General features: G+C 49.9%; 3 protein-coding genes across 3 annotated transcripts in view; 2 read left to right on the top strand and 1 right to left on the bottom strand.

The window, feature by feature from the left end:
* Positions 1-17689, top strand: part of LOC127578014 (mucin-2-like) — a 166305-nt gene extending 148616 nt beyond the window's left edge. Inside the window, exons 40-51 of the mRNA XM_052029720.1 lie at positions 1366-1547; positions 2035-2103; positions 2217-2330; positions 3789-3820; positions 3927-4104; positions 7541-7581; positions 9933-10055; positions 10136-10234; positions 11719-11847; positions 11943-11982; positions 14579-14696; positions 17354-17689. Of these exons, the coding sequence (XP_051885680.1) occupies positions 1366-1547; positions 2035-2103; positions 2217-2330; positions 3789-3820; positions 3927-4104; positions 7541-7581; positions 9933-10055; positions 10136-10234; positions 11719-11847; positions 11943-11982; positions 14579-14696; positions 17354-17603 (1375 nt within the window). The 3' untranslated portion in view covers positions 17604-17689. The remainder of the gene's footprint in view (positions 1-1365; positions 1548-2034; positions 2104-2216; positions 2331-3788; positions 3821-3926; positions 4105-7540; positions 7582-9932; positions 10056-10135; positions 10235-11718; positions 11848-11942; positions 11983-14578; positions 14697-17353) is intronic.
* Positions 17690-39134: 21445 nt separating this feature from the next.
* Positions 39135-61390, top strand: LOC127577632 (alpha-N-acetylgalactosamine-specific lectin-like). Its single transcript, XM_052028973.1, has 6 exons — positions 39135-39251; positions 39328-39398; positions 43543-43697; positions 45296-45436; positions 59270-59384; positions 61209-61390. Exons 2-6 carry the CDS (start codon positions 39344-39346, stop codon positions 61283-61285), a joined length of 543 nt encoding a protein of 180 aa, XP_051884933.1. The 5' UTR covers positions 39135-39251; positions 39328-39343; the 3' UTR covers positions 61286-61390.
* A 72747-nt stretch (positions 61391-134137) lies between these two features.
* On the bottom strand, positions 134138-255708 carry LOC127578013 (mucin-6-like). The gene is made up of 27 exons (XM_052029719.1): positions 255621-255708; positions 252362-252602; positions 250021-250147; positions 248758-248985; positions 244818-244908; positions 232970-233092; positions 231417-231537; positions 228695-228833; positions 227721-227825; positions 195000-195072; positions 187547-187684; positions 182269-182427; positions 179908-180065; positions 179545-179824; positions 178359-178489; positions 176689-176915; positions 172399-172579; positions 172153-172304; positions 163735-163876; positions 163526-163636; positions 159034-159219; positions 150619-150858; positions 141730-141886; positions 137371-137511; positions 134792-134854; positions 134324-134459; positions 134138-134201 (listed from the first exon to the last, which is right to left on the bottom strand). The coding sequence occupies exons 1-27, from the start codon at positions 255706-255708 to the stop codon at positions 134138-134140; spliced, it is 4002 nt and encodes a 1333-aa protein (XP_051885679.1).
* Positions 255709-288358: the final 32650 nt, after the last annotated feature.

The following is a 288358-nucleotide window of genomic DNA, read 5'->3' as shown; positions in this document are numbered from 1 at the left end:
TTGAGAGTGATCTGTTTATGTCCACTCCTTGCTTTCTGTCCAATGACATTTCTCCATCTGTGTCAGTACATTACCCCAACTCCATGTTAACCAAACTCCAGTATTGGACCTTATAGAAAACCTTATGTAAATCCAGTTACATCACCGGTTTGCCCATATCACATAGGCACATACTCAAAGAACTCCAACAGATTAGTCAAAGATGGTTTTCCTTCATGAAAAACACGACGATGCTAGAGGAACTCAGCAGACCAGGCAGCATCCGTGGAGAAAAGCAGGCGGTCAACCTTTCCGGTCAGGACCCTTCTTCAGGACTGAAGATAGGAAAAGGGGAAACCCAATATATAAGGGGGAAAGCAGGGCAGTGATAGGTGGACAGAAGAGGGGAGGCGGGGTGGGCACAGGGTGGTGATAGGTCAATGCAGGTAAGAGATAGTGATTGGGGGGGGGGAGGGGAGGGGAGGAGGGGAGAGCAGATCCACCAGGGGATGGGTCAAAGGTAAGGGAGAGAAAGAAAAAAAGGTTGAAAAAAGGCTAGGAAAGGGAAGAAGAGAAGAGCGTGGTGGGGGGAAGTGGTGTTGTGGGGAAGGGTGGGGGTGGGGATATTCCCCTTTTCCTATCTTCAGTCCTGAAGAAGGGTCCTGACCCGAAATGTTGACCGCCTGCTTTTCTCCACGGATGCTGCCTGGCCTGCTGAGTTCCTCCAGCATCATCGTGTTTTTCTTCTAGATTCCAGCATCTGCAGTCCTTTGTTTCTCTATGATTTTCCTTCATAAGTCCATGTTGACTCTGCATAACCCTACTATCTTTCAAGAAGATTTGTATTTGCATTCTTCATTATAGGTTACAGCACTTTCCATCCTTGGTGCTCAAGTAACAGGTCAGCAGTTCCTACTTTCTCTCTCTTAACATTTTCTCACCACCACCCCGCCCAAACCACAGGAACAAGTCCAGAACATTGGACAATCATAACTTGAGCATATGTTTTCGGTAAGGCTTCCTTTTTCAACACTCTGGAATATAGATCATCAAGGTCTTTCGGATTTATCAGCTGTCCAGCTAACCAGCTCCTCTACCACCATTTTTTGACAAATACTGAGTTCCGTCAGGAGTTTCTGCCCCATTATATTTGTCAGCATCTCTGTTAACTGAGGTCTTTTAAAATCTTGTCAGGTGGAGATGAATGGTCTGATCGCTCCCACTCAGAGAGGGGAAGAAATGAATCAGGAAAGAGAATGGTTAAGGGTGGGGGGATTATATAGAGAGATGGACGAAGTCCCAGCAATTGTCATTGTCAACATGCATGAAGAGAGACAGTTCCAAGCAGATCCTCTTGGATTTCTAACATCATTATTCTTTTCTTAGTATCTTTTCAAAATGCCATGACAAGGTTCCTCCTGGCCCATTCTATGACACATGTGTATATGATGGATGCAACGCCAAGACTGATACAATAATATGCTCCAGTATAGCGATGTATTCTAAGATATGCAAGTCTAAAGGTGATGTCTGTGTGAATTGGCGAGATCACACCAATGGAACATGTGGTAAAGTAACTGATAATATCTTCATAAAATCACAGGAGGAGTTCCTTCAGCTCATCAACCTTTCCATTCAGACCTATCCCTTCTCTCCTTGTGGCCTCGCTAAATTAACCCTCTTCAAATATTTGTCCAAATTCCTTTTCAAAAGTTATTGCTGCATCTGCTTCCGTCGTCCTCTGATGATCTCCACTGCTTTGTTCTAAAGTATCTGCCACCCCGAAGGCATTCGATACGTGGCCACCCACAGAAAAGAACCTGTTTCCCCTCTACAGGTTAACAACAAAAGTGGTCTCTCTCTCTCTCTCTTCTCCGACTCACTGAGCAAAACAGCCAGCACGTTGTAATTTTGCTGTTGTGACGACACCACACACACACCACACACACACACACACTACTACTCAACTGTCCATGTCTTAAAGGGACATTCACCAAAAAGCAACCTGACCCATAACATGCTTAATTTCTTGTTTTCTTGTTTACTTTAATCCAGTATATCACTGCCCTGAAACATGGAATATAAGGCATGTGCATCAAAGGAACAGCCAACCTGTGGTTCAAGGTTTGTTGTACTTATTTAGCAAACATTCTCAATGGCAATTCAAAATGTCATTCTCTCTTTTTCTTTCTCTCCCTCACTTCATGTACAATAATTAACACTCTCTTTCTGATCAGGTCGACAGACAAAAATGCACCCAGTGATAAGGGTGCTGATGATGAAGGCTGTTTCTGTCCAGATGGGAAGATCCTTTTTACGCCATCAGACACCTGTACAGATAACTGTGGTAGGTATATTTTTGTGCACCTTCTCCAAAGCCTGTCACATTCCAGCAATTGTACTTGTTTTCAGCAATAGAGGAGTATTTTACTTCATTTGAGAATTATGTTATGTACCAGCAACATAGAAACACTATGAGCCATGTATAAATGTTAGAATCTAATTATTAATAACTACTTGTAATAATAGAGAAATAAAAACGTTAGACATCAGACAATCGACCCCAAAATAGCCCGAAGTGTGTGTGTGGCAAGTTCCCAAACCCCAAGTTTTGGAACAGTTCTCAAAGTTCAGTTCAGCAAGTCATGAAGCAAAACGATGAGCAAAGGCTTCTGAAAACCACAGGAGAATGTCGAGAAAAATGTAGAGAGAAGGAGTTTACGAATTCCACAAGTTCCACGATGGAACCAATACGACACCCCAAACGCCAAAGTACTTTTAGTCAGAGATATCTGCCACTCTGAGGGCACTCGATACGTGGCCACCACAGATATACATGATTCCAGGTACAGGTTAACGACAAAGTGGACTCCACAGATTGCTCCAAAAATCCACACATGGATTGGTAAGGTCAGAACGATCGTGCTTCACTCATAAACACAGAGACTGGCAGTGCTACCAACTTTTATCCCTCCCTCTCCCCTCCCGCTCCCCCCCCTCCCTCTCCCCCTCCCTCTCCCCCTCCCTCTCCCCTCCCCTCCCCTGCCTCCCTCCCCTCCCTCTCCCCTCCCCCTGCCTCCCTTCCTCTCCCCTCCCCCTGCCTTCCTCCCTCTCCCCTCCCCCTCCCCCTCTCCCCTCCCTCCCTCTCCCCTCCCTCCCCTCCCTCTCCCCTCCCTCTCCCTCTCCCCCTCCCCCTCCCTCTCCCCCTCCCCCTCCCTCTCCCCCTCCCTCTCCCCTCCCCCTCCCCCTCCTCTCCCCCTCCCCCTACCTCTCCCCTCCCCCTCCCTCTCCCCTCCCCCTCCCCCCTCCCCTCCCCCTCCCTCTCCTCTCCCCCTCCCTCTCTCCTCGTTGCCAGCACATCCTTGAAATATGCCTTCAGGCTCTTACATCATTCCAGTAATAGACGCTAATTTGCTCCCACTCGTAGCAGTCAGATAAAGCCACACACACTACTGCACTACCATCCAGATGCCTTAAAGGGACACTCACCAAGGAGCAACCTGGCTCATAACAATTGTAGGTGGAGTTCTGCACTTTGGGAGGGGATGGAATGCATTGGCAAGAGAAAGTCAAGGAAGTAACCCAGCTGAAAGTGCATTTTCTTGATGTGATTATTTTTGTGTAATAATCTTATTCAGGACTGGTTGGTGATATCTTGAAATCTACGTTGACTCCTCTGATCAGCAATCACTTCATTGTATCCTTCACCTTTCTTTGGATTTATGTTTCTTTGTTGATTATGTAACACCTGGTATTTTGGTCCAAATTTAGTCAATAATAATAATGACTTCATTTTCTATTTACTGCAGAGTGCATTGGTCCTGATGGAAAACCAAAGCAGGTAGGTATTTTCAGATGAGCAAGTGATATCTGTCATTAAGATTGGTATTAATTTCAGCATTCACCTTTCCAAAAACCTCCTGAATGATCTTGTGTGTTTGTGACAGATTGGTGAAACATGGCAAAGCAATTGTCAGGACTGTTCTTGCAACAATGCAACGTTAAGTGTCGTCTGCAAACCCCACAAATGTGCTCCATCACCACCAGTGGTATGCAAAGAGCAAGGATTCATACCAGTTGTTCAAAGAAATGAACAGGACTTGTGTTGTACAGAAACCAAGTGCAGTAAGTAGACATCTTATAAGTTGTAAAAACAGAACATGCTGGAAATATGCAACGGATCAGACCAAGAAATACAGAGTTAACATTTCCGGTCCTTGACCCTTCATCAGAATTGGAAATGAACTTTCATCAGAACTGCTCCAATTCTGTGAAAGGATCATTGACCTGAAAACATTCTGTTTCTCTCTCCACCTTTTGCAGTTTTTGATTATCAGTCTTGCAAGTTGTAGTGTGTATGAATATTTAATTGTCCAGTACTAGTATGAAACATTCTGTTATCTAAAGCAACACCATGTGTGTTGTGTGTTTGCCTATTTGCCTCGAGGGAATCTTGTTTTTTTTATGTAATCGTTTTAGAGATATGATTTCAAAAACAGGATGGTAAATAGGATAGGTTGACATGGACGGTGGACCACTGTGTCTGTTTCTGTGCTGTATGACTCTACAACTCTTAAGTCAAGCTCAAAGGTTTAAGTTCTAGTGATAAAAGCCAACGAGGACCTTATGATCATATGACCAGCAGGTATGATACATTTGAATTGCCAGGTGTAAGCACACTTTGTGCATGTTTTTATGTTTAATGCCAGAATTATTTTCTTTCAGCATACTTAGAAAGGATAGAAAATAGATGGTATCACCGAGCTCCCACACTTATTGCAGAGGTTTGGGAAATCAACCTTCAGTCGAGGGCTCAGAGAGAGAGGGCAACCTCAGACTCTGTCGGAAGAGTAGTGTCCTTCCCTCTGGTCATTACACGGAGGTGATGAGTCTCCAGACTGAGGCACCAATCTACACAGTCTTCAAAAGAAGAGTTTAGTACAAGTAACTTCAGGAACTGCCACCATGCTATGTATATTCAAACTATAGTCAAAGTCAAAGGGAAGTTTATTGTCATCTGCACAAGTACATGTATGCCCAGATGCAATGAAAAACTTACTTGCAGCAGCATCACAGACACATAGCATCAGATAAACAGCATTCACAAAAAAAACATAAATTAATCATAAACTGTGCACAATCTTTACAAGTAGAAACACAGAACAAAAAAGTCAATTGTAGTGCGAAGTGTTGCTATACTGAGGTAGTGATTAGGGTTGTGTTGGTTCAAGAGCCAGGACAAAGTCACATGTTTTTTTTAATTGGAAAAAAAAACAGAATTTCACCTCATTCTTCTTATTCATGAAGAGTCAGGACGACACAGAAGGCAAACATTTGGCCCTTTGAGTCCACGCAGCCCTGTGTAGAGTAATCTAGTCTGCCCCATTCCCTCGTTCTCTCCCCATCCAATGTCCTTCCCAACACATTAATGATTTGCCCTTCCCAACCCTTGTAGTCGGTGAGTTCCAGGTCACTGGGTAACCAAGTGTCTCCTCACATCCCCCACTCTCTTTTGCACAAAACAAAAATCTGTGTTCCCTGATCCTTGGAGCATCAACCAATGGGAACAGGGTTTCTTTGCTTCCCTTATCTAAATCTGCCGTGGTCCCTGACAACTTGAACAAATCTCCCCTCAAACTCCTTTGTGGGACAATCCCAGCTTCCCTACCTGACCTCATGGCTAAACTTTGTCAGCCCTGGAACGATTCCGGTAAATCTCCTCCGCACTCTCTCCTGAACCTTTACCTCCCTTGAGTTGAGAGCAGGACCGGACACAACACTCCGGTTGTGGCCTGACCCAAGCTTTGTAAAGGTTCAGCGTAACTTCCCTGTTTCACGACGCTTAAGCTGCCACATTATAGGCTAACTACTGGCTCAATATGTCCTGCCGCCTTCACATGGACCCCCATCTCCCTCTGTCCTTCCACACTCGTTAGAACCGTCCCATTGACTCTGCTTGTCCCACCACCTTGCACCTCTCTGCACGAAATTCCATCTGCCAATTGTCTGCCCCTTCTGCAACGTTGCAGTTCATCACTGGCGTCTGCACATTTGAACATTTTAATCTGTACTCCAATGTCCCAAATCATTACATGACCCCTGGGGGAGCACCAGTGCTTGTAGTCCTCCAGTCTGAAACACAACCATTTACCACAACTCACTGCTTTCTGTCAAGTGAATTTAATATCCGTGCCTGCACTGACCCTCCAGTCCCATGAGCTGCCTACTCAAGGCCCCTGCTGAAGCCCGTTACCCCCACAGCTGGCTGCATTGACCTTGAAATAAGAAAAGCTCCAAAGAGCCAGACAAGTTGTGGGAAGAGGTAAGAGGGAAAGGAGGAGGTGGAAAATTTAAAGCAACAAACAGTCTGCTGGAGGAACTCAACAGGTTGAGCACTATCCGTGGGGAAGAGTGGAATTGTCAATGACTTGGATTGAAACGCTGCATCAGGGTTTCCTTCCAAAGCATCGACAATTCCTTTCCCGACAAATGTTGCTCGATCTGCTGAGCTTCTCCGGCAGATTGTTTGTTGCTTCAGATTCCAGCACCTGCAGTCTCTGGTGTCTCTAAATTTAAAGCATGGTGGACATAGGACAGAGTAATGCATTGGGTAAAAATGAGATGGGTGAGATAGGGACACAGAGCTTGGCACCGGAGCGTGGTGACTCGTTGCAAGCTGCTCTCTGCAAATCTACTCATTACTTTCACCATAATACCAATACTAATAATGTTAATAAGAAATTTTATCTTGAAAGGCACAAAGCTGACACAAAAAGATGAAGGAATAGCATGGATGGAATTAAACCTGAAAGTTATTCTGGAGGCATGGTGGTAGAGTAATCAAGCTGGGTGGAGTGGAGGGGAACTAAGTATTCTCAGATACATCAATGAGTCCCTTGCACCTTGTCAGCAGAGTAGTGATGTGAGACCCAGTGGATGCAGCATGTTTGGAATTTCTGAGCACATTTGAAAGGGTTCCACATGAGAGGTTATTGCCCAAGATTGGAGCTCACTGGATTCCCAGAGGTTGAACGTTGGTTATCAGATGTAACACAGAGTCAGCATAAACAGATGACTTTCAGGTCCATCATTGTCCACCAGAAATTATGGGCTCACCACCCGAATGATTTAAAGAGGATTGGCAGTGTTAATCAGTATTGTTGGAATTCAAAATCCTGTGGTGAATCAGGAAGTGGTCCAAGGGGTCTTGATCACTGCATGAGAGGGAAAATTCTTGTTCAACCTATAATGAACCCTGTCTAATTAATATCACTCATGGTCATTGGAGCTTTTTCTTAACAAATGCCAATTTCTGCCCATTCAGAATGTAATGTCACTCACTGTCCCGATGTGAGGCCTGAGTGCGGACCTGGATCGATGCCAGTGATCCATATGCATGAAGACAAATGTTGCCCAGTTTATACATGTAGTAAGTGTTGCACTTCTCTTCAGTCTGTGGTCAGACATGCTTCACTTTCACTGCCTTGACTGTCTGAAGTAACGTGCTGTAGCATCAATGTAGATGAACTGTTAATTTAATGGCATATTATTCTGTTTTCAGAACCAAAGCAAGTCTGTGTGTACAATGACACTGAATACAAGGTAAGGTATACAGACATATACTCAGGTATCAGTTACGGTTTCATTGAATCATTAGAAGTGTACAGTATGGAAACAGGCCATTCGGCCCAAACTGCCCATGCTGTGTAAACCCCATCACCCGACACATGGTCCATAGCTCTCTATGCCTCAGCGATTCAAGTGCTCAATCTAACTTCAGTTGCTCAGTTTAGAGTTTTTCATGTTTCTGTCTCATTTTCCAGTTCAATAACCTCTGCAGTAAATATTCACTTCAATTCAGACGAGCATAAAATGGAGAAAGAATGTGAAAGCGTAGTAAGAGGTGAAAATGGAACAGAGCACATAGAACACTGCAGCACAGAAAGGCCATTCGGCCCTTCTAGTCTGTGCTGAAACTTTATTCTGCTAGTCCCATTGACCTGCACCCAGTCCATAACCCTCCAGACCTCTCCCATCCATGTATCTATCCAATTTATTCTTAAAACTTAAGAGTGAGCATGCATTTACCACATCAGATGGCAGCCCGTTCCACACTCCCATCACTCTCTGAGTGAAGAAGTTCCCTCTAAACCTTTCCCCTTTCACCCTAAAGCCATGTCCTCTCGTACTTATCTCTCCTAATCTAGGTAGAAATAGCCTACTCGCATTTACTCTCTATACCCCTCATAATTTTGTAAACCTCTATCAAATCTCCCCTCATTCTTCTGCGCTCCAAGGAATAAAGTCCTAACCTGTTCAATCTTTCCCTGTATGTTCATTGGGATGTTAGTTTAAAACTCAGGAGGTAGAAATCACAGCCAGCATTTAACTGGTAGGAAAGTAAGTTGTGAGGAGGACATCAAGAGGATACAAAGGGATATAGATAGGGTTCAGTGAGAGGGCAAAGACCTGGCAAATACAGTGTACACCACGGCCAAGAGAGCTCACCAGTGCCTCTAACTTCCTCAGGAGGCGAAAGAAATTTGGCATGTCCCCTTTGACACTCATCAACTTTTATCGATGCACCATAGAAAGCATCCTATCTGGATGCATCACGGCTTGGTATGGCAACTGCTCTGCCGGGGACCACAAGAAACTGCAGAGAGTTGTGGACACGGCCCAGCGCGTCATGGAAACCAGCCTCCCCTCCATGGTCTATACCTCTTGCTGCCTTGATGAAGCAAATCAAAGATCCACCCACCTGGGTCACTCTCTCTTCTCCCCTCTCCCATCAGGCAGAAGATACAAGAGCCTGAGGGCACAGACCACCAGGCTCAAGGACAGTTTCTATCCCACTGTGATAAGACTATTGAACAGTTCTCTTATGTGGTGAGATGGACTCTGACCTCACGATCTACCGTGTTGTGACCTTGCACCTTATTGTCCAGCTGCACTGCACTTTCTCTGTAGCTGTGACACTTTACTCTGTATTCTGTTATTGTTTTTACCCTGTACTACCTCAATGCACTATGTAATGAATTGACCTGCATGAACAGTATGCAAGACAAGTTTTTCACTGTACCTCAGTACAAGTGACAATAATAAACTGATACCAATAATATGGAAAATGTTATAGTTCAACATGGTGAATGATTGCAGAGTTCTGAAATGTAAAGAGATGCAGTTATCCAAGTGCATGATCCATAAGAGACCAGTGTGTAGACCAGCAAGTTATGAGGGAAGCTGACATAATGTTGAAATTTATTGCTGGGTGAGTGGAATGTGGAAGTAGAGGGAATATGCTTCAGTTACACTGGGTGTTGGTAGGCTCATATCTGGGCACCTGTGTACTGTACTGGTCTCCTTATTTGCAGGAAGGATGTCACTGCATTGGTAACAGTTTACTGGGCTAATGCCTGAAGTGGAAGGGTTGCTGAATGAGGAAAGGTTGGACAGTTACAAGCTGTTCAGTTTAGGAGTGTTGGGGGGAACATATAAGAGCCCAAGGGATCTTGACAGGGTGGGTGTGGAGAGGATGTTTCCTCTTGTGAGAGAAGCTGGAATTGAAGGTCAATCTTTAAAAATAAGGAGACACTCACTTGAGGCAGAAGTGAGCTAATTTTTCTTTGCCAAAGAGTCACAAGTCTTTAGAGATCTCTTCCTCAGAGTCTGAATATTCCAAAGGCAGCTTCTCTATCAGCAGGGGGATGAAAGGTACGAACGTGTTGAGTTGCAGTCAGATTAGACGTGATCTTTTTGAAAGCTGGAGCAGCCCGGATGGCAAGCTTCTGTTCCCGGCTTAGAGGTTAATAACTCTGTGAATTTTGCACAAAGCTTGAGGTCCCAGGTACACATAAAACTCCAGAGGTTTATTTACTTCACTTGATGAAATCTGACTCTTCCACAGCACAAATTGAAAGCACACCTCAACTCAAACTTTCCTTGTGTTTCAGCCGGGAATGACTGTTCCTAAGGATGCATGCAAGAATTGCAAGTGTACCGACAAAGTGGACCCATTAACCAATCACAGCGCTATTGAGTGCACTCCCGTAAATTGTGATACTCACTGTGCTCAGGTAACCACCCACCCCTCAGACCATTAATTATTTTATTTATAGTCAATGAAAGGAGACTAATTATTGATGCCTCCCCACAGGGCTTTGAGTATAAGAAGCAGGAAGGACAATGTTGTGGAAATTGTACCCAGGTTTCCTGTATAATTGAAGTGCCAGACAGACCACCAATAATCCTTCAGGTATGCATCTTATCTGTTGGAAGTCACTTATCAGAATTATTATCATCTGCTAAAGAGCGTGAAGAGGAGATACGATGGTAAGAAATTATCTTGATTCAGAAGACCAAGAGGTAGAATCAGATCAGATGAAGATAAGCCCATAACTGCAGAGCAAAGTGTATTTCAGGGTCTACTGATGTTTGTAAGATAGATGCCTGCAATAATCACAGGTGCCTTTAAACTTCACACTGTTTGGACAAACCAAGTTAGCAATGCTTGCCTTGAGGACAAGTTCATAGAGTCCATTGGGGCCATTTCTCAGAACAGTACATTGAATTGTAGATCTGGTGATGTGTCATGAGATAGGATTAATGATTTCATGACAAAAAAAGACTGAGGATAGTAACTTAACGTAGTAGAATTTCACTTACAAACTTGGGTTCAAGGTGGTGTTTTAGACATAAATAATGTTAATTAGAAAGGTAGGGGGTAGACTTGGCTAAAGTAGATGAAGAAAGCAGACTTTTAAGGAAATAATTTCATAATTGGGGTGGGGTGGGGAGGGTGCCCAGCAGTTCATTGTCTCAGGCATGACTTGATCTGCTGGGTGTTCCCCACAGTCCCACATTTCGCAGTTTTTACCTCATCAACAGCTCATCACCACGGCAACCCTGGCCTCACCCGACCGCAGATATTCCCTTTGTCTGAAGGGAATTCTGTTTTCTCTCTTCTCCAGTTCTGCCTTTCAGCTGAAATGTGAACTGTTCCACTCCCCACAACACATACTACCCCGATCTGCTGGCTGTACGCTGGGGTTTTCTGGTTTTGTTTCACAGTTTCCAGCGCTTAGGGCTTTTGGATTTTTCAAGAAGTGGAATCAGTTTGGGTGGAGCTAGGACACAGCACGGGGCTAAACTCTGTGAGGGCAGCTGTGCAAAGGGCCCAGACAGGAACAAATCAGGGAATTGGATGTGTGCACTGTAATAAGGGTAAACAGTACACTTGGAGACATAAATTTATTTGCAGACCTGACAAACCAAATGAGTGGAAATGGTGCAGGAGACAAATTTATGGAGTGTATATGGAATGGATCTCTGGATCAGGATATTGAGGAACATCCCGATTCCTACATCTGATGTGGCCTTTGGTACCCACCGTAGACTTGACCAAATTTTAGCTTTTGTTTTCTTTGCGTTTTACATCGACTTCTCACTTTCACAACCAATTATTTATTCTGTAACATACGTCCTGAGCAGATGGCTAATACAAACACTGTGACACAGTGCAATACAATACATAAATGACACAAATACCTGTGTCTTAGTAGATAGCATTTATAAATTGTGCTCTGCTGTTTATTCAGTACCATTTGGTGTTTGGTACGTGAGGCCAGAGTTGAGAAGAGAGGGAATTTTACTTCTGAGGCAATATTGAAGTCCAAAGCTCCAAAATGTTTCCATGATTATTGTCCATCTAAAACTTTTCTCTTTCCTGTTATTACACAGCCTGGAGAAAAAACGTCAGATGGGAAAAGCAACTGCACCAAGTATGAATGTAAAAAAATAAAGGGACACTTTATTCCAAACATCTACAGCCCCCAGTGCCCACGCCTAGATCATGACAGCTGTGAGCCTGTAAGTTCCAAATAACAGATTGATGATGAATTATCATCTGGTTTATGCCATTGCTTCAAATACCTTTGTTTCTAATGATTTATTCTCTCTGACAGGGAACAATACACATGGACTCTGATGGCTGTTGTGAGACATGTAAGTAATGGACTTAGACAATCACAGAACATCTCCCTGCTGTTGAATTATGAAGTAGTTGTTAGCATAGTGCTTGTTTACAATTCTGGATGAAGTGATTGTGATCAACTTAGTCCTGGCTCAATGGCAAGAACACAAACTTCTGAAGCAAAGGGCTGTTAGTCCCAGCTGATGCTGAGGTTCTGTGTTTCATTGTTAAAGATGCAGGCCTAGAAATTCAACTGCCAGGCGGACGTTTTGAGATATCCAACAGTCTTGAATTATGATTGGCACTTGTGAATGCACTCAGTCCAGAATGTAACTTCAGGGCACACTTTCCCAGTGAGTGTGATCCCTGCACACACACATCACACTGGGTTACAGCAGCTTGGATGCATTGCATGCCTGAGTCTGCACCTTGAATTTTTGACCGAGGGCCATCAACAAACAGCAAGCCCTGACAGAATGAAGCCGGTGAGCTGGAGCACTCCGACAGAGTGGCCTGCAGCAAGTCAGGGGTCTGTTACAGAGACTAGGTGACCGTTTCGCAGAGACCAAACCCAGACTGGGTGACCGTTTAGCAGAACACCTGCGCTCTGTCCGTAACTGCGACCTGCATCTCCCCGTTGTTGGTCACTTCAACTCCCCCTCCCACACTATCACTGATATGTCAGTCCCTCAGCCTCCTCCATTGCTGGGAGAATTCCAAGTGCAAACTGGAGGAACAGCTCCTCATTTTCCATCTTGGAACCTTGAAGCCTGATGGCACAAACATTGAATTCTCCCACTTTAGGTAATTCCCACCCCCCCCCCACCCCACCGTGCTTCTTCCCTTCTTCCCTTTTCTAGCCCTTTCTTCCCCTCTCTCTCCTTACCTTTGACCCATCCCCAGGTGGATCTGCTCTCCCCTCCTCCCCCGCACCTGCCCATCACTGTCTCTTACCTGCATCTACCTATCACCACCCTGTGCCCACCCCGCCTCCCCCCTTCTGTCCACCTATCACTGCTCTGCTTTTCCCTCCTATATATCGGGCTTCCCCTTTTCCTATCTTCAGTCCTGAAGAAGGGTCCTGAGCCGAAACGTTGACCACCTGCTTTTCTCCACGGATGCTGCCTGGCCTGCTGAGTGCCTCCAGCATCATCGTGTTTTTCATCTCGATTCCAGCATCAGCCGTCCTTTGTTTCTCTCATCTGTTACAGAAGATGGTGATTAATTCAACTGCAGTGCTGCTGTTGTGACAATGTCTAGTTCAGCACTGGAGAAGCAGATTGTCTGATTACACGTCCATTCTGGCTCACATCTCCCCACAGTTTCAGCAGTGGTTCCAGTTGAGAATCGGCACTGTAAGAAATCTGGGCACAGCAGCGCATTGCATGGGTCTGTTTTTCCCGTAATTCCACATATGTAACTGCACAACTGGTCAGCGAGTGCTGTGTGAATACATGGCCTTGCCCCTCAGGGGAAAAACATGCACTTGGATGTAATGGCTGCTGATCCCCCCCCCCTCCCCCACAACCCCCCAGCAATGTTTCCTCCACTGAAATATCCGACACCATTATCTGATGAAACAACTGATCAACATTTTTACCTCAACCTGCATCACTGAAACAGACTTTATCGCCGCCCGTGGGACCAGTTGAATACAAATTGGCCTCAAAATAGTGAATGCATTTTAAAATTCATTAATTGGTTACAAAACTATCAGGGCAATTCTAAAAATGCAATTTTTAAAATTATAAAGCACTTTGGTGGGTCTTTCCATGACAGGAATGGAATCATTAATATTTACAGACAGTTGAAAGGAAAATCCCTCAGAAAAATCGCTTAGGGTTTACTGCTGGCTTTGTGCAAATCTATTTTTTCAAGAAAAGTCACACAAAAGACAGTTCATTAAAGGTAGAAGCCAAGTAATTTTATTGCAGCTAAGTAGGATTTATAGTCCACAGGATCCCAAAGCTTTGCACAACCAATGAAGCACTTTTGAGGTAACAGAGGCTGTGGTCACCATTTTACACACGGCAAGGTCCTCAGTGTGATAACAACCAGATCATCTGTTTTAGAAATCTTGACTGAAGGATAAACATTCCTCGGATAACCACACAGCTTGAGTATTTTGTTAAACCCACACAAGTTCTGATGTGTACACAATACATAATTCCCAATATGTATTTTTATTTCAGCTTCCAGTTGTAACAATTACTGTAAGTTTCTGCTGCACCTTTCACTTTAAGTCAGCAGTAGCCTGTCCAGGAACATATTTCATACCAGTCCTTGAACTAAATCTCTATGGAGGTATTAATAGAGATGATCATAACAAATTAAGTACAGGTAGACCGCTCCAAAGACACCACAACTTTTCCTTTCTGTGTAGTTGCATTGCTCCTGGATATCTGAAGAGCTCAATATAGGTAGCTATAGAAAGGAAGAGAACAAGATCTCATCTCTTGTGCTTCTCCACAAATTAAATCTCTGCAAAATAATGCATTGGACCAGTGTAAAATCAAGCAATATTCTGATCTTCCCTCCACCCTCGTGCTCCTGCAATGGATGAACTGATTCAAGAGTCCGATCGGGGTTCACTGATCCTTAACAACTTCAATTCTGATTCACTTGCAGGTGCTCCAAAGACATGCAGTGTTACAAGTACCACCACGTACATCAATCACCAGGGATGTCGGTCTATACAAGAAGTGCCGATGACTTCCTGTGGCGGGCACTGTATGACCTCTTCAGTGTACGTATAGACCACAAGACTGAGCCATCCAGCCCCTCAAACCTGCCCCACTGTTCAATACCATCGGGGCTGGTCCTCATCGCCTCTCTCATGCCAGTTCCCCAGAGCCTTCCATTCCCTAATGCTTCAAAAGATTATAAACCTCCACTTTCAACTCCTTCCAGTGACCCGGCCTCCACCACCCTTGGGGGCAGAGAGTTCCAGAGATTCCCCACACCCTGCCAGAGAAAATTCCCACACACCTCGATTTCGAAAGGCCAGTCCCCAAATCTTTGTGAAGGTGTTCCCTTTCTGGGCAAATCTCCATATCCACCCTCCTGTGCTCCTTTGGGATCTTGTTTGTGTTTCAATAAGATCACCCCTCATTCTCCTGAACTCCACTCTGGAGAGTACAGACCCAACGTTTCAGTCGTTTGTGATAAGGCAACTCTCCCACCCCAGAGGAATGAAACTTGTGGCCTGCCTCCCACCTCGTGTGTCCTTTCCTAGATATGGGGTGGGGGGTGGGGGAAGTGCAAACCTGTGCACCGTACTCCAGGTGCAGCCTCAGCAACACCAGGCTCCCGCTCCATGCAACATAGGCCAATGTGCCACCTGCCTTCCCGGCAGCTCGTGGAGCCGGTTCGATCCTGACCTCAGTGCCCGTCTGTATGGAGCTTGCACATCCTCCCTTTCACCCAACACGATTCCCCCCCCACGGTAGCTCCAGAAGACCAAAGACCTGCGGGTTGGGAGGTTGGCCGCTGTAGACTGCCCCGGGTGGGCAGGGGAGTAGGAAGATGTGTTGGGAGTGCTGGGAGAGTAAAATGGAATAAGTGTAGGACTGGTGGAGACAGCTGGTGAGTGGCCAGTACAGACCCATTGGGCCGAAGGGCCTGTTGCTGTTCTGCGTGGCTCTCTGACTGTCTGCTCCACCTGCATGCTAACTTTTTTAGGTTTCATGCACAAGAACATCTAACTCCCTCTTGCTCCATTCATTTGCAACCTCTCCCCATTGAAATACTTGTCTTTCTTTTGACTCCCCTTGTTGAACTGCAGGATCTCACACCTTCAAACCCCTTTTGCCGAGTTTAATACCCACTCAATTCACCGCTCAGTAGTCAATACCCTCATTGCAGCGTGCCCTCCCACCTATTTTCCCTGTCATCCGCGAACTTGGATACCTCGTTCTGTTCCCTCCTCCAAATCATGAACATAAATTGTAAATAATTGGGGGCCAAGAACTGATCCTCGGGGCCCTCCACGAGTTGCATCGTCGCAGGCTGAGAAAGACCCATTTATTCCAACTCCCTGCCTTCTGTTTGAGAACCAGTGTTGGAGGAAGTTTAAAGCCAAAGATCAGAGTGAGATCACAGAGCCTGAGAGAAACATTACGAGAGGAGGAACAACCTGATGGGAATATGAGAATCAAACACTCAGTGAAGAAGTGACAGAGAGAATACAGAGTCTGAAAGGAACATCAGGGAATAATTCAGAGAAAGAGAGAGTCAGAGCACGCACGCACACGCACACACACGCATACACACACACACACACGGACACGACAGACACACACACACACGGACACGCACATACACACGGACACAGACAGACACTCACACGGACACGCACACACACGGACACGCACACACACGGACACACACACACATGGACACAGACAGACACGCGCACACACCCACACACACAAACGTTTCCAAGTGCCAATTCAAGGAAGAATCTGTCACGCTGTGCACGTGGTATTCACCTGGAGCCAGAGATTGGGAGAGAGTGGAGCGAGGATACTAGTTATGCTCGCTCTGTAAACTGGTTGCATTGTGATTACTTTAGTAATGCTGCAGGAGACCGGGGTGAACATCAGCAGAGTAAGTTGAGGTAAAGTTATAAAGGAGAAGGGAGAAGTTTCTAATTGAAGAAGGTGACGTGCGTTTTTACCAAAAGTCATAGGTTTCACCCAGAAGCTCCAGTTCCCATTTGGAACATCTGGAGCGAGATCTGTGACACCAGTGGGTGCTCAACTGACACCAGAAAAATGTTGAAAGCGCGGAAGTCAATGAGTGCCCAGTCCAATTTCCCGGTGCATATAGTTTCACCGAGAAATATTTTGTGGTTTTATCTGTAATCGGTGCATAAAACAGCCATCAATGGATCTAATTTCTCGGCCAATTTTTAATAGAAACATAGAAAAACTACAGCACAATTCAGGCCCTTCAGCCCACAAAGTTGTGCCTAGAAATTACTAGGTTTACCCATAGCCCTCTATTTTTCTCAGCTCCATGTACCTATCCAACAGTCTCTTAAAAGACACTATCGTATCAGCCTCCACCACCGTTGCTGGCAGCCCATTCCACACACTCACCACTCTCTGAGTAAAAAACTTACCCCTGACATCTCCTTTATATCTACTCCCCAGCACCTTAAACCTATGTCCTCTTATGGCCACCAATTCAGCCCTGGGGAAAAGCCTCTGACTGTCTACCCTATCAATGCCTCTCATCATCTTATACACCTCTATCAGGTCGCCCCTCATCCTCCGTCGGTCCAAGGAGAAAAGGCCGAGTTCCCTCAACCTGCTTTCATGTAGTATGAATGGATTAATTGATCATTAATGGTTTATGCAGACCTGAATTCTGAATACTTCCCTCTTGGTTCCACAACAGGTATTCTGCTGAAGCAAATATGATTTCACATAACTGCAGCTGCTGTCAGGAGTTGACAACCAGCAAGAAAAATATCACCTTACTGTGCCCAGGAGGTGCAACAACCGAGTTCACCTACACCTACGTAACCGAGTGCGGCTGCGTATCCACACAATGTGAAGGACTCACAAAGCAACTGGCAGAGCCTCAAGCTCAGGATGTGGACCAAAGAACACAGAAGAAGAACAAGGAGCAGAGATTTCCTGAGTGACCACAGGAAATCAATTAGAGCTCTCAGTAGAAAGGATTATGAGATGTGAATGCATAGGACATTGTTTAAAGAAGTTTAGCATAGTTCTTCAATCAATTCTAAAGGGTCCACTAAGCCTGAAAGAGATGAAACTTCATTTCTGAGCTGTCTGGGTGACAGAACCACTCATCTATTTGCTGAGTAATGGGGCAACGTGGCTGATCTTGGCCTAGCCAGTAAGAATAAACAAAGAAACCTGCCATTTTAGTCATTGTAAGTTTCCATCCTATGCAGCTGCCTTGAAGGAAGAAGTGCATGAGCTGGAGTTACAGAGCTCTGCTGATCAATGATATGACGGAGTGTTGGTAGCAACTACATGTGTAGCAGGCAGGCTAGTGTATTGGTGTAGGGAGTGATGCCACACACCCTTTCCAATGGTAGGCCACAAATAAGCAGCACCACAGTACAACCTCCCACGGTCAGGTCACCAGTAAATGAAGTGTCATCTCATCCTTAGTGTTTCTGCATTCATTCTGATTACAAGAAAACTTTGTTTCTCTGAGTTAGTTGCAATAATAATCATCAATAAAAAAAATGAATCTGCATTTGCTGTCTGCATTTTCTGTGACACTGAGCCCCACATTCTATTCGACAGTGGAGTCTCCATGAGGTGTGTGCAGGAGAACAGGCCTCACTTTTAAGATAAGATATTTATTTATTAGTCACATGTACATTGAAACACACAGTGAAATGCTTTCTTTTTGCGTTACTGAGAATGTGCTGGGGGCAGCCCGCAAGTGTCACCACGCTTCTGGCGCCAACAGAGCATGTCCACAACTCCCAAACCTGTACGTCTTTGGGATGTGGGAGGAAACCGGAGCACCCGGAGGAAACCCACGCAGACACATGGGGAGAACGTACAAACTCCTTACAGACAGTGGCGGGAATTAAACCAGGGTCTTCTCGGGATAAAGCACACAGGTCAAACTCCTGATTTAATCAGAAATTCTTGTTGAGTGCAGCAACGAATTAAGAATTCTCCCATCGAACCTGGAAGATAAATTTCAAGAATGGAAATGGATAAGATTAAAATCTCGATGTATAAAGGAGAGGCTGGAGCTGAATGGGTCAAAGTCAGTGATGTTTCAACAACAGGTGTTACTGAAGCAGGGAAAAAAGGGGAACAATTAAATTCCAGGCCACTTACCCAGCCCCACTTTAAGGCCTGCTTTGGTATTGGTATTGGTTTATTATTGTCACTTGTACCAAGGTACAGTGAAAAACTTGTCTTGCATACCGATCGTACAGATCAATTCATTACACAGTGCAGCAACATTGGGTTAGTACGGAGTCCATTGATGTAGTACAGGTAAAGACAATAACAGTACAGAGTAAAGTGTCACAGCTACAGAGAAAGTGCAGTGCAATAAGGTGCAAGGTCACAACAAGGTAGATCGTGAGGTCAGAGTCCATCTCATCGTATAAAGGAACCGTTCAATAGTCTTATCACAGTGGGATAGAAGCTGTCCTTTAGTCTGGTGGTCTGTGCCCTCAGGCTCCTGTATCTTCTACGCAATGGGAGAGGAGAGAAGAGAGAATGACCCGGGTGGGTGGGGTCTTTGATTATGTCGGCTGCTTCACCAAGGCAGCGAGAGGTAAAGACAGTGCACGGAGGGGAGGCTGATTTCTGTGGCGCGCTGGGCTGTGTCCACAACTCTCTGCAGTTTCTTGCGGTCCTGGGCAGAGCTGTTGCTGTACCAAGCCGTGATGCATCCAGGTAGGATGCCTGCAAAAGGTGCCAACCCCTCCTGGGTATTTCTGACCATTGGAACTAAAATGCCTCAGCACCTATTCCCTTCGCTAACCCCACGTCATTTCGCATCCACAAATCAGTCCACCTCCATCTGAATGACTGCGCCACCAAGGCCCTCCTGGGGAGAGAATTCCAAAGGTTCACCACCCTCCGGGTGATCTTTCCTCCCATCTGAGTCCTGAATGGCTTACCTTTTGAGACTGCAAGCCCTGGTTCAGGACACCCCAGCCAGGAATATCGTTATCCCTGCATATCCCTGCACCTGGTCTGGTGTCAGATCTCTCAGTGGGTGAACATTTTGGTGATAGTGATCATAATACTATCTCCTTTACGTTAGCACTGGAGAGAGATAGGAACAGACAGACTAGAAAGGTGTTTAATTGGAGTAAAAGGAATTATGAGGCTCTCAGGCAGGAAATTAGAAGAATAGATTGGGAACAGATGTTCTCAGGGAAAAGTACGGAAGAAATGTGGCAAATATTCAGGGGATATTTGTGTAGAGCTCTGCAAAGGCATGTTCCAATGAGACATTGGACATGTGTTGGTGGACAAAGGCTATAATAAATCTAGTCAAAAGGAAAAGAAAAGCTTACAAAAGGTACAGAGAGCTAGGTAATGTCAGAGATCTGGAAGAGTATAAGGCTAACAGGAAGGAGTTTAAGAAGGAGATTAGGAGAGCCAGAAGGGGGCATGAGAAAGCCTTGGCGGGCAGGATTAGGGAAAACCCCAAGGCGTTCTACAGGTATGTGAAGAGCAAGAGGATAAGATGCAAAAGAATAGGGCCTATCAAGTGCAGCAGTGGGAAAATGTGTTTGGATCCAGAAGAAATGGAAGAGGTACTTAATGAATACTTTACATCAGTATTCATTATGGAAAAAGATCTGGGGGATTGTAGTGGGGACTTGCAGTGGGCTGAAAAGCTTGAGCGTGTAGATATTAGGAAAGAGGTGGTGCTGAAACTTTTGGAAAGCATCAAGTTGGATAAGTCGCCGGGACCGGATGAGATGTACCCCAGGCTGCTGTGGGAAGCGAAGGAAGGATCTGCAGAGCCTCTGACGATGATCTTTACACCGTCGATGGAGACAGGAGAGGTTCTGGAAGATTGGAGGGTTGCGGATGTTGTTCCCTTTTCAAGAAAGGGAGTAGGGATAGCCCAGGAAATTATAGACCAGTGAGTCTCACCTCAGTGGTTGGTGAGCTGATGGAGAAGATCCTGAGAGGCAGGATTTATGAACATTTGGAGAGGTATAATATGATTAGGAATAGTCAGCATGGCTTTGTCAAGGGCAGGTCCTGCCTTACGAGCCTGATTGAATTTTTTGAGGATGTGACTAAACACATCGATGAAGGGAGAGCAGTAGGGCTGAGAAGTGACAGATGCAGTTCAACCCAGATACATGTGAAATGGTTCATTTTGGTAGGTCAAATATGATGGCAGAATATAGTCTAAATGGTAGGACTCTTGGCAGTGTGGAGGATCAGAGGGATCGTGGGGCCCGAGTCCATGGGACACTCAGAGCGGCGGTGCAGGTTGACTCTGTGGTTAAGAAGGCATATGGTGTATTGTCCTTCATCAATCAGGGAATTGAATTTAGGAGCCGAGAGGTATTGTTGCAGCTATATAGGTCCCTGGTCAGACCCCACTTGGAGTACTGTGCTCAGTTCTGGTCGCCTCACTACAGGAAAGATGTGGAAGCCATAGAGAGGGTACAGAGGAGATTTACCAGGATGCTGCCTGGAATGCGGAGCATGCCTTATGAAAGCAGGTTGAGGGAACTTGGCCTTTTCTCCTTGGAGCAACGGAGGATGAGGGGGGACCTGATAGAGGTGTATAAGATGACGAGAGGTATTGATCGGGTAGATAGTCAGAGGCTTTTCCCCAGGGCTGAAATGGTGGCCACAAGAGGACATAGGTTTAATGTGCTGGGGAGTAGATATAGAGGAGATGTCAGGGGTAAGTTTTTTACTCAGAGAGTGGTGAGTGTGTGGAATGGGCTGCCGGCAACGGTGGTGGAGGCTGATACGACAGGGTCTTTTAAGAGACTGTTAGATAGGTACGTGGAGCTGAGAAAAATAGAGGGCTATGGGTAAGCCTAGTAATTTCTAGGGTAGGGACATGTTCGGCACAGCTTTGTGGGCCGAAGGGCCTGAATTGTGCTGTAATTGTTCTATGTTCTATGTTCTGTTCTTCCACCAAGCTCTGCAACAATTTTTCTCTCTTCTCTTCTCTCATTGTTCTAAGCACAGGACAGTACCAGCCAAGTCCACCCAATCTCTGCTCCCTGGACAAACTCTCTACACCTGCAATCAACCTGGTGAACCTTTGTTGTATTTTCCTCTGTTCCAAGGTCGTCCTTTGTACCTGTACCAGGTACCCGGCTCACCAAGTAATTACAGTCAGACATCTTTGGACTTGCACCAAAACTCCTTGTAATGAAAACCAACATACCATTCACCTTCACAAATCACCGACTGTACTTGCTCCTTAACCTTCAGTGGTTGATGTACCGGGACACCGAGCTTCCTCTCAACATCATCGCCTTCCATTTAAAAACAATATCTGCTTTTCCATTTGTTTTACCAAAGTGAATGAATCTCGCGTTCTTCCACACTACATTCCCCTGGCAGGTCTGAAGTCTCTCTGTAACCTCCTCACAGCCCACAGCTAGGCACGGTAGTGTAGCAGTTAGCACGACGCTATTACAGCACCAGCGACCCGGGTTCAATTCCCGCCGCTGTCTGTAAGGAGTTTGTACGTTCTCCCCGTGTGTCTGCGAGGGTTTCCTCCGGGTGCTCCGGTTTCCTCCCACATTCGAAAGATGAACGGGTTAGGAAGTTGTGGGCGTGCTATGTTGGCGTCGGAGGCGTGGCGACACTTGTGGGCTGCCCCCAGAACACTCTACGCAAAAAGATGCATTTCACTGTGTGTTTCGATGTACATGTGACTAATAAAGAGATCTTATCTTATCTTTGTGCCGTTGACATGGGACATGTTATACTGACCCTTGTCCGTATCACTGACCTAGGCTGTGACACTGTAGGGTTGTTCTCCACATCACACATCAGCTGCAGAATAAGAACTTTGCTGATACCAAGTGCCCGGTATGGGACAATACAAACAGGGGGTTGGATAACGGTGCACGGATACTCCAGACCATGCTGGAATATTTAACAAAATCCATGGGGCATTAGGTTAGACAGATGTCACTGAGGAGGAAATCAACTGGGCCTGCCCAGGGGAGATAGTAAAAGTGAAAAAAGAATCGGACGCATCAGAACTGGGAGCTTGTGATTAATGTGAAGACTAACACCCTGTTTGTGAGTGTTGACCTGTCGCAGGGAAAATCCCATGCCGCCACATCGAGTGACACAAGAATGGCCGGAATCACATCCCGTAGCATCCCACCTGTCACCAATCCAGGTCACAGGAGGCCGATCATCATCGCAGACAAGAATGTGATGGAGCCCGAGGAGCATCTGATCACGGCAAACCTTCCTGCACTGTGAAATGATTCAGACAGGACCTTGAGGGGAAGCACTGTGACCGAGCTGCATCCAATACCACGTCTCCAGGCAGGTTGGACGGCGCTGGTGAAACGGAGGTGAGAATGTGGTTCACCAATGGCACGCAAACACCCAAAACTATTCAGAACTGGGCACAGAAGCAGCGGACATTGTTGAAAGATGTACTTGGTGGGAAAAGGTGTGGAATTAGGAGCTGAACGTTAGTGTGTATCCGTAGACTATATCGCCTGCACTAGTAACCGTACAGTTGGTGATTGGCCTTGTATGAGGAAATGAGCCTGGCCAGGTGACTGACCTTTCAGTGGGGAACATTTCGGAAGCAGTGATCACAGCTCCCTAAGGTAGCTATGAATAAGGATAAATCTGGACCTTTAAGTATTAAATTGGAACAGAGCAAATTGAGAGACTATTTGGCAGGAACTAGGGAGAGTGAATCCGGAACAGCTGTTTTTGGGCAAGTCCACATCTGACACGTGGAAGGTGTTCAAAGACCAACTGCACAGAGCACAGAACAGGGATGTTCCAGTAAGAAGGAAGGACGAGGATGGCAAGGTCAGGGAACCTTGGTTGATGAGAGAGGTGGTGAAACCGAACAGGGCCCTTGCGAACTATAAATAAGGTAGAAAAGAACTCAGGAAGAGAATTAGGAGGGGCCATGAAAAGTCCTTGGCAAGTAGGATTAAAGAGAAACAAAGGAGAATCCCAAGACATTCCACACGTGCAACAAGAGCAAGAGGATAACTGGGGAGAGGGTCGGACCACTCAAGGATATAGGAGGGAACATGTGCTTGGAGCGGAGGATGTGGGTGAGGTACTAAATGAGTACTTTGCGTCAGTATTCGCCAAGGAGAAGGACGTGGAGGATGGTGAGATCAGTGTGGAGCGTGCTAATATGCTGGGGCATTTTGAGATGAAGAAGGAGGTGGTGCTGAGTCTCTTGAAGAACCTTAAGGTGGGTCAGTCCCCAGGGCCTGATGGGATATACCCCAGGTTATTGAGAGAGGCAAGAGATCAGATTGCTGGGGCCTTGACCAAGATCTTTGTGTCCTCTCTAGCCTCAGGCGAGGTCCTGGAGGACTAGAGAGTAGCCAATGTTGTTCTTTTTTTAAGCATGGAAATAGGGATAATCCTGGAAACTATAGACCGGTGAGTCTCACGTCAGTGGTCAGGAAGATATTGGAGACGGTTCTTAGGACAGGACTTATGACCATTTGGAGAGCCATGGCCTAATTAGGGACAGTCAGCATGGCTTTGTGCAGACAGGTCATGTCTTACTAACTTGATTAGATTTTTGAAGGAGGTGACGAGGGTGATTGATGAAGGTAGAGCTGTGGATGGTGTCGACGTGGATTTTAGTAAGGCGTTTGACGAGGTCCATCATGGGAGGCTCATCCAGAAGATGCCGGGGATCCACAGCAAATTGGCTGTTTGGATTCAGAATTTTCTTGCTCATAGAAGACAGGTCGATGGACTTATTCCGGCTGCAAGTCTGTGACAGGTGGTGTTCTGCAGGGATCCGTACTGGGACCTCTGCTGTCTGTGATCTATATAAATGACCTGGATGAAAATGCAGATGGGTGGGTTAGTAAGTTTGCAGATAAATTTTCATGGATCCCATGCATCTTAACCTTCCAGATGAGCCTCCCATGAGAGACCTTGTCAAACGCCTCACTAAAATCCATGTAGACAACATCCACAGCTCTACCCTCAACGATCACCTTTGTCACCTCGAAAAACTCAAACATATTAGTAAGATATGACCTGCCCAGCACAACGCCATGCTGACTGCCCCTAATTAGGATGAAACAAAGATTGCTGGTGGTGTGGATAGTGCAGAAGATTGCCAAAGGATACAGCAGGATATAGATCTGTTGCAGACATCGGCGGGGAAATGGCAGATGGAGTTTAACCCGGGCAAGTGTGAGGTGTTGCACTTTGGGAGATCAAATGTAGAGGGAAAGTACACAGTTAATGGCAGGACCCTTAACAGCGTTGATGTACAGAGGGATTTTGGGGTCCAAGTTCATAGCTCCCTGAAAGGTATTGTAGGTTACAGGCGGATCTCGGGTGACAAATGGTTTTCAATACAGAGAAGTGTGAGGTGATGTATTTTGGAAAGTCAAACTGGTGTAGGACATAGAAAATGAATGGTCGGGCACCAGTGAGTGTAATGGAACAGAGAGACCTAGGAGTACAAGAGCATAGTTCATTGAAAGCAGTGTCACAGGTAGACAGGGTGGTGAAAAAGGTGTTTAGCACACTGGCCTTCGTCAGTCAGGGCACTGAGTACAGGAGCTGGGACATTATGTTGCAGTTGTACAAGTCATTGGTGAGGCCGCACTTGGAGCACTGTGTGCAGTGTTGGTCACCCTGTTATAGGAAAGACGTGGTTAAAGCAGAAAGAGTGCAGAGAAGATTTACAAAGATTGCCAGCACCAGAGAGCCTGAGTTACAGGGAGAGGTTGGCCAGGCTGGGTCTTTATTCCTTGGAACGTAAGAGAATGAGGGGCGACCTCATAGAAGTCTTTAAAATTATGAGAGGCATCGATAAGGTGGACTGTAACAGTCTTTTCCTCAGGGTGGGGGAGTCCAGAACTAGGGCGCATAGGTTTAGGGTGACAGAGGAAAAATTTAAAAGGGACCTGAAGGGCAACTTTTTCACGCAGAGGGTGGTGAGTGTATGGAACGAGCTGCCAGGGGAAGTGGGTGAGGCAGGTACAACGGTATCGTTTAAGAAGCACTTGGATAGGTACATGGAGGGGCGAGGCTTGGAGGGATATGGGCCGAACGCAGGAAATTGGGACTAGCTGGGTGGGCACCATGGTCGGAACGGACGTTTGGGCCGAAGGGTCTGTCTCCATGCTGTATTGCCCTGTGACTCTATGGACACTTGGACAGGTAGATGAACAGGAAAGGTTTCAAGGGATATGGGCCAAACGCAGACAAATGGGACGAGCTCAGGTAGCCACTTTGGTCAGCATGGACGAGTTGGGCTGAAGGGCCTGTTTCCGTGCTGCCCCACTCTCTGTGATGCTGTGACCCGTGTTTGGGGCAGGTCAGTGTTGTTGATGAGAAGGGACCTCTCCTCTCGGCTCAGGACCATGAGTTGTTCCCCTCCAACTGAGGTCCTCCGTAAAGAATCCTCTTCAACCAGTGCACAGACAGGACTGATCCAGGGGTGAAACGATCACATTCCAGGGAATACACAGAGCCTTTTTTTTCCCAACCCTTTTCCCCCTCTCTCTCCTTACCTTTGACCCATCCCCCGGTGGATCTGCTCTCCCCTCCTCCCCCACACCTGCCCATCACTGTCTCTTACCTGCATCTACCTATCACCACCTTGTGCCCACCCCGCCTCCCCTCTTCTGTCCACCTATCACTGCTCTGTTTTTCCCTCCTATATATCGGGCTTCCCCTTTTCCTATCTTCAGTCCTGAAAAAGGGTCCTGACACGAAACGTTGACCGCCTGCTTTTCTCTGTGGATGCTGCCTGGTTCGCTGAGTTTTTCATCTGGATTCCAGCATCTGTGGTCCTTTGTTTCTCTGGTGTCCAATGGCTGCAGTGTGGACCTTCCGCTGCAGTTACCCAGGACACCTCCCAAGCCCAACGACACAGGCAAAGGTGACAGGCGCGTGGGAACACCACCACCTACACATTCCCCTCCAAGTCACACCACAGACTGAATTGGAAATATATTACCAGTCCTTCACCATCACTGGGTCTAAATCCAGTTCCTCCAGCTTCGTCGTGTTTTTCATCCATATTCTAGCATCTGCAGTCCTCGAATACACACAGCAACCGGACCAAACTACTGCTTCCGGGCCTTGACCAGCATCACGTCGACCTTAGACGTGCAAAACATGGTTTCAGCCCCTCACTTGTGTTCCCATTGCAGCCCGCCTCCCTGTGTGGTTGTACCTGACCTCCTGTTGGAGGCAGCTGCTGAGGATTGCCCACATCCTTCCCAGGCCGACAGCATCAGTGAGGGTGCCTGACAGGAGAGGAAGCAGAGACGTCCTCGGCGGCAGCACCCAGTGTGGGAGTGCTGACTGCACCCACCCTGTTCCCTCGGGCTGAAGGGAATCTAAAGCAAGGCTCAGACCTGGGGGGATGTCATGGTTCCTGTTGTAAGACAAATTTGAGGTCTCGAAAGTAATGAACTCTGGACACAGTCTGGCAAGGAAGGGTTTTATTTACAAAGACAAACATGGGAAAGGGTAACGGGAACAACACAGACACACGCGCACCAGTGATAGCGAGCGTGGGAAAATCACAGCAAGGGTAAAATACACACATGCACACACACACACACACACACACACACACACACACACACACACGCACACACACACACGCACACACACACACCTGCACACACACACACACACACACACACGCACACACACACACACACACACACACCTGCACACACACACACCTGCACACACGCGCACACACACACACACACACCTGCACACACGCACACACACACACACACGCACACACACACACCTGCACACACACACACACACACACCTGCACACACACACACACACACACACATGCACACACACACACACACACACACACGCACACACACACACACATGCACACACGCACACACATGTGCTCACACTCGCACACACGCGGACACATGCGCACACACACGCACACACACAGACACTCGCGCACACATGCGCACACATGAGCACACACACACCACGCACACACACATACACGTGCACGCACACACACACGCACACGCGCGCGTGCACACACACACACACACACACACACACACACACACAACAAACTGGGTACAAACAGTCAAGGAAAAGCACTACGCTACCCGTCACCCCTTGACACAGTGCAGGCATGGCTCTACGCTCCCAGGAGTCCTTAACTAATTTCTCTTAAACAGTGCACAGCTTACCAACAGGGCATCCCTCGGAGACAAACGAGAGAGAACCAACAACGTGCGGCACTCTTTATCGTGCTGGAGGGCTGGGGCGGTCCAACCCAGGTAGTTCAAAAGGGTCAATGGTCAAGTGTGTCCAGATGGGTGGGGCGGGGCCAAACCTTGATTGGCAGTGGTGTGTCTTCCGACCAGGTAGGGCCAATGCTGTCACGTGACAGCCACGACCCTCCACAATACAATCCACCCCTCGGAAGACACACCACCCGCCAATCATTACATGGAAACAACTATTTCTGAGCCTAAAACTATATGTCAGTATACAGTACTAGTGAAGGGCAGACATGCTCTTAATGACCTGGCAAGCACAACATAATATACAGACAGCAATAACAATGAGAATGAGGGCAGTGGCCCAGTGGATGACAGTTGCCCACCGTCCCCCCAGGGACCCAAATGGCCACCAGTTTCCCCATGAGGTATCGTGCTGGAGGAGCTGGTCACCAACTTTTTGAATTAGCCACCAAGTCCCAAATGTGAGCAGCCAAGTGGGTGATGTTCCTTGACTCATCAGGGATAAAGGTACAGCACTCCTTACCACTCACTGCACAGGTACCACCATCCTCAGCGAGTAGGTAATCCAGGGCCATTCAATTCTGCAGGGCGACCATCCTGACAGCCACCAGCTCAGCTGTTGTCCAAGTCAGGGCATCCCCGATGTGTTGCAGTGCCACTGCTGTCTTGTTGGCCAGCGTCTCAATGGATGACCTCTCAGGACAATCAGGCCGTGCCATACGCGGGAAAGGCTATCATCCAGAACCTCTCCGACTCTGTAATGGCTCTCTTGTCCTGGTGGCCGCTGTATGCCGGGTGCTCCCCAAGGTCATCTAGAGCATGGATGTAGGGCACAACAAACGCTGGAAAGCAGCAATCGTACCAGCTCGTGGGGAGCCACGGGTAGACACGGTGGCCGCAAATCCAGTCGGTCCTGTTCAAAGTCCAGGGAGCCCCCAGCTGAGCGGCACCATCAGCAGTGGTCACTGGGGCACCTGGTTACCAGTTTCGTTCGCAGTCACTGTGGCTGACTGAAAGGGTGGAACCGTGCTCATTCGGGAGCCTGCACCAGCATTCTTTAGGCTTGCTCAGCGGCTGTGGAACGACCTTGAGAGTCGGGACTCGGGTGAAAGTCAAATTGAAGGGAGGGAAATACCAGTTCCTGAAACACCAGCCCCATCGGGGATCGCTGGAGGAGATGTTTTGTAACGGTGAGGGGAATGATGGGGAACTGCCATCAGGACCCCCCCCAGACCTCACAGGGGCGAAAAGTCTGTGTAAACAGTTCATTTGCAAGTTATCCAGCGGGATGAGTGTATGTGGCAGAGCTTCACCGGCGTGTGCTGGGGTTCGGATGCAAGTCCAGCAGTCTAATTTATTGGTGGTGCTGGTAAATTCATAAGCTACTCTGTGCCCTTGGATCTTCTGCTAGAGGCTCCATTTGGCGACTGTCTCACTGGCCGAGACCTGCAATTCAAAAGGGACACCTGCCTGGAGGGGAGCAAGTGGCTGTACTTGTTCCACAGCTCGCTTTGCTGTTTCAAAAGCGGCCTGTTGTTTGGGTCCCCATAAGAATGTGGATTTCTCACAGGAGATTAAGCCATGGCAGATAGTAGGGCTATGAATATCTAAATCCAACACTGCATGCCAAGGCTTCTCTGGGCGCCCCGCAATGTCCTCCATTAAGGTGACTATGTCGACCACAGCTGCAGCAAGAGGGGGGCAGACCTGTTGAGGTGTCTGTAGTTCACCGTCATGCACTACGTCCCATTCATTTTGCGGACAGGCTAGACAGGACGGTTGAAGGCAGAGGCTGCGGGTCTAATGACGCCCTCCCACAATAAGGCTTGGACAGCCTCAGCAATATCTCGGTGTCCCTCCGGTGCTCTGTACTGTCGGCTACAGATGACCTTGGAGGGAGGGGGAACAACAACTAGTCCCCATTTGGCTGCCCCAACCACAACTGTAGCCCGCGTGACCCCAAACGTAAACTTGTCCCAGTTAGTATGGAGACACTGTCCCTTTAAGACATTGATCCCTAGGATGCACCCGGGCGAGTTTGCTATCAACACTGTTACGGGTCAAGGGGGTTGGTTCCCGATGGCCATGCAGACTGTGACCTCCCTCGCGGGAGAAAGGGAACCCCCCAACCCCTCTATCTGCATCTGAGCCCCCGTCCATGCGGCGGGGTTACCCGGGATGATGGTGTGTTGGGCACCCATGTTGATGAGTGCCATCCACCTCTGTATGTTCCCCCTTCCCCAATGTACAGCGACCGGTACATGTGGCCTCAGGTCTCCCGGACAGGAGAGGGCGGTGGAACAAATGTGCCGGGACCCCTGGCCTTCATCCTGTGGGAGGGGGGTGGGGGTCTGCCACCCCGTGGGCGAAGGTTCCTGCAGGCGGACATGGGCTATTTCCTGTCTCAGCAGGTCCCAGAGCTCAGCCTTAAGGGCAGGAGAGACTGCTTCGAGTGGGGGAGGGACAGAGGCAGTGTCAGTGGGGGCAGCCCACGTGGCCTGAAGGTTGGGGGCGCCCCCCATGTCAGGCTTGATCCCAGGTGGTTGTGGGTTTTCCCCTGGCCAGATGCTCCTCCGCAACGCCCTATCCAGAGCGCGTAAATGTCAGAGGTCGGGATCCCATCTGTGCTGGCACGGTCCACCCCTGCGCGCAGCAGCTCCAGGAATAGCCATTTGCGCGTAAAACGGGGGGTTGTGTCTCCAGCCCTCATCTTTGCCCTACGGACCTGGGTGGGCTTCCCCCGCTGCAAGAACTCTAGCCCTTCCAGGAAGGTGATGGCGTCCCGCACTGTCTTCCCATTAGACGGTCCCATGAGGGGCAGGACCACTGGCCTCAAATCGGGGCGCATAGTGGTGACCAGGTATCCTGTTAGCACTCTGGTCACCCTGGTATTTTCTAACAACCCGTGATCGCCGGGCCTCTCATAGATGCCAGTCGCCAGCACCCACTCCCTGACGACCCCGGTGCCCTCACTGACCGTGCTCCAGTGCAGTCGCCCATATGTCCCATTTGAGGAGGGTAGGGTACCGGACCCTCACTGCGGTCACTACCCAACCCCAGAGGGTAGTGTTGTTCCCAGTCCCTCCATGTGGTGCCCGCAGGGCATTGTTAATGCTCTGTTGGTCAGACAAGCTCCCCAGGGCGTTCGCTTCCTGGTGCAAGAGTCTCACGTTGGGGGCCCCCCTCATCCTGCAGCCAGAGCAGCCACGTAGCCAGGTGCTCATCTGGCCACTGGTGGCACCGATCTGCCAGCTGAGTGAGCTCCTTGACGGAGAAGTCCCGGGTCTCCGTGATCTCGGAGGGGCCTTGTGTACTCGCCCCTGCTGTGGCCTCATCCCCGTTCCCCTCCCTGTGGTGGACCTGGGACCGCATGGTGACAGGTCGAGCATGCAGGGGTTTGGGTGGGTAGGGGGGAGGGTGGGTGTGATGGGATCTAGGCCCATCGGGCACCCCCTCCTTGTCAGTATCCATTCATATATCCCCATCCTCCAGCCATATACCCAGCTTGTCGCCGCGCTGGACCAGGTCTCGAATTTTAAATGGGTCTGGATGCCAGCCAGACCGGTGGGCTGCCTGGGCCTGCTGCAGCTGGATCAACCTGCAGGCGACCTCAGTACCTCTGTCCTCAAGGTTGTTGGCTCAGGTCTGGGCAGTCTGAACTGCCTCCTGTAGCGTGCAGCGCCGCTGCTGGAGCACCTCTATCTCCCTTTCCTTCTGGAGACACGTATTCTGCATCTGGCTAGTAATCCCAGCCTGGCATCTCAGGAGGGATGCCAGTAGCCAGATGGCACCCCTTTGACTCTCTTTGGCCCTGGAGAACCCTGACTTCTGGAGGAGGGCGATCACGTGGTGCCCCAGTTTCTCACCATGTGGATCTAGCTGCTCAGCCTAGTCCACTGGCTTTCCGTGGTCCGCCAGCAGACTGGCCAAGCTCCCGAATCCCTCAATCTCATCGGTCCACCCGGGAATCCTCTCCTCAGTGCCTGCACTGGCCTTCTTCTCCTGTTCCAAAACATCTTTCCTGTGTCTGTGTCCAGCCAAGACATTTAAGACCCTGCTCGCAACACCAAACCTTGTACCATTGAACGATAGAACCATAGAACAATACAGCACAATACAGGCCCTTCGGCCCACCATATCCCCTTATTTTAAATTCCCCCATATGGTTATCTAACAATCTCTTGAACTTGTCCAATGTATCAGCCTCCACCACCACCCCAGGCAGCACATTCCATGCCCCAACCACTCTCTGGGTGAAAACCTCCCTCTGACATCTCCCTTGAACTTCCCACCCATTACTTTAAAGCCATGTCCTCTTGTATTGAGCATTGGTGCCCTGGGAAAGAGGCGCTGGCTGTCCACTCTATCTATTCCTCTTAATATTTTGTACACCTCTATCATGTCTCCCCTCATCCTCCTTCTCTCCAAAGAGTAAAGCCCTAGCTCCCTTAGTCTCTCCTCATAATCCATACTCTCTAATCCAGGCAGCATCCTGGTAAATCTCCTCTGCACCCTTTCCAATGCCTCCACATCCTTCCTATAATGAGGCGACCTGAACTGGACACAATACTCCAAGTGTGGCCTAACCAGAGTTTTGTAAAGCTGCATCATCACTTTGTGGCTCTTAAACTCGACAAGTTCTTTAAGGTCTCAAAGGGCAAGGACTCTGGACGCAGTCTTTGGAGTAAAAAATTATTTTACAGAGACCCAGGGGTATGAGTACATAGTTCTCTAAAATTGGCAACACAAATTATATTGATGCTTCAGAAGTCAAATAGCATGTTGTCTGTTATTGTAAGGGCTTCGGAGGACAAAAGTAAGGAGGTCTCACTGATACTCTGCAGTGTTACAGTGAGACCTCAGCTGGAGTTCAGGGGTTGTTTTGGTTTCTGTACCCAAGACAGGAAATACTTGCCTTGAAGTCAGTGCAGCATCGATTCACTGGATGGATTTTTGGAATGAGAGAAGTGTCCATTGAAGACAGATTGAGGAAAATTGAGTAAAACTCACTGGAATTTAGAAAGACAGCTGCAGATGATCTCATGGAGAGCTCCAGGATTCTGAGAAGGACTGAGGGGTGGACAACTGAGGCTGTTTCCTCACTCTGGAGTGTTTAGAACTAGGATGGTGTCAACATTTTAGGATTTAGAAGAGGAGAAATTTCCTTGTGCAGAGGGTTGGGAATCTTTTGAATGTTCTACCTCAGAGGTCTGTGGATGCTCAGAACATACACACTGTCATTGTTATATTGTGGGGGCATCTCAGTAAATGGAACTGTCAGTCTGCAGTAAAACCCTACTCCTCAGTGAAGCCCCTTTGGATGGGAACCTGCTGTGTGAATCGAACCCCTCACCAATGACTTGTCCTGTCATCAAGTGCCCTCAGAAATTACCAAGAAAGACAGTGATATCTCAGAACATTGCACCAACAACACCTCCCAACAACAAGATTATGAGCAGTTTTATCAACAATCTCACAGCACAAAATGGAAACTAACACATCTTGGGTGTTACAGAGAAAAAACAACATATCTGCCCTCAGAAAGTGACATAAAAAATATTTTGCAAGTTCCCCATCTTAAATGATCTGAGATCAGCCTTGGTTTATTAAACCGGTTCAGCTTCAGTCCAATCACCCCTTTGTGAGCTTTTCATGTGATTTCTGCAATGTGTTGTAAAGTTACTAAAGCAAAGACAACTTGGAAACATTTACATGAAAATAATTAAAGTTGCCTCCATCTCTGTGGGTCTCTCTCGCTCTCTCATACTCTTTGCCCGACGTTCTCGACAAACAAAAACTTGTTAATCTATAATGAATATTTACTTCTGTAAACTCTCTCACTCTGCCAGTGAAGTTGTGTGGTCTGCTGAGTATTTCCAAAATTTTAATTCTGCATTTCCAGCATCTGCAATATTTTCCCCTTGGTGAATGATCAACCTTGTTTGTTTTTTTTCAAAAGAAACACTAAGGGAGCAAACAACAAGGAACTCAGCAGGTCAGGCAGCATTTGCGGAGGCAAAGTGATAGTTGATGTGCTGGGTAGAGATCCTGCATCAGGACTCCAGGACATTGCCAATATGTCCCTCATCCCCATTATGAATGCTTCAGACTTCAGTGCTGATAAAACCGCTGGTGATGTCCACAGGGCAAACACGGGACCAGATTCCCTCTCCTTCAAATCTGCAGCATCACCCCTCCAATTAAGGATACACCCTTCCTACAAACCATCCCGTTTCCAAACTTTCCCTCATCTCCAAACACTTCAACATGTATTGACCCATAAACAGGACCCAAAATATTAAGACAGATAAATCTCCGGGGCCTGACGGGATTTTCCCCAGGCTGCTTCGAGAGGCTAGGGAGGAGATTGCTGAAACGCTGTTAAGGATCTTTGAGTCCTCGTTGTCTACGGGGGTGGTGCCGGAGGATTGGAGGATTGCGAATGTGGTCCCCTTGTTCAAAAAAGGTAATAGGGATAGTCCAGGGAATTATAGACCGGTGAGTCTCACGTCTGTGGTGGGTAAGCTGTTAGAAAGGATTCTAAGGGATAGGATTTATGAACACCTAGAGAATCATGGACTGATTAGGGACAGCCAGCATGGCTTTGTGAAGGGAAGATCTTGCCTCACAAGCCTGATATTCTTTGAGGAGGTGACCAGGAAGATTGATGAGGGCAGTGTGGTGGATGTGATTTACATGGATTTTAGTAAGGCATTTGATAAGGTACCCCATGGTAGGCTTCTTCAGAAGGTCAGAGGCCAAGGGATCCAAGGAAGCTTGGCTGTGTGGATTAGGAATTGGCTTGCATGTAGAAAGCAGAGGGTTGTGGTGGAAGGAGTGCCCTCGGATTGGAGGGCAGTGACTAGTGGTGTCCTGCAGGGGTCGGTTCTGGGACCTCTACTTTTTGTGATATTTATAGATGACTTAGATGAGGGGGTGGAAGGCTGGGTTAGTAAGTTTGCGGACGACACTAAGGTAGGCGGTGTTGTGGATAGTGTGGAGGGCTGTCGGAGCTTACAGAGGGATATTGATCAGATGCAGAGCTGGGCTGACAAGTGGCGGATGGAGTTCGATCTGGAGAAGTGTGAGGTGGTACACTTTGGAAGGACAAACTCCAGGCCAGAGTTTCAGGGTAAACGGCAAGGTACTTGGCAGTGTGGAGGAGCAGAGGGATCTGGGGGTTCATATTCACAGTTCGTTGAAAGTTGCCTCACAGGTGGAAAGAGCAGTTAAGAAGGCCAATGGGATGTTGGCTTTCATAAATCGCGGGATTGAGTTTAAGAGCCGCGAGGTTATGATGCAGCTTTACAAAACTCTAGTTAGGCCACACTTCGAGTACTGTGTTCAGTTCTGGTCGCCTCATTATAGGAAGGATGTGGAGGCATTGGAGAGGGTTCAGAGGAGATTTACCAGGATGCTGCCTGGATTGGAGAGTATTGAATATGAGGAGAGGCTTAAGGTGCTAGGGCTTTATTCACTGGAAAGGAGGAGGATGAGAGGAGACATGATAGAGGTATATAAAATATTGAGAGGAATAGATAGAGTAGACAGTCAGCACCTCCTTCCCAGGGCACCAATGCTCAAGACGAGAGGTCATGGCTTTAAGGTTATGGGTGGGAGGTTCAGGGGAGATGTCAGGGGGAGGTTTTTCACCCAAAGAGTGGTTGCTGCATGGAATGCACTACCTGGGGTGGTGGTGGAGGCAGATACATTGAACAGGTTCAAGAGTTTGTTGGATAGGCATATGGAGGAACGTGAGATAGAGGGATATGCAGGAGGAAGGGGTTAGGTAGTGTGAGGGTGGTCTGATGGACGGCATGACACGGTGGGCCGAAGGGCCTGTTTGGTGCTGTATGGTTCTATGGCTCTATGGTTCTAAGTCCAGTCCAGCTAATTACTAACCAGTCAGCCTGCTCTCAACCATCAGAAAAATGACAGAAGGAGTGGTCCACAGGGCAGTCAAGTGACACTTCCCTTCCAGTAATTGACTCCCCATCACTGAGTATCATTTCACCAAGATCACTCGGCTCTGCACCACATCATGGCCTTGGTCCAAATATGGAGCAAGGAGCCGGATTCCAGAGGTGAGGTCAGAGTGATGCTCCTTGAAAACAAGGCAGCATTTGACAGAATGCAGCATCAAGGAGATCTGGAAACAAGGATCACCAAGGAGGTCCATCTAGTAAAAATATTCAAGCAAGGACCAGTAAGTAGGAAGTAACGTTTGCCCCACACGATTGCCAGGCAATGACCATCTCTAAAAGTGAGGGCCAACCCCTAACAGCCAATGACATTGATGTCACCAGGTCCCCCACCATTTACAACTTGGGAGTCACTATTGACCTGAAAATCAACTACACCAGCCGCACAGATTCTGTGGTTGTCAGAGCAGGTCAGAGGCTGGGTAAACCTCAGTGAGTGATTCACCTTAGACAGACAAAGTCTTTCATCATCTACAAGTTTCAAGATCAGGAGCATTGTGGAATTCTGGTATTGGTATTGGTTTATTATTGTCACTCGTACCGAGGTGCAGTGAAAAACCTGTCTTGCAAACCGATCGTACAGATCAATTCATTACACAGTGCAGTTACATTGAATTAGTACAGAGTGCATTGATGTAGTACAGGTAAAAACAACAACAGTACAGAGTAAAGTGTCACAGCTACAGAGAAAGTGCAGTGCAATAAGGTACAAGGTCACAACAAGGTAGATCGTGAGGTCAGAGTCCATCTCATCGTATAAGGGAACCGTTCAATAGTCTTATCACAGTGGGGTAGAAGCTGTCCTTGAGCCTGGTGGTACGTGCCCTCAGGCTCCTGTATCTTCTACCCGATGGAAGAGGAGAGAAGAGAGAATGACCCGAGTGGGTAGCGACTTTGATTATGCCGGCTGCTTCACCAAGGCAGCAAGAGGTAAAGAGTCCAAGGAGGGGAGGCTGGTGTCCGTGACGCACTGGGCTGTGTCCACAACTCTCTGCAGTTTCTTGCAGTCCTGGGCAGAGCAGTTGCCGTACCAAGCTGTGATACATCCAGATAGGATGCTTTCTATGGTGCATCGACAAACATTGATGAGAGTCAAAGGGGACAAACCGAACTTTTTTAGCCTCCTGAGGAAGTAAGAGGTGCTGGTGAGCTTTCTTGGCTGTGGCATCTACGTGATTTGACCAGGACAGGCTGTTGGTGATGTTCACTCCCAGGAACTTGAAGCTCTCAACCCTCTCGACCTCAGTACCATTGACGTAGACAGGTGCATGTACACTGCCCCCTTTCCTGAAGTCACTGACCAGCTCTTTTGTTTTGTTGACATTGAGGGAAAGGTTGTTGTCATTACACCATTCCACTAAGCTCTCTATCTCATTCCTGTACTCCGACTCATCGCTACTTGAGATACGGCCTACAACGTGGTATCATCTGCAAACTTGTAGATGGAGTTAGAGCAGAATCTGGCCACACAGTCGTGAGTGTATAGGGAGTAGAGTAGAGGGCTGAGGATGCAACCTTGTTAGGCACCAGTGTTGAAAATAATCGTGCCAGAGGTATTGCTGCCTATCCTCACTGATTGCGGTCTGTTGGTTAGAAAGTCAAGGATCCAGTTACAGAGGGAGGTGTTGAGTCCTAGGTCTCGGAGTTTGGTGACAAGCTTGCTTGGTATTATTGTATTGAAGGCAGAGCTGTAGTCAATAAACAGTAGTCTAACGTAGGTGTCTTTACTGTCCAGATGCTCCAGAGCTGAGTGTAGGGCCAGGGAGATGGTGTCTGCTGTAGACTTGTTTCGGCGATGGGTGAATTGCAGTGGGTCGAGGTTGTCTGGGAGGCTGGAGTTGATGGGGGCCATGACCAGCCTCTCAAAGCACTTCTCTCTGTGTTCCTGGATGAATGCAGCTCCAACACTGTTGAATGCATTCAGGATATTGCAGCCCAGTTCAGTGGCAGCCCACTCCCCACCCTGAATATTCTCTCTCTCCATCACAGACAAAACATGCCTATTGTGTGTGCCATCCGCAAAATGGATAGGATGGACTAAATAAGGAGAAACTGATTCTGGTGACAGCGGTCACAGAGACTACAGGAGACCGATATTGTGGAACTCTGGGACCTTCACATACTCCTCAATGTGTGGAAATGATTGGCCAAAGAATCAGAGGTGAGGTGATGAACTGATTTACCTCAGTGAGTGTCTCCCAGCCAGCTGAGGTGATGTGGTGACAAATGCTGCTGCACATCGAGCAGTGATTTGCAGTTACTGAGCTCTCTGCCAGGCAGCAGGAGCACTCACCAGAGGATGGAGATCTTAGATAATTGGTAAATGGATCAGAGGTGGCAGGAGGAATGAATTTTGCTCAGGAAATTGGTGGAAGCAGAGTCAGTAATAACTTTCCAAAGATTTAGCTAAACATGCGAAGGAGCAATTTCCAGTGGCACAGGGAAAGAGCAGGAGAATTGAACTAAATGGATTGCACATTCAAAGAGATAGTACAGATACGATGGGGCAAATGGTCTCCTTTGGTGCAGTATCAATGTATCATTCTATAACTCTACCAGGGCTTAAGGATGAAGCTGAAAGTACAATGGGCTCAAGAGACCGCCAGCTCTGTCTTTCGAGGGTGAAGTGATTGAGGAACAAGAGAAAATCCAGAGAAGGAAAGGACCATTTGGCCCATCAGTCCCCCTGCACTGGAGATCCGATGAATTCCTTCCCACATCATGTCAGTGCTGGGATCTCGCTGAGCTGTCCCTGGTAAAGCATCAAGCATCAAGCATCAAGCAGTCCATTATCTCCCCATCCTTCCACACGGTTTCAGTAACTCCTGGGAAAAACAGATAGTCCAAACAGAGGAAGATGCTTCTTTTAACACTTTAGTTACATCCAGCCATTGGTAACTGTTGCAACAGGGATATCATTGATTGTTTTTCATCTCACCACAGTGAGTGAGGTGGTCTGTGCAAATAATCTGTTGTTTTTGAAGTATTCACCTGAATATTGCAACATAATTGTTCTTGTTGATAATATTTATTGAAAACTCTAATGACATTAACACACAATGGGATTATGAACGTTTTCTGCAGCCCCCATTTCTCAGTGTTCGGTGACAGTGCAACATTCTACAGTCATACTTGGAGCTCACAAAACAGGAAGCTGTGGCTTCCTGTTCAGCTTGTTCTAATCTAGACCAATCTACATAAAAGATATGTATTCAGAAGTTATTTTTGTGTAGAATGGTTCCACCAATTGGGTTTGATTTCAATGGTTTCAGAACCCTCCAAGATCTAACAACTGCTCATATCTGGGGATGAAACGGCATTGGAGACCTCATTGACACAGACAGCTGGGGAGAGAGAGGTGGGAATGGCTGCAGATATCCCCACCTTCATTGGGAAACTTGACACTAACGATGAATTGTTTTCTTGTGTTTCAGGTTTGAGGAAAGAAACATGATGATGATGTGGGTTTTGGTGCTGACCACACTGCTTGTCAGTGATATGGCAGGTAAGGTCCATTGACTCCAGGAGCTGGAGAAATATATTGCTTAATGGCTGTACCACAGGATGTAACTTAGTAACTTAGTTTAATGGGTGGTAACTTAGAGCACAGGATGACGATAGTCTAAAGGATGGAAATGTGAAAGTCAGAATGAACAGGCCTTTTTCAGGATGTCAGTGGGCTGCCTCAAGAATGAGCATTGGGCGTCAGTGATTGACACATTCTGTGCCTGCATTGGATATAGAGACAGGGTGCAACATTTCTGTTTTCTGATGGTGTAAAGCTGGGTGAGAGAGTCAGAAGGAGGAGGAAAGTGAGTCTCTCCAAAAGGACATGGAAAGGCTCAGCAAGTAGGCAGCAATGTGGCAGATGGAGAATATTGTGGGAAACTGTGAGGTTGTGTACTTTGGTTGGTGAAACAGGGACTTTACACGGTGAGAAACCAGTAAATGCTGTTTTGAAGAGGGATCTCGGTGTGGTGGTTCCTGAAGTGCGGAGAGGTTCATGCAGGGAGAGTGAGCAGTGAGGAAGCCAAGTGATGTGTCTGCTGTAATTGTAGGAAAGTTGGAGCAGAAAGTCTTGCTGATACTTTACAGGGTTTGAGTGAGACCCCTTTGGAGTGTGTCGTTTTTGTCTCTGTACCCGAGCAAGGACACACTCACCATGGAGACAGCACACCGTCGATCCACTCTCATAGAAGTTCCGAGAGGGAGGCCCCTTGACTCATTGGGTCGGTGCGGGTGGAAACACAACACAACCCACCTCACAGCACTGTGTCCACAGCACTGCCGGTCACAACTCATCAAGTGTACATCTCAGTGTCTGTGTACCATTAAATGTGGTGGGGTTTCTGCTTCTACCGCCCTTTCAGGCAGACTCTTCCAGACACCAGCCACCCTCTGGGTGAAATTATTTTCCTATATCTCCTCACTAACCCTTTGAGCAATTAAATGAAATCGATCCCTTTAGTTTTTGATCCCACTGCAGAGGGAAATGTGTCCTTTCCTTTCACTCTCAATAGGTGCCTGACAATTTCAGATGGGTCTATGAAGTCTCCTCTAAATGTCTTCTGTTCAAAATGAAACATTCCCAGTTTATCCAATCCTTGTTTCCAGCTACAATTTCCCAGTCCTGGCAACATCCTCGTCATTTTCTGCTCCGTCTCCCGTGCGGTCACTTTTTTCCTGCGTTGTGGCGACCAACACTGTCTGCCAAGCTCAAGCTTCTATCCCACAGGTGCGATGTACAGATCTAGCACAAGCCTCCTGTGCTTGTGCTCCACGTCTCAGTGATCAAAGGAAAACATCCTTAGCCACATCATTGACCTGCTGGATGACCACATTCTAAAAAAGACGTATGGATAGGTTAATTTGGGGGTTTAAAATGGCAGCGTGGACTCGTTGGGCCGGAAGGGCCTGTTACCACGCTGTAAATAAAATTTAAAAAAAAATTTAAATAATGTTCAGGGCATTCACTGCCAAGTCTCTGATCCTTCAACATCACTCACTATCCTCCCACTTAACCTTGTCATGATCCAACTTTGCAAATGCCTTTCTCAAACTCTCCTGGATTAAACTCCATTTGCCACCGTCCACAGCCTTGTCCTCGACAATACTCATCGTTGACTTCCTAAATTCACCATCACTTGAGCCCTTCTCTCACCACTGAGTTTACAGCTGAGAGTTTTAGTCCCGAATTGATTCAGGTGAAACCCATTCCAACAGGACAGCTCCCTCTTTCACCACTACAGGGACCAGTGCTCCTTGAATAGAAACCCATCTTCCTCACACCAGCCTTTTCTTGTATATAAGATAAGATCTCTTTATCAGTCACATGTACATTGAAACACACAGTGAAATGCATCTTTTGCGTAGAGCGTACTGGGGGGCAGCCCGCAAGTGTCACCACGCTTCTGGCGCCAACATAACACACCCACAACTTCCTAACCCGTACGTCTCTGGAATGTGGGAGGAAACCGGAGCACCCGGTGGAAACCCATGCAGACACACAGGGAGAACGTGCAAACTCCTTACAGACAGCGGCGGGAATTGAACCCGGGTCGCTGGAGCCGTAAAGCGTTACGTTAACCACTACACTACATATTCAACTCTGATATTTTTAAGCCGATGGTGATTTGTGCACAGCTCAGCTGGTGAACCTGTGTGGGTCTGCATTTTAAGTTGGACCCAACCTGCTCGTACTCCTTCAGCTGAACCTCTTTAGCCTTTGAATGTCAATGATTGCCACAAGGACCAAGACAACTGCATCATTTCCAGCCCCCAGAAAATGTCCTTAACCCAGGGAAGCAGCAGTCACTGGGACTGCCGCTCATGGCCGCAGAGGGCATTCGGGAAAAATCATCCCAGGTGTGTGTCAGAAAGGATCAGGGAGATTTTACTGAAGCTCAGCGGGCATTAGCGAAGGAAGGGACCAGTATGACCTGGCACAGCGCCCTCCAAAGCTGAGGTATCAGATATTGGTCGTGAAGCGTGAGGAGGGTGAGGTTCTTGTAGTGCTCTTCACCGTAAAGGACCAAAGTACAGGAAATGCTGAACACCCAAGGGCCTTCTGAGCGAGGAAGGAAAAGTAATTAAAAGCACTTTCTGAAATAAAAAGCATCAAATCCCTGGCCCTAATTGGTTTACCCCAGGGAGTGAACTAGCAGAGAGAGAGAGGGGGGTCGGGAGAGGCTGAAAGGAACGGAACAGAGGGACCCAGGGTGGGACGTCCCTCAGGCAGCACCAGCAGGGCAGGTGAAGATTCTCCTGAGGTTTTCTGGGTGGGGTGGGTGTGGGGGTGGGGAGTGTGTGCGGACACAGGAGGGCACGGCCGCTGGGACCGGGTGTGGGTGGGGGAAGGTCACCTGGCAAATGGGGGGTGGGCTCAGTCTCAGAGAGGGCGAGCAGCCGGCAGCTGGGATTGGGAGCAGCGGAGTGGAGTGGGTGTGTGGGAATCGGGGGGGAAGGAAGAGGGAACGGCCGGACCGGGAAGGAGATGAGCAATGGGGACAAAATGGGTAGGAAGGTAGATCAGGGAAAGGGGTCAGAGGGAGGGAGAAGGGACTGAGGGAAAGAGTGTGCAAGGTGTGTCTGTGGTCATCGGGAGTGGGTGGTCAGAGTAGGGGTGTGTGTGTATATATATGTGTGTGTGTGCATGTGTGTGTGTGAGAGAGTGTGCGTGTATGTGTGTGTGTGTGTGTGAGTGTGTGAGATTGTTGTGTGCATGTGCGTATGTTTCTGTGTGTGTGCGTGTGTGTGTGTGCGTGCGTGCGTGCGTGCGTGCGTGTGTGCGTGCGTGCGTGCGTGTGTGTGTGTGTGTGTGTGTGCGTGCGTGCGTGCGTGTGTGTGTGTGTGTGATCACATGGAAAGTCTGTTCAGCAGATCCTGGTCGCCAGTGGACTTGGACCTTGTTGCCACCAGACCAGCACCTCACTCTGTCCAGACAGTGTGGTAGCTGGTGGGCACGGCCACTCCATGTTGAAAGAAATCACGCTACGACACCTTCCACTGCTTTTTTTAAAACTTTATTTACAGCGTGGTAACAGGCCCTTCCAGCCCAACGAGTCCGCGCCGCCCATTTTTTAAACCCAAATTAACCTACCAGTACGTCTTTGGAATGTGGGAGGAAACCGGAGCACCCGGAGGAAACCCACACAGACACAGGAGAACATAAAAACTCCTTACAGACAGCAACGGGAATCGAACCCCGATCGCTGGCGCTGTAATAGCGTTGTGCTAATGGCTACACTGTTCGATCCTGATGAACAGCCTCAGAAGAGGAAGTGCACGGTCTTCCTTTAACATCTCCGTGCTGACTGTCCTTGATTAACCTGCACCGCTCTAAATGCTGGTTTGCCCTCAGATCCTTTCCCAACAATTTGCCCACTCCCCACGTCAGGCTGATTAGCCTGCAGTCCCTCCATCTGTCCCTTTGCCCCTTTTACAAGAGCAGGACTGGGGAGATGACGTGAGGACTGTATTAAACACTAGACTGGCCACAGCTACAGCTGGTGCTCCTTCCTCCCCTCCAGCCCTGACCTTCTGTGTGTCCATCAAGGTCTGGTGCTGTGAAACAGCAAAACTGTGACTATTTGGGACTGGTGCTTTGGTTATTGCACTTGAATTAAATCCTAATTTTCTTTCACTGAAAGGGAGAAGCAATTCCTTGGAAGTGGAGGAGACTCACTGGGAACTTAAAAAACGTGAAATATCCAGAGGACCCTGTGATGAAAACTGGTTTTATTTTCCCCATTTATACTCCTGTTACCGGTTTTTCAGCGACAAGAAGACATGGTTGGAAGCTGAGGTAAGTCCCTGAAACCAGTGAATGCTCTGGGAGGCCTGGGGAACATTGGTCTCTGCTGGTTCATTCCCATGAACTCACAGCACAGCCTCTCGTTGAATTGCCTGTGATGAGTCCTTGTGTTCCAGGGTACGCTTCACTGCGGCCGTGGGCTCCGGTTTCTATCAGTCGGATCAATGGGTGAAATATTGGGGATTTTAGGGGAAACTCCACATCCAGGAGTTCATACAGTGCTGGTCTTGACACCAAAGGCTTTGCAGAGCAAGAACATATCACTTCTTACTAACTCGATTGAGATTTTTGAGGAAGTGACGAAGGTAATCGATGCCGTGGATGTTGTCTACATGGATTTTAGTTAGGCATTCGACAAGGTCCCACAAGGTACGCTTGACCAAAAGATTAAGATGAATGGGATCCATGGTGACTTGGCTGCTTGGATTCCGAATTGGCTTGCGTATAGATGACAGAGAGCAGTGGTCGATGGGTCTTATTCTGGATGGTGGTCGATGACTAGAACCGTTCCGCAGGGATCCGTACTGGGACCTCTGCTGTTTGTGATGTGTATAAGTGACTTGGATGAAAACATGGATGGGTGGGTTAGTAATTTCACAGGTGATACAAAGATTGATGGCTTTGTGGATAGTGTAGAGGATTGCCAAAGAATACAGTGGGGTATAGATGAGTTACAGATATGGGTGAGGAAATGGCAGATGGAGTTTAACCTGGCCAAATGTGAGGTGTTGCAGTTTGGGAGATCAAATGTAAAGGGACAGGACACAGTTAATGGCAGGGACCTCAACAGCATTGATGTACAAAGAGATCTTGGGATCCAAGTCCGTAGCTCCCTGAAAGTGGCTGCTCTAGTTGATAGGCTGGTAAAGGAGGCTTATGGTATGCTTGCCTTTAGTAGTTGAGGCATTGAATTCAAGAGTCAGGAAGTTATGTTCCTGCTTTATAAAACTCTAGTTAGGCTACAAGTGGAGTATTGCATTCAGTTCTGGTTGTCCAATTATAGGAAGGATCCGGAGGCTTTGGAAAGAGTACAGAAGAGGTTTACAGGATGTTGCCTGGATTGGAGGGCCTATGTTCTCAGGAGTTGTTGGATAAACTAGAATTGTTTTCTCTGGAGTGACAGAGGCTGAGGGGAGACCTGATAGAGATTTATAAAATTATAGGAGGTATAGATAGAGAAGACAGCCGGTATCTTTTTCCCGGAATCGAAATATCGAATACCAGAGGGCATGCATATTAGGTGAGAGGGGCAAACTTCAATGTAGATGTGTGGGGCAAGTGTCCTTTTTACACAGAGGAATAGTGGGTGCCTGGAATGCACTGTCTGGAATGGTGATGGTAGCAAATACAATAGAGGTATTCAAGAGAGTCTGAGATAATCACATGAATATTGCAGAGTGTGGTGGGATATAAACCACGTGCATGCAGAAGGAATTTCTTTATTTCAGTGTCATTGGCTTAATTAGTCCAGCACAACATGGAGGGCCGAAGGGCCTGTTCTATCAGGTTGGACAATTTACTGAGGGGTCTGTAGGAGGATGAAAGACGTGGATTCTCAGCAACAGATCAATTATTTCTTTTGTTTGCAGGATTTCTGTGATCAAGACACACACTACGGAGAGCTGGCTTCTGTGATCTCGAGCGAACACAGCGGTTTCATTTCTGATGTGGTCAGCGCCGTGGACATCGGGAAGCCAGAAGCATGGATTGGCCTGAACGACAGATGCAAGGTAAAGTTACCGATGACGAGTTACATTGCAGGACGTCACGGCACTGGACGGACCAGAAGTTGTTGTCCCTCCCCAGTCCCTGCTGACGGGTTACAGTCAGCACACTGACGGACCTCTGGAGCACATCATTGTTCACAGATAGAATTACACGTGACGTCCTGCAGAGTAACAGGGGTGCGGCAGTGAAGTGGTTAAGTTACTGGGTGGTATCCTAATGATCCAGGGACACAAGTTTGAATCCCATCCCAGCTGCCGGGGAATTTGGATCCAAGTAAATAAAATGCAATAACTCTAGAGTAAAAAGTTACCATCTGTAATGGAGACGTTGAAACTCTCAGACTGATGTAAAACTCATTCCGGTTCACTGTTGTTCTTCAGGGTAAGGAATCTGCCATCCTTCCCCAGTCTGGCCTCGCCATGACTCCAGACATCTATCAATGTGTGGACTCTTACCTGCCCTCCACAGGTCTGGCCTGTGTCACCACGTCGTGTGGACAAATCAAATCCCACATGTTTCTGTCCCTGTTTATGCTCCACATCAGCCTCCTCTCACCCTCCTTCATCTAACACGATCAGTGTGACTTTCCTTTCTCTCTCATGAGCTTCTCTGTCTTTCTCTTAAATGTGAGATTCTGATCTGTCTCAACGATCCCTGACCCCAGTGAGTCACATCCTGAACACTCTGGAGAAAAGGGGTTCTCTCGAGGAGCCTGCTGGATTGATCAGTGACTCTCTTGTATTTATGGTCGCTGCTTTTCAACTGCACCACAAGTGCACGAGTGGAGACATTTTTCTATGACGACCCTAATGAAGCTCCATCATTTGAAATTCAGAGCTGATAGTTCAGTTCAGTAAATGGGCCAAGGATTGGCAAATGGCTTTCAGAACATAGAACACAGAACAGTACAACACAGTGTTGTGCCGACAGAGCTAATCCCTCCTACCTACAGAATGTCCATATCCCTCCATTTTCCTCTCATTCATGTGCCCATCCAAGCCCCTCTTAAGACCCCCCAGTGAATTTGCCTCCACCACCGTATCAGGCAATGCATTTCGGGCATCACCACTCTCTGAGTAAAAAGCGTACCCCTCATGTCTGTTCTGAATCTACCCCCTCTCACCTTAAATGCATGCCCTCAGGTATTGGATCGCTCAATAATGGGAACCCTATCTCTGCCCCTCATCATTTTATACACTTCCAACAGATCGCCCCTCAGCCTCCGCCACACCAGAGAAAAAAGCCCAAGTTTGTCCAGCCTCTCCTGATAGCACATGCCCTCTAATCCAGGCAGCATCCTAGTAAACTTCCTCTGCACCCTCTCTGAAGCCTCGACATCCTTCCTATAGTGAGGTGACCAGAATTGCACGCAATACTCTAAATGCGGCCTAACCAGAGTTCTATAGAGACGCATCGTAACTTCTTGACTCCGATACTCAATACCTTCATTAATGAAGCAAGCATTCCATAAGCCTTCTTCACCACTCTATCTCCCTGTAGCCACTTTCAATGAACCATGCACTTGCACCCCAAGGTCTCTCTGCTCTTCAACACTGTTAAGGGTCTTGCCCTTAAAAGTCTACTGCCTCTTGACATTAGTCCTACCAAGGTGCAACCCCTCACATTTATCCGGGTTAAACTCCATCTGCAGCTGATCTATATCACACTGTATCCGTCACCAGTCTTCTACACTATTCACAACTCCACCAATCTTGGTATCGTCTGCAAACTTACCAAACCGTCCATCAACATACTCAGCCAGGTCATTTATGTACATCACAGACAGCAGAGGTCCCAGCACAGATCCCTGCGGAGCACCACCACTCACAGGCCTCCAGCCCGAATAAGTCCCTTCAACCATCAACCTCTGTCTTCTATGGGCAAATAAGTTCTGGGTCCACACAGCCAATTCTCCACTGACCCCATGCATCCGAACTTTCATGATTAAACTATGATGTGGGACCTTGTCAAATGCCTCACTGAAGTCCATGTAGATGACATCCACAACTCTACCTTCATCAATCTCTCTTGTCACCCTGTCAAAAAACTCAACCAGGTTAGTAAGAGACGACCTGCCCCACTCAAAGCCATGCTGGCTTTCCCTAATCAAGCCATTGGATTCTAGATGCTCGTATATCTTATCTCTAAGAATTTTCTCCAGCAATTTCCCTACAACTGACGTGAGACTCACTGGTCTATAGTTCCCCGGATTTTCCTTTGTTCTTTTCTTAAATAGAGGAACAACATCAGTCACCTGCCAGTCCTCCAGGACCTCACCCGTGGTCAAAGAGGACACAAAGATACTGGTCAAGGCCCCAGCAATTTCCTCTCTCAGCTCCCTCAGTAACCTGGGGTATATCCATCGGGGCCCGGGGACTTATCCACCTTAATATTGTTTAGGAGACCTAACACTACCTCTTCCGTGACCTCTAAATGCCCTAACGTGCCCTCAATTCCAATTTCTGTGTCTTGCATGTTCCTTTCCTGGGTAAATACTGAAGAGAAATACTCATTCAGAACCTCACCCACATCCTCTGCATCCAAACATAGATTCCCTGCTTTACCCTTAAGTGGTCCTACCCTTTCCATCGTTATCCTCTTATTCCTGACATAGGTTCAGATGTCTTTGGATTCTCCTTAATCCTACTTGATGAGGACTTTTCATGGCCCCTCCTGGATTTCCTAATTCCTTCCCTGAGTTCATTCCTAGCTTCTCTGTAGACCTTACGTGCTCTGTCTGATCCTAACTTCCGAAGCTCTACATACTTGTCCTTTTTCTTCTTGACTAAATTCATCACTTCTGTGGACATCTGAGGTTCCCTTATTTTGCCGTTCATGTCCTTCCTTCTAATTTGGACAAACCTGTGCTGTACCTTCTGTGTTTGATCCTTAAACACTTTCCACATGTTTGACGTGGACTTGCCAGCAAAAAGGTGTTCCCAGTTTACTCTACCTAGTTCCTGCCATATGCCTTCATAACTAGCCCTGCTCCAATTTAAAACCCTCCCGCTAGCCCTATACCTATCCTTATCTATAGCTATCCTGAAAGTTAATGAGCTGTGGTCACTGTTCCCCAATTGCTCACCCACTGATAGGTGAGTCACCTGGCCAGGCTCATTACCTAACACCATGTCCAGAGTAGCCTGTCCCCTTGTTGGACTTCAACATCTTGATTTAAGAACCCCTCCTGGATACACCTGATAAATTCTGCCCCATCTAACCCCCTTGCACTAAAAAGGACCCAATCTATATTAGGGAAGTTGAAGTCTCCCATGACCACAACCCTGTAATTTTTACACGTTTCCCTAATCTGTTTGCATATTCGTTCCTCAATGTCCCGGTGACTATTGGGAGGTCTATAGTACACTCCCAAGGGAGTGATTGCACCCTTCCTATTCCTGAGTTCTACCCATATAGAGTCTGCATCTGAGCCCTCCATTATGTCTCCCCGGAGTGCAGCTGATATATTATCTCCAATTAGTATTGCAACTGCTCCCCCTCTTTTAACCCCCTCTCTATTCTTCCTAAAAGTTCAAGACCCTGGTACATCAATCACCCAATCCTGTCCCTTCCTCAACCAAGTCTCTGTAAAGGCTACAACATTATATTTCCGTGGACTGATCCGTGCTCTCAGTTCATCACTCTTGCCCATAATACCCCTAGCATTAAAGTACAAACACTTCAGACCATTGGTCCCATCACATCTGTCATTAGGAATCTCCCTAATGCTACATTCCCTGACATCAGCCCTCCTGCCCATTCTCTCACTTACTGATCTGTTGTTCCGGTTCCCATCCCCTCGCAAAGCTAGTTTAAATCTTCCCCAGTAGCAGGAACAAACCTTCCCTCCGGGATATTGGTTCCCCTCTGGTTCAGGTGCTACCTCTCCCCTTCCCCAGAAAAAGTTCCAATGATCCAAGAATTTAAAACCCTGCCCCCTGCACCATCTCCCCAGCCACTCATTTGTCTGTGCTCTCATCCTGTTCTTTCCTTCACTAGCCCATGGCACCGGAAGTAATCTGGAGATTACTACCTCAGAGGTCCTGCTCTTCAGCCTCCTTCCTAGCTCCCTATATTCACTGTGCAGGACCTCTACCCCTCTCCTTCCTACGTCATTGGTACAAGGAGAGTGGTGTCCCGCAGGGATCGGTTCTGGGACATCTACTTTTTGTGATATTTATAGATAACAGATGAGGGGGTGGAGGGCTGGGTTAGTAAGTTTGCAGATGACACTAAGATCGGCGGTTTTGTGGATAGTGTGGAGGGCTGTCAGAGCTTACAGAGGGATATTGATAGGATGCAGAGCTGGGCTGACAAGTGGCAGATGGAGTTCAATCCGGACAAGTGTGAGGTGGTACACTTTGGAAGGACAAACTCCAGGGCAGAGTACAAGGTAAATGGCAAGGTACTTGGCAGTGTAGAGGAGCAGAGGGATCTGGGGGTTCATATTCACAGTTCACTGAAAGGTGGATAGAGCAGTTAAGAAGGCCTATGGGATGTTAGCTTTCATAAATCGTGGGATTGAGTTTAAGAGCCATGAAGTGATGATGCAGCTTTACAAAACTCTCGTTAGACCACACTTAGAGTACTGTGTTCAGTTCTGGTTGCCGCATTATAGGAAGGATGTGGAGGCATTGGAAAGGGTGCAGAGGAGGTTTACCAGGATGATGGCTAGATTAGAGCGTATGGAATATGAGGAGATGCTTAAGGTGCTAGGGCTTTATTCACTGGAAAGGAGGAGGATGAGAGGAGACATGATAGAGGTATATAAAATATTGAGAGGAATAGATAGAGTAGACAGCCAGCGCCTTCTTACCAGGGCACCAGTACTCAATACTTTAAGGCATGGCTTTAAGGTTATGGGTGGGAGGTTCAGGGGAGATGTCAGGGGGAGGTTTTTCACCCAGAGAGTGGTTGGTGCATGGAATGCACTGCCTGGGGTAGTGGTGGAGGCAGATACATTGGACAGGTTCAAGAGTTTGTTGGATAGGCACATGGAGGAATGTGAGATAGAGGGATACACAGGAGGAAAGGGTTAGATAGTGTGAGGGTGTTTTGATGGACTGCACAACCTGGTGGGCCAAAGGGCCTGTTTTGTGCTGTATGGTTCTATGGTTCTATGGTTAATATGCACCATGACCTCTGGCTGCTCACCCTCACCCTTAAGAAAATTCTGCAACCGCTCCAAGACCTCCAGGACCCTGGCACCCGGGAGGCAAGACTCCATCCTGGCATCTCTGTTGCGGTTGCAGAATCTCCTGTCTGTCCCCCTGACTATCGAGTCCCCTCTGACTATTGCTCTGCCTGACTTCTCCCTTCCCTTCTGAGCCTCAGAGCTGACCACAGTGCTATGGCCTGGCTGCTGCTGCCTTGCCCAGATAGGTCACCCCCCTCAGCAGTATCCAAAGGGGTATACTTGTTGCTGAGAGGAATGGCCACAGGGGGACCCTGCACTGACTTTCTCCCCCTACCTCTCTCGGTGCTCACCCATCCACTACCTGAATCCTGCCCTCTGGGTGGAACCACCTGCTCAAAAGTCCTGTCTATGGACTCCCTGACGCCCCTCAGTTCATCCAACCCCAGCTCCGGCTCCTCAATCCGGTCTTTCAGGAGCTGAAGTTGGCTGCACTTCCTGCAGGTGCAGTCATCAGGGAGACCATCAAGTTCCCTGAATTCCCACATCCCACAGGAGGAGCTTTCCATTGCCATATCTGCCATCCTGCCTACACTGTGCTAAGGGAACCTAAGACCAAAGCACCAATAATAAAAGGACAAACTTACCCTTCTTGCCTCGGCCTCTCCTCGGTGAAGCCTCTTGAGTCAAAGCCTCTAATATCCCACTCTGACTTTAGCCCACTCCGATGACAGTCGCTCCGCTAGACCCTACCCTTCTTTTATGGTTGAAGACCCTAAGCAAATGGAGAGAGAAAAAACTCACCGGGTCGGCTGACTCTCCGCTCTCTTCCCGCGCCTGCGCAATTCAGATCAGTGCAAAGTGCTGCATTTTGGGAAGTCAAACCAGGGTGGCACTTATACAGTGATTGGTTGGGCCTTGGGGAGTATTGTAGAACAGAGGGACATAGGAGTACAGGCACATCGTTCAATGAAAGCAGCATTACAGGTTGACAGGGTGGTGAAGAAGGCGTTTGGCACGCTGGCCTCCATTTAGGGCACTGAGTGTAGGAGATGGAACGTTACATCACAGTTGTACAAGACGTTGGTGAGATTGCTCTTGGAGCACAGTTTTGGTCACCCTGTTATAGGAAAGACATCATTAAACTGGACAGAGTGCAGGGAAGATTTCTGAGGATGTTGCCAGGACTCGAGGGCCTGCGTTATGGGAGATGTCGCACAGGCTGGGACTTTATGCTTTGGAGGGTAGGAGGCTGAGGGGTGACCTTATTGAGGTGCATAACGTCATGAGGGGCATAAATAGTGTTGTGACTGACTGAATTAAGCTACACAAAAGCTATAACTGGGAGATATTAAAGCCTTTATGCAAAACAGCAGATCTCCTGGAGAGAATCTAGTTCTACTCTCTTGAAACAACGGTTTATACTTTTTGAACACAAAGAGAACAATAAATGATTAACTGCACTTTCAATGGATATAATCACCTACTTAACTTTAACATTTTGAATATTGACAGGTAACTTTGCAGAATTACAGACTTACAATGGTAGCACATCCCAACTAGCAGAATCTCTTTGAATATTTAATACTGGTGACTGGTCCAAAAGCTTACGAGCACAAATTCCCAGACCCACCCAAAGTATACCTCTTTTGTTACAGTGAGGGATGGCTCCTGGCTCCCTGAATATCCAACTAGCCAGATATTAAGTAACAGAACAGACGTATCCTGAACTGTGCATTATGTGGGGGGTGGGGGGGGGGGGGGGGGGGGGGGGTTGGGGGGGAGGGGGGGTGGGAAGAGTGAGAGAGATAGAGAGAGAGAGAGAGAGAGAGAGAGAGAGAGAGAAAGAGAGACGAGAGGGAGAGAGGGAGAGAAGGAGAGAAGGGAGAGAGAGAGAGAGATCACCCTCAGTCACTGATGGATGACAGAGATCAGGTTTGCTCAACCTTTGTTGATTAGTACGACCGGTCAGTTCTGGTACCTTCCCTGGAAATATGTTCTCACCTTCAGTGGTGTCTCTGTACCCTTTCCATAAAGTGAAGACCAGACCAAGTGCAGTCTCACCAAGGTTTTATCCAAGTTTTACACAACTTCTCTGCTTGTCAGTTCGATCCCTTGAGAAGTTACCTCCACTATTTTGTGCACTGGCAACTCGCTCTGCACTCAAGATGTGTTCCAGGAGTCAGAACGCTGATGGAATCAGCGCCGTAGACTCTAAATATGGAAATATAATATTTCGACTGACAGTGGAACCTGGTGAGAACCCTGATCTCCCCACTGACGTGTCTGCTCAGCTGTTTATATCCTGTTTTCGCACTGCTGTGGTATTATCTCTGATCAGCACACCCCTCACATTTCCCTTCATTCCACCTGATCCTCTATATGCATTCAGGTTTCGTTTAATCCTTCTCCTGAAGCTGATACACTTTTTGTTCACAAATGTAAGAAGGACACTGGGGCAAGGCTGGTGTGCAGCACCATGTTACTGAGCAGCTGTGAAGGAATTTCAAAACTGAGAATTTAGAGATTGTGGGGATATGAAATTGAAATAAATCACATGAATCTTCTTAAATGAAAATAATGTGTAGTGACTCACCGAGCAAGCAAACCGGCTTGGCGGTCGGGTCATGCGTCGTCAGAGCAGCGAGGCCCAAGATGGCATTGGGCCTTTGTCTTCCCCGAGTGACAGGGAGAACCCGCGCGCGGGAAAAGTTTGATGATGTAGCGCATACATCATTTCCGTTTTTCGGTGGGCGGGAACCGTTCCTCTTAAAGGCCCGTGCAAGGCGGGAAAATAAATCAGTTTTTGTTCTGCAGCCCACCGACTAGTGTCTTGCTTTCACATCGCGGTAGCAGCTGCTACATTGGTGACCCTGACAGTCCAAACGGATTTTGGACCCTCACAATGGACAACAGAGCAGCAACCAACACAGTGGCACTCAAGCTGCCCACCTTTTGGACACTTCAGCCCAGCATCTGGTTCGACCAGGCTGAAGCACAATTCCAACCACGGCAGATCACCTCCGACTCCACAAAGTACTACCATGTGGTCAGCTTTCTGGACCAGGAGACAGCCGCCCAGGTCAGAGACTTCATCCAGTCTCCTCCGGAGGAGGATAAGTACCCGGCTTTCAAAGACCTTCTGATTCGGGCCTTCGGCCTCTCCCGTCGCGAGTGCACCACCCGCCTGCTTCATCTCAATGGCCTGGGGGACAGATCCCCATCCGCCCTAATGAATGAAATGCTGGCCTTGGCTGAGGGACGTAAGCCTTGCCTAATGTTTGAACAGGCCTTCCTCAAACAACTACCCAATGATATTCACCTGCTGTTGGCTGACGCCGAGTTCAGGAACCCGTGTGAGGTAGCCGCCCGGGCAGACATCCTGTGGAAGGCCAAACGTGAGAGCGGGTTGTCCGTCGGCCAAATCGCCAGGCCGCGAGCCCAACACCTACCTAAACGGTCCCAGCAAACCGAGCGACCACACCCCAGAAACACAGACGACAACACTGGCGACCAGCTGTGTTTCTACCATCAGAGGCCGCCCACCCTGCAAGTTTCAGGGAAACGCCAGGGCCAGCCACCGCTGATGGCTACGGCGGCTGGCCGCCAACACAGCCTCCTATTCGTTTGGGACAAGCAGTCTGGGCATCGTTTCCTTGTCGATACTGGAGCAGAGGTCAGTATTTTGCCCTCGACTGGCTGCGACACTCGTAACAGGCAACAAGGTCGGGTACTCAATGCCGCAAACGGCACGACGATACGGACTTTCGGTACCCATACACTTCAATTACAATTCGGCGACAGCCGTTTTACCTGGAACTTTACCTTTGCCACCGTTGCCCGGCCACTCCTGGGAGCCGATTTCCTTCGGGCCCACAGCCTGTTAGTCGACCTGCAAGGGAAGCGGCTAGTGCACTCCAGAACTTTCCAAACCTACCCCCTGGGAGAAGCCAGCCCTGCGCCTGGACTCTGTTTCCCTGTCTGGCAACAAGTTCACCAAGCTCCTAACTGCGTTCCCTTCGGCTTTGGCAACTCAGTTTACAAATTCGATGCCCAAACACGGGGCGCAGCACCACATCATTACCACAGGGCCACCCCTTCATGCCCGAGCATGACGACTACCTCCAGACAAGCTCCGCCTGACAAAGGAAGGGTTCCACCGCATGGAGGAGCTGGGGATCCTTCGCAGGTCAGACAGCCCCTGGCCCTCCCCCCTGCACATGGTCCCCAAAGACACCAGCGGGTGGAAGCTCTGCGGCGACTACCGCAGGTTGAATGACGCCACCACCCCGGACCGCTATCCCATCCCTCACATCCAGGACTTTGCGGCGAACCTACACGGGACCCGTATCTTCTCCAAGGTGGACCTTGTTCGGGGATACCACCAAATCCCAGTCCACCTTGACAACATCCCCAAAACTGCGCTCATCACTCCATTTGGCCTCTTCTAATTCCTTTGAATGCCATTCGGCCTTAAGAACGCTGCGCAGACCTTCCAGCGGCTGATGGATGCGGTAGGCCGAGACCTGGACTTCGTGTTCATTTACTTAGATGACATACTAATCACCAGCCGTGACCTCCAAGAACACCTTTCCCACCTCCACCAACTGTATTCCCGTCTCCGTTATTTCGGCCTCACTATCAACCCGGCCAAGTGCCAATTCGGACTTGACTCTATCGATTTCCTCGGCCACAGAATCACCAGCAAAGGACCAACATCTTTACCCTCCAAGGTAGACGCTATCCGCCATTTTGCCCATCCCAACACGGTCAAAGACCTGCAGGAATTCCTGGGGATGGTCAACTTTTACCATGGGTTCATCCCTGCAGCAGCCAGTATCATGCGTCCTTTGTTCTTGCTGATGTCTGGCAAGGGCAAGGACATTGCCTGGAACGACAAGGCTGTGGCTGCCTTTGTTAAGGCCAAGGACGCTCTGGCAGATGCTGCAATGCTGGTACACCCTAGGACAGATGTCCCAACCGCCCTCACGGTGGACGCATCCAACACCGCGGTTGGTGGGGTACTGGAACAACTAATCGAAGGCCGTTGGCAACCCTTGGCATTTTTCAGCAGGCACCTTAGACGACCTGAACTGAAATACAGCGCTTTTGATCGGGAACTTCTAGCGCTGTACCTGGTGGTCCGGCATTTCTGGTACGTTTTAGAAGGCAGGCCTTTCACCGCTTTCACTGACCATAAGCCTTTGTCCTTCGCCTTCTCCAAGGTCTCTGATCCCTGGTCAGCTCGTCAGCAGAGACATATGTCCTACATTTCCGAATTCACAATGGATGTCCAACATGTCTCCGGAAAGGACAATGTCATTGCTGATGCGCTTTCTAGACCCACCTGTCCCTGGGTGTCGACTACATGGCCCTGGCTGACGCACAGCAAGCCGACGACGAGCTGCCCAGCTACAGGACCGCAGTCTCAGGCCTGCAGCTCCAAGATTTCTTAGTCGGTCTAGGTCAGCAGACCCTCCTTTGCGACATCGCAACAGGTCAACCCCGCCCTATAGTTCCTGCAGCCTGGCGGAAACGCGTTTTCGACTCGGTACACAGGTTGGCGCACTCGTCCATCAGATCAACTGTTCGACTAGTCGCCAGCAAGTTCATCTGGCGTGGCCTGCGCAAACAGGTCAGTGAGTGGGCCAGGACTTGTCCGCACTGCCAGATATCAAAAATCCAACAACACACCGAGATCCCGCCACAGCAGTTCGAGCCTACCCATAGAAGGTTCGACCTCATCCACGTCGACCTCGTTGGTCCTCTGCCAGTTTCAAGAGGAACCTGGTACCTCCTTACTATCATGGACCAGTTCACGAGGTGGCCAGAGGCAACCCCTCTATCCGACATCACGACTGATTCCTGTGCCCGGGCTCTGCTCACAACTTGGATCTCACGTTTTGGTGTTCTGGCCCACATCACTTCAGACAGGGGCACCCAGTTTACCTCCAGCTTCTGGTCTGCATTAGCGAACATGCTGGGGACGCAGCTGCACACCACCACAGCCTACCATCCTCAATCAAACGGGTTAGTGGAACGTTTCCACCGCCATCTGAAATCAGCCCTGATGGCCCGCCTGAAGGGTCCTAACTGGGTCGACGAACTGCCTTGGGTCCTGCTCGGCATACGCACTGCCCGCAAGGAAGATCTCCATGCTTCATCAGCTGAACCCAGGGGATTTCATACCCGCCCTTTGGGGCCAAGAGGAACAACACGGCAGTCCTGGAAAGACTGCGCAAGAGGCTCGGCAGCTTGGCACCGATTCCCATGGTCAAGCCCCATCCTGTGAGCCCAAGGAACTACGAGACTGTAAGGGGCACACCCTGGGCACCGTTGCAATGACCATATGAGGGGCCGTTCCGGGTCATCAGGAATAATGGGTCCACCTTTATTTTGGACACTCGGGGCAAGGAAGAGGTCTTCATGATGGACTGCCTCAAACCGGCCCATTTAAATCTACAACAACCGGTCGAGGTCCCAACACTGCGACACAGAGGCCGACCTCCTAAGCAACAGCTAGCACAGTCCGCGAACCTTGCGGACCGTATTGCCGGTTCTGGGGGGGGTTGTGTAGTGACTCACCGTCCGAGCAAGGGAACTGGCTTAGCGGTTGGGTCGCGCGTCGTCGGAGCGGTGAGGCCCAAGATGGCGTTGGGCCTTCGTCTTCCACGAGCGATGGGGAGAACCCGCGTGCGGGAAAAGTTTGATGACGTAGCGCATACGTCATTTCTGTTTTCGGTGGGCGGGAATCGTTCCTCTTAAAAGGCCCGCGCAAGGCGGGAAAATAAATCAGTTTTTGTTCTGCAGCCCACCAACTAGTGTCTTGCTTTCACATCGCGGTAGCAGCCGCTACAAATGCAAGCAATCCTTATCATTAAATCTTCAGGGAAACATTTCAAACATTGTTTAATGGAAAATGACTAAACTAAACTTTAAAAAAAATTTGGCTAATCAAATCTATGAAAACAATGACAGCAACAGCAGACTTTGCTCCAGGATCTAGTTTCATAATTCGGTACAAAATCAGGGGCTATTCAGCCTACTGAATCCACGTCAGCTCCCAGAGCCGTCCCATTGATCCCATTCTCCCACTCATTTTCCTGCAACCTATTTTCTCCCACATGCCATCAACTTCACCCTGTTCCTCCTATTACCTACCTAAACCAGTGGTAATTTACAGTCACCAATTAAACTAGCGGTACATCCGAGACCGGAGCACTTGGTGGAAGCCCACTCAGTCACAGAGAGAGCGTGCAAACTCCACACAGATAACATTGGCGGTCAGGATTGACCCCCGTCTCTGGACCGGTGAGGAAGTAGCACTACCTGCTGCACCACTGTGTCACAGTTGACTGAACCGACAAGAATATAAGTAAAATTGGCCGGGCAAACATACGCTCAAGGATGATTGACTTGGCCCACAGATTTGCTTAAAGCGGATTTGCTTAAAAAAAGAACATTCATGCCCAAAAGTATTTCATTGCCCAAACCAAAACCAAGAGAGTTGTTTTCTACTATTGTTCAACATACCATCAAGCAATAAATTCAGCAGAATAACATTACACTTAGTTCACTCCTCAAACAAGATTCGACATTCATTCATTGAGGAACTCATGGAAGTTAGTCTGAAAAATAAATATTCAGCCCAAGGCTTTCAGATTCACTTTGAAGGGCTGAAGTGTTTCCCAAATGTGAGTACAACTCGTGGTTTTCCACCAAGTCAGGGAACTGAGGCAAAGCTTATCTTATTGACTGATGAATATTGTGCCTTACTGTATATCTTCATGTCCAGATAATTCTAAGATTTCTGATGAGCTCTGTATTTCTACTAAAATAAGTTTATGCTTTTAAGTATTTCGTCATTTTGTGAAACGTCTCTGGATGTTGGAGACAGCAGTTGCAAATATAGTTGTAATTGTATAAATTAAGAATCTCTGATTGTTGGAATTCCCAACCTGCTGATTGCACTGTTTCTTCAAAAAAGTTTCCTGTAACTATTACATTCTGCATTGATTCACAAACTCGATCTCTGCTCTCTAGAGTGAGAAGTGATAATGTTGAATTTAATTAAACTGTTGAAGGACTGTAACAGTTTGGGATATTTACTCCCCTGAGGAAAGGACGGACTAAATCTTCAGACACACTCAAAGCCCCTCTAGTCCTGGGGCTGGGAAAGTGAATATTCCAGATGTGCTCCTGATCTGGGCTGGTCCCCATAGGTGGGGCGGTGGGGTGGGGGGAGTGGGTGATGTGCTCAGTGTTCCACTCCTCCTCACACACATCTGGATCTATGCTACAACTTACTGCCTCCGTTTCCTGTTTGGTTTGGGATTCTGTGTTCATTGCCCTGCAGGTGGTTTAAGTTCCTTCCTGAATTGTTTCACCGTCTGTCTTTGAGAGATCAGGCTTTGTATCTGTGTTCAGTGACTGCCTTCTCCCTCAGTGTCTGAGTTACCATTACTCCTGTTCCCTGACCTCCTCTCTCTGATCCGGTTTCTTCTGTTCTAAGGATTCTGTTACTTCCATGAGATTTCCCCACCCTGCCAGTCCATCACTTAAAATCTCATTCACTTCCCCATTTGTCCTGGCTGCTTGTATTCTGGTCTGACTCCGACTCAGGTACAGCTCCTCCCTGTACCGTTAAGGGGCAGGTTACTCAGCATTCCCACAGAGATAATCATTGATTTATATCCCACAGGAAGGGACTTTCACATGGATCGATGGATCTACGTACAGTTACAGAAACTGGGCTCCGAATGAGCCTAATAGTTATCAAAAAATCAACGAAGACTGTGTGAACATTCATCATTTCTGTAAGTGTAATGTGACAGAAAAGTTACTTTCTTCTAAATTGTTTCTCGACACAGTATTGAACAGGAGGTTATCTCAACAGGCCAGCTGTTACACAGAGGGAGTGACCCAACCCCATGAGTCCTGTGCTCGACAAAACTGGACTGACTGCCCAGCAGTTACAGCAGGATATATGGGGTGTAATGCAGGGGTCTGGGGAACATATACTGAGTGTAACTGTGCAGGAGGAATGTACAAGGGGTGTAACACTGGAGTTAGAGGAAGGTACAGTGTGACAGTGCACATAAAGAAAGAACTGAACGCAGCCATAAAAGTGAAAAGTATGTCCTGAGATTTGTTTTGAGATGAATAAAAATGAAAAGCAGAAACATTCTGCTCAACCTCTGTTAGACCAGACATGCCGTACTGTGAACCGTTCTATTTCACCGTTACATAAAATACTGAGAGGCATTGGAGCGGTGAACTTATCACAAAACACAAAGGCAGGGAAGGTCCAAGAGGCTGGGGCTTGTTTTTAGATCTCTTTATTAGTCACATGTACATCGAAACACACAGTGAAATACATCTTTTCTGTAGAGTGTTCTGGGGGCAGCCCGCAAGTGTCGCCACACTTCCGGTGCCAACATAGCACGCCCACAACTTCCTAACCCGTACGTCTTTGGAATGTGGGAGGAAACCGGAGCACCCGGAGGAAACCCACGCAGACACACGGGGAGAATGTACAAACTCCTTACAGACAGTGGCCAGAGTTGAACCTGGGACACTGGCGCTATAATAGCGTTACTCTAACCGCTACACTACAGTACCTGCCCATTGTTCTCCACAAGAGAGAAGATTGAGGGGTGACCATCCAGGGGCCGTTCTCACTGTGAAGGATTTATAGGGTGAATGTAGAGAGGATGTTTCCTCCTGTTTGTGAAACCAGGTTCACTGGTCATCAGTGTAAAATAGTCACCGATAAATCAAAGAGAGAACAGAGGAAAATCTTCTTGACTTGGGCGTGGCGGCAGGTGGAGCTCAGGACCACAAGTAATCGAGGCAGAGCACAGATGCACTTAAGGGGGAGGGAGATGGAAAAAGGAACAGACGGACCTGTTGATGGGCTCAGATGAAGGGAGGGGGGAGGCTGGTGTCGAGCAGCGACACATGCACAGATCCCGTGGGCCGAGTGCTCTGTTTCTGTGCTCCACGTACAAGGGAACACCCTAATTCTGCACACACCGGGTGTAATGCTGCAGATATGGGAATGTGCACGGGTGTAAAATTCCCAGATTTAGAAATTAAATCAGTTGCAGAAGTTCCAGCTCCGGAGATTCCAGACTCTGCTCCCAGTGTGTGAGCTCCATGGGATGGGGAGGGCTCAGTTTATCTCTGATGGGACAGGCGTGTTGTCCAGCCCACACGGGGAGTTCCAGCCCAGGGTGGGCCCAGCCACTTCAGTCTGGAACAGTCCAAACCCCCAGTGAACATTGTGAGGTGTCAGTTTTCAGCAACACACACTCTGACCGCACACTGCACCTCAACAGAAAGTGACTCCCTTTATTTACAAGACAAACTCACGGATCAAGAGTCGGGGAATATTCATGGCTCACAGACACTGACTCAAATAAATGGAACATTTAAACTAAATGAAAAACAGAAGATGCCGGAAATACTCGGCAGGTGAGGCAGCGTCTATGGAGAGAGGAACAGAGATAACATTTCCGTCAATGACCTTCCTGTTTCTCTCTCCGCACACGCTGCCCGGGTATCTGAGTGTTTTCCAGCATTTTTTTTACATATCCAGAATTTACCCTGACTAACAGGTTTCTTTTCCCTGCTTCAAGGTGACCATGCTTGGAATGATGCACCTTGTGAAATGAAAATTGGTTTTGTTTGTTCCTACAAACTGCGAAGTGGTTAGAAGATTCCAGAACCATCCACTCATACTTTCCAGCAGTGGATTCAGTGTCTTAATTCCTCTGAAGCCGCTCTCACTGCCTGTGGTGACTGTCCTCACTTAGCTTCTCAGCCAGTAATAAAGAGAATTGCATCTTGAGCTGTGTGTTTGGTGCAGTTTCTAGCAGCCTTCCTGTCCCACTGTTGCTTCCTCCCCCCCACCCCCCCCCCCCACCCCCAATCTCTGCACTCAGTGCTGCACTGAGGAGAAGGCGGCAGACTTTGCAAAATTAACTCTTTACCTTTGGCCGCACCTAGTGTGTCGGGTCCTGGTAACCGTGCATGGGAGTGAAACAAAGGCTCTGGAGAGGGTACAGAGGGGATTTACTGGAATAGTTGCAGGGAACGAGGTTTTACAATACTGTGGCTGGGCTGCAGAAGGTGAACTGAGTCCAGAAATTCCTCTGCACAACTGGCAGAAAACCTCCAATGTCTGTTCAATAGTTAACTGGGAATTGGGCAATTGGGAATTGGGCAATTTTGCCAAGAATTCTGGGAGTCTTGATGCCACTTGGAAATTTCCACTCCTGACCTTTCAATGGGATTTTGCTTTGCCCAGTTACCCCATTTCCAGTCCAAACTCCCCAAGTGACATCGTCACGTTGCAGCAGGAAAACTTCACCTGCAGTGAGATGTTCAACTCATAGGCCTGAAGGACAACAGTTCTCACTTACTCACTGAATAAGCAGCATATGCTTTAGTTTACATGAGGAACGGCAGCTCTCATTCCTCCTGGGCAGCCTACAACCTTGCAGTATCAACATTGAATTCTTCAGCTCCCAGTAACTGCTCACCCTTGTCCTTTAACTGTCCCCTCCTGATCTACCTGAGCCCCACCACCATGTCTCCTTCCCCCCCTCCGCCGTCTCCATCAGCCATCGCCCACACACTCCTCCCTCTTCCCCTACTCCCCTCTGCTCGCCCCACATCCGTCCCTTTATTCCCCGCTCTGCCTTCCTTTCCTACTAGATTGCATCATCTTCAGCCCTTTGTCACTTCCACGTGTCTCCTCCCAGCTCCTGGCACCACTCCCATTCTCCCGTCCCACCACCTGGATCCACAGCACCAGCCAGCCCTTGATCCACCCCTTACTGCCACCTTTTTACACTGGCTATCTTCTTTCTATCTGTCAGTCAAGATGAAGGGTATCGACCTGAAATGCCAACTGTCCATTTTCCTCCATAGATGTTGCCTGACCCACTGAGTTCTTCCAGCATCTCGGATCTGCTGGAGGAGCTCAGCAGGTCGAGCAGCATCTGTGGAGGAAAAGGAATTGTCAACATTTCAGGTTGAATCCTTGCATCAGAAACCCTGGTGCAGCATTTCCACCAGAAACATTGACGATTCCTTTACCCCACACATGATACTTGACACACTGAGTTCCTCCAGCAGGTTATTTATTGCTGTCGGATAGTACGTTGTTTCCCTGATGCCAAGGTCAAGGATGTCTCTGAGAAGTGGCAGAACATTCTCAAAGGGGAGTGCGAGCAGCCCACGGTCGATGTACACATTGGTACTAACAACAGAAGCTGAAAAACGGATGAGGTCCCGCAGAGTGAATATAGGGAGTCAGGCAGAAGGTTAAAGGCAGGAACTCTATAGTGCTGTACTCTGTAGATTGCTCCCTGTGCCCTGCGTCAGAGAGGGTAGGAACAGATGGATTGGGCATGGCTGAAGAGCTGGTGCAGGCAGGAGGGATTCAGTTTCTTGGACCATTGGGATCTCTTCTGGGGCAGAGGTGACCTGTGCAAGAGGGACAATTACACCTGAACTGGAGAGGAACTAACATCCTGGCGGGGAGGTTTGCTCGAGCTACTCCGGAAGGTTTAAACTAGTCTGGCAGGGTGGGGTGCGACAAAAAGTAGTGGTGTATCGGGGGAGAAAGCTGAAGCAAATAAAGAGGTTGAAGTGAGCAAGTCCAGTAGACAAGACAGACCGTGACAAGACAGCGGGAGCCCTGGCTGAGATATTTGTATCATTGTTAGCCGCAAGTGAGATGGTGGTAAACTGAAGGGTAGTGAATGTTGTGCCTTTATTTAAGAAGATCTGCAAAGAAAAACCTGGGAACCAGAGACCAGTAAGTCTAACATCTGTGGTAGGTAAGTTACTGGAGAGGATCCTGAGGGATAAGATGGACTTATCCACCTTAAGATGGAAAGGCAGGAGTTGATAAGAGTAGTCAGCGTGGCTTAGTGCGTGGGAAATCACGTCTTACAAACTTGTGGTGTTTTGTTGATGTGACCAAGAAGGTCGATGAGGGCAGGTTTGTAGAGGTGGTCTATATGGACTTCAGTAAGGCCTTTGATAAGATTCCACACGGCAGGCTGCTCTGGAAGGTTGGATCGCATGGAATCCAGGGAGAGCTGGTTAATTGGATACTGAATTAGCCTGATGGTAGAAGGTTGTTTCTCGCACTGGAGGCCGTGACCAGTGGTGTTCCCCAGGGCTCGGTGCTGGGCCCATTGCCGTTTGTCATCTCTATCAATGATTTGGATGAGAATGTACAAGTCAGGGTTAGTCAGTTTGCAGATGACACTACAATAGGTGGTACAGTGGACAGTGAAGAAGGTTATCAAAAATTACAGGGGGGTCTTGATCAGCTGGGTAAGTGGGCCAAGGAACGGCAAATGGAGTTTAATCCAGATAAGTGCAAAGTGTTGCAGTTTGAAATTTCATATCAAGGTAGGAATTTCACAGTGAATGGTAGGGTCCTGGGGAGTGTCGCAGAACAGAGGGACCTTGGAGTGCAGGTTCCCTGAAAGTGGCGTCACAGGTAGACAGGGCGGCGAAGAAGGCTTTTGGCCCGCTGGTCTGAGGATGGAAGTTGGGAGGTCACGGTGCAGTTGTATCAGACGCTGGTGAGGCTGCGCTTGGAGTATTGTGTTCAGGTTTGGTCACCCTGCTGTAGGAAAGACATTATTAAACTGGAAAGAGTGGAGGTAAGATCATAAGATCACAAAACAAAGGAGCAGAAATACGCCATTCAGCCCATCAAGTCTGCTCCACGATATACAAGGATGTTGTGAGGACTCGAGGCACTAAGTTATAGGGAGAGGTTGAGCAGGTCAGGACTTCTTCCTTGGAGTGTAGGAGACTGAGGGATGATCTTATAGAGGTGTATAAAATCATGAGGGGCATAGTTAGGGTGAATGAACTCTGATGGAGATTCACAATCCAGGGTCAGGAGGCTTTTTACTAAGCTCGGCTTTTTAACACAGCAGAAGAAACAGTCTGAGGTTCAAAATGTTTATTGTTAATCTTTAACTAGTACCCTTTACCCATCCTCTTGAGAAACAATACTGTCCAGGATCAGGAAGCCTATTGTTGACTTGACTGAGACTGCAACCTAATCAGAAGGAACAACGTTGTCCATGTTAACCATCTGACCGGATCAATGCAGTTGTGGAAACATCACATGCAGGTGAGGCCATTACGAGATGACTGGCGCAAAAAAGACATAAATATTAGGAGGCAGTGAGGGTGGGGAGGAGTTACAGCAATGAAGACATCAGGTCTACTCCTCCACCTCGACCCCAGAGGATCTGGTATGTTTTTCTAGTTTGTAAGAATTGTACTTGTGTTTGGAAATCCTTTGTGGAATTATAGTCTGGTAGAATTTACTCCTCTAGTAAATGTGCCCCATTTAAACAAATAACTGTGTTTAATCTGTTTCGTTAGCTGGAATTATCTCCTCCGGGTACCGACTACTCGAAATAGTGATGATTGACAGCTGAACCCCTCCAGAAAAGAGACCAAAGTAGTTAAGTAAATTAGTCTTTGCATTACAGGTTGATATAGTCCAATCTCCTTGAAATGAGGATACTGATAGATACCTATAACTAATAAGACTTAAGGTCTTGACTTGAGTTTAGAACAGGTACACTCAATATCATCACAGTTGGCACCCAACGTGGGGCACAAAAGTATGGTATGTTTATTAGTATTAGGTAGAAGTTGTCTGATTCAGAGCACGTTCGACAAGTGCTACGGCACACCTCTTAGAACTGTAAATGTCTGACATCCTGGTTCCAGTAACTGCTCAGGCAAATGCTGGTCTATATGATGAATGTGTTAGTAGTATAGTAGAAATATGTTTGAAACAGGTGAATACAGTTGAACCAGTTTTGATCTGCCAAAGGGCCTGAATTGTGCTGTAGGTTTTCTATATTTCTATATGTTTGGATAGGTACATGGAGCTGAGAAAAATAGAGGGCTATAGGTCTCTAAGGTAGGGACATGTTTGGCACAGCTTTGTGGGCTGAAGGGCCTGAATTGTGCTGTAGGTTTTCTACGTTTCTATGATTTTAATTATGTCAGAAATGCAGTGGAAAAGGATCTTCCTATCTGGTCAGCTACTGGATGGAAAACCACTTCCACACTTGTCCGTGAGGAAGACGATTGATGAATTGTTATTGACACGACCATTAGTACAGGCGTTATACATCCTGGGACACACTGCAGGCCACTTACACAGCTTAGCCGATGAACAAGCAAAACAAGCTGTCGGGATGGACCTTGCCACCGTAAGGGAGGCCGGGGTTATTGTGGTAACTAAGCAACAAATAAAACAAAAAAAAAGATCTTTTAAGAATAATCCTAGACACTACTAAACCCAATCCCACAGGATTTCCAATATAGGACAAATACAAGGCTGACTGACAAGGTGAAGGTCAGTTTTAGGTATGCCGCCCTAAAAATGATAATAAGCAAATACCTCCTGCTGATAAGCAGGAACAACTGATTCAAGAAGCCCACCAAGGATTTGGACCAATCATGGTGGCGGACAAGTCACTCATGCAAAATTACCCATGCTACACTGGTGGCCCTTGATGTTGATTGATTGCCAGTGATTTGTTGCAAATTGTAAAGAATGTCGGGCCTATAATGAAGAGGCAGCCACCAGCCCACCTCCTAAAAGACAAATAAAGCCAAAGGCACCGATGCAGGTGTGGCAAATTGATTATATGGATGCTGTGGCAAGGTAAGGGTTAAGATAGTGTGCAGGCAGAGATGGTTTGCAGTCTGTAGTCGCCGGTGCTAAGCAAGGTCCTTGAGAGCACAGCTCCCCTTTATACAGCCTGGGAGCCGAGGTCAGCGGACACACCAGGACAAGATAAGGATGCAAACAACGAATTGCGAGGCACACACCAACTATTGGGCAATTACTTTAACTCGAAGGTATTATTGGCCATTAACATGAAGCTTCTGTTGTTCATTAACACCTATATTAATGGAACGTGATTGGTATTTGATGTATGCAAATGAGGGTGTCCAAAGATTTTAATTTAATCCGTTTAAGAAAGACAACTTTTTGCTGAAACTTCAGAGCAGTTTGGTGATGGGACGACAAGTAAATAAAGTGTGATTGAGAAAGGAGTCCATTTGATATCAGTGACCACGATTTCTTGGCGGTTCCTCTGAGATGACTGACCTTTCGCTTCGCTACACGGGGAAACGGAGCTGAGCCCCGGCCACCGACCAGTCTCGGCTCCGCGGCAGCTCATGTTTGACCAAATTGGGACACTGTCACTGGAACACTAACTTCCTCCCGTGTGGGGTAGCTGAAGTACGCCATCGTATCGTTGCTGAGAGGGATAGCCACCGGCTGAGCAATTGCGACAGGATATTCCAATCCCCCGCTCAGAGACGACGAGCCGCCGCGGTCGGAGATTCGAGTCCCTCGAGTGAGCACCTGTGGGCTGGGTCCCGTGGTGGTGATGGTGGGTGTGGGGTGGGGGTGGGGGTGTGTGTCTGGGGGGGGGGGAGAGAGTAAACAGGGAGCAGGATCGTTGTGGGTAAGAGTAAAACATTTTCCTTTCCGTGTCTGAGTGTGAATGAATGTGGGAGTGAAACTTCAAAGCGAAAATGGGAGGGACCCTGTCAAAAGACTTGCCCCGGACCCTCTAAGGGGATAGCGGCACAGTACATGTTGTTGCACTGTGCACCAGAAAGTGTTAAGTTTGTTGATGAGTGGGTGAAGTGGACCAAGGGAACAGACAAGAGTTTCCCTCCCGACAGTACGTTTAAATGCAGACAGTCTGGAGTGTCTACCGAAGGCATGAGCGGAGAGAGGAACATGTCAGTAACGTGGGTTGGTCTGCATCTATTCACTGGATAAGTGAGGCGCAGAAACAGTTAGATGGATCTCACAGGAAGAGCGTGGAAAGTGTACAAAAGGTGCCGCAGAAAGGGGAAAGGTGTCTACCTCGATATTTGACAAGAAACAACCGGTACCGGAATCAGAGGATGAACTAGATGACTAGAACTCTCCACCCTCGCCCGCCCCCCCCCCCCCAACCCCCCCCCCCCCAACCCCCCCCCCCCAACCCCCCCCCCCCCCCCAACCCCCCCCCCAACCCCCCCCCAACCCCCCCCCAACCCCCCCCCCACACCCCCACCCCCACACCCCCACCCCCACACCCCCACCCCCACACCCCCACCCCCACACCCCCACCCCCACCCCCCCAGCCACAGTCACAACAACACTCACCCTGAGTGTAACCCCCTGAGCACTCGGTCGCCCTGGCGCCAGCCACTGCCCCACTGCAGTCAGAGGCTCCCAATATAACCTAACATGCTTTGAGGGAGTGTTTCCCCTTGCACTGTAGATTGGTTCTCTCCTCTCCTCTCCCATCAAGTAGAAGATACAGAAGCCTGAGGGCATGTACCACCAGGCTCAAGGACAGCTTCTACCCCACTGTGATCAGACTATTGAACGGTTTCATTATACAATGAGATGGACTCTGACCTCATGATCCACCATTTTGTGACCTCGCACCGTATTGCACTGCACTTCTCTGTAGCTGTGACACTTTACTCTGTACTGTTACTGTTTTTACCTGTACTACCTCAATGCACTCTGTACTAACTCAATGTAACTGCACTGTGTAATGAATTGACCTGTACGATCGGTATGCAAGACAAGTTTTTCACTGTACCTCAGTACAGGTGACAAAGGCAGAAGGCAGATGAGGATGTAAATGAATCTGTAGAACACATATTTCAAACACATTGTGGAATAACCCCAGAGGTGGGGACGCTGCCTTGATAAATGGGTTGCAACCCAGGTTAAAGGAAATGTTCACTTCTGTGGGATGGGAAGGTGCAGATTTAATTTTGAGATTGTGATTTGATTTAGGACTGAGTGATAAGCAACATTGTCAAAAGCAGTTACAACGCCAGGAATCTGAACCTACTGAAGGAGGTGGGGACATGTTACTTGTGACAGCACCGGGGGTTACTCCAGTCTACCAGCTTAGGATTGGGGCAGGGGACGCGGCAGGGATGTCTGCGAGGGGTTCATTTTGTTTGCGGACAGTGTGCCCTCGGTGCCAAGGCCAGCGTGAAAATCTGCTCCTGCCCCCAGGTGTGCAATTCTACCTCAACATCCCATTTGATCAGCGACCTCACCTGCCACAATAAGGGTGCCACGCCCAAACTTTGCCAATTGTACAGTTTTCTGAGCCTATCATTCCTTGACTACAAATGGCCAACAGCTTGATTTCTTGATGGATACTAGAGCCGCTTATTCCACAATCCGTGCTTCTGATTGCCCACAAGCACCATTGAGCAATGACTCAGTAAGCGCTGTGGGACTTTCGGGACAGCCAGTCTCTTTACCTGTTTCCCAGAAGGTTACTTATCAGCATCAGGGACACCAAGGGGAACATCAGTTTCTTATAGTATGAACCCTTTGGCTTTTTTTGGGTCAGGATCTCCTTTGCAATCTAGGTTGTACGTTAGTATGCTCCCCTGATGGAGTACAACTTGAAGTACCAGAAACTGTATATACCCAACTATCTGTGTCTTGTTAGGAGAGACTGCTCAGTAAAACCCGAAGTTGGTGGTGGAAGTTTACTGACAAATCTTTGTCTACAAGGGCCTCAGCCACAGTTAAACAACACTGCAACTCCAAGGTCCACATAGTGCTGGGAAAATACCCATACATCTGAGCCATTGTATAGCACATTACTCTGTGAATGGTCTGGACCATTTGTATGAAGAATCTGTGAGGCAACTGTTGAGACAGCCACAGTAAGTCTACCTCTATTATAATTTCACCTTCTGTGTGGTGGTGCTGCTGCTATGAAACTACCACCCAATGCAGACCCACTTTTCCAAATGCCACCCAATGGTTTACCACCTTTTTTGTGGAACACCAGAGGCCATCCATACTGACCCAGAAGGAACCCTCTGGTTTTTCCCAAGGCAGTTGGTATTGGTTTATTATTGTCACTTGTACCGAGGTGCAGTGAAAAACCTGTCTTGCAAACCGATCGTACAGGTCAATTCATTACACAGTGCAGTTACCTTGAGTTAGTACAGAGTGCATTGAGGTAGTACAGGTAAAAACAATAACAATACAGAGTAAAGTGTCACAGCTACAGAGAAAGTGCAGTGCAATAATGTGCAAGGTCACAACAAGGTCGATCGTGAGGTCAGTCCATCTGTTGTGAGAAATCCACATGGCTGTCACGTGACAGTAATGACACTGACCCCCGCTGACCGGAGGACAACATTGCTCCTCTGAGCGGAAGTGATACCACTGTCAATCAAGGTGTGGCTCCACCCACCTCTCAGGTGTGAGAGTACCTTTTGCCTCTGAACTTGTCTGACCAGTACCCTTTGTCTCTGAACCTGACTGACCGTTGGCTGTAGCAGGAACCTTTGTCCTTGACTCCCACATCATTGGGTCATTTAAATCACAACAGTGAGGCTCCACCCAGCCTCCCAGCACCATAAAAAGGGCTGCATCCCCTAGCCCTTCCTCTTTTGATGACCCCAGGAGCAGTGAGACAACGCTGCAGAGACCACTGGTAAGAGTGCATCACCACATGGTCAGGGAGCATTAAGGGCCAATGCTAGTGTGGGACAGGCATTGAAGTGTTATATCCTGAAGTTGTACACTGTTACTGTGTGCTTGTGTGTATCAGTGTGTGTGTGTGAGTGTATTTTACCCCAGTTGTGATCCCCTCTCGTGTTCATGATATCCTGTGAGCTTGTGTCTGTTCCCATCCATTCTGTCCCACGTTTGCCTTTGATTAAACTAGTTTTGGTATACAAAGCTCGTGTCCAGAGTCCTTGATCCTTAAGACAGCAAGAACAATTTCACACAACTTTTGGCGCTGCGAGCAGGGTCTTGAGGATTTTGGCTGGACACAGATGCGGGGAGAATATTTTGGAACTGGGGATACAAGGCTAGCGCAGATACAGAGGAGAGGATCCCGGGGTGGACAGACGAGAGTGAGGGATTCGGGAGCTTGGCCAGCCTGCTGGCAAACCACGGCAAACCAGTGGACTGGGCTGAGCAGTTAGATCCACGTGGTGAGAAACTGGGACACCACGTGGTGGCCCTCCTCCAGCAGTCAGGGTTCCCCAGTGCCAGAGGGGAGCCCGAGGGGTGCCATCCGGCTCCTAACATCCCTCCTGAGGCGCCAGATTGAGATTACTGGCCAGTTGCAGGATACCTGCTCAGTAAGGGAAAGAGGGATAGAGATCCTCTGACAAAGGTGTTGCACACTCCAGGAGGCGGTCCAGACTGCCCAGACCCAGGCCAATGACCTTGAGGTCCAGGGTACCAAGGTCGCCTGCCGGCTGCTCCAGGTGCAGCAGGCGCAAGCCGGCTGGCAGACAGATCCCTTTAAAATCCGAGCCCTGGTCCGGCGTGGCGACCGGCTAGACACATGGCTTGGGGACAGGGACATATGGATGGACACGGACAAGGAAGCGGCGCTTGAAGAGCAGGAGCCCCTCCCAGCCTGACCACCACCCTGTGCCCCCGAGCCCTTGCAGGCTCGACACATCTGAACATGGTCCCAGGTCCACTCCACAAGGGAGGGGAATGGGGATGAGGCAGCCCCGGGGGAGAATGCACGGAGCCCCTCGGAGGTCATGGAGACCCAGGACCTTTCCATCAAGGAGTTAAAGCAGCTGGCGGACTGGTACTGCCAGCAGCCGTGCGAGAACCTGACCGCATGGTTGCCCTGGCTGTGGGATGCAGGGGCCTCCAACGTGAGCCTCTCCCTCCAGGAGGCGTGTGCCCTGGGGAGCCTGTCTGACCAGCTAAACATCAACAACGCCCTGTGGGTGTCACTGGGGAGGGCTGGGAACGATGCCATGCTGTGGAACTGGGTAGTGACTGCAGTAAGGACCCAGTACCCTACCCTCCTAGAATGGGACCTATTTGGGTGACCCCAGTGGAGTACAGTCAGTGAGGGCACAGGGGTCATTAGAGTGGGCGCTGGTGACAAGTATTTACGAGAGGGTAGGTGACCTGGAGCTTTTAGAAAATACTGTGGCGACCAGAACGCTAGCAGGCTACCTAGTCGCCACCACGTGCCCTGAATTGAGACCAGTGGTCCTGCCCCTCATGGGACTGATTTGGGGGGGGGGGGGGGGGGGGGAGAGAGAGGGAAGACCGTATGGGATGCCATCACCCTCCTAGAGGGATTGGAGTACATGAAGCGGGGAATGCTCGCCAAGGTCCGCAGAGCAGAGACGAGGGCTGGGGGGCACCCCCCCCCCCCCCGTCCCACATGCAGGCAGCTGTACTTAGATCTGTTGCGCACAGGGGTGGATGGCACGAGTATAGATGGAGCTCCGACCTCTGCTCTCCACGAGTGCTGGAAGGAGCTTTGCAGGGAGAAGCCTGGCCACGGAAAGACCTGGGGCCATCCCGGCTCCAAGCCTGACTCGGGGTGCCCCCAACCGCCGGGCCACGTGGGCTGCCCCTGCAGAGGCTGACATTGCCTCTGCCCCTCCCTTAGCTGAAACGGCCTCTTCTTGCACTTATGGCTCAGCTATGGGACCTGTTGCGGCAGGAGATAGCCCAGTTCCGCGCTCAAGAGCCCTCACCCACGGAGTGGCAGATCCCCAGCCCTCTCCCATAGGATGAAGGCCAGGGTCCCTAGCGTGTCTGTTCCGTCACCCTTCCGTGCCTGGGGGATCTGAGGCCACACATACCTGTAGCAATACACTGGGGGAAAAGGGAACGTACAGAGGTGGATGGCACTCATCAACACAGGTGCCCAGCACACCATTGTACTAGGGAACCCTGCGATTTGGAAGGGGCCACAGATGCAAATTGAGGGGGTGGGGGGTTCCCTTTTGCCAGCAAAGGAAGTCAAGGTCTGCATGGCTGTCGGGAACCAACCCCCCCCCCCCTCCCCCCGAACGGTGGCCGTTTTAATTGTGTACTTGCCTGAGTGCATACTGGGGATAAATGTCTTAAAGGGACAGTCCCTACACACTAGTCGGGGCAAGTTTACTTTTGGAGTCACTTGAGCCATGGAGGTAGTTGGGGCAGCTAAATGGGAGCCAGTGGTCGTCTCCCCACCACCCCCTGCAGATAGTCTACAGTCGACAGTATAGGGTACCGGGAGGACACCAGGATGTCACAGGCTGTGCCAGCCTTGCTGCGGGAGGGAGTTATTAGGCCCGCAGACTCCCCTTCCAATAGCCCCGTCTGGAAAAAGAATGGGACCTGGTGCATGATGGTGGACTACTGGCAGTTGAACAAGGCTGCCCCCCTCCTCGCTTCCGCAGTACCCGATATAGTCACCCTCGTGGAGAATGTGTCAGGGCTGTCACGAACCAGCAACAAAAGAAACACACTGAGCATGATTTAGTGTTAAAAACTATTTTATTAATCACTACTATTGATAATACGTAAAATAAAAGTAAAAATGTTAGTATGTTAGAATTCAAAAATGTTAAACCTCGAACGTTAACCCCAAAACTAAACTCTTCGTGTGTGTGTGTGACAAAGTCCAAAACTCCCAGTTCCTGAATGGTTCTTAAAGTTCAGTTCCGCAAGCCATAAGGTGAAACATGAGCAAGGGCTTCTTCAACAACCACCGTTGTCTGAAGATAAGATGTAGATGTAGAAAAACATAGAGAGAGTACATACGAAATCCAAATGTTCCACGATGGAACCCAAACGACACTTCAGTGTTTACTCGGTAGTGACTTCCTCACCCCGAAAAGCATCCGAACCGTGGTCGTCCACACACAAATACCTGTTTCCTTCTACAGGTCAGCAACAAAGTGAACTCCACCGGATTACTTCCAACTTCCATACATGGATTTCAGTGGTAAACACAGTTATTGTTTCTCATCCATCGATAGAGAAAACAAGCAGGCTGGTGTCTCTCTCCCTTCTCTCTCTCTCTTTCTTCTTCTTCTGACTTCTTCAACAACGTCATTACGTCCTTTATCTTCTATTGACGTAAGCACGCCCCACACACACATACACACACACTCTCTATCTTAAAGGGACTTTCACTGAGTCCATAACACCTCCCACCTAAAAAAAAAATTTTCCCAAGAAAATTTTAACCGCGCATAGAGTTAGTAATGTTAATAATTATCATGCTACATAACTACAGACTATCAGATTAGTACAGATACATGTTTCCCCTTTAACATCGAGAAAGACAATCAGCAATCACATTATCTTTGCCTTTAATGTGAGTTATCATGAGATCAAACTCTTGCAAAATTAAACTCCAGTTTAACAGCCTTCTGTTCTTGTTTTTGACTCGGCTCAGAAACACCAATGGGTTATGATCTGTATACACAGTCAATGGTTTCTGAGCGGTGCAAACATATACACTGAAATGTTGCAAGGCTAAAACAAGCGACAGTAATTCTTTCTCTATGGTGGAATAATTCTTTTGATGCTCATTAAATTTCTTTGAAAAGTAAGCTACAGGATGGTCAATATCATCAAGGTCACCCTTCTGCAACAACACAGCTCCTGCAGCTTCATCACTGGCATCTACTGCTAATGAAAATGGCTTTTCAAAGTCAGGTGTTCTGAGCACAGGATGGTAGCATAAAATGGCTTTCAGCTTCTTAAATGCTTCTTGACAAGAATCTGTCCAAACAAACTTTACTCCCTTCTTCTGAAGATTAGTTAGGGGAAGAGCAATATCAGCAAAATTTTTACAAAATTTTCGATAATATCCAACCATTCCCAAAAATCTTCTAACAGTCCTCGTACCTGTGGGAATAGGGAACTCAGATATTGCTTGAACTTTTGCCTGAACAGGAGCTTGCTTGCCTTGACCTACAACATAACCAAGATACGTCACAGTGGCATGGCCAAATTCACTTTTAGCCAAGTTAACTGTAAGGTTAGCCTTGGAAAGTCTTTCAAACAACCTTTCTAACGCAGAGATGTGATCTTCCCAAGTATCATTCCCAGTCACTAAGTCGTCAATGTAGGCATCTGTATGTTTTAACCCATGAATCACTGAATTAATCATTCTTTGAAATGTTGCTGGAGCATTTTTCATTCCAAATGGCAAAACATTGTATTCATACAATCCAGAAGGGGTTACAAAGGCTGAAATCTCCCTTCCTCTATCTGTTAATGGAACACACCAGTACCCTTTTAATAGGTCAATCTTTGTAAGAAATTTTGCCTTTCCCACTCTGTCTATGCAATCATCCACTCTAGGAATAGGGTAAGCATCTGACTTTGTTACAGCATTCACTTTCCTGTAATCTGTGCAAAATCTAACAGTTCCATCAGGTTTAGGTACAATAACACAGGGCGAACTCCAATTTGAAGTAGAATGTCTAATAATATCATTTTCCAACATGTATTTTATTTCCTGATCAACAAGTTTACTTTTTTCCACATTCATTCGATATGGGTGTTGTTTGATTGGTTTTGCATCCCCAACATCAACATCATGGGTAATTATCGATGTTCTGTTTGGAACATCTGGGAACAGATTTTTAAATTTTAAAATTAATTCTCTCATCTGTTGTTTTTGTGAAACTTGTAAATGGTCCAACTTCGTTTCAAGGTTCTCCAGGATATTTTGGTTTTTTAGTTTCGATGGAACAATATTTGGTCTAAATTGGCCTTCCTCAACATCAACATCAGGCATTCTAGAAACAACCTTTACATCATCCACCAAGGCCACAACTGAATCCTTCTCATAATAAGGTTTTATCATGTTTACATGACAGAGTTGTGTTTTCTTGCGTCTATCTGGTGTTTTGATTATATATGTTAGATCAGTCACTCGAGATTCAATAACATAGGGTCCAGAAAAACGAGCTTGCAAGGGATTATTTTGGCTAGGGAAAAATACCAACACCTTTTGCCCCACTGCGAATGTCCTAGGCCGAGCACGTCTATCAAAATATGTCTTCATTCTTATCTGGCTTGTTTTCAGATTCTCTCTCGCTAGCTGGCAGACTCTCTCCAACCGAGTTTTAAATTTTTGGACATAGTCCAACAGACTCAAGTGAACTTCCTCATTAACCCATTGCTCTCTTAACAACTCCAAAGGTCCTCTCACCCTATGTCCAAATACAAGCTTAAACGGACTAAATCCTATTGACTCCTGGATCGATTCTCTAACGGCAAACAAAAGTAAATGGATACCTTCGTCCCAATCCTTGGTGTTTTCAAAGCAATAAGTCTTCAGCATATTTTTGAGAGTAGAATGAAATCTCTCCAGAGCTCCTTGAGATTCTGGGTGATATGCAGATGATACAATCTGCTTTGCTCCCAGCTCATAGACTATTTGTTGAAAAATTTTTGACATAAAATTACTACCTTGATCAGATTGGATTTCTTTTGGCAAACCAAACAAGGTAAAAAATTTTACAAGAGCCTTTGACACCGTCTTGGCCTTAATATTTCTAAGGGGTATTGCCTCTGGAAATCTAGAAGTGGCACACATGATGGTTAACAAATACTGATTTCCAGTCTTAGACTTTGGTAAGGGGCCAACACAGTCCACAATCACCTTCGAAAAGGGCTCACCAAAAGCAGGAATTGGTTTCAAAGGAGCCACAGGGGGTTTTTGATTTGGTTTACCTACCATCTGACATGTGTGGCAGGTTCGACAAAACATCACCACATCTTTTCTCAAACCAGGCCAATAGAATTGTTTCAAGATCTTCCCTACAGTTTTATTCACCCCAAAATGACCACCCAAAGGCATACTATGGGCCAGGTTTAAAATCTCATCCCTATAAACTTTTGGAACAACAACCTGATGAATAACTTCCCATTCCTCAGTAACAGGAACATGAGGAGGTCTCCATTTCCTCATTAACACTCCATTTTTGACATAGTATCCAGTTGGTACCTTTTCAATCTCCTCACATGAGAGAGCTTTTTCTTTCAATTCTGTCAACTCAGGGTCCTTTGTCTGTTCCACCATAAAATCCTTCCTTGACAAAGACAAATCTTTAAATTCAGGCTCACTATAAGGATGTTGATCCTCCAGTGAAGACATAAAAGTCTCAGATAAGGCATCATAATTTTCTTCCTGTTTAGGACTGTCACAAGGAACTACATCAGACTGCACCGGACTGTCTGTCTTGGCTAATTCTCTAGCTCTAGCTCGAGTCACCGCACATGATGGGTAAACATCTGGATCATCCTCAGACTCATCAATCCTTGGTTTGGTTGTTAACCGTACCACAGGATCACTTTCTCCATTTGCAAGGTCATTTCCCAATAACAAAGAAACTCCTTCCACTGGCAAACTAGGTCTTATCCCTATCTCAACTGGTCCTTCTACGAACTTTGACTTTAAAATCACCCTGTGAAAAGGGACAGACATGGTCTCACCTGTAACGCCTCGTACTAGATTTACTTCACCAGTGTCACTTTCTTCACCAAAATTTAAAACACTGTCCAGCAAGAGAGATTGACTAGCCCCAGTATCTCTAAGAATTTTCACTGGCACCTGGGGTGACTCATCATTCAGTGAAACAAAACCCTCTGATACATACGAACGGAATTCTTTTCTCACCTCCTCCAACTTTTCCGCTTTTCCCTCTTGCAAGGACTGATCTTTAACAGCATCTCCTAAACCTTTTTGATTTTTAATTGCCTGAAAGCAAGCATTGGGCCCAGCTTCCTTCTTTTTCTTCAAAAGGGCACAATTAGATATCACGTGGCCAGGTTTCCTACAGTAATAACAAGTACGCTCAACAGATTTCTCCAGCCCTGGCTTCTTTTCATCTTTTCCTTTTTGATTACCTCCCAATTTAATCTCTGGTTTCCCTGGATTGTCTTTGTAACTCCTTTGAAAGGTTTTAGGTTGTCCCCATTTGGATTTATGGGTTAAAGTATAATCATCTGCCAACCTAGCAGTTTCTTGTAAAGTTTCCACTGCCTTTTCATTTAAATATGTTGTTAATTCAGCTGGAACACATCTTTTAAAGTCTTCCACTAGTATCAATTCTGTCAATTTATCATAATCCCCATCTACATTTTTAGCCAGGCACCATCGTTCAAAACATATTCTCTTTCCATTGGCAAATTCCATATAAGTTTGATCTGCAGATTTCCTCAAGTCTCTGAATTTTTGTCTATAAGCCTCAGGAACCAATTCATAGGCCTTCAAAATAGCTTGTTTTACCTTGGTATAATCAGCTGCATCCTCAACAGACAAAGCAGAATAAGCTTTTTGAGCTTTACCTTTAATCACACTCTGTACCATAAGAGCCCATCCTTTCCTTGGCCAGTTTGAACTCACAGCAACCTTTTCAAAATGTTGGAAATACTGATCAACCTGATCTTCTTCAAACGGAGGGACTAATCGAACCTCCCTGCTGGCTGAAAAACCATCATCAGAATCAGATTCCGAACTCCTACGCTTCATTTGTAACTCATGCTGCCTCTGTTTCTCCTTCTCCTCACTATCCAGCTCCATCCGCTTCATTGCTAGATCAGCCTCTATCTTCATCTGAGTTAGCTTTTGTTCGGCCTCTATCTTTAACTGGGTTTGCTCTCGTTCAGCCTCTAATCTCTTTTGCTCTCGTTCAGCTTCTAATTTATTTTGCTCTCGTTCAGCCTCTATCTTTAACTGGGTTTGCTCTCGTTCAGCCTCTATCTTTGCCAGCTGCACCTGTGCCTCAGAAATTGCTATTTCACTGCCAGGAAACTGTTTTAACACTTCCTTCTCAAACACCTTCTTTTCCACATAATGGCCAGCTATCAATCTCTGAATATCTGCCTTTCTCATAGACTGCTTTACTTCTGTAAGGTTTAGCCTTGTAGCAATCTTTATCAAATCATCCTTTTTCGCCACCTCCAATCCCTTTTGGGTTGGTGACTCCAAAAATGCCTTAATATCCATTGCTGCTGGTTTCCACACACACAAGCCAATTAAAAAGAATTTATCAGACCTCCCTCAAAAATCTTTGGATTGAATCCCGAACAAATCTCATCAATCTGGGGTACAATCCCAGACGACACTCATTAACCTTGGGAACTATCCCGGACGACCCCCCAATTTTGTCACGAACCAGCAACAAAAGAAACACACTGAGCATGATTTAGTGTTAAAAACTATTTTATTAATCACTACTATTGATAATACGTAAAATAAAAGTAAAAATGTTAGTATGTTAGAATTCAAAAATGTTAAACCTCAAACGTTAACCCCAAAACTAAACTCTTCGTGTGTGTGTGTGTGACAAAGTCCAAAACTCCCAGTTCCTGAATGGTTCTTAAAGTTCAGTTCCGCAAGCCATAAGGTGAAACATGAGCAAGGGCTTCTTCAACAACCACCGTTGTCTGAAGATAAGATGTAGATGTAGAAAAACATAGAGAGAGTACATACGAAATCCAAATGTTCCACGATGGAACCCAAACGACACTTCAGTGTTTACTCGGTAGTGACTTCCTCACCCCGAAAAGCATCCGAACCGTGGTCGTCCACATACAAATACCTGTTTCCTTCTACAGGTCAGCAACAAAGTGAACTCCACCGGATTACTTCCAACTTCCATACATGGATTTCAGTGGTAAACACAGTTATTGTTTCTCATCCATCGATAGAGAAAACAAGCAGGCTGGTGTCTCTCTCCCTTCTCTCTCTCTCTTTCTTCTTCTTCTGACTTCTTCAACAACGTCATTACGTCCTTTATCTTCTATTGACGTAAGCACGCCCCACACACACATACACACACACTCTCTATCTTAAAGGGACTTTCACTGAGTCCATAACAGGGCGCCCAGACAAGTCATGGTACGCTGTTATAGATCTGGCCAATGCTTTCTTCTCCATCCTCCTCCAAGATACCTCCCAGGATCAGTTTGTCTTTACCTGGGACGGGAGGCAATATACATTTAGACGCCTGCCCCAAGGGTACATCCATAGACCCACAATATGCTGTGGGTTAATTGCACAGGATTTGCAGAACATTGAACTCCCCCCGGGGGTGGTAGCCGCCCATTACATTGATGATGTCTTGCTGCAAGGCCATTCCGAGGCCATTGTTGCAGAAGCCCTTGATGTGGTAATTTCCTCTCTCAGAGAGCGGGGCTGGGGCATTAATATGGAAAAGGTGCAAGGCCCATCCCAGGATGTATTGTTCTTAGGAATCCGATGGCACGCCGGCAGGAGAGAGATCCCTGAGCCCGCACAGAACAAAATTTTGAGTTTTGCCGTCCCCAAGAACAAAACAGACAGAGGTTTGTGGGACTCCTTGGTTACTGGAGACAGCATATCCTGCACCTCACTATGATCCTGAGACCCTTCCATAGGGTTTCCCGAGAAAAGGCCACCATTTCCTGGGGGCCTGAGCAGCAGGCTGCCTTTGAGACAGCGAAGCAAGCCCTGCCCCTTGCCCCCCCACAGGAAGGGCTCCCCTTTGAATTACAAGTCTCCAGTAGCGAGTCGGTGGCTGAATGGAGCCTCTGGCAAAGGACCCAGGGGCGCAGAGTCCCGCTTGGCTTCTGGACCAAGTCCTTGCCAGAGGCTGCTGCCCGCTACAGCCTTTTCAAGTGCCAGCTGCTGGCCTGTTACCTGGCACTCCTCACCACAGAACACCAAACTGGCACTGACCCCATCATCCTTCGCCCCCATCTGCAAATCATGCGATGGGTCGATCCCCCAACTCCACTCACAGAGGCCCGAGCCCAGAAGCCCTTGGTGGTGAAGTGGAAGCGGTACATCGCAGGCCGAGCCCGGTCTGGAAGGGGTCAGCTGCCTCCACAAAGAGGTCATGTCCTGTCCCCAATCCCAGGAATCACTCCCAGACATTCCCGAGATCATGCCCTCCCCCGTGTCCTAGGGCCAACCTATCGACTCCCTCGATCCCGAGCAGAAGCGGCATGCCTGATTCATAGACAGCTCCAGCCGCTGGAAAAACGGGAAGCAGCATTAGAAAGTGGCAGCACTTCATCCCGCCATGGGGAAAACAGTGTTAAAAGAGGGAGCAGGAGGGTCCAGTCAATTGGCCGAGCTAGCAGCGGTGGCACTCACGCTACAGAACTCCACCGGGCCAGTCAACATCCATACTGACTCTTGGGCAGTGGCCAACGGTATGGCGGTGTGGATGGTGCGATGGCACGAAATGGGGTGGGAAATTCACGGACATCCCTTCTGGGGTCAGGAACATTGGCGCTATATCTGGGACCAAGCAGCCCAGTGACACATATCGGTCCACCATGTGGATGCCCATACATCCATAATGCCACAGTGGACAAGGCTTCCCAGATACGTTGTGCTACCCTTCCCCCGATGAACCTGACTTCAGTGCCCTAGCTGCATAGGTGCATTGTAAGAGCGGCCACCTAGGGGCCAATGGTACATGTCGCTGGGCAGAATGGTTAGGGGTTGCCCTTACAATGGGCCAGTGAAGACCACGGTCGTGAACTGCCCCATCTGCCAGCAGGTGAAACCACGAGGTTGGCTGACGGGGCCACCGGGCCATATTCGCCTCAGCACAGGAGCGGGTCAGGTGTGGCAGATAGATTACATCGGACTGCTCCCATGCCATAATAGAAAGCAATACACCATAATGATGGCGGCCACATACTCGGGTGTCCTGGTGGCGGTGCCCTGTGAAAGGACCAACCAGAACAGCACCATCAAGGGATTGCAGTACCTCTCCTCCTCCTATGGAGTACTGTGGGAGGTACAGTCCGATCAGGGCTCCCATTTCGCAGGGGCCAAGGTACAAAACTGGGCGGCAGAAGAGGGGATCTCGTGGCTGTTTCACATCCCCTACCATCCCCAGGCATCGGGCCTGATCGAGAGGATGAACGGCCTGCTGAAGGAGACGATATGCACGCTGACACCCTCCCGCACACTGCAGGGGTGGTCGGGCGTGCTACAGCAGGCTGTCGATCAGCTGAACACACGGCCCACTGGCCAAGGGGGGTCTCCATTATCCTGCCATCTGGCTTACTCCTCACCATCCCACTTGCGAGACCCCAAATCCCCCAGGACTGAGGAGTCCGGGAGGGTCTGGGTCTGACAGCCACAAGGCCCCCCTCAGAAGGGGGAAGTCATTGCACGCGGTCCTGGGGACACTCGTTGGGTCGTGATTCCGGGTCGAACTAACCTGTCCTGTCTCCGTACCTGACACCTGACCCTCTGGGAATGAGTTTGTTTCCCCTGTTACAGGACGATGGCACTGCTCCCTCCCCCCTCCATCTCTTTCTGCTGACTGTGATGGTTGATGAGATGTCTGCTCAACCTTCCCTTGAAATTACTCACGGATCCGACAACACCTCCAAAGACGGAACCATGGAGCATGTGGAACGGTTGAATCTGCCCCTGAATCCCGGCACATGTGTTGAAGCCTTGCCATTGACGATGATTCCCTTGGCTACTTGTCAGAATGGACAGTTTACATGGACTCTCTTGTTTTTATTAGTTTTCCTTTTATCTCTGTTGCGCGGTTTGGGCTCATTATATTCGTGTTCTGGGGGGGGCTGGATGGCAGTTCTCCATCATTTCCCCCACCATTGCACATTCCTTCCAGAGATTCCGAACGGGGTGGGTGTTTTAGGAGCTGGTATTTCCCTTCATACAATTTGACCTCCACACGAGTCCCGACCCTCAGTGTTCTGCAGTTACTGAGCACACCAAGGGAATGCTGGTGTAGACTCCAGGATGAGTACAGTTCCATCTTTTCAGTTGGCCGTTGTGAGTTTGAGTGAGACTGGTGTCCAGGTGCCCCATAACCACTGCTGATGGTGCCGCTAAACTGGGACTCCCTAAACTCTGAACGGGACCCACTGGATCTCTGGCTCCAGTACCTACCTGTGGCTCCACATGGGCTGGTACAGTTGCTGCCTTCCAGTGTTGACGGTGCCCTGAATCCACACTCGATGAACAGGGGGAGCACCCAGTACACAGCAGGTACAGCGACAGCAGGGCCATTGCAGAGGTGGAGAGGCTCGAGGATAGCCTGCACGCCGCCGCGCACCCCCCCCCCCCCCATATTGCACAGCCAGACTGTCCCATGAGAAACGACGATGGCAGCGGAGCTGGCTGCAATCAGGCTGGTAACTCGGTGGAATCAGACGGCCCTGGTGGGTCCACTCGCTGCGAATGATGGTACATTTGCGGTGATTACAAAGGAATGTTGCACCTTTATCTCTGATTAAATCCAGCAACCCCTCCAACCTGGCTGCTCACTTCAGGGACTCAGTGGCCAGCTCCTCCAGCATGACACCTTATGGGAAACAAGTGGCCGTTTAGGTCACTGGGGGAGGTTGGGCTACTGTCACCCACTGACCATTGCCCTCCTTCTGTTGATTATGGTTTCTGTGTACCCTGATAGCTCCTCCTGTTCATCTAACTTCCGAGGGGTGGAATGTAGTGAGAAATCCACATGGCTGTCACGTGACAGTAACGACACTGACCCCCGCTGACCGGAGGACAACATTGCTCCTCTGATCAGAAGTGATACCACTGTCAATCAAGGTGCAGCTCCACCCACCCCTCAGGTGTGAGAGTACCTTTTGCCTCTGAACTTGCCTGACCAGTACCCTTTGTCTCTGAACCTGGTGACCACTGGCTGTGGCAGGAACCTTTGTCCTTGACTCCCACACCATTGGCTCATTTAAATCACAACAGTGAGGCTCCACCCAGCATCCTAGCACCATAAAAAGGGCTGCATCCCCTAGCCCTTCCTCTTTTGACGACCCCAGGAGTAGTGAGAGAACGCTGCAGAGATCATTGGTAAGAGTGCATCACCACATGGTCAGGGAGCGTTTCACTCAGACTCAGGGAGCATTAAGGGCCAATGCTAGTGTGGGACAGGCATTGAAGTGTTATATCCTGAAGTTGTACACTGTTACTGTGTGCTCGTGTGTATCAGTGTGTGTGTGTGTGAGTGTATTTTACCCCAGTTGTGATCCCCTCTCGTGTTCATGATATCCTGTGAGCGTGTGTCTGTTCCCATCCATTCTGTCCCACGTTTGCCTTTGTGATTAAACTAGTTTTGGTCCACAAAGCTCGTGTCCAGAGTCCTTGATCCTAAAGACAGTAAAGAACGATTTCGCACAACACCATCTCATCGTGAAAGTACTGATGTTGCCAGTGCTGCCGCTTAATGTTCGACTTGCGTAGTCAGTAGTGTTCACTACTACTCTGTTGTGCACTGTAGTGTTAGCGAGACTGAGTGATGTTGTTAGTGTGCCTTAACAGTATTGCTTACTTACTGTGCATTACACCACAGTGATGTCACTGTTAAATGAAAAGTGCACAAGCGTGTAAATTTTAGGTTAGTTTTGATGTATGGAGAAATTTCTGAAGAGAAGCTGACCAGAAACCAGAAGATTCTGATGACGAAGGGGATAAGGGTGACCGGAAGAGAAAATAACGCAAGTACGATCCAGAATACATTTCATATTGCTTCATCGCAGTGGGGACAAATGTGGACCAACCTCTCTGTGTTGTGTGTTTGCAAACACTGTCCAACGATGCAATGAAACCAGTGAAATTGAAGCGCCATTAACAACAGTGCATCCAGATATTGCCAGTAAGCCGAAGGAATATTTTGAGCGGCAAAAGGAGCTGCACCTCAAGCAGAAAGGCAAAATGACAGCCTGCGCCACTGTAAATGAGAAGGCTCTTCTCGCATCATATTTGGGAGCATTACAAATAGCATGTTCCAGAAAGCCTCTCACAATTGGAGAAGAACTTATACTGCCTGCAGCAGTAGATATGTGCGAAGTTGTACTAGAAAAAGAATCCAGTCAAAAACTGAAAGCCATTCCACTGTCTGATAACACAGTAAGCAGAAGAACTGGCGATATGGCGGAAGATATACAGAGCCAGCTGATAGCACATCTTCAGCATCAGATTTGCGATTCAGCTTGATGAAAGTACTGATGTTGCCAGTGCTGCGCAGTTGTTGGTTTATGTTCGATATTGGTGGGAAGGAGAGGCTTTGGAAGACTTTGTTTTGCAAGGCGCTCCCAGGGCATACAACTGGTGAAGAACTCTGCCATGTGCTTGACACTTTTTTGTACAATCGGCATTGGTGTGGACACAGTGTATTGGAATATGCACAGATGGTGCTGCCGCAATGATGGGATGGAAGTCAGGTCTAGTCGCACGAGTGAAAGAAGTAGCTCCACATGTAGCAGCAACCCACTGCACGATTCACCTTTGACTGCAAAGGATATGGATGAAAATCTTGCAGATGTGTTTTCCATGTGCATTGAAATCGTTAACTTTATCAAAGCCAGGCTGCTCAATCATCGTTTGTTTGAAAACACATGCCGTGAAGTGAAAGCCAATCATAAGCATTTGTTGCAACATACTGTCACGAAGCCGCGTTGTGCAGCGTGTATATGAATTGCGAGATGAACTGCTCATTTTTCTAAATGAGCATAATGGATCATTGGCACAGTTCTTGACAGATTAGCTTATCTTGCAGATACTTTCAACATTTTGAACAACTTAAATCTATCATTGCAAGGACCTGGCTCAAATGTTCTGAAATCAATGCCTTCCAGGAAAAACTCTGTATCTGGAAGGGAAGATGCGAGCAAGGCATCTATGATATGTTTCCATTGCTGGCTGACTTTCTGACAGTGAACGAGACTAAGACAGAGGCCACTGTGAGCACCGTTTTGAACCATATTCAACAGTTGTCACATAATTTCGGTGACAATGACACGAGCATGTTTGATTGGATTTGAAATCCATGCATGTTTACTGATTTAACTGGACGTGAATGAGAAGAATTGGCTGAACTGCCATCTGACAGGACTTTGCGTTTGCAGTTCAACCGAATGTCACCGTTGTCGTTCTGGATAGCATGTTTCCAGGGGTATCCACTGCTGTCTGGCTAAGCTGTCAATGTTCTGTTACCATTTGCAACCACTTACTTGTGCAAAATAGCATTTTCTGCAGTCACTGCCATGAAAACCAAATACAGATCAAGACTGAATATTGAGGATGACATACGCGTATGTTTGTCGCACATACCACCACGTTTGGACAAACTCTGCAGTGCAAAACAGGCACAACCTTCACATTGAACTGAACACTGAAAGACACCGCTGGCAATTATCAGTGATTGAAATAGTCACTATTTCAATAGGGCCTATGTGCAGTAATTTAAGTGTTGTATGCATTATTGATTGTTTGATTTTGTGGGCTTTGGGGGTCTGCCATCTAACAAGGACATGTTCTGGGGGGCTGCAGCATGAAAAAGGTTGAAAACTACTGGTATAAGGGAACCGTTCAATAGTCTTATCACAGTGGGGTAGAAGCTGTCCTTAAGTCTGGTGGTACGTGCCCTCAGGCTCCTGTATCTTCTGCCTGATGGAAGAGGAGAGAATGTCACATTCAGCAAATCTGCATTTTATCCCACCGATTTTTGAACACTGTTTTGAACCTTTTTACATCACAGAAGGATGATGTCACTGACTGTTTACTTGCCCAAACACTGGAGACCCTGTGGATTTCTCACCTCTCTGGGAACCCCAGTACAGTACGGTGAATTAACTGCTGATCTCCTTTCTGCTATTCAATTGCCTTCTGCGATTGCTGTTAAATGCAAGGCTGATACTAACGGGAATGAAGTGTCTAAAGATAATAAATGGGCTGATTTTTGCTGCAAAGGTGGCAGCAGCAGACTGGTATGGGCATGTGGTACCCCAATGTGTTCAGACTGCCAACCCCTTCCCAAACTCTACTGGTGAACTCATACATTTACAGTGTGATGCATCAGAGACTGTAAAGACCCGAGGGACTTTATACAATGACATGAATGTATGGGTCACAATTGTATACTTGTTATTGTGTGTTTTCCTGATGGCCTTTCCAATGTGCAGAGATGAAGCAGAAATTGCTGCTAAACTTTTATGACAAGAGTTCATTCCTAGGTTTGGAATCCCTGAAGATATCAAGTGATGACACTTTGCAGTGTAAACGTTGCTTCACTTGCCCGCTCCACCCACAGTCGACTGGAGTGGCTGGGTGACAGGATGGGACCTGGGAAAACAGACTGGCTAAATTATGTGAGGGAACGGGACTGGAATGGCCAGAGGCACTTCCGCTGACCCCTGTGACAATGTGCTGTGTTTCAAACCACGTAACGGCCCATCTCCACACGAGATAGGACTGGGACGTCCCATGTGCTTACCAGTCACTCCTCCCCTTTCTGTCAAACAGATGGACCTTGCAGCCTAACAGCACGAACATTGAATTCTCCCACTTTAAGTAACCTCTGCACCCACCATCCCTCTTCACTTATTCCCTTTCCTAACTTATCCATTTTTTTCTAGCCCTCCTTGCCTTTGACCCATCCCCCGGTGGATCTGCTCTCCCCTCCTCCTCCTCCCCCCGCCAATCACTATCTCTTACCTGCATCTACCTATCGCCACCCTGTGCCCACCCCGCCTCCCCTCTTCTGTCCACCTATCACTGCTCTGCTTTTCCCTCCGATATATCGGGCTTCCCCCTTTTCCTATCTTCAGTCCTGAAGAAGGGTCCTGACCTGAAACGTTGACCACCTGCTTTTCTCCACGGATGCTGCCTGGCCTGCTGAGTTCCTCCAGCATCGTCGTGTTTTTCACCCAGATTCCAGCCTCTGCCGTCCTTGGTTTCTCTTCACCTCTGGGTCATCGGTCCAGGACTCTGGATGACCGGGCCGGTAACAAACAATCCCATTCCCAATAATCGGTTCATCATCACAGGAGGAACATTTCCAGCTCCGACGCTGTCACATCCAACATTTCATTCAAAGTTAAAGCAATTGTTCAAAAACAATATTTAAGATTTAAACGCTTTGTTCTGGTCACTCTCAGTGAACAGCTGACGTCGTTGGAAAACTTTGGCATCACAAACAAAGTTTGACTCTGCCACTTCTCCACAGCTTCACTTTAACCAACACTACTGGTCTGATACTCCGGCAGTGGAGGGAACACCATGGAGGCCAAATGAAGATTGAACAAGTGATCATAGAGATCAACTGGTTGTGCACTGACTGTGGAGGTTATCACATGGTGGGGGGCTTATCACAGGCTCAGTGTGGTAAGGGGATGTATCATGGGGATTATAGTGGTGAGAGGGGCTTATTGTAGGGGTTATAGTGGTGATTGAGGACTGGATCGGCTGAGTTGCCTCCTCGGAGTGGAGGAGGCTGAGGGGGGACCTGACACTATGTGGGGAATAGAAAGGGTAGGGAGGAAAAAATGTTTCCCTGCGGCAGAGGTGTCTAAACCCAAGAGGCCATGGGTTTAAGGCAGGGGGTCGGAGTTTTGTTGGGAATCTGAAGAAGAATACTTCCCACCAGAGGGTGGGTGGAATCTGGGACACTCTGCCTGAGGGGTGGTCGAGGCAGAGACCCTCACAGCTGGTAAGAAATAGCAAGATGTGCAATAGAATCACCAAGGCAGAAGACCACAGGCCAAGTGCTGGAAAATGGGGTTAGTACAGATGGGTACACGATGGTCGGCATTCACGTGGTGGGCCAAAGGGCCTGTTTCCATGCAGTGTGACTCTGACTCTAGGTGAGAAACAGGAGCAGTGATGGGACTGTGGGGAAAGGGGATTTGTGGACATGAGGACCGTTGGGGATGACTCCATCAGTAGGAAACGTCTCTTGTCGGAGATCCTCTGTCCCAGATTCACTGAATTGCAGAGTGAGTGAGAGACATCATGGAGGCAGTTTTCCCTCAGTAGTGCCTCAGGACTCAGTGTTGCAGGAAGATGGATGTGTCGGTGAGCTCCACGTGAGATTGCACCATGTCCCACTGTCACAGCTCACTCAAACAGGAAACTACAGTCACAGTTCATGCCCCCATTAACCAGCCTGCATGGAACGCACTTCTGAAGCTCGGCCAGTGGGGAATGGATCAGAGTGGCCAAGCTCGGGTTGAACAGGAAGGAATGAGGATTTCTGGAGTTTGCAGATTCCTTCTGTGATTTCTTCCAAGAGGTCTGTCTGCTGGTGTCACAGAGAAACGGTCCTCTCACCTGGTGCCTTGTGTTCAGATTTACAAGCGGCTGCCATGTGTCCTTCCCCCTGCTGTGTGTGGACTTAGATTCCTTAGAGGAACAATTGTGTGAGGAATGAGGGATGAGCGCAGGTACATCGGGAATATGAATGTTCACCTTGTGCTCACGTGATGTGGTCCCTGAATCTGACCAAACCTTTGGTAGTTGTCTGACTGTGAGCTACCGTTACATTTGTGGTCGGTGAAGGAGGGAATTCTGTGGGGTTTTTGGATCCATCTCCATGGAAGTTGCAGTCCTACAAACTAAATCAACAGAGGTGTTGTGCTGAACAGCTCAGACTGGATCCTTTTGTCCCTCAGAACACAACAAACCAGTCCCTCAGGGCACCATCTACAACTCTCCACAGTTGCAGAGATTTGATAGGTCTTTCAGCACGATGATGTCCTCACTGATTCTCCCATTTTCTGGTTACACTTGTGGAATTTATAACTCTTTCTGCTGTCTCTAATGTCAGTGGGTTCAGGTACTCCTCTAACCTCTGTACAGCCTCACCAAACAACTGACCTTTCACCTTCTGCAGAGTTACTAAGTTAGAGTACGATCTACTTCAGAGCCTCTTTCTGTGAGTAAAATTGCGTTCCTTCATTTCCTCACTGCAGCATTCAACGTCTGCACTCCCAGCACTGTCTCCCACCTCAGGAATAACACTAAACGTGGAAAGCAACACCTCCTCTCCAAGTCGGACACCAGGAATTCAGTCCCCAAGCTGCAGAGGAAGCCTGTCGTGTTTGAGCTGCCATTTTCCCTCTTCCTGTGAAGATGGTGCTGCAGTATTCCAACCCTCCTGTGTTTCCACTTTCGTCTCAGTGGGTCCCACTCTGCTGCTCAGTCACACTGAGATAGAACGTAGAACAGTACAGCACAATAGTCACTGACATCTTTACCTTGAAATCTACTGGTGGAGCTGAAGCAGTTGTTACTGCCTGCAGTTCTTTCTTTCTGTCTTGTATCTCTCTATCTCCCCATCCTCTCTTCTTTCCCTCAGTAATCGGCACTTTAATAACAGAGCAGGAGGAAGAGCAAGGTGCTGTTCACCTGCCTGCAGCCATCTTTTCATTTACTGCTCCAGGATCTCCCTGCTGGTGAGCCAGCACCATGGCAACTGAAGGCAGAAATACTGCAGGGCTGAATATCCTGCTCTCCTCTGCCTCTCTCTACCTTGCTGTGTGTCCATCTGTCTCTGTCTGAGACCCTCACTATTCCTCTGTCCGTGTGTCTCTTGTTCTTTCACACTCTCTCATGATCTCTCTGTCCCTCTTTCAGTTAATACCCTCTCTCTTATCTCACTATTGTTCTTTCACTCAGTAATAACCTTTTCTAGAAAAGTAGAGCTGGAGACAGACCCAGGTGCTGTTCATGAATGAAAATGTTGTTTTTCCTCCAGACACCACTTCTGGTTAATTTTTTTAATATTTCAAAAAAGCTTTATTCATAACAAATATTTATAAAAGTAGAAACAGTGCAGAACTGCAACATTCATGGTCCATACGTCCAGTGGTGTTAACTCATTTTTTTTAAACCATCCCACCATTGCAACATTGGAGGGGCTTCCCCACCCAACTCAGCACCTCGTATGGTAGCAGAGGGAGCCTAGACTGTGAGCCTTTACATTGGCTGCATCCCTCAGCATGCATTCCTGCAGCCTGGAATGTGCCAGTCAGCAGCATTTCCTTACGGACATCTCGCTGTCCTGGAAGACCAAGTTCCGGGCAGACCAAAGAATGTCTTTCACCAACCTTATGATCTTCCAGTAACAGTTGATGTCTCTGTGTGTGTCCCTGAGAACATCCCGTGGATCAGAGTCCTCTGTCATGCAGCTGCTGGGGATGAACCAGGACACGGACCCTTGCATCTGTCTCCACACCCTCTCAGGAAATCCACCATTTGCAAAGAGGAGGGTGACTGTTTCTTCCCCACCACAGCTGTCCTGAGGGCAGTGTGCGTTGGCGATGGTATTTCATCTGTACAGCAAGGATCTGACTGTGAGCAAGCACTCTCACTGCCAGCCAAGCGAGGTCTTGGTGCTTGTTGGTGAGCTCTGGCGATGAGGCATTCTGCCAGATGGTTTGGGCAGTTTGCTCAGGGAACCACCCCACAGTATCCATAGAGTCACTGTCCTGCAGTGTCTGCAGGAGGTTCCGTGCTGACCACTGCCTGATGGACTTGTGGTCAAAGGTGTTTACTTGGAAGAACTCTTCCACAAAGGACAGGGAGTGTGGCAGTGTCCAGCTGACTGGGACGTTGTGCAGCAACAGGGCCCGACCTACCTTCCACAACACCAGGGACGAGTGGAACCCCAGCACGTAGTGACGCTTAGTGCTCATGTACTTTGGGTCCACACACAGCCCTATGCAGTCCCTCACTAAGCTGGTCCTCAGGATGAGACGATGTTGGCCACACTATTGTCCCTATTCTCTGTTGGACTTGCTCCATCTTGGACCCTCAGGTGAACTGGAAGATGGTCCGGGTGATTACTGAGGCGGAGGAGCAGGGGACGGGCCACACCTGCACCAAGTACAGCAGCCCCGAGAGCACACTGCACCTGATGTCCAAGTTCTTCCCAGTTACTGAGGGAGAACGCCATCGCCACAGACCCAATTTTTGTTTGACCTTTCCAATTTGCTCCAGGTGGCATGGTAGCATAGTGGTTAGCGCGATGCTATTACAGCGCCAGCGATCGGGGTTCGATTCCCGTCGCTGTCTGTAAGGAGTTTGTACGTTCTCCCGTGTCTGCGTGGGTTTCCTCCGGGTGCTCCGGTTTCCTCCCACATTCCAAAGACGTATGGGTAGGTTAATTTGGGGGCTTAAAATGGGCGGTGCGGACTCATTGGGCCAAAAGGGCCTGTTACCACACTGTAAATAAAATAAAATAAAATAAATTTAATTCTTGTTGCACCCTGCTGGTGAGGCAGCACAGCTCAATGAACTGCACCTCTCCCCCTGCACTGTTGTGAAGACCTGGTTTTGGTGATGCTTGCAGTGTCCCTGACCTGGAGCTGATCCACCCTTCACATCTTTCTTCACTGAGATTCCTGTACCTTGAGTTATTCACATTCTCTAAACATACTTGTTTCTCGGTTGTGGAAATGCATTGAGGCAAGAACATAGGAAAGTCTGGATTGTTCCAGTTTAGTTAATCCGCTGTCAGACCTGTCATAGGTAAACACAGGAACATGCATTTATGTGGTGCCTTTCACAACATTGATTCCTCAAGGCAGTTAAGAAAATGTAAGGGTTCACAAACCTGATAACACTCAGATCATTTGTTCTATTAATTCTGGTTGAGGATTGGATTCTGACCAGGACATGAGGAGAAACAGAGGACAGCAGATGCCGGAATCTGGATGATAAACACGATGATGCTGGAGGAACTCAGCAGACCAGGCAGCATCCGTGGAGAAAAGCAGGCGGTCAGCGTTTCAGGTCAGGACCATTCTTCAGGATATGAGGAGAACTGCTCATCCAATGGTGGTGTGGGGGATTTTTTTCAAGTTTATGGGGAAGTAATGTTCCTTCAGAGCAGATTAAATGGTGAGTAATCTCAGAATTTGTGTTTATTCTCGATCTGTGGATTTAATCTGCCAGAGAGATGTAAAAGAGATGACTGATAGTTCAGTGATGTGCAGTGGGTAAACTGACAGGGTGGGCACTTCCCTCAGTGCATTGTAACTGAAGCCAACCCTGATCACACATCACTGGGAATCTAGGAGACATTTGAGGACATCTTGCTCCCCAACCAGACCCCTTTTTTCCAAGTACTGATGGGGGAGAGGTTTTCCCTGGGACTGCATCCAGAGCCAAGACCATGGAACCCTGGGTGGCTCAACTGTACAGAGGAGGAGAGAGGTCAAGGGAGCAGTAGTTGTTGGGGATTCCCCCGTTCACTGCCTCCCAGTGCCAGGGTTGAGGAAATCAGTGTCCTCAGACAGTTCTGGAGGGGAAGGTGAACAGTCAGAGGTCATGGTCCATATCGGTACCAATGACATCGACAGGAAAAGGGATGAGGTCCTGCAGGTAAATTTGAAGAGCTGGGAAAGAGATGAAGGAACGGGAACCTCGGGCGGTGAACTCCTGCCTGTGAGTATGGGAACAGGTGGAAAGCACAGATAAGTACATGGTCGGACAGAGGGCTTTAGATTCCTGGGGGGGCAGAGTGTACAGGCCTGATGGGTGCACCTCGTGTCCTGTGGGTGGTTGCGTTGTGTGGAGGTGGGTTTCAACTAGTTTGACAGGGAGATGGGCAAAGGAAGTCAGCAATGATGAGAGAGCAGGGAACATACCCAGTGTACGTGCTGACCATGATGCCAATCTAAACTAATTCCATCTGTCTGCCCATGGTCTGTATCCCTCCATTTCCTGCCTGCCCATGAGTCCGTCTAAATGGTATTGTTATTAGTTTATTATTGTCGCTTGTACCGAGGTACAGTGAAAAACTTGTCTTACAAACCAATCGTACAGGTCAATTCATGACACAGTGCGGGTACATTGAGTTAGTACAGAGTGCATTGATGTAGTACAGGTAAAAACAATAACTGTATAAAGTGTCACAGCTACAGAGAAAGTGCAGTGCAATAAGGTGCAAGGTCACAACAAGGTAGATCGTGAGGTCAGAGTCCATCTCATTGTGTAATGGAACCGTTCAATAGTCTTATCACAGTGGGTTAGAAGCTGTCCTTGAGCCTGGTGATACATGCCCTCAGGCTCCTGTATCTTCTACCCAATGGAAGAGGATAGAAGGCAGAATGACCTGCGTGGGTGGGGCCTTTGATTATGCTGGCTGCTTCACCAAGGCAGCGAAAAGTAAAGACAGAGTCCAAGGAGGGGAGGCTGGTTTCCGTGATGCACTGGGCTGTGTCCACAACTCTCTGCAGTTTCTTGCGGTCCTGGGCAGAGCAGTTGCTGTACCAAGCCGTGATGCAACTAGATGGGATGCTTTCTATGGTGCATCGATAAAAGTTGGTGAGAGTCAAAGGGGACATACTGAATTTCTTTAGCGTCCTGAGGAAGTAGAGGAACTGGTGAGCTTTCTTGGCCGTGGCATCTGTGTGATTTGACCAGGACAGGCTGTTGGTGATGTTCACTCCCAGGAACTTGAAGCTCTCAACCCTCTTGACCTCAGCACCGTTGAGGTAGACAGGTGCATGTACACCGCCCCCTTTCCTGAAATCGCTCTGTGCACAAACACTTGCCTATTTAACTCTTCTTTAAACTTGCCCCCTTCTCACCTTAAAGCTCTGCCCTGTAGTATTTGATATTTCCACCCGGGGGGTGGGGGGGTGGTGGGGTGTTGGGGGGGTGGGCGTGGGGGGATGTGTGGGGGTGTGTGTGGGGGGGGTGGGGGTGGGTGTGGGGTGTGTGGGGGGGTTGGGTGGGGGGGGTGGGGTGGGTGGGGGTGGGTGGTGGGGAGGGGGGAGACTCTGACTCTCTTCCCTATCTACATCTCCCATATTTTATACATTGATCAGATCACATTCAACCTCCTTTCCAGAGAAAACCATCCAGTTTTTCCAACCTCTCCTTACAGATAATACTCTGTAATCCAGCCAACTTCTTGGTGAACTACTTTTGCACCCTTTTGAAGGCCTCCCCATCCCTCGTGTAATATGGCAACCAGAACGACGCACAATGTTCCAAATGTGGCTGAACAAAAATTTGACACAGCTGCCACATGACTTGCCAACTTGTATATCAAAGCTCTGATGGATGAAGGCAAGCATGCCCTGCACATTCTCCAGCACCCTATTAAGTTGTGTTGCCACTTTGAGAGAGCTATGAACTTGCACCCCAAGATCCCTTTGTACATCAGTGCTTCTCTCAAGGTCCTGTATACTTTCCACTGACATTGGACCTTCCAAAGTACAATGCCTCACACTTGTTTGGACTACACTCCATCTGCCAGTTTTAGGCATCTATATCTATATACCAGCACTGATTCCAACTGAACTGGACACAGACCACCTGTCAGAATAACACCCATCCCCACTATCCTCTGTTTTATGGCTAAGCCAGTTTTGAATCCAATCGACCAAGTCACCATCGATTCCGGGTTCATCTTCTGCCATGAGGGATTTTGATGTATGCTTTACCATTAACTATTAACAGAGGACATTGTAGAGATGCAAAAGCCACCGAATCCTCGACACTAAGATAGGCGGTGTTGTGGATAGTGTGGAGGGCTGTCGGAGCTTACAGAGGGATATTGATAGGATGCAGAGCTGGGCTGACAAGTGGCAGATGGAGTTCAATCCGGAGAAGTGTGAGGCGGTACACTTTGGAAGGACAAACTCCAGGGTGAATGGCAAGGTACTTGGCAGTGTGGAGGAGCAGAGGGATCTGGGGGTTCATATTCACAGTTCGTTGAAAGTTGCCTCACAGGTGGAAAGAGCAGTTAAGAAGGCCAGTGGGATGTTGGCTTTCATAAATCGCGGGACTGAGTTTAAGAGCCACGAGGTTATGATGCAGCTTTACAAAACTCTAGTTAGGCCACATTTAGAGTACTGTGTTCAGTTCTGGTCGCCTCATTATAGGAAGGATGTGGAGGCGTTGGAGAGGGTGCAGAGGAGATTTACCAGGATGCTGCCTGGATTAGAGAGTATTGAATATGAGGAGAGGCTTAAGGTGCTAGGGCTTTATTCACTGGAAAGGAGGAGGATGAGAGGAGACATGATAGAGGTATATAAAATGTTGAGAGGAATAGATAGAGTAGACAGTCAGCGCCTCCTTCCCAGGGCACCAATGCTCAAGACGAGAGGTCATGGCTTTAAGGTTATGGGTGGGAGGTTCAGGGGAGATGTCAGAGGGAGGTTTTTCACCCAAAGAGTGGTTGGTGCATGGAATGCACTGCCTGGGGTGGTGGTGGAGGCAGATACATTGAACAGGTTCAAGAGCTTGTTGGATAGGCATATGGAGGAACGTGAGATAGAGGGATATGCGGGAGGAAGGGGTTAGGTAGTGTGAGGGTGGTCTGATGGACGGCACGACACGGTGGGCCGAAGGGCCTGTTTTGTGCTGTCTGGTTCTATGGTTCTATGGTCCTGTGTAACTGAGGCCTATGCACACAGTGAGCCTGGGGGTGGATTAGTTGTTGATGCAGCCAGTGGTGAGGTCAGATTTAGAAGTTGCAGTCTGTTTCAAAAAGAATGTCAGTGTGTGAGGTGTTCTTGGACTGATGACAGGTTGTTTTTGGTTGGATTGACTGATGCAGCATATTGCATTTTACAGTAGGTCCTGGCCTCTCACTACCTGTGGACACACTGGGCTATTATACAGGTAAAGATTTCCAGGGTGTTCGGTTACATGTGAGTTGTGTGCATAGATTTCTCTGACCCTCTTGCTAACAGTTGCCTCTTACCTGCGTCCCTCGCTTCAATCCTGCAAACCCACCCCCCACAAACTCCTGTGCCCTAGGTAAGAGAACACAGGCCCAGGGGAGATGTGTTGCCATGGGAGAGAGAAATGTCCAACTGACAGAACAGGGGGGTCGGGATAAATGGGTCAGTTTTGGATTGACGGTCAGTAACTAGTGCAATGTCACAAGGATCAATGCTGGGACTGAACTATTTCTAATCTACAACGGACTGGGATGAAGGGACTGGGTGTGAGACATTTGAGCAGATTTTCTGATGATACAAAGGTGGGTGGGTTTGCAAGTTGTGGGGAGCACACAGGAGGTGGCAGAGGAAGTCTGGTGTGGGGGAATGTGAGGTTATCCACTTTGGAAGGAGGAATGAGCAAGCAAAACATCACGAACAAAGTGAGACAACTGAATGTTGTGTCGCAAAGGGATCAGGGAGTAGAGTAGATGAAACAGAGTTAACATGCAGGTACAGCAAGTAATTGGGAAGCTGATGGGATTGACCTTTATTGTGAGGAGTAGGGAGTCTAAGTGGGGAAGCGCACCTGGAGTACGTGTGCAGTATTGGGCTCCATGTGTGAGGAAGGATCTGTTTGTACTGGAGGAGGACAGAGGGTTCACTCGGTTCCTGGGATGAAGGAGTTGACACAATGAGCACAGGTGCTCCTGTGGGAGCCTGTAGCAGTGTTTGTTCAGTGTGTTCGCACACTGTTGTCCTTCCTGTGCCCCAGCAGTCTCCCACACTGGTGACATACAGTTCCACAAGGCTGGTGTTCCTTGAAGTATTTGCAATTAGGGCCAGTTACAGTGGTTGAACTTGTTGGGGAATCCAAGGACTGAGCGTGAATGGGCCGATTCAAACTTTGTGGTTTACTTCTGATTAATTGATGGAGTCTCTGGAAAGGCCAGTACTTGTTGTCCATCCCTAATTGCCCTGAACAAGATGGTGGGGAGAGATTGCCTTGAACTGCTGCATTCTAGTCGTGCAGGTGTTCCCACGTTATTACATCCTGATATTCCAGGATGTAAACCTGGTGACGATAAAGAAATGACCCCACATCAGCCTGAGTTGGAAACATAACTTGAAGGAGAACTTGTGGGAGGGGTCCCTGTGCACCTGTTACCCTTGTCCTTCTTGCTGGAAGAGGTCACCTAACCACAGAAGTAATGAGGTGTTGTTTTGAACACACTTCAACACCATTTGAGGAAAATGAAAGAGCAATGTGCTTCTGAGCAATGAAAGTTAGTTTGATTATATTTTAAACCAGAATTCTACACTGATCTACTGTTGAGGTTGGCACAACTGCTACCCGTAACCTCGAGCAAGGGACATCTGCCCAGGTCCATGGTCCTGAAAGAAAAGCAAATACTTGAAATGGAAAAACTCAGAACTGAGTGGGACATATCTCAGTGTCACTGATGCCGCTGACATTGAGTGGGTCGGTGGAGAACACAGCTGCCCACAGTCAGGCTACCTGCTGGGTGTTTGTTTCTTGTTGTGTGCTGCAGGTAACAACGACTCTCCCCTCCCCTCAGTTTGTACTGTCAGTGGCCTGCTGATCCACAGCCAGTACAGAAAGCTGGGTGGTGTGTAGGATACATCCCAGCTATACTGTGGGCAGCCCCTGGAGTAAGTGTATAGACTACAGCCTCATGCAGCTTACTGACTGACTTTGGAAGACTGAATGCCAGCTCAGTGAATCTACCCAAGTGGGTCAGAGTGGTTTAATGTTGAGTTATTCCCATGATCTTCTTCACTTTTCAATATCAGTTCAGGAAATTCCTCAACTTCCAGGGTCCCGTCTTCCTTCAGCATGTTGCCTGGAGAGTTGGGCAAGGCTTGAGTTCTTTCAGCTCATGTCCAATCATGTGTCAAGAACTCAGAACTGTTTGCAAAATTGCCCAACCCCAGTGGAGTTGATGTTTAAACAGACATTGGAGATTTTCTGGCAGTTGTGCAAAGGAATTTCTGGGCCCAGTTCACCTTCTGCAGCCCATCCACAGTATTGTAAAACCTTGTTCCCTGCAACTATTCCAGTAAATCCCCTGTGTACCCTCTCCAGAGCCTTTATTTCACTCCCATGCACGGTGACCAGGACCTGACAGGTGCAGCTGAAGGTAAAGAGTTAATTTTGCAAAGTCTGTGCCACCTTCTCAGTGCAGCACTGAGTGCAGAGGTGGGGGGGGGAAGCAACAGTGGGGCAGGAAGCTAGAAACTGGACTCACATAGCACCAAATACACAGCTCAAGATGCAACTTTCTTTATTATTGGCTGAGAAGCTAAGTGAGGACAGTCACCACAGGCAGTGAGAGCGGCTTCAGAGGAATCAAGGCACTGAATCCACTGCTGGAAGTATGAGTGGATGGTTCTGGAATCTTCTAACCACTTCGCAGTTTGTAGGAACAAACAAAACCAATTTTCATTTCACAAGGTGCATCATTCCAAGCATGGTCACCTTGAAGCAGGGAAAAGAAACCTGTTAGTCAGGGTAAATTCTGGATATGTAAAAGAAAATGCTGGAAAACACTCAGATACCCGGGCAGCGTGTGCGGAGAGAGAAACAGGAAGGTCATTGACGGAAATGTTATCTCTGTTCCTCTCTCCACAGACGCTGCCTCACCTGCCGAGTGTTTCTGGCATCTTCTGTTTTTCATTTAGTTTAAATGTTCCATTTATTTGAGTTGGTGTCTGTGAGCCATGAATATTCCCCGACTCTTGATCCGTGAGTTTGTCTTGTAAATAAAGGGAGTCACTTTCTGTTGAGGTGCAGTGTGCGGTCAGAGTGTGTGTTGCTGAAAACTGACACCTCACAATGTTCACTGGGGGTTTGGACTGTTCCAGACTGAAGTGGCTGGGCCCACCCTGGGCTGGAACTCCCCGTGTGGGCTGGACAACACGCCTGTCCCATCAGAGATAAACTGAGCCCTCCCCATCCCATGGAGCTCACACACTGGGAGCAGAGTCTGGAATCTCCGGAGCTGGAACTTCTGCAACTGATTTAATTTCTAAATCTGGGAATTTTACACCCGTGCACATTCCCATATCTGCAGCGTTACACCCGGTGTGTGCAGAATTAGGGTGTTCCCTTGTACGTGGATCACAGAAACAGAGCACTTGGCCCACGGGATCTGTGCTCGTGTCGCTGCTCCACACCAGCCTCCCTCCTCCCTTCATCTGAGCCCATCCTTTCTCCATCTCCCTTAAGTGCATCTGTGCTCTGCCTCGATTACTTGTGGTCCTGAGCTCCACCTGCCACCATGCCCAAGTCAAGAAGATTTTCCTCTGTTCTCTCTTTGATTTATCGGTGACTATTTTACACTGATGACCAGTGAACCTGGTTTCACACACAGGAGGAAACATCCTCTCTACGTCCACCCTATAAATCCTTCACAGTGAGAACGGCCCCTGGATGGTCACCCCTCAATCTTCTCTCTTGTGGAGAACAAGCCCCAGCCTGTTGGATCTTCCCTGCCTCCGTGTTTGGTGATAAATCACTGCTCCAATGCCTCTCACACTTCTATGTAACAGTGGAATGGAACGGTTCACAGTGCAGCATGTCCGGTCTAACCAGGGTCATACAGAGGTTGAGCAGAATGTTTCTGCTTTCAGTTTTTATCCTTCAATCATCCAGGGCATTCTTTTCCCTTTCCTCACTGTGTTCAGTTCTTACTTTACATTCCTTCTTACACTCTCACTCCAGTGTTACACCTCTTGTATGTTCCTCCTGCACAGTTACACTCAGTATATGTTCCCCAGACCCCTGCATTACATCCTATATATCCTGCTCTAACTGCTGGGCAGTCAGTCCAGTTCTGCTGAGCACAGGACTCATGGGATTGGTTCCCTCCCTCTGTGCAGCAGTAGGTCTGAGATAATCTCCAGTTCAATACTATCTAAAATCAGCTCTCCAAAAACTTTCCTGTCACTTTGCACTTACAGTAACGATGAATGTTCAGTGTTCATTGTTTTCAATATTTAGTTCACCCTGTGCCTAGTTTCCGTAACTGTACATAGATCCATCGATCATGTGAAAGTCCCTTCCTGTGGGGTATAAATCAATGATTATCTCTGTGGGAATGCTGAGTAACCTGCCCCTTAACGGTACAGGGAGGAGCTGTACCTGAGTCGGAGTCAGACCAGAATACAAGCAGCCAGGACAAATAGGGCAGTGAATGAGATTTTAAGTGATGGACTGGCAGGATGGGGAAATCTCATGGAAGTAACAGAATCCTTGGAACAAAAGAAACTGGATCAGAGAGAGGAGGTCAGGGAACAGGAGTAATGGTAACTCAGACACTGAGGGAGAAGGCAGTCACTGAACACAGATACAAAGCCTGATCTCTCAAAGACAGACGGTGAAACAATTCAGGAAGGAACTTAAACCACCTGCAGGGCAATGAACACAGAATCCCAAACCAAACAGGAAACGGAGGCAGTAAGTTGTAGCATAGATCCAGATGTGTGTGAGGAGGAGTGGAACACTGAGCACATCACCCACTCCCCTCACCCCACCGCCCCACCTATGGGGACCAGCCCAGATCAGGAGCACATCTGGAATATTCACTTTCCCAGCCCCAGGACTAGAGGGGCTTTGAGTGTGTCTGAAGGTTTAGTCCGTCCTTTCCTCAGGGGAGTAAATATCCCAAACTGTTACAGTCCTTCAACAGATTATTTACGATCAATAATGTCACTTCTCACTTCAGAGAGCAGAGACAGGGTTTGTGAGTAGGTACATAATGTTATGAGATATCACGTAATAGTTACAGGAAAGTTATAGAGGAAACAGTGCAATCACACAGATGTGGAATTTATACAATTACAATCCTACTTCCACCTGTTATCTCCAACATCCAGAGACATTTTATCACAACTTGAACAAATTCTTAAAAGCATAAAGTCATTACTTCATCTCCTGCAGAAACATACTCCTATTTGAGCAGCACTTCAGCCCTTCCAAGCAAATCAAAAAGTCCCTGGGTGAAGGAGTATTTTTCAGGTTAATTTTCATGAGTTTCTCAATGAACGAATGTCGAATCTTGTTTGACGACTGAACTAAGTTTAATATTATTCTGCTGAACGTATTGCCTGTTGGTATGTTGGTCAATAATAGAAAGCAACTCTCTTGCATTTGATTTGGCCAAAGTCATATTTCTGAGCAAATCTGCTTCAAGTTATCTGTGGGCCAACTCAATCATTCCTGATCCCATGTTTGCCCGGTCATGAGTAGTTCTTTTAGGTTCTGTCAAATGTGACACAGTGATGCATCAGGTAGTGCTGCTGCCTCAACGGTCCAGAGACCGTGGTTCAATCCTGACCTCCAGTGATATCTGTGTGGAGTATGCCCATTCTCCCTGTGACTGCGTGAGGTTCAACCAAATGTTCCGATCTCCTTCCACTTCCCAAAGGTGTACCGTGAGTTGAATTGGTTACTGTGAATGACCTCTGGTTTAGCTTGGTAACAGAAGGAACAGGGTGAAGTTGATGATATGTGAGAGAAAATTAGTTGCGGGAAAATGAGTGGGAGAATGGGATTGTTGGGATTGCCTGGGAGCTGACATGGATTCAATGTGCTACGGAATCATTGAGCAAAATCTGCTGTTGCTGTTTTCATAGACTTGATCAGCCAAGTTGATGGCAAGGTCAACAACAGGACAGCAAAAGCCTGCTCTGCTTTTGGAAGACTGAGAATTAAAGTGTGGGATCAAAGAGGAATCAGCCTAAAGACCAAGCTGACGATGTCTCGTGTTGCTGTCAAACCCATATTATGCTTGGGAGACATGGACACTGTGCAACAGACATGCCGACAGCTTAACCAAATGCAATAACCAAAGCACCAGTCCCAAATAGTCACAATATTGCTGTTTCACAGCACCAGACCTTGATGGACACAGAGAAGGTCAGGGCTGGAGGGGAGGAAGGAGCACCGGCTGTAGCTGTGGCCAGTCTAGTGTTTAATACAGTCCTCACGTCATCTCCCCAGTCCTGCTCTTGTAAAGGGGCAAAGGGACAGATGGAGGGACTGCAGGCTAATCAGCCTGACGTGGGGAGTGGGCAAATTGTTGGGAAAGGATCTGAGGGCAAACCAGCATTTAGAGCGGTGCAGGTTAATCAAGGACAATCAGCACGGAGATGTTAAAGGAAGACCGTGCACTTCCTCTTCTGAGGCTGTTCACACGCACACGCACACCCCTACTCTGACCACCCACTCCCGATGACCACAGACACACCTTGCACACTCTTTCCCTCAGTCTCTTCTCCCTCCCTCTGACCCCTTTCCCTGATCTACCTTCCTACCCATTTTGTCCCCATTGCTCATCTCCTTCCCGGTCCGGCCGTTCCCTCTTCCTTCCCCCCCGATTCCCACACACCCACTCCACTCCGCTGCTCCCAATCCCAGCTGCCGGCTGCTCGCCCTCTCTGAGACTGAGCCCACCCCCCATTTGCCAGGTGACCTTCCCCCACCCACACCCGGTCCCAGCGGCCGTGCCCTCCTGTGTCCGCACACACTCCCCACCCCCACACCCACCCCACCCAGAAAACCTCAGGAGAATCTTCACCTGCCCTGCTGGTGCTGCCTGAGGGACGTCCCACCCTGGGTCCCTCTGTTCCGTTCCTTTCAGCCTCTCCCGACCCCCCTCTCTCTCTCTGCTAGTTCACTCCCTGGGGTAAACCAATTAGGGCCAGGGATTTGATGCTTTTTATTTCAGAAAGTGCTTTTAATTACTTTTCCTTCCTCGCTCAGAAGGCCCTTGGGTGTTCAGCATTTCCTGTACTTTGGTCCTTTACGGTGAAGAGCACTACAAGAACCTCACCCTCCTCACGCTTCACGACCAATATCTGATACCTCAGCTTTGGAGGGCGCTGTGCCAGGTCATACTGGTCCCTTCCTTCGCTAATGCCCGCTGAGCTTCAGTAAAATCTCCCTGATCCTTTCTGACACACACCTGGGATGATTTTTCCCGAATGCCCTCTGCGGCCATGAGCGGCAGTCCCAGTGACTGCTGCTTCCCTGGGTTAAGGACATCTCCTGGGGGCTGGAAATGATGCAGTTGTCTTGGTCCTTGTGGCAATCATTGACATTCAAAGGCTAAAGAGGTTCAGCTGAAGGAGTACGAGCAGGTTGGGTCCAACTTAAAATGCAGACCCACACAGGTTCACCAGCTGAGCTGTGCACAAATCACCATCGGCTTAAAAATATCAGAGTTGAATATGTAGTGTAGTGGTTAACGTAATGCTTTACGGCTCCAGCGACCCGGGTTCAATTCCCGCCGCTGTCTGTAAGGAGTTTGCACGTTCTCCCTGTGTGTCTGCATGGGTTTCCACCGGGTGCTCCGGTTTCCTCCCACATTCCAGAGACGTACGGGTTAGGAAGTTGTGGGTGTGCTATGTTGGCGCCAGAAGCGTGGTGACACTTGCGGGCTGTCCCCCAGTACGCTCTACGCAAAAGATGCATTTCACTGTGTGTTTCAATGTACATGTGACTGATAAAGAGATCTTATCTTATATACAAGAAAAGGCTGGTGTGAGGAAGATGGGTTTCTATTCAAGGAGCACTGGTCCCTGTAGTGGTGAAAGAGGGAGCTGTCCTGTTGGAATGGGTTTCACCTGAATCAATTCGGGACTAAAACTCTCAGCTGTAAACTCAGTGGTGAGAGAAGGGCTCAAGTGATGGTGAATTTAGGAAGTCAACGATGAGTATTGTCGAGGACAAGGCTGTGGACGGTGGCAAATGGAGTTTAATCCAGGAGAGTTTGAGAAAGGCATTTGCAAAGTTGGATCATGACAAGGTTAAGTGGGAGGATAGTGAGTGATGTTGAAGGATCAGAGACTTGGCAGTGAATGCCCTGAACATTATTTAAATTTTTTTTTTAATTTTATTTACAGCGTGGTAACAGGCCCTTCCGGCCCAACGAGTCCACGCTGCCATTTTAAACCCCCAAATTAACCTATCCATACGTCTTTTTTAGAATGTGGTCATCCAGCAGGTCAATGATGTGGCTAAGGATGTTTTCCTTTGATCACTGAGACGTGGAGCACAAGCACAGGAGGCTTGTGCTAGATCTGTACATCGCACCTGTGGGATAGAAGCTTGAGCTTGGCAGACAGTGTTGGTCGCCACAACGCAGGAAAAAAGTGACCGCACGGGAGACGGAGCAGAAAATGACGAGGATGTTGCCAGGACTGGGAAATTGTAGCTGGAAACAAGGATTGGATAAACTGGGAATGTTTCATTTTGAACAGAAGACATTTAGAGGAGACTTCATAGACCCATCTGAAATTGTCAGGCACCTATTGAGAGTGAAAGGAAAGGACACATTTCCCTCTGCAGTGGGATCAAAAACTAAAGGGATCGATTTCATTTAATTGCTCAAAGGGTTAGTGAGGAGATATAGGAAAATAATTTCACCCAGAGGGTGGCTGGTGTCTGGAAGAGTCTGCCTGAAAGGGCGGTAGAAGCAGAAACCCCACCACATTTAATGGTACACAGACACTGAGATGTACACTTGATGAGTTGTGACCGGCAGTGCTGTGGACACAGTGCTGTGAGGTGGGTTGTGTTGTGTTTCCACCCGCACCGACCCAATGAGTCAAGGGGCCTCCCTCTCGGAACTTCTATGAGAGTGGATCGACGGTGTGCTGTCTCCATGGTGAGTGTGTCCTTGCTCGGGTACAGAGACAAAAACGACACACTCCAAAGGGGTCTCACTCAAACCCTGTAAAGTATCAGCAAGACTTTCTGCTCCAACTTTCCTACAATTACAGCAGACACATCACTTGGCTTCCTCACTGCTCACTCTCCCTGCATGAACCTCTCCGCACTTCAGGAACCACCACACCGAGATCCCTCTTCACAATAGTGTTTACTGGTTTCTCACTGTGTAAAGTCCCTGTTTCACCAACCAAACTACACAACCTCACAGTTTCCCACAATATTCTCCATCTGCCACATTGCTGCCTACTTGCTGAGCCTTTCCATGTCCTTTTGGAGAGACTCACTGTCCTCCTCCTTCTGAATATGTCACCCAGCTTTACACCATCAGAAAACAGAAATGTCGCACCCTGTCTCTATATCCAAGGCAGGCACAGAATGTGTCAATCACTGACGCCCAATGCTCGTTCTTGAGGCAGCCCACTGACATCCTGAAAAAGGCCTGTTCATTCCGACTTTCACATTTCCATCCTTTAGACTATCGTCATCCTGTGCTCTAAGTTACCACCCATTAAACTAAGTTACTAAGTTACATCCTGTGGTACAGCCATTAAGCAATATATTTCTCCAGCTCCTGGAGTCAATGGACCTTACCTGCCATATCACTGACAAGCAGTGTGGTCAGCACCAAAACCCACATCATCATCATGTTTCTTTCCTCAAACCTGAAACACAAGAAAACAATTCATCGTTAGTGTCAAGTTTCCCAGTGAAGGTGGGGATACCCCGCTGTGCTCCTTCTGAATTTCTTCGGGGATTTCATGGGTTTGTGGGTTTCGCTTTGGAAGACTTCGGAGCAGGTAAGTTTTACTTTTTTATCTATTTTTTAATAGGGTTTTAATTATAAGGGTTAGTTTTTAATAGGGTTGTGATTATTAGGGTTAGATTTTTATAAGGTTCTTTTTTAAGTGTTTCTATAAGTTTTAATTGCGAAGAGTGGGGGCTGGACTGCACAGGCGCTGCGCGGCGCGGGCAGCTTAAGAAGCAAACAGCCATATCCAGCAGGTGGCGTCGGAGCTGGCAGCTGAGTGAGAGGGAGCAGGGTGGTTGGGTTTTGGCTTGAGGGGCTTCGGCGTAAAGGGGCAAGGCAGGTAGGTAGGTAAAGGTGAAGTTTCACTTGTTATCTGTGATAAATATTTAAGTAGGGAAAACTAGGAGGGAGAGAAAAATGGAATTAGTTCAGATAGAGGACATGGTGGTGTGCTGCAGCTGCTTGATGTGGGAGCTAGTGGACCTTGCTGCGGTCCATGATGGCCACATCTGCAGTAAGTGCTTGAGGCTGGAGGAACTTCGGCTCAAAATCGATGAACTGGAGTTGCAGCTTCAGACACTGTGCAGCATCAGGGAGGGGGAGAGTTTTGTAGATACTGTACATCAGGAGATGGTCACCCCCCTCGAAACAGGTAATTCTGGAGTCCAGGAAGTAGATAGAAGGGTGACTGTCAGGGGAGAGAAAAGGGAAAAGAAAACGAACAAGCAGATAGTACAGAGGACCCCGGAGGCTTTTCCCCTCAGTAACAGGTTTTCCGCTTTGGAAGCTGTTGAGGGGGATGACTTGCTGGGGCCTAGCAGCAGTAGCCAGGTCTGTGGCACTGGGACTGGTCCTGCTGCTCAGGAGGGAAGGGAGAAGAAGAGGAAGGCAGTAGTGATAGGGGACTTGATAGTCAGGGAAACAGATAGGAGGTTCTGTGACAGTGAGCATGAATCCCGGATGATATGTTGCCTCCCAGGTGTCAGGGTCCAGGATGTCACTGATTGGGTCCACAGGATTCTAGAGCAGGAGGGAGAACAGCCAGAAGTTGTGGTACATGTTGGTACCAACGGCATAGGTGGAAAGGGGGATGAGGTCCTGAAAAGTGAGTTTAGCGAGCTCGGCAGAAGGCTGAAGGACAGGACCTCGAGGGTAGCGATCTCGGGATTGCTGCCAGTGCCACGAGATAGTGAAGGCAGGAATAGGAGGAGATGGCAGATAAATGCATGGCTGAGAAGTTGGTGCAGGAGGGAGGGTTTTAGATTTTTGGATCATTGGGATCTCTTCTGGGGAAGGTGGGACCTGTACAGAGAGGATGGGTTACACCTGAACCTGAGGGGGGGCCAATATCCTGGCGGCCAGGTTTGCTAGGGTGGTTCGGGAGGGTTTAAACTAGATTGCGAGGGGGAAGGGAACCGGAGGAGTAGGTCAGAGGAAGAAGGGGATGGGGAAAAGTCAGATCTGACAGGAAGAGAGGCTTTGAGGAAGGAGAAGCAGAGTACAGGCTACAAAAGTAGTAAGGTGGATGGGCTAAAGTACATTTACTTGAATGCAAGAAGCATCAGGAATAAGGGAGATGAACTGAGAGCTTGGATAAGCACATTGGACTATGATATTGTGGCTATTACAGAGACATGGCTGACATCGGGGCAGGAATGGATATTGAATATTCCTGGTTTTCAGTGTTTTAAAAGGGATAGGGAGGGGCGGAGAAGAGGAGGAGGGGTGGTGATACCGGTCAGGGACACTGTTACAGCTGCAGAAAGGGTAGATAATGTAGAAGGATCCTCTCCAGAGTCAATATGGGTGGAAGTTAGGAATAAGAGAGGGGCAGTTACCCTCCTGGGAGTATTCTATAGGCCCCCCGGTAGAAGTAGGGATACTGATGAGCAGGTTGGGAGGCAGTTTTTGGAGAGATGTGACAATAACAGGGTTATAATCGTGGGAGATTTCAAATTTCCAAATGTTGATTGGCATCTACTTAGTGCCAAAGGTTTAGACGGGGCGCAGTTTAAATGTGTCCAGGATGGATTCCTGATGCAGTATGTTGACAGGCTGACTAGAGAGAATGCCATCTTAGATCTAGTTTTAGGTAATGAACCGGGTCAGGTGGCAGATCTATCGGTGGGTGAGCATTTGGGGGACAGTGACCACTGCTCCATAACGTTTAGAATTGTCATGGACAGGGATAGGAGCAAAGAGGACGGGAAGATATTTAATTGGAGAAAGGCGAATTGAGGCTATAAGGCGAGCACTTGGGAGTGTAAATTGTGGTGACATTTTTGAAGGGAAATGTACTATGGAGATGTGGTCGATGTTCAGGGATCTTTTGCAGGTTGTTAGGGATAAATTTGTCCCGTGAGGCAGAGAAGGAATGGCAGGGTGAAGGAACCGTGGGTGACAAGAGAGGTGGAACAACTAGTTAGGAAGAAGAGGGCAGCATACATAAGGTGTAAGCAGCAAGGATCAGACAGGGCTCGTGAGGAATATAGAGTAGCAAGGAAGGAGCTTAAGAAAGGGCTGAGGAGACCGAGAAGGGGACATGAAAAGGCTTTGGTGAGTAGGGTTAAGGAGAATCCCAAGGCATTTTTTCTCGTACATAAAGAGCAGAAGGATGGCTAGGGTAAAGGTGGGTCCGATTAAAGACAAAGGTGGGAGGATGTGCCTGGAAGCTGTGGAAGTAGGTGAGGTTCTCAATGAATACTTCTCTTCAGTATTCACCAAGGAGAGGGATCTTGATGATGCTGAGGACAGTGTTGGTGAGGGTAATGTTCTAGTGTATGTAGATATTAAAAGGGAGGTTGTGTTGGAGCTGTTAGAAAATATTAGGACAGATAAGTCCCCGGGGCCTGATGGAATATTCCCCAGGCTGCTTTGTGAGGTGAGGGAGGAGATTGCTGAACTGTTGGTTTGGATCTTTGAGTCCTCGTTGTCCACGGGAATGGTACCAGAGGATTGGAGGGTGGCGAATGTTGTCCCCTTATTCAAAAAAGGTAGTAGGGATAGTCCAAGGAATTACAGACCAGTGAGCTGTTGGAAAGGATTCTAAGAGATAGGATCTGTGAGCATTTGGAGAAACATGGACTGATTAGGGACAGGCAACATGGCTTTGCGAAGGGAAGATCTTGCCTCACAAGCCTAATAGGGTTCTTTGAGGAGGTGACCCGGAAGATTGATGAGGGTAGTGCAGTGGATGTGGTCTACATGGATTTTAGTAAGGCGTTTGTCAAGGTTCCGCATGGTAGGCTTCTTCAGAAGGTCGGAGGCCAAGGGATCCGGGGAATATTGGCGGTGTGGATTCAAAATTGGCTTGCCTGTAGAAAGCAGAGGGTTGTGGTGGAGGGAGTGCATTCCGATTGGAGGGCTGTGACTAGTGGTGTCCCGCAGGGATCAGTGCTGGGACATCTACTTATTGTGATATTTATTAACGACTTAGATGAGGGGGTTGGAGGCTGGGTTAGCAAGTTTGCAGATGACACACACATTGGTGGTGTTGTGGATAGTGTGGAGGGTTGTCGAAGCTTACAGAGGGATATTGATAGGATGCAGAGCTGGGCTGAGAAGTGGCAGATGGAGTTCAATCCAGAGAAGTGTGAGGTGGTACACTTTGGAAGGACAAACTCCAAGGCGGAGTACAAGGTAAATGGCAGGATTCTGGGGGTCCATATTCACAGATCACCGAAAGTTGCCTTGCAGGTGGATAGGGTAGTTAAGAAAGTTTATGGGATGTTAGCTTTCATAAATCGGGATCAAGTTTAAGAGCTGTGAAGTGATGATGCAGCTTTACGGAACTCTGGTTAGACCACACTTGGAGTACTGTGTCCAGTTCTGGTCACCTCATTATAGGAAGGATGTGGAGGCGTTGGAAAGGGTGCAGAGGAGATTTACCAGGATGCTGCCTGGATTAGAGAGTATGGATTATGAGGAGAGACTAAGGGAGCTAGGGCTTTACTCATTGGAGAGAAGGAGGATGAGGGGAGACATGATAGAGGTGTACAAAATATTGAGAGGAATAGATAGAGTAGACAGCCAGCGCCTCTTTCCTAGGGCACCAATGTTCAATACAAGAGGGCATGGCTTTAAGGTAATGTGGGAAGTTCAAGGGAGATATCAGAGGGAGGTTTTTCATCCAGAGAGTGGTTGGTGCATGGAATGCACTGCCTGGGGTGGTGGTGGAGGCTGATACGTTGGACAAGTTCAAGAGATTGTTAAATAAGCATATGGAGGAATTTAATTTAGAGGGATATGTGGGAGGAAGGGGTTAGATAGTCTTAGGTGTGGTTTGAAGGTCAGCACAACATGGTGGGCCGAAGGGCCTGTATTGTGCCGTATTGTTCTATGGTTCTATTCCCACCTCTCTCCCCCAGCTGTCTGTGTTAATGAGGTCTCCAATGCCGTTGCATCCCCAGATATGAGCAGTTCTTAGATCTTGGAGGGTTCTGAAATCATTGGAATCAAACCCAATTGGTGGAAACATTCTACACAAAAATAACTTCTGAATACATATCTTTTATGTAGATTGGTCCAGATTAGAACAAGCTGAACAGGAAGCCACAGCTTCCTGTCTTGTGAGCTCCAAGTATGACTGTAGAATGTTGCACTGTCACCGAACACTGAGAAATGGGGGCTGCAGAAAACGTTCATGATCCCATTGTGTGTTAATGTCATTAGAGTTTTCAATAAATATTATCAACAAGAACAATTATGTTGCAATATTCAGGTGAATACTTCAAAAACAACAGATTATTTGCACAGACCACCTCACTCACTGTGGTGAGATGAAAAACAATCAATGATATCCCTGTTGCAACAGTTACCAATGGCTGGATGTAACTAAAGGGTTAAAAGAAGCATCTTCCTCTGTTTGGACTATCTGTTTTTCCCAGGAGTTACTGAAACCGTGTGAAAGAATGGGGAGATAATGGACTGCTTGATGCTTTTCATGACAACAACCTTTCCTTCAATGTCAACAAAACAAAAGAACTGGTCATTGACTTCAAGAAAGGGGGCGGTGTACATACACCTGTCTACATCAATGGTACTGAGGTCGAGAGGGTTGAGAGCTTCATGTTTCTAGGACTGAACATCACCAACAGCCTGTCCTGGTCAAATCACGTAGATGCCACGGCCAAGATAATTCACCAGCGCCTCTTACTTCCTCAGGAGGCTAAAGCAGTTTGGTTTGTTCCCTTTGACTCTCACCAACGTTTATCGATGCACCATAGAAAGCATCCTATCTGGATGTATCACGGCTTGGTAAGGCAAATGCTCTGCCCAGGACCGCAAGATGCTGCAGAGAGTTGCGGACGCAGCCCAGTGCATCACAGACACCAGCCTCCCCTCCTTGGACTCTGTCTTTACCTCTCATTGTCTTGGTGAAGCAGCCAGCATAATCAAAGACCCCACCCACCCGGATCACTCTCTCTTCTCTCTTCTTCCATCGGGTAGAAGATACAGGAGCCTGAGGGCACGTACCACCAGGCTTAAGGACAGCTTCTACCCCACTGTGATAAGACGATTGAACGGTTCCCTTATACGATGAGATGGACTCTGACCTCACGATCTACCTTGTTGTGACCTTGCACCTTATTGCACTGCACTTTTTCTGTATCTGTGACACTTTACTCTGTACTGTTATTGTTTTTACCTGTACTACCCCAATGCCCTCTGTGCTACGCCAATGTCACTGCACTGTGTAATTGACCTGTACCATCAGTATGCAAGGAAAGTTTTTCACTGCACCTCAGTACAAGTGACAATAATAAACCAATACCAATACCAGAATTCCACAATGCTCCTGATCTCGAAACCTTGTCTGTCAAAGGTGAATCACTCACTGAGGTTTACCCAGCCTCTGACCTGCTCTGACAACCACAGAATCTGTGTGGCTGGTGCAGTTGATTTTCAGGTTGTAAATGGTGGGGGACCTGGTGATGTCAATGTCATTGGCTGTTAAGGGTCGGCCCTCACTTTTAGAGATGATCATTGCCCGGCAATCGTGTGGGGCAAATGTTAATTTCTTTTTAATGGTCCTTGCTTGAATATTTTTACGAGATGGACCTCCTTGTTTATCCTTGTTTCCAGATCTCCTTGACGCTGCACTCTGTCAAATGCTGCCTTGTTTTCAAGAGGCATCACTCTGACCTCACCTCTGGAATCTGGCTCTTTGCTCCGTGTTTGGACCAAGGCCATGATGTAGTGCAGAGCCAAGTGATCTTGGTGAAACGATACTCAGTGATGGGGAGTCAATTACTGGAAGGGATTGACTTCCTGTGGACCACTCCTTCCGTCATTTTTCTGATGATTGAGAGCAGGCTGACTAGTTAGTAATTAGCTGGACTGGATTCGTCTTGCTATATTCTGGAATCCAATATTATTTCATTCAAACACTGTGGGAGGCTAAAGAAGAAATGGCAGGAGCTCTGGCATCATCGTTAACTCTGGATGAAGTGCCAGAAGATTTGAGGGTGGCTAACGTTGAGGCTTTATTTAAGAGGGGCTGCAAAGAACAACCTGGGAACTATAGATCAGTGAGTCTAACATCTGAGGTAGGTAAGTTCCTGGAAGGGACTCTGAGGGATAACGTATGCAAGCTTTCGGAAAGACAAGGTATGATCAGGGATAGTCAGCACGGCTTTATGCTTGGGAGATAGTGTATGACAAATTCGACTGAGTTCTTTGAAGAAGAAACCAAGAAAGTCAATGAGGGCAGGGTGGTAGACATGGTCTATATGGAGTTCAATAAGGCCTTTGATAAGATTCTGTATGGTAGGCTTCTATGGAAAGTTAGATCACATGGGATCCAGGGAGAACTGGCTAACTGGATACTGAATCAGAGGTGACGGCGGAAGGTGGTTTCTCAAACTGGAGGCCCGTGACCAGTGGTGTCCCCCTGGGCTCGGGGTGCTAGGTCCATGGCTATTTATCATCTATATCAATGATTTGGATCAGAATGTACAAGGCAGGGTTAGTAAGTTTGCAGATGACACTACAATAGGTGGTGTCGTTGACAGTGAAGATAGTTATCAGAATTTACGGAGGGATCTTGATCAGCTGGGTAAGTGGGCCGAGGAATGGCAAATGGAGTTTAATGCAGATAAGTGTGAGGTGTTTGGGAAGATTTTGAGAAGACAAATGAGGGTAGGACACTAGGGCCCTGGGGTGTGTTGTAGAACAGATGACCTAGGAGTACATGGTTTCTTGAAAGTGACATCGTGGGTAGAGAGGATGGTGAAGAAAGCTTTTAGCTCACTGACCTTCATTGGTCAGGGCACTGAGTACAGAAGTTGGGATGTTAGTACAAGACATTAGTGAAGCCACAGCTGGAATATTGTGTTCAGTTCTAGTCACCCTGCTATAGGAAAGATGCCATTAAGCTGGAAAGAGTGCAGAGGAGATTTACAAGGATGTTGCCGAGACTCATGGGACTGAGAAAGGTTGGAGCTTATTTTCTTGGAGTGTAGGAGAATGAGTGGTGATCTTATCGAGGTGTATAAAATCATGAGGGGCATAGAGAGGGTGAATGCGCACTGTCTTTTTCCCAGGGTTGGGGAATCAAGAACTAGAGGGCATAGGTTTCAGGTGAGAGGGGAAAGATTTGAAAGGAACTTGAGGGGCAAATTTTTTGTACAAAAAAAGTTGTGGATGGGGTGCCCATCAAGCTGACTGCTCTGTCCTGAATGTTGCCTTGCGTGTTGTTGAAGCTGCACTCACCTAGGCAAGTGAAGAGTATCCCATCACACTCCTACTTGAGCCTTGTAGATGGTAGGCCAATGCACGTTGCAGACTTTGGAGAAGAAGGAAAGTTTGGAGACAGGGTGGTCGGGAGGAACTGGTCCTGTATTTGTCCTGTGGAGGTCACCGGTAGTTTTATCAGCACTAAAGACTGGAGCATTCATAGTGGGGACAGGAGGGAGATGTCAGCAATATCCGGGGTTTTGTTTAAAAAAAACACAAAGCTGATCCTTATTTGGAAGGAAAATCCTGCAGATGCTGGAAATCTGAAACCAAAATGTTGGAAATACTGCAGGTCAGGGAACATCTCCAGAGGGAGACACTAGAGGTACATTACAGGTAAATATACATTGGAATGGGAAATGACAGAGATGGAACAAGTTTTACATTGGAGAGAAAGTGGGGCAGAGGGTAGGAGAGAGTGAGTGAGGTGCGGGGTGATGGAGGGGGCTGAAGGAGGCTGATCAAGGTTGGTGAATGACCAAAGGGGCATCCAGAGGAGGAGCGAAGAGGAAAACAGAGAATTATTTTTCCCAATATCAAGGGGTGTTCCATTGAAATCACCAACAGTTTTATCAGAACTAAGGTGTGAATGATTCAGAGTAGGAGCTTGTGGAAAGGGCTAAAGCTGAGCAGGTTTAATAAAACTGAGGCAGATCTCAGATTGTTGAGCGAGGGATTTCTGCATGACATGCTCATGTGTCACTCACTTCCTTCTGAGGGCAGGTCCATTGCTTTTTCTCTGTAAAACCCAGAATGTGATACATTTGATCATGTGATGTGAGATTACTCATAAAGCTGAAATTCACTGCCCAAAACTTGTTGCTCGGAAATGGTGCTGGCGTAATGTTTTGAAGTATCACCGTACCTTTCTTAGTTACCTCTGAGGCACTTAACGATGGGACAAACACTTTGGACAGACTTTGGCTTAAGAAAGAGGTCAGTGTGGTGATGACGAGCAGGTTCCCAGCTAGAGGGGCTTCACTGAGGAGTACAGACTGACAGTTCCATTTACTGAGATGCCCCCACAATATAATATTGACAGACTGTACATTCTGAGCATCTACAGACCTCTGAGGCAGAACATTCAAAAGATTCCCAACCTTCTCCACAAGGAAATTTTTCCTCTTTTATGTTGACACCACCCTAGTTCTGGACTCTCCAGACTGAGGAAACAGCCTCTCATTATTCACCCCTCAGTCCTTCTCAGAATCCCGGAACTCTCAATGAGATCACCTGCGGTTTTTCTCTAAATTCCAGTGAGTTTAGTCCAATTTTCCTGGATCGCTCTTTAACAGACACTTTGCTCATTCCAAAAACCCATCTGGTGAGTTGATGGCTGCACTGACTTCAAGGCAAGTATTTCCTGTCATAGGTATGGAGACCAGAACAACCCCTGAACTCCAGATGAGGTCTCACTGAAACGCTGCGGAATATCAGTGAGACCTCCTTGCTTTTGTTCTCTAAAGCCCTTCCATAGAACCATAGAACCATAGAAAACTACAGCACAGAAAACAGGCCATTCGGCCCTTCTAATCTGTGCCGAAACATTATTCTGCTAGTCCCATTTACCTGCCCCCGGCCCATACCCCACCAGACCTCTCTCGACCATGTATCTATCCAATTTACTCTTAAAAGTTAAGAGCGAGCCCACATTTACCACGTCAGATGGCAGCCCATTCCACACTCCCACCACTCTCTAAGTGAAGAAGTTCCCTCTAATGTTCCCCCTAAACCTTTTCCCTTTCACCCTAAAGCCATGTCCTCTCGTACTTCTCTCTCCCAAGCTAGGTGGAAAGATCCTACTTGCATTAACTCTGTCTACGCCCCTCATCATTTTGTAAACCTCTATCAAATCTCCCCTCATTCATCTGCGCTCCAAGGAATTAAGTCCTAACCTGTTCAATCTTTCCCTGTAACTCAACTCCTGAAGACCCGGCAACATTCTTGTAAATCTCCTCTGCACTCTTTCAATCTTACTGACATCCTTCCTGTAGTTTGGCGACCAGAACTGCACACAATAACAGACGACATGCTACTTGACCTCATAATTGCTTGTTTCACCTCAGATTATCAGGTGAACCAGCATGCCTGGACCCCTCCACACACCAACATTTACTGGTTTTTCACCATGTAAAATGTTCTGATTTGCCATTTCTCCCATCGAACAGCACAACCTCCCATTTTCCTCCAGTACGCTCCAAGTGTAGCATTTGCCATTTTGCATGCAATGTAACCTAATTCAGGACATTTGTCCATGTCGGCAACAACTACTCTGGGTGCAGGTCTATTAGGTATCAGTACAAAAGTAAAAAGCAATACATAGCGAAAATGATAGTTGTAGTTTATTCCACAAAATCTCGGACACTCGCCCCGAGTGACTGTGACACAGGTCTCTTCACCTCCCATGGTGTCCTGTTGACTGTGTGCAGAATCTGCCAAGAAGAAGCCTCATTGCCCTCTCTCACCTACACCTGCACCATGTGTGTAATTCAGGTTCACCTGTTCCTCACTCTCCCACAGACGTTCAGTTCATTCTCCCCACCCCTCTCACTCCCCTGCAATTTAAAACCTTGCTTGCTTTCTAATTTTTCCTTATGCTGATGAAATTTGTTGAACTTAGGTATTAGCTCAGACATCTTTGTCCTGATGCTTCTGATCTGCTGGCTATTTTGAGAAGAATTCAATTTTACATTCGTGACGTAAATGCAGACTATATGTTCATTACACTTTGTGTCATGATTACATCATGAAAAACTCTATTGGATTGTCAGTCACTGTTTTCCCTTCATAAATCCATGTTGGTTCTGGCTAATCATGCCCTGATTCTCCAAGCATCCAGCACCAGGTCCTCACTGGTGGATTTCAGTGTTTTGTGGACAGCTGCTATCAGCCCAACTGGTTTTACAGTTTCCTATCTTTCTGTCTCTTTTCTCCACTGAGATATTGCTAAAGTTGCTACTGTGAAGTCTGGGAAGTTAGTTTTCGGTACGGTGTTTGCTGTGACTGACTAAACGGAGCCACACTCAAGCTGTAAATGGGAAATATAAAAGCAAGCAGGTCTTCAGGAGAGAGCCTAAAAACCTCCAGCTGCCTGACCTGCTGAGTTCCTCCAGCATTTTGCGTTTGGTGCTCCAGATTACCAGCATCTGCACTCTCTCTTGTGTCTTGTCGACTGTTCATTGCCTGATGCTGCCTGATCTGCTGAGTTCCCACAGTATTTTGTGTTCGGTTCTCACACAATGTTTATACTTTTTGAACACAAAGACAATAATAACTGTGGAGAATTACATATTTACAATGGGAGCACATCTGTATTGTGGAGGGCCAAGGCTGTCAATCAAGGCCTGGCTCCACCCCCAACCATCAGCGCACACCTGGTGATTGGCCTTCTCAGCACCTTTGTACCTGGCCTCGGGCCATTGGCCCTTTTGAATGACCTGGGCTGGACCACCCCAGCCCTCCAGCACTATAAGGAGTTCTCCATGTGTTGGTTCTGTCTGTCTGTTGCCCCGGAGGAATCGTGCAACAATGCTGGAGAGACCACTGGTAAGCTGTGTTCTTTGACAGGTTTAGAATCACCTTAAGTTAGGATTCCCAGGGGCTTGGAGCCGTGCCTGCACTGAGCCAAGGGGTGGCGGGTAACGTATTGCTTTTCCTTGATTGAACCCAGTTCGTTGTGTGTGTGCGTGTGTATTTTACCCTTGTTGTAATTTTCCCACAGTCGTTATCACCGGTGTGCCTGTGTGTCGTCCTGTTACCTTTTCCCCGTGTTTACCTTTGTAAATAAATCATTTAATTCTAAGGCCGTGTCCAGAGTCTTTTACTTTCGAGACCTCAAACTTGTCCTACGACATTTGGCGCAGCGAGCAGGGTCTTGAGAGTCTTGGCTGGACACAGACGTGGGGAGGGATGTTTTGGAATAGGGGAAAGAAGGCCAGTGCAGGCACCAAGGACAGGATTGCTGGGTGACCCTGACGAGAGTGAGGGATTTGGGAGCTTGGCCAGCATGCTGGCAGACTACAGTAAACCAGTGGACTGGGCCAAGCAGTTAGACCCCTGTGGTGAGAAACTGGGGCACCACGTGGTCGTCCTCCTCCAGAGGTCGGGGTTCCCCAAGGCCAAAGGGAGTCAAAGGGGTGTCTTCTGGCTGCTTGTGTCCCTCCTGAGATGCCAGGTCAGGATTACTGGCCAGATACAGGACACATGTCTCCAGAAAGACAAGGAGATAGAGACCCTCCAGCAGCACTGCTGTACGTTGCTGGAGGCAGTTCAGACTGCCCAGAACCGAGCCAACAACCTCAAGACCAGGGGTACCGAGGTCGTCTGCAGGCTGATTCAGCTGCAGCAGGCCCAGGCAGCCCGCCGGTCTGGCTGGCAGCTGGACCCACTCAAACCGAGTCCTGGTCCAGCGCGGTGACAAGCTGGACGCGTGGCTGGGGGGTGGGGATATATGGTGGATATTGATGAGGAGGGGGTGCCCGAGGAGCCTGGGTCCCATCACACCCCCCTCCCCCCCACCATGCACCTGAACCCCTGCATGATCGACCCATCACCATGCAGTCCCAGTTCCACCACAGAAGGGAGGGGAACGGGGATGAGGCGCCTGCAGGGGGAAGTGCCCGTGGTCCCTCTGAGACCACGAAGACCCGGGATTTGTCTGTCAAGGAGCTGACCCGGCTGGCGGATTGGTACTGCCAGCAGCCGGGCGAGCACCTGGCTACGTGGCTGCTCTGGCTGTGGGACGAGGGGGCCCACAATGTGAGCCTCTCTCACCAGAAAGCGAGCGTCCTAGGGAGCTTGTCTGACCAACAGAGCATTAACAATGCCCTGCGGGAGGGGTTGAGAACGACACTACCCTGTGTGATCAGGTAGTGACCGCAGTGAGGGTCCAGTACCCTACCCTCCTCAAGTGGGATTTATACGGGCGACCACAGTGGAGCACGGTCAGTGAGGGCACCGGGGTCATCAGGGAGTGGGCGCTGGTGACCGGCATCTATGAGAGGCCCAGCGATCACGGGTTGTTAGAAAACACCAGGGTGACCAGAGCGCTAATGGTCACCAGGTCACCACCATGCGCCCCAATTTAAGGCCAGTGGTCCTGCCCCTCAATGGATTGTCTAATGGGAAGACAGTGCAGGACACCATCACCCTCCTGGAAGGGCTAGATTTCTTGCAGCGGGGGAAGCCCACCCAGGTCCGTAGGGCAAAGATGAGGGCTGGAGACACAACCCCCTGTTTTACGCGCAAACGGCTATTCTTGGACCCGCTGCGCGCAGGGGTGGACCGTGCCAGCATGGATGGGATCCCGACCTCCGCCATTTATGCGCTCTGGAAAGAGCAGTGCAGGGGGACATCTGGCCAGGGGAAAACCCACAACCACCCTGGGATCAAGCCCGACACAGGGGGCGCCCCCAACCTCCAGACCACGTGGGCTGGCCCCGCTGACACTGCCCCTGCCCCTTCCCCACTCGAAGCAGTCCCTCCTGCCCTCAAGGCTGAGCTCCGGGACCTGCTGAGACAGGAAATGTCCCATCTCCGCCAGCAGGAACCTTCGCCCACGGGGTGGCAGACCCCCACCCCCCTCCCACAGGATGAAGGCCAGGGGTCCCAGCACATTTGTTCCACTGTCCTCTCCTGTCTGGGAGACCTGAGACCACATGTACCCGTCGCTGTACATTGGGGAAGGGGGAACATACAGAGGTGGATGGCACTCATCGACATGGGTGCCCAACACACCATCATCCCGGGTAACCCCGCCGCATGGACGGGGGCACAGATGCAGATAGAGGGGTTGGGGGGTTCCCTTTTGCCCACGAGGGAGGTCACAGTCCGCATGGCCATCGGGAACCAACCCCCTCGACCCGTAAAAGTGCTGATAGCAAACTCGCCGGAGTGCATCCTAGGGATCAATGTCTTAAAGGGACAGTCCCTTTATACTATCCGGGGCAAATTTACATTTGGGGTCACGTGGGCTACAGTCGTGGTCGGGGCAGCCACATGGGAACCAGTTGTTGTTGTGCCTCCCTCCAAGGTCGTCTGTAGCCGACAGTACAGAGCACCGGGGGGATGCCGAGATATCACCGAGGCCATTGCAGGGTGCCCAAACAAACCTTGGCATGCAGTGGTAGATTTAGATATTCATAGTCCCACTATCTGCCACGGCTTAATCTCTCGTAAAAAAGCCACAAAGTCTTATTGGGACCCGAACAACAGGCCGCTTTTGAAACAGCAAAGCGAGCTGTGGAACAAGTACAGCCACTTGCTCCCCGCCAGGCAGGTGTCCCTTTTGAATTGCAGGTCTCGGCCAGTGAGACAGTCGCCAAATGGAGCCTCTGGCAGATGATCCAAGGGTGCAGAGTCGCTTATGAATTCACCGGCACTTCCAATATATCAGACTGCGGGACTTGCATCCGAACCCCAGCACACGCCGGTGAAGCTCTACCACTAACACAGATCCCTCTGGATGATCTTCGAATGAACTTACACAGACTTTTTGCGCCTGTCGGGTTCAGTATATCAGTTTGGGGGGGGCCCTAGGGCAGTCCCCTGCCACTCCCCTCACCACTACAGGACATTCCTTCCAGTGATTCCTGATGGGGTGGGTGTTTCAGAAACTGGTATTTCCCTCCCTCCAATTTGACCTCCACCCAAGTCCTGACCCTCAGAGTCATCCCACAGCCACTGGGAAAGCCTAAAGAATGCTGGTGCAGACTCCAGAATGAGCACAGTTCCACCCTTTCAGTTGGCCACAGTCACTGTGAGCGAGACTGGTACCCGGGTGCCTCAGTGACCACTGCTGATGGTGCTGCTAATCTGAGGGCTCCTTGGACTTTGAACGGGACCCACTGGATTTGCGGCCACTGTGCCTACCCCGTGGCTCCCCGCGAGCTGGTACGGCCGCTGCTTTCCAGCGTTGGTGGTGCCCTATATCCACGCTCTCGATGAACTTGGGGTGCCCCAGGCATACAGCGGACACAGGGACAGGAGGGCCATCACGGAGGCGGAAAGGTTCTGGATGATAGTCTTCCCCACATATTGCATAGCCCGACTGTCCTGTGAGGTCATACAAATGACAAGCGTGCTCCAGACACTGGCTGACGAAACGAGGACGGCAGCGGAGCTGGCTGCCATCAGGCTGGTAGCCCTGCAGAATCGGATGGCCCTGGACTACCTACTCGCTGTTGTCGGTGGCACCTGTGCAGTGATTGGTAAGGAGGGCTGTACCTTTATCCCTGATGAGTCCAGCAACATCACCAACCTGGCTGCTCACATTAGGGACTCGGTGGCCAAAATTCAAAAAGCAAGGGACCAGCTCCTCCAGCACAACAGCTCATGGGGAAACTGGTGGCTGTTTGGCTCACTGGGGGGATGGTGGGCAACTGTCATCCACTGGGCTACTACCCTCGTTCTAACTGTTGTGGCTATCTGTATCTTGTGCTGTGCTTATGAGATTATTAAGAGCACATCTGCCCTTCACTAGTTCTGCATAGACTGACACATAATTGTAGATTTAGAAATAGTTATCTCCATGTAATGATTAACAAGAGCTGTAACTTCCGAGGGGTGGAATGTAGTGTGAGAGGTCATGGCTGTCATGTGACAGTGACAACATTGACCCCCCTGGTCAGATGACAGCATTGCTCATCGGGCCGGAAGCGACACCACTGTCAATCAAGGTTTGGCTCCAGCCCACCTATCAAGTGTACACCTGAACAATTGGCTCGTTTAAGCACCTTTGTCCTTGCTGGCACCGAGCCATTGGACCTTTTGAATTACCTGGGCTGGACCACCCCCAGCCCCCCAGCATTATAAAAGTGCCACATGTTCCTGGCTCACTCACTCTCGACTGCCCCAGGAGTCGTGGAACAAGGCTGAAGAGCCCACTGGTAAGAGTGTGCACTTCCACAAGGGTTAGGAGCGTCCTAGTAGATTCTGGGGAGCGTTAGAGCCGGTGCTTGTACAGAGTCAGGGGGTCGGGCACCGTATTGTTTATTTCTTGATCATTTGTAACCAGTTTGTTGTGTGTGTGGGTGGGTGTTGCACATCTCACCCCTGTTGTGATTTCCCTCACGTTTGTGATCTCCTGCGTGTGTGCGTGTACAGTGTGCATCCGTTCCCAATCATTCTGTCCCCACGTTTGTCTTTGTGAATTAAATCATTTTTAAAATTCCAAAGACTGTGTCTGGAGTCCTCTATCTTTAAAACCCCAAAGAACCTTTTCTCACATCAACATGCATTTGGAAAGACAGGGGTTGATTAGGGAGAGTCAGCATGGCTCTGTGCGTGGAAGATCATGTCTGATGAACTTGACTGAGTTTTTGATGATGTGAACAAGAAGGTCGATGAGGGCAGGGTGGCAGATCTGGTCTATGTCGACTTCAGTAAGGCCTTTGATAAGATTCCACATGGTAAACTGCATGGGAAGTTAGATCACTGGGGATCCAAGGGGAGCCGGCTAATTAGATAATTGATGGTAGGAAGCGGAGGGTGATGGTGGAAGGTCGTTTCTTGGACTGGAGGCCCGTGACCAGTGGTGTTCCCCAGGGCTCGGTGCTGGGCCCATTGCCGTTTGTCATCTATGTCAGTGATTTGGATGAGAATGTACGAGGCAGAGTTAGTAAGTTTGCAGATGATGCTGCAAGAGGTGGTACAGTGGACGGTGAAGAGGGTTATCAAAAATTACAGAGGGATCTTGATCAGCTGGGTAAGTGGGCCGAGGAATGGCAAATGGGGTTTAGTTTGGATAAGTGCGAGGTGTTGCAGTTTGGAAAGTCAAATCCAGGTGGGACTTTCACAGTGGAGGGCAGGGCCCTGGGGAGTGTTGTGGAACAGAGAGAAGATGTAATTAAACTGGAAAGAGGGCAGGAAAGATTTACAAGAATGTTGCCAGGACTTGAGGGACTGAGCTACAGGGAGAGGTTGGACAGGCTGGGACTTTATTCCTTGGAGCGTAGGAGGCTGCGAGGTGATCTTATAGAGGTGGATAAAATCATGAGGGGCACAGATAGGGTGAATACACTCAGTCTTTTTCCCAGGGTTGGGGAATCAAGAACTAGAGGGCATAGGTTTAAGGTGAGAGGGGAAAGATTCAAGAGGAACTTGAGGGGCAACTGTTTTACACAAAGGGTGGTCTGTATGTGGAACGAGCTGCCAGAGGAAGTGAGTGAGGCAGGTACAATAACAAGTTTTAAAAGACAGCTGGACAGGCACATGGATAGGAAAGGTTTAGATGGGCCGAATTCTAGCAAATGGGACTAGCTCGGGATGGGGCATCAAATTAAACTAATCCCTACTGTCTACACAATGTCCACATCCGTCCAGTCTCTGCACATCCATATGTTTATCTAAGAGCCTCTTAAACACCTCTATCGTATCTCAGATAAGATCTCTTTATTAGTCACACGTACATTGAAACACACAGTGAAGTGCATCTTTTGCGTCGAGCGTGCTGGGGGCAGCCCACAAGCGTCGCCACACTTCAGGCGCCAACATAGCACGCCCACAACTTCCTAACCTGTACGTCTCTGGAATGTGGGAGGAAACTGGAGCACCCGGAGGAAACCCACGCAGACACGGGGAGAACGTACAAACTCCTTCGAAACAGCGGCCGGATTTGAACCTGGGTTGCTGGCACTGTAAAGCGTTATGCTAACTGCTACACGTTGCCTCCACCCCCACCCCTGGCAGCACATTCCAGGCACCTACCACTCTCTGTGTAAAAAAAACCTGCCCCACACATCTCCTTTGAACTTTCCCCCTCTTATCTTAAGTGCATGCCCTCTAGTATTAAACATTTTGATCCTGGGAAAAAGATACTAGCTGTCTATCTATGCCTCTCGTAAGTTTATAAACCTCTATCAGGTCTCCCCTCAGCCTCCACCGCTGCAGAGAAAACAACCCAAGTTTGTCCAACCTCTCCCCATAGCACCTGCCCTCTGATCCAGGCAGCACCCTGGCAAACCTCTTCTGCACCCTCTCCAAAACCTCTGCATCCTTCCTATAATGGGGCGACCAGAACCGAATGCAATACTCCAGATATGGCCTAACCAGAGTTTTATAAATCTGTAACTTCCTGACTCTTGAACTCCACTAATAATATAAATACATCACACAAATGGCTGTTTCCATTATTTATTTTAAATCCTTAGTAAAAAGGGAAAAAAGATTTACAAACATGTTACAGAAAGTCATTAGGATGCAACCTTTCTGAAGTCCAAGCCATAGAATGCCGAGATGTTTACTACATTTACAAAGCTTGCACTTAGCTAAACTGAACACACAGATAATGACTAAATCCCAGTGATCCTAAATGCGGAAATCATCCACGAAATAATTTGATCCACTGGGGGATCAGTCTTCCCTCTCTGGAAGTGAGAACTCAGCTCTGGCTATTTCTTATGTTGATCAGAAAACTAGTTACTGGTAACTCATCATGAAGAAACCGAAGCCAATTCTTGTCGGCTTTGGTGGAGACTCAAGGGTGTTCTTGGAGAATCCTGAAAGGAGAACATGAGGTGGATTATAAAACACATCAACATCTTCTAATGTGGACTGCAATCACGTCAACATACCTGGTGGCACTCCAGTTCAGCAGGTCTCACTGGAAGAGTTCAGCGCTGCATGAAACCAGGTGAGTCGTTACTAAGAGCGGGTCTTGGCAAGAGAGGTTTTGAACTCTGCTTGTTCCTACGTGGCGAGTTAATACAAGAAACAGGGGCAGTCGGGGACTCGGAGCTGAGGAGGGTGCACCTTATGTCATGGGCACAGCTGCAGGTGGACTGGGGCTGAGCAATGGCCGCTGCCACTGCAGCCCATGTGTGAGGCCGGGAGTGTTGTCGGCAGCACGGTTCACCCCGAAGCTCCGGGGAGTGCAGGAGGTGAGAGAATTGGCCGAGAACATTCTGCAGGGGGAGGGGAACGTGCTCCGGATCGATGTCAGTGACTTGGGGGAAGAGGCTGGTACTTCGGAGAGATGATGAAGAAGTCTCCGCCGCCCCCTGGATTACTCTCAGTGTCAGGTATCAGTGCGATCAGAAATTGGAAGGTAGAGCATCCTCCCCTCCATGGACTGTCGACAACTCCGCTGCCTCGGTGAATCAGCCGGCATAATCAAACACCCCACCCTGACATTCTCCCTTCTCTCCTCTCCCATCAGGCAGAAGATACAGGAGCCTGAGGGCACGTACCATCAGACTCAAGGACAGCTTCTACTCCACTGTGATGAGACTATTGAACGGTTCCCTTATACGATGAGATGGACTCTGACCTCACGATCTACCTTGTTGTGACCTTGCACCTCATTGTCTACCTGCACTGCACTTCCCTGTAGCTGTGACACTTGGCTTTGTGCTCTGTTATTGTTTTTACCCTGTACTACCTCAATGTACTGTGTAATGAATTGACCTGTACAATCAGTATGCAAGACAAGTTTTTCACTGTACCTCAGTACAAGTGACAATGATAAACCAGTTCCAATACCAACACCAACCCCGCACCGGTAGTGTAGCGGTCAGTGTGACGCTATTACAGTGCCAGCGACCCGGGTTCAATTCCTGCCGCTGTCTGTAAGGAGTTTGTACGTTCTCCCCGTGTGTCTGCGTGGGTTTCCTCCGGGTGCTCCGGTTTCTTCCCATATTTCAAAGACCTACGGGTTAGGAAGTTGTGGGCGTGCTATGTTGGCGCCGGAAGCGTGGCGACACTTGCGGGCTGCCCCCAGAACACTCTACGCAAAAGATGCATTTCACTGTGTGTTTCTATGTACATGTGACTGATAAAGAGATCTGATCTTATGGAATCCCACCTGAACAACGAGATGCTTATATAAAAAAGCTTGTGTCAAGTCGATGACGTGGTGTGCACGGTGACTGTGGGTGACTGAGTGACTGGAGAGAGGGAGTAGGAGGGAGGGCTCTAGACTTCAGGGGCACTGGGACAGTTTCTGGGGGGAGGGGGGAGGGGGGAGCTGGTACCTGTATGGACAGAACCAGTTGTACCTTGACAGGACCAGAACCAACATCCCCAGGGGTGGAGGTTACAGGTGATTTGGCGGGTGGGGGGGGGGGGGGAGGTTGGCACAGGAGGGGGGCAGGGAAAAGAATTGGGAGAGACAAATGGAAGCAGAACAAGGAGCGTTGAAGCCAGGGTCAGAGCGAGGGGGAGGGCAAGGGTGGGTCCGCAGTGTGCAGACACACAACGCACAATGAACAAGGTGGGCGTGACGGACTGTGAGGGATCACAGAGCTGGTGGCGCTGACGGACACCTGCAAAAGGAGCAGGAACCGGATCCAAATAAACCCAGAAGCAGGAAGGGAAGCCGGTGGTTGGGGGGTGGGGGGGTGGGAGGGGAGCTGGAGGTGTTGATGAAGGATCTAGGAGATGATTGCAGTGCTGGGGCGAGGGGGAGGGAGAGGGGGAGGGGGAGAGGGAGAGGGAGAGGACCCCCGGTGACCTCTCTGGGCTTGCTGCCTCTCCGGCCACCGAGGGAGGGGGAGCCGCTGGACTTGGTCGTGGGGGACGAGCCAGGGCCGTGGGAGGCAAGAATCGGCCCGGAAACCTCCAGGAGAGGGGGAGCGTCGCAGATCACTGACAGCACAGAGGAGGCCATTTGGCCCATCGGGTCTCTGCCAGTCAAAACAAGACTCCGCAGTATCACCGCCCCCCCCCCCCCGGCCTGGCAGCCCTGCAGGACATGGTAAAGTCCGCCCCCAGCTACTGTCTGAATATGATGGAGGGCGCGGAGGGGCAGGTTTCCTGCTGCTCGCACCCCTTCGGGAAGTGAGTTCCAGACCCCAACCACCCCCTGGGTGAAAACATTTTCCCTCCTCTCCCCTCTAATCCTTCCCAATTTCCTTCAACATCCCCCCCCACACTTAAACTTTCTGACTGCGACTCAGGAGGAGGCCATTTGGCCCATCCAGTCCGTGCTGGTCCTGGAGAGCAATCCCATCAGTCCCCTTCTTTTATCCCTCTATTTCCCTCTCCCATTATCTCCCCTCGGATTCCTTTGCCACCCATCGACAACAGAAGCCATTGTCACAGTGGCCAATTCACCCACCAGTGCCACAGATAAGATATTTCTTTATCAGTCACATGTACATTGAAACACACAGTGAAATGCATCTTTTGTGCAGAGTGTTCTGGGGGCAGCCCGCAAGTGTCGCCACGCTTCCAGCGCCAACATAGCACGTCCACAACTTCCTAACCCGTACGTCTTTGGAATGTGGGAGGAAACCGGAGCACCCGGAGGAAACCCACGCAGACGCGGGGAGAACGTACAAACTCCTTACAGACAGCGGCGGGAATTGAACCCAGGTCGCTGGCGCTGTAATAGCGTTATGCTGACCGCTACACTACTGTGCTGCCAATCACAGGAAGAATGAGAGAGAGAGAGAGAGAGAGCGTGCGAACTCCACACAGACAGCACCAGAGGTCAGGATCGACCCCACTGATTTCCTTTCAACCGGTCCTCTCTCACAACCCCATTAACTCCCTCTGATTCCACACACTGCGGGTAATCTACAGCGGCCAATTAACCTGCCAACCCTTTGGGATGTGGGAGGAAACCGGAGCACCCGGGGGGGAATCCCACACGGGCATTTGGAGAAGCAGAGGCCGATTAGAGACAGTCAGCATGGCTCTGTGAGGGGCAGGTCGTGCCTCACGAGCCTGACTGAATTCTTCGAGGATGTGACAAAGCACATTGATGAAGGTCGAGCAGTGGATGTGGTGTACATGGGGTTCAATAAGGCATTTGATAAGGTTCCTCATGGAAGGCTTACTCAGAAAGTCAGGAGGCCTGGGATCCAGGGTAATGTGACTGTGTGGATTCAGAATTGGCTTGCCCATAGAAGACAGAGGGTGGTGGTAGATGGAGCGTATTCTGCCTGGAAGTCGGTGACCAGTGGTGTTCCACAGGGATCTGTTCTGGGACCCCTGCTGTGTGTGATTTTTATAAATGACTTGGATGAGGATGTGGAAGGGTGGGTTTGTAAGTTTGCTGATGACACAAAGGTTGGTGGTGTTGTGGATAGTGTAGAAGGTTGCTGTAGGTTACAACAGGACATTAATAGGATGCAGAGCTGGGCTGAGAAGTGGCAGATGGAGTTCAACCCGGAAAAGTGTGAAGTGATACACTTTGGAAGATCGAATTTGAAGGCAGAATACAAGGTTAAGGGCAGGACTCTTAGCAGTGTGCAGGAACAGAGGGATCTTGGGGTCCACGTCCATAGATCCCTCAAGGTTGCCGCACAGATCGATAGGGTTGTTAAGAAGGCGTGTGGAGTGTTGGCCTTCATTAGTCGGGAAATTGAGTTCAAGAGCCATGAGATGATGTTGCAGCTCTATAGAACTCTGGTTAGACCACACTTGGAGTATTGTGTTCAGTTCTGGTCGCCTCATTATAGGAAGGATGTGGAAGCTTTAGAGAGGGTGCAGAGGAGATTTACCAGGATGCTGCCTGGATTGGAGAGCATGTCTTATTTTATGAGGATAGGTTGAGCGAGCTGGGGCTATTCTCTTTGGAGAGGAGGAGGATGAGAGGTGATTTGATAGAGGTGTACAAGATGATAAGAGGCACAGATCGAGTGGACAGTCAGAGACTTTTTCCCAGGGCAAAAATGGCTAACACGGGGGGACAATTTTAAGGTGTCAGGGGTAAGTTTTTTTTTACACAGAGGGTGGTGGGTGTGTGGAACGCACTGCCGGCAGAGGTTGTGGGGGCAGATACATTCGGGACATTTAAGACACTCTTAGATAGACACATGAATGATAGAGAAATGGGGGGGCTATGTGGGAGGGAAGGGTTAGATAGATCTTAGAGCAGGATAAAATGTTGGCACAACCTTGTGGGCCGAAGGGCCTTCACTGTGCTGTAGCGTTCTATGTTCTATGTCACAGGGAGCGTGGACAGCACCCAAGGCTGGGATTGAACCTGGGTCGACCTCTGCCACTGTTCTGTCTGGGACAAGCTCGGCCGCTCTGGTACAGAGCCCAGCAGGCTGAATACTGCCCACCCCCTCCCCCCGACCACAGCACTGCCACCGCCCCCCCACCCCCCCCCCCCTCCGCTCCTCCCCACCGTGATCCTGCAAGCAACTGACACCCAGTCAGTTCCGGACAACATCAGGCTCCGGGGAGGAGCTGGGGCGGAGCATCTGCCTTCATATTTGGACACGGCGACAGTGGCTGGTGGGCGACCCGCCCCCTCCGCCGGGTGACCTCAGCCATCTTCAGAAGAGGAAGGGCCATTGGTCCTTTATAATGTTAGCCCCCCAACCCCCACCCCTCCACCTGCCCTCACAATGCTTCAACTGCAGGTTATACAGGTCACCACCCTCCCCCTGCCCCAACACACCACCAGACTCTGCAGGGAGATCCGCCCGTCCCTCAGAATCACCGAGGTCGGTGAGTTCAGTGGGCCAGGCCTCAGTCACCCCACGCCCCGCGCCCCGGGCCCAAGCCTCAGTCATCCCGCGCCCCGTGCCCGAGGGGCCGAGCCTCAGTCACCCTGCGCCCCGGGTCTGTTGTCACCAGCCCAGCCCTGCCCGCATAATCCCTGCTGCAAAATCGGCTTCAAATCACCAACTGTTCTGCTGCTTGAATAAAAATAATTAAAACATGAAGCAAAGTGTCTGGACTGCTGGTAACATCGGAGAACTGGTGTTTGCTACATAAATACAAAGTCACAGGCAAGGAAATCTGAAGAATTCGAAGCAGCAAGAATTTCAACATTCGGATACTTACTACTGTTGTTTGAATATGTTCAAAGATCACCGTCTGCAAGAAATGTTGGAAGGGTGAGTATAATATTCTTCATGGTAAATCACTGCAATACAACAGCTCAATATTTTTAAATTTAAAGAAATTTACTGTGCGGTAAGATTTGCATTTACATTGCTTTGCCATTTCCCTCAGGAACATGGTACGGAGGCTCCAATGCGCAGGATCGAAAGAGGCTGCAGAGGGTTGTAGACACAGCCAGCTCCATCGTGGGCACCACCCTCCCCACCATCAAAGACATCTTCGAGAGGCGGTGCCTCAAGAAGGTGACGTCCATCACTAAGGACCCTCAGCATCCGGGACGTGCCCTCTTCTCGTTACTACCATTGGGGAGGAGGTACAGGAGCCTGAAGACCCACACTCAAAGATTCAGGAACAGCTTCTTCCCCTCAGCTATCAGATATCTGAATGGTCCGTGAACCCATGAACACTACCTCCTTATTCCTTTTTATTTGGCTCTATTTATTTTTGTAATTTATAGTAATTTTATGTCTTTGCACCTGTACTGCTGCCACAAAACAACACATCAGTGATAATAAACCTGATTCTGATTCAGAGCAATTTGGAGAGTAGGGGCAGGAGTAGACACCTGTTCCACCATTAGCCTGATCTCTGTCTCTGCCCCATCTGCTCCCACGATGAGGCTTTCCACTCCAGGACATCCGAAATGTCTAACTTCTTTTCCAAGCGGGGCTTCCCCCCGACTGTGGATGAGAGAGCTCGCACCCGTATCTCTGCCATTTCCCACACCTCTGCTCTCACCCCCACCCCTCCCAGACCCAACAGGGACAGGGTCCCCCCTGTCCTCACATTTCATCCCACCAGCCTACGTATCAAACACATCATTCTCCACCACTTCCGCCATCTCCAACGGGACCCCACCACCAAGCATGTAAGCAGCAAGGTTCAGACAGGACCCATGAGGAATATAGAGTAGCGGGGAAAGAACTTAAGAAAGGGCTGAGGAGAGCTAGAAGGGGACATGAAAAGGCTTTGGCTAGTAGGGTTAAGGAAAATCCCAAGGCCTTTTTCACGTACGTGAAGGGTAGGAGGATGGCTAGGGTGAAGGTAGGTCCGATTAAAGACGAAGGTGGGAGAATGTGCCTGGAGGCAGTGGAAGTGGGAGAAGTTCTCAATGAATACTTCTCTTCGGTATTCACCAAAGAGAGGGGTCTCGATGACGCGGAAGGGAGTGCTGGTAAGGGTAATGTTCTCGAGGTTGTAGATATCAAGAGAGAGGATGTGTTGAAGTTGTTAAATAATATTAAGACAGATAAATCTCCGGGGCCTGACGGGATTTTCTCCAGGCTGCTTCGAGAGGTGAGGGAGGAGATTGTTGAACCGCTGGTAAGGATCTTTGAGTCCTCGTTGTCCACGGGGATGGTGCCGGAGGATTGGAGGGTGGCGAATGTTGTCCCTTTGTTCAAAAAAGGTAGTAGGAATAGTCCAGGGAATTACAGACCGGTGAGTCTCATGTCTGTGGTGGGTAAGCTGTTAGAAAGGATTCTAAGGGATAGGATCTATGAACACCTGGAGAATAATGGACTGATTAGGGACAGCCAGCATGGCTTTGTGAAGGGAAGATCTTGCCTCACAAGCCTGATAGAGTTCTTTGAGGAGGTGATGAGGAAGATTGATGAGGGTAGTGCAGTGGATGTGGTCTACATGGATTTTAGTAAGGCGTTTGATAAGGTTCCGCATGGTAGGCTTCTTCAGAAGGTCAGAGGCCAAGGGATCCAGGGAAGCTTGGTTGTGTGGATTAGGAATTGGCTTGCCTGTAGAAAGCAGAGGGTTGTGGTGGAAGGAGTGCCCTCGGATTGGAGGCAGTGACTAGTGGTGTCCCGCAGGGATCGGTTCTGGGACCTCTACTTTTTGTGATATCTATAGATGACAGATGAGGGGGTGGAAGGCTGGGTTAGTAAGTTTGCAGACGACACTAAGATCGGTGGTGTTGTGGATGGTATGGAGGGCTGTCGGAGCTTACAGAGGGATATTGATAGGATGCAGAGCTGGGCTGACAAGTGGCAGATGGAGTTCAATCCGGAGAAGCGTGAGGTGGTACACTTTGGAAGGACAAACTCCAGGGCAGAGGACAGGGTAAACGGCAAGGTACTTGGCAGTGTGGAGGAGCAGAGGGATCTGGGGGTTCATATTTACAGTTCACTGAAAGTTGCCTCACAGGTGGAAAGAGCAGTTAAGAAGGCCAATGGGATGTTAGCTTTCATAAATCGTGGGATCGAGTTTAAGAGCCGCGAAGTGATGATGCAGCTTTACAAAACTCTAGTTAGGCCACACTTAGAGTACTGTGTTCAGTTCTGGTCGCCTCATTATAGGAAGGATGTGGAGGCATTGGAGAGGGTGCAGAGGAGATTTACCAGGATGCTGCCTGGATTAGAGCGTATGGAATATGACGGGAGGCTTAAGGTGCTAGGGCTTTATTCACTGGAAAGGAGGAGGATGAGAGGAGACATGAGAGAGGTATATAAAATATTGAGAGGAATAGATAGGGTAGACAGCCAGCGCCTCCTTCCCAGGGCACCAATGCTCAATACAAGAGGACATGGCTTTAAGGTTATAGGTGGGAGGTTCAGGGGAGATGTCAGGGGGAGGTTTTTCACCCAGAGAGTGGTTGGTGCATGGAATGCACTACCTGGGGTGGTGGTGGAGGCAGATACATTGGACAGGTTCAAGAGCTTGTTGGATAGGCACATGGAGGAGTGTGGGATGGGGGGATATGCGGGAGGAAGGGGTTAGATAGTGTGAGGGTGGTTTGATGGACGGCACAACATGGTGGGCCGAAGGGCCTGTTTTGTGCTGTATGGTTCCATGGTTCTATATCTCCCCCCCCCCACCCCTTTCTGCCTTTCGCAGGGACCGCTCTCTCCGTGACTCCCTCGTTCACTCCTCCTCCCCCCCAACCCATCCCGCTCCCACCCCGGGAACTTTCCAGTGCCCCTGCCACAGGTGCAACACCTGCCCCTACACCACCTCCATCCCCTCCATTCAGGGACCCAAACAGTCCTTTCAGGTGAGACAAAGACTCACCTGCACCTCCCTTAACATCACCTACTGCATTCAGTGCTCCGAGTGTGGCCTCCTCTACTCTGGTGAGACCAAACGCAGACGAGGTGACCATTTCACACAACACCTGCACTCTGTCCGTAACCGCGATCCGCATCTCCCCGTTGCCGGTCACTTCAGCTCCCCCTCCCACACTATCACTGATATGTCCGTCCTCGGCCTCCTCCACTGCCGGGAGAATTCCAAGCGCAGACTGGAGGAACAGCTCCTCATTTTCCGTCTTGGAACCTTGCAGCCTGACGGCATGAACGTTGAATTCTCCCACTTTAGGTAATCCCCACCCCCCTCCCCACACCCCACCCACCACCGTGCTTCTTCCCTTCTTCCCTTTCCTTGCCCCCTTTCCCCCCTCTCTCTCCTTACCTCTGACCCACCCCCCGGTGGATCTGCTCTCCCCTCCTCCCCCACACCTGCCCATCACTGTCTCTTACCTGCATCTACCTATCACCACCCTGTGCCCATCCCGCCTCCCCTCTTCTGTCCACCTATCACTGCTCTGCTTTTCCCTCCTATATATTGGGCTTCCCCCTTTTCCTATCTTCGGTCCTGAAGAAGGGTCCTGACCCGAAACGTTGACCGCCTGCTTTTCTCCACGGATGCTGCCTGGCCTGCTGAGTTCCTCCAGCATCACAGTGTTAAATTAATCTGATCTGATCTGATCAGCATCATTAATCTGACCGTGGCCGATCATTCACATTCAGTGCCCTGCTCCAGCTTTTCCCCCATCCCCTGATTCCTCCAGCCCCAAGGACAATATCTCACTCCCCTGTGACGATAGTTAATGACCCAGCTTCAGCTGCTTTCTGTGGTGGAGAATTTCACCGGTTCCCCACTCTTGGGAGAAGAAACTTCTCCTCATTTCACTGCCGGACAGCCTCCCCTTGGTCCCGAACTCCCCATCATCAGGAACATCCTTCCTGCATCGTTTCTCTCCAGTCCTGTCTGAATCCGGTCTCTTTCTCTGAGATTCCACCCCCACCCCCCCACCTCACTCTGGTCAATATCAGCTGAATTGACCCCATCTCTCTCCGAGCAGTGGTCCCGTCACCCCGGGGATCTGCCTGGTGAACCAGCGCTGTGGTGAGGCAGAGGAATGATCTCAACACCAGGTCAACCTCTGGCCGAGTGTGATATTGAGCCACCGCGGCAGAACTGAAGTCAGTGGGTTCAGAGGGGAAACCATCCAGTGGTCGCAGTGACCCCCAAATGCCAGGGAAGGTGGCTGTGCTGGTCGGAGGTGTGCTAGCAGCCCCCTCATGAGATCCCCGCAGGAGCTCCTGGGGACAAGTGTCCACCTTTAGCTCCTTCGCCGACGTCCTTCCTTCCACCACTGGGTGGGAAGGGGCGGGCTGGCCGACGACGGCTCCCCGTTCAGTTCTCACTGGGCCCCTCAGCTGACGAAGGTGCGGAACCGCACCCAGGTCTGGGCGGATCAACGCCAGGTAACCGGGCGCCGAGCACGGTCTGGAAATGACGGTTGGCAGCACCAGGGAGCCTGACTGTGGCACCAGCCTTTACTTTAACAGCTGTCCCCAGCAACTGGCAGCCCGGCCGGCATCGGCAGCCGGTAACCTCACCGGGCCACGCGCTGGGTGTGCAGGTGACCCCCGTCCTCCCTTCTCCCTGACGCTGGTGCAGTGTGGACAGGCAGGGGGTGATCACAGCAACACACGAACCACCTGGAGCCTCATCAACCCCAGGGGACAGATACATCTCAGAGCAGAAGTCGTCTTCCTTCCCGTTATCCCCGCGCGCCCAGGGTACGATGGGGCCATGTGCACCGGGGACACTCGGGCCGTGTGCACCCGGGGATCAACAGGGCTGCGTGCACCACTGGGGGACGATGGGGCCGTGTGCACTCAGGGGCGACAGGGCTGCGTGCACCACTGGGGGACGATGGGGCCGTGTGCACTCAGGGACGACAGGGCTGCGTGCACCACTGGGGGACGATGGGGCCGTGTGCACTCAGGGACGACAGGGCTGCGTGCACCACTGGGGGACGATGGGGCCGTGTGCACTCAGGGACGACAGGGCTGCGTGCACCCGGGGAATTTCACCAAGACGGAGCGGATCCCCCACTTGCCCCACTGGCCCTGAACCCCTCTGGACATTCTCCCCTCTCTCCCTGCCGGTGGGCACGGCCTCAGGTTTCCCGGAGCTCCCGTCCCCCCGGGGAGGGGGGGAGAGGGGAGGGTCCGTGCACGACCCTGGGGTGGCCCCATACGGACGGGACCCCGGGCACGGATCGGCCCTGCCCGGCTCCGGACGGTGGTGATGGGACGGTTGGGGGGGGGGGGTGGGGAGGGGGATGGGAGATGGTGGGGGACACCCACGGGGGTGGTCTCCCGGGCAACCAATGGCCCGGCCCAGGTCGCCCCGAGGCAGCGGCAGAGCCGATGGGAAGCTGTGTCCCTGCTGCTCCCCCCGCAACTCATCCCGGCTCGGGGAGGCACTGGGAGGAGAATCTGCCCGGGGGGGTGGGTGTGTGGTTAGGGTGGGGGTGAGGGTATTTGAGGTAGGCTGGGGGTGTGTGTGGGGTTGGGGTAGATGGGGTGGAGTGGGGGTGGGGTTGTGGGTGTGGGGTGGGGGATTTGTGGTGGGGGTGGGGAGGTGGGTTGGGGTGGGTGTGGGGTGGGGGTGGGGGGTGAGGTTGGGTGAGGTGGGGTGAGGGTGTTGGGTGGGCTGGAGTTGGGTGTGAGGTGTGGGTGGTGGTGGGGTGGGGGTGGGGTGGGGTAGGGGGCTGTTTCCTGCCCCTCAGTCTGCCCGGAGGTTTTCCAGGCTGGTTTTGCCGACTTACCACAGGAAACACACAACTTCACGCTGGGATCGTAGTATTCACTCACAGCGCACCTGTAGCAACCTGCCGAGACAAGGATTCAGGGCAGACGTGAACACCCGCTGTACTGACTTAACATCAGAACGTAACAGAGGATGCGCCAGGGCACCAGCTCTTCCCTGTGCCGGCGCCGTTCACTGACATCTCTCCTCTCCGCTGAATCCTGAACAACTGAAGCAGAAGCAACAATGCAGGAAGGACCCAGGCAGTCAGGCAGCATCTGCGGAGAGTCCTGTCTTGGGTCAGGGCCCTTCCCTCAGAACTGGGGGAGGAGTGGGGAGGGGGAGGTGACAGTCTCCAAAGCGTGGCTGGGGGAAGGAGTTGAGGAGCCCGACGGAAGTCGATACGGAGGTAGGTGCAGGCAGACCAGGTGACGAATTTCTCTTCTCCCCTCTCCCTTCAGGCAGAAGATACAGGAGCCTGAGGGCACATACCACCAGGCTCAAGGACAGCTTCTATCCCACGGTGATGAGACTATTGAACGGTTCCCTTATACGATGAGATGGACTCTGACCTCACGATCTACCTTGTTGTGACCTTGCACCTTATTGCACTGCACTTTCTCTGTAGCTGTGACACTTTACTCTGTACTGTTATTGTTTTTACCTGTACTACCTCAATGCACTCTGTACTGACTCAATGTAACTGCACTGTGTAATGAATTGACCTGTACGATCGGTTTGCAAGACAAGTTTTTCACTGGACCTCGGTACGAGTGACAACAATACACCAACACCAGTACCAATGAGAGGTGACCGTCAGGGGAGGGACATGAAGGAAACAGGGACAGGAAAGGCAGGGCGATGGGAAACAACAAGAGGGCAGTCCACCCGAAGGTGGAGAATCCGCGTTTGTTCCAGGAGGCAGCAGAGTGCCCCGGGCAGAAGGTAAGATGGTCGTTACCCGCAGTTTACGTTGAGCCTCACTATTCCGCCGGGGGAGGCTGCAGAGGAAGAGGTTGGAGGGGGAGCGGGATGGAGGGTTAACGTGGCATGTGACAGGGAGCTCAGGGTCACTCCTGCGGACCGGGCACTGGTGCTCCACAAGGCCATCACCCCGATCTGCGATTGGTTTCTCCAGTGCAGAGGAGGCCACGGGGTGAAGACCGAATGCAGTTCACTGATCTGGAAGAAGTGCGAGTGAATCACAGCCTCACCTGGAAGGGATGTTTGAGTCCCTAGATGGTGGGGAGGGAGCGGGTGAGTGGACCGGTGTTGCATCTCTCTCCATTCTCTGCACATTATGTGCCTATTCAAGAGGCTCTTAAATGCCTCCCCTTGGCAGCCCATTCCAGGCACCCACCAATCTTGCCCCACACATCTCCTTTGAACTTCGGGCAAGCACGGTAGTGTAGCGGTCAGCATAACGCTATTACAGTGCCAGCAACCCAGGTTCAGTTCTGGCCGTTGTCTGTAAGGAGTTTGTACGTTCTCCCCGTGTCTGAGTGGGTTTCCTCCGGGTGCTCCGGTTTGCTCCCACATTCCAAAGACGTACGGTTTAGGAAGTTGTGGGCGGGCTATGTTGGCGCCGGAAGCGTGGTGACACTTGCGGGCTGCCCCCAGAACACTCTATGCAAAAGGTGCATTTCACTGTGTGTTTTGATGTACAAGTGACTAATAAAACATACCCCCTCTCACCTTAAATGCATGCCCTCTGGTATCAGACATTTCGACCCTGGGGAAAAAAGATACTGCCTGTCTACTCTATCTATGCCTCTTGTAATCTTATAAACTTCTATCAGGTCTCCCCTCAGCCTCTGCCGCCCCAGAGAAAACGACCCTCGTCTGTGTGATATCAGAAACTCTCAGACCTGCGAACAAGCAAGTCAGCACACCAAGAATTCAGCACTCTTGCCTACAGTCCTCTGAACCCTCTACATCTGCTTCCTCATTATTCCCCCCCAACCCTTTAACAGCAGGTCACACGGGAGGTGGCCCAGATCCTGCAGGGACATCCTCTCCTCTCTCAAACCTCACCGCGATCAGCGAGTTCAGTGGCCGGGCCTCAGTCACCTTCAGACTTGTGACCCGGGCCTGGTGTCACCTGCCCAGCCCCGGCTCCACGGTTCCTGCCGTAAAATGGGTTTTAAATCGCCAAACGTTCCACTGCTTGAGTGAAAGTAAAATGAGCTGAAAAGGAGGAGTGAATGCAGACACTGGGGAATAACTGGAGAAGATTTTGACAAGGTTACATGCTCTGCACGATCGCCCCGTTCTTTGTTGCCTTTTAGGCCCCAAATGATCAACTCAGGAATGAGATGGTTGATGTGTGAGGGACCGTTGTGTGGACTTAAGTTGATAAATCACATCATCCAGAACCTGACACTGATGTAAACACAGAAATGCTTCAAAAGAAATATCTCCGCTCCACGGAGTTCACAGGCTCCGCCCGTCTCTTCAGCACCTTGCGCCTTGCCATTGCCTTGGTTCGGGGTTGGAATGAGCACTGGCCCAGAGACTGTGATCACTGGATCAACGCAGGCGATAAACTGGTGATTGCCAGCCCTGCGCCAGACCCGGTTGTCTGGTCGAGCATCTTACCTTCCATGTTGTTGTTCGGGAAGGCCCACAGGCTGTCAGGGCACAAGCACGGCTGGTAATGGCTCGGATGCCCCCCAGCCTCGGCCAGCTCTGAGTTGTTGCTCCTCGCTGGGTGGGTGTTGTAGTAGTCGCAGTACACGGCTGAAAGAAGGTAACGTGCATCAGACGTACCGCTCCAGACTCACAGCAAGGCATCAGTGTACCTGACCCTGCCCAGCCGCCTGACAGTACGGCCCTCAGCTCCACTCTCGGCAGCCAGGTATCCAGTGGTGCTGCGGAAGGTTTCGGGTGGCCAACGTACCCTTGGCCGGCACCCCTCGGATCGGTGAAGGGGGCGGAGAATGGTTGTGATTACAATAACCTCAGGATCAGGCAGTGCCAACCGCACCCCTGCAGCACCAACCGCACCCCTGCAGTGCTAAGCCCACCCCTGCAGTGCCAAGCCCACCCCTGCAGTGCCAACCGCACCCCTGCAGCGCCAAGCCCTCCCCTGCAGCGCCAACCGCACCCTTGCAGTGTCAACTGCACCCCTCCCTGAAGCATCAACTGCATCCCTGCAGCGTCAACTGCACCCCTCCCTGCAGCATCAACTGCATCCCTGCAGCACCAACCCCACCTCTGCAGCACCAACCACTGATGCCGGTGCCTCAAGACCCTGGAGTGCTCATGCTGGCTGCAGCCACAACACACCTTCAGAAGTCGGAGACCCTGAGGCCACAGATTATGCTGGAGGTCACTGAGTGATCACATTGGCCGGGGATGTAATGTCCGACCATGAAAGAGGCAAGGCTGCCCTTCCCCAGGTGGCGCTCGGGAGGTACCAGTGGGTGTGGTGCCACTGGGGGGGTGGGGGGAGGTGTCCTCTGCCCCCACCCTCTCAGCGTGCGGCTCGGTCAGGTTGGAGCGAGGAGGCTGCAGGCGGTCAGCACCAAGCGGCAAGCTCCAAGGGAAGAGCTTTAGTGACCTCACAGCCTCTTTGGTCAATGAAGACACCTCCATCCCACGTATCCCACAATGGCCCGGCAGCCCCTCACGATGCAATGCACTTTTACCTTCACCGAACAACGGGCTCCAGTGGATGAGATCCTGAGGGAAAGTTCTCATCCTCTGCAGCACCGAGAAAAGTGGAAGAATTGCCACCAAATACACTCCCGTCCCATCCCAACTCCCACAGGAGACCAGCCACTCTGCTGTGAGGACCATGTCACCTCACCCCATCCCATCCCCACCGACCCACTGACCATGTTTCCCTCTCTCCTGCAAGAGCCAGAACCTCAACTTCAGACAAAAAGCAGCAGACAGGCAGGGGGCAAGTCACATGGCACTGCTGCACAGAGACAGGCCCTTCAGCCCACCTAGTCCATGGCGACCAGGTCTTCTGCCTGGTCCCATATACCCACACCTGGACCATATCCCTCCAAACCCCTCCCATCCATGTACCCATCCAAACCTCTCTTAAATGTTACAATTGAACCCGCATCCACCACTTCCGCCGGCAGCTCGTTCCACACTCGCACCGCCCTCTGAGTGAAGTAGTTCCCCCTCAGGTTTCCCTTAAATATTTCACCTTTCAGCCTAAACCTCTGTCCTCTAGTTCTAGTCTCGCCCAACCTGAGGGGAAAAAGCTTGCATGCATTCACCCAATCTATACCCCTCATCATTTTGTATACTTTAGTAAGGCAGGCACGGTAGTGTAGTGGTTAGTGTGATGCTATTACAGCTCCAATGACCCGGGTTCAATTCTGGCCGATGTCTGTAAGGAGTTTGTATGTTCTCCCCGTGTCTGCATGGGTTTCCTCCGGGTGCTCCGGTTTCCTCCCACATTTCAAAGATGTACAGATTAGGAAGTTGTGGGCGTGCTACATTGGTGCCGGAAGCGTGGCGACACTTGCGGGCTGCCCCCAGAACACTCTATGCAAAATGATGTATATCACTGTGTGTTTCAATGTACATGTGACTAAAGAAGATATCTTATCTGATTCTCCTGCTGTCCAGGAAATAAAGTTCCAACCTATTCAACCTTTCCTTGTAACTCAGGTCCTCAAATCCTGGCAACATCCCTGTAAATTTTCTTGGCACTTTTTCAAGCTTACGTATATCTTTCCTGTAGGTAGGTGACCAGAACTACACACAATGCTCTAAATTTGGCCTCACCAACGTTTTGTACAACTTCAACATAACATCCCAACTCCTGTTCTCAGTGAACATGGAATATTACAGCACAGTACAGGTCCTTTGGCACACGATGTTGTGCCAACATTTTATCCTGCTCTAATATCTATCTAACCCTTCCCTCCCACATAGCCCTCCATTTTTCTATCATTCATGTGTCCATCTAAGGATCTCTTAAATGTCCCTAATGTATCTGCCCCCACAACCTCTGCCGGCAGTGTGTTCCACGCACCCACCACTCTCTGTGTAAAAGACTTACCTCTGAAATCCCCCTTATACCCTCCTCTAATCACCTTAAAATTATGTCCCCTCATTGTCACCCTGGGAAAAAGTCTCTGACTGTCCACTCGATCTCTGCCTCTTATCATCTTGTACACCTCTATCAAGTCACCTATCATCCTCCTCCTCTCCAAAGAGAAAAGCCCTACTCACTCAACCTTTCCTCATAAGACATGCTCTCCAATCCAGGCAGCATCCTGGTAAATCTCCTCTGCACATCCTCTAAAGCTTCCACATCCTTCCTATAATGAGGCGACCAGAACTGAACACAATACTCCAAGTGTGGTCTAACCAGAGTTCTATAGAGCTGCAGCATTACCTCGCGGCTCTTGAACTCAATCCCCTGACTAATGAAGGCCAACACTCCATACGCCTTATTAACAACCCTATCGACCTGTGTGGCAACCTTGAGGGATCTATAAACGTGGACCCCAAGATCCCTCTGTTCCTCCACACTGCTAAGAGTCTTGCCATTAACCTCGTATTCTGCCTTCAAATTCGATTATCCAAAGTGTATCACTTCACACTTATCTGGGTTGAACTCCATCTGCCACTTCTCAGCCCAGCTCTGCATCCTATCAATGTTCTGTTGTAACCTACAACAACCTACTACACTATCTCCTACACCACCAACCTTCGTGTCTTCAGCAAACTTACTGATCCACCCTTCCACATCCTCATCCAAGTCACTTATAAAAATCACAAGGCATCCCAGAACAGATCCCTGCGGGACACCACTGGTCATTGACCTCCAGGCAGAATATGCTCCATCTACAACCACCCTCTGTATTCTATGGGCGAGCCAATTCTGAATCCACACAGCCAAGTTTCCCTGGATCCCATGCCTCCTGACTTTCTGAATGAGCCTTCCATGAGGAACCTTATGAAATGCCTTACCAAAATTCAAATGCTTCACTAAAAGTGCCCTGATTTATGAATGCCAATGTGCCAAAAGATCTCTTTGCGACCCTATCTACCTGCGACGCCACTTTCAACGAGGAGTTCTGTTGACTTAAAGTTAAAAGCTGCTCTGGCAAAATCAAGTCTACAGCCAGCAAAGTAATGGATGGTGATTTCTGTGGCATTTGAGTTGAAGCACGATGGAGTGTGGTCATGCCCCAGGGAGGAAATGGCACAGGTCTGTGGCCCAAAGATCATTTGGGTTCAACAGGACAAGCTGACCGAGTCCCAGAGAAATCTCTGTCTTAAATCCACTGATGGTAACTCCCAAGGAACAAGGTTTTCCCCACTACCGAAGGGAATGTTGGGAGGAAATTTAACGTAATTTTTTTTGAGGTGGTGAATGAGACTAGACAGAGAAAGGAGAAAGGCAGTTTTCCTGCGTTTAATGCCAAGAAGAAAAATGAGGAGTTCTTAAAGGGGTTGAGACAATGACCTAATTTGAAGGGGAAGGTGTTTCATGATCTGGGTGGAGAGGCAAGGATTACTTTATGATTTTCTTTATTCGTCACATGTACATCGAAACACACAGTGAAATGCATCTTTTGTGGAGAATGTTCTTGGGGCAGCCCACAAGTGTCGCCACGCTTCCGGCACCAACATAGCACGCCCACAACTTCCTAACCCGTACATCTCCGGAACGTGGGAGGAAACCGGAACACCCAGAGGAAACCCACGCAGACACACAGGGAGAAGGTACAAACTCCTTACAGACAGTAGCCGGAGTTGAACCGGGGTCGCTGGCGCTGTAATAGCGTCACGCTAACTGCTACACAGATTGCTGGGAATGAAAGGTTCTCTTTGGCGCTTTAACTTTTATCGTGAACATGTTGAGAGAAGTGAGCACCAGCCCAGCCAAAGCCAGTCATTTCAGTAAATCACAGCATTATTTTTTTTATCACAAATCACACCTCTTTAAAAGATTTAATTGATTTAAGAAAAACTCACAGCAGAAGGCAGAGCTCCTCCAGTTGATGCAGACCCCAGCGTCCAGGCAGGCTTTAGCGTAGACTAAAACGGCTCCACATAAACATTCGCAGTCTCCAAATATTTCACACCCGCACGTGGTCTGCACACAACTTTCATAATATGGAACTCGATAAACCTGTGGGGTGGGGGGAAACGGGAGAAAGTGACATCTTTGGTCTGTGAAGAATCTCAGACACTGTGCTTGCTGGAGTACGGAGGCTTCAGGACCAGAAGAGGTGGAGGGAAGAGAGAAGGGGAGTTTCATTTTTGAACAGGGTGAACATCACGACAGTACTTAGAATATTCTTGGGCAATTGTCCATCGAGGCAACATGGGCGGAATTTGGGAATATTGTTTCTATTCCAGTCACCTTCTGCCCTATTCTCCCCCGTCCAATCAGATTTCACCTTCAACCACCACAAGATGCCCTGGTTTCAGCGGGACAGCCCGGCGTGGCAGCGGGAAGACTGCTTTCCAAATCCTTGAAATCGCCATCTCGGGAGGTTAATCTGTTCCAGTGCCCGGTCTCACGGTGAACCTCAGGATCCTGCCAGAAACGGTGAGCAAGCTCGGCTGAAATTAGCGCTGGATGCCTCGGTTACTCTTGTTCCATGAGCTCAGGTGAAATGATTGCTGCGTCAATAGGAAAACGCAAATGGGCCTCGATGGAGTGTAAGTCAGTTGTGTGCAGACACCAGGTACAGACGACGGAGTCGGATCGGGATGAAAGGGATGAATTACTATTGAATGGCCAGGATAAGCCTGCGGAGGAGTCGTTCACCTCTGACCCTTCCTGAGTGGGCCTTTCCCCACAGAGCCTGTGTCCGCACCAGAATGGATCTGCTTGTCATCTCCCGTCCCCCTCTCATTCTGGGAAAGCGGAGGGTGACTGGACAGACTTTGCTCAGTTGCCTGCACTTCTGTTCTTGGCCACGTTGGAGGGCTCATCATCGCGTTGAACTTCTGTTCTTGAGGTGAAAGTGCTGAGGCGGTGGCGGGGGGGGGGGGGGGGGGGGTGGGAGGGGCTTCGGCAAAGGAGGCTGAGCAGTGGTAAGGGTTAGGCAAGATCAGATCTTTTTAAGGTATCTTTATTGGTCATGTGCACATCGAAACACACAGTGAAATTCATCTTTTGCATAGAGTGTTCTGGGGGCAGCCCGCAAGTGTCATCACGCTTCCGGCACCAACATAGCACACTCACAACTTCCTAACCCGTACGTCTTTGGAATGTGGGAGGAAACCGGAGCACCCGGAGGAAACCCACGCAGACACACGGGGAGAACGTACACACTCCTTACAGACAGCGGCGGGAATTGAACCCGCATCACTGGTGCTGTAATAGCATTACGCTCACCCCCACAGACATCCTAAGCAAATGTTCGCAAAAGGAAAGCAGATAAACCAACAGATGCTGGAATGTGCAACAAGGGGGAGGGGCAGCAGCTGGAGGTGGTGGTGCACATTAGTACCAGCGGCACAGGGAGAAGAGATGAGGTCCCAAGGTGTGAATGTAGGGAGTTAGGAAAGAGGTTAAAATCAGGACCTCGAGGGTGGCCATTTCCGGATTCCTCCCAGTGCCACGTGCTGGCGAGGGCAGGAACAGGAGGATAGGATGGGTGACTGTGTGGCTGAAGAGTTGGTGCAGGAGGGAGGGATTCAGCTTCTTGGACCATTGGGATCTCCACTGGGGCAGAGGTGACCTGTTCAAGGGGGACGGGTTGCACCCGAACTGGAGGGAGACCAATATCCTGGAGGGGAAGGGGATTCACTAGAGTTACTCGGGAGGGTTTAAGCTAGTCTGGCAGGGGTGGTGGGTGGGAACTAAAGCAGTAGTGAGGCAGATGGGCAAGTTAAGGCAAATATAAACGTTACAGCCAGCAGTAGGTAGTTCAGACAGGGAACAAGGAAGGTCTTGCATTTACTTTAATGCAAGAAGCCTGACAGGTAAGGCAGATGAGCTCAGGGCACGGAGCAGGACATGGGACTGGCATATCACGGCTATTGCAGATACATGGTTGAGAGAGCGGCAGGACTGACGGCTCAATGTTCCTGGGTACAGATGCCACAGGGCCGGAAGGGGTGGAGGGAAGAGAGGAGGGGGAGTTGCAATTTTTGAACAGGGAGAACATCACAGCGGTGCTTAAGATATTCTGGGGGGATCGTCTATTGAGGCAACATGGGTGGAATACAGGAATAAAAGAAGTGAGTGATCACTCTGATGGGATTATACTACAGGCCCCTCAATAGTCAGTGGGAATTAGAGGAACAGATATGCAGGGAGATTGCAGATAGTTGCAAGAATAATAGGGCTGTAATAGTAGGTGATTTCAACTTCCAGGCACAGTAGTGTAGTGGTTAGTGTAACATTATTACCACGCCAACGACCTGGGTTCAATTCCCACTGCTGTCTGTGAGGAGTTTGTACAATCTCCCCTTGTCTGCGTGGGTTTCCTCTGGGTGATCCAGTTTACTCCCACATTCCAAAGAGGTACAGGTTAGGAATCTGTGGGCGCGCTATGTTGGCGCCGGAAGTGTGGCGACACTTGCGGGCTGCCCCCAGAACACTTGATGCAAAAGATGCACTTCACTGTGTGTTTCGATGTACATTTGACTAACAAAGAGATGTCATCTTACAATATTGACTGGGACTGCCATAATGAAAAGAACTTGGGTTTTGGGCAGATTTTATTAAATGTGTCCAGGAAGGTTTTCTCAAACAGTCTGTCGACGGCCCGACTCAGGGCTGGGGTTGGGGTGCAACACTGGGCCTCCTATTGGGAAATAAGCCGGGGCAAATGGCTGGTGTGTCAGTGGGGGAGCACTTTGGGAGCAGTGACCATAATTCGGTCCGTTGTGGAAAGAGATGGGACTGGTCCACAAATTAAAATTATATACAGGCCTCATTGAAGCCTACCGAATATTGAGAGGCCTGGATAGAGTGGACATGGAGAGGATGTTTCCAGTAGTGGGAGAGTCTTGGACCAGAGGGAACAGCCTCAGAATAGAAGGACATCCCTTCAGAACAGAGATGAGGAGGAATTTTGTGGGAGAGTCTAGGACCAGGGGACACAGCCTCAGAATAGAAGGATGTCCCTTCAGAACAGAGATGAAGAGGAATTTCTTTAGCCAGAGGGCGGTGAATCTGTAAGATTCATTGCCACAGGCGGCTGTGGAGGCCACGTCATTGGGTGTATTTAAGGCGGAGGTTGACAGGTTCTTGGTCAGTAAAAGGCATCATTGGAGAACAGGGTTGAGAGGGAAAAATAAATCAGCCGTGATCGAATGGAGGGGGTGGACTCGATGGGCCGAATGGCCCGATTCTGCTCCCTTGTGGTCTAAAATCCTAAACTGAGGCAAGGCAAATGTTGACAGCATTCGATGGGAACTTGCAGAAGTTGCCCGGCAGAGGGGTGTTTGCAGGTAAAGGGACAGCTGGCAAGTTGAGGTCTTTTAAATGTGAGACAGGGAGAGTTCAGGGTCAGAGTGAGGGGCAAGGCTGGCAGGACTGGGGAACCCTGGTGGACCAGGGACATTTACGCTCTCAACAGGAAACAGAAGGGGGCATGAGTCAGGTTATAGGCAGCCGGAATCAGGCAAATCCCTTGAGTAGAAGGGATGTAGGAGCACACTCGAGAGAGAAATCAGGAAGGCAAAATTCGGGCTTCGGAAGGTGAGGGAAAGCAGAATCTTCAAGAGCTTCTATAAATATAGGGACATGTTCAGCAAAGCTTTGTGGGCCGAAGGGCCTGAATTGTGCTGTAGTTTTTCCACGTTTCTATGTATATTAAGAGCAAAAACGGAACTAGGGAGAGAATAGGATCCCCTTGAGGATCGAGGATCACGAGAGACAAACAGTCTACATTTGAGGTTGAGACCCTTCAACCATCTGCTTCAGTTCCTTCAGCAAACTTGTTTTTTGCCCCAGATTCCAGCATCTGCAGTCTCCTGTGTCTCCAGTGTGGTCGTCGTTGTGTGGAGCCACAGGAGGTGGGCAGGGGTTAAATGGATAGCTCGTCTGTGTTTACAGTGGAGAAGGTCACGGCAGCTAAAGACTTGACGGAAATGGATAGTGATGTACTGAAACATACCCACATTACAACAGAGGAGGTGTTGATTGCCTTAAGGTATATTAAGGCGGATAGATCTCCGGGGCCTGATCAAGTTAGCTTAGGACATGGTAGGAAACTGGGGAACAACTTGCGGGGGTCCTTGCAGAGATACTTGCATCATCTTTAGCCATGGGTAGGGTACCAGAAGACTGGAGAAAAGCTAACAGGGTGTCTTTATAAAGGGCTGCAAGGACAAGCCAGGGAATTACAGGCCGGTGAGCCTAACATCAGTGGTGGGAAAGTTACAGCAGGGGATTCTGAGAGACAGTATCTGTCCACATCTGGGAAGGCAAGAACGGATTAGGGACAATCAGCACGGCTTTGTGTGTGGGAGATCATGTCTTGTGAATTTGATTGAGTTGTTTTGAAGAGGTGACCAAGAGGATCGATGAGGGCAGGGCAGTGGATGTTGTCTGTATGGACCCTAGCAAGGCCTTTGAGGGCAGGCACGGTAGTGTACCGGTCAGCGTAACGCTATTACAGCGCCAGCGACCCAGGTTCAATTCCCGTTGCTGTCTGTAAGGAGTTTGTACGTTCTCCCCATGTGTCTGCGTGGGTTTCCTCCGGGTGCTCCGGTTTCCTCCCACATTCCAAAGACGTACGGGTTAGGAAGTTGTGGGCGTGCTATGTTGGTGCTGGAAGTGTGACGATACTTGCGGGCTGCCCCTCAGAACACTACGCACAAAAGATGCATTTCACTGTGTATTTCGATGTACATGTGACTAATAAAGAGATCTTATCTTATAAGGTCCCACATATTAGTCTGGTCTGTAGAATCTAGGGTGAGCTAGCCAGTTGAATACAAAGTTGGCTTGATGGTAGGAGTCCGAGGGTGGTAGGGAGGGTTGTTATTCAGATCGGAGCCTGTGACCAGTGGTGTGCGGCAGGGATCGGTGCTGGTCCACTGTTGTTTGTCGTCTGTGTTAGTGATTTCGATGACAGAGTTGTTAACGTGGTTAGTCAGTTTTGTGGATGAAACCCAAATTGGTGGTGTGGCGTACAGAAGGATATCCAAGATTGCAACAGGATCGAGAACAGTTGGGGAAGTGGGCCGAGGAATGGCAGATGGACTTTAACCGGGACAAGTGCGAGGTGTTGCATTTTGGTAAATTAAAGCAGGGCAGGATTTGCAACTGGCAAGACCCTGGAGAGTGTTGTTGGACAGAGAGAGACCAAGGGGTAAAAGTACTAGTCCCGTGAAAGTGGCGACACAGGCAGACAGGATGGGGAAGAAGGCATTTGGCACGCTGGCTTTATTGGTCTGGGCACTGAGTACAATAAAGTCAGCCAGCCAAATGCCGAGCATGGTCTTACTGGTCAAGTCACTGGTTAGACCACGCTTGGGACTATTGTATGCTGACAAGCAATAGAACAACACATTACAGGAACAGGCCCCTTGACCCACCCTTGTGCTGAACTAATTAAACTAGTAATTAATATCCAGTAATCGCTTTTGCCTCTGCAACGTCCACATCCCTCCACTCTCGGCACATCCACATTCCTATCTAAGAGCCCCTTAAATGCCTCTATCGTATCTGCCTCCACCCCCACCCCTGGAAGCACATTCCAGGCACCTACCACTGTGTAAAAATAAAACTTGCCCCACACATCTCCTTTAAACTTTGCCCCCTCTCAGTTGAACTGCATGCCCTCTGGTATTAGACATTTTGACCCTCAGTGAAAGATACCGGCTGCCTAGCTATGCCTCTCATAATCTTATAAACCTCTATCAGGTCTCCCCTCAGCCTCCACCGCTCCAGAGAAAACAACCCAAGTTTGTCCAACCTCTCGTTATAGCTCATACCCTCTAATCCAGGCAGCATCCTGGTGAACCTCTTCTGCACCCTCTCCAAAGCCTCCACATCCTTCCTATAATGGGGCGACCAGAACTGAATGCAATACTCCAGATACAAACTAACCAGAGCTTTAGAAAGTTGCAACATAACTTCCTGACTCTTGAACTCAGTGCCTCGACTAATAAAGGCAAGCATGCCACACGCCTTCTTTACCACCCTATCAACCTGTGCAGCTACTTTCATGGAGCCATGGACTTGGACCCCATGGTTAATCTGTATCTCAACATTGTTCGGGGTCCTGCCATTAATGGTGTACACTTGATCTTCCCGGGTACAACACCTCACACTTGGCCACATTAAACTCCATCTGCTATTTCTCCGCCCATATTTGCAACTGATCTATATCCCACTGTATCCTTTGGCAATCCTCTACATGATCCACACTGCCACCAGTGTTTGTGTCATTAGCAAACAAACTGATGCACTCATCCACATTTTCATCCAAGTCATTTATAAATATCACAAACAGCAGAGGTCCCAGTACGGATCCCTGTGGAATACCACTCGTCACGGACCTCCAGCCGGAATAAGTCCCATCGACCACTACCCTGTCTTCTATGGGCAAGCCAGTTCTGAATCCAAACGGCCAGGTCATCATGGATCCGATGCACCTTAATCTTCTGGATGAGCCTCCCATGAAGGACTTTGTTGAAATCCTTACTATAAGTCCATGGATGTTGAAAAGACACGGGTGAAGTACATGATCGATATCATTGAGATTAAAGCAGGACATTGTGTCACAGAACCAGAACTGTACAAACTCAGAGACCAAACAGTTGTTTTTCAGAGTGGAGATGTTCCTGGGGCTTTGCACTTGTTAATATGTATTTCCAGCCACTGTCTGTAAGGAGTTTGTACGTTTTCCCCATGTGTCTGCGTGGGTTTCCTCCGGGTGCTCCGGTTTCCTCCCACATTCCAAAGACGTACGGGTTAGGAAGTTATGGGTGTGTAATGTTGGCACTGGAAGCGTGGAGACACTTGTGGGCTGTCCCCAGAACACTCTACGCAAAAGATGCATTTCACTGTGTGTTTCAATGTACATGTGACTAATAAATAAATATCTGATCTCATCTGTTTATGTTTAAAGTTTTCACCTTTAATAAGAGTGACCCTGCATTGCCAGCATGCTTCCACTGTCCCCGTGAGTCTGACTGAGCAGGTAGGGACACAATCCCAGTGCAGGCACAGCTGCTTGGGCTGCGGAAAGCTAACAGTGCGATGACACTGGTTGCTCAGGACTCCCCTGCACCCGTCACCTCAGCCGCACCACTCATCTCCGGCCTTCACCTGATGATTCGGCTGACGTTTTGACGAATGAATTGGTTTGGACATAGAACATGGAACATTACAGCACAGTACAGGCCCTTCAGCCCACAATGTTGTGCTGACATTTTATCCTGCTATAAGATCTAAGATCTATCTAACCCTTCCCTCCCACATAGCCCCCTATTTTTCTATCAATCATGTGTCTATCTAAGAGTCTCTTAAATGTTCCCAATGTATCTGCACCCACAACCTCTGCCGGCAGTGCGTTCCACACACCCAGCGCTGTCTGTGTAAAATCTGTCTTGTCAAATCCAACTCCTCGTTTTCACAGATTTGCTCAACACTTATTCTGTAGTGGGACAATATTCCTTTTCTGTTTCACCAGGTGAATGTTCCACAGAGAGAGCTGTCTCATCCTATTCCTCATGGAAGGCTCATTCAGAAAGTCAGGAGGCATGGGATCCAGGGAATCTTGGCTGTGTGGATTCAGAATTGGCTCACCCATAGAAGACAGAGGGTGGTGTAGATGGAGCGTATTCTGCCTGGAGGTCGGTGACCAGTGGTGTTGCAAAGGGATCTGTTCTGGGACCCCTGCTGTTTGTGATTTTTATAAATGACTTGGATGAGGATGTGGAAGGGTGGGTTAGTAAGTTTGCAGATGATACAAAGGTTGGTGGTGTTGTGGATAGTGTAGAAGGTTGCTGTAGATTACGACAGGCTATTGATAGGATGCAGATCTGGGCTGAGAAGTGGCAGATGGAGTTCAACCCAGAGAAGTGTGAAGTGATACACTTTGGAAGATTGAATTTGAAGGCAGAATACAAGGTTAATGGCAGGACTCTTAGCAGTGTGGAGGAACAGAGGAACCTGGGGTCCATGTCCATAGATCCCTCAAGGTTGCAGCACAGGTCGATAAGGTTGTTAAGAAGGCGTATGGAGTGTTGGCCTTCATTAGTTGGGATATTGAGTTCAAGAGCCGCGAGGTGATGTTGCAGCTCTATAGAACTCTGGTTAGACCACACTTGGAGTATTGTGTTCAGTTCTGGTCGCCTCATTATAGGAAGGATGTGGAAGCTTTAGAGAGGGTGCAGAGGAGATTTACCAGGATGCTGCCTGGATTGGAGAGCATGTCTTATGAGGATAGGTTGAGCGAGCTGGGGCTTTTCTCTTTGGAGACAAGGAGGATGAGAGGTGACCTGATAGAGGTGTACAAGATGATAAGAGGCATAGAGCAAGTGGACAGTCAGAGAATTTTCTCCAGGGTGAAAATGGCTAACACAAGGGGACACAATTTTAAGGTGATTGGAGGAAGGTATAAGGGGGATGTCAGGGGTAAGTTTTTTACACAGAGAGTGGTGGATGCGTAGAACGCACTTCCGGCAGATGTTGTGGGTGCAGATACATTAGAGACACTTACAAGACTCTTAGGTAGACACATGAATGATAGAAAAATGGAGGGCCATGTGGGAGGGAAGGGTTAGATAGATCTTAGAGCAGGATAAAATGTCAACACAACATCGTGGGTCGAAAGGCCTGTAGTGTTCTCTGTTCTATGTTTTATAACTGATACTTTGAGGATCTTTTCAGCCATTTTACCACTGAGCGACACACACGTGATGACGCACAGAGACACTCACCAGATTGTGGCACGGTTTGAAGACGTCACTGTGAATGATTTCGCACTGTTGCTCCGCCCAGGACCTGTGATATGGATTTACGTCACATGGATGCACGACTTCAGTCACGTCTCGACATAAAGGCTCTTCCTTCCAGCTATTTGCAAACTCCAGAGCATTAGAGGCGAGGTATTGGCTCCGAGTTATAAAGTCATCACCGATGTCCCCGTTGAAGTTACCACACAGTCCACAGAGTGAGAGCTGAGAACAATAAAGGGTGTGTATGTGTGTTTCCCAGTAACTCATTCCTACAGTGCTCTATGTGCTGACGATAGCGCCCTTTTCCACTCCATTCTCCACAGAGAGGTACCTGGCTTCACACAGTGACGGACAGATTATTTACAGAATAACATAGGGTGTTAGACAAGGTACATATGGTGATAACTGGAACACAAGGCCCAATATCAGTGTTGGACAATAATCTGGGACGTTAATTGTCACTTGGACAAATGGGGGTGGATAAACGGTCAAAGTCAAAGTCGAGTTTTTGTCATGATGAAAAACACGACGACGCTGGAGGAACTCAGCAGGCCAGGCAGCATCCGCGGAGAAAAGCAGGCGGTCAATGTTTCAGGTCAGGACCCTTCTTCAAGACTGAAGATAGGAAAAGGGGGAAGCCTGATATATAGGAGGGAAAAGCAGAGCAGTGATAGGTGGACAGAAGAGGGGAGGCGGGGTGGGCACAGGGTGGTGATAGGTAGATGCAGGTAAGAGACAGTGATGGGCAGGTGTGGGGGAGGAGGGGAGAGCAGATCCACCGGGTAATGGGTCAAGAGGTAAGGAGAGAGAGGGAACAAAAAGGGGCTAGGAAAGGGAAGAAGGGAAGAAGCACGGTGGTGGGTGGGGTGTGGGGAAGGGGGGTGGGGATTACTTAAAGTGGGGGAATTCAACGTTCATGCCGTCAGGCTGCAAGGTTCCAAGACGGAAAATGAGGAGCTGTTCCTCCAGTTTGCGCTTGGAATTCTCCCAGCAGTGGAGGAGGACGAGGACGGATAGAGGGAGGATAGTGTGGGAGGGGGAGCTGAAGTGACCGGCAATGGGGAGATGCAGATCGTGGTCACGGACAGAGCGCAGGAACCTTGCAGCTGAACCGCATGAACATTGAATTCTCCCACTTTAAGTAATCCCCACCCCCTCCCCACAAGACCCATCCCCCGGTGGATCTGCTCTCCCCTCCTCCCCCACACCTGCCCATCACTGTCTCTTACCTGCATCCACCTATCACCACCCTGTGCCCACCCCGCCTCCCCTCTTCTGTCCACCTATCACTGCTCTGCTTTCCCCTCCTATATATCGGGCTTCCCCTTTTTCCTATCTTCAGTCCTGAAGAAGGGTTCTGACCCGAAATGTTGACAACCTGCTTTTCTCCACGGATGCTGCCTGGCCTGCTGAGTTCCTCCAGCATCATCATGTTTTTTCATCCGGATTCCAGCTCCCTTGAGTCTACTGTCATGTGCATAAGTACATGTATGAGCAAGTGCTGTGAAAAACTTACTTACAGCAGCATCACACAAGCTAACACATCCCCGGTTAAAGGCAAATTGTGATTAATTGGAAGTTACTTTAATGAATCTCCTTTGCAGTGGAGAGGGTGCAGAGGAGATCCACCAGGGCGTTGTCTGGGATGGGAGGACTTCAGTGATGAGGAGAGACCACATAGGCTGAGTTCGATTTCCTTGGAGCGGAGGGGGCTGAGTGTGGACCTCATAGAGGTGACAGAATTTTGAAGGGCACAGACAGGGTAGATACGAGGAAATATTCACCCTTGCCCCCCACCCCCCCAACACTGGTGTCCAGGCCCAGAGGGCAGATGCTGGAATCTGGAGCAACTCACAATCAGCTGGAGGAACTAGCAGGTCAGGTAACGTCTGTAGGAGGGGAGAGGAATTGTCAATGTTTCTGGTCGGGACCCTGCATCGGCACTGAGTGTGGAGAGGGGAGATGGCCGGGATAAAGAGGAGAATGGAGAGGGGTGAGACATGGGTCCGAGGGGATTGGTGGACCGAGGAGGGGTGAGACAGGGGTCCGAGGGGATTGGTGGACCGAGGAGGAGTGAGACAGGGGTCCGAGGGGATTGGTGGACCGAGGAGGGGTGAGACAGGGGTCCGAGGGGATTGGTGGACCGAGGAGGGGTGAGACAGGGGTCCGAGGGGATTGGTGGACCGAGGAGGGGTGAGACAGGGGTCCGAGGGGATTGGTGGACCGAGGAGGGGTGAGACAGGGGTCCGAGGGGATTGGTGGACCGAGGAGGGGTGAGACAGGGGTCCGAGGGGATTGGTGGACCGAGGAGGGGTGAGACAGGGGTCCGAGGGGATTGGTGGACCGAGGAGGGGTGAAGGATGATGGGAAGATGGAGCCAGTTGTGGGGGGAGGGAGCTGGGAGACAGAGGCAGGTGGGTGAGAGGTGGAGGCTGACAGAGAGAGAGGAAAATATATTGAGAGGCAGAGGGAATGAGGTGCGGGGAGGGGAGGTGAAGATAGGAGACGGCTGCTGGAGGGAGATTAGGAACACAAAGGGCTCGCAGTGCTGGACTCTGATCAGTAAAGGAAGGCGAGAATGGGAACCATTAGGGGGGAGGCGCGGGGCATCTGGAGCCAGAAGTGGATGGGAAACCTGTGGGTGAACCGTGCATGGGGTGGGTGGATGGAACGAGGAGCGGGGGGTGGGGGTGGTGGGGAGAGAGAAGATGGACGCTGGGGTGTGTGTCGGAAATGGGAACACAATGAGAGGACATGGGGAAGGGTTGGCCGAAATTGGAAACCTCAAACGCTCGATGCCATTGGATTGCGGACTCCCCGGGTGGACTACGAGGTTCTGTTCCTCCAGACTGTGCCAGGCCTCACCCTGACTGTAGAGGAGTCTGAGGGTGGACAGGTCAGTGTGGGGGGAGGGGGAAGGGGAGTTGAAATCACATGTGTAGCTGGGAGCTCGTGTTGTCCGCGGCGGACGGAGCGCGGGTGCTCTGCGAACCAGACGTCCAGTCCGCGCTTGGTCTCACCCATGTGGAGGAGGCCACATCAGGAGCACAGAATGCAGTCGCCAAGGTTGGAGGAGGTGTACATGAGCCCTTGCCTCAGCTGGAAGGGACGCTTGGGTCCCTGGATGGCGGTGAGGCAGAAGGTAAGGAACAAGTATGGATTTTAGTCAGGTGTTTAACAAGGTCCCTCATGGGAGCCTCATCCAGAAGATTCAGATGCACGGGATCCACAATGACTTGGCTGTCTAGATTCAGAAATGGTTTTCCCATAGAAGGCAGAGGGTAGTGGTCGATGGGACTTACTCTGGTTGGAGGTCCGTGACTCATGGTGTTCCGCAGGGATCCGTACTGGGACCTCTGCAGTTAATGATACTTGTACATGACTTGGATGAAATGACTTGTTAGTACGTTTGCAGATGACACAAAGACTGGTGGTGTTGTGGATAGTGTAGAAGGTTGCCAAATGATACAGCGGGATAGGTTGAGTGAGCGAGGGCTTTTCTCTTTGGAGAGGAGGAGGATGAGAGGTGACTTGATAGAGGTGTATAAGATGATAAGAGGCACAGATTGAGTGGACAGTCAGAGACTTTTTCCCAGGGCGACAATGGCTAACATGAGGGGACATAATTTTAAGGTGACTGGAGGAAGGTATAAGGGGGATGTCAGGGGTAAGTTTTTTACACAGAGAGTGGTGGGTGTGTGGAATGCACTGCCGGCAGAGGTTGTGGGGGCAGATACATTAGGGACGTTTACGAGACTCTTAGATGGACATATCAATATTAGACAAATAGGGGCTATGTGGGAGGCAAGGGTTAGATAGATCTTAGAGCAGGATAAAATGTCGGCACAACGTTGTGGGCTGAAGGGCCTGTACGGTGCTGTAATGTTCTATGTTCTAAATGACCCAGATGAAAACGTGGACGGGTGGATTAGTAAATTTGGAGACAATACAAGGATTGGTGGCGTTGCGGATAGTGTAGAAGATTGCCAAAGGTTCCAGTGGGATATACTGTAGATCAGTTATGGGCGGAGAAATGGCAGATGGAGTTTAATCCAGCCAAATGTGAGGTGTTGCATTTTGGGAGGTCAAAGTACACAGTTAATGGCAGGACTGTTAACAGCGTTGATGTACAGAGGGATCTTGGGGTCCTGGTTCATGGCTCCATAAAAGTGGCTGCACAGGTTGATAGGGCAGTAAAGAAGGCATAAGGCATTATTAGTCAAGGCACTGAGTTCAAGAGCTAGGAGTTTATGTTACAGCCTTATAAATCTCTGGTTAGGCTGTATCTGGAGTACTGCATTCAGTTCTGGTCTCCTCATTACAGGAAAGATGTGGAAGCTTTGGAGAGGGTGCAGCAGAGGTTCACCAGGATGCTGCCTGGATTAGAGGGCAGGTGCTATGGGGAGAGGTTGGACAAGCTGGGGTTGTTTTCTCTGGAGCGGTGGAGGACGAGGGGAGACCTGATAGAATTTTATGAAGTCAATAGAGTAGACAGCTGGTATCGATTTCCCCGGGGTCGAAATGTCTAATGCCAAAGGGCATGCATTTAAGGTGAGAGGGTGAAAGTTCAAAGGAGATGTGCGGGGAAAGTTTTTTCTTAAAAACACAGAGAGCGGTGGGTGCCTGGAATGTTCTGCCAGGGGTGGGGGTGGAGGGAGATACGACAGGCATTTAAGAGACTCTGAGATAGGCAGATGGATGTGCAGAGACTGGACGGAGATGGGACTTGTGACGGCAGCAGGGACTGGTTTAGTTGGGCGTTTAATTGCTGGTTTAATTAGTTCAGCACCACATGGTGGGCTGAAGGGCGTGTTCTTGTGCGGTACTCTTCCATGTTGTAAGTGTTACAGCTCCTGCGGTCGCAGGTTGGTGCGGGAGACGGGGGTGGAGGGGATGGTGGGGAAAGATGAACAGACCAGGGAGTCACGGAGGGAGTGGTGAAGGGGTGGGAGGGTGAGGGGTGGGACGAGATGCATCTGGTGGTGGGATCTTGCTGCAGCTGGCGGGAGTGACGAAGGATGACGTGCAGGACCCGGAGGCTCACGGGGTGTAAAGTCGAGGACCAGGGGTAACCCTATACTGTCCGGAGGGAGGTGGGTGAGAGCACAAGTGGGAGAAACAGAGGAGATGTGAGACCGGGCTCCATCAACTGCAGCAGAAGGGAGGCCACACTCCCTGACAAAGGAGGACATTCCAGATGTCCCAGAACAGGGAGTCTCATCCCGAGAGCAGCTGCGGCAGAGGCGAAGGAACCGGGAGAAAGGAATGGCAGGGTGGGAGGAGGTGTGGTCCAAGTTGCCATGGGAATGGGGGGGTTTATAGTAAATGTCAGTGGACAGTTTATCTCCTGAGATGGAGACAGAGAGATCTGGAAATGTGGGGGGTGGGGGGGGGAGGGGGAAGGTGTCAGAGATGGTCCAGGTGAATTTGAGAGCAGGGTGGAAGACGGTGGGAAAGATGATAAAATTGATGCTGTGAAGCAATAGGCACGGTAGTGTAACGGTTAGCGCGATGCTATTACAGCGCCAGCGACCCGGGTTCAATTCCCGCTGCCGTCTGTGAGGAGTTTGTACGTTCTCCCCGTGTGTCTGCGTGGGTTTCCTCCGGGTGCTCCGGTTTCCTCCCACATTCCAGAGACGTACGGGTTAGGAGGTTGTGGGCGTGCTATGTTGGCACCAGAAGCGTGGCGACACTTGTGGGCTGCCCCCCAGAAAACTCTACGCAAAAGATGCATTTCACTGTGTGTTTCGATGTACATGTGACTGATAAAGAGATCTTGTCAAGAAGAACTGAAGGGGGTAGTGCCGTTGATATTGTGCAAGTGGACACTGAACCAGCACGGGTGAAGTACACGATCGATATCACCAAAACTAAAGCAGGAAGCGGCGTCACAGAACCAAACTGTCCGAGGTCAGAGAGCAACAAGCTGCCCTTCAGGTCAGAGGTGGTCCCAGGGCTCTGCACTTACTGAAATGTGTTAATGGTGTTGACACAGACGCGCATGGAATGACTTCACACGACTGATCCATTTGGTCGGAAGCAGGAGGCCAGTCAACAGGCAGTAATTTGAAAGAGGGGCAACGCACAGATGATGAGAGGCTGATAAGGTGCAAAAGGCCTTGTGGGCACAGACAGAGCAGCAATGGAGAAACTGGCGGCCACGGCGGGGGTCAGAAGTTCATCTCCCACCTGAGCCCCACGCCAGGGCTGAGGATGACGCAGACTGGGTGACCGTTTTACAGAACACCTGCGCTCTGTCCATGACTGCGATCTACATCTCCCCGTCGCCGGTCACTTCAACTCCCCCTCCCACACTATCACTGATATGTCCGTCCTCGACCTCCTCCACTGCCGGGAGAATTCCAAGCGCAAACTGGAGGAACAGCTCCTCATTTTCTGTCTTGGAACCTTGCAGCCTGACAGCATGAACATTGAATTCCCCCACTTTCGGTAATCCCCACCCCCCTTCCCCACAACCCCCCCACCCCCACCACCACCCCCCACCGTGCCTCTTCTCTCCTTCCTGGCCTCTCTCTCTTTTTTCTACCCTTCTTTTTTCCCCTCTCTCTCCTTACCTTTGACCCATCCCCCGGTGGATCTACTCTCCCCTCCTCCCCCGCACCTGCCCATCACTGTCTCTTACCTGCATCTACCTATCACCACCCTGTGCCCACCCCGCCTCCCCCCTTCTGTCCACCTATCACTGCTCTGCTTTTCCCTCCTATATATCGGGCTTCCCCCTTTTCCTATCTTCAGTCCTGAAGAAGGGTCCTGACCCGAAACGTTGACCGCCTGCTTTTCTCCACAGATGCTGCCTGGCCTGTTGAGTTCCTCCAGCACCGCCGTGTTTTTCATCTGGATTCCAACATCTGCCGTCCTCTGTTTCTCTGAGTATCATGAGCATTGGAGAGGCAGTGGGGAGACGACAGAGCCAACAGTTTGTGCCAGGGACTGGAAGGAGCTCTGGAATTCACTGTGCGTAGTTGGAGGACATTTCTGGTCAAGTACTGGATGTCAGACAAGTGGTGTGGGGTGGGGGTGGGGAGGGAGGGAGGGTAAATAAGAGAGATGGGTTGAGGGAGGAGGTGGTGAGGCAAAGCTGGGGTATTGCTGTACAGGTGGAAAGGTTGTGGATTGGCTGTGTGCGCGATGACATTGCCAAGAGGCAGCATGTAGATGGGGTCATGGAAGGTTGTGGTGTCATGGCAACAACCTTTCCCTCAATGTCAACAAAACAAAAGAGCTGGTCAGTGACTTCAGGAAAGGAGGCGGTGTACATACACCTGTCTACATCAATGGTGCTGAGGTCGAGAGGGTTGAGAGCTTCAAGTTCCTGGGAGTGAACATCACCAACAGCCTGTCCTGGTCAAATCACATAGATGCCATGACCAAGAAAGCTCACCAACACCTCTACTTCCTCAGGAGGCTAAAGAAATTCAGTTTCTCCCCTTTGACTCTCACCAACTTTTATCGATGCACCATAAAAAGCATCCTATCTGGATATATCACAGCTTGGTATGGCATCTGCTCTGCCCGGGACCACAAGAAACCGCAGAGAGTTGTGGACACAGCCCAATGCATCACGGAAACCAGCCTCCCCTCCTTGGACTCTTGTCTTTACCTCTCGCTGTCTTGGTGAAGCAGCCAGCATAATCAAAGATCCCACCCACTCGGAACATTCTCTCTTCTCTCCTCTCCCATCAGGCAGAAGATACAGGAGCCTGAGGGCACAGACCACCAGACTCAAGGACAGCTTCTACCCCATGGTGAGAAGACTATTGAACGGTTCCCTGATACGATGAGATGGAGTCTGACCTCACGATCTACCTTGTTGTGACCTTGCACCTTATTGCACTGCACTTTCTCTGTAGCTGTGACACTTTACTCTGTACTGTTACTGTTTTTACCTGTACTACTTCAATGCACTCTGTACTAACTCAATGTAACTGCACTGTGTAACGAATTGACCTGTATGATCGGTCTGCAAGATAAGTTTTTCACAAGTGATAATAATAAACCAACACCAATACCAACAGTGCAGACATGGGGAGCTTCAGTCAGACCCTCACACTCTGTGCTGACGGCAGACTGCAGAATCACTTCCAGCTGCCAATGGTATAAATGCGTTGAGTGCAGCAGAAAGGCAGGGAGAGAGGGGCCAATCCTCTCGTCAAGGAGCAAACACGGACGTGATGCTGGGACCTCCTCCTGTCCCGCATCAGGTCAGGATGACCTGCCCCTCCTCAGTGTAACCAAACTGCCAACATTCCAAACACCGTTCACAACTTCTTTGCACTGTGAGTGGTGAGGTGACACCATCGACAGACCACAGCGGCCGTGTCTGAACGGCCACGCGCGGAGCCCAGGAAACGGCCGCCGAGCACCGCTCCCATTTACCTGGCGCGTCCGGGTGAAGCGGATGAACGCGTTTGTGGTCTTGTCCCAGAGTATCTGCAGGAGGTGACCGCCGGGGGTCACGGCCTCGAAGGACAGGTACAGCGGGTTGGTGCGGATGCTGAACTTGTCAGCTGCGGTTTCAGGTGTGACCACGTAGGCTCCGTCTGTCATTTCTATCAGGATGTCCTGGAACGAAGCACATGTTGAGCTTGTTAAGGCAAACCCGGGGCTTTCAGTCCAGACTGCAGCGACATACCGCAGACACTGGAAACCCGAAACAAAAACTCAAGGCGCCTGAAGCGGTCAGCAAATCGGGCAGTGTCCACGGGGAGCGTTTCAGGTCAGCGACCTTTCCTCAGGAAGCTGCCCGAGTTCTCCCAGCCTGTCTGCGCCTGGTCCTCGGTGGCCTCAGGATGTTTGTGCCTCTCAAGGCCCGGACGCACTCAGTCGAGACTCCACACAGGGAGGGCGCAGTGTGGCATTGGCCAACATCCACGCACAGGGCAGAGTAGAGTTGATGTCCTCCACTCTCCCCGTAACTCCGGGTCAAGTTTGGGCAAGGCCTTCCAGTACACTGCACATTCTCTGATGCTGCTCGGTAATGGTGTGATGTGTCCAGGGTCTGGGGTACGTCCATGAGCAGCTGAGGGGAGCTGGGGGTGGCTCACACTTTCCTGAGAAACCTCCCACTGCCCTTCCTAACCCCACCACTGGCACGTAGAGCCTGAATCTCCAGCTGGCCGTCGACAACGTCCCACCGTGAGGGAACAGCTGAGACCAGTGAAAGTGCAACCTGCACTCCTTTGAATGGAATCGGAATTGGTTTATTATTGTCACTTGTACTGAGGTACAGTGAAAAACTTGTCTTGCAGACCAATCATACAGGTCAATTCATTACACAGTGCATTGAGGTAGTACAGGGTAAAACAATAAGAGAATGCAGAATAAAGTGTTACAGTTATAGAGAAAGTGCAGTGCAGGCAGACAATAAGGTGCAAGGTCACAACAAGTTAGATCGTGAGGTCAAGAGTCCATCTTACCACACTAGAGAACAATTCAATAGTCTTATAACAGCGGGATAGAAGCTGTCTTTGAGCCTGGTGGTACGTGCTTTCAGGCTTTTGTATCTTCTACCTGATGGTGGGTGGGGTCTTTGATTATGTTGGCTGCTTTCCCAAGGAAGCGAGAAATGTAGACAGAGTCCATGGAGGGGAGGCTGGTTTCCGGGATGCACTGGGCTGTGTCCACAACTCTCTGCAGTTTCATGCAGTCCTGGGCAGAGCAGTTGCTGCACCAAGCTGTGATACATCTGGATAGGATGTTTTCTATGGTGCATCGATAAAAGTTGGTGAGGGTCAAAGGGACATGTCGAATTTCTCAGCATCCTGAGGAAGTAGGGGTGACCTCCATCAAGCCCTACTGCACGCGCGAGGGACCTTCTGGAGACATAACGCATGGGCAAGTACCGGCAAGGTCAGAATGGACAGGAGTACAATTCGCTCGCCGCTGACATCAAGTGAGAAAGTGTCGGTTGTCAAATGTCCGATATTTAATTTGCTGCTTCCCTCTGTGTCTGTGGAATGTGTGATCTGTCGGGTCCACTTCAGAGGCTCACTGCCTCCTCCTGGTGTTCTGTACTCCTGTCCTCTACAAGGAGGGAAACAATAACCTGACCATCGTGTTATGTGTTGATGAGACACTCCATTTTCTGAGGGTGACTGTGAGGGGCGGTGAATCAGCTCAGGGCGGGATTCGGTGATGGGAATGTGAACACATCCATTTTGAGGTCGGGATGGATCAGTTCACTGGCCAGGTAGGTTGCCGTCTTGTGTAGACACAGTGACACACACATTAGAACGGAGACAAGGATGCAACTGTCGTTACTGTTCCTGATCTGGCTAGGTCACCAAACTGGTTCCTGCATTTGAGTAGCAGCTGATATCCTCTGCCACGTTTATTGGGAGTCGTCTGATCAGGTGGCTTCTCGGGACCCTCGGCTGTGGGTCGAGAGGGGCCTCAGTGAGCTACTCTCCAGCCTTGCTCTCTTCCACTTCTCCTTCCCTGCTTTCTTCTCCTCCGTACCTTCAGTTAAATAGAGCACCCACCGGCTCCTTGTCCTCCCACTGCACTGGTGGGAAGCATGCGGGGGAAGTGATGCTGAGGTGACCTGTGTTAAGTAGCCATTGACAGAAGTCCCGCACACAACTTCCGGGACGTCTGTTTCCCCAGTTTATCTCACCAGCCCTCCCATGGCTTGGTACGGCAACTGCTCTGCCCGGGATCACAAGAAACTGCAGAGAGTTGTGGACACAGCCAAGCACATCACGGAAACCAGCCTGCCCTCCATGGACTCTTGTCTACACCTCTTGCTGTCTTGGTGTAGCAGCCAGCATCATCAAAAACCCCACCCACCCAGGACATTCTCTCTTCTCTCCTCTTCCATCAGGCAGAAGATACAGGAGCCTGAGGGCACAGACCACCAGGCTCAAGGACAGCTTCTATCCAATGGTGATAAGACTATTGAACGGTTCCCTTCTACGATGAGATGGACTCTGACCTCACGATCTACCTTGTTGTGACCTTGCACCTTATTGTCTACCTGCAATACACTTCCTCTGTAGCTGTGACACTTTACTTTGTACTGTTGTTGTTTTTACCTGTACTACCTCAATGCACTCTGTATTAACTCAATGTAACTGCACTGTGTAATGAATTGACCTGTACGATCGGTTTGCAAGACAAGTTTTTCACTGTACCTCAGTACAAGTGACAATAATAAACCAATACCAATATGTCCAACACAGGACAGGGCCTGCCTGTCTCCGTGACGATACAGAGGCAGCCATTGCTTGCTCTTTCTGCACTGGAAGTAACTCGCCGTTAAAGAGCCCACAGAACGTCCGGGTCAGTAAGCAGTGAGAGCTGGGCCTGTCCCTTCACCGCTCACATCCGGGCTGAGCAGTCAGTGGGGTTGCGGAGATGTTACGGAGGGAGTCCATGTTGGAGAGTGGGAGGGGCTCCAACAGATTAGCAGGAGGGGGCCGTTCGGACCCTCGTGTCTGCTCCAACATTCGGGAAGATCCCAGATGCTCTTTCACTCAGCACCACTTTCCTACACCAACCCCACGGGGAATCCCAGCAGCTAAACATCTATCCATTGTCACAGAGTCTTACAGCACGGAAACAGGCCCTTCTGCCCAACTCCTCCATGCCGACTGTGTTGCCCAGTGAGCTAGTCCCCCCTGTTCTAAACCTCTCCTATCCACGGACTTATCTCGATGGCTTCTAAACGTTGTTGATGTGCCCGTCTCAACCATTATTTCTGGCAGCTCATTTCAAATACGCACCACCCTTTGTGTGAAGAAGCTGCCCCTGATGTCCCTTTTAAATGTCTTGCCTCTGATCTTAAACCCATGTTTTCAGCACCATCTCCCTGAGGAAAAGACTGTGTGCTTTCACCCTCATGATCTTATATACCTCCATCAGGTCACCCCTCAATCTCCTACGTTCCAGGGAATAAAGTCCTAATCCACACACCTCTCCTTGTAACTCAGGCTCCCCAAGTCCAGGCCACATCCTGGTAAATCTTTTCTGCACTTTTTCTAGTTTAGTAACATCTTTCCTATAACAGGGTGACCAAATCTGTACACAATACTCCAAGTGAGGCCTCACCAACATCTCATACAACTGCAACATAACTTCCCAACTCCTGCACTCGGTGCCCTGACTGATGAAGGCCAGCGTGCCAAACGCCTCCTTCACCACCCCATCTACCTGTGACGCTGTTTTCAGTGAACTATGCAAGGTCTCTCTGTTCCATCACACTCCCCAGGGCCCTACCATTCACTGTACAAGTCCTACCCTGGTTTGATCTCCCAAAATGCAATACCTCACATTTATCTGGATTGAAGGCAGCTGTTGAATATATTTCCCAACTGAGCCACCCCGGCATCTTGGGGACAGAATCCCAAAGATTCACCACCCTGGGAAGAAGCTCATCTCTGTTCCCAGCGGTTGAGCCTGTGTTTCGAGACAGCAACCTCTGGTTCCAGACATCCCAGCCCGGTGAAACCTCACACAGATGAGAAACACAATGATGCTGGAGGAACTCAGCAGGTCATGACCTGCATCTACCTATCACCACCCTGTGCCCACCCCACCTCCCCTCTTCTGTCCACATATCACTGCTCTGCTTTTCCCTCCTATATATCGGGCTTCTCCCTTTTCCTATCTTCAGTCCTGAAGAAGGGTCCTGACCCTGAAACGTTGACCGCCTGCTTTTCTCTGCGGATGCTGCCTGACCTGCTGAGTTCCTCCACCGTAATCGTGTTTTTCATCTGGATCCCAGCATCTGCCGTCCTTTTGTTTCTCTAGAAACATCACGCAGGTCCCAGTGACCCAGTGTGAATGTGACTCCCTACCCTGAATTAGTTCTGTTGCCTCAGTCGGGTTAGGACAGTGTCAGACTGTGCCACAGATGTCACTCTCTTACCCCGATGTAGATCTTTATGGCTCGGGAGCAGGTCACACCCGACTGGCCACAAATAACATTTTCCGAAACAATCTTGAAGTTTGGATGGGTTTCGTTTGCACAGCAGGAGTCCTGAAAGACCCAAATGGCAGTGGTTAGTTCAAACATCACCCACCGCGAGGAGAATGGAAATGTTCAGTCAGTGCCCGGGGGGCTTCTGGTCCGGGTACCTGAACCAACGAGTATTCACAGTTACCGCTGAAGATAAACTTCTTGCCATCGAATGTGGTCACGTGTCCCTCTCCGTGAATGACGCAAGTGGCAGGGCAATGCACGTTCTCTGTGCACTTCCACCTCCCGGCAAGGCAGGTGCTGTCGAGGAAACAGAAATGACCGGCGTTACCGTGTTTATTGTCACGTGTGCCGAGGCGTGTACAGTTTCAGACCGGACGGGGCTGGGGTCGATCAGCCATGACAGCGATGGATGGTGGAGCTAGCGTGGAGGGCGGGGTCAGATGTGGCTGAGGGCCCGTGCAGAAGGATAGCCACGGTCTCTCCCATTACCATGGAAACAGTTCTTTTACTTTTTGTTTCCAGCGCACGTTTCTTCTGGTTTGGCTGGAAGTCAGAGAGTCACAGAGCGATACAGCGCGGAAAGAGGCCCTTCGGCCCAACTTGTCCATGCCGACCGAGGTGTGTCCCTGAGCTCGTCCCATTTGCCTGCGTTTGGCCCATGTGCCTCAACCCTTCTCATCCATGTACCTGTCTAGATGTCTTTTAAACACCCACCTCTTCCTCACCACCCTCCTTGTGAGAACATTTACCCCTCAGGTCCCCTTTAAGGCCTCCTCCACTGCCAGGAGAATTCCAAGTGCAAACTGGAGGAACAGCTCCTCATTTTCTGGCTTGGAACCTTGCAGCCTGCCTGCACGAACGTTGAATTCTCCCACTTTAGGTGATCCCCACCCCACCCCCACCACCCACACACCCCCAACCCCCCACCCCACACACCCCCTCCCCCACCCCACACACCCCAACCCCGCACCCCACACACCCCCAACCCCCCACCCCACACACCCCCAAACCCCCACCCCACACACCCCCAACCCCCCACCCCACACACCCCCAAACCCCCACCCCACACACCCCCAACCATGCTTCTTCTTTTATCCCCCTTCCCAGCCTAACTCTTCTTCTACCCTCCTTTTTTCTCCTCCTTGCCTTTGACCCACCCCCCGGTGGATCTGCTCTCCCCTCCTCCTCCTCCCCCCGCCAATCACTATCTCTTACCTGCATCTACCTATCACCACCCTGTGCCCACCCCGCCTCCCCTCTTCTGTCCACCTATCACTGCTCTGCTTTTCCCTCCTATATATCGGGCTTCCCCCTTTTCCTATCTTCAGTCGTGAAGAAGGGTCCTGACCCGAAACGTTGACCGCCTGCTTTTCTCCACGGATGCTGCCTGGCCTGCTGAGTTCCTCCAGCGTCATCATGTTTATCATCCAGATTCCGGCATCTGCAGTCCTTTGTTTCTCTGGAAACATCCCGCAGGTCCCAGTGACCCAGTGTGAATGTGACTCCCTACCCTGAATTAGTTCTGCTGCCTCAGTCGGGTTATGACAGTGTCAGACTGCGCCACAGACCTCACTCTCTTACCCCGCTGTCGACCTCTATGGCTGGGGAGCTGGTTTCTTTCATCCCCTTTAAATCTTTCCCCTCTCACCTTCAACCTCTGCCCCCTAGTTTCAGACTCCCCTGTGCTGGAGAAAAGTCTGTGACTGTCCACCTTTTCTGTGCCCCTCGTGATTTGATAAACCTCCATAAAAGGTTGGTGAGTGAAAACATGTGGGCAGGAGATCTGTGGCACTGATCACGGACGAAGAGTTCCCTTCCAGACCTGTCACTCAAATCTGCAGCAGGAGAAATCCGGCTCAGAGTCTCTCTGTTTCGGCACCGTGGGCCCTCTTGAGGTTCTAACCCCAGTGGATCAGACGCAGGTAACAGGACAGACCTGTGCCTCAGTGGTTGCTGGAAGACAGGTGCTGACTGACACCAGCACGCTGTTAGGAGCTTCACACTCCAGCTCACAACATCCCCAGCGAGAGGGAAGAGCTCTCCCCAAACACCACACGGCGAGAAGCTGAGGAGCGGAGGTCAGAGTCCGACGGGTCCTCCCTCCCAGCATGGTATCCAGGGAAACTTGGTTGTGTGGGTTCAGAATTGGTTCACCCATAGAAGACAGAGGGTGGTGGTAGATGGAGCGTATTCTGCCTGGAGGTCGGTGACCAGTGGTGCTCCACAGCGATCTGTTCTGGGACCCTTGCTCTTTGTGATTTTTATAAATGACTTGGATGAGGATGTGGAAGGGTGGGTTAGTAAGTTTGCTGATGATACAAAGTTTGGTGGTGTTGTGGATAGTGTAGAAGGTTGCTGTAGGTTACAACAGGACATTGACAGGATGCAGAGCTGGGCTGAGAAGTGGCAGATGGAGTTCAACCCGGATAAGTGTGAAATGATACACTTCGGGAGATCAAATTCGAAGGCAGAATACAAGGTTAATGGCAGGACTCCTAGCAGTGTGGAAGAACAGAGGGATCTTGGGGTCCACATCCATAAATCCCTCAAGGTTGCCATGCAGATCGATAGGGTTGTTAAGAAGGTGTATGGATTGTTGGCCTTCATTAGTTGGGGTATTGAGTTCAAGAGCCATGAGGTGATGTTGTAGCTCTATAGAACTCTGATTAGACCACACTTGGAGTATTGTGTTCAGTTCTGGTCGTCTCATTACAGGAAGGATGCGGAAGCTTTAGAGAAGGTGCAGAGGAGATTCTGCAGGATGTTTCCTGGATTGGAGAACATGTCTTATGAGGATAGGTTGAGCAAGCTAGGGCTCTTCTCTTGGCTAACACAAGGGGGCATAATTTTAAGGTGATTGGAGGAAGGTATAAGGGGGATGCCGAGGGTAAGTTTTTTTACACAGAGAGTGGTGGGTGCGTGGAATCCTCTTCGGCAGAGGTTGTGGGGCAGATACATTCGGGACATTTAAGAGACTCTTAGATAGACACATGAATGATAGAGAAATGGAGGGCTATGTGGGAGGGAAGGGTTAGATAGATCTTAGAGCAGGATAAAACGTTGGCACAATATTGTGGGCCGAAGGGCCTGTACTGTGCTGTAGTGTTTGATGTTCTATATCCGACCCAACCACGGGAGCACCCGCCCAACACCAATCCCCTTCATCAGGACCTGGTCCGTGACCCCAACCCATGGCATATCGGAGAAGCTGCTGTCCACACCCTGCCAGGGAGTGCGCTCCAGATTCCCGCCACCCCCTGGGTGGGGGTGGGGTTGGGGAGGTTGATTCCTGAGCCAGACTGGAAGGGCGGCCTTGACTGACACTGGGCCTGGCTTCAGGCAGCGCCCTCTCACCTGAAGTTAGCAGTTCTGGCAGCACTGGGATATCAGCAAGGTTGAGGAGATTCGGTACGTCACCAAAGGCTCTTGGCGAACTTCTATGGCTGTACGGTGGAGAGCATCCTGACTGGTTGCATCACCGCCTGGTGCGGAGGCTCCAATGCGCAGGATCGCAAGGGGCTGCAGAGGGTTGTAGACTCAGCCAGTTCCACCACGGACACCACCCTCCCCACCATCGAGGACATCTTCAAGAGGTGGTGCCTCAAGAAGGCAGCATCCATCACTAAGGACCCTCACCATCTGGGACCTGCCCTCTTCTCGTTACTACCATCGGGGAGGAGGTACAGGAGCCTGAAGACCCACACTCAACGATCCAGGAACAGCTTCTTCTCCTCTGCCATCAGATTTCTGAACGGTCCGTGAACACGTCCTCGTTTTCCCTCTCACCACCCCCCCCCACTATTTATTTATTTTTGTGATTTATGGTAATTTTATGTCTTTGCGCTGTACTGCTGCCACAGGACAACAAATTTCATGTCATGTAAGTCAGTGATAATAAGTTTGAATAGAACATAGAACGGTACAGCACAGGAACAGGCCCTTCGGCCTACCATGTCGTGGTGAACTAATTAAACTAGTAATTAAATGCCCAACTAAACTAATCCCTTCTGCCCACACAATGTCCGTATCCCTCCATTCCCTGCACATTCATGTGCCTATCAAAGAGCCTCTTGAAGGCCTCTGTTGTATCTGCCTCCACTCCCACCCCTGGCAGCACATTCCAGGCACTGCTCTCTGTGTAAAAACTTGCCCCGCACATCTCCTTTCAACTTACCCCCTCTCACCTTAAAATCATGCCCTCTAGTATGAGACATTTTGACCCTGGGAAAAAGATACCGGCTGCCTACCTATGCCTCTCATAATCTTATAAACCTCTATCAGGTCCCCCCTCGGCCTCCACCTCTCCAGAGAAAACAACCCAAGTTTGTCCAACCTCTGCTTATAGCACATGGCCTCTAATCCAGGCAGCATCCTGGTGAACCTCTTCTGCACCATCTCCAGAGCCTCTACTTCTTCCGATGATGGGGCGACTAGAATTAAATGCAATACTCCAGATGCAGCCTAACTAGAGTTTTATAAAGCTGCAACATAACTTCCTGACTCTTGAACTCGGTGTCTCAACTAATAAACGCAAGCATGCCTTACACATTCTTTACCACCCTATCAACTTGTGCAGCCACTTTCAGGGAGTTAATGGACTTGCTCCCCAAGATCCCTTGGTACATTAATGCTGTTAAGGGTCCTGCCATTAACTGTGTACTTTCCCTTTACGTTTCATCTTCCAAAGTGCAACACCTCACACTTGCCCGGATTAAACTCCATCTGCCATTTCTCTACCCATCTCTGTGACAGGATATCCCACGGCATTTGGAAAAAGATGGATACTTGAAAAAGAATTCAGCAAGTTTCCATTTGTGCTTCTGTTACTGCTTTGTCTAATTTTCTTCTTTCATTTAGATGATAACTAACAAAAACACAGAAAATAGGAGGCCATCCAGCCCTGAGCCTGCTCTGCCATTGAGTTCCGTCAGAGTTGGTCATCCAATAAAAGCCCACACAGACAGAAGTCAAGGTCAGAGTGAGGCCTGGAGCCTGAGGTACCAGCACTGACAGTAAGCACCACACATCCCCGTACTAATAGCCGAGTTCCTCTCTGTGTGCCTCCTGGGATCTTCTGGTGTGAACAACCAGTGGTTCAGTCTCCAGTGACGTTGCTGTAAACTGTCCCATCCCTCATTTTGTAAAGGTGCTAAATTTTAAACTCCAAGTGTTGCTAACTCACAGGAGACTGAGAATAAACGTTGAAAGATGTGCTGCAGGTGATAAGGATGCCTCACTGCTCTGGAGACACACGAGATTCTGCAGCTGCTGGAATCTGGAACAACACACGCATACAAAACGCTGGAGGAACTCAGCGGGTTGGGCAGCATCTGAGGAAGGATCTCGACTGTTTATTTCCCTCCACAGATGCTGCCTGACCTGCTGGGTACTCCAGTGCTTTGTTTGTGTGTGTGTGTGTGTGTGTGTGTGTGTGTGTGTGTGTGTGTGTGTGTGTGTGTGTGTGTGTGTGTGTGTTGCCTTGTTGCTCCGCTGCATGTGGGCAAAGCAAGTACGATTGTGACCGTCTCCACACTGCAAGTCTGCTGACGAGCGAAGGTGACCTCTGGTCTCCAGCCCGGTTCTCCCTGGGTGCAGAAGCGATGAAGTGGTGGATCTCTGTACCAACTCAATGTACCCGCACTGTGTAATGAATTGATCTGTACGATCGGTGTGCAAGACAAGTTTTTCACTGTACCTCGGTACAAGTGACAATAATAAACCAACACCAATACCAGAAGGAGAGCTGCTGAAGGGGACAAGTCAGGGCCAGCAGAGGCAGCTGCTGTGTCTCCTCGCTGCCCGCTGTCTCCTCTCCTCCGTGATCAGACAGGGGGGAGAGGGTCTGCACAGATTCTCTCCAGGGAGGTGCGCAGAGTGGGTGAACATGTCGGCCTGCTGTGGAGAATGTGATGATCCTGCTGGTGGGAGCCTCCCCCACCCCTACTGTTTGCCGTGGCCTTATCCTCACCCTGGTTCGGAGACTCCCAAGCGGGTTCAGTGCAGCTCCCCTCACTGCTGACCCGGAGCACTGGTTGTCCATTCCCCGCCAAGGATGCTGCCAAGGTCTACATTCCAGCTGATCAATGAAAACAAGGACAGAATTGTTGTCGGCACATCAGGTGTGACTTATGATTTCTTTGAAGCAGCGAAGGGATTTGATGAACTGTAGTCTCATGCACCCTCCGTTCATTTGATTTACTTTGGGTTCAATCCATTTGAGCAGACGCTGCAAACGTTGCCATCATTGGACCCATAGAACCATAGAACAATACGGCACAATACAGGCCCTTCGGCCCACCATGTTGTGCTGACCTTCAAACCACACCTAAGACTATCTAACCCCTTCCTCCCGCATAAATTCCTCCCGCAAAAAACTTAAATTCCTCCATATGCTTATCCAACAATCTCTTGAACTTGATCAACGTATCAGCCTCCACCACCACCCCAGGCAGCGCATTCCATGCACCAACCACTCTCTGGGTGAAAAACCTCCTTCTGACATCTCCCTTGAACTTCCCACCCATTACCTTAAAGCCATGCCCTCTTGTTTTGAGCATTGGTGCCATGGGAAAGAGGCGCTGGCTGTCTACTCTATCTGTTCCTCTCTATATTTTGTACACCTCTACCATGTCTCCCCTCATCCTCCTTCTCTCCAAAGAGTAAAGCCCTAGCTCCCTCAGTCTCTCCTCATAATCCATACTCTCTAATCCAGGCAGCATCCTGGTAAATCTCCTCTGCACCCTTTCCAACACCACCACATCCCTCCTATAATGAGGTGACCAGAACTGGACACAGTACTCCAAGTGTGGCCTAACCAGAGTTTTGTAAAGCTGCATCATCACTTCGCGGCTCTTAAACTCGATCCCACGATTTATGAAAGCTAACATCCCATAAGCTTTCTTAACTACCCTATCCACCTGTGAGGCAACTTTCGGTGATCTGTGGATATGAATCCCCAGATCCCTCTGCTCCTCTACACTGCCCAGAATCCTGCCATTAACCTTGTACTCCGCCTTGGAGTTTGTCCTTCCAAAGTGTACCACCTCACACTTCTCCGGATTGAACTCCATCTGCCACTTGTCAGCCCAGCTCTGCATCCTATCAATATCCCTCTGTAAGCTCCGACAGCCCTCCACACTATCCACAACACCACCAACCTTTGTGTCATCTGCAAACTTGTTAACCCAGCCTTCCACTCCCTCATCTAAGTCGTTAATAAATATCACAAAAAGTAGAGGTCCCAGAACCGATCCCTGCGGGACACCACTAGTCACAGCCCTCCAATTGGAATGCACTCCCTCCACCACAACCCTCTGCTTTCTACAGGCAAGCCAATTTTGAATCCACATGGCCAAGCTTCCCCAGATCCCTTGGCCTCTGACCTTCTGAGGAAGCCTATTATGTGGAACCTTGTCAAACGCCTTACTAAAATCCATGTAGACCACATCCACTGCACTACCCTCATCAATCTCGCACTACCTGATGTTCTCTCTCTGGTCTGATAGTCAACCATTCCTCTCCACCTCCTTCCCATCCTCACCAGCTGTCCCCACTGTCATTCAATCCCATGGGAGCTTCATCCTCCACCGTAAATCTGGCATGGTAGTGTAGCAGTTATAGTGCCGGCGACCCGGGTTCAATTCCCACTGCTGTCTGTAAGGAGTTTGTACGTTCGCTCTGTGATTCTGCATGGGTTTCCTCCGGGTGCTCCGGTTTCCTGCCACATTCTAAAGACGTATGGGTTAGGAAGTTGTGGGCGTGCTATGTTGGCGCCGGAAGCGCGGCGACACTTGCGGGCTGCCCCCCAGAACACTCTACGCAAAAGATGCATTTCACTGTGTGTTTCGATGTACATTTTGTAAGATCTTATCTTATAAATACCTTCAGAGAGACTGTGTTCATCAAATTCCTTCATTGCTTCAAAGAAATTGTAAGCCCGAACACTCTACGCAAAAGATGCATTTCACTGTGTGTTTTGATGTACATTTTATAAGATCTTATCTTATAAATACCTTCAGAGAGACCGTGTTCATCAAATCCCTTCATTGCTTCAAAGAAATTGTGAGCCACATCTGACGTGCCTGCAACAAGTCTGTCCTTATTTTCATTTATCAGCCCACAATTTTCCAAAGGCAGCTTCAGTTTTGCCCCACACTGTTTTCTCCATTCCGCTGCCCTCTGGTTTGCTCCCTGATCTTTGCGTTTGCCACCCTCCAGTCTTCTGGCACCACTTCTATAACCGACGGGCACTGGACAAACCAATGCTCTACGTTGCCTTTAACCCCACAGTCGGACCACTTCCTTTATTCCCCAGCCGCCCAGGATGGTAAAATGTCGGTGGGTCGAACCTTGAATCCGACCGGTAGCTCTGTGATCTACCGACAATGAAACCAGAGACACTCAGCAGGTCAGGTCACCTCTGCTGAGGCAGAAGGAGAAGGAACAGTTCAGAGCAAAGACCCTCCCTCTGGACTCAGACAAGAACAAGGCCATCAGGAGAATTGGTTCTCTCAGCTTAAAATTGGATTTCCATTTTTCAAATCTCCAAGCCAGTAAAATATCTGGATTCTTACCACTCCTCGCAGTCTCTCATCATCTTATCTCCTCTGGTGTAGATCCGGTCACTGAATTTGCAGGGACAGTCTTCAGGGAAGATACATTGCTCATTGTAATCCAAGACCATTCCCTCTGGACATATGCAGCCGGATACACACTCAGACGGTGTCTGTGGACAGAGGCAAAGGGTTCATCAATTCCACCCTGAAATCATTCAGGTTAGTGATTGTGAGAAAGAGAAGGCCTCCACATTTCCTACTCACACAGGAAATTTGCGTGGCGATCATCTGGCAGGTGGGTGCGCACGTTGTCCCATACTGGCCCCGTGGACCATGGGCACAGCTGAAGTAAAGCTTTGGAAGCTCGCAGGTTCCTGGAAAGAAACACGTCCTGATTAGTGTGAGGCGATGGATTTTGGGGTTCTCGTAGGGGTTAGGACATTCGCTGTGAATGGGAGGGGAGCATTGAGCATCGTGGGCACTGCCCTCCCCACCATCGAGGTCATCTTCAAGAGGTGGCATCTCAAGAAGGCGGCATCCATCATCACCCGGGACGTGCCCTCTTCTCGTTACTACCATCGGGGAGGAGGTACATGAGCCTGAAGACCCACAGTCAACGATACAGGAACAGCTTCTTCCCCTCTGCCATCAGATTCACGGTAGTGTAGCGGTTAGCACGACGCTATTACAGCACCAGAGACCTGGGTTCAATTCCCACCGCTGTCCGTAAGGAGTTTGTACATTCTCCCCATGTGTCTGCGTGGGTTTCCTCCGGGTGCTCCGGTTTCTTCCCACATTCCAAAGACGTACGGGTTAGGAAGTTGTGGGCGTGCTATGTTGGTGCCGGAAGTGTGGTGACACTTGCGGGCTGCCCCCCAGAACACTCAACGCAAAAGATGCATTTCACTGTGTGTTTTGATGTACATGTGACTAATAAAGAGATCTTATCTTATTTCTGAACGGTCCATGAATCTCGTTATTCCTCTTTTGCACCAATTATTTATTTCTGTAATTTACAGTAAAGTTTATGTCTTGTGCTGTACTGCTGCCGCAAAACAACACATTTCACCACATGTGCTGGTGATCATGAACCTGGTTCTGAAAGAGACCTTGGGGTACAAGTCCAAAGATCCCAAAAGGTGGCAGAACAGGTAGATAGGGTGGTGAACAAAACACATGGCACACCAGCCTTCATTAGTCTGGGGATAGAACACAAGATCAGAGACATTATAGTCTGATTTTGTTAAGCGTTGGCTAAGCCACAGCTGGAATATTGTGCGCACTTCTGGTCACCACACCGATAGGAAGGATGCGTCTGCAGCCAAGAGGGTGCGCAGGAGATTCACCAGGATGTTGCCTGGGACGGGACGTTTCAGTTATCTGGAGAGACTGGATAGTCTGGGTTTGTTTTCCTGGAAGATGGGGTGGGGGAGGGGTCCTAATAGAAGTAGACAAAATCATGAGGGGCATAGATAAGGTAGGTAGTAGGAAAGAGAACATAGAACACTACAGCACAGTGCAGGCCCTTCAGCCCACAATGTTGTGCCGACATTTTATCCTGCTCTAAGATCTATCTAACCCTTCCCTCCCACACAGCCCTCCATTTCTCTATCATTCATGTGTCTAAGATTCTCTTAAATACCCCTAATGTATCTGCCCCCACAACCTCTACAAGTAGTGCATTCCACACACCCACCACTCTCTGTGTAAAAAACTTACCCCTGACGTCCCCCTTATACCTTCCTCCAATCACCTTAAAATTATGTCACCTCATGTTAGCCATTTTCGCCCTGGGAAAAAGTCTCTGACTGTCCACTCGATCTGTGCCTCTTATCATCTTGTGCACCTCTATCAAGTCACCTCTCATCCTCCTTCTCTCCAAAGAGAAAAGCCCCAGCTCACTCAACCTATCCTCATAAGACATGCTCTCCAATCCAGGCAACATCCTGGTAAATCTCCTCTGCACCCTCTCTTAAGCTTCCACATCCTTCCTATGATGAGGTGACCAGAACTGAACACAACACTCCAAGTGTGGTCTAACCAGAGTTTTATAGAGCTGTAACATCACCTCACAGCTCTTCTACTCAATACCTGGACTAATGAAGGCCAACACTCCATAAGCCTTCTTAACAACCCTAATGACCTGCGCGGCAACCTTGAGGGACCTATGGACGTGGACTCCAAGATCCCTCTGTTCCTCCACACTGCTAAGGGACCTGCCTTGTACACCTCTGTCAAGTCCCCTCTAATCCTCCTTCTCTCCAAAGAGAAAAGCCCTCGCTCACTCAACCTATCCTCATAAGACATGCTCTCCAATCCAGCAGCATCCCGGTAAATCTCCTTTGCACCCTCTCCAAAGCTTCCGCACCCTATTTCCCCATGGCAGAGGTGTCCCAGGCCAGAGGGCAAAGGTTTGAGGCGAAGAGCAAGAGGCTGAAGAGCCAGATCCAAGGAAGAATGTTTTCACCCAGGGTGTGGCAGGAATCTGGAGCGCACGGCCTGAGTACGTTGTGGAGGCAGGTCCCCTCCCAACATTTGGGGAGAACCTGGATGAGCATTTGAATCATCCGGGCACAACGGGCCACAGACCAAGAGCTGGTAAATGGGACCAGTGCAGGTAAGAACGTAATGGTCAGCATGGCCTTGATGGGCTAAAGAGCCGATTACTGTGTTTTGGGACCCTTGGACAAATGTTATTTCTTTCATTAGGGAACACGAAAGATCATTTTCATTTCTAAGATCAAGAAGAACCAATCAAACAGGATTACAATGTGAAATTTCTGAAATCATATTTCAAAGGGCAGTTTTCAAAGGATCAAATAAGATAAGATCTCTTTATCAGTCACATGTACATCGAAACACAGTGAAATGCATCTTTTGTGTAGAGTGTTCTGGGGACAGCCCGCAAGTGTCGCCATGCTTCCAGCGCCAACATAGCATGCCCACAACTTCCTAACCTGTACGTCTTTGGAATGTGGGAGGAAACCGGAGGAAACCCACGCAGACACGGGGAGAACGTACAAACTCCTCACAGACAGCGGCGGGCATTGAACCTGGGTCGCTGGTGCTGTAATAGCGTCACACTAACAGAGAGTCTAGAAGAGATTCACCGGGACGTTGCCTGGAACGGAGGGCTGTAGTTAGGAGGAGAGATCGGACAGGCTGGGATTATTCTCACTGGAACATCGGAGGCCGAGGGGTGACCTTATAGAGCTTTGTAAAGTCATGAGGGGCAGGAAAAGCAGAGACGGTGAGAGTCTTTATTCCCAGCAGAGTCTAGAACTAGAGGGCACAGCATTAATGTGAGTGGGGAGAAGTTTCGAGCAGATCTGAGGGTGGTAGTTATCCAGAGCGAGCTGCCCACAGGAGGTGGTGGAGGCAGATACAATGACAACATTTAAGAGGCATATGGACAGGAACTTGGATAGGATAAGAGTGGGATACAGGCCTAATATGGACAGAAGGGATCAGCATAGACAGGCTGCACGGTCGGCACAGACGAGGGGGGCTGAGAGGTCCTGTGCGCCGTGCGATTCTCTGAGATACACATTGCACATCTACGTTTGAAACGTCAGGGAGTTTCACACAACCTCTGGAGATGGGAGGATGTCCCGTGCAGTTCAGCTTTCCATTCCTGCAGTAACTGTGGAGACAGAAGAGAAGACGAAGGCGACTTTCAGCCAATAATAACATGAGCTGCAGCTCACACACAGCGACTTGGATCTGCCAGCCATCGCTTGCTGTGTGGCCCAACTGGTTTCCTCCCTGCGCTTTCTGTGGACCGAGCTCTCTGCGTTCCCCGTGCCCTCTCTTTCTCTCTCTCTCTGTGTGCTCAGTGCCCACATTCCAATGAAACCTGCTTTCCTGGGTGTGAAGGACTCGCTCTGTGCCGCTGGACGTCACAGGGGTTAGGGAAAGACGCCGGCTCCCGAGGCAACTCCAGAAATATTAGATAGATAGATATTTATTTATTAGTCACCTGTACATCAAAACACACAGTGAAATGCGTCTTTTGCGTAGAGTGTTCTGGGGGGCAGCCCACAAGTGTCACCACACTTCCGGCGACAACATAGCATGCCCACAACTTCCTAACCCGTACGTCTTTGGAGTGTGGGAGGGAACCGGAGCACCCGGAGGAAACCCACGCAGACACACGAGGAGATAGGTACAAACTCTTTACAGACAGCGGCAGGAATTGAACCCGGGTCGCTGGCGCTATAATAGCATTACATTAACCTCTACACTACTGTGCCGCCCCCAGCCGGTCTGGTCTGGTACCGGGCACTGGGTCCTGGCTCAGTTTTCCACGACCTTCAAATCACTCACTGCTGGAACAACCGCGTGTTTCCAACTGCTTTTGTTACCTCTGGAGATTCCTCTTTTACGTCTGATATTCCATGTAGGAGTAAACATCTGTGTTGGAGCAGAACTCAGCACTGCCACACAAACTGGTGAAATCTTTCCACCGATGAAAAGTCGCGTCTCATGCTAAGCTGGTGAGGGGATGGAAATGTTCCCTACCGCAGCTGCTGATTGGCCAACATGCACACTCACCAGATCTCATGGTCGATTGTGGTCGATTCCTCTGGGCCCACAAGGTCACCGTTACTGAGCAGGCACTGGCACTTGGATGCCTCCACACAATTCCTGTGAACGTCCAGGTACGTCTGCAGTGGACAAATGCAGCCGTCCACTGGGACATCAATCGCCGTGCACTCAAAGTCTCGGTCCGACAGCGACACACAGGTCCGGTCACACGCCCTGGCATCATAACTGAATACCTGATGATCGGGACACACAATTTCTGAAATAAAGAGACCACTGTCACCAAAACTAGAGAGAAACAGAAGGACGGCAGACACTGGAATCTGGATGAAAAACACAATGATGCTGGAGGATCTCAGCAGGCCAGGCAGCATCTGTGGGGAAAAGCAGGCGGTCAACGTTTCAGGTCAGGACTCTTCTTCAGGATGCTGCCCGGCCTGCTGAGTTCCTCCAGCATCATCATGTTTTTCACGGTCACCAAAGAACTCAGGCCCCTCTCCGAAGCTTTCTGTTCTGCCCTCTCCACCGCTTGGCGCGACCTCTCCCTGTGCAGGCACCGAGGCCGGTACTGAAAGCAGTCACACACTTGCACACAACCCTGGTGTCCCTCTGAATGCATGCTCTGGGATCTGTAACATCGGCAAGAGAAAGAAGATTGGGCTGGTTTAACACTTCACCCCAAAAGGTGGCTGCTCCAATCACGCCGCATTCACTCAGATCTGGCACCTGGAGTCAGACGAGCCTTTGTGGTCCGAGAGACTGAGTGTGAACGGGGCCCATGGTGTTCTGACTCAGCGGGAAGAGTGGGGTGAGTTGGTCGCAAGACTCTCTGCCCTGATCATGTACCGCCCTCGCTCCCTCTCATTTACACGGGTCGCTTCAGAATAATGCTCGGTTGGTCATGTCTGCACTTCTCGCTGCCTCGGTGAAGCAGCCAGCATAATCAAAGACCCCAACTCACCCCGGACATTGTCTCTTCTCCCCCTTCCCATCGGGCAGAAGATACAAAAGCCTGAAAGCACGTACCACCAGGCTCAAGGACAGCTTCTACCCCGCTGCTATAAGTCTACTGAACGGTAGGGTAACATGGACTCTTGACCTCACGATCTACCTCATTATGACCTTGCACCTTATTGTCTGCCTGCACTGCACTCCCTCGGTAGCTGTGACACTTTACTGTATTGTTTTACCTTGTTTGTACTACCTGTTGTAATGAATTGATCCAATCGAACGGTCTGCAGGACAAGTTTTTACCCTGTACTACCTCAATGCACTCTGAATGACCTCAATATATCTGCACTGTGTAATGAATTGACCTGGACGATCGGTATGCAAGACAAGTTTTTCACTGTGCCTCGGTACAAGTGACAATAATAAACCAGTTCCAATGTCCCCTGGCCACACTGACCTTGACTGTCCCGTCACTTCTCCTGCCTTCTCTGCTGCCTCTCTGTCATCAGACAGCCCGTGTGACACACACTGAAGACGGCATCACAAGCCCCAGTCCCAGCCTGGCTCGTTAGTGCTGTACTTCGTCCTGGGATGGGGCCCTCTGTTCACACCTCCTTGTCGTCGCAGCTAGTCCCTCCTCAGTGACGTCAGCCCTGCCGGTGAGTGAGGCTCGGCCTTTGCTGCCTTGGGAGTCTGCTCCGGGGCATGTTAGCACAATGCTGACACACCGTGTGGAAGCGCTCCTTCTCACCAGGGCTCCAGTGTGCACCGACATCTTCCCCGGGGGCCCTGAGGGTCACTCCCACCTCCCCTGAGACACACCAGACTCTCTGGAGCCCAGGACTGAGGCAGTCAACTCCTGAAGGTAGTGAGGTGCAGCAGGGATCCTTGAGAATATGGACAGGCTTCTGACGACGGAGAACATGAATACAGTACAGCAGAGTACAGGACCTTCGGCTCATGATGTTGTGCTGACCTATCTAAACCTACCCCACGATCAATCTAACCCTGCCCTCTGACACAGCCCTTAACCCTCCATTTTTCTTACGTCCATGTCTGAGAGCCTTTGAAATGTCCCTGTTGCCTCTCCCACCACCCCTGGCAGTGTGTTCCAGGCATCCATCACTCTGTGTAAAAAACATACCTCTGACATCTACCCTAAACTTTCCTCCTCTGACTTTAAACGGATGTCCTCTGGTATTGGCCCTAGCTGGCTGTCCACTCTATCTATGCCCCTCAGAATCTTGTACACCTCTATCAGGTCACCTCTCATCCTGCAACGCTCCAAAGAGAAAAGCCCTAGCTTGCTCAACCTATCCTCATAAGACATGGTCTCCAATCCAGGCAGCATCCTGGTAAATCTCCCCTGCACCCTCTCTAAAGCTTCCACATCCTTCCTATAATGAGGCGACCAGAACTGAACACAATACTCCAGGCGTGGTCTGACCAGAGTTCTATAGAGCTGCAACATCACCTCGCAGCTCTTGAACTCAATCCCCCGACTAATGAAGGCCAACACGCCATACGCCTTCTCAACAACCCTATCGACCTGCGCGGTGACCTTGAGGGATCTATGGACGTGGACCCCAAGATCCCTCTGTTCCTCCACACTGCTAAGAATCCTGCCATTAACCTCGTACTCCGCCTTCACCTTTGATCTTCCAAAGTGTATCACTTCACACTTTTCCAGGTTGAACTCCATCTGCCACTTCTCCGCCCAGCTCTGCATCCTGCCTATATCCCGTGGTAACCTACGGCAACCTTCTGCACTGTCCACCACACCTCCAGCCTTCGCGCCATCTGCAAAGTTACCCACCCACCCTTCCACTTCCTCATCTGAGTCATTTATTAAAAATCACAAGGAGCAGGAGTCCCAGAACGGACCCCCACGGGACACCACTGGTCCCAGCTGACCTCCGGGCAGAACACGCTCCATCTGCTGCCCTCCGCGGGCGAGCCAATTCCGAACCCACGCAGCTGGGTCTCTGTGGATCCCCACGCCTCCTGACCACGGCGGCAGATTTTCCCCAGGGGGTGCTCCGTGTCCCTGTGAGTACTTACTGCAGCCTTGCACGGTGTTCCTCCAGCCGTCCAGCAGCAGCCCCTTGGCCGCGCAGGCCCGAGCGTACAACCCCAGGGCCGCACAGAGGAAGTCGGGGGTCCGTGCATAATTACACATCTCAAACAGGCATTTCTGAAGAACGGCAGGATTAGCAACATCTCAGGTAAAGTGCACACCACCCCCTCCCTTCCTCCCTCTGGACGAAACGTGCGGACAACATCATGGCCTGGGGGACGGTTGCCTTGGTGGAGGTAATCTCCGCGGAGGATCTGCTGTGCCGGCCGAATCCTGGGCCGAGAGACCCGGGGAAGCGCCCGAGTGCGCCGGGGCGGAGTGAAGCCGGGGGGTTCCCGCTGGGCGGCCCTCTGGCTGCCTGAGCCAAGGGACGGGGGACGGGGCCCGCCCCCCCGTCACCGGAGGGGGAAGGGCGCAGCCTCTGTCCCTGTAGCGGATGCGGGTCCCTCGCTCAGTCGATGCCAACGGCCACCCAGGGCAGCGCTCCCGTCAGAAAACCGAAGAACCGCCGGTGCGGGAAATCCAGGATAAAACGGGAAACACAGGAAACAGCGGGTCAGGCGGGGGTGGGGTGGGTGTGGTGAGGGGTGGGGGTTTTGGGGTGTTGGGGTGGGTGGTGGGATGGGGGTGGGAAGGGAGGTGGGGGTGTGTGGGGGTGGGGTGGGGTTGGGTGGGGAGGGGGTGGTTGTGGAGAGAAGCAGTGGCAGCACCTCAGGCCACTGAGATCCCACCTGACCTGAGACAAGGTGCAGAGGAGATTTCCCAGGATGCTGCCTGGATTGGAGAGCATGTCTTATGAGGATAGGCTGAGTGACCCAGGGCTTTTCTCTTTGGAGAGGAGGAGGATGAGAGGTGACTTGATAGAGGTGAACAAGATGATAAGAGGCATAGATCGAGTGGACAGTCAGAGACTTTTTCCCAGGGTGACAATGGCTAACATGAGGGGGCATAATTTTAAGGAGATTGGAGGAAGGTGTAAGGGGGATGTCAGGGGTAAGTTTTTTACGCAGAGAGTGGTGGGTGTGTGGAACGCACTGCCGGCAGAGGTTGTGGGGGCAGATACATTGGGGACATTTAAAAGACTCTTAGACACATGAATGATAGAGAAATGGGGGGCTACGTGGGAGGGAAGGGTTAGATAGATCTTAGAGCAGGATAAAATGTCGGCACAACATTGTGGGCCGAAGGGACTGTATCGTGCTGTAGTGTTCTATGTTCTATGTTCTTAGACAGATTGTCTCAGGAATGAGACCTTTTTACATTGAGAGAAATGTCTACTGTTGGTCAAAAGTAGACAGAATGGGGAGGTTGTATCTGGAGTTGGGGCCAGAAGGTGTGAGCAACAGGAGATGCAGTTCATCCGTTTCATTTCCTCACATCCGTCATTATTGACTTCAGCAGTAAACCCACGACGAATGTCATTGCTAGTTTTAAGAAACTATCTGGGAAATCACGCATCGTAAATTCAAAGCATTGTTGAAAAGTATCTCAGCTCTTGTTCATTTTCTATGGATTACAAAACTGCGTTGTATAAAGCTGTTGTCACCTCTTCAAACGGCTCTGGATCCACCAAATTATGGCATCTTCCAAAAATGCTCATTACGTCCATTAGCAGATGGCACTTGTTTGGAGGGTAACCCCCTGATAAAAATAAAATTAATGTCCTGTTAATGATCCCTCAATGGTGTATCTACATCGTCAGTCACATCAGATCTGGCAAATGAACAATATCAGCCACACTGACATCAAAGACCGAGGCAGGTAGTGTGAGATTCCCTTAACAATATACCAGCAAACACACAAAGGGCCGACACAACAGGTTGGGTGGAAAGCAAAGCTCTCCCAACACTGTCTCATCATACACACCCAGGGTAGGTTCACCCTGGGTTAGATACAGGATGCAGCTCCCTCTGTGTTAGTCCAGTGTTGAGTGGAGACTTCAGTTTGTGTTCCTTCTGTGGGGGAAACATAGAACACAGTACAGCACAGAACAGGACCTTCGGCCCACAATGTCGTGCTGACACAGCTAATCCCTCCTACCTACAGAATGCCCATATCCTTCTATTTTCCTCTCATTCATGTGCCCATCCAAGCCCCCCTTCAAAGCCCCCAGTGAATTTGCTTCCACCACCCTATCAGGCAACGCATTCCAGGCATCCACCACTCTCTCAGTAAAAAAAAACTTACCCTTCACGTCTGTTCTGAACCTACCCCCTCTCACCTTAAATGCATGCTCTCTGGTATTGGATCACTCAATAATGGGAAAAAGAGATATTGCTTGTCCACCCTATCTATGCCCCTCATGTGTTGTTCAGGGCTGTGCACGTGTTTACTGGGGATTCCCCATCTGTACATTTCCAGTTGGCAGGATTTGCTGAGGGAGTAGCCTCACTCCCAGTGTCACAAAACGACCCACCGATGCACAGGGAGGCTCCCAAACCCTCAGCCCAGCCCAACTGTCCCGAACACACCTTCAAGGGATTTGTTCTTCCTTTGGCGATGAGGATCTTTAAAGCAAGTTTTAGCCACAAGCAAGCTGCAGATTTGCAAAGCCCACTTACAGTTTGTAGAGAGGGACGTGCATGGCCCCGTGTTAACAGCGGGCTCGCAGAGATGGTCAACTTGCCACGAGTTCACAAAAGGTGCAGCCGTACGTTCCAGCACTGCCATGCTGCTCCAGAAGTCGTCCTTGGGATCACCATTAAAGTTCCCACACAGCCCTGCCACAGAGCAAACACTGCAGATGGTCACATACAGAACGTGTCTTGTGAAACACAGTATTTCTCCTGTGAGGGACTTCACTGCTCTGCCAAGTAAATGTGACAGTATCCTACGTTATCCAAGCAAGCCACACCGGAAATCAATCTTATTGTCAAGCCAATTTTGGATCCAACTTGCCAATTTGCCTCAGATCTCATTGGCTCTGCACAAAAAGCGTTTGAGGAACTCAGCAGGTCGGGCAGCATCAGTGGAGGGAAATGAACAGTCGGCAACCTTTCGGGCCGAGACCCTTCGTTAGGACTGGAGAGGAAGAGGGCAGGAGCCGGAATGAGAAGGTGGTGAAGGGGAAGGAGCACACGCGGGCAGGGGACAGGTGAGTCCAGGTGAGAGGGGGAAGGTAGGTGGGGGGGAAGATATAATAAGCTGAGAGGTGATCAGTAGAGGAGGCCGAGGGCTGATGAAGAAGGAATCAGGTAGGAGAGGGCAGTGGACCCTGGAATAAAGGATAGAGGAGGGGAGGAGAGGAGATGGACAGGTGGTCGAAGTGGGGGGAAGGGAGCCACAGGAATAAGGGAAGACAAAGGAGTGGGGGGGGGGAAGTAAAAAAAGCAGTGGGGTTACCAGAAGTTGGAGAAATCAGGGGAGGGGAAAGAGAAGGGGTGAGGGGGCCACAGGAAGGAGGGAAAACAAAGGCGGGGGAAAAATGGGGGAGAAAGACGGGAGGGGTTACCAGAAGTTAGAGAAATTGATGTTGAGGCCGTCAGGTTGGAGGCTTCCAAGGTGGAAGATGAGGTGTTGTTCCTCCAACCCGCGCCTGGCCTCAGCGCGGCAGTAGAGGAGGCTGTGGACAGACATGTCAGTGTGGGAGTGGGATGTGGAATTGAAGTGGGTGGCCACCAGGAGGTCCCGGCTGTTGCGAAAGCCCATGGGCTCGCAGTCTTTGGACCAGACTTGGTTGCAGGAGGGACAGGACTGGCAGCTCAATGTTCCAGGGTCCCCATGTTTTAGACATGACAGAGAGGGGGGGTATTAAAGGGGGAGTAGGGGCTCTACTCATCAGGGAAAATGTCATGGCAGTGCTCAGAGAGGACGCACTGGAGAGCTCGTCTACAGAGGCAATATGGGTGGAGCTGAGGAATAAGAAAGGGGTGACCATGTTAATGGGACTATATTATAGACCTCCCAATAGTCAGCAGGATTTAGAGGAACAAACTTGTAGAGACATAGCAGACAGCTGCAAGAAAAATAAGGTTGTTATAATAGGTGATTTTAACTTTCCACATATTGACTGGGACTCCCATACTGTAAAGGGATTGGATGGGATAGAGTTTGTCAAATGTGTTCAGGAAAGTTTCCTTAATCAATACGCAGAGGTCCCAACTGGAGAGAATGCGATCCTGGATCTCCTCTTAGGGAACGAGACAGGGCAGGTTGACAGAAGTGAGTGTTGGGAAACACTTTGGATCTAGTGATCGTAATTCCATTTGTTTCAAGATAATCATGGAGAAGGGCAGGACTGGTCCCTGGGTTGAGATTCTAAATTGGAGGAAGGCCAATTTTGATGGCATCAGAAGGGATCTGGCAGCTGTGGATTGGGATCCGCTGTTTTCCAGCAAAGGGATGTTTGGTAAGTGGGAGGCTTTCAAAAGTGTAATGTTGGGAGTACAGAATCTGTATGTTCCTGTTGGAATAAAAGTCAAGGCTAACAGGTTTAGGGAAACTTGGTTATGGAGGGATATTGAGGCCCTGGTAAAGTAAAAGAAGGTGGTGCATATCAGGTATGGGCAGTTAGGATCAAATGAGGCGCTTGAGGAGTATAAGAAATGCAAGAGAACACTTGAGTGAAATCAGGAGGGCAAAAAGAGGACACGAGGTTGCTCTGGCAGACAAGGTGAAAGAGAATCCCAGGGGATTCCATACTTGTATTAAGAGCAAAAGGATAGTAAGGGACAAATTTGGTCCTCTTGAAGATCAACGTGGTCACCTATGCATGGAGCTGAAAAAGATGGGGGAGATCTTAAATGAATTTTTTGCATCTGTATTTACTCTGGAGACAGACACAGGTACTATAGAAGTGAGGCAAAAGAGTAGTGATGTCATGGACCATATCCAGATTACAGAAGAGGAGGTGCTTGCTGTCTTGAGGCAAATTAAGGTGGATAAATCCCCAGGGCCTGACAAGGTGTTCCCTCAGACCCTGTGGGAGGCTGGTGCAGAAATTGCAGGGGCCCTGGCAGAGATATTTGGAACATCCTTAGCCACGGGTGAGGTGCCAGAGGACTGGAGGATAGCTAATGTTGATCCATTGTTTAAGAAAGGATCTAAGAATAAGCCGGGAAATTATAGGCCGGTGAGCCTGACATCAATCGTGGGTAAATTATTGGAAGACATTCTGAGGGACAGGATATATAAGAGTTTGGATAGTCAGGGCCTGATTAGGGATAGTCAACGTGGCTTGTGCATAGCAGGTCAGGTCTAATTAATCTTATAGGAGTTTTTCGAGGAGGTTACCAAAAAGTTGATGAAGGGAAAGTGGTGGATGTTGTCCACATGGACTTTAGCAAGGTCTTTGACAAAGTCCCACATGGGAGGCTGCTCCAGAAGGTTAAGTCGCTCGGCATTCAGGATGAAGTAACCAATTGGATTCAACATTGGCTTAGCAGGAGAAGCCAGAGAGTGGTAGTAGATGGCTGTCTCTCTGATTGGAGGCCTGTGACTAGTGGTGTGCTGCAGGGATCGGTGCTGGGTCTGTTGTTTATCATCTATATTAATGTTTTAGATGATAATGTGGTAAACTGGATCAGCAAATTTGTGGATGACACCAAGATTGGGGGCGTCATGGACAGCGAGGAAGGCTATCAAAGCTTGCAAAGTGATCTGGACCAGCTGGGAAAATGGGCTGAAAAATGGCAGATGGAACTTAATGCAGACAAGTGTGAGGTGTTGCACTTTGGGAGGACAAGCCAGGGTAAGACTTGCACAGTAAATGGTAGGGCACTGTGGTGTGTGGTAGAACAAAGGGACCTGGGAATACAGATCCATAATTCTTTGAAGGTGGCATCACAGGTAGACAGGGTCATAGAGAGAGTTTTTGGCACATTGGCCTTCATAAATCAGGGTATTGAATACAAGAGTTGGGATGTTATGTTAAAGTTGTAAAAGACATTGGTGAGGCCGAATTTAGAGTACTGTGTGCAGTTCTGGTCACCTACCTACAAGAAAGTTATCAATAAACTTGAAATAGTGCAGAGAAAAATTACAAAGATGTTGCCAGGACTTGAGGACCTGAGTTGCAGGGATAGGCTGAAATAGGTTCGGACTTTATTCCCTGGAGCACGGAGAGGTATAGAAAATGATGAGGGGTATAGATAGGGTGAATGCATGCAGGCTTTTTCCCCTCAGTTTGGGCAAGACTAGAACTAGAGGTCATAGGTTTAGGGTGAAAGGTGAAATATTTAAGGGGAATCTGAGGGGGAACTTCTTCACTCAGAGGGTGGTGCGAGTGTGGAACGAGCTGCCAGCGGAAGTGGTGGATGCAGGTTCAAATGTAATATTTAAGACAGGTTTGGGTAGGTATGTGGGTGGGAGGGGTTTGGAGGGATATGGTCTGGGTGCAGGTAGATGGGACCAGGCAGAAGACCAGGTCAGCATGGACGGTGTGGGCCGAAGAGCCTGTTTCTGTGCTGTGATAATCAGGCCCTGGGGACTTATCAAACTTTAAAGCCTGTTGAAACATCTAAAATCTCCATTTTAACATTAACACATTCAAGAATCTCACTGCCTCCTCCCTGGATTCTCCAGCTATGGTGTGTGTCTCCTCAATGAATACAGGTGAGAAGTATTCAGTTAAGACCTCACCCACATCCTCTGGCTCCATGTATACCTTGCCACTGCGGTGTCTAACAGGCCCTGCTCTTTCCCTGGTTACTGTGCTGCTCTCAATGTACCTTGAAAATGCTTTGAGACTTCCCTTACTCTTATCCATCGGTGATATTTTGTGTCCACTCTTCCCCCCCCCCCCCCACAATTTCTTCTTTCAGTACCCACTGCACTCTCTCTACTCCTGAAGAGTCTGCCCCATTGTCAATTCTGTAAAACTGGCATAACCTAGTTTTTTTGCTTTATCTAACCTGTGACGCCCGTTGGCGTGCAGGGTTCCTTGGACTTGCTGCTACCTTTCACCCTTACAGGAACACGTTGGCCCTGAACTCTCACTATTTAATTTTTAGAATAACTTCCACTGGTTGCTGTGGATTTAGCTGCAAGTAGTTGCTCCCGGTCCTCTCTTGTCTTATCCTGTCCGATCTTACTGAAATCTGCCTTCGCCTCATTCAGGGCCTGAGTTTCCAGTAGATCCATCTCCTTCTGCACAACGACCTTACATTCTTATGGTCCTTCGCTCGCCCAGTTACATTTCCCGAGATCGGGTTCAATTCTCCCCCCCCATTGTCCACCCCATTGTGACACTTGACTCTCTACTGTTATTGTTGTTTTTACACTCTGTACTAACTCAATGTAACTGCACTGTGTAATGAATTGACCTGTACGATCGGTTTGTGAGACAAGTTTTTCACTGTACCTCGGTACAAGTGACAATAATAAACCAATACCAATACCCCTGATCCCACACTAGGAGCCAGTCCAGGGAAGTTCTGCTCCATTCCTGATCCAACATCTGGGAGTCCAAACCAGGGAAACTCTGGTCCACTCCCGATCCCACACTGGGAGATAGTCCAGGGAAGCTCTGGTCCACTCCCAATCCACAGCTGGGAGTCAGTCCAGGGAAACTCTGGTCCTCTCCCGATCCCAGACCAGGGAAACTCTGGTCCTCTCCCGATCCCAGACCAGGGAAACTCTGGTCCTCTCCCAATCCCAGACCAGGGAAACTCTGGTCCACTCCCAATCCCACCACCGCCATTTTCTGTGTTTATAACTGAAGGCCGGTGAGTTACCTCTCAGGATAACCTCACAATCTTTTGGAGACGGTGGTGTGAGCGGGCTGTTTCAGCGCTGTGTGGCTTGGACTCCAATTCTAAAGCCCCCCCTTAGCCTCTGTAACATGGAGTGCAAACATTTTCGGTGTGTGGGTATGGACCCAGCAGCGCGCGAAACCCTTACCTGTGTTGGTGCCATAGAACTCATTCCCAATATTGACCTGGACCTGAAATACCGGGGCAACCTGGACCTGCACCTCCAGGCCAAACAGAGTGCTGACTTGTACGTAGGTAGAAGACTGCCTGTAGATTGTAATATTCTCTGAAAGCAAACAGGGTAATTGGGTTAGTCACCACAGTGCTGGGTGCCCACTCTGTATGACATAGTCGGGCCCCTGGACAAGACACAGAACACTCAATGAGAGAAACAACTAAATCATTTCAGGACATTTCACGGATTCGGCTCTGTGGTCTTGGGCCGAGTGCGTGGGATTAATCCTGAGCTGTATCGGGACACATTCTGTGGGACAGAGAGAGATGCCTAGGGAGAAAAACATTACTGAACAGGTTGTGATGTCTTCTCGCCTGCTCCAGGGCTGGGCAACCCGAGGATGATTCACGTCCTCTAGATTCTGTATCACAATGCACGTTGAGCAGTGAATATGGGTTAGTTGTGAGGTTCGGGAAATATGTGAATAAGTTCAAGTCATTTTGATCTGTTTCACGATGCTCTGTCAGGAAGTGCTCTGTAAATCCATTCCCCATGTGAGAGGAGGAGAGAGGAGAGAGGGGGGAGAAGAGAGGGGGGAGAGAAGAGAGGGGGGAGAGAAGAGGGGGGGAGGGGTGTAGAGGGGGGAGAGGGGGAAGAGGGAGGGGGGAGGGGGGAGGGGGGAGAGGGGGGAAGGGGAGGGGGGAAGGGGGAGAGAGGAGAGAGGGGAGAGAGGAGAGGAGAAGATATTTATTTATTAGTCACATGTACATCGAAACACACAATGAGATGCATCTTTTGCGTAGAGTGTTCTGGGGGCAGCCCGCAAGTGTCACCACGTTTCCGGCGCCAACATAGCATGCCCACAACTTCCTAACCCGTACGTCTTTGGAATGTGGGAGGAAACCGGAGCACCCGGAGGAAACCCACGCAGACACACGGGGAGAACGTACAAACTCCTTGCAGACAGCGGCGGGAATTGAACCCGGGTCGCTGGTACTGTAATAGTGTTACGCTAACCGCTACACTACCGTGCTAGTTTCAGACTCCCCTGCGCTGGGGCAAAGTCTGTGACCGTCCACCTTTTCCATGCCCCTCATGATCTTATAAACCTCCAAAAAAGGTCGGTGAGTGAAAACATGTGGACGGGAGATCTGCGGAACTGATCACGGACGAAGAGTCACTCAACATCGTCGTGTGTTTCATTCCTCCACCATTGCTCTCTGGCTTCAATCACTCAGCCAGCCATGGATCCACTTTGCCAACACACCTCAGATCACTTGTGTCTTAATCTCTGGATCATGTAAACCATGTCGGCCACTCTGCCTCCATCAATTTTCTTAGTTAGATCCTCACAAAGCTCTGATCTGAGAGACGCGATCTCCCCTGACAAAAAACCATGCTGACTCCTCCTAATCACTCCCTGCCTTTCCCAGTGAACGTAAACCCTTCCCCTCAGAATCTTCTGAACAACTGCCCTACCACTGATGCAGGGCGCACCGGCCTGTGGTTTCCAGCGTAACGCTATTACAGCACCAGCGACCCGGGTTCAATTCCTGCCGCTGTCTGTAAGGAGTTTGTACGTTTTCCCCGAGTCTGCGTGGGTTTCCTCCGGGTGCTCCGGTTTCCTCCCACATTCCAAAGACATACGGGTTAGGAAGTTGTGGGCATGCTATGTTGGTGCCGGAAGTGTGGCGATGCTTGCGGGCTGCCCCCAGAACACATGACGTAAAAGATGCATTTCACTGTGTGTTTGGATGTACATGTGACTAATAAAGAGATCTTATCTTATCCCTGCTGCCCCAAGGGGACAACATTAGCTGCCCTCTAGTCTTCTAGTACCTCGCCCGTGGTGAAGAAAGATGCAAAACTCTCTGTCAGAAGCCCTGGGAATCTCCTCACTTCTTTCCCTATGCATCCCGGGAGAGGTCCTGTCAGGCCCTGGGGATTTATCCACCCCTTTAAAACTTTATCTATACAACATGAGCCTACGCCGCCCAGTTACACCCATGTTAACCCACTAACCCATACGTCTTTGGAATATGGGAGGAAACCGGAGCACCTGGAGGAAACCCACGCAGACACGGGGAGCACATACAAACTCCTTACAGACAGCAGCCGGAATTGAACTGGGGTTGCTGGTGCTGTAACAGCATTATGCTGACCGCTACGGTCCAATATTTCTAACACTTCTTCCCAACACAGACATACCCCAGAACATCAGCGTACCCCCTTCCCCTAACTCTCCAGCCTCCATATCCTGCTCCTTGGTGAATACTGATGAGACGTATTCATTTATACCTCACTCACATCCCCTGGCTCCACACAGGCCACCACTCTGGTCCCTGAGGGAACCTCTTCTTTCCTTAGCTAAAGACACTGTGATGCTGGAGGAACTCAGCAGGCGAGGCAGCACCCGTGGAGAAAATCAGGTGGTCACCTTTTCAGGTCAGGACCCTTCTCCACGGATGCTGCCTGGCCTGCTGAGTTCCTCCAGCACCATCGTGTTTTTCATCTGAATTCTAGCATCTGCAGTCCTTGGTTCCTCTTTCCTTGGCTACCCTGTTGCTTCTAATATACCGATAAAAAGGTTTAGGATTCACCTTAATCCTGCTTGCCAAGGTCATTTCAATGCCCCCTTTTTACCCTCTTCATTTCTTTTTTCAGTTTGAAATTGGGGGAAGGCTAATTACAACAGTATTAGGAAGGAGCTGGGGAAGAGTAGATTGGGAGCGGCTGTTTTTGGGAAAGTCCACATCGGACATGTGAGAATTATTTAAAGGCCGGCTGGTGAGAATTCAGGACCAACGTGTTCCTGTGAGGCAGATGTTGGAAATTTAGTCAATAGAGAGAGGAAACATGCATAAGGTTTCGGAAGGTGAAATCGGACAGGGCCTTTGAGGAATTTGGAGGAAGCTGGAGAGAACTTAAGCAGGGAATCAGGAGGGCTAAGAGGGGCCATGTGAAATATCCTTGGTGAGTAGGATTTAGGAAAATGGCAACGTATTTTATACAGTACACTAAAAACAAGAGGGTAACTAGGGAGAGGGTAGGGCCACTCAAGGACAAAGGAGGGAATTCATGCCTGGAGTCAGAGGAACCGGTGAGAAACTAGATGAGTACTTTGGATCCGCATTCACCAGAAGGAGGACATGGAGGGGAGTTAAATCAGGGAGGGGTATGCTGATATTCTAGGGCATGTTGACATCAAGAATGGTTTAAAAGAAATTTAAGGTGGATAAGTCCCCAGGGCCAGATGGTATTTACCCAGGTTCTGGAGAAAGGCAAGGGAGGAGATTGCTGCGGCCTTGACTGAGATCTTTGTATCCCCTTTAGTCACAGGCGAGATCCCAGAGGACTGGAGAACAGCCAATGTTGTTCCTCTGTTTATAAAGGGCAACAGGGGCGGGGAAATTATTGGAGAAGATTCTTAGGGATAGGAGCTACCTGTTGATTTGGAAAACCATGGATTTATTAGGGTTTTTGTGGAGGAGTCACGTCTTACGAACTTGATTGAGTTTTCTGAGGAGGCGATGACGATGATTGATAGGGGTTGAGCAGTGGACGTTGTCTACATGGACTTCAGTAAAGACTTCGACAAGTTCCCTCATGGTAGGCTGATCCGGAAGATTAAGGCACATGGGATACTTGGGGATTTGGTGGATGGGATACAAACCTGGCCATAGAGGGCAGAAGGGTGTTATCCTGGCTGGAGGTCCGTGACCAGTGGTGTTCCATGGGGATCGGTGCTGGGACCTCTGTTGTTTGTGATATGTAGAACTAATCTGGACAGAATATTAGTTGGACTGATTAGTAAGTTTGCAGATGACACAAAAATCGGTGGAGTTCGGGACAGTGAGGAAGGTCGTCAAAGGGCACAACAGGATGTAGATGTGTTTGGGCAGAGTGGTGTCAGACGGAGTTTAATCTGGACAAGTGTGAGGTGTCGCACTTTGGGAGGTCAAATGTAAGAGGAAAGTATGCAGTAAAATGGCAGGACCTTCAGGAGCAGTGATGTACAGAGGGATCATAAGGTACAAGTCCATAGCTCCCTGATATGTAGATAAGGTGGCAGAAATGTTTTACAGCAGACTTGCCTTCATCAGTCGGGATATTGAGTTTAAAAGCCGGCAAGTCATGTTGCAGCTGGATCACACTTGGGGACCCACATATGGAGTATTGTGTGAAATTCTGATCGCCCTATAAAAGGATGTGGAAGCTTTGGAGAGGGTGCAGAAGAGGTTTACCAGGATACTGCCTGGATCAGAGACTGTTAACGATAGGGAGAGGTGGGACAAACTCGTTATGACCTTGCACCTCTATATCAACGGTGCTGAGATTGCGAGTGTCGACAGCTTCAAGTTCCTGGGAGTGAACATCACCAATAGCCTGTCCTGGACAAATCATGTAGATGCCATGGCCAAGAAAGCTCACCAGTTCCTCTACTTCCTCAGGAGGCTAAAGAAATTCGCCACGTCCCCTTTGACACTCACCAACTTTTATCGATGCACCATAGAAAGCATCCTATAACTGCAGAGAGTTGTGGACACAGCCCAGCACATCACTGACACCATCCTCCCCTCCTTGGACTCTGTCTTTACCTCTCGGTGAAGCAGCCAGCATTATCAAAGACCCCACCCACCTGGGTCATTCTCTCTTCTCTCCTCTCCCATCAGGTGGATGATACAGGAACCTGAGGGCAGGTACCACCAAGCTTCTACCCCACTGTGATAAGACTATTGAATGGTTCCCTTATACGATGAGATGGACTCTGACCTCACGATCTACCTTGTTGTGACCTTGCACCTTATTGCACTGCACTTTCTCTGTAGCTGTGACACTTTGTACTGTTATTGTTTTTACCTGTACTACCTCAATGCACCCTGTACCACCTCAAAGCACTGTGTAATGAATTGACCTGTACGATCGGTCTGCAAGACAAGTTTTTCACTGTACCTCAGTACAAGTGACAATAATAAACCAATACAAATACCGACATCTTATTGTCTGCCTGCACTACACTTTCTCTGTAGCTGCGACACTTTGCTCTGCTTTTGTACCACCTCAATGCACTGTGTAATGAATTCATCTGTATGATCGGTCTGCAAGACAAGTTTTTCACTGTACCTCGGTACAAGTGACAATAATAAACCAATACCAATTCCAAAACCTGGGTTGTTTTCTCTGGAACGGCGAAGGCTGAGGGGAGACCTGATAGAAGTTTATAAGATTACGAGAGGCACGGACAGACTAGACAGCATGTATCTTTCTCCCAGGGTTGAAATATCTAATACTGGAGAGCATAGGTTTAAGGTGAGAGGTGGCAAGTTTAAAGGGGATTTAGGGGGCAAGTTTTTTTTAAACCACAGAGAGTGGTGGGTGCCTGGAAGGCAAGGGGAAGTGGATGCAGATATGATAACATTTGTGAGACATTTAGACAGACACTCGAACAGGCAGGGAATGGAGGGATACAGACCGTGTGGAGGCAGGTGTGCTGTTTAAATTGGCATCGTGGTCTGCACAGACGTTGTGAGCTGAAGGGCCCATTCCTGCGCGAGACTGTTCTGTGTTCTCTCCTATATGCCCGATAAACCTCAATGGACTCGTTCGATACCAGTTTCCTGTACTGAAGGGGCCCGAGAGGTGGCTGCTTAGAGGTATATAAAACCATCAAACTTTGGTCCGGCCACATTTGGAGTACTGTGTGAAATTCTGTTTGCCCCATTACAAGAAGGATGTGGAGGCTTTGGAGAGGGAGCAGAAGAGGTTTACCAGGACGCTGCCTGCATTAAAGGGTATTAACGATAAGGAGGGGTTGGACAAACTCATTACGACCTTGCAGGATAGTGGAGTTTAAAACTAGAGGGCATAATTTGAAGGTGAGAGGGGAAAGATTTAAAGGGGACCTGAGGGGCACATTTTTCACACAGAGGGTGGTGGGTACAGCGTCCTATCCAGAAACAAAGCTAGGTGTGTCAACTGCTCTGTCCAAGACCACAAGAAACTGCAGAGAGTTGTGGACACAGCCAGGTCTCCCATGAAACCCAGCTTCCCCTCCATTCCCGCTGCCTCGGGGAAGTAGCCGACATGATCAAGGACCCTTCCGACTCTGGTCATTCTCTCTTCTCCCACCTCCCGTTGGGCAGAAGATACAAAATCTCGAGAACATTTACCATCAGGCTCAAGGACAGATTTTATCCTGCTGTTATCAGACCCTCGAATGGACCTGGGTGGGCACGGTAGTGTAGCGGGCAGCGTAACGTTATTACAGCGCCAACGACCTGGGTTCAATTCCCACCACTGCCTGTAAGGTGTTTGTATGTTCTCCCTGTGTGTCTGTGTGGGTTTCCTCTGGGTGCTCCGGTTTCCTCCCACATTCCAAAGACGTATGGGTTAGGAAGTTGTGGGCGTGCTATGTTGGCACCAGAAGCGTGACGACACCTGCGGGCTGCCCCCAGAACACTCTACGCAAAAGATGCATTTCACTGTGTGTTTCGATGTACATGTGACTAATAAAGAGATCTTAAAAAGATGAACTCTTGATCTTCCAATCTGCCTCGTCGTGGCCCTTGCACCTTATTTGTCTCCCTGCACTGCACTTTCTCTGGAACTGTAACACTATATTCTGCATTCTGTTTTCTTTTTAGTACCTCAATGTACTTACTTTTGGCACGATGTGTCTGGATCATATGTAAACAAGTTTTTCACTGCATCTCGGTACATGTGACAACAATAAAACCAGGGCCAATACAAGCTCTGGAGGAAGTGGTAGCAGCGAGGACAATGACAACGTTTAAAAGACGTTTATACAGGTACACGGATAGCAAAGGTTTAGAGGGACATGGGCCAAATGCAGGCAAATGGGACCAGCTCAGGTAGGCACCTTGGCTGGCATGGACCAGTTGTGCCCAAGGGCCTGTTCCCATGCTGTACGACTCTCTGACCTAAGAATGGTTCGCAGCTTCCTTCCCAGTAACTTACTCTCTTCACATGTCCACCTACTCCCTTAGTTCTCTCACCCACCTATTCCGGGGGGGGGGGGGGGGGGAGGTTGTTGGTAACTTACAGCAGCCAATCCAGTGTGCGTTTGGCATGTGGGAGGACACACGGAGCAACTGGAGGGGAACCGCCCTCCCCCGCTGTGTTCACGGGGACGAAGTGTGAACTGCACACAGCACCCGAGGTCAGGTTCGAACCCTGGTCAGCAGCAGCTCTGCCGCTGCAGTTAATTCTTAACCAACACCCTCAGAGTGGATGAAGCCGCGTCAGTTGAGGCTTCCTTCCTCGTCCGACTACCGTGTCTGCCTGCAAGATTACAGCCACTTCACTCACCGGACGGTTCATTGACCTGAGGACACATTGTGACATTTGAATCCAACAATGGTCAGTGCCCTGTTGGATGGAAGGGTCGGTGTTATCCCATCATTACCTGTCTTGAAGGGCAACCTCTTGATTTCATTATTGACTGTGATCATATCGTGCTTTGAAATTTCCATGTTTAACTGAAAAGAAACAAAAGCAATGTAACTCTACTGAGTTCAGGGTTAAACTGATCTGGTAAGATCCTGTTCAAATTTGAAGCAAAGTTAAAGCTAAGGTACATGCTTTGTCAGTTCAGCTGAAATATATCACGTTGCTGGAGTGACTCCATCGAGACATCAAGAGATGAGCGACACTACGATCTGAAGACCAGGGACCTCTCGAGAAACGAGGACACAATTCTTTCTCGAGGTCGTGGGGTGATGTGGAGAATGGAAGCCATTGCACCTTCCCAGGGAAGGTTAGATCAATATTGGAAGGAGAAGGTGAAGGAGGGCTGCTGGGCAAGGGAATGAGTCCGCCCAGACGGAATCACGGCCCAGTGTAACGAACGGAAAGCTCCAATTCCCACCTCCATCCCTACCCCGACCCACTGTGGATTCCAGCAGGCCATCGATATCCCCTGGCAGGTGATCTGCTCCAGATTCCCGACCAATGTTCCCACCGTAATTCACTTCCCTTCCCTTTCTGAACGATGAGGTCCATCCTCACAACGATGCACGGACTTCGGAAGTTTCTGACCAGTGGTGTGCTGCAGGGATCGGTGCTGGGACCTGTGTTGTCCCAGACTATCCATGAATGCCCCAGATGTGAATGTAGGAGCAAATTGACCCGAAAGCTGTGGCATTCTGGAGAGCAGAGAAGGTTGCCAAGGCCACAGCAGGATACAGATTGGATGGAAAGTTAAGCAGAACATTGGCAGATGATACCATCATAGTCGGCCGTATCTCAAATAACGATGAGTTGGAGTACAGGAAGGAGATAGAGAGCTTAGTGACATGGTGTCATGACAACAACCTTTCCCTCAATGTCAACAAAACAAAAGACCTGGTCATTGACTTCAAGAAAGGGGGTGGTGCACATGCACCTGTCTCCATCAATGGTGCTGAGGTCGAGAGGGTTGAGAGCTTCAAGCTCCTGGGAGTGAACATCACCAATAGCCTGTCCTGGTCCAGCCACGTAGACACCATGGCCAAGAAAGCTCACCAGTTCCTCTACTTCCTCAGGAGGCTAAAGAAATTTGGCATGTCCCCTTTGACACACACCAACTTTTATCGACACACTGTAGAAAGCATCCTATCTGGATGTATCACGGCTTGGTGCGGCAACTGCTCTCCCCCGGACCGCAAGAAACCACAGAGAGAGTTGTGGACACAGCCCAGCACATCATGGAAACCAGCCTCCCCTCCATGGACTCTATCTTTACCTCTCGCTGCCTTGATGAAGCAGCCAGCATAATCAAAGACCCCACCCACCCGGGACATTCTCTCTTCTCTCCTCTCCCATCAGGCAGAAGATACAGGAGCCTGAGGGCACGTACCACCAGGCTCAAGGACAGCTTCTATCCCATGGTAATAAGACTATTGGACAGTTCCCTTAGACAATGAGATGGACTCTGACCTCACGATCTACCTTGTTGTGACCTTGCACCTTATTGTCTACCTGCACGGCACTTCTCTATAGCTGTGACACTTTACTCTGTACTCTGTTATTGTTTTTACACTGTACTGCCTCAATGCACTGTGTAATGAATTGAACAGAATGCAAGACAAGTTTTTCACTGTGACAATAATAAACCAGTACCAATACCAGATGGGATTTAATCCCGAGAAGTGCAAAGTGATGCACTTTGGGAAGTCAAATAGAGGTAGCTTTACAAGTAAATGGTAGGGAACGGTGATGAACAGGGGCCCAAGTCCGTAGCTCCCTGAAATTGGCAGCACAGGTAGGGTGATGAAGAAGGCATATGACATGCTTGCCTTCATAGGTCGGGGCAGAGAACATTAGAGCTGGGATGTTATGTTGCAATTTTACAGACTGCACTTGTGCAGTTCTGGTTGCTAATCTACAGGAAGGAGGTGACTGCACTGGAGAGGGTGCAGTGGAGATTCACCAGGACATTGTCTGGATTGGAGGAGAGATTTTGGGTTTGAATTCCCTGGAGTGAAGGAGGCTGAGGGATAGCCTGATAAAAGGCTCGACAGGTGAGGTAGTCAGAGTCAGAGACTTGTTTCCCTTCACTCCCTTACTGGCAGCCCTTCCCCTTCAAATATTGATCCACTCTTCCTTGGGAAGGTGTATTGCCTTCCATTCTCAGCATTCCCACCACCCCCCCCTACCCCCCACCCCCGAGAAAGAATTGGTTGGGGGATCAATAACAAGGGAAAAGGGAGGAGTTTTGCAGAGGATCTGAGGGGTAAGTAGTTTACACAGAGAGGAGCCCAGTGGCAGCAGAGATGGCCTGGAGTGATATAATATCACTTTGGCATTTGAATAGGCAAGGCATAGCAGGATATGGAACTACCGAGAACACGGAACATTACAGCACAGTACAGGCCCTTCGACCCACAATGTTGTGCCGACATTTTATCCTGCTCCAATATCTATCTAACCCTTCCCTCCCACATAGTCCTCCATTTCTCTATCACTCATGTGTCTATCTAAGAGTCTCTTAAATGTCCCTAATGTATCTGTCCCCACAACCTCTGCCAGCAGTACGTTCCATGCACCCACCACTCTCTGTGTAAAAAACTTACCCCTGACGTCCCCCTTAGACCTTCCTCCAATCACCTTCAAATTATGCCCCCTCGTGTTAGCCATTGTCGCCCTGGGAGAAAGTCTCTGACTGTCCACTTGATCTATGCCTCTTATCATCTTGTTCACCTCTATCAGGTCACCTCTCATCCTCCTCCTCTCCAAAGAGAAAAGCCCTAGCTCGCTCAACCTATCCTCATAAGACATGCTGTCCAATCCAGGCAGCATCCTGGTAAATCCCCTCTGCACCCTCTCTAAAACTTCCACATCTTTCCTGTAATGAGGCGACCAGAATGTATTAATGTAATGAACTGATCTGTGTGAACAACAAAGTTTTTCACTGGGCCTCAGTACATGTGACAATGATAAACCAATTTACTTAATGCCAGCAAATGGGCTGAGTGTGGACGGGCAGAGCGGTCGGCAGGGGACGATGGCTGTTTCTGGAATGTAGAACAGTGCGGCACGGGAACAGGCCCTTCGGCCCACAATGTGCTGGACTAATTAAACGCCGAACTAAACTGCTCCCTTCTGCCTGCACAACGTCCATCTCTCTCCACTGTGCCCACCCAGGAGCCTCTGAAACACCTCTGTTGTCTCTACCTCCACCCTCACCCCTGGCAGTGCACTCCAGGCACCTGCCGCTCTGTAAAACAAAACTTGCCCCGCACATCTCCTTTGAACTTGTCTCTGTGCTGCCCGACTCTGGGAATGGGCCCCGGTGGGAGACTCGGCTTGGTCACTGCACACAGACACACTCATCTTCTGAAGGGACCGTCACTGACATCTCACCTCACCTTATCACTGGTGTAGGCGATGGCCGACAAGCAGGTTTCTGACTGTTTCTCACCGCACTGCACAAAGGTCGCTGTTATACATCCATTCTCAGGAATCTTTGGACTCTGCATGATATAGATGTTAAAGAGCCAAAAATAAAAAATGCATTTTATTGAACAGAAAGCGTGGAAATCAACATTTGTAAGTCTTGGTGTGACCTGACGCTGGAATCTCACACACTCTGCATCCCACAATGTTTACATTCCTTCATTTGTGCTCTGCTCTTAACTACTCTTGTTTCACACTGACGTTTTCTTGTTTGTGTTCTCTCTCTCCAACTCACTCACCTGTTAACCAGACTGAACGTAGAACATAGAACATTACAGCACAGTACAGGCCCTTCGGCCCACAATGTTGTGCCAACATTTTCTCCTGCTCTAAGATCGATCTAACCCTTCCCTCCCAAATGTTTACCCTTCCCTCCCATTTCTCTATCATTCATGTGTCTACCTAAGAGTCTCTTGAAAGTCCCTAATGTATCTGCTGCCACAACCTCTGCCAGCAGTGTGTTCCACACACCCACCACTCTCTGTGTAAAAAACTTACCCCTGACATCCCCCTGATATCCTCCTCCAATCACCTTAAAATTATGTCCCCTTGTGTTAGCCTTGGGAAAAAGTCTCTGACTGTCCACTCGATCTATGCCTCTTATCATCTTGTACACCTCTATCAAGTCACCTCTCATCCTCCTTCTCTCCAAAGAGAAAAGCCCCAGCTCACTCAACCTATCCTCATAAGACATGCTCTCCAATCCAGGCAGCATCCTGGTAAATCTCCTCTGCACCGTCTCTAAAGCTTCCACATCCTTCCTATAATGAGGCGACCAGAACTGAACACAATACTCCAAGTGTGGTCTAACCAGAGTTCTATAGAGCTGCAACATCACCTTGCGGCTCTTGAGCTCAAGCAGGCCAACACTCCATACGCCTTCTTAACAACCCTATCGACCTGCGCGGCAACCTTGAGGGATTTATGGACGTGGACCCCAAGATCCCTCTGTTCCTCCACACTGCTAAGAGTCTTGCCATTAACCTTGTATTCTGACTTCGAATTCAATCTCCCGAAGTGTATCACTTCACACTTTCCCGGGTTGAACTCCATCTGCCAGTTTAAACCCACCCCAGCAGTAGGACTGGAGCAGAGTTCACAGGCCGGACTGACTCAGCTTCCACGAGAGTTGCATGATCAAGGCTGCAGAGGGTTGTGGACTCAGCCAGCTCCATCAGGGGCACCCCCCTCCCCGCCATCTTCAAGAGTGCCGAAAGAAAGTGATTGTTACCGTGCAGGGACGTTGGGAGTTAATGCTCTTACTTTGACCAGCAGGTACTTGCAGACGCCGTGGAACCGGTATCTCTTTAAGTCGAACGAAGAGATGAAGGAACCTCCGCTGACGGAGCAGCTCCCCGTACACGGCTCACTGGTACAGTTCCACCGGCCGGCAGAGCACAGACTGAGGGCAGAAGCAATGTCATTAACCGCACCAATTTCACATGGCACCTTCCGGGTCATATAGGCAGTGACGCTCTTGCTCACTGTGTGCTGATGTGCAACAGCAGAGGCTGTGTAAAAAGAGCTTCTGTATAATCTCACATGCAAGGGCATCATTTATTGAATTGGAACTCTAGCTGGCTCCCACTCAGGCGATTAGACTTTCCGAATTTCTTTCAGATCTTTTTCTTGCAGGATCTACTGGCAGGCACAGTAGTGTAGCGGTTAGCGTAACGCTATTACAGCACCAGCGACCTGGGTTTGATTCCGGCTGCTGTCTGTAAGGAGTTTGTATGTTCTCCCTGTGTCTGCGTGGGTTTCCTCCGGGTGCTCCGGTTTCCTCCCACGTTCCAAAGATGTACAGGTTAGGAAGTTGTGGGCATGCTATGTTGGCGCCGGAAGCGTGGTGACGCTTGCAGGCTGCCCCCCGAAAACACTACGCAAAAAGATGCATTTCACTGTGTGTTTTGATGTACATGTGACTAATAAAGAAATCTTATCTTATCTGGCCACTTATCACTCACCCGTTTGCCCTTGAGAAGGTGGGGGGGTGAGCCTCTGTGTCCCTCCTGGTGAAGGTTCTCCCACAGCACTGCCGGGGAGGGAGTTTCAGGGTTTACACAGAACACAGAGCCGTCCAGCACAGGAACAGGCCCTTGGCCCACGACGTGGTGCCCAACTAATTGAATTAGAGCATAACAAAACCCGACCCTTCTGCCCACACAGTGTCCATATCCCTCCATTCTCTGCACATCCGTGCACCCATCCAAGAGCTCCTTAAACACCTCGATCATACCTGCCTCCAGTACCACCCCCGGCAGCCCATTCCACACACCCACCACAACCCTGTGTCAAAAAAAACTTGCCCTGCAAATCTCCTTTGAACTGACCCCCCTCTCACCTTAAATGCATGCCCTCTGGTGTTAGACATTTCAACCCTGGGGGAAAGATGCCGGCTGTCTACACTGTCTACTAATCGAGTCTGCCCTGGATTTAGACCCAGTGATGGTGAAGGACTGGTAATATATTTCCAATTCAGCCTGTGGTGTGACTTGGAGGGGAATGTGTAGGCGGTGGTGTTCCCACGCGCCTATCACCTTTGCCGGTGTTGTTGGGCTTGGGTAACTGCAGCGGAAGGTCCACACTGCAGTCATTGGACACCAGAGAAACAAAGGACCACAGATGCTGGAATCCAGATGAAAAACACGACGATGCTGGAGGAACTCAGCAGGCCGGGCAGCATCCGTGGAGAAAAGCAGGCGGTCAACATTTCAGGTCAGGACCCTTCTTCAGGACTGAAGATAGGAAAAGGGGAAGCCCGATATATAGGAGGGAAAAGCAGAGCAGTGATAGGTGGACAGAAGAGGGGAGGTGGGGTGGGCACAGGGTGGTGATAGGTAGATGCAGGTAAGAGACAGTGATGGGCAGGTGCGGGGGAGGAGGGGAGAGCAGATCCACCGGGGGATGGGTCAAAGGTAAGGAGAGAGAGGAGAAAAAAGGGGGCTAGAAAAAGGAAGAAGGGAAGAAACACAGTGGGGGTGGGTGGTGTTGTGGGGAAGGGGGTGGGGATTACTTAAAGTGGGAGAATTCAATGTTCGTGCCGTCAGGCTGCAAGGTTCCAAGACAGAAAATGAGGAGCTGTTCCTCCAGTCTGCACTTGGAATTCTCCCGGCAGTGGAGGAGGCCGAGGACGGACATATCAGTGATAGTGTGGGAGGGGGAGGGAGAGGGAGAGGGGGAGGGGGAGGGGGAGTGCCATTGGACAGTCGCTGGTGGAGGGAACAGGCGATACCTTGCTGACGCCCCCTCCTCACTTCCCCTCGCATCTCTTCCTCCTCCTTCCACGGCTTCATCTTCATCCCCCCCGACCCCCCCCATCTCTACATCCATCTCCCCTCCACTCCCACGTGCTCTCCTCTCCGTCCCTCCCGGGAGGAGGGGGGAACAGTGCTTGGCAGGAGGGCAGCAGAGAGAACAAGTGGGGGAGCCCAGTAACAAACCGTCGCAGGAGAATGGGGCCTAAAGGCAGGAGCCATTCCCAATCCTTGCTTCCAACAGTTGAGCTTATATTACCAGGACTTGCACAGAGCGTCCACTCTCTCTCCAGATGGATGGATTTTCCCGTTCAACACACATGGACACAGATTCTGTTTCACACAGGCATCGCCGGGGAAGGTTTTTGAATAATCAGGCTCTGTGGGAAATGAGAACAGTTGTCACAAAACCTTTCAAACACAGGAACAGATAAAACAGAGGCAGGAGCAGCCTGCTCCAGTACTGACCCAGTCCTGGCTTCAGCACTGTCCACCCGCTCCCTCCACACCCGCCTGCCCTTCCCTCGCCCTCCACTGTTGGCAGCGGGCACATTCGGTGACTCTGCCTCCACGGCTCCCAGGGGAGAGGATTCCCAGAGGAGAAAGTCCCATCGGAAGCTCAGGGAAGGATGGTTGGGGCACTAACCCAGGTGGGCGGGAGCCCTCGGGAGACAGTGGGGTTCGCAGGGCCTGCTGACGTGTGGGGAGGTGAAATTCCGGGGAACGTCTCCAGTCAAAGGGAGCCTGTGGGCCTGACGTCGCCAATTGATTGGACTCCGACAACTTGCCCTTGTTTCCCAATCACAACTTTATTTACGTGTGCGTACAAGGAGAATGGTCCAGCCCCATCACCAAACTATTTCTGCAGCGCGGTAACAGGCCCTTCTGGCCCAACGACCCGTGCCACACAATTACACCCACGTTAACCTCCTAACCCGTACGTCTTTGGAATGTGGGAGGAAACTGGAGCACCCGGAGGAAACCCACGCAGACACGGGGAGAACGGATAGACTGCTCACAGACAGCAGCTGGAATTGAACCCGGGTCGCTGGTGCTGTGGTAGTGTGGCGTTACCATGCCACCTCCATTTTAAAGTTTAAACAGAGTTGACCGAAGGAGTTTGTACGTTCTCCCTGTGTCTGCGTGGGTTTCCTCCGGGTGCTCCGGTTTCCTCCCACATTCCAATGATGTACGGGTTAGGAAGTTGTGGGCGTGCTATGTTGGCACCAGAAGTGTGGCGACACTTGCGGGCTGCCCCCAGAACACTCCACATGAAAGATGCATTTCACTGTGTGTTTCGACGTACATGTGACTAAAAAGAGATCTTATCGAAAACTTTCGGGCACGTTAGAATCCTTCATTTGCATACATAGAATACCAATCACGTTCCACTAATAAAGGTGCTAGTAACCAATAGAAACTACAAGTTCATGTCCAATAATACCTCAGCGTTAGTAAAGTGACTGTCCAATAGTTAGTGTGTGCCTTGCAATCCTTCATTTGCACCTTATCTGGTCCTGGTGCCTGGTTACCTCGGCTCCCAGGCTGTACAAAGAGAAGCTGTGATCTCAAGCACCTTCCTCACCATGGCTGACTGCACACTGATCTGTAAACTAGCGCTGGAGAAACAGGTGCTGGAATCTGGGAGAAAAACACGACGATGCTGGAGGAACTCAGCAGGCCGGGCAGCATCCGTGGAGAAAAGCAGGCGGTCACGGTTTCGGGTCAGGACCCTTCTTCAGGACTGAAGATAGGAAAAGGGAGAAGCTCAATATATAGGAGGGAAAAGCAGAGCAGTGATAGGTGGACAGAAGGGGGGAGGCGGGATGGGCACAGGGTGGTGATAGGTAGATGCAGGTAAGAGACAGTGATGGGCAGGTGTGGGGGAGGAGGGGAGAGCAGATCCACCGGGGGATGGGTCAAAGGTAAGGAGAGAGAGGGGAAAAAAGGGGCGTAGAAGAAAAGAGAGGGAGGTTAGGGAAGGGAAGAAGGGAAGAAGCACGGTGGGGGTGGGGGGGTGTGGGGAAGGTGGGTGGGGATTACCTAAAGTGGGAGAATTCAATGTTCATGCCGTCAGGCTGCAAGGTTCCAAGACGGAAAATGAGGAGCTGTTCCTCCAGTTTGCGCTTGGAATTCTCCCGGCAGTGGAGGAGGCCGAGGACGGACATATCAGTGACAGTGTGGGAGGGGGAGTTGAAGTGACCGGCAACGGGGAGATGCGGATCGTGGTTACGGACGGAGCGCAGGTGTTGTGTGAAATGGTCACCCAGTCTGCGTTTGGTCTCACCAGTGTAAAGGAGGCCACACTCGGAGCACTGAATGCAGTAGGTGATGTCGAGGGAGGTGCAGGTGAACCTCTGTCCCAGCTGAAAGTACGGTTTGGGTCCCTGGATAGGGGCGGTGTCGGGGCAGGTGTTGCACCTGTGGTGTTTGGAGAAACAAAGGACGGCAGACACTGGAATCTGAAGAGGAACTATCTCTGCCCGCACGTTATCTCAACCCTCGCCCTACCCTAGCGGCCCAGAGGACGGAAGGTGTCACCATGGCTCTGAACCTGCGGCTCAACGCTCCTGTGTACGAACTCCACTCCCGGGTCACCTCCCCTCCTACGTCCAGGTGGGCCGGCGCCTGTGTCTGGCCCCTGCCTCCCACCCGTACCAATCACTGACCCCCCCCCCAAACGCTACTCCCGACGAGCGACCAGACTCTCGGCTCCCCCCCACCCTCCTGTCAGCCCCAGAGAGGTGCTCCCCACCCCACGGCTGCACTCACCGCAGTCCGCCGCCTCACGCAGCCAGTCGGTCAGCCGCACCCCCCGCGCCCGGCACGCCAGCACGTAGGAGCGGAGGGCGGAGCACGCGTGGCCCTGGACGTCCTCGTAGTTGCAGACCTCGTACCGGCACCGCTGGAAGAGAGCAGAGACACAAGCTGAAGGGCGGGGGGAGGTGGGGGTCCGGCATGATCGCCCGAGGGACCCGAGGAGTCACCGGGCCCCCCGACCCTGCTGCCTCACACACCGGGGGCCAGCGGCAACTCAGACTGAGCCGGAGTCAGAACCAGGGGGACCATCACCCACCCACCTTGTGAAGTTTGTTTAGCTGCGGCAGCGGGACAGCGCAGGGATCACGGTAAGTTCCAGAAGTAAATAAATCGTGCGAAAGAGGGATAACGAGGTTCAGAGATCTGATGGCGGAGAGGAAGAAGCTGTTCCTGAATCGCTGAGTGTGGGTCTTCAGGCTCCTGTACCTCCTCCCCGCTGGCAGTAACGAGAAGGGGGCAGGTCCCGGGTGGTGGGAGTCCTCAGTGATAGACGCCGCCTCTGGAGGATGCCCTCGATGGCGGGGAGGGGGGTGCCCGCGGTGGAGCCGGCTGAGCCTACAAGCCTCCGCAGCCTCTTGCGGGCAACTCTCGCGGAACTTGAGTCAGTCTGGACAGTGAAGTCGACTCCAGTCCTTGCTGCAGGCTGGGAGGTTGACCAGTGGTCATCGATGGCTCTGGGAGGTCAGTGAGGGGTCACTCAGGGGTCTAGGAGGGCAGTGAGGGGTCATAGGGGTCTGAGGTCAGCGAGGGGGTCACTCATGGGTCTGGGAGGGCAGCAAGGTGTCACTCTCTCTATCAGGTGTCCCCCCCCCACCCCCCCAGCCTTCTCCACACCACAGGAATGACCCCAGTCCATCCAGTCTCCTCTCACCACGGAAACCCTCCGTCCTGGGGCAGGGGGCCAGTCAATCTCCTCTGCGCCCTCTCCAACTCGACTGCACTCTTCCCCGTGGCATGGCTGCCGGGAATATCCTCCGGCTGTGGCCGAACCGATGCTCTCTGAAGTACCGTGACCTCCCTGCCGTTATATTCCATGCCCCAGCTAATGAAGGAGTTGTCTCGCTACCCTTCACCATATCATCTCCCGGTGCTCCATATTATCTCCAGTCAGGGATGCTCAGACTTGTACACAATGGTCCCTCTGTTCTTCAGTGGTCCCAAGGGCCTCACCAGTTGCTTTGGAAGTCCTACCCTCATTGGACCTCCCGAAGACCGTCACCTCACACCTGCCAGTGCTCTGCTTGATATTATCCTGTCGTCTACGTCTACCCTCCACATTATCAGCAATGCGACTGGTTTTCATGACATCTGCACACTTACTGACCATACCTCTTGCCAAGTTGTAAATCTACATGACACCAGCAAGGAATCCAGAGCCAACCTCTGTGAGGCTCCACTGGTCACAGGCATCCAATCTCAACAGCAACCCTCCACCATCACCTCATCTCTTACTGCGGAGCCAGTTTTGGATCCAACGTGCCAACTAGCCCTGAGTCTCATGGGCTCTAACCTTTGGAACCAGTCTTCCTCCGGGGATCCTGCCAACTTTTCCTGAAGTCCATGTTGCCCACATCAGCTGCCCTGCCCTCATCAAGACCCTGACGTGTGCAGCGTCTGGTGCCTGTGTGGATTTAAAGACCAGAAGAATAGAAGATATAGGAGCATGAATTAAGCCATTTGGCCCATCGAATCTGTTCCGCCACTCGATCATGGCTGATTATTTTTCATCTTCATTCTCCCACCTTCTCCCCATAACCCTTAACCCACTTACCAATCAAGAATCTGTCGATCTTGGCCTTAAATACACCCAATGACTCCACTGCCCTCTGTGGCAATGGATTCCACAGATTCACCACCCTGAAGAAATTCCTCCTCATCTCTGTTCATCAAGCCCATCAAGTCTGCTCATGTCTGAACCTTTTCATCCCCGTTGTCCTGTCTTTTCCTCATAACCATTAACCCCTTTCTCCCCAGGGCAAAAAATGGCTCACACCAGGGGCCATCATTTTAAGGTGATTGGAGGAGGGTATAAGGGGGACGTCAGGGGTAAGTTTTTTTTTACACAGAGAGTGGTGGGTGCATGGAACACACTGCCGGCAGATGTTGTGGGGGCAGATACATTAGGGACATTTAAAAAGTCACATGAATGATAGAGAAATGGGGGGCTATGTGGGAGGGAAGGGTTAGATAGATCTTAGAGCAGGATAAAATGTCAGAACAACATCGTGGGCCGAAGGGCCTGTACTGTGCTGTAGTGTTCTATGTTTACCATTCAAGAACCTATCAATCTCTGCCTTAAATACACCCAGTGACTTGGCCTCCACAGCCCTCCGTGCCAACGAATTCTACAGATTCACCACCCTCTGGCTGAAGAAATTCCTCCTCATCTCAGTTTTAAAGGGACGTCCCTTTATTCTGAGGCTGTGCCCGCAGATCCTAGACTCTCCCACTAAAGGGATCATCCTCTCCACGTCCACTCTATCCAGGCCTTCCAGTATCGGGTAGGTTTCAATGAGATCCCCTCCCCCCATCATCCTCCAGCACTCCATCGAGCAGAGGCCCAGACACATCATGGCCTGGAAAGATGCTGAACAAAGTGCAGGAATAAAACAGAAGCCTCTCTTTCATCATTTGTTGGCACATCAGATGTACTGCCAGGAATCTCGCAGACGTATCAGGCTTTATCACATTTTCATTGGGTTGTGGAATATTTCTCAAAAGAGTCAAACGTTAGAGAGAAAAGATCAGAACTTCTTCAGCTGTGGTCATCCACCAAAGCCTGAGACGTACAACCTACCATCATGTAAACTGTTCTATGAAGCTGATGCTGTTCTCCCAATGACGTTAGGTCTCGTTGTAGGATCACTTACACAGACACCACAAGTGCAATCATACTGCCCGCAAACCCATGACATTTAAAGCTCATTCGTGAAGCTGGAATAGTTTAACAGTTTTTACCTCAACGTAGTCCATTGGGTCGACAAAGGCATGGCACCTTGCAAACGTGCTTCTTTTGTTCATCAGCTTCCAACAATGGTGCTGTGCAAAGCCCACTGGAAACAGAGATGGCGATGTGACTAGGTCATCAGTAGGTCCACTCGTAGGTCAAAAGTTGCTTCAAAGGAGCAGAGCTGCCCGTTCCCCGAAAGTACCTGCAGCCCAATGCAGTGACCCTCAAGGGTCCGCAATAACTTACCCAGTACGGCCCCGTCTCCAGTGGGACTATCTGTGCTATGACTGAGACTGTTGTAATGTAAAGGGGCTTCAATGGGGTAGAAGTTGAAAAGAGCATGCAGGAGAGTTTTCTGAGGCAAATACATAGATCATCCGATGGGAGATGGGGCTGCACTGGGCCGAATCTTAGAAATGAGGCTGGATAAGTGGTGTAAGTGTGAGTAGGGGAGCATTTTGGCAACAGTGATCATAAATCTGTAAGTTTCAAGAGAGTCATGGAAAGGATGTTCATCGGCTTCGAACAATGGTGCTTGTGCATCGCCCACTGGAAACAGAGATGGCAATGTGACTGTGTTGTTAGTAGGTCCACTTGTAGGTCCAAAGTTGCTTTACAGAAGCAAAGCTACCCATTCCCCAAGTTAAGGTACAAATTTTGGGGAAGGCAGATTTCAATAACCACAAGGCAAGAGTTACAAGGTTAATGACAGGACTCTTGGCAGTGTGGAGGAACAGAGGGATCTTGGGGTCCACCTCCATAGATCCCTCAAGGTTCCCGCACAGGTTGATAGGGTTGTTCAGAAGGCGTATGGTGTGTTGGTCTTCATTAGTCGGGAGATTGAGTTCAAGAGCAGCGAGGTGATGTTTCAGCTCTATAGAACTCTGGTTAGACTACATGTGGAAGATTGTGTTCAGTTCTAGTCCTCTTATTATAGGAAGGATGTGGAAGCTTTAGAGAGGGTACAGAAGAGATTTACCAGGATGCTGCCTGGATCGGAGAGCATGTCTTATGAGGATAGGTTGAGCAGGCCAGGGCTTTTCTCTTTAGAGAGGAGGAGGATAAGAGCTGACTTGATAGAGGTGTACAAGATGATGAGAGGCATAGATCAAGTGGACAATCAGAGACTTTTTTTTCCAGGGCGAAACTGGCTAACATGAGGGGGGCATAATTTTAAGATGACTGGAGGAAGGTATAAGGGGGATGTCAGGGGTAAGTATTTTACACAGAGAGTGGTGGGTGCGTGGAAGGCACTGCCGGCAGAGGTTGTGGGGGCAGATACATTAGGGACATTTAAGAGACTCTTAGATAGACACATGAATGATAGAGAAATGGAGGGCTATGTGGGAGAGAAGGGTTAGATAGGTCTCAGAGCAGGATAAGATGTCGGCACAACATCGTGGGCTGAAGGGCCTGTACTGTGCTGTAATGTTCTATGTTCTAAGAGCTGGAGAAAGTAGATTGAGAGCAGCTGCTTGCAGGTAGAACAGCATCGGCAAGTGGGAATCCTGCCGGAAGTCGGAGCCAACGTGTTCCTGTAAGTGTGAAAGGTAAGGAGGGCACGGTTAGGGAACCCTCCGTGGTAAAGGACTTTGAGGTGTTGATGAAGAAGGGATATATGGCAGGTATAGAGATCTGAAAACGGAGAAACTCTTGAGGAGTATAGAAAGAGTGCAGGAGAACACATAGGAAGCAAAGAAGGCAATGACATATCACTGGAAGGAAAGGTTAAGGAGAATCCCAAGGCATTTTATATTAGGAACAAGAGGGTGACCAGAGAGTAGACCACAGGGCAATCTGTCCATGGAGCCAGAAGATGTTGGCATCAGAAGGAGGGAGACATACTTGATGCAGAGTTCAGGGAGAGGGGCAATGATATTCTAGAGCACATTCACATTAAGGAGGAGGAGGTGTTATGTGTCTTGGAGCAAATAAAGGTGGATAAATCCCCAGGGCCTGACGAGATCTGTCCCAATCTGCTGTGGGAGACAAGGGAGGGGATTGCTGGGGTCTGACAGAGATTGTTGCATCTTCACTGGCCATAGGTGAGGTAGCAGAATACCCGAGGATGGCTAATGCTGTTCCTTTATTCAAGAAAAACAGCAGGAATAAAGCCAGATAACTGCAAGCCAGTGGGTCTTACATTCGTGTGAGGGAAATTATTGGGTAGCACTGTAGTGTAGCGGTTAGCGTAACACTATTACAGAGCCAGCGACCTAGGTTCAATTCCCACCACTGTCTGTGAGGAGTTTGTACGTTCTCCCCATGTCTGCGTGGGTTTCCTCCAGGTGCCCTGGTTTCCTCCCATATTCCAAAGACATACGGGTTAGGAAGTTGTGGGCATGCTATGTTGGTGCCGGAAGCGTGGCGATGCTTGCGGGCTGCCCCCAGAACACTCGATGCAAAAGATGCATTTTACTGTGTGTTTCGACGTACATGTGGCTAATAAAGATATCTTATCTTATTTTGTCTTGTCTTGTCATATATCTCATCTCATCTATTCTGGTCGCCACACTTCAGGAAGGATGTGTTGCTCTGGAGATAGTGCAGAGGAGATTCACCAGGACGTTGCCTGGATTGAAGGACACTTTTGGGAACGGATTGGACAGCCTCGGTTTGTTTTCCCAGGAGTGAAAGAGGCTGAGGGGTGACCTGATGGAGGCATTCACAAGTATGAGGAGGGGAGATTGGAAGAATCTTTCTCTCTTGGTTGGGGTATCTAAAACAAGTCCTAGGTGAAGGATGAGGTAGGAGGCTCAGAGGAGATCTGAGGAAATGTTTTTTTCACATAGAGAGTGGTTGGAAGCAGGAACTCGGTGACTGAGGAGATGTTGGAGGCAGGTACTCTCCCAACACTTAAGAAGCATTCAGATTAGCCCTTGAATTGCCAAGACATAAGATAAGATATCTCTATTTGTCACATGTAGCTTGGTACGGCAACTGCTTTGCCCAGGACCGCAAGAAACTACAGAGAGCTGTGGACACAGCCTAGCGCGCCACGGAAACCCGCCTCCACTCCATTGGCTCTGTCTATACCTCTCGCTGCCTCGGTGAAGCAGCCAGCATAATCAAAGACCCCACCCACCCGGGTCATTTTCTCCTCTCCCATCAGGCAGAAGATACAGGAACCTGAGGCCACGTACCAGCAGGCTCAAGGACAGCTTCTATCCCACTGTGATAAGACTATTGAATGGTTCCTTTATACAATGAGATGGACTCTGACCTCACGATCTACCTTATTATGACCTTGCTCCTTATTGTCTACCTGCAATGCACTTCCCTGTAGCTGTGACACTTTACTCTGCATCTTGTTATTGTTTTTACCCTGTACTACCTCAGTGCATTGTGTAATGAATTGATCTGTACGAATGGTCTGCAAGACAAGTTTTTCACTGTACCTTGGTACAAGTGACAATAATAAATCAATGCCAATACTACGAGGATCACTCTGACCTGGGCACAAACCCTTGCCAAAGGGAACTCGGCCCAATCACTGAGCTGCTCAAACCAAGGTCCAACAACAAGGGAAGCTTTGTCTGAGCCACTTACACTTAAATTGACTCAGGGAGCAGGGGTCTGGATGTCCGTCAATCGCATGTTTGCAGGATCCGCTAAGATACCAGGTGTTGACAAATATCGTAGCAATCCCTTCCGAGATCTCCATACTGCTCTTGAAATCATCCTTGGAGTCACCATTGAAATTTCCACACAGTCCTGCAAGAGAGGAAGTGTTAGGGCAAGATGTAGGAGCAGGCATTGGCTAAACATCCGCAACAGATCGCACATGCCCATCGTTATCTCTTACCTGCATTCACCTATCACCACCCTGTGCCCACCCCCCGCCTCCCCTCTTCTGTCCACCTATCACTGCTCTGCTTTTCCCTCCTATATATCGGGCTTCCCCCTTTTCCCATCTTCAGTCTTGAAGAAGGGTCTTGACCCGAAACGTTGACCGCCTGCTTTTCTCCGTGGATGCTGCCCGGCCTGCTGAGTTCCTCCAGCATCGTCGTGTTTTTCATCTGGATTCCAACACCTGCAGTCCTTCGTCTCTCTCGTTTTTCTGACGTTGACTCCAGACCCATCCCCAGCGGGGCGGAGCTGAAGACCTTTTCATCAGAAGGCAACGCAAGGTGGAGACTGGAAAGGAAGCTGACAACATCTCCCAGTTCGAGGCAACATCAGGAAGCAGCATCACTGGGATTAATGTGGAGGGTCTGGAACAAAGAATGTCCAACGCATCTCCTGGAAAAGCAGGCCATTTGTAAAAGCTTCAGGGGAACTTTTTTCCTCCACAAACGTGGCTGTATCCTTGGATCAATTTATTGTGTTCCAATTTGTCTCGGTGTCATTTTGTTCCAAGCGCCGGCTTTAAAAGTGATGGTGCTCATGACGACACTGGTCTGGACTCCATCACAGACTTTCCCTCTGCTCTATCCACCTGCCCTCTGCACCACTAAAAACACACGTGTCCTCACGCTTCCAGTTCCAACAAAAAGGTCCTTGACCCAAGGCACGGCTCTGCTTCTCCTCCCTCGGATGCTGCCTGACCTGCCGAGGGTTTCCAACATCTGGTTTTGTTGCAGTTGCTACTCACTGAACTTAAGGAGCAGAAAGTTCACCTGGAGGAATTGGATCGAAGGAAAAGTTGATGAATCTGGTGAGTTGACGCAGGACAGAGTGGGAGTGGAGTGGGTGAAGAACATGGGGAACGTCCGATGTCTCTGGGCCTGTGCTCGATGGAGCTCAGAAGGATGGGGGGGGTGGTGGGGATCTCATTGAAACCTCCCAGATACTGAAAGACCTGGATAGAGTGAACGTGGAGAGGATATTTCCAGCAGCAGGAGAGTCCGGGATCTGAGGGCACAGTCTCAGAATAAAGGGACATCCCTTTAGAACAGAGATGAGGAGGAATTTCTTCAGGGTGGTGAATCTGTGGAATCCATTGCCACGAATGTCTGTGGAGGGCAAGTCATTGGGTGTATTTAAGGCAGAGATCGATAGGTTTTTGATTGGTAAATGGGTTAAAGGTTATGGGAAGAAGGCTGGAGAATGGGGATGAAAAAATCAGCCATGATCCAATGGTGGAACAGACTTGATGGGCTGAATGGCCTAATTCATGCTCCTATATTTTCTATTCTTCTGGTCTTGAAATCCACACGGGCACACAGGCACACGTCAGGGTCTTGATCAGGACAGGGCAGCTGATGTGGGCAATATGGACTTTAGGAAGGGTTGGCAAGATCCCCGGTGGGAAACTGGTTCCAACGGTTGGAGCCCATGAGACTCAGGGCAAGTTGGCACGTTTGATCCAAAACTGGCTCCGCAGTAAGAGATGGGGTGATGGTGGAGGGTCGTCGTTGAGATTGGTCAGGGGGTTAAGGGTTACGGGAGAAGGTGGGGGAATGGGGTTGGAGAAAAAATCAGCCATGATCGAGTGGAGGAGCAGACTCGATGGGCCGAATGGCCTAATTCCGCTCCTATGTCTTGTGGTCTCAAGAAGAAGTCCCGATGAGAAATTGGTTCCATTCGCAGGAAGAGGCCGATATTGTGGGTCATCTGGGGGTGGACCAGGAAATTGTGGGAGATCGATGAGGTGGGAAGTGGGAGAGAGGGAGTAAGGTCGGTGGGAGTCCAGAGGTGGAGTAGGGGCGGGAAAGGGACATGAGGATGATGGAAGGTGATTTCACAAGGCATCAGGATCGAGAGTGAGCAGGAAGCCGTGTCAGAGAGCTGATGTTCGGTTCCAGCAGTGCGGATCCCAGACCGCCCTCATCAGCCGAGTTAGCGACCGGACCGAGAAAATGGATCCCCAACTTCGGGCTGAGGAGAGAGTGTGGGGGAAGGTCTGGTCTTATGCTCAGCTGGGAATGAAACGGGATGGAGAGGGAAGAGCCGGGGAGGATGGGAAGAGGGAGCAGATCAGCTGACCAAAGCAGCGGCAGGAAGGCAAAGGTAAGAGAAGAAGATAATATGGTTAAGGTAAGGTAAGGTGAGTTGAGGTTAGATAAGATAAGATAAGGTAAGGTAAGGTAAGGTGAGGTTAGATAAGATAAGATAAGGTAAGGTAAGGTAAGGTGAGGTTAGATAAGATAAGATAAGGTAAGGTAAGGTAAGGTGAGGTTAGATAAGATAAGATAAGATAAGGTAAGGTAAGGTGAGGTTAGATAAGATAAGGTAAGGTAAGGTAAGGTGAGGTTAGATAAGATAAGGTAAGGTAAGGTAAGGTGAGGTAAGGTAAGGTAGGGTAAGGTAGGGTAAGGTAGGGTAAGGTAACCAGTGTTATATTCATGTCCCAAACCTTCCACTCAGTGCCTCAGCCGATGAAAGCACATCTGAGTCATTAACATATGTGATGAACAGCACTGATCTCTGCAGTACACTGCTGGTTATATAAGATATGATAAGATCTCTTTATTAGTCACGTGTACATTGAAACACACAGTGAGGTGCACCTTTTGCGCAGAGTGTTCTGGGGGCAGGCCGCAAGTATCGCCACGCTTCTGGTGCCAACATAGCACGCCCACAACTTCCTAACCTGTACATCTTTGGAAAGTGGGAGGAAACTGGAGCATCCGGAGGAAACCCACACAGACACACAGGGAGAACATACAAACTCCTTACAGACAGCGGCCGGAATTGAACCTGGATCACTGGCGCTTTAATAGCATTGCGCTAACTGCTGTGCCACCATGGTGATGAACAGAGGAGGTGGAGAAACATTGCACTGGAGGGGTGAAGCGATGAGGCCGGGGCCCTGAATGGACACTGACCATTTGTGGTGGGGCAGGAGGGGGTCAGACGGAGAAGAAAGAGGGACGGATTCGGGGAGACAGATGCCGAGGGCGATGCGGCTCACGGAGAGAGTGAGGTACGTTGTTGAACAGTCGGGCAGGTCAAGGGAAGGAATGGAAGCGCAGACCAGGACAGCATTGGGCAATGCGCGCTGGAACCGGAGGTGGCCAGGTGTATACGGGTTCACAGAGCAGAGCGATGGCCTCAAAGTCAGATGACGCTGCAGTGGAGACACCTGGGGGGGGGGAGGTCACCGGGGGGGGGGGGGGGGATCTGAAACCCCAGTGGGCCACTGCGGACACAATCAGAGCCCGAGGCACAAACTGTGGTCGCACGTCTTGGGAGATGTCCTTGTCCCGCACTGTGGGTCGGGAACTGAGAAGGAGATGAGGTGAACCGGTTGGACTGAGGGAACGCTGCCCAAGAGGAGAGGCGGCCGTCCCTGGAAGGGAAGTGGCTGTGGGTGAAACAATCCTTCGAGCGCTGACATCGAGGCAGGAGAGCTTGGAGTTGACCGAAGTCTCAGTGCAGAGGGAAGGTTATCGTGGGCTTCCCAGGTGAAACAGTGGCTGGTTTGTACTTGTCGCAACATGTGCGTCTCTCCAGTTCTCCAGCAGGACCAGGGGACCAACCCCAGCGCCCTCTCCCACCACAACGCCCCTGGAATCAAGGGCAGAACTGCACTGGGGATGGGGGGGGGTTTGTCACTCACAGGCCTGACACTCGCCTCCCCCCCCCCCCACACACAAACACACACACACACACAGACACACACACAAACACACACACACACACACACACACACACACTCACACACTCCACACTCACACACACGCACACATGCATATACATACACACACATGCACACACAGATACAAACACATACACACACACATACACACAACATACACATGCATATACACACATACACACACGCACACATACGTACACACAACACACACACATGCATATGCACACATACACACTTACACACATACACACACACACACACACACACACACACCCACACTCTATTCCGCACACTGCCATGGGAAGAGACCAGGTAGACACAGGAGAAGATTCAAGGATGTGCCCAAAGCCTCCTTGAACAGAAACCCCTCCACTGACACCTGGTGACCTCAGGCCCATGGGCACTCAGGGTGCAGGAGGAGAGTTCGGGACGGGATTGAGGAACTTGAATCAGCAGCACGCTGTGGTCCTGTGTAAACAAGGGAAGGGATGGACACTTCACAAAGTGCCCACCCTCCCTGTCAGACACCCCGGAACCGAGAGGAAGCAAGCCATCTTCTATCCCAATTTGGAACTCTAAACTGTAGCAAGTACAAACCATCCAACTGTTTCACCGCGAAAGTCAATGATAACTTTCCCTCTGTGTTGATACACCACTGAACTCTCCTGGTTTGATTTCAGCATCCGATATATTTTTTGTGCTTTGGTTTGGATCACAGCCACTTCCAGGAAAATGAATAGATAAGGAACCCTTGTGTTCCGACAAGTGCAGGCTCCTCCGTGCCCATCACATTAACTGCAGTACAATCCCTCCGTGCCCATCACATTAACTGTAGTACAATCCCTCTGTGCTTGTCGCATTAACTGCAGTGCAGTCTCTCAGGGCTCTGATTACAGCACAAGTCTGAGAAACAACTCCTTGGGTCAGAAAGAGCTGCAGCCTCTTCAGGGTTGTAAACAGGGTTGTGGATCACGGTGTCTGTGTAAGTCGTACAAAGACTGAGGGCACCAGTGACGAGGGTCACTATACAGCATTGCTGGACTGCCCTGTGCCACTTCTGGTGAAGTAAGTTTTAATGCATTATTCCGATTTTCATTCTGGGTCTTAATTATTTTAATTAAATAACTAAATTCTCCACACATCTTGGTATTGGTATTGATATTGGTCTCAAAATGAACTGATGTTTAATTCCAGAACAGAACTTCTTCTGCTGATCCCTGACTCTCACCTTCCTCTACACCCCTCTCTTAAACACACAGGACCAGGGCAAGAAGTGAGTCAGGTGAGGAAGTAAACAACACCTGAAGTTTCCTTTCATAGGGGATAGGCACGGTAGTATAGTGGTTAGTGTGACGCTATTACAGCGCCAGCGACCCGGGTTCAATTCCCACTGCTGTCTGTGAGGAGTTTGCACATTCTCCCCGTGTCTGCGTGGGTTTCCTCTGGGTGCTCTGGTTTCCTCCCACATTCCAAAGACGTACGGGTTAGGAAGTTGTGGGCATGCTGTGTTGGCACCAGGAGCGTGGCGACACTTGCGGGCTGCCCCCAGAACACTCTACGCAATAGATGCATTTCACTGTGTGTTTCGATGTACCTGTGACTAATAAAGATCTTAATTTTAGTATATCTCCTTGTGGATCTGTCTTTCCAAGCATTGGTACTGCAAATGAGTATGAATATTTCTTACCATCGGTGCTGTCAAAAAATCTCCTTTGTGCGGTGATGTACACCTGGAAAACTGGGCTGAGGTAGATCTTCATCTTCAGGCCAAACCTGGTGGTCACCTGAACGCAGCCGACAGATTTTCTCTCAACCTTAACCCCACCTAAACGCAACGAAAGGGGAGACCAGGAAACTTTATAAATCAAACAAACAAGAGGAGAAAAGATATCATAATCCCCCAGTGACTGCGATTACTTCATTGATGCAGTTGGTGGAGTCGCTGGCTCGCAGCTCCAGAGACCCGGGGTTCTAATCCTGACCCCCGACCGCTGTCTGTGAGGAGTTTGCACGCTCTCCCTGTGCGACTGTGTGGGTTTCCTCCGGGTGCCCTGCTTTCCTCCTGTGTCCCAGAGTTGTGTGAGTTGGAAGGTTAACTGACCGCTGTGAAATTGGAGGTGGTGGTGGAATTTGTTGGGAGTTGATGGAGACGTGATGGGCTTGGAGGACCTGTCTCCGTAATGGGTGAAGCTTTGATTCGATGAGGAAGGGCCAAAGGGGACATCTGGGAAATCATAACATCACAAGGTCTTGAATAGCTGTGTGAAAGGGTACAGGGGTCACTCCAAGCTTGGGAGGGGAGTCTCATCCAGAAAATTAGGATGCATGGGATCCACGGGGACTTGGCTGACTGGATCCAGAATTGGCTTGCCCGTAGAAGACAGAGGGTAGTGGTCAATGGGACTTATTCTGGCTGGAGGTCCGTGACCAGTGGTGTTCCGCAGGGATCCATACTGGGACCTCTGCTGTTATATATATATAAATGGCCTGGATGAAAATGTGGGAGGGTGGGTGAGTAAATTTGCAAAGATCGGTGGCGTTGTGGATAGCCTGGAAGATTGCCAAGGGATACAGTGGGATGTAGATCTATCACAGACATGGGCGGAGGAGTGGCAGATGGAGTTTAATCGGGGCAAGTGTGAGGTGCTGTGCTATGGGATATCCAACATGAGGGGAGAGAATACAGTTAATGGCAAGACCCTTAACAGCATTAAACAGAGGGATCTTGGGGTCCAGGTACATAGCTCCCTGAAAGTGGCCACACAGGTTGTTAGGGTGGTAAAGAAAGCGTACGGCATGCTTGCCTTTATTAGTCAAGGCAGTGAGTTCAAGAATCAGGAAGTTATGTTGCAGCTTTATAAAACTCTGGTTAAGCCGCATCTGGAGTATTGCATTCAATTCTGGTCGCCCATTATAGGAAGGATGTGGAGGCTTTGGAGAGAGTGCAGAGGACGTTTTACCGGGATGCTGCCTGGTTTGGAGGATGTGTGCTCTGGGGAGAGGTTGGACAAGTTAGGGCCATTTTCTCCAGCGTGGCAGAGACTGAGGGGACATTTGATAGAAGTTTATAAAATTATGCTAGGCATAGATAGATGGCTGGTATCTTTTTCCCAGGGTTGAACTGTCCAACATTAGAGTGCATGCATTTAAGGTGAGAGGGGGGGAAGTACAACAGAGATGTGCGGGGCAAGTTTTTTTTTACACAGAGAGCAGTGGGTACCTGGAATGCGCTGCCAGGGGTGGTGGTGGAGCCAGAGAGCACAGGAGCGTTTAAGAGACTCTTGGATAGGCAGATGGATATGCAGAGAAGGGAGGGATGTGGTCAATGTGCGGGGAAGAGGGATTAGATTAATTAGGGGTCATTGGTTTAATTAGTTTGGCTCAACATGGTGGGCCGAAGGGCCTGTCCTGTGCTGTATTAGGTTCTACATTCTCTGTTCTCAGTTTAAAATGGTCAAGTGGAGATGGGTTAGCTTCAATGGGATGAGAACCAATCTGGCCCACATAAACTGGAATCTAAGTTTTTCTCTCCAGTGAGACAATATTGGAACAATGGATGGCTTTCAAAGAAAAGATATTTCAACTAAGAGTCTTGGAAAACAGGAGGGAAAGTGCAGCCAGAGCCCACTGAAATAAAACGCTGGAGAATTAAACAGGGCAGACGAAAGAGCTTTGGACAGATGCCGGGTGTTGACCCAAGTGCATTCCTGACAGCGGCATCAGTGGCAGGCACGGTAGTCCAGCAGTTAGCGTAATGCTTTACAGCACCAGCGACCCGGGTTCCATTCCCGCCGCTGCCTATAAGGAGTTTGCATGTTCTCCCCGTGTCTGCGTGGGTTTCCTCCGGGTGCTCCGGTTTCCTCCCACATTCCAAAGATGTACGGGTTAGGAAGTTGTGGACGTGCTATGTTGGCGCTGGAAGCGTGGCGACACTCGCGGGCTGCCCCCAGAACACTCTACGCAAAAGATGCATTTCACTGTGTGTTTCGATGTACATGTGACTAATAAATAAACCTTTAAAGAAATCTTAACATTCAGCGGGGAAGTGAATGAGTGAAGAAGACGGGCAAAGAGAGAGCACGAGAACAGACAAGCAGCGGATATAAGAGGAATCCAAAAGTAGTCTGCAGGCATGCAACCAGGAAAAGGATTGGAGGGGAGTGATGGGGTTGACCAGAGACTGTAAAGGGGGCAGAGGAGGGGGGGTGGGGGCGAAGTCCAGCATGAGGACTTTGTATCTGCCTCTGACAGGGCAGAAGATGCTGCTGGAGTCTCAGGAAAGGAAGATGCTGGCGGGAGTCTGAGTGGCTCCAAACTGAGGAGGAATCAATGACGAAAGGTGAGCCGCACTCAAACGTGGAATCATCACCTGGTCCGGATGGGATGGATCCGAGGATTCTGAGGGAGATCGGGGAGGAATTGCAAGGGTCCTGGCCATAAACTCCAAAACATCTGCAGGTCCCGGGGTGCAAGATGAGAACCGGGAAATGCAGATGACACTAAATGAGGTGGTGCCGTTGATGGTGAAGATGGTTATCAGGATTTACAGGGGGATCTTGATCAGCTGGGTAAGTGGGCCGAGGAGCGGCAAATGGAATTTAGATCATGTGAGTTGTATTTTGGGAAGTCAAACCAGGATAGGACGTCCACAGTGAAAAGTAGGGTCCTGGGGAGTGGTGTAGAACAGAGGAACCGAGGAGTCCCCCTGTCAGGGGGCAGCCACTGACCTCAGTGTGGAGGAGACCAGCACAAGTAGCAACAAACCCCATATCTCAGTACATGGTTCTCTGAAAGTAGCATCACCGGCAGTCAGGGTGGTGAAGAAGGCTTTTGACATGTTGGCCTTTATCAGTCAGGGCACTGAGCATAGAAGTTGGGAGGTTATGTTGCAGTTCTACAAGGCGTTGGTGAGGCTGCATTTGCAATATTGTGTTCAGTTTTGGCCACTCTGCTGTAGGAAAGATGCCGTTAAGCTGGAAAGAGTGCAGAGGAGATTTACGAGGATGCTTCCAGAAGTAGAGCGACTGAGTTATGGAGAGAGGTTGAGCAGGTTGGGACTTTATTCATTGGAGCGTAGGAGGATGAGGGGTGATCTTACAGAAGTGTGTAAAATCATGAGGGGCATACATAGGCTGAATGCGCACAGTCTTTTTCCCAGGGTTGGGAAATCAAGAACTAGAGGGCATAGGTTAAAGGTGAGAGGGGAGAGATTTAATCGGACCCTGAGGGGCAACTTTTTCACCCTGTGAGTGGTCAGTGTATGGAACGAGCTGCCAGAGGAAGTGGTTGAGGCAGGCCCATTGACAACATTTAAAAGGTACTTGGACAGGTACACGGGTAGGAAAGGTTCAGAGGGATATGGGCCAAAGGCAGGTGAGTCAGACTGGCTTAGATGGAAATCTTGGTCAGCATGGACTAGCTGGGCCGAAGGGCCTGCTTCCGTGCTGGATGACTCCGTGACTCTAACTTGCAGATGTTGCACTGTTGTTCCAGAAAGGACATAGAACACAGAACACTACAGCACCGTACAGGCCCTTCAGCCCACAGTGTTGTGCCAACATTTTATCCTGCTCTAAGATCTATCTAACCCTTCCCTCCCACATAGCCCCCTATTATAGCCCCCGAGAGTGGAGGGATAAACCCAGTATCTATCGGCCCGTCAGCTTCACCTCAGTGGTGGGGACATTTCTATAAACAATAATCAAGGACAGCATGAGAAGTCAATTCCACGTGTAAACTGATCAGAAGAAAGCGAGAATGGATTTGTTGAAGACAAGTCATATTGGAATTGAAATTAGAATCAGTTTATTATTGTCACTTGTACTGAGGTACAGTGAAAAACTTGTCTTGCATACTGATCGTACAGGTCAATTCATTACACAGTGCATTGAGGTAGTACAAGGGAAAACAATAACATAATGCAGAATAAAGTGCTACAGTGACAGAGAAAATGCAGTGCAGGCAGACAATAAAGTGCAAGGTCATAACGAGGTAGATTATGAGGTCAAGAATCCACCTTATCGTACTAGGGAACCATTCGATAGTCTTATAACAGCCGTCCTTGGCCCTGTTGGTGGGTGCTTTCAGGCTTTTGTACCTTCTACCCAATGGGAGAAGGGAGAAGAGAGCGTGTCCGGGGTGGGTGGGCTGCCTTTCAAACTGCTGCAGAAAACTAATAAGGGGCCATGGTCCCGTCCAGCCCCAGACCACTGCCTCGCTGGCCCCTCCCACCTGTGACCATCGGGTTCCAGGTGGGGAGGGTCCTCTGTGGTCCCTCAAAACCCTGGTGCCCCACAGCAGTTCGAGACATTTAAATCCTCTCCAGGGATTCCCCGTCGACCTCAGCAGCCCTCCCCTGCCTCCAGAGCAGCCTTGCATTTGGTTTTACCTTTCAAGAAGGGCAGACTCTGGATCTGGTTGTTCACGTACACCGTACCCAGCTTCAGGAAGGTCATTCTGATCTGTGAAATGACACAAACGTTGGACGAGACCATCACTTCAGGTGGACATTTGAAATATTTACAGGGAAATTCATGAAACGCAGTCACCAAACCTTTATAGACAAGGCTCCATCAACTGGATAGACTTCACACTTAGACCCCTCCTATTGTGGCCATCACCAAGTCATGGTTTAATGACGGATGTGATTGGGAGCTGAATGTCAAAGGGTACACAGTGTGTAGGAAAGATAGGCGGGTAGGTAGAGGGGTTGGCGTGGCCCTGATGGTAAGAAACGATATTAAATTGCTAGAAAGAAGGGACATAGGATCAGAACAGGTAGACTCCTTATGGATTGGCAAGGGTAAAAGGACCCTAATAGCAGTTATATACAGGCCCCCAAACAGCAGCTGGGATGTGGACTACAAGTTACAGCTGGAAATAAAAAAAGCGTGTCAGAGAGACAATGTCAAGATAATTATGGGGGATTTTAACATGAAAGTGGATTGGGAAAACCAGGAAGGCAGTGGATCTCAGGAGAGAGAGTTTGTGGAATGCCTACGGGATGGCTTTTTGGAGCAGCTTGTTGATGAGCCCACCAGGGGATCGGCTGTTTTGGATAGGGTGCTGTGTAACAAACCGGAGGTGATTAGGAAACTAAAGGAAAAGGAACCCTTAGGAAGTAGTGATCATAATATGATTGAGTTCAGTTTCAAATTTGAAAAGGAGAAGCTGATATCAGATGTGTCAATATTTCAGTGGAACAAAGGAAATTACAGTGGCATGAGAGAGGAACTGGCCCAACTTAATTGGAATAGTATGCTAGATTGGTATTGGTGTTGGTTTATTATTGTCACTTGTACCGAGGTACAGTGAAAAACTTGTCCTGCATACCAATCATACAGATCAATTCATTACACAGTGCAGTTACATTGATGTAGTACAGGTAAAAAACAGTAACAGTACAGAGTAAAGTGTCACAGCTACAGAGAAAGTGCAGTACAATAAGGTGCAAGGTCGCAACAAGGTAGATCGTGAGGTCATAGTCCGGAGGGAAGGCAGGACAGAAATAGATGAAATTTCTACAAGAAATGAGGAAAGCGCAGGACAGATATACTCCAAGAAAGAAGGAAATTACAAATGGAAAAATGGCACAAATGTGGATTACGGGAGAGGTTAAGGCTAAAATAAAAGCAAAATGGAGGGCATACAAGGAAGCATAAATTAGTGGGAAAACAGAGCACTGGGAAACTTTTATAAACTTACAGAAAGAAACTAAGAAAGTCATTCGGAAGGAAAAGATAAGTTGTGAAAGGAAGTTGGCAAATAACATACAAGAGGACACAGTTTTTTTAACTATATGAAGAGCAAAAGAGAGACACAGGTTGATATAGGACTGATTGAAAACGGTGCGGGAGAGATTATAATGGGTAACAAAGAAATGGCAGAGGAACTAAATGAGTATCTTGCATCACTGTGGAAGACATCAGCAATATACCTGATAGGGGTCTCAGGGAATAGAATTGAATACAATCAAGATTACTAGAGAGAAGATGCTCAGGAAGCTGAATGGACTAAGGACAGATAAGTCTCCCGGACTGGATGAGGTGCATCCCCGGGTTCTGAAGGAGGTGGCTTTAGAGATAGCGGAGGCACTGGTGATAATTTTCCAGGAATCGATAGGCTCCAGCATGGTTCCGGAGGACTGGAGGGTTGCAAATGTAGTTCTGCTGTATAAGAAAGGTGGGAGGCAGCATAAAGGAAATTACAGACCTATTAGTCTGACGTCAGTGGTGGGAAAGTTATTGGAATCAATCCTCAAGGATGAGGTTATGGAATATCTGGAGGTGCAGGGCAGGATAGGTCCAAGACAGCACGGTTTCGTGAAGGGAAGATCCTGCCTGACCAACCTATTGGAGTTTTTTGAGGTAATCTCAAGTAAGATGGACAAGGGAGAGGCTGTGGATGTTGTGTATTTGGATTGTCAAAAGGCCTTCAACAAGGTGCCGCACAAGAGGCTGCTTAATAAGGTGAGAGCTCATGGAATTACAGGAAGGATATTAGAATGGGTGGAGCACTGGCTGATAGGCAGAAAGCAAAGGGTGGGAATAAAGGGATCCTGTTCTGGTTGGCTGCCGGTTACCAGTGGTGTTCCGCAGGGGTCGGTGTTGGGGCTGATTGTTTTTACACTGTATATCGATGATTTAGATTATGGAGTAAATGGTTTTGTGGCTAAGTTTGCAGACGACACCAAGATAGGGGGAGGAGCAGGAAGTGTTGAAGAAGCAGGAAGATTGCAGAGAGACTTGGACAGTTTAGGAGAATGGGCAAAGAAATGGCAGATGAGATACAATGTTGAGAAATGTGTGGTTGTGCACTTTGGTAAAAGAAATAAATGGGCTGATTATTATCGAGATGGGGAGAAAATTCAAAATTCAGAAGTACGAAAGGACTTGGGGGTCCTAGTGCAGGGTACCCTAAAGGTTAACCTCCAGGTTGGGTCGGCGGTAAGGAAAGCGAATGCTATGTTGGCATTCATTTGAAGAGGAATATAGTATAAAAGTAATGATGTGTTGATGAGGCTCTGTGGGGCACTGGTGAGACCTCATTTGGAATACTGTGTGCAGGTTTGAGCCCCTTATCTTAGGAAGGATGTACTGATGTTGAAGAGGGTTCAGAGGAGATTTGCGAGGATGATTCCTGGAATGAAAGGGCTTACGTATGATGAATGATTGTCGGCTCTTGGACTGTACTCACTGGAGTACAGAAGATTGAGAGGGGACCTCAGAGAAACATTTTGAATGTTGAAAGGACTGGACAGAGTAGATGTGGCGAAGTTGTTTTCCTTGGTGAGTGAGTCCAGGACTAGAGGGGACAGTCTTAGAGTTAGAGCATACCCATTTAGAACAGAGATGAGGAGAAATTTCTTTAGCCAGAGGGTTGTGAATTTATGGAATTTGTTGCCACGTACAGCTGTGGAGGCCTGATCATTAGGGGTGTTTAAGGCAGAGCTTGATAGGTATCTAATTAGTCAGGGTATCAAGGGATATGGGGAAAAGGCCGGGAATTGGGGCTAGATGGGAGAATACTTTAGCTCATGGTGAAGTGGCAGAGCAGACTCAATAGGCCGAATGGTCTACTTCTGCTCCTTTGTCTTGTGGTTTTGTGATCAAGGGAGACCTCCATTAAACAGACAGCATCCCAGAGCCCACCCATAAACAGGCCTTACCCCTGGGACCTCCCCTACAGAACATACAACAGTACAGCACAGGAACAGGCCCTTCAGCCCACAATGTCTGTGCCGAACACAATGCCAAATTAAACTGTTCCTTCTGCCTGCACGTGGTCCACATCCCTCCACTCCCTGCGTATTCATGTGTCTGTCTGACAGCCTCTCAAACACCTCTACTGTATCTGCCTCCACCCCCACCCCTGCCAGCACATTCCAGGCACCCACCGCTCTCTGTGTAAGAAACTTGCCCCGCACATCTCCTTTGAACTTACCCCCTCTCACCTTAAATGCATTCTAACTCTTTTCTAATTATTTTCTAACTGGGGCTTTCCCCCCCCCCACCCCCACCCTGACTGTGGTCGAGAGAGCTCGCACCTGTATCTCTGCCATTTCCCCCAACTCGCTCTCACCCCAACCACCCCCCCCCAGACCCAACAGGGACAGGGTCCCCCTTGTCCTCACATTTCATCCACCAGCCTACGTATCCAACACATCATTCTCCACCACTTCCGCATCTCCACGGGACCCCACACCAAGCACATCTTCCCCTCCCCAACCCATTTCTGTCTTTTGCAGGGACCTATCTCTCCGTGACTCCCTCATTCACTCCTCCCCCCTACCCCATCCCATTCCCACCCTGGGAACTTCCCACTGCCCCCACCACAGTACAACACCTGCCCCTACACCACCTCCGTCCTCCCCATGTTAATGATTAGATGATAATGTGGTAAACTGGATCAGCAAATTTGCGGATGACACCAAGATTGGGGGTGTCGTGGACAGGGAGGAAGGCTATCAAAGCTTGCAAAGTCAGGTGGACCAGCTGGGAAAATGGGCTGAAAAATGGCAGATGGAATTTAATGCAGACAAGTGCGAGGTGATGCACTTTAGGAGGGCAAACCAGGGCAAGACTCACACAGTGAATGGTAGGGCTCTGAGGTGTGTGGTAGAACAAAGGGACCTGGGAATACAGATCCATAATTCCTCGAAAGTGGCATCACAGGTAGATAGGGTCATAAAGAGAGCTTTTGGCACATTGGCCTTCATAAATCAGGGCATTGAATACAGGAGTTGAGATGTTGTGTGGAATTTGTACAAGAGGTCAAATTTAGAGCATTGTGTGCAGTTCTGGTCACCTACCTACAGGAAAGATATCAATAAGCTTGAAATTGCAGAGAAAATTTACACGGATGTTGCCGGGACTTGAGGACCTGAGTTACAGGAAAGGTTGAATAGGTTAGGACTTTACTCCCTCGAGCGCAGGAGAATGAGGGGAGATCTTATAGAGGTATAGAAAATGATGAGGGGAATAGATAGGGTGAATGCATGCAGGCTTTTTCCCCTCAGGTTGGGCGAGACTAGAACTAGAGGTCATAGGTTTAGGGTGAAAGGTGAAATATTTAAGGGGAATCTGAGGGGGAACTACTTCACTCAGAGGGCGGTGCGAGTGTGGAACGAGCTGCCAGCGGAAGTGGTGGATGCGGGTTCAATTGTAACATTTAAGAGAGGTTTGGGTACATGGATGGGAGGGGTTTGGAGGGATATGGTCCGGGTGCTGGTAGATGGGATGAGGCAGAAGATCAAGTCGGCATGGACTAGATGGGCCGAAGAGCCTGTTTCTGGCCTGTCATGCTCTGTGACTCTGTGACTAGCTTTGTGGCTCAAAGCTTCAATCTGGAACTTTCTCCCTGCTTGGTCTGAATCGAGGTATACTGTACATTATTGGATACAAAACTAGACTGGGAGCTAGAGAAACAAAGGACCGCAGATGCTGGAATCGAGGTGAAAAACACGGTGATGCTGGAGGAACTCAGCAGGCCGGGCAGCATCCATGGAGAAAAGCAGGCGGCCAACGTTTCAGGTCAGGGCCCTTCTTCAGGACTGAAGATAGGAAAAGGGGGGAGGTCGATATATAGGAGGGAAAAGCAGAGCAGTGATAAGTGGACAGAAGAGGGGAGGCGGGGTGGGCACAGGGTGGTGATAGGTAGATGCAGGTAAGAGACAGTGATGGGCAGGTGCGGGGGAGGAGGGGAGAGCAGATCCACCGGGGGATGGGTCAGAGATAAGGAGAGAAGAAAAAGGGGAAGAGAAAAAAGAGAGAGTGGGAAAGAGACGAGGAGAAGAAGCACGGTGGGGGTGGGGGTGGGGGGCGGGAGTGTGGGGAAGGGAGGTGGGGATAAGCTAAAGTGGGGGAATTCAATGTTCGTGCCGTCAGGCTGCAAGGTTCCAAGATGGAAAACGAGGAGCTGTTCCTCCAGTTTGCGCTTGGAATTCTCCCGGCAGTGGAGGAGGCCGAGGACGGACATACCGGAGTGGGATGGGGAGTTGAAGTGACCAGCAAACTGGGAGCTTCCAAGTTTAGCCTGAAAGAGCTGTGTCAGGATGCAGTGAAGCCCCACTGGAAACAGCGGTGAACGGAGAACTCGGCATGTCCCACGTGGATGCAAGCTCCACCTGTGAGCCCCATCAGATGAGCACAGGCGCCAAGAGCTCTCTCTTGTCTCTGTAAAATCCTCTGATGCTATGCAATGCAGCAGAGCCTGAGGGGTGATCTGTTGGAAGTGTATAAAATTATGAAGGGCAGAGATAGGGTGGACAATCAATATCTTTTTATCCATTATTGAGCGATCATGCATTTAAAGTGAGAGGGGGTAGGTTCAGAACAGACGTGAGGGGTAAGTTTTTTACTCAGAGAGTGGTGGGTGCCTGGAATGCGTTGCCTGATAGGGTGGTGGAGGCAAATTCATTGGGGGCTTTGAAGAGGGGCTTGAATAGGCACATGAATGAGAGGAAAATGGAGGGATTTGGGCATTCTGTAGGGAGGTGGGATTAGCTATGTCGGCACAACATTGTGGGCCGAAGGGCCTGTTCTGCGCTGTACTGTTCTATGTTCTCTGTAGGTTCTATTTCAAACATTCTCATTTCCATGCGTGACACCACACACCAGAGCTCACCTTCCTGTTGGTGAAAGTGACGGCACTCAGCGAGGTTTCAGTGGGCTTTACTCCACACTTCTCAAACTGCGCCTCTATGTGCCCATTGCCAGGTATCACTGGACTCTGGAACAAAACCATTCTGATTGCTCACCAATGAACTTTTCACAACAACACAAAGATTATTTCCCAACAGCATCGTAGAAGAGATTCAGCGGGACGTTGCCTGGGGTGGAGTAGATCAACTGTGAGGAGAGAGGCTGGGTTTGTTTTCCTGGGAGAGGAGGGAGGATGGAGGGAGCTGAGGGAGACAACATCTGAGGGGCGATGGTGAAACCTTTCTCCTCAGCAGAGATTTCTGAGATCTCAGGGGGCAGGTTTAAGGTGAAGGATGGAACGTTTGGAGGGGATCTAAGAATCCAGAGGGCGGTTGGTATCTGGAACTGACTGCCTGAGGGGCTGGTCGAGGAAAGGAGTCACAACGTTGTCAGGTGCAGGTGAGCACCTGAAGCACCTTGAAGCCTAAGGGTCATGTGCTGTAAAATGGGATCAGCAGAGATAGAGACTTGAAGGCCAACATGAAGAAAGTGGGACAAAGGGCCTTTCCCACACTCTGTGACTCACTGGGAGAGACCAAGGCAGAAGTCCGGCCATTCATTCAGTAAGATCACGGCTCTTCTGATCTCGGGCTCAGCACCTTGCTGCTCTCGTGACTCCCCGACTGACCAAAGATCTGCCTCCCTCGTCCTCAACAATTCCACCTCCCCAACCCTCAGAGGAAGAGAATCCCAAAGATACACAACCATCTGAGGGAAGAAGCAACAGCTCCTCATCCGGGTCTCGAATGGAACCCAGTTCAAGGTCGCCAGTGAAGAGAATTGTCCTCTCGTCACTGGGAGATGAAGGCTCACCTTCTCTCCCTCATCCATTGACAATGGCCCAACCATTCAGTATCAGAACCCGGCGAGTGTGAATCGATTGACAGCCTATCTTACTTTGACGAGCACGAGACTGCAGACTGAGTGGAATCGGTACTGCCTCGAATCAAAAGTCGTGACAAATGAGCCGCCTTCAACGGAACACCGGCCTGGACACGGGAGGGTGGTGCAGAGCCACTGCCCCATAGAACACACACTGCGGGGAAAGAGACAGTCAGTACGTTCTCCCTTCAGGGACAATTCCACACTCATCAGTTGTGCCCAGTGGTAGGGATGGCCCGGAACCTGTGGTCAGCAGTGAAGCAGCCTCTGCCTGCTGTTGACCCCAAAGAAATACCTCACCAGATCTCCAGTCGAGCTCTTTCTCTGGGCTACTTTATTCACTGGACCCGTTATACCATCGAGCTGGCTGGACACAGAACCAATCTCATGGACAACAGAGCTGGGAGCTAGTGGCACAAATCTGAATTAACTTTTATAAAGAATACCGAAAAATATTTACAACACACACGTGATTAAAGAAGAATTTAAGATATCAAAATTAAGCTTACGTATTTTCTAGTCCCTCAAATTTTAAAATAGTTAGCTGAGGAAATGAGAATCCACAATGCACTTTTTGGCTAATTTCATGATGTTTTCCAGGGTTCAGGTCGAGCAAGGTCTGGCCCAGCACAGCACAGGGTTAGCACACTGACAGTGTGCACAGATAAGATAAGATCTCTTTATCAGTCACATGTACATCGAAACACACAGTGAAATGCATCTTTTGCGTAGTGTTCTGGGGACAGCCCGCAAGTGTCGCCACACTTCCGGCGCCAACATAGCACACCCACAACTTCCTAAACTGTATGTCTTTGGAATGTGGGAGGAAACCGGAGCACCCGGAGGAAACCCACACAGACACACATGGAGAACGTACAAATTCATTACAGACAGTGGCGGAAATTGAACCTGGGTCAATACGGAGGCGTGCCCTCTGGCCGGCATGGACAGCATGGGCCGAATGGCCTGCCTACTTGCTGTATGTGGTGGGCACAAACTTAAGTTCAGACGGCTTTGAAGAACCAGCATCAATGCTTGGAAGGTGCGTTAGATCTGCAGAGGCGAGTCAGCGGGCGAGACCGGGTGATGCTGGCGATGAGGGTGTATCTGTTCACTGAGGGACGGTGCGGACATTTCTGACCCCAACGTCTTCAGGGAAGGGAGGTGGTGAACAGGCGGGAGTGCTGGGCAAACACGTTGTTGCGCAGGAGGGAACATGCCCGAGCGGTGCCCCAACGTGCCCTTCTCTACGCCTTCACTCCCCCAACGGGTGAAGGAATGAGGTGAGGTGTGAGTGACCACCCTCCACATCACTTGCCCCAGGGTGGCATCTGGAGCCTTTGAAGGGTTGGGGGGGGTGGTGTCACACCCAGCACAAGGAAGCTGATTGCATTTGGTGAACGCCAATCATCTCAACCTCAGGATTTCAGTGCCAGCCTGAGCGGTGTCTGCCTCGTCTCTGAACCTTCCTCTGACATAAGGAGATGTTCGCAGAGTCATAGAGTGTGGAAGCAGGCCCTTCTGCCCAACTCATCCGTGCTGACTGTGTTCCCCAGCGAGCTAGTCCCACCTGCCCATATTTGGCCTAAAGCCCTCTAAACCTCCCCTATCCATGGACTTATCTCAATGGCTTTTAAATGTTGATGTGCCCGCCTCAACCACTATTTCTGGCAGCTCATTCCAAATATGCACCACCCTTTGCGTGAAGAAGCTGCCCCTGATGTCCCTTTTAAATGCCTTGCCTCTGATCTTAAACCTATCCCTTCCTGTTTTTAGCACCCCCTCCCTGGGAAAAAGACTGCATGCTTTCATCCTCTCCCGCCCCTCATGGTCTTATATACCTCCATCAGGTCACCCCTCAATCTCCTTGTAACTCAGGCCCTGAGTCCAGGCAACGTCCTGGTAAATCTTTTCTACACTCTTTCTAGTTTAATAACATTTTGGGTGACCAAATCCGTACGCAATACTCCAAGTTCAGTGGGGCAGGAGTGTTGTATTGCTTTGCTACAATACTCCAAGTGCGGCCTCACTAACATCTCATACAACTGTAACATAACTTCTCAGCTCCTGTACTCAGTGTCCCGACCGATGAAGGCCAGCGTGCCAAACCCCTCCTTCACCACCTTATCTACCTGTGTTGCCGCTTTCAGAGAACTGCGCACTTGCACCCCTAGGTCCCTCTGTTCCATAACACTCCCCAGAGCCCTACCGTTCACTGTTTAAAGCCCTACCCTGGTTTGATCTCCAATGTCAATTTAAGTTTATGTTCTGTTTGTCATATTTGTAAGCTGCTGCAAATCGCTGATTTTCACGGCATTTATCTGCCTGTGACAATAAACTTGAATTTGAATGTGAACACCGTCTCGGTGTTTATAAAAATCACAAACAGCAGGGGTCCCAGAACAGATCCCTGCGGAACACCACTGGTCACTGACCTCCAGGCAGAACACACTCCATCTACCACCACCCTCTGTCATCTATGGGTGAGCCAATTCTGAATCCACAGCATTTTACTGGCCTCAATTTTTGAAGTGCAGATTGCTCAGAGCATTATTTTCAATGAATATTTATTCCAGTACTAAATAATTCAGTGTACCATCTGGTTACTCATTATAAAAACTGCACAGTTTTCAGCTCCTTGCAATCAGGGAAACGAAAAAACATCTACTTCCTATAACGGCCAAACATCACGGTGCACACATCTGTATGAGAAAGCAATTGCTGAGTGTGGCGTTACCAGTCTCTGCAGAGTGCTGAGATCTTCTCCCCAGGACCATAGACATCTCCATTCCAGGTGCAAGGACACTCGGCCAGGTGCACGCACATATCCTTGCCAGATACATCATCCAAAACGGTACCTGCGGGCGGTGAGGCAGCCAGGACTTACTCCGGAGAGCAGCCACCTGTTTCCGCGGAGGTCACCTGGCACAGCAGTGGCACATCGATGGTCAGACAGTTGAGCAGGCTCTTCGGGGACCATCAGCCACTCACTCACAGTCACCCCATGTTGTTCTCCGCACTCCTCGCGAATCTCACCCCTCACCTGCGCACCAGCGGCAGTTCACGATGGGTCAATGAACCCACCGACCTGCGCGCCTTTGGGATGTGGGAGGAAACCAGAGCGTCCGAAGGGAACCCACGAGGTTTCCTCAGCACCAGAGGTCAGGATTGAATCTGGAGCTTTGAGGCGGCAGCTCTACAACGGTGCCAATCCATTGCACTCATATTAGTTTATTATTGTCACTTGTACCGAGGTCCAGTGAAAAACTTGTCTTGCAGACCGATAGTACAGGTCAATTCATTTCACAGTGCAGTTACATTGAGTTAGTACAGAGTGCATTGAAGTTAAATTCAAAAGTGTAGAATGATTATAGTAAAGGTAATAAGTAGATCTGTAGAAAGCAGCTTGCAACAAGTTGCTACGCTCCGGCGCCAAATTACTCAGGAGGCTAAAGAAATTCGGCACGTCCCCTTTGACACTCACCAACTTTTGTCGATGCACCATAGAAAGCATCCTATCTGGATGCATCACAGCTCGGTACAGCAACTGCTCTGCCCAGCGCCGCAAGAAACTGCAGAGAGTTGTGGACACAGCCCAGTGCATCACAGACACCAGCCTCCCCTCCGTGGACTCTGTCTTTACCTCTCATTGTCTTGGCGAAGCAGCCAGCATAATCAAAGACCCCACCCACCCAGGACATTCTCTCTTCTCTCCTCTTCCATCGGGCAGAAGATACAGGAGCCTGAGGGCACATACCACCAGGCTCAAGGACAGCTTCTACCCCACTGTGTAGACTATTGAACGGTTCCCTTATATGATGAGATGGACTCTGACCTCACGATCTACCTTGTTGTGACCTTGCATCTTATTGCACTGCACTTTCTCTGTAGCTGTGACACTTTACTCTGTACTGTTATTGTTTTTACCTGTACTACATCAATGCACTCTGTACTGACTCAATGTAACTGCACTGTGTAATGAATTGATCTGTACGGTCGGTTTGCAAGACAAATTTTTCACTGAACCTCGGTACAAGTGACAATAATAAACCAATACCAATACAAATCTATCCTCTGAATGTTTTCTTCAATATGAACAGACATGTTGGTTCAGTGGGACTCACTGGGAAAAGCCATTGGCAATGGATTATTTGTGATTCCAGGTAAAAGCCCCACCCACCCCATTTGCTGAGGAAATATGAACCTCCCTCATGGGAAGTGAGGGAAGTGACCCCATTTTACCTGCAGCCTGACGAAGAGGAATCCTGCTGACTGAGGGCAGGAGCTCACCTTCTGGGCAGAAGCAGCCGTAGGTGCCGTGACTGTCACAGGTGGAGCGCAGGTTGGAGCAGGTGGGGGAACAGGGCGAGCCGCTCTCCAGGTACACCTGGTTCGTGGGGCACTGACGTGGGGCTAAAGGAGAGAGAGAGAGAGAGAGAGAGAGAGAGAGAGAGAGAGAGTCAGGTCAGGGGTCTGTGAAGGGTGAACACACTCCGCGGGTGGGAATCCAGCACTCGGATTAAGAACGTGCGGGAAGTCAAAAACATAGGAGCAGGAGTCATCCACTCGGCCCCTCAAACCTGCCCTACTGTTCAATGAGGTCATAGCTGATCTGTGCTGGCCTCAGCTCTTCCTCTGTTGCTAGTTCTCTGTAGTTCTCTGTCAATTATTTCTCTGTCTCCACCTAATGATCTGGCCTTCCCCACCCTCTGTGGCAGAGAATTCACTCTCCTCGCTGAGGAGGAATCTCTATGTGCCTCAGTTTTACCTGACCAGACCCTTATCTTGTGAATGTGTCCCCATGCTGTGACTCTCCTACTTGTGAAGACATCTCAGCATCTACTCTGTCAAAGCTCCTTAGTGAGTTTCTAGGTTTGGCTCAGGTCGCCGCTCATTCTTCCAAACTCCAAGGAATACAAGGCCAAAGTGCCCGGCCTCTCTTGATAGGACAATCCTTTCTTCCCAGGAATTAGCCTGTCGAATCCCCTTCCGACGCCTCCAATGCTACTGCACTTTGAAGGTAAGGAGACTAAGGCTGTGCACAGTTCTCCAGATGTGGCCTCACCAACACCCTGTACGACTGTAACAAAGCCTCTGTACCTTTGAACTCCAACCCATTCACAATGAAAGGCCCACATGCCATTTGCCCTCTATACTTGTTGGACCTGCCTGCTAAGTTTCTGTGATTCACGCACTGGAACACCTAGATCCCTCTGAACTTCACTCACTCGCAATCTCTCTCCATTTATGATAATCTAAATAGATGATAAACAGCAAGGTGTTTGATAAGGTACCCCATGTGAGGCTTATGGAGAATGTGAGGAGACATGGGATCCAAGGGGACATTGCAGTGTGGATCCAGAACTGGCTGGCCCACAGAAGGCAAAGAGTAGTTGTTGAGGGGTCGTATTCTGAGTGGAGGTCGGTGACCAGTGGTGTACCTCAGGGATCTGTACTGGGACCCTTACTATTTGTGATTTTTATGAACGACCTGGATGAGGAAGTGGGGGGATGGGTTAGTAAGTTGTGCTGTAAGTGTCTGGGCTGAAGGGCCTGAAATGTATTGTAATTGTTCTATGTTCTATGTTCTAAAGAAATCTTATCATTTGCGTAGAGTGTTCTGGGGGCAGCCCGCAAGTGTTGCCACTCTTCTGGCACCAACATAGCACGCCCACAACTTCCTAACCCGTACATCTTTGGAATGTGGGAGGAAACCGGAGCACCTGGAGGAAACCCACGCAGACACACGGGGAGAACGTACAAACTCCTCACAGACAGTGGCCGGAATTGAACCCAGGTCAATGGTGCTGTAACAGCTTTACGCTGACTGCTACACTACTGTGCCTGCCCGACACATGACCAAATCTAAAACAGCCGGTTCCTGGATAGGATCCATAACATAACTGCTCTCAGAAGCAACTCCGGACACACTCCACAAATTTCTTTGCAACGCCTTTGTAAGTTTGGTTCATCCAGTCAACTTGTTGATTAAAATCTCTGACAATAATTGCAGTTCCCTTCAAACAACCCTCATTTGGCACCATCAGAAATCAATGAACATCCATTAATTAGCATTCTTCAGATCTTGCCGTTTTCTGTATAACCACTCTTAATTTCCTTCAAACTTAGTGTATTCTAAATCAATGGAAATGTTCTTCTGTATTTATACACTTCTTGGCAGATTGTAGGAACATCTCACTTTGAAATCCTGTTATGAACGTTAATACCTGTACTGGAGGGATAATGTACTTGGGGGGGGGGGATAACATACTGAGGGGGGATAACGTACTGGGGGGATAACGTACTGGGGGAGATAACGTACTGGGGGAGATAACATACTGGGGGGGATAACGTACTGGAGGGGAGATAATGTACTGGGGGGATAACGTACTGGAGGGGAGATAATGTACTGGGGGAGATAACGTACTGGGGGGATAACGTACTGGAGGGGAGATAATGTACTGGGGGAGATAACGTACTGGAGGGGGGATAATGTACTGGGGGGATAATGTACTGGGGGATAACGTACTGGGGAAGATAACGTACTGGGGGGGATAACGTACAGGGGGAGATAACGTACTGGGGGATAATGTACGGGGGGATAATGTACTGGGGGGAGATAACGTACTGGGGGGATAACGTACTGGGGGGGGATAACCTAATCGGAGGGGGGGGATAACATATTCGAGAGGACACCACGGACAGTGGGTGTTGAGAAGGAGACAGGCGATCAACCTCTCTGTGGTGACAGAAGCGAAGGCTCTCTGTACTCACTGCAGTTGGGTTTAACATGACCTCAGCATCTCTGAGGTACCCTGGTGTCCCCTCCACCTCGGACAAGGACTGTCAGCACATGGGAATGCCAGGAACCCCACATTTCTCTCATATACCTTTTGCCGGATGTTGCCCTTCCTTCGTTTTTGCTGTGAAACGTCCTGGAATACCTCACGTTCTGGTACTGTGGAGCAGGAAACAACCTGCTGGACAACGTCAGCGGGTTCAGTGGAAGGACCCTCCCCTCACACACCACAACATCTCAAAAACCAGAAGCTCACCACCACTTCACAGGCTAGCAGTGTATGCTGGACTTCCCACCAAACTCCACAATCCACGAGCCAGTGCTTTAAAAGCAGCACCTCAGACATCAAGCGCCAAGGACACAATAGCAGCAAAACTCAACAGTTCCAGTGACAGCAACACTATCGCCACAGCTGTATGACAGCACCAGCGGCCGGGTATAACAACGACACGGCACGTAGTTCTCCTCAACCCGCGAGTACTTTCTGAAAACTGGACACTGAGGGCAAAATGGAAAGAGTGGGGTCAGGGCTGAAAGATCAGCTCACGAGTCAGCCTCCGATCATCTCGACAGGGAACACAGAAGCGTTGTCGAGGGGAGATTGGAAGATGAGAGGAAGAACCATTAGTGCAGGTGGACAACACAGAGTCAGAGATGCTAAGTGAAGGAGGAAGAGTCGTAGAGTGGTACGGCACAGGGAAAGGCCCTTTGGCCCATCTGTGTTCATGCCGACCAAGCTAGTCCCATTTCCCAGCACTTGACCCGTCTCCCTCTAAACTCTTGTCATCCACATACCCGTCCACATACTTCTTCAATGTATCTCATGTACCTGCTTCACCCACTTCCTCTTGCAGCCGGTTCCAGATACCTGCCGCCTGCTGGGTAAAAAAGTTGCCCCTCGGGTTCTTATTAAGCCTTTCACCTCAGAGTATGTCCTCTAGTTTTCGATCCCCCAACCCTGGATAAAGGACCGCTCACCCTAGCTCTGCCCTTCATGATTTTATTCACCTCTATAAGATCACCCCTCAGTCTCCGAGATGTAAAGGCCAATAAAGAGACCAAGAATGTTTCTGTGACACAAGAGATTCTGCAGATGCTGGAAATCTGGAGCAACGCACACAAAGTGCTGCAGGAACTCAGCAGGTCAGGCAGCATCTGCGGAGGGAAAGAAACAGTCGACGTTTCAGGTCGAGACCCTTCTTCGGGACTGGGGTCTTCATCTTCATCAGTCCTGATGAAGGATCTCGACCTGAAACGTCGACTGTTCATTTCCCTCCATAGATGCTGTCTGACCCACTGAGTTCCTGCAGCATTCTGTGTACGTGTATTGCTCCAGAGTATTCCTGTGGTGGGGACACATAGCTGTGATGCACTTGAAGATTTTCAGATAGATTTGTTGAGCCCAGAAACACTCACTTGTGTGTTATTTTGTACAAACACACACTTTTCATGGAGACTACCAACATCTGTGTTTTGGTAGTAAATCCGTTAGGTTCAGGATGGTTCCGTTGGCTCTTTAGCTCACTGAAGTTCATAAAAATAAGATTTACCACATACGTGCTGCTGGCAATAGCTTTGTGGGGTCATGGTGACATTATATTTGCTTCCAGACAAAAGATCGTATCCATGTAGACTTGGACCTAATTCAACTAAATCACTGAAGGTCAGTGGAGCTTGCATTGGTGACTTTGCAGTGCTCTTTCTGATACTGCAGCCAACAATAAAGTTATTTTCATATCAGGGAGTAATTTTTTTTATATATTGGATTAGACATTTCTTAAAAAGAAATATTCAAGAGTCACTGCTGCCATGTTTAATGGGCTGCTGACGTCACGGAATTGATGCTACTTTTGCAGTTCAGAATATTGTCACTGAAATAAATTAAATTAAAAATCTGGAAATGTTCAACGGGCTGAGTGGGCAGCGGCTGTGGAAGGAAAAATAAAATGAACCTTTCAGGTCAAGGACCTCTCATCAGAACGGGGACAGGGTTTTGGTTACAGTGATGTGGGGGTGGACAAAATGAGGACGTCAGTGATGGGCGGGGGGGAGCCACCAGAAGAGACATGACACTGATCAGTGAGGGAGGGAGAATGTACAACAGTACAGCACAGGATCAGGCCCTTCGGCCCATCGCCAAACATACAACATCCAACAGTACAGCACAGGATCAGGCCCTTCGGCCCATCGCCAAATACGATGCCAAATCAAACTAACCCCTTCTGCCTGCACACGATCCATATCCCTCCAATCCCTGCAGATTCATGTGTCTACCTGAGAGCCTCTTAAACGCCTCTATCGTATCTGCTTCCACCCCCACCCCTGGCAGCACATTCCAGGCACCCACAGCTCTCTGTGTAAAATACTTGCCCCACACATCTCCTTTCAACTTACACCCTCTCATCTTAAATGCATGTCCTCTGGTATTAGACATTTATACAGCACTTATGCACAGAGGTCATCATGAGTCGGTATCCATTGGTAACGGGAGGGGTCACTGGGTCGGTATCCATTGGTAACAGGAGGGGTCACTCTGGGTCGGTATCCATTGGTAACAGGAGGGGTCACTCTGGGTCAGTTTCCACTGGTGATGGAAGGGGTCACTCTGGGTCGGTATCCATTGGTAACGGGAGGGGTCACTGGGTCGGTATCCATTGGTAACGGGAGGGGTCACTGGGTCGGTATCCATTGGTAATGGGAGGGGTCACTGGGTCGGTATCCATTGGTAACAGGAGGGGTCACTCTGGGTCGGTATCCATTGGTAACAGGAGGGGTCACCATAGGTCGGTATCCATTGGTAACAGGAAGGGTCACTCTGGGTCGGTATCCAATGGCAATGGGAGAGGTCACTCTGGGTCGGTTTCCACTGGTGATGGGAGGGGTCACTCTGGGCTGGTCTCTGCCAGAATGGATGGGGAGATTTCTCTCGGTCGAGGCCTTTTTGAAGTGATGAACCCATGGGCCACATCCGTCTCCAATGGATGAGGTGACGTGTGTCAGTCTATGTCTATTTGCCTTTGGTGGGATGACCTGTGAATCAGTTTCCATGTGCCGTCGGTGGAAGAAACATCGGGTATCTGGTGGGCCGAACACCTGAAAGCCCCGCTTGGGTGTAGACTAATGGTCGGTAATATTGAAGAGAATGCAGAGGAGTTGTTGGGTTTCTGTTAGGTACCAAGAAAAAGAAACTTGCAGGAGGACTCACGGCACAGCTGCTCGTTTCTCCAGTTGCGGACAGGTTGCAGAAGCCTCGAACACTCCCGTGCGTACTCTGAGAAAGTGCCGCAGGCACAACTCAGGTCGTATTTCCTGGGGCACTGGGACAGGTCTTGCAGACATCGCTTAACGTAACTTGATTCTGGCACCGTGCAGTCTGGTGCAATACTGCCCATCAAAGTAGTACAGATAGCCAGCTATAAGGTGAGAATAAACAGGGCTGTGAATAACTGCAGTTAGGTGGTTTGCGGTGGAGTAATTGTGGTTAAGTTACACATTCCACAGACATGTATTGGGAAATGTAACATATCATGGCAGCCTCCCCAGGGGCTGCAAATGTTGGCCTCAGTGCCCACAACATAGAAAAGGCGAACAAATAAGGAAGCAGGTTCCATGTTCATTCTCACAATCAAGAACGTGCCAGAAGTGTGAATCAGTGAAGACCGTTTCACCCATCAAGCTCAGTTCCATTTGGGGACCTCTTCATAGTTCTACGAATTAGCTCCATGCTTTGCAGGAAGGTAAGAATAGTCAGGTGTGACAATAACCTTAGGAAAAATTAATGCCATTACTTGAAAGTGCTGCCTGGATGTATCACGGCTTGGTACAGCAACTGCTCTGCCTGGGACCGCAAGAAACTGCAGAGAGTTGTGGACACAGCCCAGCGCATCACGGAAACCAGCCACCCCTCCTTGGACTCTGTCTTTGCCTCTCGCTGCCTTGGTGAAGCAGCCGGCATAATCAAAGACCCCACCCACCCGGGTCATTCTCTCTTCTCTCCTCTTCCATCAAGTAGAAGATACAGGAGCCTGAGGGCACGTACCACCAGGCTCAAGGACAGCTTCTACCCCACTGTGATAAGACTATTGAATGGTTCCCTTATACCACTGAACCATAGAACCATGGAACCATACAGCACAAAACAGGACCTTCGGCCCACAATGTTGTGCCGTCCATCAAACCACCCTCACACTATCTAACCCTTTCCTCCCGCATATCCCTCTATCTCACATTCCTCCATGTGCCTATCCAACAAACTCTTGAACCTGTCCAATGTATCTGCCTCCACCACTACCCCAGGCAGCGCATTCCATGCACCAACCACTCTCTGGGTGAAAAACCTCCCCCTGACATCTCCCCTGAACGTCCCACCCATAACCTTAAAGCCATGCCCTCTCGTCTTGAGCATTGGTGCCCTGGGAAGGAGGCGCTGGATGGATGGATGTAGGCGCTACAATGAGATGGACTCTGACCTCGCGATCTACCTTGTTGTGACCTTGCACCTTATTGCTCTGCACTTTCTCTGTAGCTGTGACGCTTTACTCTGTACTGTTATTGTTTTTACCTGTACTACATCAATGCACTTTGTACTAACTCAATGTAACTGCACTGTGTAATGAATTGACCTGTACGAAAAGTTATGCAAGACAAGTTTTTCACTGTACCTCGGTACAAGTGACAATGATAAACCAATACCAATACCAACTTCAGAAGTATATCACACTTTGTACTACATTATGCGACACTGCACTGTGAGAGGCAAACTTAAATAAATAGAAGTATTTTAAACAAAGAAGCCTATTCTAAAGTTTTGATGTGTCACGGTGTTTCAATCCCATTTCTGGAAGGCAGTGCTGTAAAGATAACAATCACAAGACGCGTGTGAAGCTGAGATGTGAGGCCTGATGATTGGATAAAACTGCAAGGAATGAGCTGGAGCAGATTTCTGTTTAAATTTGCAGACTGTGAAAGTCAGGGCACGAAGTTAAACTGTGCTGTTATGTCAGAAGGTGACAAAACGCCTGGAGAGAACAAATACTTGAAATCTCCCAGGAACATGCTTGCAAACCAGGGCACTGAGAACAGGCACCTAAAGCTGATGGACAGACTGAGGCGACAGGAGGGGTTTAAACATGGAAAGGGACGTGTCACTAAAGCAGGTGGGGTTTGTGAAGCATGTGAGGGAATCAGTGAAAGGTCCCAGTCACGGAGCAGCTCAGCGTGTGAGAGAGCAGACATTTATAATAAGGCTCAGTCTGCAGAGGCCGAGAACACATGAAACAAGGTGGATTTGGAAAGGAACAGGTTTGAGATAACTCTGTTAATTAGCAGGTAAGGTCAAAGAATGTAGAAGCGTGTGATCAGAGAGGGGGAGGGGGAGGTGGAGGGGGCAGAGAGGGAGGGAGGGAGAGAGGGAGAGAGGGAGAGAGAAAGAAAACCAGGTCAGGCAAAACCTGAGGGAAGAGAACGCACAGTTAACGGGACATAGCAGGAGGAAAGGATACCAGGCAGCAGTCACTGAGTGAGTGGATCAGCATCTAGAGTTGAGGAACATTGTCTCTGTTAAGTACTGCTTCTTTCTGCTGGATGCAAATTGCTTGATAAATGTGTGTGCTTATGGCCAATGGCAGGCACGGTAGTGTAGTGGTTAGCGTAACGCTATTACAGTGCCAGTGACCCAGGTTCAATTCCGGCCGCTGTCTGTAAGGAGTTTGTACGTTCTCCCCGTGTCTGCGTGGGTTTCCTCCCACATTCCAAAGACGTACGGGTTAGGAAGTTGTGGGTGTGCTATGTTGGCGCCAGAAACATGGCGACACTTGTGGGCTGTCCCCAGAACACTCTACGCAAAAGATGCATTTCCCTGTGTGTTTCGAGGTACATGTGACTAATAAAAATATCTTATCTTATCTTATCTTATCTTATCAATCCACCTGTACCCATGGAGGTCTGATATTGGTGCAGACATGTTATTGTAGCAGTTAGCGTAACGCTAGTACAGTACCAGTGACCCGGGTTCAAGTCCCGCCACTGTCTGTAATGAGTTTGTACGTTCTCTCTGTGTGTCTGCGTGGGTTTCCTCCGGGTGCTCCGGTTTCCTCCCACATTCCAAAGACGTACGGGTTAGGAAGTTGTGGGCATGAGGTTGTGGGGGCAGATACATTAGAGACATTGAAGAGACTCTTAGATAGATACATAAATGATAGAAAAATGGAGGGCTATGTGGGAGGGAATGGTTAGATAGATCTTAGAGCAGGATAAAATGTCAGCACAACATTGTGGGCTGAAGGGCCTGTACTGTGCTGTAATGTTCCATAAGTTAGCTAAGTTAGTTAGTTAGCAAGTCACAGAATGGGAAGCAAGGGAAACCACTTACAAGAGAATGCAGGGTGATGAGGCCACTGTCATACTCACATAGCTCGGAAGCTGCTCCTCCTCTCTCTCATTATCCATATGGATGCAGTTTTCCAAAGGATCGTCCAACTTATATAATGAAGCAAAAGAGATTGGGCTGATCACGTGACCTAATCAAAGACCAAATTTGTCTCAGGCATCATCTTGCTGACTCCAGTAACCCTGAGATACCGCTGCTTCCATTCTCTCATTCAGTATGAACTCAGCGTTGTGACCCGTTGTTTATCGTTCCAGGAGCCCCTTTCCTTCCTCCCAGAAAACAGCATCTCCACTTTTCCCCAAGGTATGAAATTCTATTCCTGTCCTCTCTCTTCCGTGGCTGCCCTGCCTCAGCACAAGGCTTAACCATAACACTTGCAATGGATTTATTTCTAAGGCTCTCATTGATCCACTCTTGAATGAATACAAAGAGATTCCAGGGACACCCACTAAGTCAGGCAGCAGCTGTGGAGAGAGTTCACCTTTCAGGTGTTGAGCTCAGCTCTTAAACCTTGTCACTTCGTCATCCATGTGTCATAATAAAATGCAGAACTTAGGCGGTGCAGAGGTGAACCTCTCCCTCCCCGTCACTCGTCACTGGCCAGCTTGGCACCGGTCTTACCTCCTCAGCCGCTCTCCGGGGAGATGCAGCAGAGGTCAGCACTTGGTGTGGGAGGGCAGGAGTCCCCCGTTCCAAATGGCAGATGGAGTTCAATCTGGAAAAGTGTGAGGTGGTACACTTTGGAAGGAAAAACTCCAAGGTGGAGTACAAAGTCAATGGCAGGATTCTGGGTAGTGTGGAGGAGCAGAAGGATCTGGGGGTTCATATCCACAGATCCCTGAAAGTTGCCTCACAGGTGGATAGGGTAGTTAAGAAAGCTTAAGATGTGTTAGCTTTCATAAGTCATGGGATCGAGTTTAAAAGCCGTGAAGTAATGATGCAGCTTTACAAAACTCTGGTTAGGCCACACTTGGAGTACTGTGTCCAGTTCTGGTCGCCTCATTATTGGAAGGATGTGGAAGCATTGGAAAGGGTGCAGAGGAGATTTACCAGGATGCTGCCTGGTTTAGAGAGTATGGATTATGAGGATAGACTAAGGGAGCTGGGGTTGTTCTCATTGGAGAGAAGGAGGATGAGAGGAGACATGATAGAGGTATACAAAATACTAAGAGGAATAGATAGAGTAGACAGCCAGTGCATCTTTCCCAGGGCACCAGTGCTCAATACAAGAGGGCATGGCTTTAAAGTAATGGGTGGGAAGTTCAAGGGAGATATCAGAGGGAGGTTTTTTTACCCAGAGAGTGGTTGCGGCATGGAATGTGCTGCCTGGGGTTTCATCCTCCTGGTGGGAGATGGAGTGTCAGTCAGATTAAATCCATGACAACAGTCAGTTGGTGAGCAGAGCAGGAACAAATGTGGCCTGATGCAGTTTTGTCAGCTGGAAGATTCTGTCAAGGGATGGAAAAGTTTGGTGATGGAGCATCAAACTTCTCTAAAACAAGGTGGATAACTACGCGGTTGAGAATGGTACTGGAGAGTCCAAATATTCAAACAACATGACAGTCCGCAGGCATGGTAGCGTAGCAGTTAGCGCAATGCTATTACAGCGCCAGCGACCCGGTTCAATTCCGGCCACTGTCTGTAAGGAGTTTGTATGTTCTCCCCGTGTGTCTGCATGAGTTTCCTGTGGGTGTGCCGGTTTCCTCCCACATTCCAAAGACATATGGGTTAGGAAGTTGTGGGCGTGCTATGTTGGCACTGGAAACATGGCGACACTTGTGGGCTGCCCCCAGAACACTCAACGCAGAAGGTGTAATTCGCTGTGTGTTTGGATGTACATGTGATTAATAAAGAGATCTTATCTTATATCATTGAACTGCAGCTGATGTAAGATAAAACCAGGGAACATTGAAGAGCAAAGGATTTGCGGTTTTCAGCTTCCAAATATGGATTAGATGGAGACAAAAAACTTTCAGTGTATTCTGGAGTGGGAGGACACAGATACAAAGTAAAATATCAATTTAGGACTAAATGTGAAAGGGACACTCTCTCTTCACATGTGTGACCTGAAATCGGTGGGAGGAGCGGAGACTTGGGAAAGAAGGGTGTGCATGAGGAGACCTGGGGAGACGAGAAGGAGAAAGACAAGGGACAGAGGGGGAGCAGGTTACCTGAGATTCAGCGTTCATGCTGTTGGGCTATCGAACTAACAAGGCAGAATATGAGGTGCTGTACCTCTGGTTTGTGTTTGGCTTCGCTTATGTGCCTACGGTGTACCTGTGGGATGTGGTCTACCATTGACGGGTGATGCTCATCAACACCAAGTGGTTGACCCTTCTCACTTCCATGATACAAGTTGCTTCCGTTTACACGACGCTGTGCTATGTCATTCTGTTCTTAACCACCACGTGATTGTAAAAGAGATCCCCGGCGCACTCTGTTAATTGTTTGATTTGACGAAAATTATTTTGGCTGTCTGAAACTGAAGTTCTGCTGCCCAGTCTCTGGGTCCTGATACTGAAGGGAAAAGTCCACGTCCCAGAGAAACAGTGGATGAGTGGGGACTTTATAGAGAAAAGCAGGCGGTCAACATTTCGGGTCAGGACCCTTCTTTGGGACGTTGACCGCCTGCTTTTCTCCGCGGACGCTTCCTGACCTGCTGAGTTCCTCCAGCACCATCGTGCTTTTCATTCCTTGTCCCAGTGTGGATCACACGTCTTTCCCTGGATGCTGCCCACTGGATTCAAAATGAGAGACAAGGAGATTAAGTGGACCAGGCCCCACACACACACAGAGCCCCAATGTTGTTCCCAGTCTCCTAACTGGGGCCTCCGTCCATTCCAAACACGACGCATCGGAAACCAGACATCCCCAATATCCGATCATTGCCACTGGGAATCTGGTGGCTGCATTCAGGAATTTGACCCCAACAAGAGAACAGTTTGTTTTACCTTCCTGCAAGAACTCGTTGTACTTGGGAGATTTGTTGAAGTCCCCACACAGACCACAGGTTTTATTCCTGTATTTGTCTCCCAGCTCAACCTGGAAATAAAAAAGTATCTTTCAGGAAAGAGGGTTACATTTTGTGCATTTCCAACCTCCAAACCCTCACATCCGGCTGACACCCCTTTCCTTTGGTCCTCCAGTGGGATTTCCTTGCTGAGGATCCGAGTGGAAAAAGCATGTCTACAGTAGACACACTACATCGAACATTACAGCACAGTACAGGACCTTCGGCCCACCATGTTGTGCCAACATTTTATCCTGCTCTAAGATCTATCTAACCCTTCCCTCCAACATAGCCCTCTATTTCTCTGTCATTCATGTGTCTATCTAAGAGTCTCTTAAATGTCCCTAATGTATCTGCCCCCACAACCGCTGCCGGCAGTGCGTTCCACACACCCACCACTCTCTGTGTAAAAAACTTACCCCTGACATCCCCCTTATACTTTCCTCCAATCACAAAATTATGCTCCCTTGTGTTAGCCATTGTCACCCTGGGAAAAAGTCTCTGACTGTCCACTCAATCTATGCCTCTTATCATCTTGTACACCTCTATCAAGTCACCTCTCATCATCCTTCTCTCCAAAGAGAAAAGCCCTAGATCGCTCAACCTATCCTCACAAGACATGCTCTCCAATCCAGGCAACATCCTGGTAAATCTCGTCTGTACCCTCTCTAAATCTTCTACATCCTTACTATAATGAAGCGACCAGAACTGAACACAATACTCCAAGTGTGGTCTGACCAGAGTTCTGTAGAGCTGCAACATTACCTCACGGCTCTTGAACTCAATCCCCTGACTAATGAAGGCCAACACTCCACACGCCTTCTTAACAACCCTATCGACCTGCTCAGCAACCTTGAGGGATCGATGGACGTGGACAACAAGATCCCTCTGTTCCTCTACACTGCTAAGAGTGCTACCATTAACCTTGTATTCTGCCATCTCCACACTCTGCCAATGGACATGCTGTAAACACTCAGTGCAAACCTCTCCACGGCTTCTGCCTGTGCCCCAAAAGAAGTCATGCTCCGACAGAGATCGATAGATTGTTAGATGTGAAGGGTATCAGGAGATCTGGGGGCACAGGGGACACCAAGTGAAGTGGAGGGAAACGATCAGCCATGGTCTAACTGGTTGAACAGGAGGGGGCTCCCACTCCCACTCCCACTCCATGCATACTTACCTCTGCTAAATTATTGTCAGCTTTTGTTGACAAATAATATTAAGATAAGATCTTTACTAGTCACATGAACATCGAAACACACAGTGAAATGCATCTTTTTGCATAGAGTGTTCTGGGGGGGCAGCCAGCAAGTGTCACCACGTTTCCGGCGTCAACATAGCACGCCCACAACTTCCTAACCTGTACGTCTTTGGAATGTGGGAGGAAACCGGAGCACCCGGAGGAAACCCACGCAGACACGGGGAGAACGTACAAACTCCTTACAGACAGCGGCGGGAATTGAACCTGGGTCGCTGGCGCTGTAATAGCGTCGCACTGACCGCTACACTACAGTCAGCAGATTGAAAATCATTCTTCTTGGCGTCTTGAGGGGAAGAGGCCAAGCACAAGGCTGCCTGTGACACAAAGCCAAGTGGCGGTGAGGCGGACACAGAGGGGCTGTTGGGAGAGATGGACAGTCTTTGAGAACGGACAAGGTCGGGCCAGGTGGAATATTCTGTGGAAGTATCTGAAGGCGTCGCCTTTCCTGGAAAAATAAAATATGGGAGTCATTGAGTGGTACAGCACGGAAACAGGCCCTTCGGCCCAACCGGTCCATGCCGACCAAGATGCATTCACAGCAGTCCCAGCAGCAGAGGGGAGGAGCCAGCAGCTTTGTTAAACGTTGTTTCTGATTGGCTCAGTGTGTGGCAACTCGGCCAAATAAAGGAAGGTGGGGTCTTACTTCATTGAGGCATCTGACAAGGTCCCACGTGATCAGTTCATCAAGAGAGTTCGGATGCATGGGGTCAGTGGAGAATATGGATCCCAAAGCATTCTGTACAGACATTAAGAGCAAGAGAATAACTAGGGAGAGGGTCAGACCACTGAAGGATAAAGGAGGGAACATGTGCTTGGAGGCAGAGGATGTGGGTGAGGTCCCAAATGAAATCTCTGCGTCGGTATTTACCAAGGAGAAGGGCGTGGAGGATGGTGAGATCAGTGTGGAGCGTGCTAATATGCTCAGGCATTTCAAGATAAAGGAGGAGGTGGTGTCGGGTCTCTTAAAGAACATTAAAGGTGGATAAGTCCCCAGGGCCTGATGGGATCTACCCCAGGTTATTGAGAGAGGCAGGAGATGAGATTGCTGGGGCCCTGACCAAGATCTTTCTGTCTTCCCTAGCCACAGGTGAGGTCCCAGGGGACTGGCGAGTAGCTAATGTAGTCCCATTATTCAAGAAGGGAATCAGGGATAATCCTGGAAACGTTAGGCCAGTGAGTCTCACGTCAGTGGTAGGGATGTTACTGGAGAGGATGCTTCAGCATAGGATTTATGAACATTTGGAAAAACATGGCCTAATTAGGGATAGTCAGCATGGCTTTGTGCAGGGCAAGTCATGCCTTACTAACTTTTTGAGTTTTTTGAGGAGGTGACGAGGGTGATTGATGAAGGTAGAACTGTGGATGCTGTCTACATGGATTTTAGTAAGGCGTTTGACAAGGTCCCTCATGGGAGGCTCATCCAGAAGATTAAGATGCATGGGATCCACGGTGACTTGGCCATTTGGATCCAGAATTGGCTTGCCCACAGAAGACAGAGGGTAGTGGTTGATGGGACTTACTCTGGCTGGAGGTCTGTGACTTGTGGTGTTCCACAGGGATCTGTACTGGGACCCCTGCTGTCTGTGATGTACATAAATGACCTGGATGAAAATGTAGATGGGTGGGTTAGTAAATTTGCAGATGATACAAAGATTGGTGGTGTTGTGGATGGTGTAGAGGATTGTCAAAGGACACAGTGGGATATAGATCAGTTGCAGATATGGGCGGAGAAATAGCAGATGGAGTTTAACCCAGCCAAGTGTGAGATGTTGCACCCGGGGAGATCAAATGTAAAGAGACAGTACAATGTTAATGGCAGGACCCTTCACAGTGAGGGGGCCGAGACAGGAAGGGGACATGAGGGGGCGTCTCCTCAAAGCTCCCCATAGCACCTGCCCTCCAATCCAGGCAGCGTCCTGGTGAACCTCTTCTGCACCCTCTCCAAAGCCTCCACATCCTTCCTATAATGGGGCAACCAGAACTGAACACAGTACTCGAGATGCAGTGTCACCAGAGTTTTATAAAGCTGCAACATAACTTTCTGACTCTTGAACTCAGTGCCTCAACTAATAAAGGCAAGCATGTCACACGCCTTCTTTACTGCCCTATCAACCTGTGCAGCTACTTTCAGGGAGCTGTGGACTTGGACCCCAAGATCCCTCTGTACATCAATGCAGGTGAAGGTCCTGCCATTGACTATAATGGCCTGTACATCAGTGCATGAATACTGAAGGTTAATGAGCTGATTCCCTCAGGAATGAAGAAGGCCAGTGTTCTGTTGGAGACGCAAGACACTCTGCAGGTTCTGGAGCGACACACACACACTGCAGGAGGGACTCAGCGGGTCAGGCAGCGTCTGTGGAGGGAAGCGGACGGCCCACGTTTCGGGTGGGGACCCTTCACCTGGACTGGAATCCAAGTCTTTTGGTCGGAGCCATGGTTGTCTGAGGAGAGACGGAAGAGGATGGGCCTCTCCTCACAGGGTCCGCACGACACGCAGGCGGGAAACAGGCCCCTGGACCCACCGTCGGCACGAATCGCCACACACCATCCACCCTCTCCCCATTGTCCCTCGTGCTTTCCCATCAATTCCCCCCCCACCAATGCTCCTCCCTCCCACCTGCACCAGGGACCGTTTACAACGGCCAATCAATCCCCTGACCTGCGCGGCTTCAGTACGCGTTGGGAAACGGGGAGACCCACGCGGCCGCAGGGAGAACACGTGACGGGCCGGGTCCCCAACCCAAAACGTGGACGGTTCCTCTCCCCTCCAGCAGATGCTGCCCGGCCCGCTGATTTCCTCCAGCAGGTTGTCGGTTGTTCCAGATCCCGGCGTCTGCCGTGTCCACTGGGGGGAGAATGTACAAACTCCTTACAGGCAGCGGCCGGAGTCGGACCTGGGTTGCTGGCGCTGCAATAGTGTCGTGCTAACCGCTGCGCCACCGGGGTCCCATCCTGCCAGCCTCCATGAGAATTTAGTACATTTCAGTAAACGATCACCCCTCATTCTTCTAAACACCGGCAGGGGGTGGGGGGAATTGGGCAGCACTTTGGTGCACTGGCTCCCCCTGTGATCCAAGAATGATCCAGTGCTGGGGTATCATAGTCACCACGGCCAAGAAAGTTCACCAGCGCCTCTACTTCCTCAGGAAGCTGAAGAAACTTGCACGTCCCCTTTGACACTCACCAGCTTCTATTGATGCCCCATAGAAAGCATCCTATCTAGATATATCATGGCTTGGTACAGCAACTGCTCTGCCTGGGACTGCAAGAAACTGCAGAGAGTTGTGGACACAGCCCAGAGCATCACGGACACCAGCCTCCCCTCCATAGACTCTGTCTTTACCTCTCATTGTCTTGGTGAAGCAGCCAGCATAATCAAAGACCCCACCCATCCGGGTCATTCTCTCTTCTCTCCTCTCCCATCAGGAAGAAGATACAGGAGCCTGAGGGCACGTACCACCAGGCTCAAGGACAGCTTCTATCCCATGGTGATAAGTCTATTGAACGGTTCCCTTATACAATGAGATGGACTCTGACCTCATGATCTACCTTGTTGTGACCTTGTACCTTATTGCACTGCACTTTCTCTGTAGCTGTGACACTTTACTCTGTACTGTTATTGTTTTTACCTGTATTACATCAATGCACTCTGTACTAACTCAATGTAACTGCACTGTGTAATGAATTGACCTGTACGAACGGTCTGCAAGACAAGTTTTTCACTGAACCTTGGTACAAGTGACAATAATAGATCAATACCAATACACAAACGGTATTGTGGGAAGAGGAGAATAATTTGAGAAGCTGTGAAATGGACAGAATTGTGAGGAACCCCACTCCAGTCAATAAACGTGGTAAAATGAAGCAGAAAGGCACCAACCATCAGGTAGTCCTCGCTGTTCCAGACCACAATGACATCAAGGCCCTGCTGTTTGGCCGACAGTCTGACGAGGTTCCCGAATGGCTTCATGTTTATTCCATTTGCATTGTACGGCAATTGAATATTCCTGGCAAATAACAGCAGCAGTTCACCATGTTGAAAACAACAATGGGGGCAGCAAGTTGTCCCATTGACCTTGGCCCCCAACGCCGGCCTCGCTGTGTGACCCAACACTCCACCCTTCAGTCCCAGACTGTGATCCCCGATCCAACCCTCTCCAGCCAGGTCTGACCGCGTCAAAGAGATCTCCGCTTATTTTTCTGAACTCCCGAGGTTACGGGGCTACTCAACCTCTCTTCGTCTGACAGACCTGCTGACCCAGGAACCGGTCAAGTGAAGCTTCACTGCGGTCCCTCTGTGGTGGTTTTATCCTTCTTTAGGTGAACGTAAAACACAGAACAGTACCGTGCAGGACAGGCCCTTTGGCCCACAACTTCTGAGCTGAACACGATGTCAAATTAAACTAATTCTTTCTGCCTGCGCATGATCCATATCCCTCCATATTCATGTGTCTAACAGCCTCTTAAACACTTCTATCGTATCTGCCTCCACCACCACCCCTGGCAGCACATTCCAGGCACCTACCGCTCCCTGTGTAAAGAACTTGCCCTGCACATCTCCTTTGAACTTACCCCCCTCACCTGAAATGCATGTCCTCTGGTTTAGCCATTTCTACCCTGGGAAAAAGATTCTGCCTACTCTGTCAACACCTCTGATAATTTTATAAACCTCTATCAGGTCTCCCCTCAGCCTCTGCCACTCCAGAGCAAGCAACCCAAGTTTGTCCAACCTCTCCTTATAGCTCATACCCTCTAGTCCAGGCAGCATCCTGGCGAACCTCTTCTGCACCCTCTCCAGAGCCTCCACATCCTTCCTGAAATGGGGTGACCAGAATTGAATGCAATTCTCCAAGTATGGGGCCCAACCAAAATTTTATACAGCTGCAACATGACTTCCTGACAGAGTATGCCCCTGGCGATGAAGGCAAGCCTGCCATATGCCTCCTCGACCACTCCATTCACTGGTGTGGGCCACTTTAAGGGACCGATGGACTTGGACCCCAAGATCCCTTGGTACATCAATGCTGTGAAGAGTCCTGCCATTGACTGTGTCCTGTCCTTTCGCATTTGATCTCCCAAAGTACAACGCCTCACACTTGCCCAGATTAAACTCCATCTGCCACTTCTCATCTACCTTGTTGTGACCTCGCACCTTATTGCACTGCACTTTCCCTGTAGCTGTGACACTTTACTCTGTACTGTTATTGTTTTTACCTGTACTACCTCAATGCACTCTGTACTAACTCAAGGTAACTGCACTGTGTAATGAATTGACCTGTACGATCGGTCTGCAAGACAAGTTTTTCACTGTACCTCGGTACAAGTGACAATAATAAACCAACACCAGAACTGCAACTGATCCCTATCCCCATTGTATCATTTGACGACCTTTTTAACTGCCCACAACTTCACCATTTTTGTGTCGTCTGCAAACTTACTAACCGACCTCACTGCACTTCTGTCTAAGTCAGTTATACGTCTCACAGACAATAGAGGTCCCAGCACCAATCTGTGGAACACCACTGGTCACAGACCTCCAGCCAGAATAACACCAGAATAACTCTCTCTCTCACTCACTCTCTCTCACTCGCTCCTGAATCCCCCTTCACTGCTGCTCTCACTCCGTCCCAACCAATGCCGGCGCTGACTGCTCATACCTTGACGGTTCACCATCACCACAACCCCACCAAAGTCCTTCACTCAACGAGGTCCCCATCCCGGGAACTGCCCAAACCACGATGTGCTAAAAGGCCGTCGGTCAAGCGACACATCCTGAGTCATCAGACTAACACATTCAATCACAGAACGTAGAACAGTGCAGCACAGGAACAGGCCCTGTGGTGTGGTGTGCCTAACTAATTAAACGAGTAATGAAACGCCCAGCTAAACTGATCCCGTCTGTCCGCACAACGTCCATATCCCTCCATTCTCTGCACATCCATGTGCCTATCTAAGAGTGTTCTGGGGGCAGCCCGCAAGTGTCGCCACGCTTCCGGCGTCAACATAGCATGCCCACAACTTCCTAACCCGTATGTCTTTGGAATGTGGGAGGAAACCGGAGCACCCGGAGGAAACCCACGCAGACACACGGGGAGAACGTACAAACTCCTTACAGACAGCAGCGGGAATGAAACCCGGGTCGCTGACGCTGTAATAGCATTACGCTAACCATTACACTACTGTGCCTGTGAAGAATGTTGAACGATGCGAAAGGTACTCACTGCTGACCGTTGACCCTGATTCTCCCTGCTTTCACCATGACTGTGGTGCCATACAGTTGAATCAGGAGCCTTTTTATATCACCGCTGTTGGCCCTCCGAAGCTGAACGCTGAAATCCGGGAAGGGATCTCTGCACTCGCTGACAAAAATATAGTTGCACGTTTTGTAAAAGTCGAACATGAAGTTGTCAAAGGTCTTGAAATGTCCCCTTCCCCACGTGGTGCAGACGGCTCTCTTCAGAGCTGTGGAGACAATGTGTGATGTTGTCCATTACTGACCCCACCGTCCCCATCCCATCGACACCGCCTGACGCCCCCACCTCACCTCTCCATCCCGCTCGGCAGCATGTCCCCTGCCCGACGCCCTCACCTCACCTCCCCGTCCCGCTCGGCAGCATGTCCCCTGCCCGACGCCCTCACCTCACCTCCCCGTCCTGCTGGGCAGCACGTTCCCTGCCCGACGCCCTCACCTCACCTCCCTGTCCTGCTGGGCAGCACGTTCCCTGCCCGACGCCCTCACCTCACCTCCCCATCCCGCTGGGCAGCAGGTCCCAGTTTTGTATCCAGGCTCCAAGTTTTCCCTGGAAGGTTGCATTCACTGCAATCAGGGCCTGGTGCAGCCAAATCCCACAGCGTGATCCCTTCTGATTGGGGTAGTGCAGCGGTTAGCGTGACGCTATTACAGCGCCAGCGACCCGGGTTCAATTCCCACTGCTGCCTGCAAGGAATTTGTACGTTTTCCACCCCCCCTCGTGTCTGCATGGGTTTCCTCTGGTTTCGTCCCACATTCCAAAGGGTCCCACATTCCAAAGGGCAAATACATTCACAAAGGTGTTTGAGGAGATCCCTCACAGGGAGGCTCATCCAGAAGATTAAGATGCACGGGATCCACGGTGACTTGGCCGTTTGGATTCAGAATGTGTCTCCTCCCACGTCCCAATGGCAACACTTGTGGGCTGCCCCCCAGAGCATTCTCAGTAATGCAAAACGACGCATTTCATAGAACATTACAGCACCGTACAGGCCCTTCAGCCCACAATGTTGTGCCAACATTTTATCCTGCTCTAAGATCTATCTAACCCTTCCCTCCCACATGGCCCTCCATTTCTCTATCATTCATGTGCCTATCTAAGAGTCTCTTAAATGTCCCTAATGTATCTGCCCCCACAACCTCTGCCGGCAGTGCGTTCCACGCTCCCACCACTCTCTGTGCAAAAAAACTTACCCCTGACATCCCCCTTATACTTTCCTCCAATCACCTTAAAATTAGGTCCCCTCATGTTAGCCATTGTCGCCCTGGAAAAAAAAGTCTCTGATTGTCCACTTGATCTATGGCTCTTATCATCTTGTACACCTCTATCAGGTCACCTCTCATCTTCCTTCTCTCCCAAAGAGAAAAGCCCTAGATCACCAAACCTATCCTCATAAGACATGCTCTCCAATCCAGGCAGCATCCTGGTAAATCTCCTCTGCACCGTCTCTAAAGCTTCCACATCCCTCCTATAATGAAGCGACCAGAACTGAACACAATACTCCAAGTGTGGTCTGACCAGAGTTCTGTAGAGCTGCAACATCACCTTGCGGCTCTTGAGTGCAATCCCCCGACTAATGAAGGCCAACACTCCATACGCCTTCTTAACAACCCTAGCAACCTGCATGGCAACCTTGAGGGATCTATGGACGTGGACCCCAAGATCCCTCTGTTCCTCCACACTGCTAAGAGTCTGCACGTCCACAACTTCCTAACCCGAACATCTCTTTGGAACGTGGGAGGAAGCCGGAGCACTCACACAGACACACGGGGACAACGTACAAACTCCTTACAGACAGCGGCGGGAATTGAACCCAGGTTGCTGGTGCTGTAATAGCGTTATGTTCACTGCTACACTCTTTGCGCACGTAATTAAACAAATAAAAAACAATGTTTTCTCAAAGTTGTTCATCAAAACACATCAAAAACCAGAAATAGTTGAATAGAAATAGAGTACTAATTATCATCAAAAAGACCCAGAAGCCAGTTGAGGGAGATGTCACCAGCACTGGTTTGTTGAATGTACACAGGGCAACAGAAAATCCTGAGAGGTAACAACACAGCTGGTACCTGAAGGAGAAATGAAGGGATAATTCAGCATTAGCTGCTGCTACCTCAAAGGGACGGATTTGAGTAACGTTGGAGTACTCACAATAAAAAATATGCGGAAATTGTTCTTTCACTTCCTTATCGTTCAGAAGCTTTTCCCCTGCAAACAAAACAGTTTTGGGGTTAATGAAGCAAGGAAATTCTCTCCTTTGATGAGCAGAGAGGGTGAGAGAGTACGACTGCTGTCTCCTGTGCAGGGATCTGTCAGATAGTCATTTGGAGATGTTCACTTTGTTATGATTTCATAATATTTCTTTATCAGTCACATGTACATCGAAACACACAGTGAAATACATCTTTTGCGTAGAGTGTTCTGGGGGCAGCCCGTAAGTGTCGCCACGCTTCCGGTGCCAACATAGCACGTCCACAACTTCCTAACCTGTACGTCTTTGGAATGTGGGAGGAAACCGGAGCACCCGGAGGAAACCCACGCAGACAAGGGGAGAATGTACAAACTCCTTACAGACAGCAGCCGGAATTGAACCCGGGTCACTGGTGCTGTGATAGCATCACGCTAACCGTTACACTACCGTGCCTGCCCTCTTGTATATTGCCTGCATATTTTTCTCAAAATGATTTTTACTTACTGATCGAAGGTGACCTAAAATGGCCAAGCAGACATCCTTGACCTGAGGATCAATTATATGGAAATTGGGCTGAATGAATTTATAACGATACACAGCAGATCTCCAGGAACATTAGTAGAGACCTGGCTGTTTCACAGAGTCCCAGAGACTGAACAGGATACACAAGGCGCTGCATCTGCTCAGCAGAGATGTGCTGGTTGGTGGGTTAACTGGCTGCTGTAAGTCAGCCCTTGTGTGGGTTGGGCTGGTGGAGGAACTCGGGGGGGGCGGGGTGGGGGGAGCTGATGGGGATGTGGGAGAAATGGGTTATAGGAAAATCTGTAGAGGGACAGCACTGGTGTTGGTCTGAGAGCTGGTATAGGCTCGGTGGGCTGAATGGCCTCCCTCTCTGCTGTAGGTTGAAACCCTCTGCTCCGGGTTGAAACCCTCTGCTCCGGCGTCCTGTGCCCCACAGCCCCCGCGGTCCGGTGGGTCATGAATCTGCAGGACAGACACTGAGGAGCGAATCCTTTAGATTTAAGACCTAAAGCTCACTGAGGTCTGCACCGAGCTGCAGCAAGTTAAACAGTCCCGCAATCCCAGCCGATGGCTCTCGGAACGCTCGCCTGAGCTTTGGGAGCATCCGTCCTTACAGTTCTCCTGCTCAGAGGGAGATGATCAGGGGCGGGGTGGGGGCAGGTTCTGTGGTTGGGACGTTCTGTGGTCAGGGACCAGTCAGGGTTCCAGACCAGATAGTCTCAGCCCCTGTGACACAGTACAACGCAGTCAGTACTGACACAAGGTTTCTCGGATGAATAGATGGATAACTCAGTGAGTTTCCACTTCCATTCGTACCTAGAAATCCAACTGTTTATTTAACGTTTCCTGGATTCAGGGAAAGCTTGTTGCATGTCACACCAGCATGTGAAAACAGAAGACTCAAGAAGGCAGCATCCATCACTGAGGACCCTCACCACCCGGGACATGCCCTCTTCTCGTTACTGCCATCAGGGAGCCTGAAGACCCACACTCAACGTTTCAGGAACGGCTTCTTCCCCTCCACCATTGGTCCACGAACCCACGGACACTACCTCGTTATTCCCTTTACTTGCGCTATTTAGTTATTTTTTAAACTTATGGTAATTCTATGTCTCTGCACTGTAAGGCTACCGCTATACAACAAATTTCACATCATGCAAGCCAGTGATAGTCAACTTGATTCTGATCTCAGAGTTATGTCTGATCGCCCCATTACAGGAAGGATGCGGAGGCTTTGGAGAGGGTGCAGAAGAGGTTCATCAGGACGCCTCCCGGATTAGAGGGCATGTGCTATAAAGAGAGGTTGAACAAACTTGGGTTGTTCCCCCGAGAGTGTTGGGAGATCGAGGGGAGACCTGATAGAGGTTTTTTTTAAAATTATGAGAGGTGCAGATTGGGTAGACGGTCGGAATCTTTTCCCCAGGGTAGAAACGTCAAAAACACCAGAGGACGATTTTCAGGTTAGAGGGGAGAAAGTTTAAAGGCAACGTGAGGAGCAAATCTTTCCCTCAGAGAGCGGTAGGTGCCTGGAATAGGTTACTGGGGTAGCAGTGGAAGCAGGTAGTTCGGTGGAGTTTAAGAGGCTTTTAGACAGACACATGAATATGAAGGGAACGGAGGGATGGGGATGATACACAGGAGGAGGACATTTGGTAAAAATGGGCATCAAAGTCCACACGACACTGTGGACTGAATGGCCTGTCCAGTGCTGAACTATTCTATGTTCCATGTTTTGTGCTGTTTCCCACCTCGGGAATTATCGGTTGTCTGTTCAGCATGTGACAAGGTGAAGAGCAGTGAGGGTGTGTGTGTGACAGGCAGCAACATTTATACTGGGGAGCCAGGACACAGCAGAGAAATCCTACTGACCCTGTGTGCACCCGCCTTCCTGGAAGCTGCCAGCAGCGTCAGAGAAGCAGGAACCAGGTGGCAGCGAGGAACTGAAGGACATTAGTATCAACACAAAGGAAAGGTGCCGACCCAGAAAGCCGAGATATCCCGGAGACCGGGTGATCTACATCCCAGAGTTCTGGAAGAGGTGGCCGTGGAGATTACTCTGGTCGTGATCTTTTGGGGTTCCTGTGGATTGAAGGGGAGAGAGTGCGGCCCCAGTATATAAGATGAAGGGAGAGGGAAAACAGGGGGCTGCTGACCTGTCTAACGTTAGTAGAGGACAAAATGCCGGAATCGATAATGAACACAGAACACTACAGCACAGTACAGGCCCGTCGGCCCACAATGTTGTGCCGACATTTTATCCTGCTCTAAGATCTATCTAACCCTTCCCTCCCACATGGCCCCCCATTTCTCTATCATTCATGTGTCTGTCTAAGAGTCTCTTACATGTCCCTAATGTATCTGCCCCCACAACCTCTGCCGGCAGTGCGTTCCACACACCCACCACTCTCTGTGTAAAAAAACTTACCCCTGACATCCCCCTTATACCTTCCTCCGAACACCTTAAAATTATGTCCCCTTGTGTTAGCCATTGTCGCCCTGGGAAAAAGACTCTGACTGTCCACTCAATCTGTACCTCTTATCATCTTGTACACCTCTATTAGGCCACCTCTTATCCTCCTCCTCTCCAAAGAGAAAAGCCCTCGCTCGCTCAACCTATCCTCATAAGACATGTAGACTCTACAATGAGATGTGGAGAAGAGTGACCGGACCGACTACAGTTGGCATGGGGCAATGAAATGGAACTTGCACCTGACTTCCTTCACAGTGTTCATAGATCATCCAGCACAGAAATAGGCCCTTCCGCCCAACTGGTCCATGCCGACCAAGATGCCCCATCCCAAGCTAGTCCCAGTTGTCAGCACGTGGCCCAGAACCTTCTGAACCTTTCCTGTCCACGTACCTGTCCAGCTGTCTTTTAAAAGTTGTTATTGTACCTGCCTCACCCACTTCCTCTGGCAGATCGTTCCACATGGACACCACCCTTCGTACAAAAAAGTTGCCCCTCAATTTCCTATTAAATTTCTCCCCTCTCTCCTTAAACCTACGCCCTCTTGTTCTTGATTCCCCAACCCTGGGAAAAAGATTGTGTGCGTTCACCCTCTCTATGCCCCTCATGATTTTATACACCTCTGTTAGATCACCCCTCATTCTCCTACACTCCAGTGAAACAAGTCCCAACCTGCTCAACCTCTCTCCATAACTCAGTCCCTCAAGTCCCGACAACATCCTTGCAAATCTCCTCTGCACTCTTTCCAGTTTAATAACATCTTTCCAACAGTAGGGCAACCAGAACTGAACTCAATACTCCAAGTGCGACCTACTGGAGCTATGTGATTAGTCGAGTAAATAAGGGGGAACCGGTAGATGTGATGTACTGAGCTTATCAGAAAGCTTTTGAGATGGGCCCACACAGGACGACAACAAATTGAGGTGTGAGATGACACAGATGGAGAACTGGCTATTGGACAGAAAGCAATCAGTGGGAGTACATGGACCTTTCTCAGGCCGTCAGGCCGTGACTAGAGAGCCCTGCAGGGATCGGTGCTTGGGCACCAGATCTCCACCATCTATAGCAATGATATGGCTGAAGGCATCGAATGTTGCAATGTGGTGACACCAAAGCCAGTGGGACTGTGAGCTGTGAGGAGGACGTGACGGGGCTTCGAGAGGACACAAGCATACTCAGTGAGCCGGGGGGGGAGGGGCAAGTTGAATGTAATGTGGAATAAATGTGAGGTCACCTACCAAACTGTCTTCACCTCAGCTTCCCCTCAGGTCATTCTCTCTTCTCCCCTCTCCCACCGGGCAGAAGATACAGGAGCCTAAGGGCACAGACCACCAGACTCAAGGACAGCTTCTACCCCACGGTGATAAGACTATTGAACGGTTCCCTTATATGGTGAGGTGGACTCTGGCATGGTGGTGTAGCAGTTAGCGCAATACTATTACAGCGCCAGCGACCTGGGTTCAATTCCGGACACTGTAAGGAGTTTGTACCTTCTCCCTGTGTGTCTGCGTGGGTTTCCTCCGGGTGCTCCGGTTTCCTCCCACATTCCAAAGATGTACAGATTAGGAAGTTGTGGGTGTGCTATGTTGGCGCCAGAAGCTTGGCGACACTTGCGGGCTGCCCCCCAGAACACTCTACGCAAAAAGATGCATTTCATTGTGTGTTTCAATGTACGTGTGACTAATAAAGAGATCTTACCTTATCTTATCTTGTTGTGACCTTGCACCTTATTGTCTGCCTGCACTGCACGTTCTCTGTAGCTGTGACACTTTACTCTGTATTCTGTTATTGTTTTTACCTGTACTACCTCAATGCACTGTGTAGTGAATTGACCTGTACGATCAGTATGCAAGACAAGTTTTTCACTGTACCTCGGTACAAGTGACAATAATAAACCAATAGCAATGCCAATCCCCATCAGTTCATTTGATTCACCCCGCACGATCCCAGGAAGCAGCTGACAGCACCAGGTACGGCCAACATTGTGGGTCCGGGCACCATGCCAGCTGCAGTACTGAAGGCCTGCGCTCTACAACCAGCTCTGCCGACGACTCCAGGAGCTCGACACCATCCAGGAATAAGCAGGTTGAAGGAACAGCACCTCATCTTCCGCCTTGGGGAGTATCCAACACAACGGCCTCAACATAGATTTCTCCAACTTCTGGTAACCCCACTCCTTCTTTTTCTTCTCCCCCTCTACTCCTTTGTCTTCACTTATTCCTGTGGGTCCCTTCCCCCCGCTTCGATGACCTGTCCATCTCCTCTCTTCCCCCGTCGGCCTCCTCTACCCGTCACCTCTCGGTTTCTGACATCTCCCTCTCGCCCCTCTACTACCTACCCTCCATGCCCCTCTCACCTGGACTCACCTGCCCCTGCCCATGTGAGCTCCTCCCCCTTCCCCACTTTCTCATTCCTGCTCCTGCCCTCTTCCTCTCCGGTCCCGACGAAGGGTCTGGGCCCCAAACATTGTCGACGGTTCGTTTCCCCCCGTGGACGCTGGCCGACCTGCCAGGTCCCTCTGGAACTCCCTCTGTGTCGCTCCAGGTGCCGGCACCTGCAGAATGTGTTGGTGTCGCCAGGAATAAGCAGCCGGCTTGGTTGGCCCTCTGTCCCCCACCCCGGATCTCTCTCCCCCAACCACTGGCTCCTCTGGGGAACACCCAAAATATACACTGCAGCTGTCCCCACCCCCACCCCCTGGGGCAGCACCACCACCTGAAGGTTCCCCTCCAAGCCGCACATCATGCTCGCCTGTAAATATACTGCTGTCCTTTATGGCAGAGGCAGGAGGTGAGGGTGGGGAGCGGGTGGGGTGGGATGGGGACGGACGGACAGGGGAAGAGGATGGGGAGGGGCGGGGGGTGGGGCTGGGGAGGGGAAGGGGGGTGGGGGAGGGGAGGGGCACTGAGGGGGAGGAGGAAGAGGGTGGGCCTGGGGAGGAGGAGGGGAGGAGAAGAGGGTAGGGCGGGGTGGGGTTTGGTAGGGAAGAGGAGGGGGAGGGGTAGGTGGTGGGGCTGTGGAGGGGGTGGGGCGGGGGCTGGGGGTGGGTCTGGGGAGGGGAGGGGCATAGCGCTAACGAGGGAAGAGGAAGTGGAGGGGAGGGGGAAGAGCAGGGGCAGGGATGGGGAGGGGGGGGGTTGGAGGGGAGGGGAGGGAGGGGGAGGGGAAAGAGCAGGGGCAGGGATGGGGAGGGGGAGGGGTTGGAGGGGAGGGGAGGGAGGGGGAAAGCTGGGGAGGGAGGAGAGGAGGGGAGGGGCAGGGGGTGGGGAGGGAAAGGATGGGGAGGGGCAAGGGATGGGCTGGCAAGGGGCAGAGGAAGGGGAGGGGTAGGTGGTGGGGCTGGGTAGGGGTAAAGGGGAGGGGGAGGGGCTAGGGTGGGGAAGAGGAAGAGAATAGGAGGGACAGGGGTGGGACGGGAGGGGAAGAGGAGGGGAGGGGGTTGGGGTTGGGGAAAGTCAGGGGTGGGACTGGGGAGGGGATCAGGAGGTGGAGGGGCTGGGGGTGGGGTGAGGTACACGAGGGGAGAGGCTGGGGCTGGGGAGGGGAAGGGGAAGGGGGAGGGGGAGAGGAGGGGTGGGGGAGGGGGAGGGGGGAAGGGGGAGGGGGAGGGGAGGGGTGGGGGAGGGGGGAGGGGAGGGGTGGGGGAGGGGAGGGGGAGGGGAAGGGCAGAGGGAGGTGTTGGTGAGGGGAAGACGAGGGGAGGGTCAGGGGTTGGGCTGAGGAGGGGAGTACAGAGGCAGGGGAGGGGATGGGAGGGGGAGGGGCAGAGGTGGGGTGGGGGTGGGGCTGGGGAGGGGAAGGGGAGGGGAGGGGAGGGACAGGAGGTGGGGCAGTGGGCGGGAGGGGGAGGGGAGGGGAAGCGATGGGGGAGGGGGTGAGGGGGAGGGGGAGGGGGAGGAGAGGGGTGGGGGAGGGGAGGGGCTTGGGAGGGGATCAGGAGGGGGAGGGGCAGGAAGTGGGGCTGGGTTAGGGGTGGGGAGGGAGGAGGGGGCAGAGGAAGTGGGGGCAGGGTGTGGGGAGGAGAACAGGAGAGGATGAGGGGCTGGGGTGGGGGAGGAGGGGGAGGGGTGGGGAAGGGGGTAGGCAAGGGGTTTGGGGAAGGGGGTGGGGAGGGGAACACGAGGGGAGGGGCTGGGGAGGGGAATGAGGGGGAGGGGCTGGGGAGGGGAGGGGCTGGGGAGGGGAATGAGGGGGAGGGGCTGGGGAGGGGAGGGGCTGGGGAGGGGAATGAGGGGGAGGGGCTGGGGAGGGGAGGGGTTGGGGAGGGGAATGAGGGGGAGGGGCTGGGGAGGGGAGGGGTTGGGGAGGGGAATGAGGGGGAGGGGCTGGGGAGGGGAACAGGCGGGGGCGGGTTGTTGGTGGGGTTGGGCAGGAGAAGAGGAAGGGGAGGGGCGGGTGGTGGGGTTCGGGAGGGAAAGATGGGGAAGGGAGGGGAGGGGCAGGGGTTGGTGTGGGGAGTGCAAGAGGAGGGGGAGGGGCAGCGGGTGGGGAGCAAAATGAGGGCAAGGGGCAGGGGGAGGGGCTGAGGTGGGGAAGAGGATGGGGAGAGGGTGTGGTGGGGAGGGGGTTGTGAGGGGACAGGTAGTGGTGGGGATGGAGGGGAGAGGCAGGAGTCGAAGGTGGGGTAGGGTTCGGTAGGGAGGAGGTGGGGGGAGGAGGTTGGCGGGGAGGAGATTATTGGGAGGGGAGGGGAGGGGAGGGGACAGGCGGTTGGGATGGAGAGGAGGAAGGGAGAGGCACAAGGTGGGGTGTGGGTGGGGGTGGGGAGGGGAAAATGCTGGGGAGGCAGTGGACGGGAGTGTGGAGGGGGAAGGGGTGGGGACGGATAGGGGTGGGGATGGGGAGGGCAGGGTAGTGGCAGGTGTTGAGGGTAGGGAGGGGGTTGGGCAGTTGAGGGAGTGGGGAAGGGAAAGGATGGGGAGGGACGGGATGGGTGGGGAGGAGAGGAGAGGGGAAGATGATGGGGAGAGGCAGGGGTTGGGGCTGGGGAGGGGGAGGGGGACCAGACTGGCGGGGAGGGGATGGGAAGGGCAGGGGTTGAGGGTGGAGTTGGGAAGGGGGAGGGCAGGGGATAGGCACGGTTGGGGTGGGGACAGGGGGAAATGGGGACGGGTCGGGGCAGGTGGGGTCAGGATGGAGGGGAGGGTGGGGGTGAGGGAGGGAAGTAGTTGGGGTGAGGAAGGGGTGAGGGGGTGGGCACAAAGTGGGGAGGGGATGGGGCGAGGGGAGGGGCATTTGGGGAGGCACCATCAATGCCAGTCAACGAGCACAACCTCCCTGCCCTGGGATGGAGGACGTCCCGTTGCACGTGCCCCCCCCCCACCCCGGTGCCCACCTTCACCCGTGCACCTGACGGGCGACTGACCCACGAGCACCCCCCGGCATCACTTCCGGTTGGACCCCCTCCCCCCCACAGGCAGCAGCTGCGGGTTGCGGACCTGCCCCCCCAAAGTGTCCGTTCTGTGCTACAGAGACCGGCGGGGGGGTGGGGGGGGGACCTCTAACCCACCAAGGGGGTTGGCCAGTGGTGTGCGCACCTTCCCTCTCCCAGACTAGCAGCTGCTCTCCAGTCTGCCATCCCACTGCCCTCACCCCAGCCTGGCTCTAGGATAAAAGCTCAGACACAGGGGCTCATTTGGGAGTGTGTGGGGAGGGGGCCACACTGTGTGGGTAGGGGGGTCGGAGGGGGGAAGGTCACAGGGTCTGCAGAGGCTGAGGATACTGGCTGGCAGCTCAGATCCAGAGGAGGTGAAGGTGGACGCCCTGCGGATTTTGTGTTGGTCGAGGGATGAACTGAGCTCTGAACGTAAGGTGGATAGGATAGTTAAGAAAGCTTATGGGGTGTTAGCTTTCATAAGTTGTGGGATCGAGTTTAAGAGCCGCGAGGTAATGATGCAGCTCTACAAAACTCGGGTTAGGCCACACTTAGAGTACTGTGTCCAGTTCTGGTCGCCTTATTATAGGAAGGATGTGGAGGCGTTGGAAAGGGTGCAGAGGAGATTTACCAGGATGCTGCCTGGATTAGAGAGTGTGGATTATGAGGAGAGGCTAAAGGAGCTAGGGCTTTACTCATTGGAGAGAAGGAGGATGAGGGGAGACATGATAGAGGTGTACAAGATATTGAGAGGAATAGATAGAGTAGACAGCCAGCGCCTCTTTCCCAGGGCACCAATGCTCAATACAAGAGGGCATGGCTTTGATGTAATGGGTGGGAAGTTCAAGGGAGATGTCAGAGGGAGGTTTTTCACCCAGAGTGTGGTTGGTGCATGGAATGCGCTGCCTGGGGCGGTGGTGGAGGCTGAAACGTTGGTCAAGTTCAAGAGATTGTTAGATAAGCATATGGAGGAATTTAAAATAGGGGGATATGTGGGAGGAAGGAGTTGGATAGTCTTAGGTGAGGTTTGAAGGTTGGCACAACATGGTGGGCCGAAGGGCCTGTAATGGGCTGTACTGGTCTATGTTCTATGTCCCCAGAGCTTTGGAACAGTCAGCACAACATGACCAAGGTGGGTAAAATGATGATGGTCGACTGCAGGAAACTTCTCCCCGTATCAGAGGCAGACGAAACTGGAGGACAGGTTTCGGGTGAGGGGGAGGAGATTCAGAGAGGAGGTGAGGGGGACCTTCTTCACTCAGAGAGGAGGGAGTACCTGGAACACAGTGCTGGAGAGAGGAGGCGGGTGTGGGGAGCAGAGTCACTGACAACATGCGAGAGGAGAGTCTGAGGACAGCGGATGCTGGAATCTGGATGAAAGCCACGACGATGCTGGAGGAACTCAGCAGGCCGGGCAGCATCCGTGGAGAAAAGCAGGTGATCAACGTTTTGGAATCAGGACTCTCCTTCAGGCCTTCCCCACTAATGTCCAGGTACCTCTGTCTCGGAGGTCCGTGTGCCCTTTGAGAATTCCAGAGGTTCCCACCCCGTGGGTGAACAAGATTCTCCTCATTTCGGTCACGAGTGGCTGTCGCCTTTCCCGAGACTGACCCCTGGCTCTAGACACCCCCAGGGTGGGGGGAGAGTGGGGTGGTGGTAAAATATCATCTTACACCCACCCCTGTCAAACTGTGTAAGAACGTCAAATGTTCAGAGTTGACCTCCCAATCGAATAAGCCCCTTTTCGTCCCTCACAGGACACAATCCCTGAAGTGGGGGCCCTCTTCCCTCTCTCTGCTGAAGGGAGGGACCTCCCACCCGATGACGGGACAATTACACAGCTGTGGTTGCAAGGCGACAGAAATAAAACAAGGGAAGGTCTCAGCAAGGAGGGCGGGAGATTTGTTTCCTGAGGCAGTCCTGAAATGTTTTGAAAAGTAAAAATACCAGCACATCTCCTGTCCTATCGAGGGATCGAACACCCTTGACCACTGCTACACAACTACAGACCCTGACCGAGCCACCCCTCCCACCCACACGTTGGTCAGTCAGACCACCAGGCTGTGCCCCTTCTCCCTGCATACCAACAGAAACTGAAACGGGAGGATCCAGTACAGAAATTTGTGCAGTGCTGGTTTGAGGAAATAGATGAGCTTCTACATGACTGCTTTGAGTGTGCAGACTGGTCCATGATCAAAGGCTCAGCTGCCAGCCAAGATGAGCACGTCACCACCATAGCGGACTTCGTCAGCAAGTGTGTAGAGGACTGTGTAATGAAGAGGACAATCAGGGTGTTCCCAAACCGGAAACCGTGGATGAACCGGGAGATCCACTCCCTACTGAAGTCCAGGACTGCGGCGTTCAAATCAGGTGACCCTGATCTGTACAGGAAATTGAGGTATGACCTCCGGAGAGTTTCGATGTACACATGACAAATAAAGAAATCTGATCTTATCTTGACCTCACAATCTACCTCATGGCCTTGCACCTTATTGTCTGCCTGTACAACACTTTCTCTGTTACTGTAACTGTAACACTATATTCTGCATTCTGTTCTTGCTTTTCCCTCTGACTACCTCAATGTACTGATGTGATGAAATGATCTGTTTGGATGGCAGTTTTTCACTGTATCTTGGATCGTGTGATAATAACAAACCAATTCCCAATTGCCTAATTAACCCATTGTATTTAGAGATACCTTGTGGGAATTTAAACCACTGGTTTGACCACAACTGGAGTCCTTGCCCAGGTCTGTGCCCCACGCAAAGATGGAAAGAGAGAGTGCCGACGATATTTCCCAAAATGGTTCCGGGAATGTGGGGCCAGAATGACGTGGACAGAGGTGGGGGAGATGGGGTGGTTCCCCTTGGGAGTGCAATGGAAGAAGATAAAGTTAAGAAGGGCTGGCAACGTAGACAGAGAGAAACCGTTCCCATTGGGAGAAGGCCTGGGATCCAGGGGACTAAGGGTGAAGGAGACTGGCAGAAGGAGGGAAGTGATCCGAGGAAAAGCCCTGCCACCTGTCGGGCGGTGAGGCTCTGGGGCTCACGGCCTGGGGAATGCCAGAGGAACGTTGGATTGCGGCTTTCAGGAAAGAGACAGATGAGCGCTTGAAAGGGAACGCCTGCATTTCAGTTGAGGGGGGGGAGGTTCAGAAGAGATGTGAGGGGGACGTTTTTTGACTCAGGGAGTGGTGGTCGCCTGAGAGGGTGGTGGAGGCAAATTCATTGGGGGCTTTGAAGAGGTGCTTGGATGGGCACATGAATGAGAGGAAAATGGAGGGACATGGGCATTCTGTAGGTAGGAGGGATTAGCTATGTTGGCACAACATTGTGGGCCGAAGGGCCTGTTCCGTGCTGTACTGTTCTGTGTTCTATGTTCCCTTATTAGACCTCCCTAAAGCTTTACCTCACACATTAAGGATAAATTCCCTGTTCTACGAAAAGACATTGCAGAGCAATTGGAAAGAAGGCGAGGAAGTGGAACTAGTGAGACTGCCCCAACACAGAGCCTGGTACAGGGGCACAGATTGATCACGGTCTTTTTCCAGGGGAACGGGAACGAGGAACTAGAGGGCACAGGTTTAAGGTGAGAGCGGAGAGGTTTAACAGGAACCAGAGGGGCAACTTCTTCACCCAGAGGGTGTTCAGTATGTGGAACGAGCTGCCAGAGGAAGTGGTTGAGGCAGGTACAGTAACAACATTTAAAAGACATTGGGACGGGTACATGGACAGGAAAGGTTTGGAGGGACATAGGCCAAACGCTGGCAAATGGGACCAGCCCAGGAAGGCACCTTGGCCAGCATGGAGCAGCTGGGTGAAGTGTTTGTGTCACAGAGTCAGGCACCGTGGGCTGAATGGCCCAGTGACTTTCTGTGATTCTTGCTGCAGAAATCAATCTGATTTTGGAAAAGTCACGCCACTTAAAAACCTTCGATAAAGCAATGTAAAATACACGTCAACAGGTTAGTGTTTTGGCATTTTCACACGGCAAAACCCAACTTGAGAGTGAACGGTTACTCTTGAGATTGACAGGCAAACAAGAGGCAGCCCGACGCCTCTGGAGTGTGAAGCATAGGGTGCGGGTGGATGACCAGAGTAGGCAGCTCAGGAGATGCAGGCAGCACGGACAGGAGGAGGGCGACAGGGACGCAAGGGATCCCACAGACGCCAGAAATTTAAATTTTTTTAAAAATTTTATTTACAGTGTGGTAACAGGCCCTTCTGGCCCAACGAGTCCGCGCCGCCCATTTCTTAAACCCAAATTAACCTACCCGTGCGTTTTTGGAATGTGGGAGGAAACCGGATCACCCAGAGGAAACCCACGCAGACACAGGAGAACGTCCTTACAGACAGCGACAGCAATCGAACCCCGGTCGCTGGCACTGTAATAGCGTCGCGTTAACCGCTACGCTACCGTGCTGCCTGCCCCTTTGGGAGCCTTTCCCTGCCATATGTGGAGCGACACACACAAAATGCCGGAGGAACTCCAGCAGGTCAGGAGGAAGCGTCTCCGAAAGACCGGCTGTTCATTTCCCTCCACGGATGCTGCCTGACCTGCTGAGTTCCTCCGGCACTTTGTGTGTGTGTGTGTGTGTGTGTGTGAGAGTGTGCGTGTGCCTGTGTGTGTGTAAGTGCCTGTGTCTGTGCCTGTGTAGTGCGCATGTATTAGCGTGTGTGAGAGAATGTGAGTGTGTCTGTGTGTGTCTCTCAGTGTGAGTGTGTGTCTCTGTGTCTGTGTGTGTGTCTGAGTGTGAGTGTGTCTGTGTGTGTGTCTGTGTGTGTCTGTGTGTGTGTGTGTCTGTGAGTGTGTCTGTGTGTGTGTCTCTCAGTGTGAGTGTGTGTCTCTGTGTCTGTGTGTCTGAGTGTGAGTGTGTCTGTCTGTGTGTGTGTCTGTGTGTGTGTGTCTGTGTGTGCCTCTGTGTGTGTGTGTCTGTGTGTGTGTGTGAGTGTGTCTGTGGGTGAATGTGTCTGTGGGTTAATGTGTGTGTCAGTGTGTGAGTGTTGCTCCAGGAAGAAAACTGTGTCAGGTTGCACCCGTGGTGGGAAATGCCTCGGGAAAGAAGGACCGGATCAGCGGCAGGTTAGATCCGGAGCTCGTCGGGTGCCGGGTAAGGAAAAGGAAATGGCCGCAGGTGAACAAGGGAAGGAATCGGGAGGACAGGCGGGGTCTGTGAGAGCAAGCCGTCGCCCGGAGTCGGTGGGAGGTGAGTGAGGAAGCCGAGGCGGAGTGACTGAGGAGAAAGGAGGACAAACGGCGGTTGATGGGATCACAGGAGGAATCTCTGCGGATTTCCTTCCTCCTTTACAGCAGGGAAGGAGTTGATTCGGCCCATTAAGTCTGTGCCAGCTCACGGAGCGATCCCACTCTCCATGTGACTCCCCCCTCCTCACGTTCCCACCACCCCCACCCCCGCCAGGTTCGCACGGAGGATAATTTATGTTCACCCGTTCACCTCCCAACTCTGGGACGTGGGAGGAAACCGGAGCCCCGGGGGTTGGGGGGAGGGAGAGACTCACGCAGTCACGGAGGAGAGCGTGCAGACCCCACGCAGCAGCACCGGTGGTCAGGACACAACCCGGGTCACCAGGCAGTCCCGGATCGGAGGAGCAGTAAAAATTCCGGACTCACCTGAACCATGCAGCAAGCTGGACAAGGTCAAAGTGACAAGTAAGTTCAACATTTCGAAGGGCTGACGGAAGTTTCAGGGACTGTGGTGGGGGAGAACGCCCTTGTCGTTCTGCTGTGTGGTGCTGGGAATGGCAGACTGGAATTTATATCGGCAGGACACAGCAGAGTCACTCCCTCTGAAAACCAGAGACCAAAACAACTGCTCTCCTGGTTGCCAAACAGGATCCAGGTTGTCAGCTCAGGGTTAATCCCACATCTCAAGCCCTCCCTTCAGTGAGACAGCTGTCCTTCAAACCACATTCACCCAGGATTTCTGCAGAGACTGGGCACAATCACCGGTGGGAGTGCGGGGACTGTCCGCATTCCCGCTGAGCCCATCAGGAGATAAATGTAATTATCATATCCAAGGCACTTTGCCTTCTGCACTGTGGGCTTGCTTACTTGAGGATGACAAATGGCAAACCTTCGTTGATTTTTTTTCCTGACCAACATCATGGCTTAGCTTAGAGGGAGAGATGTACAGGGGAGCAGAGAGGGAGAGAGAGAAAGAGACAGAGATATGTACAGGACAGCAGAGGGAGAGAGATGCACAGGGGAGCAGGGAACAGAGAGAGGGAGATGTACAGGGGAGCACAGAGTTCACAAAGGTTTACCTGAAGCAGTGAGTGGTCCGCACATGGCAGGAAAAGGCTCCCAAAGGGGCAGAAACATAGGAATCAGAACAAGCAGCCGAGGCCTTTAAGGTCAGGCTGTTGACGGGGGTCGGTGGGAGGAGAGCGAGGAAGCAGCGGTGAAGGGACGGAGAAGAAAGGATTAGGCTTGGAGCAACACACAATCTGCTGGACGTACCCAGTGGGTCCAAGTGACAAACGAGGCGAGATGCTGGGATCTGGAGCAACAGACCAGCAGATGGTGTGTCACTCCGGATTCCGGTGTCCGCAGTCTCTCTGGCGTTCCCGGGCACAGGGAGAGGTTGGAGGGATGGCGGGATGGCGCCCGCAGCGGAGGTCCAATCGGAGAAATATCGGACATTCAGGACTTACCCGAAATCTGCAGCAATGGGGGAATGGGGCAGGCATGGTAGTGTAGCGGTTAGCGTAACGCTATTACAGTGCCAGTGACCCTGGTTCAATTCCCGCCGCTGTCTGTAAGGAGATTGTACGTCCTCCCCGTGTGTCTGCGTGGGTTTCCTCCGGGTGCTCCGGTTTCCTCCCACATTCCAAAGACGTACGGGTTAGGAAGTTGTGGGTGTGCTATGTTGGCACCGGAAGCGTGGCAACACTTGTGGGCTGCCCCCAGAACACTCTACGCAAAAGATGCATTTCATTGTGTGTTTCGATGTACACGTGACAGATAAAGATACCTTACCTCTGACAGTCATCCATCTGTGACTGGCTCTGGTTTACTCTCTCGATCAGGACAAACACTGGGCTTTCCCCACAGCAGGACATGGCTTTAGGGTGAAAGGGGAAAGGTTTGGGGGAACATTAAAGGGAACTTCTTCACTCAAAGAGTGGTGGGAGTGTGGAACGGGCTGCCATCTGATGTGGTAAGTGCGGGCTCACTCTTAACTTTTAAGAGTAAATTGGATAGATACATGGACGAGAGAGGTCTGGAGGGGTATGGGCTAGGGGCAGGTAGATGGGACTAGCAGAATAATGTTTTGGCACAGACTAGAAGGGCCGAATGGCCTGTTTTCTGTGCTGTAGTTTTCTATGGTTCTATGGTTCTAGCTCTGTGTTCTCACCCATTAACTGCCCCGTCGCAAACTGCTCTCTGCAGATCTACTCATTACCTTTACTATAATCGTTCTACTCTTTTAAATTTAAATTCTGTGTCACTAACTATAACTAATAATGTTCTTTTACCTGCACTGCACTTCCCTGTAGCTGTGACACTTGGTATTCTGTTATTGTTTTTACCTGTACTATCTCAATGCACTCTGTACTAACCCAATGTAACTGCACTGTGTAATGAATTGACCTGTACGATCGGTTTGCAAGAAAAGTTTTTCACTGGACCTCGGTACAAGTGACAATAATAAACCAACACCAATACCAATATCAACCCCAGCCTCACCCTATCACAGATATTCCCTTTATCCCATTCGTTTCCCCCCCAGCCCCACCTTCTCTGCAACATAAAACCACAAATTTTATCTCCCTTTCCTGGTAATGTAGCACAGTAGTGTAGCGGTTAGCGTAACGCTATTACAGCGCCAGTGACCCGGGTTCAATTCCCACTGCTGTCTGCAAGGAGTCTGTACGTTCTCCCCGTGTGTCTGCGTGGGTTTCCTCCGGGTGCTCCGGTTTCCTCCCACATTCCAAAGACGTACGGGTTAGGAAGTGTGGGCGTGCTATGTTGGTGCCGGAAGCGCGGCGACACATGTGGGCTGCCCCCCAGACCACTACACAAAAGATGCATTTCACTGTGTGTTTCAATGTGCGTGTGACCAATAAAGAAACCTTACCTTGTCTTCTGACCAAGGGTCTTCCACCTGGAACGTTAACCCTGTTTCTCTCTCCGCAGGTGCTGCCTGACCAGCTGAGTGTTTCGGGCATTTTCTGTTTTTATTGCAGCATGAAGGCATTGGGAGCTTTACCACTGGTAATTCTGGACAAATTTCTCTGCCAAACTGTTAAATAATTATGATAAGGCGCAATTAAAGGGCGCATCAGGAAAACCAGTGTGTAAATGTTAAGGTGACTGTATCTGAATCCATGACGTATTTATGAGAAATAATAAACTTGGACAATTCTAACCTTGATGTGGCCAGAAAATGCCAAGGGACTGGTGTAGCCGGGGACAACTGATACAGGGGCCGAAGGGCCTGTTTCTGTGTTGTACAGTTTTCTTGCCTTCAGCAGTCAAAGTGTTGAGTATAAAAGTCAAGAAGTCACTTTGCAGCTGTAAAAAATTTGTTTGGGCCACATTCGGAGTATTGTGCTCAGTTCTGGTCGAACCACCCTCCCCCCACCCCTCATTACAGGAAGGGTGCGGAGGCTTCACCGGGATGCTGCCTGGATTTGAGGGTATGAGCTATGAGTTTGGACAAGCTTGGGTTGTTTTCTCTGGAGCGGCAGAGGCTGAGGGGAGACCTGACAGAGGTTTATAAAATTATGAGAGCCATAGATAGAGTGTTTCCCCAGGGTAGAAATGTCAATGCCAGAGGACGTGCATTTAAGGTGAGGGGGGAATGTTTGAGGGAGATGTGCGGGGTAGGTTATTTTACACAGAGAGTGGTGGGTGCCTGGAATGGGCTTCGTGGGGTGGAGGCAGATACGACGGAGGTGTGGAAGAGGCATTTAGCCAGACACATGAATAGGTAGGGAATGGAGGAACATGGATCACCTGCAGGCAGATGGGATTTTCGTTTAGATTGGCATCAAGGTCGGCACAGACACTGTGGACTGAAGGCTATGGTCCTGTGCTTTACTGTTCTATGTTCCATGTTAAGAACATGCACACAATTCGGCCCACAATTGTGCTGACATTTTATCCTGCTCTAAGATCTATCTAACCCTTCCCTCCCACATAGCCCTCCATTTCTCTATCATTCATATGTCTATCTAAGTCTCTTAAATGTCCCCAGTGTATCTGCCCCCACAACCTCTGCCGGCAGTATGTTCCACACACCCACCACTCTGTGTAAAAAACCTTAACCCTGACATCCCCCTTATACCTTCCTCTAATCACCTTAAAATTATGTCCCCTCATGTTAGCCATTGTCGCCCTTGGAAAAAGTCTCTGACTGTCCACTCTATCTATGCCTCTTATCATCTTGTACACCTCTATCAACTCACCTCTCATCCTCCTCCTCTCCAAAGAGAAAAGCTCTAGCTCACTCAACTGTTCATGTTCTATGACTCCATGACTCAAATTTGCAGAGGTAGCCTCCAGATGAGATTATGGGATGCATTTGAGATGCTTTTCCAGATGTAAAGTGAGGGGACGGAGCCAGTTTACAATGTTGTTTACAATGGTTATTAAATAATGATGTTGGAGGAACTCAGCAGCCAGGCAGCATCCGTGGAGAAAAGCAAGGTGGTCAATGTTTCGGTTCAGGACCCTGCTTTTCTCCACGGATGCTGCCTGGCCTGCTGAGTTCCTCCAGCACCGGCGTGTTTTTCATCTAGATTCCAGCATTGTTTCTCTTGGTTATTAAACAGTTTGCTCACAGAGCATCCTGAAGGAGAAGCGCTCTGATCTCTTGCCACACCCCAAAGATGTCAGGTGTGAACTGGCGCCTGGTAAATTCTGCCTCGGTGTAGACGTGGCAAAAGGAATCAAAGGGAGTTGATGGGCACGTGTGTGAGACAGAATGTTGGGAGGGTGCAGGGAAATCAGACTGAGCATTGGGACTGAGGGGACCGTTACCCTGGCCCCGATGATCAGACTGTATAGGTACCCCTGATCACCTTTCACCCCTTGCTACCTCTGCCTTAAAAATATTCAAGGACCCTGCTTCCACTGCACTTGGAGAGAGTTCCAAAGACTCAACCTCCTGAGAGAAGCAACTTTGCCTCATCTGTGTTAAAGGTGACACCACGCCCACCCCCCCCCACAACCGCTGACCCTCCCACAGAGGAAATACCTTTGTAGAGTCACAAAGCACAGAGTCAGGCCCTTCAGCCCATTGTATCCATGCTGACCAGCAAGTGCTTATCCATACTCATTCCATTCATTAGTATTGGTACTGGTTTATTATTGTCACTTGTACCGAGGTACAATGAAAACTTGTCTTGCAGACCGATCGTACAGATCAATTCATTACACTGTACAGTTACATTGAGTTAGTACAGAGTGCATTGATGTAGTACAGGTAAAAACAATAACAGTACAGAGTAAAGTGTCACAGCTACAGAGAAAGTGCAGTGCAATAAGGTGCAATGTCACAACAAGGTAGATCGTGAGGTCAGAGTCCATCTCATTGTATAAGGGAACCATTCAATAGTCTTCTCACCATGGGGTAGAAGCTGTCCTTGAGCCTGGTGGTATGTGCCCTCAGGCTCCTGTATCTTCTGCCTGATGGAAGAGGAGAGATGAGAGAATGACCCGGGTGGGTGGGGTCTGTGATGATGCCGGCTGCTTCACGAGGCAGCGAGAGGTACAGACAGAGTCCATGAAGGGGAGACCCTTCAGCAGCATGGCAATTCAAGTTCTCGTCCTCTTCACATCCAGCCTGTCAAACACCCCAGGATCTTATTTAGTTTGACCAAGTCTCCTCTCACTGTTCGAAGCTCCCATCTGCACTTTGCTCTTGAGAGAACCCACCCATTTCAGGCATTAGTCCCAGAACACACAGAATTGAGGATAACATGCTGACATGGACAGAGAATTGGTGTGGGACAGAAAGCAAAGAGCAGGAAGAATCAGATCCTCCTCAGGCCGTGACCAGTGGGGATACACAGGCCTCAAGAAGATACAGGAGCCTGAGGGCACGTACCACCAGGCTCAAGGACAGTTTCTATCCCACTGTGATAAGACTATTGAACGGTTCCCTTATACGATGAGATGGTCTCTTACCCTCACAATCTACCTTGTTATGACCTTGCACCTTATTGTCTACCTGAACTGCACTTCTCTGCAGCTGTGACACTTTACTCTGTATTCTGTTACTGTTTTTACCTGTACTACCTCAATGTAATGAATTGACCTGTACGATCGGTCTGCAGGACAAGTTTTTCACTGAACCTCGGTACAAGTGACAATAATAAACCAATACCAATGCGTGGGCCCCAGGTATTCTCGAATAACAGCAATGACCTGGTCAGGGAGCCCCGGGAGTCTGGTAATCCCAGGTGTGAGGACAATATTAAAGCCGGCGGCTGTGTGAGTACAGAGCAGGATGTAAAGAGGCTTCAGGGGATAATGAGAAAGATCAGTGAGTGGGTGAGAACACAGCAGACAGAATATAATGTGAATATCGCACAACTTTAGCGAACATTACAGAAAAGCAAAGTCATTGTTAAATATGTTGAAGATCAGAGGGCCCCGGGGAGCGCTTGTGCACGAGTCACTGAAGGGCAACATGCAGGTGCAGCAGTAATTAGGTCGGGAAGTATTATTTATAACGGGAGGGTTTGATTATCAGAGCAAAGCAGTCTGATGACGATTGTGTCGAGCCTTGGGGAGAGAACACCTGGAGGACTGTGAACAGGTTGGGCCTCCTGGCCTGAGAAGCGGTGTTGGTGACGTGGAGGGAGTGCAGTGAAGGTTTCCTGGACTGCCTCCAGGGATGGCGTGCTGTACGGGGAGAGGGACTGCATTCTACCCAGGTCAGAAGAATAGGGGAGGTCTCAATGACACTTAAACATTGTTAGAAGGCTTGACAGGGCAAATACATAGAACGTTACAGCACAGTACAGGCCCTTTGGCCCATGATGTTATGCAGACATTTTATCCTGCTCTAAGATCTATCTAACCCTTCCCTCCCACATGGACATGAATGATGGAGAAATGGAGGGCTATCTGAAAGTCTCTTAAATGTCCCTAATGTATCTGCCCCCACAACCTCTGCTGGCAGTGCGTTCCACACACCCACCACTCTGTGTAAAACACTTACCCCTGACATCCCCCTTATACCTTCCTCCAACTACCTTAAAATTATGTCCCCTCGTGTTAGCCATTGTCGCCCTGGGAAAAAGTCTCTGACTGTCCACTCAATCTATGCCTCTTATCATCTTGTACACCTCTATCATGTCACCTCTCATCCTCCTCCTCTCCAGAGAGAAAAGCCCGAACTCACTCAACCTATCCTCATAAGACATGATCTCCAATCCAGGCAGCATCCTGGTAAATCTCCTCTGCACCCTCTCTAAAGCTTCCACATCCTTCCTATAATGAGGCAACCAGAGCTGAACACAATACTCCAGGTATGGTCTGACCAGAGTTCTACAGAGCTGCAACATTACCTCGCAGCTCTTGAGTTCAATCCCCCGACTAATGAATGTTCCTGCTCAGAAGGGAGGTTCCCCAGACTGATCTCTGAGATGGCAGATCTGATGCATGACAAGAGATTGGGTCAATTAGATTTGCATTTGATGAAGTAGAAAAGAACAAGGGGGGAACGTGACGTGACTGGACAGAATGGACACACAAAGAATGTGGGGAAGTCCAAGCCCAGGCCTGAGGATACAGGTCAGCCGTCTGGTCCTGGGACAATCACTGGTGAAACTCAAGGATTCTCTCCCACAGAGGGCAGGCTGAGGCCATGTTGTCAAACGGGTTCAGGAAAGATTCGCACATTTTTCTCTGGATTGAGGGATTGAGTGACCGGTGGGGGGGGGGGGGGGGGGGGGGGCGGGGGGGAAGGCAGGAAAAGGATAAAAGGTCCTGAGGGTAATGTGAACAGTGGGCCAGGCTGCAAGAACCACTGGTTCCACCCTCCCTGCTCCGATTTTCCCTGTTTCTGAAAGGACATTGACGGACCAGGCGGGATCGATTTCCACAGTCCGCCCGTCCCCGGATCACAATCACCAACCCTGCCTGAACTTTCCTTTCTCTGTTCTATTTGCTGGATTTATGTTCCCCAGCTGCCGTGATGGAGCTTGGACTCACACTTCCGTTTGTGTGGGGATTTGCTTGGTGACCTCACCATTACACTCAGTTTATAACCGTGATCATCCGCAGATGGCCTTTGGGCCTTGGTCGCTTTTGTCATCGCATAAAGTTGGGCCGGTCACAGGAAATTGGGACTATCTGGGTGGGCACCGTGGTCGGCATGGGTTGGTTGGGCCGAAGGGCCTGTATCCGTGCTGTTATTGCTCTGTGACTCTGAAGTTATGCCACCTTGCTGTGTTACCGTTGGATGTCAGTGGGTGAAATTTCCTCGCCCCAGCAGAACAACCGCTACTTGTTCAAGCCAAACAAAATGTCTGCCACGTACAGCGAGCCCGGCGGCAGCGCCCATTGGTGACGTGATGTACACGGCACGTCATGGAGATCGGCTGGGTGGGGAACGACTGCCAGTGTCGGAAACCTGTCCTTAAAAAAAGAGACAATTGAATAAAGTGGAGTCTGTGCGAAAGGTTCACAACGTGACGAAGCAGTGGAATATTTCAGAACGATTTAGCAAATCAATCTATCTCGGCTTTTCCTGCCTGGGAGCCCACGGGAGATGGTCCTTGACATGAACTCTGGGTCGAGGGACAAGGTTGCCCCTGCACCCACACACGTCACAGACAAAGCCACGCTTCAGTTAAACACGCCGACTGTGCCAGCATCAACCAAGCTCGTTGGAGGGAGGAAGGAAGGGCCCCGTCACTTCAGGGCAGCCTCCAGGGCAACGGCATTGTGGCCACGTGAAACTGGAGCGGGTCGCTCCAGGACTGGTGTTCCCTGAAGTGATGGAGTGTTCTCAGAGGTGGTCAGAACCAGAGAACCAGCTCGTATTGTTTCCATCCCATCAAATATAAACAGAAGAACTCATCAGTCACCGTACTGAAACTTCTTATAAAAACATTCCTGTGTGAATCAGAAGCCGAGTGGCACCCTTTGCTGCCGCCTGCTGATATTAAAACCCTGCCGTGGATTTCTTGTACTTCCAATTTTCATTTTATAACGAATTGACGGCTTCCTTTAGTGACGTGGATCTCTACAGATGCAGCTCGGGGACGGAGTGATTACTGGGATACCTCGGTGTAAGGGTAGGAGCAGGAGTCTTGTACCTTCAGTGCTGCCTGACCAACCTGGCCTCCCTTCATTGTTCCCCACTTTTGTCCGTGCACAGGGGAAATCCTTCGTGCACTGTCTGAAAGGTTGGAAAGAACTCACGTCACAATCTTGCAAAATGGTGGGTCTTTAGATCTGGGCAACACTTCAGTCAAAAGAAACACAAGAAAGTATCACGGAGTCAGAAATGATGACGTGTGATGTCCACGTCACAGTTGGATCGTTCATATCCTCACAATCTACCTCGTTATGACCTAGCACCTTATTGTCTGCCTGCACTGCACTTTCTGTCGCTGTGACACTTTACTCTGCATTCTGTGTTGTTTTACCCTCAATGTACTGTGTAATGAATTGATCTGTAGAATCGGTCTGCAAGTCAAGTTTTTCACTGTACCTCGGTACAAGTGACAACAATGAACCAATTCCAATTAAGTTATCTTTATTGGTCACATGTACATCAAAACACAATGAAATGCATCTTTTGCGTAGTTTTCTGGGGGCAGCCTGCAAGTGTCGCCACGCTTCTGGTGCCAACATATCATGCCTACAACTTCCTAACCTGTACGTCTTTGGAATGTGGGAGGAAACCGGAGCACCCAGAGGAAACCCACACAGACACACGGGGGGATAGGTACAAACTCTTTACAGACAACGGCTGGAACTGAACCCAGGTCTCTGGTGCTGTAATAGCATCATGCTAACTGCTACACTACAGTACCTGCCAATTCCAATTCCAATATATTTAGTCACCCATGGAGTATCTACAGCCAAGAGAAATGGGGAGGGGACCACGTGACCAGGTTCTACCTCAGGTGTGGCCTCCTGATCTGTAACACTGCAACTGCTGAGCAGCCAGGGAAGATAATTCAGCTGCTGCCCTTGACGTTGCAGAACTGCAGCTCAGTCCCCAGTGGATGTCGCTGTTGAGCCTCTCAATGCCGGCTCACTGATTGTTCGGTAAATTGCTCGACCAAGAAACACTCCAGGAGAGGTGAGCAGCCCAGCTCGCAACAGGCATTTGATCAAAGCCAAACCCCCCTCCTTCCACTGTGAGATATTTACAGAACAATTACAGTTCACACCAGGATTCCCACAGCACAGACTGGCAGTGCCAGCTCAATCCTTTACCACCGATATTCTGCTCTGTTCCCTTCTGCCAGGGGGTTCGACATGAGGTAGAATGACCAGGCCACACCGTGGGCGACAGGGTGCACCCAACAATGTGTTTGGTTTGAGAAGGAGATTTAGTCTCTTCATTTCTACACTGCCCTGCATCAAATCGACCCAGCGATCTCGAGCAGCATTGCAGAAAATACAGAATTCTGCTTAAAAATGTCCCTCAATATGTTAAAACAATGTTTCACTGAAGTATTTCAACTAATGTGGCTGAAAAATGCTTCTCTGAAAACAATTCTCATTCACAACCTTAAACCATAACCTGGAACTGACTTTAAAGAACGGCACAGAACCATTTCCATGATACGGCTGTCAATTCTCTGACAAATTAGAATAAAAATCAAAATCTATTTGATGGAACCTGATGGTTTCCTTGCACCTTGCTGACAAATGAGTTCAGTTGGACAGTCGCACGGTGATCAGGATGATGGAGGGGAAAGACTGACCCGTTTTGGAGCGGGGCTGATCCCAACACAATGATTTTGAACGAGCACAAAATATTGTGGAAGTTTGACACACTGGAATTTCCTTCATCTGTTGTATCTGTTTGACCTGGTTTAGATGACTTGTGTTGGAAAGTATCTGCTGTTATATAAAAGAAACTCTAGCCAGGAAGTTGTACATGATGTTGGTGAAGCTGCATTTGGAATATTGGGTTCAGTTTTGGTCACCCTGCTGTAGGAAAGATGCCATTAAACTGGAGAGACTGCAGAAAGATTGACGAGGATGTTGCCAGGACTCAAGGGACGAGGTTATAGAGCGAGGTTGAACACTCACTCATTGGAGCATAGGAGAATGAGGGGTGATCTTACAAAAGTGTGTAAAATCATGAGGGGCATAGATCAGGTGAATGTGCACAGTCCTCTTCCCAGGGTTGGGTAGACATCGGTTTAAGGTGAGAGGGGAGAGATTCAATGGGAACCTGAGGGATAACATTTTCACCCACAGGGTGATCCGTATGTGGAATGAGCATCCAGAGGAAGTGATTGAGGAAGGTACATTATCAACATTTATAATGTACTTGGACGGGTACATGGATAGGAAAGGTTTGGAGGGATATGGGCCAAATGGGACTAGTTTGGATGGGGATTTCGGTCAGCATGGACCAGTGGGGCCGAAGGGCCTGTCTCCATGCTGTACGACCCTGTGACTCTAAGTTTAGGTGCCCTGTTGGTATTTGTTGATAAATGCTTGCCAGTGGGTTTTGTCCGAGAAAAGATTTCTCTTCATCCAATATGGATGCACAGTAAACACCCAACACTTCTCTGTGGAGAACTGAGACATCATGATTTCTGAACAAATTCCTGACATTTTAATCTCCGTGCACACACACAAGTGCTTCACGGATCAACATCATTAAACAAGGCTTTGCAAGGGAGAGGCAGGCAGGAACCGCCAGCAGACTTTGGCCACACCTCGTGCATTCTGCTCAGTCTTCAGGCAAGCATTTTGCAGGACTAGGGACCCTGCCATCACAACAAAAGCACATAGGCCTCCAGCAGCACTGCACCTTCACTGTGGTCACTGTGCAGCTCATTCAGAAACAAGGATGATGTCCAGCAAAAATGTGAACTTCTCCTCTGGAAAACGAGAGCTGATGTTCCCAAGACAGGGCTGGTAAATGAGCAGGGGAATAGCAGCGTGTGGTTAACCTGTGCCTCTGTGTCCTCACCTTATCGTCAGGACTGATGCCTCCAGGAAGTGCCAGCTCTGTTGCTCACTGCCTTTGCCCCGGACATGAGGTTTAAGGGACTGGCACAAATAGAGGTGCAGGGGTGCAGTCTGACACCAGGGATGGGAGTAACGAGGGCAGCATGGTAGTGTAGCGGTTCGCGTGATGCCCTTACAGCACCAGCAACCCGGGTTCAATTCCAACCGCTGTCTGGAAGGAGTCTGTAGGTTTTCCCCGTGTCTGTGTGGGTTTCCTCCGGTTTCCTCCCACATTCCAAAGACGTGGGTTAGGAGGTTGTAGGCGTGCTATGTTGGTGCCGGAAGTGTGGCGACACTTGCGGGCTGCCCCCCCCCAAGCACATTCTCAGTAACTCAAAGAGACGCATTTCACTGTGTGCTTCAATGTTCAATAAACATCTTATAACTGCAGGAGTTTGGGGTTTTTGGAGAAAGTGTGGAGCACAGACGAGGGCGGGCTCTCTGGTCGATGAGCTGGAGGGGAGTCTGGACAGTTCCAGATCCAGTGTGGAACAACAGTGGGAAGTGGTTGCACACGAGGCCAGCGCCGTGTGTGAATGCCCCCGCAATGTGGGCGCAGTGCCGCTGGAAGTTCGATGATCTTCCACAGGTAGACAAGGTCTGTGAACAAGTCAAACCCTACCTCCCAAAAGCTGCACACGGATCCATCCAATCCCTCTGCAGCGCTCACCAACGAATGACCTCCACCAATAGTGACTCCTGTCCCACAGCTGCCACACACCACCACCTGTCCAACCATGACAGGCATCTCACGCAGGCTATTTGCACAGGACTCAACTCATTCACTTCTCACCACCAACATCCTGCTCCGAAATGGGTCAGTCTTTCCCCTCAGTCATCCCAATCACCAGATGGCTTTCCAGCTGAGATCATTTGTCAGCAAGTTTGAACCATCAACATTTTATCCTGCTCTCCCACTGAGAGATCTGTACCTGATCAGGCTCATTGCCTGGTACCAGGTCCAGTATGGCCTCTCCTCTAGTCGGCCTGTCCACATACTGTGTCAGGAATCCTTCCTGTACACACCTAACAAACTGTCCCATCTATCCCCTTTACACTAAGGAGGTGCCAATCAATATTAGGGAAGTTGAAATCACCGACAACAACAACCCTGTTATTTTTGTACCTCTCCAAAATCTGCCTCCCTCTGCTCCTCAGCATCTTGGCTGCTTTTGGGGGGTCTGTAGAATACTCCCAATGGAGTGATTTCTTTCTCCCTGTTTCTGACTTCCACTCACACTGATCCCTCCAGGACATCCTCCCTTAGGACATCCTCCCCTTCTACATCTGTGACACTGACCCTGATCAGAAAAGCCACTCCCCCACCTCTTACCTCTGCCCCTGTCGTTAGAAACATCTAACGCCATAGTTCCATGTACTTACCCATGCTCCAAGTTCATCAGCCTTGTTCCTGATACTTCTAGCATTAGACACACTTCAGCCCATCCAACTGACTGCAATTTTGCCGTTTCAACTGCCTCTCCTTCCTCTCAGTCTTTCTACACTCTGCATCTACTTGTAGATGAGATGACCTATCACTCTGGTTCCCATCCCCCTGCCAAAATAGTTTAACCCCTCCCCAACAGTTCCAGCAAACCTGCCCGCAAGAATATTGGTCCCCCCTCCAGTTTAGGTGTAACCCGTCCCTTTTGTACAGGTCATACCTTCCCCAGAAAAGATCCCAATGATCAACAAATCTGAAACCCTGCCCCCTGCACCAACTCCTCAGCCACACATTCATCTGCCAAATCATCCTATTTTTACCCGCACTGGCACATGGCACAGGCAGCAATCCAGAGATTACTACCCTTGAGGTCCTGCTTTTCTGCTTCCTACCTAGCTCCCTGTATTCCCTCTTCAGGACCTCATCTCTTTTCCTACACCCGTCATTGGTACCAATATGTACCACGACCTCTGGCTGTTCACCCTCCCCCTTCAGAATGCTGTGGACCCGATCCAAGGCATCCCTGACCCTGGCACCTGGGAGGCAACGTACCATCCAGGAGTCCCCTTCATGTCTACAGAATCTCCTGTCTGCCCCCATCACTATGGAATCCCCTGTCACTACCACCCACCTCTTCTCTCTCCTTCCCCTCTGCACCACATGACCAGGCTCAGGGCCAGAGACCTGGTCACTGCAGCTTTCCCCTGGTAGGTCATCCCCCAGCAGTATCCAAAGTGGTATACCTGTTATTGAGGGGAACAGCCACAGGGGTACTCTTATACTACCTGCTTATTCTCAGTCCTTCTCCTGACAGTCACCCAGCTACCTGCCTCCTGCAACCTCGGAGTGACTGCCTCCCCGTAGTTCTTGTCTATGAACTCCTTGGTATCCCATAGGAGCCGAAGGTCATCCAGCTGCAGCTCCAGTTCCCTAACACGGTCTGTAAGGAGCTGCAGCTGGATGCACCTCGTGCAGATGTAGTTATCAGGGAGACTGGATGTCTCCCAGAACTCCCACATCTCACAAGCTGAACACACCACTGACCCTGGAGCCATTCTCACTGCTCTGCACTACAGGGAACACCAAATCAAAGAAAGAAAGAAACTTCCCAGAGACTTAACTTCACCTCTTCTCCCCAAAGCCCCAGAAGGAAGCAGACTGCCAGAGGACCATCCTGCGTCCGTCGGCTCCCAGAGAGTGCGCAGTCGCCAAGGCTGATGCTGTCAGGGAACTGGATGAAGATGATAATAGCCCCGTTCATACCCCACTGCCTCTTCACTGTGCAGGCACGGGTGCCTCAGGTGATGTGATGCCTCACTTCCACCTCCTCTCACGAGGACCCACCTCGTGGACCTCCTTCCTTCAGCTGAGGGGAGGTTCAGGTGACAGTTCACCTGGCCAGAGGGCAGCCGTTTCATGGACAGAGGAAGCCCCCTCGCTCGGTCTCAGACGGCGGCACATTGCGCAGTGAAGGTCGGGGTTTGGAGGCGGGAATGGGAATCACCTGCAGCCCGGCCTGTGGCCATGACAGAGAGGAAGGGTGGGCTGACTCCCAGCTCGGCAGGGGCTTGGTCCACACGGCATCTCCACCTGCTGCAGTGTTGGCTTCCACAACACTGTGAGACAGCCGGGACCCTCCCACATCCCCTGGAGAGGGGCAGCATCACCTCAGCCCCAGGACTGAAGCTTGGATTTGGAGGAAGGGATTTGGACCTGAGGGTGAAGCCATTCAACGTGAGAAAGAAATCAGTGAGGTGACTGAGGATGGTCACCTCCACCTCCTCCTCATCCTCCTCCCCCACCTCCCCCTCATCCTCAATGCAGCACAATAGACCACACTTGGAGTACTGTGTCCAGTTCTGGTCGCCTCATTATAGGAAGGATGTGGAAGCGTTGGAAAGGGTGCAGAGGAGATTTGAACAATACAGTATAATACAATACAATACAGCACAATACAGGCCCTTCGGCCCACCATGTTATACTGACCTTCAAACCACACCTAAGACTATCTAACCCCTTCCTCCCACATATCCCTCTAACTTAAATTCCTCCATATGCTTATCTAACAATCTCTTGAACTTGACCAACGTATCAGCCTCCACCACCACCCCAGGCACCTCATCCTCCTCCACCTCATCCTCCTCGTCCTCTGCTCCTCATCTCCTCCTCTGCCTCCTCCTCCTCATCCTTCTCCTCCTGCACCTCCTCCCCCTCCCCTCCCCTCCCCCCCTTCATCACTCTCTGGGTAGAAAAACCTTCCTCTGATATCTCCTTTGAACTTCCCACCCATTATTTTAAAGCCATGCCCTCTTGTATTGAGCATTGGTGCCCTGGGAAAGAGGCGCTGGCTGTCCACTCTATCTATTCCTCTTAGTATTTTGTACACCTCTATCATGTCTCCCCTCATCCTCCTTCTCTCCAATGAGTAAAGCCCTAGCTCCCTTAGTCTCTCCTCATGATCCATACTCTCCAATCCAGGCAGCATCCTGGTAAATCTCCTCTGCACCCTCTCCAACGCCTCCACATCCTTCCTATAATGAGGCGACCAGAACTGGACACAGTACTCCAATTGTGGCCTAACCAGAGTTTTGTACAGCTGCATCATTACTTCGCGGCTCTTAAATTTGATCCCCTGACTTATGAAAGCTAACACCCCATAAGCTTTTATAACTACCCTATCCACTTGTGAGGCAACTTTCGGTGATCTGTGGATATGAACCCCCAGATCCCTCTGCTCCTCCACACTGCCCAGAATCCTGCCATTTACCTTGTACTCTGCCTTGGAGTTTGTCCTTCCAAAGTGTACCACCTCACACTTCTCCGGATTGAACTCCACCTGCCACTTCTCAGCCCAGCTCTGCATCCTATCAATATCCCTCTGTAAGCTCCGACAGCCCTCCACACTATCCACAACACCACCAATGTGTGTGTCATCTGCAAACTTACTAACCCAGCCCTCCAACCCCTCATCTGTCGTTAATAAATATCACGAAAAGCAGAGGTCCCAGAACCGATCCCTGAGGGACACCACTAGTCACTGCCCCATCATCCTCCTCCTCCCCTCCTCCTCATGCTTCTCCTCCTCCTCCTCATCCTCATCTTCCTCCTCCTGCACCCCTCTTCCTCCATCCTCCACCTCGTCCTCCTCCTCCTCCTCATGTCATCCTGCTCCTCCACCTCATCCCCCTCGTCCTCTGCTCCTGATCTCCTCCTCTGCCTCCTCCTCCTCACCCTTCTCCTCCTCCCCTCCCCTCCCCTCCCCTCCCCCTTCCTCAACCTCCTCCTTCCCCTCCCCCCTTCCACCCCTCCTCCTCCCCCTCCCCCCTCCACCCTCTCTCCCCTTCATCACCACCTCCTCACTCCCCCCCCACCACCCCCCCTGCCCCGCAGTCAGCCTGACTTCGGGGTCCGGGGGGAGGCAGCAGCCATTCCCCCCGCCCCAGCAGAGCCGCCCCGGTGACGGTGGGGGGCGGTGGAAACCGAGCTTCAGCCAGCAGGGCGCACAAGCAGCCGGTGGCACCCTCGGGTGCGCTGCCTCCCCATGTGCGGAGCCCGGACTGGGTGCAGGAGCCGGGCCACCCGGGGCTCCACCCCGCTCACTAGGGGCATCGAGCGGTCGGAGGCGACGGGTGCAGCCCCCACCCCCACCCCCGGCGGGATATGTCTGTTCCCTGCGGGCTCCCCGGGGCCTCTGCCGTTCCCCAGCTCCGGCCGATGGCCCACTGAACGGGGAGAATGAAGCACGTCTCCATCGCAGGATGGCTCAGCGCTCTGAACCGGCATCTGGCGCAGTGAGCGGTGCACAACGCGCCCCCACCCCCTCAGGCAGCAGCAACTCTGCCGCTTCACCGCGGGGGGAGGTCACCCTCACCAACTCACTCAACGACCCGCAGGGCTGCAGGTTCATCGGGGAGACATGGAACGGCAGGCAGTGGGGCTAAGCTTTTACACAGAGAGTGGTGGGTGTGTGGAACGCACTGCCGGCAGAGGTTGTGGGGGCAGATACATCGGGGACATTGAAGAGACTCTTAGATAGACACATGAATGATAGAGAAATGGAGAACTATAAAATGTCGGCACAATATTGTGGGCCGAAGGGCCTGTACTGTGCTGTGATGTTCCATACTGCGCTGCCATGCTCCAGTTAATGGCCTTCTCCGACAGCCCACTGCCTGTTAGTCTTCTGCGTACAGTGGGCCGTTGGAGAAGCCCGTTAACTGGAGGATGGCAGCGCAGTTTAGAACATTACAGCACAGTACTGGCCCTTCGGCCCACTATGTCGTGCCGACATTTTATCCTGCTCTAAGATCTATCTAACCCTTCCCTCCCACATAGCCCACCGTTTCTCTATCAGTCATGTGTCTATCTAATAGTCTCTTCAATGTCCCTAATGTATCTGCCCCCACCACCTCTGCCGGCAGTGCGTTCCACGCACCCACCACTCTCTGTGTGAAAAACTTGCCTCTGACATCCCGTTAAGTTTTGCAGGGAGAGCAGCTGACCAGCGATGCGTGAGGACCGACGACGCGAACAGGTAGCCTGCGCATGCCTGCCATGTGTGCGCCGAGCAAGCACTACATTTCAGTCGACCTGCAGAGCAGAGTAGAGCACACCAGAAGTGCACATTTATCGCGGATCACCGACACAGGCCCAGGACAGTCAAAGGACGGAGGGTCACGGGTCTCTCTGCAGCAGGGAGAAGGCTGAACGTGGGTTTCAAGAAGAGAGTCAAATCCAGGTAGGACTTTCACAGTGAACGGCAGGGCCCTGGGGAGTGTTGTAGAACAGAGGGACCGTGGAGTGCAGGTACATGGTTCCCTGGAAGTGACGTCGCGGGTAGACAGGGTGGTGAAGAAGGCGTTTGGCACGCTGACCTTCATCAGTCAGGGCACTGGGTGCAGAAGCTGGGATGTTACATTGCGGGTGATGAGGCCGTACTTGGAGTATTGTGCTCAGTTTTGGTCGCCCTGCTGTAGGAAAGATGTCATTAAGCTGGAAAGTGTGCAGAAAGATTGTGAAGGATGTTGATGGGATTCGAGGGGCTCAGTTATAGGGAGAGGTTGGACAGGCTGGGACCTCTTTCCTTGGAGGGTAGGAGACTGAGAGGTGACCTTATAGAACCATAGAAGACTACAGCACAGAAAACAGGCCATTCGGCCCTTCTAGTCTGTGCTGAAACTTTATTCCGCTAGTCCCATTGACCTGTACCCAGTCCATACCCCTCCAGACATCTCCCGTCCATGTATCTATCCAATTTAGTCTTAAAACTTGAGCCCGCATTTACCACGTCAGATAGCAGCCCGTTCCACACTCCCACCACTCTCTGAGTGATGAAGTTCCCCCTAATATTCCCCCTAAATCTTTCCCCTTTCACCCTAAAGCCATGTCCTCTCGTACTTATCTCTCCTAATCTAGGTGGAAAGAGCCTACTCGCATTAACTCTGTCTATACCCCTCATACTTTTGTAAACCTCTATCAAATCTCCCCTCATTCTTCTCTGCTCCAAGGAATAAAGTTCTAAAGTGCTCAGTCTTTCCCTGTATCTCAACTCCTGAAGACCCGGCAACATTCTAGTAAATCTCCTTTGCACTCTTTTAATCTTACTGACATCCTTCCTATAGTTAGGTGACCAGAACTGCACACAATACTGCAAATTTGGCCTCACCAATGTCGTATACAACCTCACCGTAACATCCCAACTCCTGTACTCAATACTTTGATTTATGAATGCCAGGATGCCAAAAGCCTTCTTTACAACCCTGTCTACCTGCGACGCCACTTTCAGGGAATTATGAATCTGAACTCCGAGATCCCTTTGTTCCTCCGCACTCAGTGCCCTACCATTTACTGTGTATGTCCTACCTTGACTTGTCCTTCCAAAATGCAACACCTCACACTTGTCTGCATTAAATACCATCTGCCATTTTCTGGACCATTTTTCCATTTGGTCCAGATCCCTCTGCAAGCTTTGAAAGCCTTCCTCGCTGTCCACAACGCCTCCAATCTTAGTGTCATCAGCAAACTTGCTGATCCAATTCACCACATTATCCTCTAGATCATTGATATAGACAACAAACAACAATGGCCCCAACACAGATCCCTGAGGCACACCACTAGTCACAGGCCTCCAAACAATCATCCATTACCATTCTGTCTTCTCTCATACAGCCAATTTTGAATCCAGTTTCCAACCTCTCCATGGATACCCATTGACTGAACCTTCTGAACTAACCTCCCATGTGGGACCTTGTCAAAGGCCTCACTAAAGTCCATGTAGACAACATCCACAACCTTACCTTCATCTACTTTCTTGGTAACTTCCTCGAAAAACTTTAGTTCTGGTCACCTAATTAAATATATAAATGTTCTGTATAAATAAAGTAAAACAAAACAGTGCAAACCTTTACATTCGTGTTCGGATCAATCATCACTGTTACCTTCTTATTTAATAAACCACAGCACCAATGTCACATGTGGTTCCCTGGGGGCTACCCCAATCCCGTATTTACAATATTTAAGGGGCTTCCTTGCCTGACCCTGCCCCTCCTTGTCCGGTGGCAGAAACTCTAGTCCTTCCTCACCGAGCCCTTGCTTCAGTGGGCACAGGGTTCCCCCAGCTACACCCAGCTTCAGCGCGTCCCTCAGCACGTACTCCTGCAGCCTGGAATGTGCCAGTCAGCAGCATTCCCCTACGGACATCTCGCAGTGCTGGAAGACCAGCAAATTTCAGGCAGACCAAAGGGTGTCTTTCACCGAGGTGATGACCTTCCAGCAGCAGT

Source organism: Pristis pectinata, chromosome 14, assembly GCF_009764475.1.
Source record: "Pristis pectinata isolate sPriPec2 chromosome 14, sPriPec2.1.pri, whole genome shotgun sequence".
In the NCBI taxonomy this organism is placed as follows: Eukaryota; Metazoa; Chordata; class Chondrichthyes; order Rhinopristiformes; family Pristidae; genus Pristis; species Pristis pectinata.
The sequence above is the reverse complement of the archived record's forward strand: the minus strand, read 5'-3'. Positions and strand labels throughout refer to the sequence as shown.

Excerpts from the sequence above, each read along its gene's own strand:
- LOC127577632 (XM_052028973.1), top strand. The coding sequence starts at position 39,344 with ATGATGATGATGTGGGTTTTGGTGCTGACCACACTGCTTGTCAGTGAT. Across the intron at positions 39,399-43,542 it reads GCTTGTCAGTGATATGGCAG|GGAGAAGCAATTCCTTGGAA; the intron begins GTAAGGTCCATT and ends TTTCACTGAAAG. Across the intron at positions 43,698-45,295 it reads AGACATGGTTGGAAGCTGAG|GATTTCTGTGATCAAGACAC; the intron begins GTAAGTCCCTGA and ends TTTTGTTTGCAG.
- LOC127578013 (XM_052029719.1), bottom strand. The coding sequence starts at position 255,708 with ATGCTCCCAAAGCTCAGGCGAGCGTTCCGAGAGCCATCGGCTGGGATT. Across the intron at positions 187,685-194,999 it reads GAGGTTGCCCTTCAAGACAG|AGAATATTACAATCTACAGG; the intron begins GTAATGATGGGA and ends GTTTGCTTTCAG. Across the intron at positions 176,916-178,358 it reads AGAAGGAGCGCTTCCACACG|GTATTCAGTTATGATGCCAG; the intron begins GTGTGTCAGCAT and ends CCCGATCATCAG.